Source organism: Bubalus bubalis, chromosome 24 (genome assembly GCF_019923935.1).
Source record: "Bubalus bubalis isolate 160015118507 breed Murrah chromosome 24, NDDB_SH_1, whole genome shotgun sequence".
In the NCBI taxonomy this organism is placed as follows: Eukaryota; Metazoa; Chordata; class Mammalia; order Artiodactyla; family Bovidae; genus Bubalus; species Bubalus bubalis.
Genome location: NC_059180.1, coordinates 16,125,032 through 16,397,846, shown reverse-complemented (window position 1 = coordinate 16,397,846; position 272,815 = coordinate 16,125,032). Strand labels below are relative to the sequence as shown.

General features: G+C 49.4%; 17 protein-coding genes and 1 long non-coding RNA gene across 63 annotated transcripts in view; 6 read left to right on the top strand and 12 right to left on the bottom strand.

Annotated features, from left to right (window-relative positions):
• The window catches only part of LOC102416176 (nuclear factor of activated T cells 2 interacting protein), a 12,101-nt gene extending 2,421 nt beyond the window's left edge, over positions 1–9,680 (bottom strand). Inside the window, exons 1-7 of one of the 2 annotated variants that reach the window (XM_006070545.4) lie at positions 9,238–9,677; positions 7,347–7,419; positions 4,526–4,640; positions 3,553–3,633; positions 3,258–3,444; positions 1,512–1,656; positions 1,282–1,391 (exon numbers count right to left, since the gene is read on the bottom strand). In XM_006070545.4, coding sequence (XP_006070607.3) covers positions 1,282–1,391; positions 1,512–1,656; positions 3,258–3,444; positions 3,553–3,633; positions 4,526–4,640; positions 7,347–7,419; positions 9,238–9,621 — 1,095 coding nt within the window. In that variant the 5' untranslated portion in view covers positions 9,622–9,677. Of the gene's footprint in view, positions 1–1,281; positions 1,392–1,511; positions 1,657–2,226; positions 3,445–3,552; positions 3,634–4,525; positions 4,641–7,346; positions 7,420–9,237 lie in introns of those variants that run through there. The other variant, XM_045164323.1, reaches the window with a different exon arrangement.
• Positions 9,681–12,571: 2,891 nt separating this feature from the next.
• CD19 (CD19 molecule) lies at positions 12,572–24,789 on the bottom strand. 6 transcript variants are annotated; one of them, XM_025274639.3, is made up of 16 exons: positions 24,206–24,765; positions 23,650–23,937; positions 23,124–23,330; positions 22,707–23,000; positions 21,565–21,672; positions 21,260–21,308; positions 20,297–20,385; positions 19,831–19,944; positions 19,601–19,705; positions 19,452–19,520; positions 19,289–19,348; positions 19,143–19,199; positions 18,498–18,590; positions 18,297–18,395; positions 15,041–15,074; positions 12,572–12,930 (listed from the first exon to the last, which is right to left on the bottom strand). In XM_025274639.3, exons 1-14 carry the CDS (start codon positions 24,288–24,290, stop codon positions 18,307–18,309), a joined length of 1,707 nt encoding a protein of 568 aa, XP_025130424.1. In that variant the 5' UTR covers positions 24,291–24,765; the 3' UTR covers positions 12,572–12,930; positions 15,041–15,074; positions 18,297–18,306. The 6 variants fall into 6 exon arrangements, with proteins under 6 accessions (XP_025130424.1, XP_025130423.1, XP_025130426.1 ...); XM_025274638.3 differs by lacking the exon at positions 15,041–15,074 and having other exon boundaries at positions 24,206–24,764; XM_006070544.4 differs by lacking the exons at positions 12,572–12,930; positions 15,041–15,074 and adding an exon at positions 17,990–18,187 and having other exon boundaries at positions 24,206–24,759.
• A 3,673-nt stretch (positions 24,790–28,462) lies between these two features.
• On the top strand, positions 28,463–41,852 carry RABEP2 (rabaptin, RAB GTPase binding effector protein 2). 4 transcript variants are annotated; one of them, XM_006070534.4, is made up of 14 exons: positions 28,492–29,676; positions 30,176–30,385; positions 32,583–32,740; positions 35,369–35,479; positions 35,567–35,914; positions 37,045–37,140; positions 37,230–37,328; positions 38,450–38,605; positions 39,963–40,140; positions 40,290–40,301; positions 40,393–40,448; positions 40,545–40,598; positions 40,682–40,798; positions 41,199–41,852. In XM_006070534.4, the coding sequence occupies exons 1-14, from the start codon at positions 29,616–29,618 to the stop codon at positions 41,298–41,300; spliced, it is 1,758 nt and encodes a 585-aa protein (XP_006070596.4). In that variant the 5' UTR covers positions 28,492–29,615; the 3' UTR covers positions 41,301–41,852. The 4 variants fall into 4 exon arrangements, 3 of the variants coding, with proteins under 3 accessions (XP_044791663.2, XP_044791662.2, XP_006070596.4); XM_044935728.2 differs by lacking the exon at positions 38,450–38,605 and having other exon boundaries at positions 28,463–29,676; XR_006548230.2 differs by lacking the exon at positions 41,199–41,852 and having other exon boundaries at positions 28,468–29,676; positions 40,406–40,448; positions 40,682–40,710.
• ATP2A1 (ATPase sarcoplasmic/endoplasmic reticulum Ca2+ transporting 1) lies at positions 41,806–59,294 on the bottom strand. 2 transcript variants are annotated; one of them, XM_006070538.4, is made up of 23 exons: positions 58,978–59,294; positions 58,576–58,593; positions 58,106–58,188; positions 56,574–56,678; positions 55,541–55,679; positions 53,086–53,166; positions 52,131–52,216; positions 51,676–51,973; positions 51,078–51,244; positions 48,432–48,520; positions 48,045–48,147; positions 47,681–47,812; positions 46,057–46,179; positions 45,714–45,932; positions 44,568–44,903; positions 44,149–44,369; positions 43,838–44,040; positions 43,578–43,663; positions 43,354–43,487; positions 43,112–43,229; positions 42,854–42,971; positions 42,499–42,543; positions 41,806–42,106 (listed from the first exon to the last, which is right to left on the bottom strand). In XM_006070538.4, exons 1-22 carry the CDS (start codon positions 59,093–59,095, stop codon positions 42,539–42,541), a joined length of 2,982 nt encoding a protein of 993 aa, XP_006070600.1. In that variant the 5' UTR covers positions 59,096–59,294; the 3' UTR covers positions 41,806–42,106; positions 42,499–42,538. The 2 variants fall into 2 exon arrangements, with proteins under 2 accessions (XP_006070600.1, XP_006070599.1); XM_006070537.4 differs by lacking the exon at positions 42,499–42,543.
• Positions 59,295–63,338: 4,044 nt separating this feature from the next.
• Positions 63,339–71,961, bottom strand: SH2B1 (SH2B adaptor protein 1). 6 transcript variants are annotated; one of them, XM_044935724.1, is made up of 10 exons: positions 71,821–71,961; positions 68,662–69,686; positions 67,952–68,053; positions 67,615–67,706; positions 67,328–67,503; positions 65,549–65,752; positions 65,152–65,363; positions 64,795–65,022; positions 64,297–64,396; positions 63,923–64,113 (listed from the first exon to the last, which is right to left on the bottom strand). In XM_044935724.1, coding segments are annotated over exons 2-10 (2,052 nt in total). In that variant the 5' UTR covers positions 69,598–69,686; positions 71,821–71,961; the 3' UTR covers positions 63,923–64,111. The 6 variants fall into 6 exon arrangements, with proteins under 6 accessions (XP_025130421.3, XP_044791659.1, XP_044791658.1 ...); XM_044935723.1 differs by lacking the exon at positions 71,821–71,961 and adding an exon at positions 71,639–71,777; XM_044935725.2 differs by lacking the exon at positions 71,821–71,961 and adding an exon at positions 70,044–71,555.
• Positions 71,962–79,027: 7,066 nt separating this feature from the next.
• Positions 79,028–84,514, top strand: TUFM (Tu translation elongation factor, mitochondrial). The gene is made up of 13 exons (XM_045164265.1): positions 79,028–79,101; positions 80,070–80,238; positions 80,317–80,382; positions 80,483–80,666; positions 80,770–80,964; positions 81,701–81,867; positions 82,093–82,197; positions 82,282–82,446; positions 82,575–82,707; positions 82,791–82,895; positions 83,010–83,161; positions 83,249–83,368; positions 84,144–84,514. The coding sequence occupies exons 1-13, from the start codon at positions 79,028–79,030 to the stop codon at positions 84,315–84,317; spliced, it is 1,809 nt and encodes a 602-aa protein (XP_045020200.1). The 3' UTR covers positions 84,318–84,514.
• Positions 84,515–86,827: 2,313 nt separating this feature from the next.
• Positions 86,828–98,935, bottom strand: ATXN2L (ataxin 2 like). 12 transcript variants are annotated; one of them, XM_025274634.3, is made up of 23 exons: positions 98,105–98,930; positions 96,582–96,618; positions 96,311–96,367; positions 96,150–96,221; positions 95,629–95,779; positions 95,130–95,254; positions 94,212–94,303; positions 93,561–93,761; positions 92,565–92,740; positions 92,290–92,400; positions 91,557–91,751; positions 91,397–91,468; positions 91,089–91,159; positions 90,606–90,901; positions 90,455–90,524; positions 89,817–89,963; positions 89,619–89,691; positions 89,335–89,525; positions 88,862–88,991; positions 88,651–88,772; positions 88,287–88,499; positions 87,898–88,141; positions 86,828–87,748 (listed from the first exon to the last, which is right to left on the bottom strand). In XM_025274634.3, exons 1-23 carry the CDS (start codon positions 98,404–98,406, stop codon positions 87,594–87,596), a joined length of 3,303 nt encoding a protein of 1,100 aa, XP_025130419.1. In that variant the 5' UTR covers positions 98,407–98,930; the 3' UTR covers positions 86,828–87,593. The 12 variants fall into 12 exon arrangements, 10 of the variants coding, with proteins under 10 accessions (XP_025130419.1, XP_006070584.1, XP_006070585.1 ...); XM_006070522.4 differs by having other exon boundaries at positions 86,828–87,345; XM_006070523.4 differs by having other exon boundaries at positions 86,828–87,322.
• A 22,368-nt stretch (positions 98,936–121,303) lies between these two features.
• On the bottom strand, positions 121,304–141,651 carry LOC102409347 (eukaryotic translation initiation factor 3 subunit C). 2 transcript variants are annotated; one of them, XM_006070520.4, is made up of 21 exons: positions 141,525–141,651; positions 141,258–141,388; positions 139,585–139,650; positions 139,289–139,478; positions 138,763–138,888; positions 138,518–138,572; positions 137,784–137,890; positions 137,263–137,390; positions 130,546–130,705; positions 130,322–130,425; positions 129,727–129,868; positions 129,436–129,561; positions 129,211–129,304; positions 128,066–128,256; positions 127,595–127,819; positions 123,446–123,809; positions 122,179–122,338; positions 122,020–122,085; positions 121,844–121,931; positions 121,586–121,748; positions 121,304–121,487 (listed from the first exon to the last, which is right to left on the bottom strand). In XM_006070520.4, exons 2-21 carry the CDS (start codon positions 141,356–141,358, stop codon positions 121,405–121,407), a joined length of 2,739 nt encoding a protein of 912 aa, XP_006070582.1. In that variant the 5' UTR covers positions 141,359–141,388; positions 141,525–141,651; the 3' UTR covers positions 121,304–121,404. The 2 variants fall into 2 exon arrangements, with proteins under 2 accessions (XP_006070582.1, XP_044792183.1); XM_044936248.2 differs by lacking the exon at positions 141,525–141,651 and adding an exon at positions 141,476–141,494.
• A 14,085-nt stretch (positions 141,652–155,736) lies between these two features.
• CLN3 (CLN3 lysosomal/endosomal transmembrane protein, battenin) lies at positions 155,737–167,428 on the bottom strand. Of its 3 annotated transcripts, XM_025274553.1 has the most exons (15): positions 167,306–167,428; positions 167,069–167,147; positions 165,379–165,475; positions 164,142–164,213; positions 163,669–163,748; positions 163,469–163,554; positions 162,534–162,606; positions 162,301–162,444; positions 161,252–161,364; positions 159,977–160,023; positions 159,829–159,897; positions 159,679–159,734; positions 159,448–159,541; positions 156,224–156,364; positions 155,737–156,116 (listed from the first exon to the last, which is right to left on the bottom strand). In XM_025274553.1, the coding sequence occupies exons 1-15, from the start codon at positions 167,349–167,351 to the stop codon at positions 155,997–155,999; spliced, it is 1,317 nt and encodes a 438-aa protein (XP_025130338.1). In that variant the 5' UTR covers positions 167,352–167,428; the 3' UTR covers positions 155,737–155,996. The 3 variants fall into 3 exon arrangements, with proteins under 3 accessions (XP_025130338.1, XP_025130339.1, XP_025130336.1); XM_025274554.1 differs by lacking the exon at positions 156,224–156,364; XM_025274551.2 differs by lacking the exons at positions 155,737–156,116; positions 156,224–156,364 and adding an exon at positions 158,078–158,580.
• On the top strand, positions 167,186–173,841 carry APOBR (apolipoprotein B receptor). Of its 2 annotated transcripts, none has more exons than XM_025274549.3 (4): positions 167,186–167,437; positions 169,729–172,479; positions 172,571–172,833; positions 172,928–173,841. In XM_025274549.3, exons 1-4 carry the CDS (start codon positions 167,201–167,203, stop codon positions 172,995–172,997), a joined length of 3,321 nt encoding a protein of 1,106 aa, XP_025130334.2. In that variant the 5' UTR covers positions 167,186–167,200; the 3' UTR covers positions 172,998–173,841. The 2 variants fall into 2 exon arrangements, with proteins under 2 accessions (XP_025130334.2, XP_006070580.2); XM_006070518.4 differs by lacking the exon at positions 167,186–167,437 and adding an exon at positions 169,240–169,390.
• A 112-nt stretch (positions 173,842–173,953) lies between these two features.
• Positions 173,954–179,157, bottom strand: IL27 (interleukin 27). The gene is made up of 5 exons (XM_006070519.4): positions 178,988–179,157; positions 176,526–176,698; positions 176,343–176,441; positions 175,168–175,326; positions 173,954–174,227 (listed from the first exon to the last, which is right to left on the bottom strand). Exons 1-5 carry the CDS (start codon positions 179,016–179,018, stop codon positions 173,976–173,978), a joined length of 714 nt encoding a protein of 237 aa, XP_006070581.1. The 5' UTR covers positions 179,019–179,157; the 3' UTR covers positions 173,954–173,975.
• A 97-nt stretch (positions 179,158–179,254) lies between these two features.
• Positions 179,255–189,300, top strand: LOC102409134. Of its 2 annotated transcripts, XR_006548373.2 has the most exons (4): positions 179,255–179,426; positions 181,396–181,534; positions 182,166–182,280; positions 189,168–189,300. It is a non-coding gene; the product is annotated as an uncharacterized LOC102409134 (long non-coding RNA). The 2 variants fall into 2 exon arrangements; XR_003106322.2 differs by lacking the exon at positions 189,168–189,300 and having other exon boundaries at positions 179,259–179,426; positions 182,166–182,403.
• Positions 189,301–194,245: 4,945 nt separating this feature from the next.
• On the bottom strand, positions 194,246–195,684 carry NUPR1 (nuclear protein 1, transcriptional regulator). The gene is made up of 3 exons (XM_006070514.3): positions 195,447–195,684; positions 194,874–195,023; positions 194,246–194,542 (listed from the first exon to the last, which is right to left on the bottom strand). The coding sequence occupies exons 1-2, from the start codon at positions 195,556–195,558 to the stop codon at positions 194,887–194,889; spliced, it is 249 nt and encodes an 82-aa protein (XP_006070576.1). The 5' UTR covers positions 195,559–195,684; the 3' UTR covers positions 194,246–194,542; positions 194,874–194,886.
• Positions 195,685–205,429: 9,745 nt separating this feature from the next.
• SGF29 (SAGA complex associated factor 29) lies at positions 205,430–235,563 on the top strand. Of its 4 annotated transcripts, none has more exons than XM_006070510.3 (11): positions 205,430–205,621; positions 216,569–216,658; positions 218,713–218,788; positions 219,013–219,085; positions 231,695–231,796; positions 232,694–232,758; positions 233,727–233,856; positions 233,932–234,078; positions 234,277–234,312; positions 234,401–234,563; positions 235,361–235,563. In XM_006070510.3, exons 2-11 carry the CDS (start codon positions 216,584–216,586, stop codon positions 235,475–235,477), a joined length of 984 nt encoding a protein of 327 aa, XP_006070572.1. In that variant the 5' UTR covers positions 205,430–205,621; positions 216,569–216,583; the 3' UTR covers positions 235,478–235,563. The 4 variants fall into 4 exon arrangements, with proteins under 4 accessions (XP_006070572.1, XP_006070575.1, XP_006070574.1 ...); XM_006070512.4 differs by lacking the exon at positions 205,430–205,621 and adding an exon at positions 205,796–205,946; XM_006070511.3 differs by lacking the exon at positions 205,430–205,621 and adding an exon at positions 209,073–209,133.
• A 153-nt stretch (positions 235,564–235,716) lies between these two features.
• On the bottom strand, positions 235,717–239,997 carry LOC102404894 (sulfotransferase 1A1). 5 transcript variants are annotated; one of them, XM_025274544.3, is made up of 9 exons: positions 239,443–239,997; positions 238,996–239,219; positions 237,948–238,128; positions 237,715–237,840; positions 237,529–237,626; positions 236,899–237,025; positions 236,702–236,796; positions 236,024–236,204; positions 235,717–235,898 (listed from the first exon to the last, which is right to left on the bottom strand). In XM_025274544.3, the coding sequence occupies exons 3-9, from the start codon at positions 238,093–238,095 to the stop codon at positions 235,786–235,788; spliced, it is 888 nt and encodes a 295-aa protein (XP_025130329.1). In that variant the 5' UTR covers positions 238,096–238,128; positions 238,996–239,219; positions 239,443–239,997; the 3' UTR covers positions 235,717–235,785. The 5 variants fall into 5 exon arrangements, with proteins under 5 accessions (XP_025130329.1, XP_006070566.1, XP_006070568.1 ...); XM_006070504.4 differs by having other exon boundaries at positions 237,948–238,132; positions 239,443–239,995; XM_006070506.4 differs by lacking the exon at positions 238,996–239,219 and having other exon boundaries at positions 237,948–238,132.
• Positions 239,998–240,351: 354 nt separating this feature from the next.
• SLX1A (SLX1 homolog A, structure-specific endonuclease subunit) lies at positions 240,352–243,444 on the bottom strand. 2 transcript variants are annotated; one of them, XM_006070508.3, is made up of 6 exons: positions 243,278–243,444; positions 242,715–242,766; positions 242,215–242,553; positions 240,828–240,955; positions 240,564–240,651; positions 240,352–240,482 (listed from the first exon to the last, which is right to left on the bottom strand). In XM_006070508.3, exons 1-6 carry the CDS (start codon positions 243,442–243,444, stop codon positions 240,453–240,455), a joined length of 804 nt encoding a protein of 267 aa, XP_006070570.1. In that variant the 3' UTR covers positions 240,352–240,452. The 2 variants fall into 2 exon arrangements, with proteins under 2 accessions (XP_006070570.1, XP_025130331.1); XM_025274546.2 differs by lacking the exon at positions 242,715–242,766 and having other exon boundaries at positions 243,278–243,433.
• Positions 243,445–243,679: 235 nt separating this feature from the next.
• Positions 243,680–246,605, top strand: BOLA2B (bolA family member 2B). 4 transcript variants are annotated; one of them, XM_044936244.2, is made up of 4 exons: positions 243,680–243,949; positions 244,039–244,136; positions 245,510–245,578; positions 246,007–246,605. In XM_044936244.2, exons 1-4 carry the CDS (start codon positions 243,680–243,682, stop codon positions 246,137–246,139), a joined length of 570 nt encoding a protein of 189 aa, XP_044792179.1. In that variant the 3' UTR covers positions 246,140–246,605. The 4 variants fall into 4 exon arrangements, with proteins under 4 accessions (XP_044792179.1, XP_044792180.1, XP_006070565.2 ...); XM_044936245.1 differs by lacking the exons at positions 245,510–245,578; positions 246,007–246,605 and adding an exon at positions 244,424–244,566 and having other exon boundaries at positions 244,077–244,136; XM_006070503.3 differs by lacking the exons at positions 245,510–245,578; positions 246,007–246,605 and adding an exon at positions 244,424–244,566.
• Positions 246,606–246,854: 249 nt separating this feature from the next.
• CORO1A (coronin 1A) lies at positions 246,855–252,363 on the bottom strand. Of its 4 annotated transcripts, none has more exons than XM_006070501.4 (12): positions 252,201–252,355; positions 251,572–251,679; positions 250,464–250,662; positions 249,181–249,303; positions 248,954–249,083; positions 248,683–248,867; positions 248,405–248,524; positions 248,109–248,213; positions 247,850–247,995; positions 247,681–247,738; positions 247,371–247,586; positions 246,855–247,068 (listed from the first exon to the last, which is right to left on the bottom strand). In XM_006070501.4, the coding sequence occupies exons 3-12, from the start codon at positions 250,659–250,661 to the stop codon at positions 246,964–246,966; spliced, it is 1,386 nt and encodes a 461-aa protein (XP_006070563.2). In that variant the 5' UTR covers position 250,662; positions 251,572–251,679; positions 252,201–252,355; the 3' UTR covers positions 246,855–246,963. The 4 variants fall into 4 exon arrangements, with proteins under 4 accessions (XP_006070563.2, XP_006070564.2, XP_006070562.2 ...); XM_006070502.4 differs by having other exon boundaries at positions 251,602–251,679; XM_006070500.4 differs by lacking the exon at positions 251,572–251,679 and having other exon boundaries at positions 252,201–252,363.
• Between the last annotated feature and the right edge of the window lie 20,452 nt (positions 252,364–272,815).

Genomic DNA, 272,815 nt, shown 5'->3' with positions numbered 1-272,815 from the left:
AAGGTCAATCCTAAAGGAAATCAACCCTGAATATTCATTAGAAGGACTGAAGCTGAAGCTCTAATACTTTGGCCACCTGATGAGAAGAGCCAACTCATTGGAAAAGACCCTGATGCTGGGAAAGATTCAGGGCAGGAGGAGAAGGGGACAACAGAGGATGAGATGGTTGGATGGCGTCACCGACTCAATGGACATGGGTTTGAGCAAACTCCGGGAGATAGTGAAGGACAGGGAAGCCTGGTGTGCTGCAGTCCATGGGGTCCCAAAGATGGGGACACAACTTAGTGACTGAACAACAACAACAGTGGATTGGCTGTGTCCCCCAAAAACATACCGTGTGCTCCTAACCCTTAAGAAATGTGTATGTGACCTCATTTGGAAGATATGATCAAGATAAGATGAGGCTGGGACTGCCCTGTGGTCCCGCTGCTAAGACTCCACCTCCCAACGCAGGGGGCCCAGGTTCAATCCTGGGTCAGGAAACTGGATGCTACATGTTGCAACTGAAGATTCTGCACGCTGCAACAACTAAGACCCAGTGCAGTTCAATAAATAAATACACATTAAACAAAAAAATGAGGTCATGGTTGATTACACTGTGCGCTAAGGTGACAGGACTAGTGTTCTTGTAAGAAGGGAAAACAGATACATACAGAGATACACAGGGAGAACGTCCTATGACAAAAGAGGCGGGAGGCAGCTGCAAGTCAACGACTGCTGGCCACCAGCAGAAGGTTAGAGGAAGCATGGACCCAGAGGCTCCGAGGAGCGTGAACCTGCTGACAACTTGATTTCAAACTTGTAGCCTCCAGAACTGGGAGAGAACACATTTCTATCATTTTAAGCCACCAGTCTGCAGTAGTTTGTTACAGCAGCTCTCAGAAACAAACACAGCAAGTTATTCCACCTCTACAGATGTTGGTTTCCGTATCTGTTGAATGAGGGTAGCAACAGTGCTTTCTCATACAAGACTGCTGTGAATTTCAATAATATCCTGAATGTGAAGTAATTAGCCTTAGCACAGGGACTGTCACTTCTATGGTACTTTTGATCAGTCTTACTGGTTACTATTCAAGGGTGATTTCCACTTAACCAGGAAGAGTTAGGAGGCCAGAGCCAGCTTCCCAGAAGAGGGAGGGAACCTGAACACTGAACTTTATACACTCTCTAGGATGGGCAGGGACCCAAGACCACAGAGGGCAGGGACTCCATCCTCCACCCGCTGACGGGAGACTGCAGAGCACAGGGCAAGGGGCATGGCCAGCTGGCTCCCCCACTCACGGGAGGCAGCGAGACTTCCAGCGTCTGGTGCTTCTCTTTTCCCTGGACCCGAAGTTGGAGCAGTGGCGACGTCTCTACAGTCTCCGGAGAACTTGCTAGAACCACACAATCTGTGGCAGGCAGGATAGGGAAGCCAGGCCTAAACAAGGGTTGGAAGCCGGGCCCCCTCTGGGCCTCTCCCCACATCCCCTCCCTGTTGCAAAATCCTCCTCAGGCCTCGTTCCTCTCACCAATGATGTCAGCCACGCCGAGCTTTAGGGCCCTGGGGGTGGCGGTAGGGGACAGCTCGGTCTCTCCCAACAGCAAGAGGATCCTGCTTGGGGACACCCCAAGGCGGGCAGCCATGTGGTCCACCACGCTCTTAAGGGGCTCCGACTAGGAGGGGGACAGAAAGTAAAGGAGGCCTTCCTGCCTTGACTTGCTTCCCCACCCCCATCCCCCAATTTCTGGCCTTAACTACTCGCTGAATTCCTCAGCAGTGAGTTCCATCATATTTACCTGGAAAGGCACAAAATAAAATCATGTCAATAAGGGGTTCAGGCAAGTGACACAGACACGAAGCAGCCAAGAGTTAGGAGGGGAAAAAAGGGAGTGGTGGGGGTTGTGGCCAACCAGAACTGGATACGCCCCATCTAAGCCTGGGCAGCTATTCCACAGCTCTGGCTAATTGGTACCAGCTGGGAATATGGGCCAGGTACTGATGCTTTTGAACTGTGGTGTTGGAGAAGATTCTTGAGAGTCTCTTGGACTGCAAGGAGATTCCATTCTGAAGGAGATCAGCCCTGGGATTTCTTTGGAAGGAACGATGCTACAGCTGAAACTCCAGTACTTTGGCCACCTCATGCGAAGAGTTGACTCAATGGAAAAGACTTTGATGCTGGGAAGGATTGGGGGCAGAAGGAGAAGGGGACGACAGAGGATGAGATGGTTGAATGGCATTACTGACTTGATGGACTTGAGTCTGAGTGAACTCCGGGAGTTGGTGATGGACAGGGAGGCCTGGCGTGCTGTGCTTCATGGGGTCGCAAAGAGTCAGACACGACTGAGCGACTGAACTGAACTGAACTACATCTTCCTATTTAAGAGAAGCCATAAATCTGGACCTCAGTACCCAATCACCCATTGCAAAGGTTGGCAATGAACTATTTGGTTTTAAAATCACCATACAGCTTGAAAGAAGATGCATGGGACTTCCCTGGTGGTCCAATGGTTAAGATTCCCCGCTCCCGATGCAGAGGGCACAGGTTCAGTCCCTGGTTGGGGAACTAAGATCTCACATGCCAGATGGCATGGACAGAAAAAATAAAGAAGATGAAGCACTGCTGATAAGGCCATGGGCTGCTAGTTGGCAAGTTCTGGCTTAGCTGCTTGTCTGATGCACTGTTACTACTCAGTAAGTAGTCATTTCTGTTCTTCTTTTGGAATGGGGGTCATCCCTATAATAGTAGTCTTCACCAGGAAGCTAGGGGAGCTTGGAATGACCAAGTGACCCCTGCGTGTCCGAGGCAGTAAGAACAAGCACAGGAGGGAAGTACAGGGTCCAAGGGAAGGAAGGAGGGAGGGATGCCCCTCCCCTGGGGAGGGCCCACCAAGCAAAGTTTCTTAGGATGTTTTAGTGGAGCCTTGAAGAATACGTGGGAAGTTTGCCAGATAGGCAAAGTTTTCCTTCTCCTTGGAGAAGGAAATGGCAACCCACTCCAGTATTCTTGCCTGGAGAATCCCATGGACAGAGGAGCTTGGTGGGCTACAGTCCACGGGTCGCAAAGAGTCGGACACGACTGAGCGACTTCACTTTCACTTTGCCAGATAGAGAGGGCAGAGGGAGGAAAAGATCTGGGCAAAGGGAACAGTGAGTACAAAGGCGCAGAGGGCTGAAAGCGTGCTGGGCAGCTCCAGACAGCAAGATGGGCAAAGAAAGACACTAGTCTCTCCAAGGGCAGCTCCCAGACCTGCTCCCAGACCTTCCAGGCATTTACCATTCTGATGGGCAACCTGACCAGGTCAGCTCGGCACCGGATTTTGAGTGGCAGGAGTCGAGGGTTCTCTGGGAGACTGGGCCCCTCCACTAGGACCACCTCATCCTCTTGGCTCAGGTGGTCTTGGCCCTGGGATTGCTTGGGACTCAGGCAGGAACGGAGATCTTGGAGACGCTTGTTCACCTCCCTGAGGTGCAGAAAGGACTGTGTGTCAGTCAGGGTGGGCCCTCTTCCGACTGTCCCTTTTCCAATCTAGCCCAGAACAGAGCACACCCCCCACCCCTGCCCTTGGTACCTTAACTTCCGGAGTGCCTGAGTATGCTTCCTGCTTTTGGTCCGTGGCAGAGGTGAGGGCAAAGGCGAGGTGTCCTGATCCCTGCAGACAGAAGAGAGGGACAGAATGGGGGAAGAGATGAGACCCCAGCCCCACCCACACCTCTCCTTCCAAGGGGCCCCTGGGCACCAGACGGGGACCAGGGGGATCAAGAGGGAGCACTTCTGGTGACATCCATCTTATTGGAAGACTGGAGTGGGGAGGGAATGAGGGGTGGGGAAGGACAGGGAAAACCTGAGTCATGATTTTTATACTTATATGGCCCAAATATGAGGGAGGAGAATGCCTCACTTTTAAGATAAGTTGCTTTCCAGGTGAATATCTGATAAAATCCAAATGACACCAAACACTTACTATATGCTAAGGGTTAACTCTTCATTTACCCTACAATTCTGACCCAAGTACCACTATTATCTCCATTTTACAGACAAGGAAACTGAAGCACAAAGAGGATGGCCAGGGAGTCCCTGGTGGCCCAGTGGTTAAAAATCTGCCTTCTAATACAGGGGACGCAAGCTCGATCCCTGGTTGGAGAACTACGATCCCACATGCAACTAAGCCCTCATGCCACAACTAAAGAAGCGTGTACACTGCAATGAAGACCCCTTGCAGCCAAAACAGAGAGAGAGGATGGCCAAAAGACAGGGTCTGAAGCACAGGGCAGCCTCCAGAGCCACAGCCTTCAGTTCTGCATCACTACCCTCTTAGACACAAAGCAGAACCCCTCCACTTCCTGGCCAGTCTTCAGGGTCTGCTGCCATCCTCCAGTGGGACTCACTGCTTCTCCCAAGAGTTTCATTCCTCATCCAAGCCTCAGGATGCCTTCTGGAAACTTCTTACCCTTCCAGGAGCCACCCAAGGGTCCTGCCTGCCTCAGCCCACCCTTCCAATTCCCGTTCTGCTCCTGAGGCCCCAGTACTCTTGCCTCACTCACAGTAACATCTTTTTCTTTTCTTCTCCATCCTTACTCCTCAGTTTCTTCTTCCAGGGGGAACTGGGACATGGGAAATCCACTGCATGGGGACTGCTGGCATCCTCCACATCTGCCTCTGCGGACAGGGGAGGAGGAAGTGGAAAGGGTTAGCCAAGAGAAGGCAGTGGGAGACCAAGGAGAGACAAGGCAGGGGCTTCAGAAGGTTCTGAAAAAGGAGGAGATTAGGGGGCCCTGGACACACATGATCACTGGGGAAGGGTTTGGGGGGATGAATCAAGAGAAAAGCCTAGAGGGCTTCCCCAGCAGCACTGCAGTGGTGCAGTTAAGACTCTGCCTTCCAATGCAGGGACATGGGTTTGATCCCTGGTCAGGGAACTAAGATCCCACATGCGTGTGGCCAAAAAAAAGGAAGGGGGCGCCTTAGAGAGAAGGATGAACTGGAGTCTGACAGTGAGATTAGGAAAGTGTCCACACCTCGCACTCGTGCATGACACAGGGGCAAGAGTGGACAACAGACAGTGGCTCACCCCAACTAAAGCGTGCTCTTCTCATTTTGATCACCTGCACCTCACAAATCAAAAACCCTGAGCGTACAACCCGGGAAACATGTATTTACTTAATACACAGGTACTACTTACTATACATGTACAAACCATTATATATGTTATGAATCATACATTATAACAAATGCTATCAAAGGATGATTTTTTTTTCCCCAACTATTTCTCTTGTTTTCTGCCCCTACTCAATTTGGTGGGCACAAAGAAGACGTGTCTGGGGCAGGGGCAGGGAGTGTCTTTGGTAAAGAGGTTAAGTACAGACCCTCTAAGTCCAGGCTTCTCAAACGTCATCCATGTGAATGTCATTGTGGTATTTTGCCATATCTCCGTATTACGTGATATGTTTCTTTAAATCACTCATCTTCACTTAAATGTCTTAGAAAAGGAAACCAGGTATTATTCTAGACCACAGAAGCTCTTTTCCGTTTGCCTGCCACCAGATCATCATTAACCATCATTATTTATTTTTATAAATAAATACCATGAATACAAAACAATGGTAATAAATCCTAGATCAGTGGTTCTCAACCAGAGGCAATTTTGCCTCCTGCGGGACATGCGACCATGTCTGGAGACAATTTTGGCTGTCGCAGCAAGGGGAGGAAGGGGTTGCGGGGGATGATGACGTCTGCTGGGTGGAGGCCAGGCTGCTGCTCCACACCCCACAGGGCATAGGACAGCCCCACACAAAGAAGGATCCAGTCCAAATGCCAGTAGCACCGAGGGTGAGAAACCCTGTCCTAGGAGCTGCCATTGGCCTGAGACTCTGCATTTCTAACAAGCTCCCGGGAGATACCCAACACTCCTGGGCCCACATTTTTTTTTTTTTAAAGATTGTTTTTATATGGACCATTTTTAAAGTCTTTACTGAATCTGATACAATATCGCTTCTGTTTTACCCTTTGGTTTTTCCATGTAGGGCATACAGGATCTTAGCTCCCAGATCAGGGATTAAACCTGCACCCCCAGCATTGGAAGGTGAAATTCCGAGCACTGGACCACCAGGGAAGTCCCTGGGCCCTGCATTTTAAGTGGCAAGGACAGAGGTGCCTTGGTACTTCTCTGTTCCAGATACCATATATGTAAACCTTATATGCAGCCCAAGGTGGGAGGGGGGACATTTTATTAATATATATTTTCTTTAATTGGGCTTCCCTGGTAGTGGCTCAGTTGGTGAAGAATTCACCTGCAATGCGGGAGACTTGGGTTTGATCCCTGGGTTGGGAAGATCCCTGGAAAAGGGAACAGCTACAGACTCTAATATTCTGGCCTGGAGAATTCCATTGACTGTATAGTGGCAAAGAGTGGGGTGGCATGGGGTAGCAAAGAGTCGGACATGACTGAGTGACTTTCACATATGTATATAGTTCCAAGTACCATATATGTAAACCATATATGTAGCCCAAGGGGGGAGGGCTTTCTATTAATATATATTCTCTTTAATTAATTTCCACCAGAATCCTTTGACACAGGTCTATTATTTATCCCCATTTGGCTGATGAGGAAATTGAAGCCTTAAAAGATTAACTTGCACAAGGTCACACAGCTACTAAGGGGGAGAGCTGGTTCCTAAATCAGCTCTTCATCGCCCTGCCATACTCCCTCGTGGCACAAAAGTCTTAGTCCAAGGTCTGCATTTGCCCACTGGATCTCTTCCCTAGCAGACCTGATTTCTATTCACTGCCCTTGAGCAGTTTGCAAAAAATCACGTCACTGCGGGAGGACAAAGGCTGGGCAGCCCTGATAAGATTCAGAGAACACCCTGTTGGCTCAGAGTGTTCCCAGGAAACTTGCTACAGATGTAAAAAGATGTTACAAATTCTCAACACTTCTCCCTTCCACTGCTCCCAAGGTTATACAATCAAAGTCTCTGGGAATGACACCTGGAAACCTGTATATTAGAGACTTCCCTGGTGGTCCAGTGGCTAAGATTCCAGTGCTTTCACTGCAGAGGGTCCAGGTTCAATTCCTGCTCAGGGAACTAAGATCCCACAAGCCACGCAGTGTGGCCAAAAAAAATTTAGCACATTCTGATGCTTATTAGAGCTGGGGGAAGGAGTCTGGACAACACTTTCTGTGTCTTCTGGTTAACAAGCCAGCTCCTTTCAGGACTGGAGGTTTTTCTGGCTAGGATGCAGAAGTCACCTCTCTCATGTCCTCCCCTTTAGCCTCAGGAAACAACTAAATACAGGAATGTAAACTCCAGAAAGTCTTCTCAGAGAGGCCAGCGCTGGACACCTCTCCCTAGAAGCCCTCCTTACCTTCTTCAGCCTCTGGGGGACATAATTTCAGGAGGGACACGTTATCTGGGATAAGGTGGAGGCTGCTTTTCACCTGCAAAGAAATAGTAGATCAGTACCAAATGCTCCTACATTTAAAGAGAAAACTGGGGTCGATTCTCTTACGCTCAGCCTCCTCCAGCTCCCAAGCCCAACCTGAGGATGTAGATATTACCACTCTCCCACAGGGACTCAGGAGCTCAGCTTCACCAGGATCCAAAATTGGAGTACTCTACCATATGATATTACTTGTATGTGGAATCTAAACTATGACATAAATGAACTCATCTAGGAAGCAGAAACTTAGAGAACAGACTTGCGGTTGCCAAGCAGGGAGATGGGGGAAGTTGCGGGGGGAGGGGGGGCGGCGGTTGAGAGATGGACTGGGAGTTTGGAGTTAGTAGATGCATATTACATACAGAATGGATGGACAACAAGGCCCTACTGTATAGCACAGTGTCAATGTCCTAGAATAAACCATAATGGAAAAGAATATATATATATACATAACCTCAGATATGCAGATGACACCACTCTTATGGCAGAAAACGAAGAACTAAAGAGCCTCTTGATTAAAGTGAAAGAGGAGAGTGAAAAAGTTGGCTTAAAGCTCAACATTCAGAAAACTAAGATCATGGCATCTGGTCCCATCACTTCATGGCAAATAGATGGGGAAACAGTGGAAACAGTGGCTGATTTTATTTTTGGGGGCTCCAAAATCACTGCAGATGGTGATTGCAGCCATGAAATTAAAAGACACTTACTCCTTGGAAGGAAAGTTATGACCAACCTAGACAGCATATTGAAAAGCAGAGACATTACTTTGCCAACAAAGGTCCATCTAGTCAAGGCTATGGTTTTTCCAGTAGTCATGTATGGATGTGAGAGTTGGACTATAAAGAAAGCTGAGTGCTGAAGAATAGATGCTTTTGAACCGTGGTGTTGGAGAAGACTCTTGAGAGTCCCTTGGACTGCAAAGAGATCCAACCAGTCCATCCTAAAGGAAATCAGTCCTGAATATTCATTAGAAGGATTGAAGCCGAAGCTCCAATACTTTGGCCACGTGATGCAAAGAGCTGACTCATTTGAAAAGACCCTGATGCTGGGAAAGATTGAAGGCAGGAGGAGAAGGGGACGACAGAAGATGAGACGGTTGGATGGCATCACCGACTCAACATACATGAGTTTGAGTAAACTCCGGGAGTTGGTGATGGATAGGGAGGCCTGGCATGCTGTAGTCCATGGGGTCGCAAAAAGTCGGACACGACTGAGCGACTGAACTGAACTGAACATACATGTGAGTCACTTTGCTGTACAGCAGAAATTAATCCAACATTGTACATCAACTACACTTCAATTTAAAAAACACAGGAGTACTCTGATGAGGAGCACCCTTCCCTAATGCACTCTAAGGATGCAAGTTTCATTCCCCTTTCTTACAAAGGAGCTAGCCATCCTGCTGTCTTAGAATCCTTGGCAATTTCAGGCCCCTGGCTCACCATTCCACGTGGGGACCCCAGTCCTCTCTGAATTTCCATGGACCCCAGTCCCCATCTTCCTGAATCTTTAGCATCGAGAAACCCAACATGCTCCAAATCCCACCCAGCCCTAGGTCCTCCAGCTCTTCCCTTAACCATCAGGGATCTCAACCTCTTAGGCTCCCTATACCCCCCGCCCCGACACTCCAGCTCCTGGGAATCTCAAACTCCAAGCACACTCCAAACCCCTTCAACCTCTCCAATTTGCATCTTTCTGCCTCCAAGGCCCCTAGCCCCTGCTTCCATTTCGTCTCCCAAGACGAACCCTAGAACCCTACCTCAGCACTCCTAAACCCAGTCCCTCCACGCTAACCGTCCCGGGAACCCGGCTGCACCTTCTCCGAGTACACTGGAACCGCCGGTGCCTCCCCAGGATCCAGCAGCAGCCGCCGCCGCCGCCTGACCAAGACCCGAGGGGCTCCACCCGGCTCTGCGTCCGCCCCTTCGCTGTCACTGTCGCTGTCGTCCCGGGACGCGGCCGGGACGGGGGATTCGGGAAGCGGGACCTCGGCCGCGGCCGCAGCACCGCGCGCGGTTGCACCCTCCAAGACATCCTCATCGCTGTCGCTGACCAAGTCCACGAGCACCGAGTCCAAGGTGCGTCGAGCTGGGGATGGCTGGGCGCCAGGACATCGGCTCCGGCCGCCCCGGGATCCCCGAGCCCTTCGGCCGCCGCCGCCGCCTCTGGGACGACCGGGTCTCCTCACCGGCTCCGCCATGGCACACAGCGGGTCTCCACAGTCGCCAGCTTCTGGTCGACTGACCCGGCCCCCTCCAGCGGATTCCTCCCTTCATTGGGCGAACCGCCTGCTAGTCAACACCTCTCTCCGCCCACGCCCTCTGGCTCCACCTCTCCGCCTTTTCATTGGTCGCTGGACCCGCCCATCACGCATTCACCACTGAAACCAAGGCGCCAAAGATTCCAATCAACCTCGGCACAATCGTCGTAGGTTTCGATTCGGTCCGCCTCACCCATTGGCCTGACCGGCCTTCTACAAGGCCCGCCCACTGAATGGAGTCTTTTTCCTGGTTGGTGGAAGGGAGAGGTATCCTGGGAATTATAGTCCGCAAACCCTCAGGCTGGCGTGCAGGAAATCGGGCTGGGAATAGCTTTTAGACACAGCGGATCTCATGGGTATCCGTGGGCTCAGTAATTACACTACACGCCGAGACCTCGCATACGCCCCTCCTCATGTACAGAATCCACGCAACACACACCCGGAGCCACACTTCAGTACCATACAACTCTCCGAATTCCCTCCTACAGCATTCCTCACACAGGACGTCCCGACAGACACTACACGGGCTGTATCAACACCACATATACTCTTGCAACACTGTCCCTCGATATACACCTAAGAACACCCGCCTCGCAAAAAACCTGGAAGGGCAAACACAAATGAAAAATAAGAGGTTTAACTCTCCCTGTTGAAAATAAGGATCATGACTTCACTCTTTCAGAATTTCTTTCTTGGAACTTTTCAATATGTGTGTAAATCTGTGTGTGTGTGTGTGTGTGTGTGTTTTAACTGAAGTAGAGTTGGTTTAAAACATTGTGTTAGTTTTTGGTGTACAACACGGTGATTCAGTTTTTTTTTTTTCTAAATGTTAGCTTTTTTTACATCAACATTTTATTTTATTTTTTATTTTTTTTGGCTGGACTGGGTCTTCCTTGCTTTGTGCGGGCTTTCTTTAGTTGCAGTGGGAGGAGGGGGGCGGGCAGCTACTCTTTGTTTTGGTGCCCAGACTTCTCACTGGGGTGACTTCTCTTGTAGAGCACAGACTCTAGGCATGGGCTTCATGGGATCAGTATTTGTGGTGCACGGGCTTAATTGTTCCGTGGCATATGGAATCTTCCCAGACCAGGAATCAAACCCATGTCCCCTGCTAACGCAGGCAGACTCATCCACTGTGCCACCAGGGAAGTCCATGATTCAGTTTTATATATATTTTCTTTTTCAAATTCTTTTCCATTATAGTTTATTACAAGATACTGATTGTAGTCCTCTGTGCTGTACAATAGGACTTTGTTGTTTATCTATTTTATATATAGTAATTGTATCTGCTTAAAGCTCAACATTCAGAAAACGAAGATCATGGCATCTGGTCCCATCACTTCCTGGCAAATAGATGGGGAAACAGTGGAAACAGTGTCAGACTTTATTTTTGGGGGCTCCAAAATCACTGCAGATGGTGACTGCAGCCATGAAATTAAAAGACGCTTACTCCTTGGAAGGAAAGTTATGACCAACCTAGATAGCATATTCAAAAGCAGAGACATTACTTTGCCAACAAAGGTCCATCTAGTCAAGGCTATGGTTTTTCCAGTGGTCATGTATGGATGTGAGAGTTGGACTGTGAAGAAAGCTGAGCGCGGAAAAATTGATGCTTTTGAACTGTGGTGTTGGAGAAGACTCTTGAGAGTCCCTTGGACTGCAAGGAGATCCAACCAGTCCATTCTGAAGGATATCAGCCCTGGGATTTCTTTGGAAGGAATGATGCTAAAGCCAAAACTCCAGTACTTTGGCCACCTCATGCAAAGAGTTGACTCATTGGAAAAGACTCTGATGCTGGGAGGGATTGGGGGCAGGAGGAGAAGGGGACGACAGAGGATGAGATGGCTGGATGGCATCACTGACTCGATGGACCTGAGTCTGAGTGAACTCTGGGAGTTGGTGATGGACAGGGAGGCCTGGAGTGCTGTGATTCATAGGGTCGCAAAGAGTCGGACACGACTGAGTGACTGAACTAATTGTATCTGCTAATCCCAAACTCCTAATTGATCCCAACCCACCCCGCATGCTTTCCCCTTTGGTAACCATGAACTTGTTTTCTTCTTCTGTGAGTCTATTTCTGTTCTGTAAATAAGTTCTGGAGCCATCTTTTTGAAAGCCAAGTGTCAGGGGAAATAGCTCCAGCTCCAATGGGAGACTAACAGCCTAACTTGTAGAAGCTCCCCTGCAATATGCAAAACCACCTACCATCTGAAAGATGCAAGAAGCTTGTTTCACCCTTGGATAAAAGCCAATCACCATGATAAAGGGTGATCTACTACGTATGTCTTAAAGGTGAAGTCAAGTCCCCTTCTTGAGGCCTAGTCATTGGAAACAGGATACAGTTTTGAATATTTATCTTGAAAAGAGGATAATGGGTTATACCTGCTTGGCTTATATGAAAGTGTGAGATTTCTTTCGGCTTTTGCAATCAGTCTCTTAGGGGACTGCCTGTGATGTGCATCACATTCTGTTTAATGCTTATTTAATAATAAAATGGTTTTCTGTCTCTACTACCTCTGTAGAGAGGTTTTCTGGGTTGGAAGAAGGTTTTGTTTTTTCATTATATTTTCCCAACCAACCCAGCAATGACACTGTGTACCCCAGAGGTTACCTACCCTCCACACACTACAGTATTCACAACTCCTGTATCAGATGCACCCCAACACACACAGCACAGATACACTCCCTCCTACATGTCACACCTCCCACATTGCCTCCAATCGCATGACACTTGTTGACCTAAATAAAAGTCAGTTATTGTAGAGAATTCCCTGGCAGTCCAGTGGTTAGGACTCCTTGCTTTCACTGCCAAGGGCTGGGGTTCAATCTCTGGTTAGAGATCCCTCAAGGGGAGTGGCACAGCCAAAAAGACAAACAAAACCGAAGTCAGTTATTTTTACCAGCAAGAATAGATTTATTCAGGAAGAGCAGAGAACAAGGAAGTTATAGCAAAAGCCATAGGCAAGGCCAACAAACAGAGAAGGTTATTGTATAGGGAAAAAAGGGAAGACATTGGGAGGGGTTGTTTTGAAGGAGTGTCCACTGGAGAAAAGTGAGAGTTCAGGGTAATGATGGCTTCTCACTGTCCGAGTTGCTGGGGTAATGGATTTCTTCTAGGAGATGAAATGTACCTCTTTTCCTCTTGGGACCTGTAACTGATGATTCTTTCCAGTCCATGGTTCTTCCATTAGGGTCTTTAACTGACAGTTCTTCCTGTAATTGATGACGAGTGTCTTCAACTGACAACTGTTTCTGCAATTGACGAAAGCATCCCCTTCAACTGCATTTTAGTGAAAGTGAAAGTGAAGTCGCTCAGTCGTGTCCGACTCTTTGCGACACCGTGGACTGTAGCCCACCAGGCTCCTCTGTCCATGGGATTCTCCAAGCAAGTACTGGAGTGGGTTGCCATTTCCTTCTCCAGGGGATCTTCCTGACCCAGGGATCAAACCCGGGTCTCCTGTATTTCAGGCAGATGCTTTACCCTCTGAGCCACGAGGGAAGCATTTTAGTGAGGGTTCCCTTTATTAATTTTCACACCCTGACACCTCACACTATACATGCTATACCATATTTCACTCAGAACGCCCACCCAGCATACAGCCAATACCACCTGTCTCTGACACACAGGGTTCACGTGGCTTGTGCTTCACACACCCATCCAATACAGCATCTTGACATCCACCCACATCCTATCCCATCCCCCTCTTCCACCACACTGATATCCACTACACATTCACCTCAAGTCAGCCAAAGTCAAGACTGAGGTCACACAAGCCCAGCAGGTGGGGCTGTTTCCCAAAGGACAAAGACTGGCTCTGGCAGTGTGGACTCCAAGGACTTCCCAGCCCCAGGAAATCATCTTCTCTTTGCAGCAAAGCTGGAAGAATAGAGACTGCACCAAAAGTCTTTCTGCCACCTTGGTTCCTACCTGAGCATGCTTAGCCTCTGTCGTGTCTGACTCTTTGCGACCCCATGGACTGTAGCCTGCCAGGCTCTTCCGTCCATGGGATTTCCCAGGCAAGGGTACTGGAGCAGGTTGCCATTTTCTCCTCCAGGGGATCTTCCCGACCCAGGGATTGAACCCACGTCTCTTGTGTCTCCTGCATTGGCAGGCGGATTCTTTATCACTGTGCCACCTGGGAAGCCCCTCCCTACCTGAGAGGCTCCTGCAAACTAGGGGTGACTCAGGGCCTGAAATTTCCCTCAAGCCTCTGTCTCCCTAAATCCTGTTCACGAGATATAAGTGGTCCAGTACCTGCCAAAGAAACAGATCATGGTGTGGGATGTTGGGAAACTTTGGAGTGTGGCCATCTTCTGAGCAGGTGCCTACACTGGAGGAAGTCCTGACCCAAATGTTCTGGGTGGCCTCTGGCTCTTGGGACACAGAGGCCCTTAATAAATGCCAAATAATTATAATAGCTAGGACTTCCCTGGTGATCCAGTGGTTAAGACCCCGTGCTCCCTATGCAAGGGGCAGGGATTCAATCCCTGGTCAGAGAACTAGACCCCCACATGCCCCAACTAAGATTCTTCATGGTGCAACAAAGATCAAAGATCCCGTGTGCCACAGCTAAGGCTCAGCACAGCCAAATTAGCAAATACATACTTTAAAAATAATAGTAAAAATAGCCAATGTTCGAGTGACTACTATGCCGCTGTCACATGCTTCGTGTTTCACTTAAGACTCATTAATGTAGCTATCATTACAATGGTTATTTTACAGACCAGGAAACTGCAGCACAGACAGCTTGGGTCACACAGTCAGAAAAGAGTGGATCTGGGATCAAACCCAGATAGTCTGATTCCAGAGCACTGGGCTGGAGTTGGCACACCTTGGCTCCTCTCTTCCCCCAAGCATTCTCCAGGTAACCGAGCTCACAAGACTCCTGTTTTTGCCCCCAAATCTCAGGACTTGCCAGAGTCCTTCATTCACTCCTCCTTTCCCACTCATTTCTTCATCTTTGCCATCCTCTGATTGGGTATCAGAGGCACAGAGAAGACCCAGACCTGAATTCACCCTCAAGGAGGAAGGATGTTTTCACCAGGAGTCACAAATTTACATGCTTCAGGCAGAGACAGGAAACCTACATGAATGAAGCCTGCTGGGTGAGAGGCAATAGAGAATGGTGGGGACTATGGCAATATGCAAAGTTTATATTAGTTGAAGGATAAGGTAGGGAGAGGGTGAATCTTGAGCTAGATGTGGGAATTTTATTTTATTTTTTGCCACATGGACTGTGTCCAAGATGGAAGCCTGAGGAAATGCTGAAGGTTCATTTCCCAACCCCCACACTCCAAACATACACTATGCAAATATAACAGGAAGCATCACTTTCTTTCTTTTCTTTCTCTTAGTACATACCTGAGCTCAAATGCAGGACAGAATTTTCCCAGTGCTAGAAATCAAGAAGGAAATCAAAGTCACAGCAGTGAAACAGAAGCCTATCGGAATGCTGGGGTCCCTAAGATTGGAGTTTTAATGTCCACCTGGGGACAGAGGTCAAGTCTGCAGTTTCAGGAAGAGCAGCAAGCTGAAACTAAGCTCCCTGCACAAAGCTGGGAGCTGAGAAAAGACTGTCTCTCCTGGGCACAGAAGACAGAGGAGGGGAAAAATCCATCCACAAACCTTGGGATACAGCTTGGAAAAAGTCATCAGAATTCCCGGAGCCATTGGAGTATGGGTATGGATTCAGATCAAACCTCTAGGGTAAAAGCTTGCTCTGAATAAAATGATAAGAAACCTGTGTAGCCTGTAAAACTGTGGCAGAAGCCAAATCAAGCTGGCCCCAGGAGATGTGAGTGGGGCCCAGGGAACTCAGGGGACTCCTGCAGGAGAAACAAAGAATGCTTCCATGGTGACATCGCCGTGTATAGATGACAGTAATCATCTCCTCCCTAATCGTACTTTATAACTGGGTACACTGCGGGTCAATGATTTTGAGTAAGTTACTTAAAGTCAGTTAGCAATTAAAGTATTTAATTTCTCTGTGCCTCAGTCTTCTCAGCTTTAAGGCAACAATAACTTTAGTGTAACTTCCTCACAGGATTGTCATAAAGATAAAACGAGATGCTACTTGTAAAGCATTTATTAATATTAGAACTATGCCTGATACATCATCCTATGAGGAAGGTATACTAAAATAGCTAAAATGAAAGTGTTAGTTGCTTAGTAGTGCCCGACAGGGCGACCCCATGGACTACAGCCTGCCAGGCTCCTCTGTCCATGGAATTCTCCAGGCAATAATACTGGAGTGGGTTGCTATTTCCTACTCCAGGGGATCTTCCCAACTCAGGATCGAACTCGGATCTCCTGCATTGCAGGCAGAGTCTTTACCGTCTGAGCCACCAGGGAAAAAGTAAGTTTTAAAGTTTCAGAGACAAGAAAGAACCGAGTCTCAACAATAAACATAGGACAGTATGAAGAAGCAGAGCATTAATAAAAGGAATTCTAGGACTTCCTTTGTGGTTAAGGTGGTTGAGAATCCCCCTGACAATGCAGGGAACACGGATTTGATCCCTGGTCCAGAAAGATTCCACATGCCGCAGAGCAACTAAGCCCATGCTCCCTAGAGCTCTGTGCTCTGCAAAGTGAAGCCACTGCGATGAGAAGCCCACAAACCGCCATGAAGAGTAGCCCCGCTCACTGCTACTAGAGAAAGGCTGCTCGCAGCAATGAAGACCCAGTGCAGCAAAAAAAAAAAAAAAAGAAAAAGATGTATGGCTGAGTCCCTTTGCTGTCTACCTGAAACTATTACAACATTGTTAATCAGCTATACTCCAATACAAAAGTTGAATTGAAAATGAAAAGGAACTCTAGAAATAAAAATGTAGGTATTGAAAAAGTCTAGCAGTCTTACAGAGAGCAGGAGAGGGACTAGGTTTCAGATACCAATTTTCAGAAGAGCATTGGAGCTGGGGCGGCCAGGCAGAAGATCCCAAAACTGTCAATGACCAAGTCCGTCTTTGCCTGAGACAGGAATCTGGGTGTGGTGGAGCTTGCTACATCATAGTTTCAGGGCCTGGAGACTTTTAGCTTTGAAGTCTTTGTGGTTTACATCACAGGCAGTTTACCAGGTAATAGGCACAGTGGCTGGAACAGGAGCCAGGTTTCTGGATTCAGCTCTGTGAAGTGCTAGTCATGTGACCTGGCCTCTCTGACTCAGTTTGCCATCTACAAAACTGCACTTAGGAAGGGAGGGTGTCAAGAATGATATAGGTTCTGGACTTAGACTGCCAGAGTTCAAATCCTGACCCCGATCTTTATTAACTAGGCAAGCCTTGTGCATGTAATTTAGTGTTTCTGCCTCAGTTTCCTCATCTGTGAAATAAGGTTGTTCATGAAGGTAAAATGAGTTAATATACATAAACATATATACACATGTAATAAATATAAAATACTTTTATACAGTCTTGGCACATAAGAGCTCAATAACCTTGTGAGGTGATTGGAAAGATTAAATGCGTTCATTGATGTCAGACTATAGTAGACGCTCAGTAAATAACAGTGATGGGACTTCTCTGTGGCTAAGACTCTGTGCTCCCAAAGCAGAGGACCAGAGTTTGAGCCCTGGTCAGTGAACTAAGATCCTACATGCCATGGACAACTAAGCCCATGTGCCACAACTAAAGAGAGCCATGTGCTGCAACAACCGAACCCTCTAGAGCCCATGCTCTGCAACAGGTGAAGCCCGTGCTCCGCAATGAAGAGCCTACACAGCAGGGGGAAAAAATGCCAAAGCTAAAGAGCCCACATGCCGCATCCAAGGTTGCAGATCCAGATTGCTGCAACTAAGACCCACCACAGCCAATACCATAAAATAAGAAGTGGAAGTGATGACTGCCAATTCCTGGATTGCTTCCTCTTCAGTTGGCGCCCCTCGTACGACTGTTGAATGAACCATGGTTGAATGCCTGAATGGCGGGAATGGCAGGCAAGTAAGGGAGATGAGTGCAAGCCAAGTCATGGGCGTAAAGGCCCTGTGGTCCCCAAGACACAGTTCTCGCTGGATTCCAGAGGGGCTGGGAGCACAAGCGTTTGCATCTTCCCTTCCCCTCTCCCACAAGGGCACTATGTCCCAGGATTGGAAGAGCTCACTGAGTTTCGGCTTCCCAGGTGGCTCAGTGATAAAGAATCTGCCTGCCAATGCAGGAGACACAGGAGACATGTGTCCAATCCCTGGGTCGGGAAGATCCCCTGGAGGAGAAAAATGGCCACCTACTTCAATATTCTTGCCTGGGAAATCCCATGAATGGAGGAGCCTGGCGGGCTACAGTCCATGGGGTTGCAAATAGTCAGGCATGACTGAGCGACTGAGCACACAAACACACACAGTTTATTTGGGGAGTGCAAAGGGGGCTGAAGTTTCACTTGTACACACACACACACACACACACAGAGTTATGCGAATCCAAAGGGTGACATAACATTGCTCCAGAGGTTCACGATGTCTTCTTGGGGTCCCAGATTTCAAAGTCGGGTGAGGACCTCAGGGCCCTGAGGAGGCCCAGGCTATGCAGAAGAAAGGGTGATGGGGAACGGGTCCAGCAGCCAGCACCCCACTTCCATCCCTTTTCATCTCCCTCCTTTCGCATCCTCTGGAGGGCAGTTCCCAGCTCACCTGAAAGGAGTCACCTAGTGCTCCACCCTATTCGAGCCCCTCCTCCCCATGCTGGTTCTGGTCCATCGGGATTATCCATGTTCTCATAAGAGTCTGCATCTGGTCAGAACCAGGAAGAAGTAAGGTGGAAGTAGAGCCTGAAGTCAGCCGGGAGGGAGGAAGTCTCAGAGGACCACAGGAGGTGGCAGGAGATGCACCCACCTTCCTCATGATTGGCACCAGGCTGGGCTCGAACAAAGCGGAGCTGGGGAGCTGCATACAGGATCCCTCTCATATCCTCATATGATTGGGACCCTGTGTGGGCAGGGCACAGAGAGTTGGAGACCTAGGAGCCATCCTGGGGACTTGGGGAAGGGAAGTGCAGCCTAAGATATGGAGGGGGGTCTTAGGGACTTGAGCAATATTGTGCTAGTAAGTTAGCACCAGGTTCTGGGACCTTGTTCATTGTAAGGTTTGGTCACATGTGGGTTAGATTACATTCATGGTCAGAGAAAAAGTCAAGAACAGAACTGGAAGGAGTCAGAGTCAGAGTTGTCAGGAGGTTGTAGAGAGAGCTTGGGTCAAAGCTGAGGTCTGCACTGGGGCTGGGGCAAGCTGGAGGTCAAAGTCCAGGCTGGAAGTGCACTGAGACTGGGGCTGCTGTTGATAGTGAGGGATGGGGGTGGATACTGGGGGTCAGGATAGGCCGTGGGGTCAGTGCTGAAGTTAGGGTTAGGAGTCCAGTCTAAGGTCAGGATTGGGCCTGGGTTGGGGGTCAGAGCCAAGGTCAAGGTGGGGCCTGATTTCAGAGCCAAGACCACATCAACCCAATCTGGGCAAGACAGGCAGGTCCCAAGCACTTCTCACCAAGGGAGGTTGCCTCCCTGCTGGGGTCCCAGGCTGATCCATGGGGGCTCAGCAAGTCTGGAGAAGGAAGAGGGAAGTAATTTCTGGCTTTTGGGTCACACACACACCCACCCACCCCACAGGAACGTGACCATCCTCACACACACCTGTTGTCCTGGTGACGGTAGGGGCCAGTTCTTCATCTTCATTCTCATAAGACTCAGCTCCTGCAGGAAAAAGAGAAATCCAGGGACCACTCCGCCCTGTAGGGGATTCCCAGCCCCGTGGATTCTCCCGAGTCTCCGAGGCCCCACGAGGTCCCCAGATTACCGTTAGAGAAGGAGTCTTCATCCTGAGGATCCAAGCTCCCTTCCTCAGGGTTCTCATAGCCGCTGCCATCTGGTGGGAAAGGAGGGGCATCCAACGACGGCCCACAGCCCACGGCCCGAGGAGGTGAGGATGGGGGAGGGCAGTCTTACCCTGGGAGAGTTGGTCCTGCCCAAGGTTGGAGTCGTTCTCGTAAAACTCGGAGCCCTCTTCACTGTCCGGCTCCTCGTAGGCCTCCCCTTCCTCTTCTTCTGGGCCTGGGGTTCGGGGATGGAGGTGGGAACCGGGTCACGGGCCCCCTCCTCTAGGCCCCAGTCCACTGTTCCTACCCCAGACCGCTCCGACACCTCTCAAGTGAGTAATCACCACCCCCATCAATCACCAGGTCCTGGCGGGCTCCGGGACCCCGCGGCTCTGGCCTCCTGGACGTCGCTGCGTGGGTTTCCGTAGGACGGCGCGGCGGCTCCGAGGCCCGCAGCCCACCGCAGGGCGCGTCCTGGCGGGTGAGAAGAGATGGAGGCGGTCAGGGGTACGGGCAGAGGATGCTTCCAGGCCCTGCTGGAGGACTCCGCGTCTTGGTACCCAGCCTTGAGCCAGGGCAGAGGCGGGACCTAAATATAGAGGCGAGGTTCTGCTCTCGCAACCAGACAGGGTCTCGAGTCCTGGGGGGCGGGGATATGAGTTCTGAGGGCGGGCCTTAGTCCTGGGGGCGGGTCTCAGATGTGGGTGGTCTCAGCGTCGCGGGGGCGGGCTCTTCCCTGAGGGCGACGCTCCAGGCTCGGGAAGACTTGGAGCTCAGGAGATTGGAGGAAAATGGGTGGGATGCCCGCTCTGGGTCAGGTACCTACCCGTGCCAGAGTGGGGCATGGAGAGGGAAAGCATGTTTCCGTACTGGCTGTTGGCCCCGTTTCCCGGGGGAGGCGTCACTTTGAAGAACCTGGGGGAGGAAAAGGGAGTTGCACTTGAGGCGAGGCCTCAAGATTCAGGCTAGGGCTTTCCTGGTGGCTCAGTGGTAAAGAATACGCCTGCCAATGCAGGAGACACGGGTTCGATCCCTGATCCTGGAAGATCACACATGCCGCAGAGCGACTGAGCCTGGGCGCCACAACTATGGAGTCTGAGTCCACGCGCTGCAACTACTGAAGCTCGCTCACCCTAGAGCCAGTGCTCCACAACGAGAAGCCACCGCAAGGAGAAGCCACCGCAAGGAGAAGCCCGGGCACCACAACTAGAGAGGAGCGGCCACTCTCCGCAGCTAGAAAAAAGCCCGCAAAGCAACGAAGACCCAGCACAGCCAAAAATAAATAAATAGAACTATTTTTAAAAAAGATTCAGGTAAACCCTTAGAGCTTAAAATGTGGTCACTTGTTGAAACTTCCCTGGTGGTCCGGTGGCTAAGACGTGCTCCCAGTGCAGTTATTGGGGAACTAGATCCCACATGTTGTAACCAAGAGTATGCATGCCACAACTAAAGATTCCGCATGCAGCAGGGAAATCAAAGATCCTGCATGCCTGAACTAAGACCCACTGAAGAAAAAAAAAAAATTGTGATCACTTGTTATTAGTTAGCACCTCTCTTCTGACATAGTGAAGCGACTTAGCAGCAGCAGCTTCTGACATAGCCTACAGAGGGATCTGTGATCATCCAAGGAGGACTTGACAGAGGAGGTAGCTTTGGTGCTGGTCTTTGAAGGCTGGGCAGCATTTCAACCATAGAGATGGAGAAAAGACAGCATGAGCAGAGGAAACTGAGAGCAAAGCATAAAGTGAAAGTGTAGGAGTGAGAGCCTGGAGGGCACTGGAATAATTACCTTCTATTGGGATCTGTCATTCGCTTTCTTTTCCTCCTCAGGATCAGGGCTGATGGGAGTTAAGGGGAATGATCAGAAGAAAAACTGGAGAGTGAAGATTTGGGAGATGCTGGGGAGATAACTTGGAGGAGAAGGGAGTTCAAATTTCAAAGGGCTCGGGTAGTTTGGGGAGGGTAGGAAAGGAGGGAGGGCGGGATTCTAAGGTCTGTTGGGGAGGTGTGGGAGGAAAAATGGTTGTCAGACTGACCAGAGTGGGCTCTCTTGAGGAAGGAGGGATAAAGCTTGGGAAGACAAACATGACTCACCTCTTCGAAGAGAAAGAAAACCCACCAGGGAAGTCAGGCAGAAGATGAGATAAATTAAAGTCACAACAGGGACTTTCCAGACACCAGTCTCCAGCAGCCAATGCCATACTGGTAGGGGGAAGGAGCTATGAGATGAAGACCCCAGGCTGGCATCTTGCTTTTCAGCCTCAGTTCCTCAAAGCGCCATAAGTCTGAGAGACCCTGGCCAGATATAGATCCTCAACATCCCAAGCTACACGGAGGGCTCGCCTCCCTCCCTCTGAGGACCCAGAACCTCGTACAGGGCCTGGAGCGGCATCTATTAAGCAAACTGTTGACAAACTACGACTATCAGCAGATGCTATGTTAGGATTTAGAGGAGCAAGATGATCAGCTTCCTGCTGCAGCTAAGAACAGCTATGGTCAGTGTGAAGGGCAGAGTGGGGTTCACAAGGTTAGATGAGGGATGTGGCCATGTGCTGAGGTTAAATTAGCAGGGAAAATTCAGGTTGAGTATGAGAGTTGTGGTTGCAGTCGCACAGTAGGATTGAATGAAGGGAGACAGAATGGGCAGAACATCATGACCAATTTAATGGACGGGTAAGAAAAAAGGAAGGATGCCCAGGTTCCTGGCTTGGGCCTGTGGGCAGGTGTCCTTCACTTACGCAGGGCCACCCAGAAGACTATTGAGTTTGATTGTGTAAAGGTTGAGCTTGCAGTGTCCATGGGATATCAAATGGCAATTCCAGGTGTTGGCTGGGTGTGGGATGTGATGGAGCCTGAAACTGAGTCACAAGGCATGGTGGCCTAAAGAGGCATGGGGGTAAAGGAAGTCAAACAGGATGCAGGAGTGTAGACAGACATAAGAAGAGGGCTCAGGGCTTCAACAGTGAGGTGTGAGGGAGGGAGGAAGACTCCCCCAAAGTTTATGGGAAGAAATAACCAGTGGTAGGAGAAGATGGGGGAAAGTGGGTGTCTCGGAAGCAAGGGAGGAAAAGAGTTGGGGTCGGTGTTCAGTGTAGAGGTTGGAGTTTGGGATGATTAGGCTGGTACTAGGTCTCAGGTCAAGGGGCCAAGGTTGCCTGGCATCCAGTTCTTCCCTCTCCTCAGCCAGCCCTCCCTGCCCCAGCCACTCAGATGAGCCACAGTTGGGAGAAACTCACCTGACTGGGCAGTGACCTTCAGCTGCATCTGGGTGGTCTTGTTGCCGTGGTTACAACGATAGATGTCAGCATCTTGAGCTGTAGCTTTGGGCAGTAACAGAACCACCTTTCCCCCAAGGGTGCCCATGACCCACATCTCTCTGAGCTGGGCATGTTCGCTGACGTATAGGCTCAGCAATTTGACCTCAGGCTTCATGGGATACATGTGGATCCAGGAGACGGAGCCTCTGACCAGGGAGGTACGGGAGGCCCCACAGGACAGCAAGAGTGTGGAGCCCGGGGCCACAGTGAGGTCTGGGGCAGGGAGAGCCACGGCTAAGAAGGCGTAATCCTTGGGGTGGGGGGTCCTCCTCCCCTGCAGATCATCCAGTTCCCAGTCACCTTCCCCGCTCTTCCTGGCACCCCCCATCACCTTACCACGGTTGTCGCTCTGGTTCAATGTGCTGTTAGGTGGAGCACAGGGCAGGTCTGCGTGTGAGATCTCCTTAAAGTGGTCCGTGCCCCACACATTCAGCTGGGACTTTGTGGGGTGACCAGAAGAGGACCTGGGGCCCTTCGAGGTTTTGTTCCTCAGGTCACAGCTTGGGTCATTGAGGTCTGAAGCATTCCACCGGAACAGTTTCCCTGGGAAGATACCCAGAACCAGAATACAGAGACATCCAGGAGAGGAAGAGAGATACAGAGACCCAGAAAGGCAGATGCAAAGACCCAGAGAGAGACAGAGAAAGAGCGACTCAGAGAAAAGAGTGAAAGACACAGAGCCACACGGCGCTGACGTCATAAAGCCACAGGGGGTTTAGAAGCCACCTAAAACTAGCTCCCAGCTTGTCTCTCGGCCCCTCCGGCCCCTCCCTCCGGATTCATTTCAGCCGCTGGACCTCCTCCATCTCTGGTGGGCCTCCCTCTTCTCACTCAGCCCTCCCTGCCCCAGCCCGGACCTCACCGCTGCCCTGCACGCTGACCGTCCAGCCGGGCTGCCAGCCCTGCTCAGAAGGCGGGCTTGGCTGGCACAAGTAGAAGCCCCCCATATGTTTGGAGACATTGAAGAGGAACAGCAGGGTTCCCTGGGGCTCCTTCAGGGTGCCCAGAGGCCCCACATGGATGCCCAGGCCTGGTAACCCTAGGCTCAACTTTAAGAAGGGTGTTTCTTGGGAGCCCCGAAACCAGGCCAGTTGTTCAGGGGGACCAGCCGAGGAACCTTCGAGGCATGGCAGCACAGCATCGCCTCCCTCTGTGGAGAGAGAGAGAGGGACAGGGTGGGGTGGCAGGGTGGAAGCGGGCAGAAAGGAACCCCCAGCCCCCTTCACTCCTCACACTGGGTGAGGAACCCCCAATCCCTACAGCAGGGAGTGGATGAGTCCTCAGAGTCCTTCCAATCCTCCCCTGGATTTTACAGATAACAAAATGGAGGCTCAGAGAGGGTAAGTGACTCAGCCAAGGGCACCCAGCCGGAACCCAGATTTCCAGCCCTTCCATCCACCTCTGCCCTCCGGACATACCTTTAGCCTCCACTAGGCGTGGATCCTCGGGCCTGACTCCTACAGGGGTAAGGAAGAGGAGGAGGAAGAGGAGAGGAGGTGGCATGGTGGCCAGACTCCCCGGGGCGCCCTGCTTCGCCGCGCGGGGGATGCTGGGGCAGGCGGGGACCCGGTGGGCACTGAACCATGGGCGTCTGTGGAGGCGGGCGGACAGTACCCCCGGAGAGGAAGGGGAGGTCACGCCTCAGGCCCAGTCTCCATGCACCCCTCCAGAACCACAAAACTCGCCTCCTCCCTGCTACCCTGTTTTATTTTCATCTCAGCACTTAACCACCATGTGAATGACCTTGTCTGTGTATTTCCTTATTTGATCACTTTCTGTCCCCCACCCCTCTAGAATGTAAGTCTCTTGTGGCAGAGATTGTCTGGTTCAGACTGTACACACGGTGCCCCAGAACAGGGCTTGGCACGCTGTAGTTGCCCAAGGAATATTTGTTGAATGAGTGGGTTCAGACTCCTTCCTTCTCCCCCTCCTCCCTCCTTCAACCTCAGGCTCTGAATTCATTTCCTTTCACACACACACACAACCCCCTTCATTCATTCAACCGACATCTCTTGGGTCTTCTTCCACCTCCATACAATCAGCCCATCACACATAAGGTGGGATCCGGCAGACCTGAGTTTGAATCCTCTGCCTCTGCCGCTTGGCTAAATGTCTTCATCTTTCTGAGCCTGAGCGTCATTCTTTTTATCAACTGGGGATAATAATAGTACTATCCAAATATTGTTTGTGGAGATTAAACCGGATGATATACATACAGCATTTGTAGCCCAGCAGAGCACACAGCAAGCCCTCTTTGTCCGTGAGAGACGGGGTCTATTAAGAGCTAAGGGTTCAAGTCATTTTGCCACTGGGGCTCCTTTGCAGCGGTCCTGAGAAATGACTGATGGTTAATGCCCCTTTGTCTCCACATGTCCCCCCATGAAGCCCCTGCTTCCGTTATGGGAGGAACCCATTCAGAAATGGGAAGACTGAGGCCCCCCAAAGGGCAGGGTGTGTCTAAGAGCACGCATTCCGCTGGTGGTATAATTAGACATCAGAATGCAGGAGTCCTGACTCTTAAATCTTTTCTCTGCCTCACACAACCCCCCCCACGTCTCCTCCCACCCTGCTTTCCTCTCTCTCACCTCGCCCCACCCCTGCATGTGAAGCTCGGTGTCTGTCACTGCTGCAGTCACGCAGGGAAAAGGGCCAGACCCAGGAGACTGGCTCTCTCAGTTGCTGGTTCCCAGGCCCGTCTCACTGGGCTGTGGCTTCCTGTTTGCCTGAGTCGAACCTCAGGGGACCCTCCAGCTGCCAGGGCCCCCACTTCCCTTTGGTCGGGTTGGGGTGGCTGCAGGGGAAAGACTGGGGCATTGGGAGAATGGAGGGGGGGGCGAGGGAGCAGGAGCCCATGTGCCTTTCATTCAACAAAATCTCTCTAATCCCTTCACTGGCTACTCAGCTGCCTCACACGCCGCGTCTTCTTGCTAAAGCATGTCAGCCCCTTGCTTAGAACATTCCAACGACGGTCATCTGCCTAAAGTCAACATTCCAAACCAGGGCCTCCAAAGGTCTGAGTGAGGCTACCCATGACTACATTTGCTGTCTCAACCCTCTGACAGTCTGCCCCCACTTAGGGCCTCTGCACTTGCTGCTCTTCTTCCTGGAACGACACTCGGCTCTGCGCTCCACTGGCTCCTTTCCATCACTCAAGTCTCTGTTCAAACATTACTTCCTCCCAGAGACCTTCCCTGACACCCCAGGTACTTTTTTTTTTTTAATTATTTATTTGGCTGAGCTGGGTCTTAAATGCTGCTTGTGGGATCTTTTGTTTCGGCATGCCAACTCTTAGTTGCAGCATGTGGGATCTATTAATAGTTTCCTGTCCAGGGATCGAACCCAAGGCCCCTGCATTGGGAGCATGGAGTCTTAGCCACTGGACCACCAGGGAAGTCCCACCCCCGGGACTTTTAATTTCACACCTCTGTTTTATTTCCTTCCCAGCATTTGCCCCAGTCCCAAAGTCTGCTTGTTTATTTTTCAAGTCTTCTCATTGGCCTCCTGCCCTAGATTATTCACTCTGCTACAACAAGGGTCTTTACTTCACTGACATCCAGAAGGTGCTCATTAAGTGTTGGTTGTATAAAGGAAGGAAGTTAGTTATGGTCACCAAAGGGGAAAGGGAGGGGGGTTATACACTAGTAGTATGGGATTAACAGGTACAGACTGCTATACAAAAAATAGATAAGAAACAAGGATTTACTGTATAACTCAGGAAACTTTATTCAAAATCTTGTAATAACCTATATTGGAAAATAATCTGAAAAAATATATGTATATAATTGAATCACTTTGCCATACACCTGAAACTAACACAATATTGTAAATCAATTATAAAAAATTTAAAAATAAAAAGGAAATGAAGTTGGGAAGAGTGACAGAAAACTTTTCTCTTTCCCCCATGTACGAAGTCACCAAAGTTAGTCCATTTCTGATCCTTAATAACTCTAGTGTCAATTTCCCCTATTTTGGACTCTTCTCAACCAGAATAATTTCAACAGCTTCATTTATTTATTTGGCTGCATCAGGTCTTAATTGTAGCACATGGGATCTAGTCCCCTGACCAGGACTTGAATCCCAGCTCCCCGCATTGGGAACTCGGAGTCTTAGCCATTGGACCACCAGGAAAGTCCCTCAACAGCATCTCCTTGGGGCTCTCTGTCCTCTACCTTTTAATTCCCATCCATATTGCTCACAGAGAGATTTTCCTTGGGATCAGCCGTGTGCTTCCCCTGCTCAACAGCCTTCAATGACTCCCAGGGTCTCAGGTTAAAATCCAAACCTGATAGTTGACTTACTTACAGGCATCATTTCATGTCCTATTTCATGCCTTTCCCAAGAAACCCTGCCGCATATACAGGGAGTCTGGACTTTATTCTGAGGGCAAGAGGCTCCTGGGGATTTGTAAGCTAGGAGTTGACCTGGTCAGATTTATATTTTCTAAAACTCTCCTTGCCGCAGTGGCAGAGGAGGGGGTTGGAGGGAGTCCAGAGAGATCAGAAAGGGAAGTGTTCATTCATGCATTCACAAAATATTGACTACTTTAACAGTCAATGTTACGGTTTATTTATTATTACTATTTTGGCCGTGCTGACTTTCTCTAGTTATGGATCTTGGACTTCTCATTGCGGTCGCTTCTCTTGTTTCCGAGTATGGACCCTAGGGCGAGCAGGCTTCAGTAGTTGCACCACCTGGGCTTCAGCAATTGTGGCACACGGGCTTAGCTGTGCCACAGCATGTGGCATCTTCCCAGACTAGGGATGGAATCCATGTCCCCTGAAAGGCAAGGCGGCTTCTTAACCACTAGAGCACCAGGGAAGTCCTGTTTACTACTGTTTATTTACCGGACACTGTGCTAGGTGCTGGGAAAATAACAGGGGACAAGAAAGACAAGATTCCTAATCTCATGGAGCTCTGATTCAAGTCCTGGGGCCACAGAAGGCTAAAGGGTGCCAGGTAATAAAGTGAACCAATAGACAATTGGTTTGTTTATTATTAACCAATAAACAAATGGGGAGACGTCTCTAACGTGATCTAATGGTGGACAGGTTATTGAGCTGGTGACTTAAGACAGCGTGATCAGGGAAGGCGTCACTGAAGAGGTGACTTTTAAAAAAATTATTTATTTTTCCTTTTGATTGTATCGAGTCTTTGTTGCCATGTGCAGGCTTTCTCTAGTTGTGAAGAGTGAGGGCTACTCTCTAGTTGCAGTGTGTGGGCTTCTCATTAAGGTGGCTTCCGTTGTGGAGCACAGGCTCTAGGCAGTTGGGCTTCAGCAGCTGCAGCATCTGGGCTCAGTAGTTGTGGCTCATGGGTGTAGTTTCTCTGCTCTGTGGTATCCTCCAGGACCAGGAATCAAACCTGTGTCCCCTGCCATTGGCAGACGGACTCTTATCCACTGCACCACCGGGGAGGTCCAAGGAGGTGACTTCTGAGCCAAGACCTGGGGTGGAGAAAGCTTGGTGTGTTCAAGTAAGGTCATGTTTAGTCTCTAAAAAAACTGTCATACCCTTCCACAAAGCGGCTATACCATTTTACATTCCCATCAGGAGTACTTGAGAAACTGTTTCTCCATCTATTCACCAGCATTTGGTATTATTACTCTTTTTAAATTTTAGCCATCCTGGTAGGTGTGCAAATAGGAAATTTGAACTTCTCTAATGGCTAATGAGGTTGAGTACCCTTTTTCATGCTCAATTTGCCACCTACATCATTGAAACTCGTGTCCTTTGCCCATTTTCAAATTGGATTGGACCAGATTTTAATTGGGGATGAGACATGATCTGTTTTACAAAGACCAGTCTAACTGCTTTGAGAATTAATTAACGGGCCCAAACGGTGACACAGGCGGAGCAGGAGGCAGTGTGGAAGTTCAGGAGACAGATGATGGGGACTGGGGCTGGGTGTCAGCGCTGAAGATGCAGAAATAGGGACCCATTCTGGATCATTCAGTCCTTTGGAGGTAGAGCTTGCAAGACTTGCAGGCTCCTGGAATGTTACTTTACAGAAGGAGAAGCGGGTTTGGGAGAAGGGGAATCACGACTCTAGACTTAAGTCTGAGTTGCCTGTCACTGACTAGGGGAGATCTCAGGTCGGCTGTTGGAGGGAGAGGTCACAGATAATGAGGGCTTGACCTAGGGCAGTGGCCGACAGAGGAAAGGAGGGATTTGAGCGGCACTGGGAGGGGAAGATTAGCAGGAAGCGGTGACTGGCTGAATATCAAACTGGGGTTGGGACATGGAAGTTTCAGACTTCCACGACTGACGACGCGGGGGCCCAGGCGCCCAGAAAAGTGAAGTCGACCCAGCAGCCCTGCTCCGAGGGACGCTCCATGAAAGCGGAGGTGCAGGGAGGCTCGACTACAATTCGTTGTAACCTGAGCCAAGCTCCGGCGGAAGGGCGGCCAGGGACCGATCAAAGGGGTCAGCTCCGGGGACTGGGCGAGACCGCGAGAGCTTTGTCCTCCTTAGGCTGAAGCCGGCGGGCGTCCCGGAGGACGTGTAATTTGAGCAGAGCTTCCAAGGTCACGCGGAGACGCGCGAGGCCTTTGATGTAAGAGCTACTTTGGGATTTGAAGGGTAGGCGTCCTTGTCCAACAGTGGAACTCAAGAAAGAAGGCGGGGAGCGGCGGGACCCCGGACCGCGGCCGGGCGTCCACTCGGCAATCTTCGGCTGAGGCTCGGCCACCGCCCCCCCAACTCCGGCCTCAGCCTCGAGCTCAGAGCCGATCCGGAAACAGCCGAGCGGATCCGGAAACAGCCGAGAAGACCCGGAAGCGGTGAGCGCCGTCACCAGGGAGTGCGGGAACCCGCCGTTTGCGCGGAGGCAATGGCGGCAGCTGCGCCGGCGGCCGCGGGCGAGGATGGCCGGCGGCGGCTGCCAGGGGCCGGTACGTGAGGGCTCGTCCGTGCACGCGAGGGGCGGTGAAGCCGGAGGCGGGGCCGAGTTCGGCGTCGCTGGATGTGGGGGGGGGGAGTGGGGGGAGCCTGGAGAAAGGGGCGGGACCACGCCGCCGGGAAAAAAGGTGGGGGGGGCGTGGCCTAGCGATGCAAGGTGGAGGGCCAGTGGCAGGTTAGAGGTGGGGCCCAGTGTGGGAGGGGCGGGGCGGGGCCAGGTGGGCAAGGGGCGGGGCCACTGGAAGGGAGGGGGCGTGTCAGAGAAAAGGGGACTGGGTGAACCGAGGGAGGAAGAGGCGGGGCTCTAGACAACACGAGGCAGAGCTAGGTGAGAAGGAGGCGGGGAAGGGGCGGGGCCAGGTGAGCAGGGCGGGGTTAGGTAAAGGTGCAGGGACCTTGGCTGTAGTACTAAGTTGCACTTGAGGATTTGATACCTTGGGAATATTGGGAATCAGAGTGATGAGAAAAGAGGCTGATCCCTGTGCTCCACAGCGCTGGACATCCAGCCCCAGGAGGGGGCAAAAGTTGAGGCTGAGTCCGGGGAGCTCGAGCGGCTTCGGGCTGAGTTAGCAGGCGCCCTGGCAGAAATGGAAACCATGAAGGCTGTGGCCGAGGTGAGCGAGAGCACGAAGGCCGAGGCTGTGGCGGCGGTGCAGCGGCAATGCCAAGAGGAGGTGGCCTCGCTGCAAGCCATCCTGAAAGGTGAGGCAGGTGGTCCTCCCAGCCTCCCTCGGCCCCATAAGGGGGAGTGCATGACAAGAAAGGGGTCATGACCTACACCCATGGGGTAGTTTGGCAGGACTGCCTAGCACAGGCAGGCTCGGGACTCCGAGGAAGAAGCAGAAGAAGCGTGCTTTTTTAATTTGCATAGAACCCCAGCCTGGGCTCCAGCAGCACCTCTGTCAGTTCCAGCTAAGTTTAGCTCAGAAGGCTACCTCTTCCCTGGCCTCATGTCATTTCTGGTCCCTCACTAATGACTGATCAACCCTGAAAGTGAGCAGTTTCTCAGTTCCCTGAGAACTCGTTTGAGTCTTTGGCCTTCAGACTCAGCCCTGGGCCTCATCTCTGTAAATCTCATTATCTGATTTCCTTGCTTCCCCAAGCAGCCCTACATCCTCTGCTTCCATGGCCACCGCTGTAGCAAAGCTCTCTGTCTGCTCCTGCATATTGTTGCCTCAGCCTTCTTAAAAGTCTCCCTCTATAGTCTGGCCTTGACCTTGGCTTCCAGATTAAACTTCTTACAATTCCCATCCCACCATGCCATTCCCCTTTCTAATGACCACTCCTAGCTCCAGACTTCTCTGGGCCCATATTTCTTACATTTTAGGCATCCGTGTCCCATCTGTGCAACGTGGTTGTCTCCTTGTATGACTTACCTTGTCATACAAGGTACTTGTCATACAATCTACTTGATGTTTGTTCTTCAAATAGATCCACTTTTTAAAAACGTACACACATCTATTTTAAAGGGAACTTCCTATCTGTCTAAGAAACTGTGTCCTAAATAATAATGATAACCAACATTTATTGAGTGCCAGGCTTCACTGGTGGCTCAGATGGTCGAGAGTCTGCCTGCAATGCAGGAGACCTGGGTTTGATTCCTGGGTTGGAAAGATCCCCTGGAGGATGGGATAGCAGTCCACTCCAGTATTCTTGCCTGGAGAATTCCATGGACAGAGAAGCCTGATGGGGTAGAGTCTGTGGGTTCGCATAGTCGGCCACAACGGAGCAACTGACACTTTCACTGAACTAAATACTTGATGAATATTTAATCTTCATCAGCTATGGGGTCACACAGAGTCGGACACAACTGAAGTGACTTAGCAGCAGCAGTAGCAGCAGCAGCAGCAGGAACTGTTATCCATCTCCGTTTTACAGAGGAAGCTCTGAGGCTCAGATAGGTTAGATAACTTGCCTAAGATTATATAGCTGGAAAGGAGAAGATTTGAACCCTGGCAGCCTGACAACAGAACCTTTACTTCTGATGTTAGTACGTGTTAAAATAAGTAACTATGCAAATGAAAAATGACCATGTTCCACTCAACATCACCTTTAACTCCCACTGACCTGTTAAGATGAATTCTAAATCCCAGCATGGCATTCTGCATCTTCACTGCTGTTCTTCCAGTGTCCACTATGCCCCAGCCACACCATCCACTTTCCCACCCGTGAGCCTTTGCGCCTGTTACTTAATTAATGTGTCCTTTCTGTCTTCACCGCTTGCTGGTGTCTCTCCGGGCCAGGCAGGTAGAGCGAGGGTCTCCTTCTGGGACCCCCAAGCCCAGGAGTGGTCCTCTCACAAGCTCTTCTCAGACTGCTTTGTAACTTTCCATGGCTGTCTTTCTCATTGGACTGTGGGCTCCTGGTGTCAGGGTTTGTGTTTGATTAATTTCTCTATTTCCAGAGCCCAGTTCAGAGTCTGGTCCAGAATGAATATTTATCACTATTATTAGATATTGCTTATTGTTCTTATGTATTAATAGCAACAGATAGCCTATCTTTAGCATTTATTATACACCAGGAAGAGGGTTAAAGCCCTTCCCGATATCATGTCATTTGATCCTATAACAAGCCAGCAGGGTTATCATTAGCTGAGGACATTATGCAGAGAGGCAAATTGCCCAGGACCTTGCTGTGCTGTGCTCAGTTACTCAGTCATATCCAACTCTTTGCGACCCCATGCACTGTAGCCCGCCAGGCTCCTCTGTCCATGGGGATTTTTCAGGCACAAATACTGGAGTAGGTTGCCATCTCCTCAGTCCAACCGCAAAGCCTCCTGTCATCACCACTCTGGTAAATTGCCTTGCAGAGAGCGGCAGTGATGGAAAGCTCCCTGTTTGCCCCCAGGTAAGGCTGACGTACTGACCCTCCCTCTCCTCTGCCCTTCCTGCCCTGCCAGACTCCATCAGCAGCTATGAAGCCCAGATCACGTCTCTGAAACAGGAGCGGCAGCAGCAGCAGCAGGACTGTGAGGAGAAGGAGCGGGAGCTGGGGCGCCTGAAACAGCTGCTGTCTCGGGCTCACCCCCTGGACTCCTTGGAGAAGCAGATGGAAAAGGTTGGGGTTGGGATAGTCTACTTGCCCCCTCCCCGGGGACTTGAGAAGATGTTGAGGCAGCCAAAGGTGACCTTGGGGCACAGGGTTTGTTGATGTCCCACTGCCACGTCACTGGGAGCAAGGCACTCAGCAATAATTCTAGGTACTAAGCCTATACTCAGCACGGGAAAATTGGGACTTCTCTGGTAGTCCAGTGGTTAAGACTCCTTGCTTTCACTGCAGGGGCCACAGATTCATTCCCTGCTTGGGGAACTAAGATCCAGTATACTGTGTGGCATGACTCAGAAAAGTTAAGAAAAGTCATGTGTGGGGGGGCGGCTAACATTTAAGGATACCTCTTACGCACTAGGTACTGTGGACAGACTCAGTGTCTCCAGTCTTTCCCGTGAAAGACAGGTCCATTAGATCCATTTAACAGATGAGTAAGGTGAGGCTCAAAGACGTTTAGTCATTCTTGCCAGGTTATGCGCATAAAAAGGAGCAGATCTGGGACTTTCCTGGTGGTCCAGAGGTTAAGAATCCTCCTCCTGCCAATGCAGGGGACACGGGTTTGATCCCTGGTCCCGGAAGATTCCGTATGCTGCGGAGCAGCTAAGCCTGTGTGCTACAGTTACTGAAACCCAAGAGCCCTAGAGCCCTTGCTCCACAACGAGAGAACCCACCACAGTGGGAAGCCCACGCACCACAACTAGAGAGTAGCCCCTGCTCGCTGCAACTGGAGAAAGCCCATGCGCAGCAAGGAAGACCCAGCACAGTCAAAAAAACAAAGGAGCAGATCTAGGACTTTAAAATCTAGGCAGCCTAGTTCTAAAGCTTTATTCTTAATCTCTATGGCATACCATCATTTTTATTCCTGCTGTCATAAACAATCATAGGAAACACAGATTACCAAACTCTTCACCTTTCAGGGCAAGTTCACATCTTCCCTCATTTGAACCTCACAGCTGCCCTGTGAGGTAGGTACTTACCTCACATTATGCATGAGGAATGTGAGGCTCACCTTATATGTGAGGCTCAGGGAGATGGAGTTAATCTCCTGGTGAGAAGGACAAAGATCTAGACAGGAGCCCAAGAAAGGAAGGCTTCCAACCCACAATTTGCCTGCAGAGGCTGCCACTATACTTGCATTCTGAGTGTTCCTCAGGGAGTGGTTACGCAGGGTGGTGAAGGAGAAGGCTCTGCTAAATTAAATCTGCCAGGTACGGTGGAAAGAAGCACAGGCCCAGAGTCAGGAAGTTCCGATGCTGGCCCTGCATCCAGCCGTCATTCATCCACTGTGTGGGCATCTGCAGAGCATGTACTTCAGGGCTTCAGATGGGATCAGAGGTGTTTTGTTTGGGCCACACAGGCTTACCCTACCTGCTGGCAGTGTTCACATAAGAGATTTGGAGGTTTACACTGAGCTTGTCTGAGATGGGTTTTTGAATTACTCAAGAGGCAGAAATTGTATGAATTGGAAGAGGATGGATGACTGGCCAGTTTCTGCCTTGGACAGCTGGGTGGATAGCAGGGTTATTGTTGACCTGGTGCTAACGAGAGGAGAAATGGCAGTGTGAGGTGGTTTAGATTGGCTGTACAAGGACAGAAGAGCCTGTCCAACACCCAAGTTGAGGTGTCCAGAGGCTGTTGACTGTACAAGTTCAACAGAATCCCAAACCTGAAAAGAGAGCAAAAGAAGCAGCCAGCAATATGGCGGTGACGGGAGTGTGGGGAGACATAACAGGTAGGACAAAGTTTGAAAACCCAAATCAACAGTGGCTTAAATGAGGTAGAAATTTATTTTTCTTGGGCTTTCCTGATAGCTCAGTTGGTAAAGAATCCACCTACAATGCAGAGACCCTGGTTTGATTCCTATGTCTGGAAGATCTGCTGGAGAAGGGATAGGCTACCCACTCCAGTATTCTCGCCTGGAGAATTCCATGAACTATATAGTCCATGGGGTCACAAAGAGTCAGACATGACTTTCACTTTTCACTTTTATTTTTATTAGAGTTCAGAAGTAGACATTCTAGGACTGATGTGGCAGCTCAACAAGTCATTAGGAACTCAGGCTCCTCCTATGTTGCTGTTATGCCATTGGTAGTATACTGCCTCATGATCCAGGATGACTGCTTGAGCGCCAGCCATCATGTCTGCATTTTAGCCAGCCAGAAGGAGGAGGAAGAGGAGTAAATACAGCCTTTCCCCCTGAGGGGTTGACCTGGAAGTTACACCCAGCATGTCTGCCTACATCTCATTAGCTGAAACTTAGTCATATGACCATGCTTAGTTACAGGGAAGCTGAGAAATGTAGATGGTATTCTAGGATTCAGGTCACGAGCCCAGCTAAAAATGTGAGGTTCTATGATTTAAAAAAGGGACACATGATATTGGGGGAGAAACGTATGTCACTCTACAAGTGGGCAACAGGAAGGTGGTTGTGACTTTAGCCACCTACCATGTGACCTGGGGTAAGCCTTGTAACTGCTCTGAGCATCTGTGTTTCTCTCTCTAAAATGGGGGTGATAGCACGTGCCTGGGAGGATTAGAAGAGCTGATGTGCTTGGAGGGAAAACTCTGGACAGGCCTGAGGCTCCTGCAGTCGGGAGGACTGCCTGTCACTGCCCAACGCCCCTTCCCCTTCCCCAGGCCCACGAGGACTCGGAGAAGCTGCGGGAGATCGTGCTGCCCATGGAGCAGGAGATCGAGGAACTGAAGGCGAAACTGCTGAGGGCGGAGGAGCTGATCCAAGAGATCCAGGTGAGGGGGTGGCCAGGGGGCGCTGAGGGAGGCAGGGGCGCTGCAGGACCCCAGCCCCTCAGCCTCTTCCCTGCCCCATCTCCCTAGAGACGGCCCCGGCATCCCCCTTCCCTGCACGGCTCCACGGAGTTGCTCCTGTCCCGGGACCCATCTCCCCCGCTGGAGCCTCTTGAGGAGCTGAGTGAGGACGGGGGCCCAGCGGCTGAGGCCTTTGCCCACAACTGTGACGACAGCGCCTCCATCTCCTCCTTCTCCCTTGGCGGGGGGGCCAGCGGCAGCGCCTCCCTGCCCCGCAGCCGCCAGGGCTTGAGCGCCGAGCAGGAGGAGACAGCCTCTCTGGTGTCCACGGGCACCCTGGTCCCCGAAGGCATCTACCTGCCCCCTCCTGGTTACCAGCTGGTCCCAGACAACCAGTGGGAGCAGCTGCAGTTGGAGGTGAGTGGAGAGGGCAGGGCGGGCTGCCAACACACATGCGTCTATCCATCCATCTCTCCCTTCAAGTCCTTACTGAGCTAGAGCCGGGCATCCTGCAGTGAAGAAGAAAACTACTCTCTTGGAGCTTCCTCTAGTGAGGGAGCCAGGCCCAGACATGCACATGGGCCCATGAGGAAGACAGCGTCACAGGGTGAGACTCCCACCACAAAACTCAACAGGGTTGTGGAGGGACTTCCGTGGTTGTCCAGTGATTAAGATACCACCTTCCAATGCAGGGGCCACAGGTTCGATCCCTGGTCACGGAGCTAAGATTCCATATGCCTTGCAGCTAAAAACCCAGAACATGGAAATAACTGAAGTAACATTATAAAAATTCAATAAAGACTTTAAAAATGATCAACATACAAAAAAAAATCTTAAAAAAAAATTAGGATGATGAGGTAGAGACTGGCAGGACAGGAGATCTTCCTAGCTGGCAAGAGAGGTGCTTTCTGAAGATCAGAGACCAAAGGATCTGCAGGTTCCAAGGCCCAGAGGATGGACATACCGTGGTGTGTCTGAGGAGCTGGAAGGCTTCCAAGGAGGGGAAGAGAGATGAGGTCAGAAAGGCAGGCAGGGGCCACAGGAGGTCGGCCTCGGCTTCGGGGCCAGCCATGAAGTTTGTGTTTCAGACCAGGAGCTGTAGGAAGCGTCTATGAGGTTTAAGGCAGGGAAAGGCCTGCTCTACTTTGGGCTCATCATGGGTCACTGGGCACTCTGGGTGAGAATGGATTATAATCGGAGGAAGGGGCAAGGGGAGAAGCAAGGTGGCTGCTTGGAAGGGTGATGCTTGATGTAGTTTAGAGGAAGGTGGTGACTGGGACCGTGGTCCCAGGAGGTGGCGGCCGAGATGGAGACAAGTGAGTGGATTTGGAATTCATTCTGGAGGCTGCCAGGCAGGGCCTGCTGGTGGTCTGGACCCGGGTAGTGGAAGACAGAGAAGAGTCAATGTCCATTCCTGAGCTTTCAGCTGGAATGACTGGGCGGATGCTGGCGCTGCCCAGGGAGATGCAGGAGGCAAGGCGTGAGAGGCCTGGAGAGGAGGGAGGCCTCCCCTTGGCCATCGAGCCTGAGGCCGGGATCTATGGCAGGAGCGGCAGCTGCAGAAGGACCTGGAGAGCATCAGCCGAGAGCGGGACGAGCTGCAAGAGGGCCTGAGACGGAGCAATGAGGACTGCGCCAAGCAGGTGGGTTTGGCCTCCGCTCCAGCCCCGGGGGCCTCTACTCCCGGCTTCCTTCTGGCCCCACCTCACCCTCGCCCCACCTCCACCCACAGATGCAAGTCCTCCTGGCTCAGGTCCAGAACTCAGAGCAGCTGCTGCGGACCCTGCAGGGAACCGTGAGCCAGGCGCAGGAGCGCGTTCAGCTGCAGATGGTGAGGGCTGCGGGACCAGGGGGGCCAGAAGAGGAGTGGGAGGGGAATTGGTTGAGGCCCATGTGGAAGGTCAAGACACCTGTCCTACAGCCCTCCCCCACCCCGATCCGCTCTGGCTTCGCCCTGGAGTTGGTACCAGGCAGATAAGAGGGCTTCCAGGGCACCCAGTACCTCATTTAGACAGAGCCCACCACACACTCAGTGATCTTTAAGCTAATCCCACAAGCCCAGAGCCTCAGCGTTGACGCGTTGAAATTGAGATAATGGGTCCTAGCTTGCAGAGTCATGAGGATGAAAAGCAGAGATTGCAAAATCGGATGCTTCTTGAGACAAGAGAGGCAAATGATTGAACCAGGTCTGGTGTACGGCCAGAAGGAGCAGCAGGCAAACGGAGACCCTGTAAAGATCTCTTCATTTGTCAAGAGAAGCCAGATCTGGATATTTGTGTGTAGTCTCCCAGGTTTTAAAGTTGTTGTTTAGTCGTTCAGTCATGTCCGACTCTTTGCGACCCCATAGACTGCAGCACACCAGGCTTCCCTGTCCTTCATTGTCTCCTGGAGTTTGCTCAAACTCATATCCATCGAGTCGGTGATGCCATTCAACCATCTCATCCTCTGTCATCCCCTTCTCCTCCTGCCTTCAATCTTTCCCAGCATCAGGGTCTTTTCTAATGAGTCAGCTCTTTGCATCAGGTGGCCAAAGTATTGGAGCTTCAGCTTCATCATCAGTCCTTCCAATGAATATCCAGGGACCACATAAAACAACCAGTGTGGCTTGTGGCTGCCACTGTGTGACCTCAAAATCATCGAGGAGGCTGCAGAAAGAGCTTGAGGGTCTTCCAGGTGGTCCAGTGGTTAGGACTCCATGCTTCCACTGCAGGGGGAACCAGGGGTTCCATCCATGCTTGGGGAACTAAGATCCCTCAAGCAAACAAGGGAAAAAAAAAATAATGAGCTTGGGAGCCAAAGACGCTTACTGAAGGGTGTTTCTTCCTTTCTCGGCTGAGAAGGAGGGCGTGGGCTTCCTGGTTCTCCTTCCAGTGTCTGGGAGGAGGGCTCAGGGTCTGGCCTCACAGGAGATACCGATCCCCTCATCACCTCGTCCTAACTGTCCACCCCCAGGCAGAGCTGGCCAACTCCCACAAGTGCCTGAGCCACGAGGTAAAGCGCCTGACGGAGGAGAACCAAGGGCTCCGCGCTGAGCAGCCGCCGTCCTCAGCCCCCCGGGTCCTGGAGCAGGATGAGGGCTGGGAGGAGTCGCTGCCCAGCTCGCTGCCGGTAAGGGGGGTGTGGCCCTTCCTCTCCACGCGCAGCGAAGCACTGGCTTGCGGCCAGGGGACTCAGGGACAGACCCAGGCTGCTGTATCAGCTGCGTCACTGTGGTCAACTCATGCGGCTTTGCTAAGACTCAGTTTCCTCCTCTGCAAAATGGGGCCACACCCCTTCCCAGCATTGGCACGGAGAGAAAATGAGTTAACGGAGCGCTTGACATGAAGAGGGGCTTCCCCCTGTGGCTCAGAAGGTAAAGAATCTGCCCGTAATGCAGGCAGGCTACAGTCCATGGCGTCACAAAAGGTCGGACACGACTGAGCGACTAACACTTTCACTTTGACACAAAGGAAGCAGTCATTTGGCTTGTTATTTTTACTTTATCAATTCTTTTGGCCACACAGAGCAAGCCTGTATGCTAAGTCACTTCAGTCACGTCCAGCTCTTTAGGACCCTATGGGCTGTAACTCAGTAGGCCCTTCTGTCCATGGGATTCTGCAGGCAAGAATACTGGAGTGGGTTGCCATGCTCTCCTCCAAGGGATCTTCCCGTCTCAGGGATCAAACCGATGTCTCTTAGGTCTCCTGCCCTGGCAGGAGAGTTCTTTACCACTAGTGCCACCTGGGAAGCCCACCACACAGCATGCAGGATCTTAATTCCCCACCCAGAGATTGAACCTGCGCCTCCTGCGATGGAAGTACCACTTCTGAAGCCCTGGACCACCAAGGGAAGTCCCTGACTTATTTTTAAGTGACAGGAGATCCACAAAATTGAATTCATCGGAATCTTTGGTTTGTTGAAAGCTATCATCATTGATCCGTGCATGGCCTCCGTCCATCAATTGACTTTATTAAGAATATGAAGATCACCTGGAACCCTTGCCCACCCTGAGAACCATGACTGACATCTCCTTACGTGCGACCACGCCCCACATTCCTTGGCTCTGCTTCTGCCGTCCCCAGCTTTATCATTCCTTTGCCTTCTTTGGTGTCTTTTTTATTATTGGGTTGGCCTAAAGAGTCGTTCTGGTTTTTCCATAACAGCGCCCAGAAAAACCCGAATGAATGTTTTGGCCAACCCAACACATACACACGTCTGCCTAAACTGTGGAGTGCTCATAACTTTAGTTGTTTCTGAGCATTACAAGAGCTCCAAGTCTTGCTCTGGGTAATCTGGAACTTGCACTCAACTCCACTCCCGAGGGTCCTCCTCCCCGGGCTTGTGCTGCAGGAAGCAGCCATCCAAGGGTGTGTGTGTCCACCCTCCCCACCATCCCCCTTGAGTCCCTGGCCCCCAGGGCCTCTGCCCCTCCCCCCCCACACACACACACCACCCTGCAACCAGCCTGTGACTTGCTTCCTCCCAGGAGCTGCAGCAGCTGGTGCGCCGCACGCAACAGGAGGCGCAGGCCCGCCAGCAGGCCCAGGAGCATGAGGCCGAGAGGCTGCGGATTGAGATCGTGACTCTTCGGGAGGCGCTGGACGAGGAGACGGCGGCAAGGGCCAGCCTGGAGGGGCAGCTGAGGGTGCAGCGGGAGGAGACAGGTGAGGAGAGGGTGCCAGCCAGCCCCCCTCCCTCCCCAGGAGGCCAGCTCCCACGAGGACCCCACCACCCGCCCCGGGCTCTGGGAGGGGTGAGAGGTGCAGGGCAAGAAGGATGAGCCTTGACCTGTCTTTCTTTCCTTCCCTCACAGAGGTGTTAGAGGGTGAGTATGGGCGGGAGCCTGTCCCCGCCAGGCCGGGAGGGGAAGGAGCAAGGGTGTGGGCCTGACGTCTTGGCCCTGCCTGACTCCCCAGCCTCCCTGTGCAGCTTGAGGATGGAGATGGAGCGCATCCAGGAGGAACAGAGCAAGGTGAGGCAGGACCCGGGCCAGGCCGGGGTGATGGGGGAGGCTGGCAGTGCGGACAAGACCCTCACCCGTCCCTGCTTCCCTTTATGTCTCCCTCAGGCCAAGCGGCAGGAGGTCCTCAGGCCATCACAGGGCACGGGCCGCACAGAAGAGGTCAGGATCAAGGGTGGTACTGAAGGGGTAACCCTGTCCAGACATCCCATCCGAGACCCCAGCTCTATGTCCTGTGCCCCCAGGCCCAGCTCACAGACCTGCTCTCGGAGCAGCGGGCAAAGATGCTGCGGCTGCAGGCGGAGCTGGAGACTAGTGAGCAGGTGCAGCGGGATTTCGTACGACTGTCCCAGGCCCTGCAGGTACCGCATGTCCCTTCCCCACCGGGCTGGCGTGACTCCCGGCGACTTGTCCTAGGTCTTGCAAGGACAGGCCCCCAGCTAGAGGAGTCTTCTTCCTCCCCCTGGGGCTGGCACAGTCCTTTCCTCTTAGCTGTTGCTCCCTGTTACGAGAAGCCTGTGGCCCAGGGCCGGGCTTGTGGGCATGCCGCGTGCTCATCTCGTCAGTCCCGCCTGCCCCTGCCCACCCCTCCTCAGCCTGCTGTCTGAGGACCCACTTCTTCCCTTGAAGTCAGTTTCACTGTGGGTTGGGGGAGGAGGAGTCCTGAGCCCTTGCCCCTCGTGGCGGGGAGCAGCTGGCTGGCGGGGTGGAGGCTGCATTTTCCCACTGAGGGCCCTCTGCCTCCCTTGCCGGCCCCCACAGGTGCGCCTGGAACGGATCCGCCAGGCAGGGAGCCTGGAGCAGGTGCGCGGCATCATAGACGAGGCGCCCCTTCGGGACGTCAGGGACATCAAGGACACCTGAGGGCCCGGCGCCCGCCCACCCTGGGGGAGACCGCCCTTCACTCCTGAACCGTGAGGCCGAGGCTTGAGGGGGGTGGTCTCAGGATGGAGTCGTCACCCTCTCCAAGGCCGGGGTCGAGGTGACAGGGCCACTGTTGCCCTGGCCCCTGCAGCACTTCTCCTAAAGACAGCTGGCCCTTCTGCTTCCAAAGATGACACCCGGGCGAGGGTCCCAAGCCCCTCTGTGAGCCAGCTCGGCCCTGTGGCTTTCTGGCTGCCATGCTGCCTCCTGGGTTCCAACCCTCCTGCGCCCACCGCCACCCAGACTAACAGCCACACCCGTCACCTCACGTCCCCTTCCCCCAGGGACAGCTGCGAGTGGTGGCCGGGAACCTTGGGGTGCGTCCCCAGGCCCCTCTGCACCCGTGCCCTGGGCCAGGTGGCTGCTTCCCAGACTGCGTTGACACTAAGATGCTTGTCCCCAGGGGCCCGAGCCAGGCCCCAAGATGTGTGCATGGAGACAAGGCCAGATTTTTCTGTCATTTATTTTCAATAAATAAGCAGCTCAGCTCAATCAGTTGCCTTGTCCCTGCGAGCCCCACAGGGTCGGGGAGGGGAGGTTTCACAAGGGCAAAAGGGGGCCAGGTTGCTGAGGGGGGAGGAGACGTGAAGGGGACATAGTGTTTATAAACAAGAATGTCGGGCAGGAGGAATAGGGAACCTTGTGGGGGGTGGGGCCTGTGCCACAGCTCTGGCCGAAGATGCGTCACTATGGGGTGGGGAGGGAGGGCAAAAGGCCTGGTTGCTTCCTTCTTTCATCTTCTGGATCTGGAAGGGGAAAGGGAAGGATGAGACTTTCTCATCTTAGGTGGGGTGGGTGGAGTGGGACCCGAGAAGAACAGTTCCTCCCAGCTCCCTGCCTGTCCCCCGGCACACTCACCTGGAGGGCCCCCCCACCACCCAACCACTCACCTGTGTCCCCAGCCCCCCTCCTCCCAACCACTGCAGCCCCAGCAGCAGACAGCTCAGCGCCCAGCCAGCGCAACGCAGCGCAGCCCAGCAGACAGTGGTGCCCGACACCCGGCCCCACTCGGAAGCGCGGCGGTGGCGGCGGTGGCGGCGGTGGAGCTGTGAGGATAAGTGACCTCCGCGCCACCTGAAGGGAGGGGGGCGGGCAAGGGGCACAGCAGCTGGGGCGAGGGCAGGAAGAGGGCTGATACCTGTGACACGGTTCAAAGAGATGGAGGAGGGGGAAACGGGTTATCCTATGGCCAAAGAGGACAGAGAGACACCATTATCCAGGGAAGGAGGCAAGCACAGGGGCCAAGAGGGCTGGGGAGGTTGTGAGGGTGCCTAGGAGACCATGTCTGCATGGGGCTCAGAGGGGCGAGTGGGGGGAAAGGAGGGAAGGGGCCGGGTGGGCCGCTCGGCAAAGGGCACAGGCCGGCAGACCCCGGGAACTCACCCACCTGAAAAGGAAGAGGAAGGGGGGCAGGCGCCTTTGCAGCGCGGAGGAAGGGGGCTGTGCCAGGGCTTCGGGGGGCAGATGGGGCTCCGAGGAGGGGAGCCTCTTACCCTCCAGGTAGTTTCGAGCAACGAACTTGAGGATTTCGTCGAGCCCAATGACTGGTAATGAGATCTTGAGGACCATGAGCCAATGGTACAGGTCCAGGGCTTGGAGCTTGAAGATCATCTAGCGGGGAGGCGGGAAGGGCAGTGAGAAGGAGCCCACGGAGCTGCCACTGCGCCAGCCTGACTATCCCTCCCTCTGGATCCCTGAAGAGGCCCCTGTGGGTGAGGTGGCAGGTGGCTCCTGGCCAGAAGAAGGCTCACCGGCAGAGGGTCCACGTAGAGGATGAGGAAGTGGAGGGACATGGAGAGGCCGATGGAGCCCACCAGCCAGATGTTCACCCAGGGTGGCATCCGCACGAGGGACTGATTCTCAGACAGGCTGCAAGCAGGCGGCAGCCGGAGCCAGGGTGGGGGGCGCACAGGGGAGAGAAGTGATGAGCGGGAGGGCTGGAGGACAAAGGCGGTGGCCTCCAGACAGGTGGCGGGAGGGGGCGTAGGCCCACCTGTTGAGAGCATTGCACATCTCGATGGTGACCAGCACAGACAAGGCCATGGTCATGGGCTCAGGGGCCTCGAAGACCTCACAGTCCACACCCTCGAAGTCGGGGTTGTGCTCTGAGCACTTCATGAAGTGAGTCTGCCGAGGGCGAGGGGAGAAGCTGGGATCCCCAGAAGCCTCCGCCACCCTCCTTCACTGCCGCCTCCTCCCGTCTCGGTCCTGCCCTACCAGCTGGCTGTAGGTGACCTGAGGCCCGTCCTCGGCATACAGGAACCACCAGGCCGCTGCTCCCACGGTGGCTGCACCCACGTAGCCTGTGTGGAGAGGAGATGGGCACTGGGGGGGGCGGTGCCAGGGCTGGGGAGATAGGAGGGCTTGAGAGGGCTGGTGGCCATGAACAGTGGTACAGGCAGAGGGCCCACCAGCCAGGGTAGCTGCCATGGGGAAGCTGAGGGTGGGGAAGAAGCTTGGGGTTCCGTCCTGCTCACCTCCAATTGCCATGTAGCGGAAGAAGAGCCAGCCACTGATGAGGGGCTCCTTGGGGGTCCGGGGGGGCCGGTCCATGATGTCCAGGTCTGGGGGGTTGAAGCCCAGGGCTGTGGCTGGGAGCCCATCGGTCACCAGGTTCACCCACAGCAGCTGCACAGGGATCAGGGCCTCGGGCAGCCCCAGGGCAGCTGTCAGGAAGATGCTGCCAGAAGGAGGCGGTCACAGGTCTGTCCTGCCTCCCAGGCCTGTGGTCACCCCATCCCCCATACCAGCCACAGGTTCCCCGCTGATAGCCCTTCCGGCTGCTCACCAGACCACCTCGCCCACGTTGGAGGAGATGAGGTAGCGGATAAACTGCTTCATGTTGTTGTAGATGGCCCGGCCCTCCTCCACAGCAGCCACAATGGTGGAGAAGTTGTCATCGGCCAGCACCATCTCGGAGGCTGTCTTGGCCACAGCAGTGCCGGATCCCATGGCAATGCCGATCTCCGCCTTCTTCAGTGCAGGGGCGTCATTGACGCCATCACCTGTCTGCAGGGAGAGAAAGAAGGTGGGAGCTGGCCCCTTCCTCGTACCCTCCTTGACACCCTTCCATCTGGGCCCTAATTCCTCCCCTCTGCACATCTCAGCAGGGCCCTCGGTCAGCCATGTCCTCCCTGGGCCCCCAGCTTCCCAAGACCGACATCTCAGTAGACACTGAGCAGACCCTGCGTGCCCCGGTCCCCGCACCATTGCCGTGATCTCATCGTAGGACTGCAGATACTCCACGATCTTCGACTTGTGGGAGGGCTCCACGCGGGCGAAGCAGCAGGCGCGTCGGCAGGCCTCCCGCTGCTCGGCCAGGGGCAGGTCATCGAACTCCCGGCCAGTGTAGGCCCGGTCGGCCACATCCTCGTTCTCCCCGAAGATACCAATCCGTCGGCAGATGGCAATGGCCGTGCCCTTGTTGTCCCCGGTGATCATGATTACTCGGATTCCGGCATCTCGGCATAGTTGGATGGAGCCCATGACCTCCTTGCGGGGCGGGTCCAGCATGCCCACCACGCCAACGAACGTCATGTCCGTCTACGGGGACAGAGCAGAGAGTGCCGGACTCAGGGGAGGAGGTTTGTGGGGTGGGAGGGAGAGCTGTGTCTACGCCTGGTGCTCAAACCTCAGCCAGGCCTCTAAGCTCAAGGGCAGGAAACATTCCTTGTTCCCATGAGGGCCTGTGGGATGCCAGGCCCATCCTAGGTGGCAGATCCTGTCTTTCATAGAAAGAACTCGACCTGGAAGCGAGGGAAGTGCTTTCTGCTTTCAGCAGGGCCACTTGCTTGGTCTCCAGCTTTGAGTGTTACCTGCCAGACCACATTGTTCTCTCTATAAAATGGAGTGGACTTCCGTGCTACTCAGAGCAGGTCTGCTACAAGATAAAGAGCCAGTCCCAGGATACAGGTCCATGCACCTCTTAAGAAAACCTCACTGTGGGACTTCCCTGGCAGCCCAGTGGCTAAGACTTTGCCTTCCAATGCAGGGGGTGTGGGTTTGATCCCTGGTCAGGGAGCTAAATCCCACATGCCTCGGGGCCCAAAAAATCCCAAAACATAAAACAGAAGTAATATCATAACAAAATTCAATAATGACCCCAAAAAAACCCCACAAAACCTCACTGTGGAAGCACGTCAGCTGAACCCAAGCGTGCTCAGTGACCCGGCTGGCTTCTGTTCTGGAACAAGTGCCTCACCCTCGTATCAGATGAGTCCACGGACCACAGGCCAAGCCGCCTGGACTGGAAGACTCCTAAGATTCTTTCAAACTCTGACATCCTGTGACTCCAGGCCCCGTGACGAGGCAGGACATGACGGGTGGCAGAGGGGGGTGAGGCAGGTGACTCACCTCGTACTCCATGAACTTGGTAGAGTCATCCAGGACCATCTCCTCTCGCTTGGGGGGGGTGTCCCGGGTGGCCAGCGCCAGGCAGCGCAGGGTGTCCCGGCCAGTACCCCACTCTTTGATCACTGACAGAATCTTCTCCTTCACCGGCCCTGTCATGGGCACCCGGGTGGTGCCGACTCGCACATAGTTACAGCGATCGATGACCCCCTCGGGGGCACCCTAGTGGAGCAGAACAACACTCAGAGACGGCTGTTCTTTCCAGCACATGGTGAGCGGCACGGGTAAAGAGAAGGGCTCAGGATTAGGAAGAAGGGGGGCCAAGGCACACTCGGAAATTCCTGACCTTGACAAACATCTTATTGCCCACAGCAGCCCGGGATTTTGCTGGAGAGCAATAGACAGACATGGACTTTCGGTCCCGGGAGAACTCCAGGGTAAATTCCTTCTTCATTAGCTGGCGGATCACCTGAGAGAGAGGAGACAGGGAGAGAGAGGCCAGACTTGAGATGGATGGGGAAAGAGCAATGATGCTGTGCTAGAAGGGTCCCAGACCCTTAAAAGCATAGCCAAAAAAGATCTGGAGGTCAGAGCAGACCGCAAGCTGAGTCTGAGATAAAGCTGAGTCTGCTACCTACAGCAGAAATGGAGACAATTCCAAGGCTAGTGGTGCTATGGTCTTAGTGTCCAACTGAAAGCACAATAGAAACAAGATCACGTAGTGCAGCACTGTCCAATAGAACCTTCCAGAATGATGGGTATGTTTAATAATCTAGGTGGCCGAATGCAGTGCAACTGAACAGTGGCTACTGAGCCCAGGATATGTGCTTAGTGCATCTGAAGAACTGAGTTTTCACTTTATTTAAGAATTTAAATGTAAGCCACCACATGTGTGGGTCTGTGTATTGTGAGACAGCGGGGAGCTGGTGCCTGGCATGCAGTACCAAGCACCTCATGAAAATGAATGTGCCAAATGCAGTCTGGATGTTTCTCCACAAAACAATAATAGCAACAGTAAATAAAATTTTAAAATGTTGATGTTTATATTATCATTTGTAAATTTTAAAAAATGAATCCTCTATTAATACTTAGGTGGCTTTCAATATTTTTGTTATATTAAAACAGCAATAAGCATCTTGCCTTTACCAAAAAAAAAAAAAAGAATGAGCAGTGTGGGAAATATAATAAGACAACCCTGAGGAAATCAATATAGACCTTTAGTAAATATTAACATTGGGAACTTAGAGTAATAATCTCAGATTTGGACTTGTGTATCAGGGAAGCAGACACATATGACTAAATGTGTTTAAATGACTAAAGCAGACACAAATCCTAAATCAGGTCTTTAAAGTGTTAGTCATTCAGTCGGGTCCGACTTTTTGTGGCTCCATGGACTGTAGCCTGCCCCCTTGACTGTAGCCCACCAGGCTCCTCTGTTCATGGAATTCTCCAGGCCAGAATACTGGAGTGGGTAGCCATTCCCTTCTCCAGGGGATCTTTACGACCCAGGAATTGAACCCAGGGTCTCCCACATTGCAGGCAGATTCTTTACCATCTGAACCACCAGGGAAGCCACAAATCAAGTCTTGAGATCTGATAAAAAAAAAAATGAGTGTGTTCCTAGAGGCAGTGGGTAGCAGTTGACAATGGGCTGTCCCAGGATAGGTCACTCATGGTTTCTGGGACCAGCTCAGTCCCTTTCCACTAGGAACATGGTGGGGAAGGTGACTGTCGGTGCATCCAGGGATGCTCCAGCTGGGCACCAGAAAGAGCGGTGTAAGTGAGGGTCAGTATAAGTGACTTGGGAGGCCCCACCCCAAGTCAGCCTCGCCAAGGAAAGCTGTGGACAGGCCAGCTGCTTGTTGGGGCTGGCTCCCAGCACAAGGCCCTACGGGGCCCCATCTCCTGAGGTTCCTTAGGTCCTGGCCTGTATAGGGTGGAGACAAACGGGAGGGAGCGCCCAGACTCACTGAGTTGCAGGCGTTGGCCCTCTCTACCTTCGAGAGGTTTCTCACTTCGGTGTTGAATACATTCATCTTCTCCACCAGGGTGGTGAGGGCTGTCTCGGTGGCCTCTCCCACCTTCTCATAAATACCTTTGGTCTGAGAGGGTAGAGAAGGAAGAGGAAGTAGGTGCCCTGGGCTCCTGGCCCCTCGCTCCCACCTTCCACCTAGAACAGGAAGGGAGCAAACTACTCTCTTCCCCTTACACCCAGGAGAGGCTTGGTACGAGGGACCCCCTCCCCCAGACCCCTTCTTTGCGGCCTGTGGGGGAGGCCTGGACGCAGCCAGCTCGAGGGGCAAGGAGGGGCCGCTTCAGGAGAGGAGAGGTTACCTCATTGAAGTCCAAGGAGGAGTCATTGCAGAGGGCACAAATGGTGGCCAGCTCCACCAGCCCGTCATACTGCCCTGAGCGGACTGGCTTATCATTCTTCAAGCTGGCGGTGGGGCGGGGAGGAAGGAAGGGAAAGAGACAGGTAGAGAAGATGGGGAATGAGATGCAGAGAGAGCACGGGGAAAGCAGCGAGGGACGGGGGCAGGTGGCACCAACGTGGTGATGAGCGGCGGCGGGAGAGAGAACGAGGCCAGGGAAGAACAGGAGAGAAACAGGAAGACAAAACTAGAGGGAGGGCCCCGGGGGAGAGAGGAGGTGTGTGTGTGTCTGTGTGTGTGGTGGGGAAGGGGCACAGGGAAATGGAAGACAACCTTTGGGGGGACTTACACCTCTCCTTCAGGAGCGTAAGTGGAGCCAGTGATAGAGAACTCGTTCAGCAGGCAGAGGTCCCCATCTATCCTGTCGATGATGAACATCTGCAGAGAAGGGGGTGTGCACACATGGCCAACTCTCCTTGTGTCTAAAGGCAGTCTGCACCAAGGTAAGGCCCGGGCCACGAGCATCCCTGTCCGGCCAGCTGCACACACTCACCCAACTTCCCCCCACCATCCCCCCACTCATTCTTCCTTTTTCCTTCCTGCATCCTCCCCTTTCCCACCACTCCCTTGCAAATCATTCTTCTTATTCTGTGTCCATGGCCTTAAAAGTTACGGGACTTCTCTGGTGGTCCAGTGGTTAGGACTCCACACTCGCAATGCAACGGGCCTGGACTGGCTCCCTGGTCAGGGAACTAGATCCCACGTGCTGCCACTGAGAGCCCACATGCCGCAGTGAAGATCAAAGGCCCCAGGTGCCACGACTAAGACCCCGCGCAGACAAATAAGTAAAATGAACATATATGTATTTTTTAATTATTGCAGGGCTTTCCTGGTGGCTCAGGGGTAAAGAAGCCTCCTGCTAATGCAGGAGACACAGGTTCGATCCCTGATCCGGGAAGATCCCACATGCTACGGATCAACAAAGCCCGTGTGCCACAACTGTCGAGCCGTGCTCTAGAGCCCGGGAGCCGCAGCTACTGAGCCCACGTGCCATGGAGCCCAAGCTCGGCAACAAGAGAAGCCACCAAAAGGAGAAGCCTGCACGCTGCGATGAGAGAGTAGACCCTGCTCGCCACAATGAGAGAAAACCTCGCGCAACTAGAGACCCAGCACAGCCAATAAATAAAAAAAATTATTTTTTTTAAGTTATTGAAGGCCACACTGAAGGTCCCTCCAGACCAATTGGTAAAATAAGAGGTGCATCACAAGGTGTTCTGGGGACTGTGGCCACCGGTCCACGTGTGAGCACGTGACCCATTTACAGCTCCAGCCTCTTGCAGCCAGATCTTCCAGTTTTGCAGGAAGAACTAGAAATTCAGGTTATTTTTCTATGAAATCTCTTAACTTTTCAAATGTGGGCAATGAGTTCATTTTTACGAAACATGACAGGAGCCCAGTGGCCTGGCTTTGACGCCTGTGCTTCAGAGGGAATGTAGGTCACGCAGCACAGAGGCGAGAAGCCCACCCTGAACCAGAGCAAGTGTGGAAGGGATGGGGCTTAAGACACGTTCCAAGATAAAATGGTTCTGCGGCCAGCAAAGTCTGGGAAAATCTGGGTTAAAAAGAGTGTAATCCACCCTCTCTACAGTCAGCCTTCTCTGAGGCTTTCAAACGCCAGCAGGCCTGTAGTACAGCCTTTCTGTGCCTGGTCTGAGAGGCCTTGATTCTTCGGACAGTAATTTCTATTTCACAGACATGCTAGTCCAGAGAATTGTTTTTAGGTCAGGGGTTCTCCGCCTGGGGTCCATGGATGACCCCGCAGACCAAGGGATCTGTGAACTTTGATGGCAAAACAAAACCAACATCTTTTTCAGGTATACCCATGGCTGATTCATGTTAATGTTTGGCAGAAACCAACACAATACTGTAAAGCAATTATCCTTCAATTAAAAATGAATAAAAATTTTAAAATTACATTTCATTTTTTTCTCTGATATTTAACATTTCCGTCCAGTTATGAATGTGGGCAATGCACCACATTAGCATTAGCAAAAGCTGTGACTTGGCCACCAATAAAATCATAAACACTCTCCTATCACGTTGCACTGTTTCAGGGCTCTCAAAATAGCATTTATACTCATCCCTGCCTCAGCGTTACGGCGCTTATGAGAACTACTGCTGGACTTGCTACTTAATACATTATTAAAGGAGCATATGTGTTACCAAACCACGAATCTGTTTTTAAAATATTTTGATTGCTGTATTTCAATCAGTGGTTTCCTCTGTAATCCAGCGCATTTTATTTCTGTTTTTGCCTACGCTGCCCGGCTTGACAGGATCTTAGTTGCCTGACCAGGGATGGAACCTGGGCCATGGCAGTGAAAGTATCAAGTCCTAACCATCAGACCTGCAGGAATTCCCAATCCAGTGTATTTTAAAAACAGGATCTTGTGTGTTTTATTTTATAGACTGAAAATATTAAATGTAGAGGTCCAGACGGTCAAAGGGTCCAGGGCACAGAAAAGATCAAGGGCCCTGGTTTAGGAAATGCCATTTGGGATTCATGTGACCAGGTTCCTCTTGCCCTGTCACAAAGGACCACTCTGGAGGGTAGTCTGCTGCACAAGCAGATACTCTAGGGCCAAATAGACTTGGGTTTGAAACTCAATTCTGCTCCTTATTAACTGTGCATGGAATTTCCCAGAGCCTCAGTTTCCTCCTCTGGAAAACTAGGTAACAAAACCTTCCCCTGGTGGGGCAGCTGTGAGGGATTAGAGCTAACACACAGCAGTGTCTGGCACATGGATGCGGGCCACAGAGAGCTGTCCGACGAGGACAGGCGGGCTTCTCTGCCCCCTCTCATAGCTGGCAGGATGGCGCCCTGTGCCCTCAGAGCATTTCTTTCTCAGGCCCAAATGAGAAGCTGCCTGTGATGAAGGGGTCACCCCCACCATTTCACCTCCCATCTGAGTGGGAGTTGTCACCCTGCCCTGACCTTGCAGACAGACATCTGGTTGGTGGTGAGGGTGCCCGTCTTGTCGGAACAGATGACAGAGGTGCAGCCCAGAGTCTCCACGGAGGGCAGGCTCCTCACGATAGCATTCTTCTTTGCCATCCGGCGGGTGCCCAAGGCCAGGCAGGTGGTGATGACTGCAGGAAGGCCTGTGGGGAAGTAGAGGGGGTGAGGGAGCTAAACCGGGGCACAGAGGGAGACCTAGTGGGGTAGGCTGAATGCGTGTGCGTGTGCGCGCGTTGTGTGTGTACAATGTGTGCTCAGTTGTATCCAACTCTTTGGGACTCCATGGACTGTGTAGCCCACTAGGCCTTTCTGTCCATGCAATCTCCCAGGCAAGAATATTGGAGCAGGTTGCCATTTCCTTCTCCAGGGGGAATCTTCCTGACTCAGGGATTGAACCCATCACGTCTCCTCCACTGACAGATGGATTCTTTTACCAACTGTGCCACCTGGCTGAAGAGCAGCCCCCAAAGATATCGGGTCCTAATCCTTGGGACTGGTAAATGTTATCTTATTCAGATAAAGGGTCTTTGCAGCTGAGAGGAGCAAATGGGAGGAGACAGAGAGGTCGCCCTACCCTCGGGGATGGCAGCCACAGCCAGGGCCACGGCGATCTTAAAGTAGTAGATGGCACCACGGATCCAGGAGCCCCCATGCACGGGGTCGTTGAAGTGGCCAATGTTGATGAGCCAGACGGCCACGCAGATGAGGGAGATGACCTTGGAGAGCTGCTCCCCAAACTCATCCAGCTTTTGCTGCAGAGGGGTCTTGTCCTGCTCTGTGGCGGCCATTTGGTCACGGATCTTCCCAATCTCGGTGCTCACACCGGTGGTGGCCACAATGCCAATGGCCTTGCCGGCTGCGATGTTGGTGCCCTGGGAAGGGGAAGAAGAGGCAGGGAGTCAGGCGACGGCCCTCAAGCTGCAACGCACCCCCCTAGCTGTGGGCCTCATCTCTTCCCTTGCCGTCACATCTCTCCCAGACCAGGGCCCCCTGGCTGGAGCACAGGACAGCTGGCCCTGAAGGGCTCACCGAGAAAAGCATGTTCTTCTTATCCTGGTTGACAGCTCGGGGGTCGGGAACAGGTTCTGTGTGCTTGATGACAGAGACAGACTCGCCTGTGGAGAAGGGCCGGAGGGGTTTTCAGATGACGTCATGTCCTTCACTCAGATTTCCTGCCCCTAACTCTCTCCCTTCTCAGCCTAGGAAGGACCAAGCAACAATCCTGGAGGAAGTCTGGACTCTGAAAAGAAGTCCCTGGAGGTAGATGGGAAACTCATTGCCCTTAGAGTAAAAGGGCCTTGACCCCAATCCCCGCCTGACTACTCACAAGCTGCATGGCTTTGGATGACTTAACCTCGGTTTGCTCTGCTGTGAAACGGGGACAATGATGTGTACATTTCAGAACACAGTCTTGGTGAAAATCAAATAAGCAGATGTACCTGAAAGTGCGCTCTCAATTGGAGAGCGCTTTCGTGGAAGGGAGAGGCCCCCACCCTGGGGACCTTGTATCCCTCACCAGAAGGGCAGGAGCTCAGGCAATCACCCTGAGCCAGCCCAGCTGGCCTCCTTGGACCACAGAGCAAGCTCACTGGCTCTCTCCTCTCTCTCCCAGGGCAGAAACGGAAGCAGCTGAGGTTTTAAGTGGATCTGAACCCTGTATCTGATCCTAGAACCTATGCTTCCTCACTTGGGGGCTTTTGAAAAGGCAAGATGGTTCTCTGGGTGACCGTGCCCACGTATCTGTGTGGAAGGGATGAGTTATGGGCGATCTGGAGATGGGCATAAACATCCCACTGTCTTCCGTGACCCCCTGTGTTCCAGGCTCAGGCTGTGAGCAAAGCTGACCAGGGCAGACATCACTGCCACGATGGGGCCAGGACAGGGGCCCTATGGCCAGGGGTCCCCTTTCTCTCTGTCCACTCAGTTCCTCCCACATGAAATCCTCCTGTGATGCATCCCCCGCCCCGCCCCCTGGCCAGTAGACCTGTCAGGATGGACTGGTCGACCCGGAGGGTGGTGGACTTGATGGTGAGGATGCGGATATCTGCCGGGACCTTGTCCCCCACTGTGGAGAGAGAAGAGGGGCATGAAGTCAGCAGAGAAGGGAGAAAACCCCATCTTTGTCTGAAGACCCCTCCTCCTTCAGGTCTCAGGGGGTCGTCCTGTCATCCCAGCAAGGCTCTCCCTCTAACCCTCACTCCCACTGTCTCCCTGCCAAATGTTCTTCTCCCTATTAGGCAACCACACGGACTGTAGCCCACCAGGCTCTGCTGTCCATGGGGATTCTCTAGGCAAGAATACTAGAGTGGGTTGCTGTGCCCTCCTCCAGGGAGTCTTCCTGACTCGGGGATCAAAGCCATGACTCTTGAGTCTCCTGCATTGGCAGGCAGGTCCTTTACCACTGAGTCACCAGGGAAGCCCTAAAAGTGAGGATGCTAAGTCACTTCAGTCATGTCCGACTCTGTGACCCCATAGACAGCAGCCCACCAGGCTCCCCGTCCCTGGAACTCTCCAGGCAAGAACGCTGGAGTGGGTTGCCATTTCCTTCTCCAATGCATGAAAGTGAAAAGTGAAAGTGAAGTCGCTCAGTCATATCTGACTCTTCGTGACACCATGGACTGCAGCCTACCAGGCTCCTCCATCCATGGGATTTTCCAGGTAAGAGTACTGGAGTGGGGTGCCATGGCAGACAGCAAAACAGAGAGGGAAACAAGAGGGAGAAAGGTGAGGAGGGACAGGCATGAAAAGAATTAGAGTAATAGGGTGAGTCAGGGACCTCCCTGGCAGCTCAGTGGTTAAGACTCCATGCTTCCAATGCAGGGGTTGCGGGCTCAATCCCTGGTTGGGAAAGAAGACCCCACATGCCACAAGAGGCAGCCCCAACCCCCCAAAAATAGGGTAAGTTGGACAGACGTGTATCCATGGACGAGAACAAAGTGGAACAGCTGGAGAAGGTACAAGAAACAGGAAAAAAAAAATGGGGAATTGAGAAAATCAGTGTCAACCCAGACAAAAGGTGGAGTAAGAAGACAGGAGAGGGAAGTGTGAGAAGAGAAGATGCAGGAGGAGAGGGGGCAGCGGTGGAGGCAGAGGGTGCAGGCCTGCCAGGTCCACATGGAAGGGATGGATGCACATCAGAAGCCTGCTGGGCCGTGGTCTGAGCATCAGGGGAAGGCAGGAAGCCAGTGTGAGTGAGCTGAGGAGATGGGCTGGGGAGAAAGGGCATCTGCAAGGAATAAGGCAGGGGTGGTGGCTTCAGTGGGGTGGGGGCAGGGGGGAGCCATAGACAGCAAAGAGCTGATAAAAGTGGGGGGAGGCCAAGGGATGTGCACAGAAAGAGGGGGTCAGCCTAGGAAACCGCCTGGGAGACACGGCAGATGCCCCACCAGACTTGGAGACCTCTCCACGGAAGAGAACCGCCCCCCAGCCTCATCCCGCCTGGTCCCAAGGCTGGTCCTGGGGATGGGGTTTGACTGCTCTCCTTTTCCTGCTCCCAAGGTTCCTCCTCCCGTGCCAGAGGAAGCTGACGGAGGAGGGAGGAGGTCAGCAATGGAGTTGGGCGGGACACCCTGTCACCCAAGCCAAAGGGATATTTATAGACATTCATGGCGCTGACTCCAAAGCGTCATGGTGGAAGATGCGCCCTGGGATGCGGCACTGGGGTCTTCAGCCCGCCCTCCCTTTTGCCAAGCTTCCCAGGGTAGCAACTTGGGTGTCTGGTGGAGGGAAGCAGGCCCTAGAAAGACACGACTCCCTATGCCAGGGGCCTGGAGACGTGGGAAGGCCAGCATGGGGCAAATATAAAAACCGCTGAAGGGGGCAGAATCCCAGTAATCTTAGCCTCCCGGCCCCCACCCCTCCCTGGTCAGGCATTAAGTGTCCCTCACCGGAGAGGCGGGGCCCTCCTTGAGCTCCCCTCCTCCAGGTCCCGTGCTCTCTGCTGGGGCCTGAGTTTCCCTTACATGGTCGGGGGCTCGAGCCTCTGGCCCCCCCTTCCCTTCTACTGTCGCTCCTTCCCCTTTGAGAGGCCTCAAGGGCACTGAGAGGTCAAGATTTAAAGCTGACCAAGCTTGGGGGTGGGTGGAAGGAGAGGGAAGCCAGGCCTCAGGAGGGGGTGGAGACAGGGCCCTTGGCAGGGCCTGGGTTCCACCTGTCGCTCGCAAGGGCTGGCTGAGAGGAGGGGGAACAAGGGGTCTGCCTGCAGCTTCAGGGACAGGACTGGCTGTTCCTGCTCAGACTCTGGTGGAGAGGATGTGCCGTGGCCACAGTGCCCTGGAGTGACCCCCGAGGAGTCTGAGAAGGAGAAGCCGAGACTACCAGACACCATAGTGGCTACCTCCTGGACACGGGATCGGGGCTGAGCAGCCCCCACCCCCCTGACACACACACATCTTTTTGGCCTCAAAACCCATCCTGGACCACTCGTTCCCATCACTCACCAGCCACCTCCACGATGTCTCCAGGAACAATATCCCGAGCTTTGATCCTCTGTACTGTCTTGCGGTCAGCCCGGTAGACCTTCCCCATCTCGGGTTCATATTCCTTCAGAGCCTCGATGGCATTCTCTGCATTCCGCTCCTGGGGGGAATAGGGTTGAGGAGAGGAGAGTCAGCAGAGAAAGGAAGGTAGTGGAGTGAGAAGGGACCGATCAAGGAGGATGGGGTGGGGTAGAGATGGAGGAGCAGGGGCCAGAGTCGTGGGGGAAGTTGGAGCATCACAGAGGAGGCAGGTTATGTGGTCCTGGCTCCTGGCCCAGGGAAGCAGACAAACTTCACATGATGAGTGAGGATACTGTCACCCATAGCTGAGAATAGGCGAGGGGGTTTAGGGGCTTTCCTGGTGGCTCAGACAATAAAGAATCTGCCTGCAATGTGGTTTTGATCCCTGGTTGGGAAGATCCCCTGGAGAAGGGAATGGCTACCTACTCTGGTATTCTTGCCTGGAGAATTCCATGGACAGAGGAGCCTGATGGGCTACAGTCCATAGGGTCACAAAGAGTTGGACACAACTAAGCAACTAACACTGCTACTACTACTACAGGGGTTTTGGGAAGAGAAAGAAGGAGAATCAAAGAAAATCAGGAAGCAGGGGATAGGAAAGGCAGAGGGTGGGAGAAAGCAAGAGGAAGAAGGATATCAAATGAGCATTTACTGAAATCTTCCTACATGCCAGATACAGGGCTGGGTACTTTCACACTCATCATCTTGTTAAATTTCACCACAACTCAAGGGACAGGATTATGAGTCCCATTTTATGGATGAGGAAATTGAGACTCAAAGAGATGAAGGCACCTGCCCAGGGTTGAACAACCAGCAAGTCAAAGTGGGAATACCAAGTCTCCTGAACTGGGCAAAAGGACCAGATACTAGGCAAGCCCAGGGTAAGTGATGGAGGAGGAGGAGACAGGGAGGGAGGCTGGCCTCAGGTCCAGTGTCAGGATGTGAAAGAATGGGGGGTGGAGTCAAAGCTAACCTGCCAAACCCCCACGATGGCATTGGCAATGAGGATCAAGAGGATGACAAAGGGTTCAACAAAGGCGGTGACAGTCTCTTCGCCTTCCTCAAACCAGGCCAGCACCTGGGGAGCAAGGGAAGGAGATCAACAGATAATAAAGCCCCTCAGGTGGTTAAGGGGAGCAGACAGAGATGAGAACACGTGCAGGAGCACAGGGGGCGGGGCATCACGGAGGCACTGCAGCCCCACATCCCTTTAAGTGCCTACACGGTCCACTCCTTTAACTCACGCAAGCGCAGCCACGGCTGTTCCTCAGCGAGAACAGGCGGGCACAGACATGCACAGCTCAGGGATTAACTGGGAATGCTTTCAGGTTTCCCTGACCAAGTTGCTGGCTTGCAAACGAAGCTCAGGGGACACCCAGGCCAACTACCCCCAAGCCACATCCATCCCACAGGAGCCAAAACCCATAGAAAAAACCCTGTGGTCCTCGCAGGCGCCCTGCCCACCCACAGCCCTCCCCCACAGCCCGAGGCAGGGAAGCTCCAATTTCATGAGGGAGCAGGAGGAGGGGATAGTGTTACGGGGCCTCCTGTACACACCCCACCCCAGCTGTTGCCACTGCCAGGCAACAGCCACAGGCAAATGTCAAGGAGCAAATCTGAGAAGGGAGAAGTGAGGTTCTGCCAGCTAGTACTCAAGGGCCCGCGAGGCCTCTACTACAGAGACCAGGGGACAAGGAGACGCTTTTGCCTCCAGAGTCCTGTCTTCCAGGAGGACTACGATGTTAAGGAAGGAAGTCCAAAATGCAGGCGGGACTGCTAGGCTGGTGCGTGCGCAAGGGAGCTCCAGGGCAGGAGCGGAGGCAGGCCCTTGAGAGGGAATGGGGGCAGCCCTGAGGTTGAGGGTTGAGGGGAGGGTCAGGTCAAGTGGACGAGGAAGGGGGTCCTGGGAGTTTCAGCGCTGATAGGGGGAGCGGGGAGGCGAGGCCCAGGGACAGGTGAGGGGTCTGGGCCTTTGGGAGCCTTTGGAGTCCCCCTCGCACCAGCAGCTCTTTCCCGCCTCTAGGAGGGAGTCTCTGTCTCGACCAATCAGCGCCAGGAGGGAGGGGCAGGAGCTCCGGGACGCTCGGGGATTGGCGGAGCCCTGTGTGAGCCCCGGGGCATGCTGGGAGCCGCAGTGGCCTGGGAACAGCAGTAGCATCTGAGCCCCGGAGCCCGGCGCTGGGGGGGTAACCCGAGCTCTCGGAGCCCTTGAAGCTCCGGGGGCGGCTTAGCTTCAGTGTTTTGGCTGAGAACATCCTTAAAGCTTAAAATAAAACCTGCCTGCGGGGTGTGGGGGAGGACAGAGGAGTATGCAAGTCAGCGTCATCCCACTCCCTCAGTTCTAGTCTGTAGGACAGGATGCTGAGGGCTTGGACCAAAGGAGCCGCTGATTTGGGGTTGCCCACGAGCAGATACTCCAGATCCCCCCAATCCACAGCCCAGGCTAACCCCTAGATGCACTCCCCCACCACCACCACCACCACCACCACCGCGCAACACACTTACAAAGGAAATGCAGGCGGCCAGGAGAAGGATCCGCACCAGGAGGTCTTCAAACTGCTCTAACACCAGCTCCCACAGGGACTTCCCTGAGGGCAGAGGCAAGGGGAGGGTAGGGAGGTGGGAGGGGGCGGTGTTAAGGTCTAACGGATGAATGCAGGGACTCCAGGTGCAGGCTGGGGTCCAGCCTGGAGCAGGAAGGGTCTAGGGTGACGGCGAGGCCATTTGGTACTGAGAAAAGGGCTGAGGGAGCTGGCCCGAAGTCCAAAAACAGGCTCCTCAAAGTGGTGGGCAGTTGTTCAAGGATTGGATGCCTCAAGGAGAACGTGCCTGGAAACTTCTGCCCCAGCCAGACTCTAACCTTTGAGGAGGAACATTTCCCCCCGGGAATTGGAAGGAGAGGACAGGGAGAAGGGAGTGGGGCCCAGAGGGAAGGAGGTGTCTTTTATGAGAGCTCAGGGCTTCCAGTAACTTACCCTCCTCAGCAGGGAGCTCTGCCCGGGGAAAAAGAAGAAAAGGACATTATTCATTTGGCACTCAGTCTAATGCCACCCACAACCAGGACTTTGTGGCTAAGGTAAGAGAATCAGGCCACGAAAAAACTGAGGTTCACTGAGGTTGTCCCAAAAAGCTTCCCAAAACTCAGGGACTCAGGGATCCTGCTTTCTCAGTATCTTCCCCTCCCTTGCCCTCAAGTGACCAGGTCTTGCCTCTTCCCTAAGATACCCTGGAGGGAGAGGCTTCAGTGTGTGTGTGTGTGTGTGTGTGTGTGTGTGTGTCAGTGTGTGTAAGTGAGTCTGTGTGTGTGTGTGTCTGTGTGTGTATGTTGTGGGGATGTAGGAGGGCATTACCAGCCTTTTCCTCCAGGGAACACTTACCATTATGGCCATATTTCTCCAGATGCCGCTTAACTTGGTCCGGGGTGAGGCCTGTAGTTTCGCTCACCCCAAAATAGGCCAAACATTCTTCTGTGGTCTTGGAGTGCGCAGACTCCATGGTGCTCCCTTCCTGAGGGCCAGGGGGTGGTGTGTTCCTTCTGGGGGGGTTCTCACACGTCGGGGGCCTTCCTCAGTGTGTCCACCTGCCTGTTTGTCTGGGTTTCTTCCTTTTTCTTTCCTTCCCCCCCCCAGGTTATTCTTCCCTCCACGAAGCTCTGACCCCCGTTCCACTTACAGCAGCCGGCCACCCCCCCAGCCCCCAGCTGGTCCTTATGAGGGAGTGGGGGGGGCCAGGCTCCCCCCTCCCTCAGACCAGGGATTGGCTGGCCGGGACTCTAGCAGGAGGGGTCAGAAGAGAGAGATATTTCTGCTGACGAGGGGGAACAGTGGGGCTGCAGCCTGAGATGTCACTCATGAGGGAAGCTAAGGTGGCCCCAGCCCTAGGGAAGGGGGGCAGGGAGAGACCTCAATTTCTGTCTTCTGCTGCTGAGCCCTTCCCCAATTGCCCCAACTTCTTGAGCTGCACTGAATTTCTTATTCCAGAGTCACCCCTTCCAGTTCTTCCCTTCAGCCCCCTTCTCTCTATTCCGTTTCCTCGAACCCCCTTCCCATCTCATCCCCCCTGAACCTACTACTGCTGCAGCCTCATCCTTCCTTACTGAGTTTGTTGAAATGGCAGCAGAGATACCCAGCCCTCGGGGCTGAAAAGGGGGAGAACATCCTTTGGGGGCAAGAGGAAGTGGCTCTAGAGGGACAAGGGGAAGCAGGGAGGGGAGAGGGTCAAGGGGACAGGGCAGAAGATGGTAACCCTACCCTAGGGAGGGGTTGCTGCAGCCATCAACAAGGGATTTAGTGTCCAGGCCCTGGTGAGCAGAGCCAGGACTGCTTGTCTCTCCCCTAAACCGCCCCCCCACCATGGCTCTAACTCAGCCTCTGGGAACAGAGCCTTCAAGGCCCCCCCATCCTTGAGAGGGAATCCCCCCCCCAAGAAAATGGGATACCCAGGCAGCCGGGAAACCCAAGAGCCTACAGAATGTGCTGATGGCAGACAGAGAGGGATCAAAGTTTCAGAATGGGGGCAGGGGTCACCCCAAGTCATGGAATGAGGGTCACCTCATCCCACGCTGTGTTCTCTTCAATCCACAGGATTTACATGGCAGACCCTGGATGGCATGTGGTCTGCACCCCACCCTGGCCCCGAAGGAGCTGTGCTCAAGGGGAGTGAAGATGGAACTGTGTGCTCAGGCGCTGGGCATACCCCGTGGGCAGAGGCGTGAGGGAAGGGGCATCAAAGGCAGGGGCTGGGGAAGCAGAGGCTCCAGATGCAGGGAATGGACGCAGGCAGATTGATGGGGACAGGTCTAGGGGAAATAAGGACAGACAGAGCTGGGGGACTAGAGACCAGGCTTCCAGGGTCAGAGGGAAGTCTGAGGAGCAGTGGGGAAAACGGACAGCAGGGAGCTGGCAGGCGGCAGCCAGGTGGGTGGGGGCCCAGAGCTGGGTGCAAAGCCACAAGTTGTTGCTGAGCGGCTGGCCTCGGTGTCAGCTTCCTCAGAGAAGCAGCTGCTCCGAACCCCCCACCCCCACCCCTGCTCTGGGATAGGGGCGTCTGTTGGTCAGTACTAGGGCAGCGGCGGGAGGAGCAGACAGAGGGTGGCGTGGGGCGTGGGCAGGGGAGGAAACGGGGGCAGAGGCGAGGAAGGTTCCGTGAGAGAATGGTGCGAGGTCAGTGAGGTGAAGCAGCAGCCTCGTGGAAGCAGCCCTGGCCTCAAGTCCTTCTGTCTGGGGCTCAGTTCCCTACGTGCACAGTGAGGCACATGGACCGCTGCAAGGCTTCTCACGGTTGCTTCCCTGTCTGGCGCCCAAGTTCCCAAGCAGACAGTGGGGCAAAGGAAAGGGGAGCCCCACTTTTGGGGGTGGGTAGGCCAGCAGGGGTGGATGGCACTGCAGGATCTAGCTCCCCCCACCAGCTCATCCTTTCTTCTGCCTGCACTTGGGGTGAGGGTGGCCTCTCGGGTGACTTAAGGACACGGTGCTCCTTGCCTCCCCCATTTCATGGGTCCAATAACCCTCCCTGAAGCAGAATCCTGCGGTGACCTGGGGGAGTTTGGGGGGCTCAGACAAGGGGGTATGCGTGTTGGGGGTCACATCGCCAGGCACCCCCACCTGGGCGAGCACCCACCTTCTTAGGCCAGTATCAAGCCTTTCGGTGCTGGCTGGCCTGTCCCCGCCACCACCTGAAGGAGTGACAGGGGCACTGTCTTAAAGCAACAGGAATGCCCAAACAAGGAGAAGGGGGAGAAGACTGGACAGATTGTGGCTTCAAGGGCCTCAGACCATGAGGCTGAGGGAAGGACGCAGGCTTTGCAGGGCACCGCTGCCAACGAGGCCCTTTAAGGTGATTCATTTCTGCCTCCCCCAACTTCCCAGAGGGGAAATGGCAGCCAGGAAGGGAAAGCCACCAGCCAAGAGCTGCAAAAGGATCACCGTCAGGGAGGCTGGGTGTGAGCTGGGATGGAGGCGCATGCTCTTTTGGAGCACCCCCCGCGTGCACACACACACACACCACTATGCCAGGGTCTCCAGGCCCAGAGTTGGAAGGTGTTCATCCCATCCTGAGGGCTGGAGCTGAGAATGGGAGCAGTGGACTTCTGAGGGACCACTGAGGCACAGCCTGGCCATTCCCCATCAGTTCGGAACTTCGGCCGAAACATCTGTAGACAGGCTTAGAGGGAAACAGTCTCTTAGGCTCCTCCAGCCAAGACATGCACATCTTGGGGGGTGGGGGAGGGGGAATGAGGGGGTCCTGGTACCCTTCGCCTACCCACCTTCAGAAGGCGAGGCCCTGAAGGCTGGTAGGGTTGGGGTGGGGGGGAGGGGGAGCCTCGCAGCACCAGTTGCTGCTAGATTAGGAGACGATGAGCTCCTGCTTACCCTGGGGCGCCACAGCCTTCTCTCGCCACCTCACTCTGAGAACACAGCATCCAGATCCCCAATCCATCCCCCTCCCTCTACAAGGCCAATTCTATCCCCAGGCTCCCGAGGCCCAGGTTTGGGGGAGCCCCGGGGATGAGACCAAACCAGGAGAGCTTCCCCCAGCGAGCCCCCAGGCTGGGTGGCCTGTGGGCCCAGCTGTCTCCTGTCCATCTCCCAACAGGACGCAAGGCCCAGAATAGCAAGGTCATGAGCATGGGTAGGGCCTCCTGGAGGTGGGGGCAGAGGCTGAGGGGCGTGAGCGTGGAGCCTCCACACTGCCCGGGAGGGGAAGTGGGAGGCAGAATGGGAAGGGGCCCAGCCAGATGGAGGTGGGAGAGGGCCAACAGAACAGGTGGGATTCTTCAGAACCCAGCTCCTCCTTGTTGGCACCTGCAGAGCTGGGAAGCCCAGGGGTGCCCTCAGTTGGAGGAGGGCACAGCCGCAATTCAGTCCAGAGAGCAGAGCCTGGGTGCTATGGAGGGAGGGGTACAGGGAGAAGAGGGAGATGTCACAAATTCAAACACTCACAGGCCCAGCTAGGCGCCTCCTGTGAGTAAAGTGGGCTGGTGGGCATGGAGCAGATGTGGAAGGTGGGTACCACATGAGGCTGGATCTTCTGACTTTGGGGAGGAACCAGTGATCTGAACTTTTATGTGAAATTCCAATGGAAACATCATCCAGGCCAAGTATATCATGTCAGCGGCTTCAACCTAGATGAACCTTCCCATTTTACCGATGAGGCTACTGAGGCCTAGAGAGGTTACACCTTGCCCAGGACACACCGCAAATGAGAAGCAAAGGCAAGAGTGAAGCCAGAGCTCTTTATCATCCAGCCTTCAGCTTTCCAGCTTGGCTCTGAGAAGAGAGGCGGGTCAGCCTGCCCCTGGGGCTCTCTGCAGCTAGGCTGCGGTGGCCACATTCAATCTCTCCCAACACAGCCACCGTGCCCCTAGACCAGCCCCTCACAATCTCTCCTGGCCTGCTTTCTCCCCAGGGTAAGAAGCCTTAACTGAAGAATTCAGAGCAGGAAGGTCTGAACTGATTGGAGATCATCGATCCTGCTGTTCACGGTCCTGTCCCATCAAGCAAACTTGGCTGGAGACCCCGAGAAGCACCATTTGGCTCCACACTTAACCCTCAAGAAACAGGACAGCCCCCCGGGGAGCAATGGGCCAAAAGCTCAGGTCTGGGAGCAACAGGGACTCAAGCTGACCCATACCTCTGGCCTCTCAGCTCTGAAGTTGGCAACATTGAGTGGGCTACCTTCCTGACCAGCCTGTCCCAGCCCCCACTGAAAACACTGGCCACAGCCATCACAATGGAACTGAGATAAACCTTTTTATTTAGTTATGCTTCTCCATTTTGTTTAAAACAACAAGAACAACCACCTTAATATAACTGACAGCCCTTCCCCCTCAACCCTTCCTTGGGCTGAGGGGTGGTTAATGGGGAAATGGCCCCCAGGGATGGGGCTGGCCATAAGAGCCCCGTAGGGAGGTAATGGAGCCTGAATCCCCTGCCCAGGGGATGGGGCACCTGTAGTGTATGAACTGGGGAGTTAGGGCTTTTGAAACTTTTTGTACCAACATACATGCCCTTGGCCGTCAAGGGTCAGGAAGCATGTGGGGAGGGGATTCCCACCGCTCCTCTGTGTCTCGGCCCAGCCCCAATCTCACCAACTGTGGGCTGGGGAGCAAGAAGAGAGAGGGTGGGGTAGGGTGTCTCACACAAAGGAGTACTGGTTATTTATGGCTCTGGGATGGCCCCCTTCTTCTCCGTCGCCCCCTAGTGGTAACTGCTGGAGCTGCACCATCAGGGTCACCCCCGGCGCCCCAGCAGATCCAGCACCTCCCTGGGCCTCCGTGCCTGGGGCTACGGCCTCTTCCAATTCAACCACGGGGACCAGCTCAACCACGGGGACCAGCTCTTCCTGGATCCCTCCACTGCCCGCTTTCTCTTTCTCTTGCCTCTCTTTGGCTGCTGCGGCTGCTGCTGCCGCCACTTCTGGCGCCCCCGACGCCTCTTCTGCCCCAGGATGTGGGGGATCTGTCCATGAAGGGGGTTCAGGGGGCTGGGGTGGGTCATGGGAGGTGCTCGGTTCTGGATAGGAACGGTAAGAAGACAGACTGATGGTGGAGGGAGGCAAGGTCTTGGAGCAGCCTCCCCTTCGCTCATCCCCTCCCCGGAGCCATGTGCTATCTCCCCCGGATCCCGTCTCCTGAGCAATCCCCCCATCCATGGAAGATGGATCATGGGCGGCGGTGAGAGGAAGACCACACTTACACACAGTCACTCGCTCCGAAGGGCATGAGGGTGGAGGAGGCATCGGGGTAGCATCGATCTCCCTCGCACACCCCTGCATGGCTCCCGGCCTGCTCCCGGCCTGGGGGGGTAGGGGAGGGGCAACGTGGGGACAGATGGGACATTGGGGGTGGGGAAAAGGGAGAGATCAGACAGGGACATCAGACATCAAGGGAGGAGGGAGGGGGATCAGACCGAGCACCCCCAAGAAGGGCAGGCCCAAGGCAAGGCTGTGATGGAGGGCAAAGACAAGGCCAGGGAGGACGCGTCTAGGAGACAGACAGACGATGGAACAGACGGGCCGATGGAATGGGAATGCGCGAAACCCAGCTCTCCACCTCCTCCCGGCTCCAGCATGGAGCCTGCTGCCTTCCTACGTCCCCATGGGCTCCTTTCCCCCGAGAGACCCAACACACAGGCATCTCCTCTGCCCCCGCTCTCCTCCTCAGGCCCCCCACCCCGTCTCGCTGGCACACACACCTCCTCACTTCTTGGGTGCACGGGCACCTCCTCCCCTGCAGACCTGCTCTGCTCACCCTGCTGTCGCTGGGAGGACACGACATAGCTGACAAGGACAACGTCACTGGAGCCTCCAGACTCCAGGGGGATGGGGTGCATCCGGAAATGCTCGAGCATATCAAAGATGGACTGGAACCACAGGTGCTGGACCCGGCACTGACCTTCCTCATTCAGCGACAGACGCAGGTGCTGAGGGTGGGACGAGCGGGATGAAACAGGAGCCTGAGCCCTACCAGTCATAGAACCCTCCTCCCCTGATGGCAGCACTCCCCCACTCGACCCGCTGCCTGCAATGGAGCCTCCTCCTCAGGCACTCACCTTGGCCTTGCCCTGGAAGTTGAAAGTGAGGACATATTCACCTCGCCTCGTCTCACTCTGACGTACCAGGAAAACCCCATGGGAGCCAGTGCCTCCAGCCAGCACTAGCTGGGCGGCCTTGAGTCGAGAGAGCATCCCGTGGAACCAAGGATACCCTGAGAGGGGCTGGTCCCCCTCGCCTCCCTCTGGCTCTCCTTGGAACAGTAAGGACCCTTCAGGAAAGAGGGAAGGAAACCAGGTGTCAGGGAAGCCATCCCGATCCCAAAGAGAAGCCTTGCTCTTCCCTCATGGGTCACTCCCAAGCCCCCCAGGTCAGACCCCTGAGGATCCCAAGACAAGAGTTTCAGGCAGCTGGGCACCAGGCCTGGAAGCAGACACACACTCACACCTCTGGTACCTGTGGCTGTTTCCGGAGTGTCCAGGGGTGGGTAAGGGGCTGCGAGGGGATGAACGGTCCCTGCTGGGGGTCCCTCTTCAATGGGGATCCGGGGGGGCAACTCTGGGGGAAGCAGTTCCATTGAGTCAAAATGGGAGGCAGCGATGGAGGTGGAACTGGGGGAGATGGATGCTGAGGGGCGGTCTGACAGGCCTCCGTAGGCCCCTGGAAGAAAAAGCGGAGAGCAAAACTGAGAACTTGAAGCTTCTTTTTGGGAGGACTGGTCTGCCGGACCCACTTCCCCAGCGGCCAGGCTACCCTGTGGGCACTGGCATCAGCTGGCTGAAATGCTGGCTCCTTCTTCAGGCACTGAGCCTGATGGTTCTCATCAGTGGCTCCTAACTTATGCTTCATACACTGCTGAAAGGGCTGCAATGATTCCAACAAGGTCTTAGAATCCAAATGTGCCCACATCTCTTCTGAGTCAACAGTTGAAATTACAGCAACTCTATAGTTGCAGAATTGGGGGGTAGAACCCCTCAAGTATTTTCACATTAAAAATAGGTACTTTGTCTACAGGACAAAGCCCTCAACTCTCAGTGGCATCAAAGATTCTCCTGTGAATTCTGTCAACCTAACCAACCTGATCTTCATGTTATCCTGTATTCCTGTGTCTTCTGATTTAGCCCAATTATCCCACCTAACTTTTTCAGATGTCCAGGGCTCTCCCCATCTCAGGTCTTGGCTCGCACCATCTCCTTTCTCCAAACCATGTTCTTTTCTCCTCCCCTGTGTGGAATTCCTCATCTAGCCCACGTTCCCTGATTCTCTTCCTCCCAAGTTCCCAAGGCCTCCTGCTGGTGCTGTTCAGGCTCACCAGGTCGAAGCCCTGCTTTTTAGGAGGGATGTCAACTCAGCTAGACTGTGAGCCCACAGGGCAGCTCTGAGCTCCTCATCCTGCCCAGAGCCTAGCACAGGGTCGAGGATGTACTAGGAGTTCCTGAGTGTCTGCTGAGCAGCAGGCAGGAGCCTACAGGCGCGTCCTACATATCAGTGCTCAGAGAACAGGAATATGCGGGGTGCAGGGCGCTGCGGCTCAGGGACAAGCTGGCATAGCCTTTGTCTTTGTCAGTGATCCTCGAATGACCTCAGAAAAGCCATTTCTCCTCTCTGCTCTTAGCTGCCTGAGAAATGAGGCGATCAGAACTGAAGACCTGGTAAAGCCCATTCTGGCCCCTAAATTCTTTAGTACATTTCTTTATTCAGGCTGTGTGCAAGGCACAGTGAAACTGGAGCTCGGAATGGAGGATCAGAAGAGTGTAGTGGAGTCCAGAAAGGTGAGCTGGGGCCAGGTAGACACGTCTTTTTGTATTTATGTGTGCGGGCAGCATACGTGTGTTTAAAAGTTGGGACTCAAAAGAAATCCTAGTACCATCAACATATACATGGAGATCAGAGTAAGAACACAACAAAGATGTACACAGCATTCTGCGAGCTTGAGAAGAGAACCATTATCTCCGGCCAGAGTGGTGGCCAGCACAAGGCTTATGGAGAAGGTGACGGGGCGGGGACAGAACGCTGGAGAAGGGCTGGCTTGGGGCTTGGGTCGGGGCAGTGATGATGACGGTTCTAACTGGTAAACCGTGGCTGGGCCTGTTCGGGACAAAAGGCAAATGTTTGGTGGGTGGCAGTTGAGGTGCACAGCGGAGCCTGGAGAGAGGGCCAGGGCCCGGGCCTCCCGGCTGGGGGGCTTGCATGGCAGGTCCCAGGGTCCTCGGCTCTCTGAGGTCCCACCCTTACCCTGCGAAAGGCGGTCGCTGCTCTCACTGGGTCCCAGCAGCAGGCCCTGGCTGGGCAGACTCTCCGAGTGGTTCAGGCAGGGCGGCTCCAGGCTGTCTGTGTTCTCCCTTGTCAGGAAGGAGGTCCCAGGGGCCAGGGGGAGGGTCATGGGGCGGGGACTGGTAGCAGGGTAGGGTCTGCAGAGACAGGGAAAACGGTGCTAGGAGGACAAGTCACCGCAGAGAGGCAGACAGCTGCCCCCCACCCCCACCCCTGGGCCTCTCAGTGACAGAAGTTGGGCTCCTCACCCCGGGCTCAGGCATTCTTGGATGTCAGACACCCAGGCCTTCACATGTAGCGCATCAGCTGTCTCCAGGATGTACTCCGAGGGGCCTTCCACCTATGGGGACGAGAGGAGGCCCACAGGCCACGTCCAGGTCTCAAGGCCCTAATGCACCCCTAACAGGAGCAAGGACATCCTCCTGCTCACCCCCCTCCCAGAAAAGCCGCCGCCCTGGGGACACATTCTCAAGGCACCTGGCATCTGTGCCCTTCCTTGCATGTGTATCCCTTGCTTCAATGTCCGAAAAGAACTTTCTCTCTAACGTGAGTGCTCCAAGAGGGCAGGGAGCCCAGGCCTCCTACCTTAACCACAAAGGTGTTCTCCCGGTCAGGCATCTCCAGGGCTGTAGTCGTCCGCACGTCGGTGATGGTGGAGCAGGGAATGCTCAGTCGAGGCCGAGACGCCTAGGTCGCGAGAAAGAACAAGACCCAGACTGTTGGTGCGGAGACAATCGTTCCCCTCCCTCCAGAGATTCGGCCTTCCTTCCACACCCAAAGGGAGTTAGACAAGTAACACTGCTTTCTCTGTCGTGCCCACAGCGACTAACCCAGAGTCAGGAGCTAGCTTTAAAAATCCCAGGCCCTCCCAGGTGGCTCAGTGGTAAAGAATCTGCCTGCCAGTGCAGGAGACACAGGTTTGATCCCTAGTCCGGGAAGACCTCACGTGCTGCGGGACAACTAAGCCTGTGCGCCACAACTACTGAGTCTGTGCTCTATAGAGCCCGCGAGCTGACACTATGGAAGCCGGAGCGCTCGAGAGCCACATGCTCCGCAACGAGAAAAGCCACCGCGGTGAGAAGCCTGCAAACCACGAAAGTAGCCCCCATTTGCTGCAACTAGAGAAAAGTCCACGCAGCAACGAAGACCCAGCACAGCCAAATAAATAAATACAAATTATTTAAAAAAACAAACAAACAACAAAACAAATAAGCATAGCTTGGTATTTGGGCCAAGCCACCACCCTGGTTGCTCAACCCCTTGCTCCCAGCCACCCCACCTCCACTGGGCCTCACCTTGGGGGGTACGAAGAACTCTAGCCGACTTCCTCCTCCTTCTCCTTCACTTCGAAGCAGCAAGCGACACTTCTGCCACTGAGGCTGCCCCCCTCCCCCTGAGGTAGGCCCCGCTGCCCCTCCTCCCCGGCCCACTCCGGAGGGGTCAGGGGCAGCCTCTTCAGCCCCCATGAAACTCAGCAGCTCTTCCCGCTGCACCACGCCTGCACCATCCTTCAAGGCCCCCCCTCCCCGACTGAGTCTCAGCCTCTCAAAACGGTGAGTCCATCTGTCCCCGGGGGACGTCCCGTCACTGACCAGTCCCCTGCTGACAGTCCCAGCCCCGCCAGAGGAGTTGGAGTTGCTGTTCCCACCTAATGCCGGGGGCCCCGAAGCCGTCTCTAGGGGCCCCGCTGGAGAGGGTGGGTCAACGGTCCCCCGCCACTGCAGGATGCCGCGGACTGAACCGCGGACCGAGCGACCCACTGAGCGGAGAGAGAAGCGCTTCTTGAGCTTCGGCTTCGAGGAGGTTGTAGAAGAGGAAGAGACCGAGGAAGGGAGGGGGCCGGCCAGGTCCTCAGATGAGCGAGAAGGGCCCAGCACAGCCAGGGGCCCGCCCGCCCTGCAGCTCTCAAGGGACAGGTCGTGTGGCGGGACCTCCACACCAGGACTCAGAGGAGCCAGGAGGGGTGGCGACAGGGAGCCAGAGGCCCGGGCCACCTCCGCTTCAAAGTGCTGCAGGAAGAGCTCGGCAAAACGGCGGGAGAAGGCGGCCTCGGCCCCTGGCCCCGCGTACTGGGGGTGAGAGGCCAGGTAGAGGCGAAAACGGCGGGCAAAATCCAGGGCGGCTGCCCGGGCGTGAGACTCGCAGAACTCCCGCCAACTCGGGGGAGGCGGCGGGGGCAACGGGGGAGGGGAGGGCGAGGCCCCATCCTCTGGGGAAGGGGCACCATTCATGATGGCCCCCAGGAGGTGGAGAGGGGGAGCCTGTGGGGAGGGGCGGCAAAGAGAGAAGCGGCCAGAAGACACGGGGTGAGCGGCAGCAGCTGCAGAAGGAAGAGGCACATATATGGAGTCACTGCTGAGGTGGGACGGGGCCAGACCCCCTCCTCTGGTCTAGACTTCTTAGAGTGCAACTGGAACACACACCACACTGCCTCCCTGCCCTTCCCCAGGTCCTTGAGCCCCACAAGCCCCAGCCAATCAACCGCCCCCCTACTCCAATGTCTAGCCTGCACCCCTCCCCCTGCTGCCTCCCCAATCCACATTCCCTGGCTTCAGCTCCAGGTGTGATGGACGGCTGGACAGCGCCTTCCTCTAAACAGGAATCTGTTCCACGTTCCCTCCCTTCTCTAAAATGATCCTTTGATATTTATCACCTGCTTCCCAGTTGCCGTTCTTACCTTTCCCTGCGAGAGGTTTTAACAACCTCTGTAACAGAAGAGGAACCCGGAGCTCAGAAAATTTCAGAACTCCAAGTCTCCTGTCTTTCCCACCGCATAGTCCTCGTCCCCAGGCACTGACTGTGCCAGTCTCAAGTCACTGCCCCTCACTGCCCCTCACTGCCCCAGGTTGCAAGGGAGCCAGGCCTGCAGAGCTTAAGAGACCCTGCCTCCCACGGTCCATCACTGAGGACGGAGGTTGCTCATTAAGGACAGACCGATGAAAGCCAACCCCAGGGCCCAGTAACCAAGACTGTACTTGGAAGGCTTGGAACGGCCAGAGCCCACTTCTTGGGTGGCCCTCCAGCCTGGGGCCCAGAGGCAGCAGCAGTGTGGGCTGGGTCTGGGTGAGTCTTTGCTGGCCACAAAGTAAAACAAAACAGGGAGCTGGGGCCTTGGGTTTCCCACCTTCCTCTTCTCTCACAGAGGAGTGTGCCCTAAAGGCTGGTTAGCTTGGTGGTTAAGGCCATAGGTTCTGGAGTTAGACTTAGGATGAAATTCCATCACTGCCACTTATTAGCTGGGTGATCTTGAACAAATTACACGTCCTCTCTCAGCTTTGGTTTTCGTATTTATAAAACAGAACTAATGATCCCTAACCCCTAGAACTGTTGGGAGAATTAAACAGGACGTGTCCCGGCTTGACACAAAGTAAGCACACAACAAATGACAGTCATTATTACTATCTTTATGGGGTTCTGATTTTCTCAAAGAGAAATCAGCAAAAGGAAGAGCCTTCCCAAGGTCTTACAACTAGCAAGTGGCAAAGCTGGACAGGGAATTTACAAACCCATGGCTCTTCTGTTAGGGTTCCTCCCCCATGTTATACTTGAAGATGACTGGCACCAAGAAGAGTGGGAAGGCAGTTCAGGCAAATCTCCCCAAACCCCAGACTCCTGTTCAGACCCAGGTTAGCGCCCCCTCCCCTTTCTCTTTGGCTTGGACCCTACACAGTCAGATGGCTCCAACCATAGGGGCAATTCCAAACCAACGAGAAGACGCCAGGAGATGAAAGAGTCATGGAGCACGGGGGAACCGAGCCAAGAGGTGTAGACACAGCAGAGCCCAATCTCCAGGCAGAGGCCACCTCAGCTCACACCGGCCCACCCAACCCTCTGCACCACAGGCAGACCCAGCCCCCCTTCAGGCCCGCTGACCCTGCGGGCCGTAAGCTGGTGAGTCAGTTTCTCTTTCGTCAAGCGGGACTCAGATACGTTTTCCCACTGCACCTGCCTCTTGGCTCAGTTCTGATATTTCCCGAAGGGCGGGTGGTGGAGGGTGCAGGCTCCGCTCCTGGCTCGGACCCTCCGGACCCGGTGGTCAATCCACTCCGACCCGACCCTCCTCCCCGGACACCCTCTACCCGCCCATTCCCCGGGGCCGCAGCCCCCAAGGAAGCAGCCCTCTCTGCTGCACTCTCCGGGGCCGAGCGCCCCTCCTGCCTCTAGCCCCCGCCCCCCACGCCCGCCCCCACCCAGGGCTCCTCGCAAGCGCCGGGGCCGGGTCGCGGAGAGGGAAGAGGGACTTGAAGAGGGGGGTTCCGGTTCCGGTCCCACCTGCATCTCGGTCCCCGCGGTTAGCTCCGGCGGCGGCGGCAGCTCCCGCTCCTGCCCCACCCCCCCTCCGCGACTAGCTCCCAGCCCGGTTCTGCGCAGGCGCCGGGACCCCCTTTTTCCCGTCACCGTAGGAAGCGACCATAGAGAAGAGCAGGGAGAAGGAAGGGCACCTTCACACTCACTTCCGCCATCCTCCCACTCCGTGCAGCCCTTCCAGAGCAGAGAGTATGTGAGTCTAGGAGGGCTCAGTGACTTCTCCAGTTGCGCCTACCAGGATCGGCAGGAACAGCCATAGGAAGGGGTTGGGTCCTACCAGAGCATCCTCCTGGAGGAAAGTCGGGACAAAGGGGAGCTGTCAACCATAGAGAAGGGACTTGAGTGGAGTATAGTCTCGGGGGCCTGACGGAGGCTAGAGGAGCCAGGTACCGGAAACCAGCGAGTTGGGAAGGCTGTTTGAAGGGCCCGCCGCAGCCTAGAGCGCCGTCCTGGGCCGCTGAGGGGTTCGAGGACACCGCCCCCAAGGAGCTGGGGGAGGGAAGATGCGGGTGACCTTGGTGAGGCCCTGAGAGGAGGCGGAGCCTGAACTTACGACCTTGGTGGTTTCTTTGACGAAAGTACTGGATGTTCCAGGAGATTCCATCTCTGAGCTTGGGAAATGGAAGTGGGGGCGGTAGGAATAATGAGGTCAGTTTTGGGCGTGTTTGTGGGACGTCAGGAGACAGTTGGACACAGTCTGGAGCTCAGGAGAGACATCAAGGCCAAATACAGAAATTGAGACGGTATTAAGGTGTAGTAGAGGGCAGTTGAAATCATGAGCACGATGAGATCCTAGTCACTCAGATCTCTCATTGACCCAGCTCCACTGGCCTAAGCAATAAGGGACTCTTTGGACTCAAGCCATTGAAAAGAATGGATCAAGTTTATTCAGGAACAGCTGAATAAAAGGGCCAAAAGATATCAGGAACCTGTGGTTCACCTCTAGACTGAGCTCTCCCCATGCCTCTCTTAGTGGCAAAATAGATTTCTATAGCTCCAAACTTAAGTCCTAATAGCCTAGCAACTCTTGCAGGGGCATGTTTTTGCTCTGAGATTTGCAGTAAAATTTCCAGAACTGACTTTAGCTGATTGGCTTGGATCACTTGATATTCCTGAAACACAAAGTCTTGGCCTAGCCAGTCTTAGTCCCCATCTCCCCCCCAGCTCTAGCCGAATTAGCATCAGCTCACCAGATGGCCTTTGTTAAGGTCTTCGTCACCATTTTTGTCCATCCGTCTTTCCAATTCAGAAGATGTCAGTGGAAAGGACGCTAGTTCTGTGATCACCCCCCTCCTCCCTGACAGGTTCACACTCCGTTTCTCTGTAGTTGGCCCATTGTTGTCCAGAAGAGAGACAAGGTGAGGAATACAGAAACGGGCTGGTGATGATGAATTAGGTTTGGAAATATTGTCTAAGCTGTCCAATAAACTGTGCAATGACAAATGTTCTCTATCAGGACTGCCTAGTATGGTAGCCACCAGCCACATGTGGGTTTTGAGCACTTGTAATGTGGCTAGTGTGACTAAGGAACTGAAGGTTTTTTTTAGTTAATTAAAATAGTCACATGTGCCTAATGACTTACTGTATTGGTGTAAGAGATGTCTGAGGACGACTAGGTGGAGCTGTCCACCAGAGACAGATCTACAGTCTCAGCAGTGTGATCCATGATCAGACACAAGTAGTGGTTAAAGGCATGGACATGAATTAGATTGTCCTGGTATTACCTGTAAAGAGAATGGGGCCTAGAACTTAATTTTGGGAAACAAACCACATTTAACGGGCAGGCAAAAAAAAAAAAAAAAGTAGAAAGTGCCGAGATGATGTCTTGGATCAGGTTTTCCAGAAGCACACCCAGAGATGAGAATTTGTGTGCCAATGATTTTTTTTTAGAGTGCTACCAGGAGAAACTAGTGAAAGAGTGGCAGGGGCAGGAGAGGAAACCAAGAGAACGTGTGATCTCAGAGAACGTGTGAGAGTAGTTCAGCTTGATTCCTCAGGGAAGTTCTGGATGTAAGTTGTGACTCAGATTTATCCAGAAACAAGGGAGCTGGGCCTTTCCTGTACCAGCATTCTTCAGCGGTTAACTAGGGCTTCCCCTGGGAGATGTCAATTCTCAGGCACTTCATCAAGGCAAAGCTTCCAGTAGCCTGAGGACAGGACAGTTCTCAAGAAAAAGAAAAAACATCTAGAAGGTCTAACTGTATGAAAAACACCACACACCAAAGACCAGGGGGTGTGGTAATAAGAGCATGTGTATGCACATAATTGGGTGGGGTGGGGTGGTTGGGCAAACACTTTATACACAAATGATAAGGGATCCATGGGACTGGGCATTGCTCTCGTCTCCTATAGAAAACACTGACTTAGATTGCTTAGTGATTTTGTCGGGAGGCATTTTTAGGGAAGTGAAGGAAGCAGAAGCCAATGGTGGCAGACTGAGGGATGAATGGAGGTGAACAAGTGGGGGTAGGAATGTGAAGAGTTGTCCTACACAGTTTGGCCAAAAAGGGAAGAAGATATGGAGAGTTGTAGAGGACGGAAAGGTATGCTTGTTTGTTTATATCCTGAGGGAAGCTGGATTTTTATGTCTGAAGTCTTAGGAGAAGGGAGCCAGTAGAAGGGATGGTAATTGAAGGAGTGAAGTTTCAATTACCATCCCAGGGGAAGGATGGGTCCAGAGCCCAGGTTAAGCAAGCTGTTAATGTGAAAAGCAAAACACTTCTTCCTCCTTAGGAACAGGGGATGTAATATTCAGGATGCTTTCAGCTACAAGTAATAGGACCACTGCTTCCCCTATTCCATTTAAGGTCCTAAAAGAGGGGGAGTTTGTTGGTTCACAGAATTAAAAAGTAAGAGGTATGGACTTCCCTGGCAGTCCAGCGGTTAAGACTCCATGCTTCCACTGCAGGGGGCACGGTTCCATCCCTGGTCTAGGAAGACCCCATGTGGCATAGAAGATCCCATGTGGCATGGCCAAAAAAAAAAAAAAAAAAATCAGAGATAGAATGACACGAGGCATGGCAGGAGCCAGAGGCTCAAACAGGGTCCATGTGAACTTGCTCTCTTAGCTCTGCTTTCCTCTGGGTTATCTTTCTTCTCAAGCAGATTGCCCCCTCCTAGGGAACAAGATGGCCACCAGAGTTCCAAGCTTACATTCTACTAGCTTTGGTCCCAGCAGAGGTAGATCATAGCTTTTCCAATAATTCTAGCTCAAGTGCAGTAGGGCTGCACCTCATCAGCTCAGCTTGGGTCACCCAGTGCCCATCTTTTGTATAATAAGGAATTTGTCTGGTCTTTGTTGCAGGTTCCTAGCACAGAGCTTTTAAAATTCTTGGAATTTCCTGAGTGACAGAAGTGTGTTACTTGTGAACCCCTTCGATCACACCTGAGTTTTTGCTGATGAAATGACTAATGGCAAGCCTCTACATAGCTTCAAGATGGGGGCTGGTCAGCAGAAGCCCCAACTTTATGATTAGAGGGTTGGGATTTTGAGCCAGTTTCATCTCCAGAGGGAAGGGGACTTGAAGATTGAGTTCAGTCACGCAGTGATTTACTCCACTGTGCCTAAGTAATGAAACCCCTAATAAACACTTTGGACACTGAAGCTTGGTGGGGCTTCTTGTTGGTGAAGACACTGATGTGTGGTGAGAGTGATATGCCCCAAGTCTATGTGGACCCTCCAGGACTTCTCCCTATGTAGCTCCTCATTTAGCTGTTCCTGACGTATCCTTAATTATAAAATATAATCGTAATTGTACTAAAATGTAAGTATAGTGCTTTTCTGTACCCTGTGAATTGTTCTAGCAAATTATCAAACCTGAGGGGGCTCATGGACACTCCCAGATCTGTAGGTGCTTGGCAAGAAGGATAGATGGCCAGGGGACCCCACTTGCAGCTGGCATCTGAAGTGGGGGCAGTCTTGTGGAGTGAGCCCTTACCTTGTGGGGTCTCTGCTAACTCTGGGCAGTAAGTGCCGGAACTGAACTTCAGGTCATCAGTGGGGGCTGAAACACAATACTAACCCTGAATGGACAGTTGTGACGGTGAAGGATAGATTAGGTTGATTGGTAAACACTGGATCATGGGCCGATCAATCACCTGAGGTAGGGATGGGCTGAGCTCCAATCAAACTCCATGGGGTGAGCACAGCAGAGGGTGATTCTTCAAAGGAAAACCAGAGTCTCTCACTGAGGGGTAAGTGGCTGCTTACCGGCTTCTTCTGGAGGTCATCTGGACCCTCCCCCACCCCAAGAGATGGAGACGTAGAATTCAGCCTTGGTGTTTTGGCCAGAACTTCCTGCCCCTCCAAGCAAATCATGCTTTGCTCAATCAGAACATCTGACAGCTAACACACTCCATGTAGGCTTGTCTCTACGTAATATTACATGTAGGTATTACACATGCCATTCCCCCACTTCTGCCAGTCTTCCTCCTCTGGTTTCAGGCTCCAAAGTGTAGCCCCCTCTATGAAGCTACACAAGGCCAACGCACCGAGGCAGCCTCTCAAGTGCCTTTTATTTAGCAGCTTTTGTGTGAACTTCACAGAGTGTTTCCAACTGGAATGTCTCCACTCACATCTGAGTGACATGAGTGTGATCGGAGTTCTGTGTTTGGAAGGATATTCAGGGCCAGTATGGGAGCGTTGAGACTGGACATAGAGAGGAGATGGGTGCAGTGGTCCAGGAGTGGGGTGATGCTGACCCGGCCAAGGCAGTGCAGTGGGGTTAATTCCAAGGAGAATGTCCAGAGGGATTTCTGAGGAGACACTGCCAGGCTGGCTGGAATATCCTGAGTGACAGAAGTGTCTGTAACTTGTGAGCCCCTGAGTTTCCAATAAGTCTGCTGAGTGGTACCAAGGACAAGGCTCTAAGTCCTAGTCCCCAATTTGCCACTAAGTTATAGGTCAGCCCAGAACCCATTTCAATTACAGCAGACCCCACCTCCTTTTAGAAGTTAAATAGCTACAAAAAATCCTTACAGATCATAAAGTTTAGCCTCTTCACTCACCCCCATTTTATAAAGCAAAGGCCTCAGAAGTGATAGTGATTCACTTGTATTTTTTAAATGAATGTGAATACAAAATTTGCTTTCCACTGAAAACACTGAGAAACTTAAGCCCAACACAATGCTTCACTGAATGATCAACTGAAATGATTCAACAAATTCTTCCTTCAACAAATGTTTCTTGACCTAAGTGTTAGACACTATTCCTAAAATAAAAAATAAGTTATTAGTATCATGAGCTGGTGAGAGAGAAAAAATAACAAAAAACAAAACCCAAGAAACAAGCAAACTACTAAGATAATTTTGGATACTTAGGTGCTATGAAGAAAATAAGAGGACCATTGGTAAGAGGGTGTCAGAAGGGGTGACATGTGGTTGGAAGATGAGAAGGAACAAGCCGTGGGGAAAGCTCCGGGGAAGAACATTCCAGGAAGATGGAAGCACATTTGCAAAGACCCTGAGGTAAAAGCAATCGTGGGGAGTTTGTGGAACAGAAGGATGCCCAGTGTGGCTGGAGAGAATGAGAGGAAAGTACCAGATGGGGATCAGAGGGGTGGACAGGGGCTAGATCATGCCCATGCCAGATCACAGGCCGCAGGGAGGATGTCGGACTTTTTTTCCTTAATAATATGTTTACTAACAAAAAAATATATGTTTACTGAAATATAATTTACCTGCCATACAATTCACCCATTTAAAGTAGGAGTTTGGATTTTATTCCACGTGTACTAAGGAGTCATTGAGGGAGAATTCTTTTCTGATTCACATTTTAAAGACTGATCTGGTCGTGTGGAAAATGGATTTGACAGATATTGAGAATAAGGACAGAAGCTGGAGGACCCACTGGAGACCTCATGAGGTAACTTAGGCGAGAGATGATCCCAGTTTGAACCCCAGTGTTGACAGGGGAGAAAGAAGCGGTCACACTTGAGATTTATTTTGGAGAGAAAACCAGTGGGACCAGGTAATGGATAGATGTAGGGGTGGGGGAAAGGACAAAGGTGGTGCCATTTTTTCAGATATGTAAGGAGAGTATGGGAGAAACAAAGTGTCCTGTTTGGGGTATGTTAGGTTCATAGCATCACAGTGGTAGCACCCTTTGATTTGGAAGGCTCATGAACAGTTCAAGTGCAAATATGCACAGAGGCCTGCTGTGGCCAGGCACACAGGAAGCCCAGTCCTCACCCTACTAAAGTCACTTAGTCTCAGACAAGTGACACCAAGAAATACGTCCAAGTGCTGTAAGGCAGACTTAACTGTTTGGGTGTATTTGGCTTCAAGTAACAGACAACTGTAACACCATCTGCCTTAAACAATAAAGATACTTGTCATCTCACACCATGTAGAGTCCAGGCTTCTAAGATCCTCTTTGCTTTGCCCCCTTCTGGATTTTTGGCTTCACCATGGATGGGAGCATGATGGGCATGATAGTTCCAGGCTTCCCATCCTGATGCAACAACTCCCAGAGTCAGAAGGTGGTCTGTCTCCTCGGTGTCTCCTCAGAAGGTGGTCTGTCTCCTCGGTGTCTCCTTCTTCTTTTTAAAATGTTTATTCATTTATGGCTGTGTCGGGTCTTAGTTGTGGCATGTGGGATCCTTGTTGTGGCTTACAGGCTCCAGAGCGCTCCACCGGCTCAGTAGTTGTGGCACATGGGCCCAGTTGCCCTGCAGCATGTAGATCTTAGTTCCCCATCTGGACTTGAACTCAAGTCCCCTGCACTGGAAGTCAGACTCTTAACCACTGGACCACCAGGAAGTCCCAAAGGTCACTGTCTTGATGTGGAAGTGGTTGCAGGACCATGAGCAGCAGCTGTTGCAGACAAGTCCAAGTCCTGGCATTTAGTGTCTGGTGGCAGTGGCGGTAGAAGCGGTTTTCTTATCAGGTCAGATCAGACCTATGGCTTAGGATCCATTTCTCCAGCCCACCCTACAATTCTGTAGGACGCCTACCATCTTGACACAATTTTCCAACCAGCCCATTTAAATTCTGTTATCTGCAAATCAAGACTCCTGTGACATAGTGTGCAACAGTCAACAGCTCTACAAAAACTCTCTCCCTCTGGACTCTTTTCTGAGCACTGTGTTTTGCAAATTTCAGTCATTCACATACACCTCTCCCCAGATTTGCCATATATTCATATCACCCATTTTATCTACCAAGTGTTGTTTTTTTAAATTGATTCAACATTTTTTTAAACATTTACAATGCCAGCCTTTCTTTCAAACTAATACACATTAAAATAAATATAGCACCACTAAAAAAAGAAAGCATTAATTTAAGTACCAGCCCCCAATATTTCATATCCTGGTAGTGGCAGATAGTGTCTTAGGATAAATTTCTAGAAGTGGAATGACTGAGGTTCAGGTTGGGGACAAGGAGAACCCTTTCATATTGTACAAGCCCTTCCTCATCAAAGCTGATGGGTTTAGAGGGCCAGGAAGACAGAAGTCTTAGCAAGTTTCTCACTGTAAAATGACAGTTAAATTATAGTATGGTGAAGTGGCTAAGTGCACACTTTTTCGGAGTTTAGCTGTGTTGGGTTCCTTAATTACCTTGATGCTCAGTTTTCTCACTAATAAAATGGGGTCCTTTCACACAGGATAACATTGAATGTAATATTGAATGTGAAGCAATATGAAGCACAACGCCTGAACCATGAAAAGCTCTGAGTCCCCCAAACTCCTCTGAGTTTAAGAAGAGTGTTAAAAATAAATATGGTTTTCTTGTCTGTACCCAGACACTATTGAATCATAATCTCCAAGGGAGGAATTAAGGAATCTATTTGAAACAGACACCATCAACTGAGTCTTAGGAGCTGATGAGTTTCGGAAACATTAATCAAGGTTAAGCAGCTGCTATTATCATCCCACGGTGATGAGATGATGGATGTGAAAGTTAAAGGTCATTTACTATCCTTGCACTCATTCATTCAGTCAACAGACATTAAGTGAGCACTCACTGAGTGCCCCGCCCTGTGGTAGGTGCCAGGGACACAGCGGGAACCAGAAAGACTCAGGCTGCCCTTAAAGGCACAAGAAGTTGGTCTCTCACCTGGTCATCTGTAAAACTTAGGTGGGTTGACCGACGATCGAGAGAATTACTCTCTGGCCTGCTGAGGGGCGACAGGGGTGGGCAGGAAACTCTGTCCCCGCAGGCTGTGAGCCGGGGTGGGGGGGTGTCTCAAAGACTGTGGGACCCGGAGGCTTTTGGACCCCTTTTCTGTCTCTTGCCCAGCTCATTTCCTCTCAGAGCTAGATGTCAGGGTCTTCCTGTGAAATAGATACTATTCCCACTTTACAGATAAGAAAACAAAGGCTTAGGAGAGAGGTGGGTCACACTAGAGACCCACGCCCAACAGGTTCCCGGGAGTCTTCCCTCATCCTGGCCGCAGCGGCTGGTCCTACCTCCAGCTGCGACACAAGGCCGCCAGATCTGTCGTCAGACCCGCGCGGCGGGTCGGACTGGACTCCAAGTGGTTCAGGGCCAAGACTTTCCGGAGTCACCCACGCCGGGGCCGCTGCCTCTGCTTCAAGAAGGCCTGGATCGTCCCTCCGGACCTGGCCTCGCCCTCCCACGATACTTGCCAGCACAGCTCACGGCCCTGGGAACTACAACGCCCATGAGCCTCCGGGGCGTAGGCGCGCTATGAGATGCTCCACATCGCCGCCCGGCGCCACCAGAGAGAACTGTTGGCTCCTGAGCCCGCGAGGTCGGAGGGCGCCTTGGAAAGCTTCCCCACTCTTACACCATCAGCACTTTCCTGGACGAGTTCTGTCGCGCGCCCGGAAGTTGACAGGGCCATAGAGATTGGAGGCTAGAGGGGCCCAGACGTGCCCTCTCGGCCCTAACTTCCGCCGGAAGCGACTTCCATCCGCAATTGCCCTTTCCCTGCTGCACGCGCCGGCGCCCGTGCTCGGTACACTCTACGGCGCCAGTACGACCACAATGGCGGCCGCTACCCTGCTGCGCGCGACGCCCCTTTTCAGCGGTGAGGGGGCGGGGAGGGCCATGGCAGCCCGGGTTCACGTGGGGGTCGTCGGGAGCGGCCGGGCTCAGACCTGCGCAGTGACTCCAGGCATCTGCCCCGGCAGGTCTCGGCGCCGGCCCAGCACCACTATTGCAGGGTCTTTTGCGGCCGCTGAAGGCTCAGGCACTGCCCATCTTGTGCCGTGGCCTGGCTGTGGAGGCCAAGAAGACCTATGTGCGTGACAAACCCCATGTGAACGTGGGTACCATCGGCCATGTAGACCATGGCAAGACCACCCTGACCGCGGCCATCACGAAAAGTAAGTGGGGTTGGGGTGGGGGGCTTCCAGCAGCGCCTGCTCTGCAGGTGGGACTTGGAGCCGGGGGGCGGGGCCCGCGGAGCAACTGCCTAGATGTTTAGTGCGGCCCCAAGGCGCCAGGTGGCTTCCCAGGTGGCGCTAGTGGTAAAGAACCCGCTCACCAATACAGGTTAGGCGTAAGAGACGCCGGTTCGATCCCTGGGGTCGGGGAGATCCCCTGGAGAAAGGCATGGCAATTTACTCCAGTATTCTTGCCTGGAGAATCCTATGGACAGAGGAGCCTGTCCATAGACTGTCCTTTTCTAAAGTGGAAAGGGCCTTGCTGAAAAGTGTGTTCTCTTCCTTCCCTTAGTTTTAGCAGGCTACAGTCCGTAGGGTCGCACAGAGTCGGACACGACTGAAGTGACTTAGCAGGGCACAAGGCGCCAGAAATTGGGCGGACAGTACACTGCAGGATGCAGAAGACATCTCCCGTGAACACGAAGTTTTTGATGCATAAGTTGGGGGACCCCCCAGTGGCCTCCCTCCAGCCCTGGGAAGGTGCCCTGTAAGCAGAACTGTTAGCCTAGAGAAGTCACAGGACTAGCCCTTGAGGCTCTATAACCTTTCTTTCTGACCTGAAGTTACTGGCCCCAGGAGTTGAGGGAGGGTATCTTGGAAGGTTGCTTCTCCTAGACAGTCCTTTTCTAAAGTGGAAAGGGCCTTGCTGAAAAGTGTGTTCCCTTCCTTTCCTTAGTTTTAGCGGAGGGAGGTGGGGCCAAGTTTAAGAAGTACGAAGAGATTGACAACGCCCCAGAGGAGCGAGCCCGAGGTATCACAATCAATGCGGCTCATGTGGAGTATAGCACAGCCGCCCGCCACTATGCCCACACTGACTGCCCCGGTCATGCAGATTACGTTAAGGTGAGAGAGCCACTGGGGACAGGGCTTGGGAACTGCCCCCCTCAGGAAAAACGTTAGGATTGTGGGGAGGAGGTTAAGATATTTGAGATGTATGGGTTGGAGATCCTGGATCTGTGGGCCTGGCCAGTCACACCAGGTGGTAAAGAAGTGTCTGTGCTTAGCTAGGGGGCTGGGGAGCAGGGGAGGTCGTGGAATCGCACTACTTTCTCTCCTCTCTCTCCCCAGAATATGATCACAGGCACTGCCCCCCTCGACGGCTGCATCCTGGTGGTGGCAGCCAATGATGGCCCCATGCCCCAGACCCGAGAACACTTACTGCTAGCCAGACAGGTACTCAAGAGCCTGGGAAAGGGTGGAAGGAGGGTGGGGTGGTGGGCCATCAGGACACCATCTGTGTGTCTGTCTTACCTGCAGATTGGCGTCGAGCATGTGGTGGTGTATGTGAATAAGGCGGACGCTGTGCAGGACTCTGAGATGGTAGAGCTGGTGGAGCTGGAGATCAGGGAACTGCTGACTGAGTTTGGCTACAAAGGGGAGGAGACTCCCATCATTGTCGGTTCTGCCCTCTGTGCCCTTGAGGTGAAGGCGGGGTCAGGCTGGGGATGGGGCTGGATGGGCACCCAGAGCTCTGCTCTGTGGGGCCTGGCTCTGGGCAAGTAAAAGGAGCAGAATGAAAGTTTCAGAGTCCTGTCACCTCCCGCTCATAGCAACGTGACCCTGAGCTAGGCCTGAAGTCCGTGCAGAAGCTACTGGATGCTGTGGACACATACATCCCAGTGCCCACCCGGGACCTGGAGAAGCCTTTTCTGCTGCCCGTGGAGTCAGTGTACTCGATCCCCGGTGAGGACCTGGCTCACTGCATTCCCTTCCCCTCTCTGCTGCTTCATCCGGTGTCCCTGATGCCCTGTCCTGTTCCCTCCCAGGCCGGGGCACAGTGGTGACAGGCACGCTCGAACGTGGCATTTTGAAGAAAGGAGACGAGTGTGAATTCCTGGGACACAGCAAGAATATTCGCACTGTGGTGACAGGTACAGGAGGCGGCCTTGGGACCCAGAGCCTCCAGGATGACATCTACCCCGCAGACCCCCCCGTGCCTTCCCTCTGCCCCCACACCCTTCTCCCGCATGTTTCCGCTCTCTTAGGCATTGAGATGTTCCACAAGAGCCTGGATAGGGCAGAGGCGGGCGACAACCTTGGGGCCCTGGTCCGAGGCTTGAAGCGGGAGGACCTGAGACGTGGCCTGGTCATGGCCAAGCCAGGTTCCATCCAGCCCCACCAGAAGGTGGAGGCACAGGTGAGGGCTCCGGGTGATGGTGGGCAGGCGCTGTGGAGGGCCGGTGCTTCCAGCCAGGCCCGGCTCCACCCATGCTCCCTCTCACAGGTGTACATCCTCAGCAAGGAAGAGGGTGGCCGCCACAAGCCTTTTGTATCCCACTTCATGCCTGTCATGTTCTCCCTGACTTGGGACATGGCCTGTCGGATCATCTTGCCTCCAGGGAAGGTATGATGTATATGGCAGCGGGGGTGACTTTTCCCTGGTAAAGAAAGCCTGACTGATGATGCAAGGGGAGAACTGGTGATGGAAGGGTCAGATCAGTGGATTCAGGCAGAACGAATCCTCATCCAGGGTTTCTTAGCTGTGTTAGCCCTGACCCACAAAGATTCCCCAGCAGATTTCCTATAGAAGAGAGTCCCACTGTATTTTACATAAAGGCTCAAAAGAAGTCTTGAGCCCAAGACCTGCATAACCCAAAACTTTATAAACTTTTTTTTTTTTCCCAAGAAAAACTTCAGAGACGCTAATCGCTAGTCCTTTTAAATTTTTATCTTTATAGTTTGTTTGTTGGCTGCCCTGGTCTTCGTTGCGCTGCACAGGCTTCCCTGTTGGGAGAGCAGGGGCTCTCCTCTAGTTGCAGGGCATGGGCTTCTCATTTCGGTGGCTTCTCCTGTTGCAGAGCACAGGCTCTAGGGCACGTGGGCTTCAGTAGTTGTGGCACAGGGGCTTAGTTGCCCCGCGGCATGTGGGATCTTGTTTCCCACATCAGGGATCGAATCCATGTCCCCTACATTGACAGGCAGATTCCTAACCATCCTAACCACTGGACCACCAAGGAAGTCCCATCAGTCCTTTTCTGCCTTTGCATATGCCTAGCAGCTGGGACAGAAGTTTCCCCAGAAAGAATCACCCTGCTGCATTTTCCCATAACCTTTAACCTTGGTAACCAACAGGAAGTGAAGGTGCCCTGAAACACGCATGGTCTGTCTCTGCCTTTCAGGAGCTGGCCATGCCCGGGGAGGACCTGAAGCTCACTCTCATCTTGCGGCAGCCCATGATCTTAGAGAAAGGCCAGCGTTTCACCCTGCGGGATGGCAACCGGACCATCGGCACTGGCCTCGTCATTGACACGCCGGCCATGACCGAGGAGGACAAGAACATTAAGTGGAGTTGAGTCTGGACCTCTGCTGGGGCTCTCTTGTGCTCAGGGCTGCACTGGCCAGCGTTCTCTCCTGCCTCTGTGGCCCTCTTTGCAGGGCAGAGGCTGTGGCCCAGCCGGATTGCAGCTAGACTGATACTTCCCCTGGCCCAGGGGCCGTGAGGCCGGCCAGGTGAGGTAGGTCAATAAACCATTCTGTGAATAGAAAGACAGCCTGTGTGTCTTGTGTCATCTGTACTCTGGGAGGGTGGGGGATATAGAAATGGAGCTGAAGCCCAGGATACATGAGCTTGGGAGTGATCCCTGAGTCATTGGAACTGAGAGTACTACTCTGGCCTCAAGAGTTCATCTCTGGTGCATGGTGGAAGAGCTCTTAAAGCACTGCTGTGGCAACATGAGGAAGGTAGAGAAACTAAAGGACTGAAAGCTATCCTAGTAAGCCTTGTATGATTGCTTCAGTTCAGTTCAGTTGCTCAATGGTATCTGACTGCGACCCCGTGGACTGCAGTACACCAGGCTTCCCTGTCCATCACCAACTCCCAGAGTTTGCTCAAACTCATGTGCATCGAGTTGGTGATGCCATCCAACCTTCTCATCCTGTCGTCCCCTTCTCCTCCTGCCTTCAGTCTTTCACAGCATCAGGGTCTTTTCCAGTTTGTCAGCCCTTCCCATCAGGTAGCCAAAATATTGGAGCTTCAGCTTCACCATCAGTCCTTCTAATGAATATTCAGGACTGATGTCCTTGAGGATTGACTGGTTTGATCTTGCTGTCCAAGGGACTCAAGAGTCTTCTCCAACACCACAGTTCAAAAGCATCAATTCTTTGGTGCTCAGCTTTCTTTGTGGTCCAACTCTCACATCCATACATGATCACTGGAAAAACCACAGCTTTGACTAGACAGACCTGTGAAGTCTGCTTTTTATTATGCTGTCTAGGTTTGTCCTAGATGCTCCTTTCTTCTAAGGAGCTACATAAAACAGGCTAAATGTTGGATATTCCTAGAGATACTGGTCAAACGGTTATAGCTTGGGCCCAGGTCAGGTGCCTGGTCTCTGAGTAGTCACCAGCCTGTTCATGTCTACCTATCCTTATTTAAACTTGATACTGGGTGTTCTATCCTGCCTCTAGACCCAGCACATAGAATATTATACTTGGTAAATAATTTGTAGGTTTGATGGGTTATCCCCACCATATCACTTAAGTCCAAACAGGAGTGAGACATTGTAGAATGAAAGTTTCATTTTTAAAGTTAATTACTGAGATTTAAAATTAACAAGGTCTGTTTATCAAATCACATGGGATAAAATGCTGAGATTTGGGGATGACCCCCAGTAACACAGGTGGCATTCAGCAGGGATTAATGGCACCCTTTCAAACTTGTATTCTGACAAATGAATATACTCAGGACAGGCAACCTACTCACAAATAGCTCAAGAGAATGGACGCTCTTAGGCCCAGAACGAGGCAAACAGAAGCAAACTTCAGATAAAGCAATTTCATGAAAAGTACTGTCCACCAGGAAAGCACAATTACTTGTTTTACTTCAGTGTGCAATGAGAAGCTGAGAGTTTTCAGGCAGATTCAGTCAGGGTGGAGGCGAAGTTCCTTATAGCTCATCAGATTTCTGCTCTTAGGAATAAATTATTAAGAGGGCTACCCAGGAACACCTGCAATCACGTACGTCTCCAGCACTACAGAAACCAGGTCTCCATCTGCACTGCAGACATCCGGAGCCCACCTGAAGGCTTTCCTGCTGCTACTTCCATCGAGGCCTCCCAACCCCAGTTGGAGAGCTCTGTCACTTGGGACCGCACATCTGCGTCTTTAAAAGACATCTGGCTGCACCGAGTCTTAGTTGCAGCATGTGGGATCTAGTTCCCTGACCAGGGATCAAACCCGGGGCCTTCTGCATTGGGAACACAGTCTTAGCCACTGGACCCACCAGGGAAGTCCCACACCCGCCCCTTTTTAACAACCAATTAGAGGCTACAGATCAGTCCCATTCTCTATCCTCTACTGGTAAAATCTGCACTTTACAGGTAAGAAACAAATACCAGGTCCTATTAGTAAAGAATTCCCAACTCCTCCTGGAGCCTATTGTTTCTCCATCCCATACCTGGCCCCCATCTATCTAATCCAGCCCCTGCTTCCCTCAGCCTGGCTCAACCCAGCCCTCCGCCACTTTCACCAGCAGCTTCATCCTATAGCTCACCCACAACCAGGACCTCTCAGCTGTGCACTCCACCCTTATTTCAGGTGGCCCAAAACACAACTGTACTTTTTAGTGCAGAGAGACATCATTCACAAAATACTTTCCTTAGAAATGAAAACCTCAAGTCACACCTCACAATGAGGCCAGTTTTGGGGTGAGAAAACAGCTTTTGAGACAATAGTGGGCCTGCACGGCAGAGCCAGAAAGGGCATCTCTGGATACTCTGGGCGGGCACCTACAGTGCCCCACCTTAGAAACCTCATAAAACCAACCGCTACCGTCTTACTATTCAAACAGAAACCCACAGGCTGGTTAAGTTAGTTTAAAATTTTATTTTTTTTTAATTTTTTTAAATATTTTTATGTAATAAAAAGTAAAAGTCCTTGTCCAACCATCCTTGTGGGGCGTGTCTGTTTCTCTTACGCAGGTGACTCAAGTTAATGGGGAAGAAAGAACAGGGGGCCCAAGGTTATAAATAATAGAAAATAAAAGATCTTCCGTCTCCAGCGGGGAGGGGGGGGGATAGATGAGGACGGGAGGGCAAGATGGGGTGGGGATGGGCAGGGGCAGAGCAGGAACCCCCTCCCCCACCCCCGCTGGACCCTGGCCCTGCCCACTTTGAGGCCCTTCCCATTCAAGGTGCTTGGCAGAAATTCCCCAGCTCCCCCGGGGCAGGGAAAGGGGGTGGGGGGCTGGGACTGGTCCGAGCTGCTGGGGGAAGAGACATAGATCACTCTTCCCTCCACTCATGGAGGTCTCAGGTCGCGGCCAGGACAATCTTCAGTTCCCCGGGGGGTGGAAGGGGAGCTGCTGGGAGGGATGAGATTGAACTGGTTGGAGGGGAAAGAGAAGAGAGCAGGAGCATTAGAACCCAAGCAGCTGTCCCTTCATCCAATGCCGTCCAGTGTGGGGTGTGGGGGGAGTGTTGGTAGGAGCGGCCGCCTCGAGGTGTCTCATGGGGCTGTCAGAAGCACAGATCAATCGCCGTTTCCCCGTGAGCCAGAGCCCTTCCTCACGTGCCCAGCTCAGCCCCCCACACCCCAGCCTGGCCCTGTCTACTGCGCTGACCTTACCTCGGCTAAGTCAGGAGACAGTCGGGGTCACTGAGAGCTGGGGAGGCAGTGGGGAGGGGGGCTGCTGGATCACAACTGAGCGAGGACGGAGGGAAGCAAAGGACAGAGCCAGGAGCAAGCCCCTGGCGGCGGCGACTGTGGCTTCTGCCCACCCTACATACTTCACAGACAGGTGCAGGTCGGCAGGCGCCCTGTGGGACAGCCCTGCCTCCAAGACCCCTCACTCCCCGCCCAGAACCCGTGCATCCTGCCCCACCTGCAGCCCATCAGCTCTTCCATGCCAAATACCCCCAGCTAACGAGAACTCACGAATCCTGTCATCGGCTCCTCCTGGAAATCCAGGCGCCTGGCCAGGCTGCTCACCTTGGGGGTGTCCGATGTAGGGGTAGGGTGAGGGTGTGGAAGCTGAGAGTGCAGGCACCCCACTCTGGGGCACCGCGCCTTGGGGGGGGCCCCCATGGCTCTGGGGTGGGTGCAGCAGCATCACCTGGGGCGGGTGGGGAGCCCCAGGGTGAGGGGGCGGGGCTGCTGTGATTCCAGTTTGGACATGGGCCTGTGGAGAACAGGAAAGGGGCTGTGAGCACCACGGCAGCTCCACAGGGTCGGAGAACCCCAGGCAGCGGCACAGAGGGAACAGGCGCACTGCTGACTCCGGGAGGGGCGCCCCACGGCTCAGGGCAGGTGGCGTGGGCTCTTACCTGGGTAACATGGGCCATGTTGGTGAAGCCGTGGGGCAGCTGCTGGTGGGCATGGATGGCATATACAGCGGCTGGTTGGGGGAAGCTGCTCTGAGGGGACTGGGCAGAAGGTCCCGGTGGCAGAGAAGGCGGCGTGCCTGTCAGGGCCCCTGGGTGGTACAGGTTCTGCTGCGGCTGTCCACTGCCCAGGTGTGGGGCCTGCCCCGCCTGGTGCTGTCATCAGGGCAAGGTGACCAGTGAGTGCCACTTCCGGTACCACCTCTGACCCCCAGGTTCTCCCCACTAGTGAATGACCCCAAGTCCTAGTCCTCTCTTTCAGCCACCCATCCCTGCCCCACCCACATGGATGCCCCACAGCAGGCACCTGGACAGGACTGGGGGCCGCATGCTGGGACGGCGGCTGGCTCCCAGTAGGCGTGGTGGCCGGCTGCGGCTGGTGGGCATGGAGCTGCGTGGCATGGTGTGGATAGGACTGGTGAACGGTGGCTACAGCAGGAAAGGGAAGACAATCAGTGACAGGCACCCCAGAGGGGCTGAGCAGCATGGCCCGGGTGGGGGGACAGGACAGAACTCACCATAAAGGGCCTGGGGGGTGGGCTGCTCTGCAGAAGGGTACTGAGGGGTGGAGGATGACACGATGGCCTGGGGATGGCTCCCCGATGTCAGCATGCGTGGGTTGCTTTGAAGCATGGGGGCAAACACCGGCTGGAGGAGGAGAGAAGCGGTTGGCCCGGCAGAGGGCCTGGGCGAGTACCCTGCTGCCAGACAACCCGGACATAGTACTACTCTGCTCTCATCATGACCACCTTACTTCACATTCACAATAACCTTATCGAGTAGATGCTACACTTAACAGAAGGAAAAAACAAAGGCCCCAGAATAAACTGCCTCCCCGGGGTCCTACTACAGCCAAGACTGAAGCCCAAGTTGGACCCCACCACCCAGAACTCTTGCTGGCTTCTCCTGTCAGCTCCTAAGTGTGGGAGGTGAAGGAGGCTTGCTAAGATGCCAGGACTCTGTACCCCACCTTCCTCCCTGCCTCAGTCACCTGCGAGGGGTAGTGGGCCATGGGCTGCATCATGGCAGGCTGGCCTGGGAACTGCTGTGGGTTGTAGGGGATGTAGGAAGAGTAAGGGGTGGCGGCCACCAGAGGTGGACCGGCAGCGGCGGCGGCAGCCTGCATCATGGGAGGGGCGGAGGCTGGCTGGTGTTGGTCCGAGCGCTGGGGGGGCAGGGAGCCTGCGGGTGGGGGGAAGACAGTGCAGAGCTCAAGCTCCATCTGCCAGCAGGCAGCGGGCGGCGCCGCGTGGGGCCCCTCCTGACCCTGCTCACCTTTGGCGCCCCGGTACTTGCCCTGCTGTCCAGGCACTGAGTTGGACACAGGATACGGATACATCTGTGGTGCCTGGGAACCAGAACACAGGTGAGGCTGAACGACCCGCTTGTACACGCCCACGACAGGTGGGCCTCGGTCCCTCAGTCAGCCCAGTCATACCTCTTACCCTGGGCCCACCCCGTCTCCCCTCTCACCTGAACAGCTGGTCCCATGTGGATCTGAGGTATGTAGGAAATGTACTGGGGGCTATAGAGCCCACTCTGGCCTGCTGTCAGCACCGGGATGGAGGGAGTTGAATGAGTCCGGGGCCCAGGAGAAGTCGGAGTACTGGTGGATTTATTCTGTAAGAGGCAAAGGAGGACATGCACAAGATATCTTAATGACTTCTATACCACCCTCCTCTCCCAGTCAAGGGCATCCAGAGTGCTGTGCACCAAACATTTCCTACACTTTATCTTGGTTAAACCTCACATCAACCCCCAGGAGATGAGCAATCTTAAATTACAGGCAAGGAAACTAAGGCAGAGAGGTTCAGCGGTTCATCCAAGATCACAGAGCTTGCAAGAGGTTCAAGCGCAGTCAGTGGGCCCAAATGAAGCCCATGCTCCTAACTGCCACACTCTGACTCCCCCCGAACCAAATGCCAAGTCCCAGTGAGGAACCCATAAATATCTGTCAGATACTTCACGATCCCCGGCCAGCCACTGCTAAGACCTGCTTCCACAACTGCTGCGGTCCTGATAAACTTGTATAACTGCTCCTCATTCCCCTCACACCCAGCTCCCACTCCTCATGGAAACCCCAGCCCACATTCCCCTGTCCCATCTCTCACCACAGAGAGCAGGGGCTTAGTGGGATTGAACTCCTTGGCATTGGGGTTCAATGTTGACTTCTTCACTTGTCTATGAGAGAAAAATGGGAGTAAATTCTCACGGCCTGCCTCTCGTCACCAGACACCTGCCCCAGCTCCCCACCCCACTCACTCGGCAACTGGGCCCTCATCCTTGTCATCTCCCTTGATGAGGCCCACTGGGGGGCTGCCAGTTTGGCTTGGGCAAGGTGCCGGAGGCTGTTCCGGCCCCTCGGCACCCCCTGCTGCTGGCAGGGGCGGTTTGTCCTCCTTGTCCGATACTGATTCGGCCTTCGAGGAAACAGGAGACCCCAGGGGCTCTGAAGCCAAAAGACCATCCACCTCCTTCTCCTTCCCTTTGGCCTCCTCTTTCAGGATCCGTGGAGGAAAAGGATCCAAGCTGGTCTCGGGGGAGCTACTGGGCTGAAGCTAGAAGGACAGAAACACACAACATAGAGAGTACTCTCTTATCTCAACCCCAGACTCACCTTCCTTCCTTCATTTTGCGTCTAATCTCTCAATGCCACCCAGTGCCTATTCCATGAACCTCTCCCCCGACCCCCCAACCTGCATCTCCTTCCTGTCAACATCCTAGTCATTCCCACACTTCACTCACCTTAAACTGGGCCCCAAACTTTCTCAGTTCTTCCAGCTGAAAACGCTTCTGTTCATTCTGAAGGCCAGGGACTATGAGAAAGAGAAAAAAAGGAGAAAACACACGTTTCTTTTCTTGAAGGTGGCTACACAGCAACCCAAAGAACAAAGAAACCAAGGGAAAAAAGCTGAGCTTATTAGAACCCTTTAAGTTAGGATCAAAGGGCTGATCCAACGTCATCTGTTTCTGAATTGCAACACTTCCCTAACTGAAATGCTCCCCTAATCAAAAGGGCACAAGACTCTGGCAGGAAAAACAACAATCCTCACCTTTCCCTGCAATCCGGGACAACTCCTGGGACTCCAGCGTCCTTCCAGGTTCCTTGGCCGGGAGTTCTTTTACTGAGCAAGAAAGAACAGACACATGAAGGCCCTTCTGTCCAGAAGCACACTTTCCACTGTCCGCATTCCCCCACCAGGTGGCTCTTACCATCTGTGGGGGCCAGTGAGATCTTTGGAGAAGCTGGGGAAACGGAGCCTACTCCAGGATCCCCAACTGCTGATGTCACTGGGATGGAAGCTGAAGAGGTTGGTACTGCTGAGCCCATGGGAGGCTCAGGACAGGAAGCTGAGATTGGGGCGGGGGCAGCTGATTTGGGAGAGCGCGGCGGGTACATCCGGCCCACTGGAACAAAAGGGAGAGTGATTTGTGTTGGTCACTGCTGGACATTGAGCAGTGAGTACTAGGGACTCATTAGAAACACCAAGGAAAGTTTATCTACAAGATCACAAACTAAATGTTTAGAAGGGCAAGGCAGGTAAGGTAAGCAGATAAAATGGCCTCATGGGTACCATGAAAGACTGGAACGCTCCAAAGGGCAGTCATGACTCAGTTCCAGCCAACCAGAGCTATACAGCAAGACAGGTTCTGTGTTGGCAGAACTTTCTGTATTTCAAAAGATATTAAAACATTTTCTATGATTTCTCCTCCCTTAAAATTAGTTGCTAACTAATTTAAACAACAGGCACCTGCCAGCCAGACACAATGCATCGATTGCCATGCTAGAATTTCTCCCTGAGGGAAACTGAAAAATTCTTTCCTAAAAAGCGTAAATCCTAGCCTCCAAAACACCTTTATCTTGGAACTCTCCCAGCCCAGCTTTCTAACAACTGACTATTCACACCCCTAACCATTTCTTCATGTAACACTGCTGGAATCTTACCTGCAGGAGGAGGTGGAACAGAGGCTTCTCCAGAAGGCCTGCTGCTGGGGGAAGACAGAGTCTTGGCACCTCTCAGAGGTCGCTGGGCCTTAGGGGACATGCGGGAAGGGCCTATTTTTTTTTTTTTTTTTTTTTAAAGATGGGGAAAAAAGAGGCAGAGTTCCTGCTATTACATGACCATCAATGCAACTTCCATCCAACCCACCTAAATCCTTTTCCTTGCCACCTACCACCATCCCCTTCCCCACCACCACCAAGTCGGCTTCCTAACTCACCTCCATTGATACCACGTGCCTCAGAACCTGGGCCAGGGCTGCTATTGTCAAGATGGTGAGGGCCACGAGGCGGCAAAGAGCTAAGGCCAGGCCGGCCACCCCGAGAACTACTGCAGCGAACGCCTCCCCGGGGACCTTCCCGAACTCGCTGGGGCAGAGGGATATACTTTCCCTCCCTGGGGGAGAGAGTTCAAATAACATTAAGTAGCCACAAAACACACATTTCCCAAGAATGAAGCCTTCCTTATAAAGTCCACCTCCTGCCTCAATGCACACACACAAATATGCCTGACTTCAGCTTTCTGCACTATTTCCCTTGAGAAACTGTCCTGTGGTTCCAGGATTATGACCCTACATTGCAGCTACCCCTGACCAGACCAAAGCAGCCAGTGCTCCATACTCCTACCTTCCTCCTGACCTACAAGACAGGTAGTATCACACTGTGGATTAAGGTACAATACACTTCGGTTTCACTTTCATAAAAGGAGAAGTTAAGACATACATAAGCATGAAACGCAGAAAAAAAAAAAATATGGGGAATTCCCTAGGGGTAGGACTCTGGGCTTTCAATGCTGAGGGCCTAGGTTCCTGGTTGGGGAACTAAAATCCTACAAGTTGCAGAGTGCAGCAGAAAGCAAAAAAACGAAAAGGAAAAAAAAAAAAGTATGAAAAATCTGGGCCAGGGGAGGGGGTGGGGGGTGGGGGGGGTGGGGAACCTGTCTTAATCCCTAATCTTTAGCCTTGTTACTTCAGACAAATTAATAGTTCTAGGCTTCAGTGTCCTAAATCCCCAAATTCGGAATAACTATGTTTTAATCTATATGATTGTGAGGCTTCAACAAGAGTATTTAACAAGCCCTTGGCCCTAACCTAAACCGAAAAATTCGGAGTAACTACATATTAACCTATGCCATTGTGAGGCTTCAACAAAAGTATACACCAAACTCCTGGCGCAAACACTGGGCCCCACCAGGACCAGCCGCCCCCAGCAATCACCTGGCTGCCAAGCTGGGGCTCTCACGCCCTGAGCCCTGTCGCTGAACTGCACTGTGCTTCTCCTCCTCCGTGCGCCCATCATCATTCTCCATGGCGATCCGCAGGCGGTACTGGGGGCTCGATTCAATCTCTCGGGCCAACTGGGCAGCACGCAGCTCCCGCTGACGGAATTCTTCTGAATTGTCCTTCTCTAAGGGCACCCTGTGAGGACCGTCACCACCCCAGAGCCATGGGACAAGAGGGAAGAAAAAGGAAGACATTTCTATCAGTCCTATCACCAGCTTAGACATGTGGGTGTTTAAATCCTCAACAACTCAGCATACACTGATCTGGCATGTAGCAGGGTCCTAGGCAGAGCACAAAGGCATCTCTGAATCTGAGGGACACAGAGACACACATATAAATTTGTTAAGATTTTACAGGAAAAGTATGGACTAAAAAAGCAGTTAATTCTACCCACGGAATCAAGATTATGAGAAAAAGAAAAACCTTTGCATGAGGAGTTCACAAGGCAGATCAGCAGTGGGGAGACGGCAACCCAGACACCCAGAAAAACATGTACAAAAGCTATGGTCCACCTAGAGACCTCTCTTCTGTTGATGACCCCATACCTCAAACTGCACCATGGGGGAACTACCAAAAGACACTCACGTGTAAGAAGAAAGACTGCTGTCATAGGTGGTCTTTACACCATAGTTCTCCTCATTGAACTTGAACATTTCGTTGGGGTCCCATCCATTAGACTAGAGAAAGAGGGAGAATGTTTCAAAGCTCAGCAAGGAAAGCAATAATAACCAATCTTTTTCTTCCCTCAGGTTGAAAGATTAAAAATCTGACCAAACCAAGAGTGGGAAAAAAAGGAACAGGGCTGATGGGACGGTCATCTACTGACTGCAGTACAAACTGGCAGTTTCTAAGACATAGAAGTCTTTAGGACCTAACATCCATTTCCAGATTTATATCCCAGAGAAATTCTGACCTAAGTGCATGAGGGTACACATTCTAAAAATTCAGTAAGGTACTATTTTTAATACCAAAATAATGGCACAGAAACACCAATAAGAAAAGGGATAGATACAATATATTGTGCATACACCCAAGTATACACATACAAATAGCACAACACATTTAGTTAAAAGCAATGACTAGGATCTATATACCAAAATGAAACATCCAAAAATAGGTAGGAAAAGCAAATTTTAAACAAACTAATACAGTGAAGTAACAATTCACTGACAAATTTTAAATCAAGGTAGTTGTTTGGAGGAAGAGAAATGGGCCTATACAACATGCAATCTCATCTATATCTTTTTTTTTCCCAGGCTGGAAAAAAACTGATTTGAAGCAAATTTTAACAGTTATCAATTACTGATGGTAGACAAATGAGTATTTCTGTTTGAGTATGTTCTATATCTTTCCACTGGACTCTGACCGCCATCAACAGCCAATAGTAAAAGATTTCTCCCCTGCCCACCCCAGCAATTCTTGGGTCCAAGAATGACGTCACGGCCAACACCCACACTTGGGCAGCGGCTCCCCCGCTCTAGGGCTCTGCAGAAGGGACTGTACCATGTCAGACTCCAGGTCGTAGTCATCACTGTTGCTATCACCGCCCTCCCAGCGCTGAAGCACCTTCTCTTTGTGCTCCCCATTCACTTTCGAGTTCATGGCAATGGCCGAGTCAGTGAACTTATCTGTGAGGGTAAATTGAAGATCAGGGGTCAGGTAGTATTTCATAGCCTTCTTTCCAACACCCTTCCCACCACAGAAGCAAAGGCAAGCTTTTGTGTGTCAGAGTTTGGGGGTGCAGGGCAGCATAAAAAGACTTGTTCCAAGAGTTCAAAAGAAGCAAGGAGTTGAAAACAAAGCAGGGAAAGTATGAACCACAACACAGGCTGGAATTCACCCCATTGTATCTTAGACATTAACACATGTTCTCAAGGAAAAACTTCCAGTCAACCTCCTCAGAAATAAGGTGATAAACAAGAAGGAAGACAATCAGATCATCACATTCTCTGCCTTCTACTCAAGAAGCAGGTCTGACACAACAGCCTGCACCAATAAATACCTTTAGTAGCATAATTGAAGTCGACATTTCGGAAGTGGACAAGCATGACATCACTTGGCTTAAACACCATGGTGTCCACTATGTCTTCCCGACGAGGGCCACCCGCTGGCTCCGATACCTTCCGGTGCACAGCGTCCACTGCCAGTTCAAACTATAAAAGTTCCATTTCCCAGCAACCAAGGGTCAGTATTAAGAAACGTGAAGACAAAAATATGACTTTTAATTTTACCCTTTTTAAACTTTCCCCAACACCACATTCTCAAGTGCACTGTCTTAACATCACCACCCACGGGATTTAGTCAAAGCCCCAAACTTAAAACATCACATCAAAATACCCAGCCCTCACATTTCAAACCCACGTCTTTAACTGCATGCAGCACTATTCCGACACAGGCCTACAAAAACGAGGCTAGCCATCATGTTGTCCAAAACCACTCAACTTTGTATCTTCAGTGAACCTATTTCATTCTCTTCTTTCTCCCATGAAACTCCAAAAAGAAAGCTAATTTGAGTACACTGACCTTTGAGCTCAGCGTCTTGAAGATACCCTCATAGGTGGTACCGTTCTTCACCTTTACATCACAAGTGGAACCCTGAAAGAGCAGGGGGAAGAAAACAGAAGAGTACCTCTAGCAAACCGATGCGTTACATCCCTAGAGCTAGCAGCAAGGGGCCCACTTACCACAACAGCGGTAAGGAAATGCAGCATTCTGGAATTGTTGTAGACACCCTCAAACACCTGTCAGTAACACAGAAGAGAGACAAAAATAAAGAAACAGCCAGTCAACACCTTTCCCTCCTTCACAACGTCCACACTCCACTCATAACCACCTCGAACATATGGGATCCTTGCCCTTCGGAACACATCTATTTCTGCACCTAGTCTGCCCTCTATTCCCATATATGTATCTTTTAAGTATCCGTGCCTTAGACAGGGGAGAAAAGGCACTCACCGGTGACTGTGGAGGTCCCTTTCCTGTGCTTTGTCCCCTATAAGAGAAGGAAACAAGAAGCTAGTTATTTAAGTACGGTCAAGCCCTTTATTCAATTGCTTTCAAAGGACCCTACGCCAAGACCACACACTATGTAAGGATGACGACTTAGGCTACAAATCATTAACCAACATATTTTCAGATTCTCACTTCACAGAGGAAGAAAAGCACTAAAAGCCATTTCCTCCAAATACCAGTAAAATAGGCTCAACCATCAACGTCTGTCAACTGCTTTAAAAGCCAATTCAACACAACGTTTCTGCAAGAGGGCCAGGGCTGCACGCTTCCAAATGACAAACGTTACGATATTCGACAATAACCCCAGCCAGATGTAACAGTGGGAGCTCAGACAGCGCAAATTTTGAACTACCTAGGTTCAGGTAAATTACCTCCCAAACAGGAAAGACCATCATTTCCCGCAGCCTTACGCCCCAAACTAGGAGTGAAGGTACTCCCTCTACAATCTACCCTTCTGGACCTCTTTACTCATTCAGCCTGTTACCCACTCTGGGAGGGTTCACCTATCACCCAGTAACCCTGCTTCTCGCTGGCTGATGTAACCGGCGGTTGAAGAGGGCGATCAGGGGGCCGTTGGCAGGGCTGGGGGACAGCGCAGCCGCAAAAGCTATCCACCCGGAGGCCTCGCCCGGTCTGCGCTTGCGCACTAAAGCCCACGGGCCTCTTCAAAATCGCCCTCCCTCCCGCGATCAGAACCCACTGCGCCTGCGTGTACCTCCACTCTCAATTCCATAAACCCACAAACAGAAGAAATCGAGTCGGGTGTCCACCACTCATGCAAGAACACCAGGCGACCCCGTCCACGAACACTCCCAGCCGCTGCCCTATATGTTACCCGAGGCTGGAGAATGGCCGGGTCATAAGACACAGCATCCGCGCGCACGTACGGGAAGAGCGCGCGCGCTGGAGGTTCCCAGCCCGCAGTCCTCCCAGTCCCTCCTTCCGTCCCCCCGCCCACCCTGCTCCCCTACTACTGGCCAGACTGGGACGGGGAGGTAGCAACTCGCTACCAAGTCCCTCCCTCCCCATTGGCCAAACTGTGAGCCGCGCGCCCCCCTCCATTGGCTACGGCCAGGGACCCCTTCCCGCAGCTGACTCCCCATTGGCTGAAGACGGGAACCGCGAGACCCTTCGTGGTAATGGAGCCGGGGACCCCGATCACCTCTTCACCCCCCCCAACTCCTCGTTCCGACGCCGCCGGCGGGATGCGCCCTGCTTGCCCTTAAGGCCCAGCTCCCGAGCCCTGACTACGCTCGCAGAACTGAGCACTGCCCGTGAATACGCCGGTGGCCACCAGGGATCCTGTTCCTCCGACCTGTTAGGACCTGAGGGCCCACCCCCAGCTTCACGGGGCTTTCCCACTCCCCCTGGCGCCCCTCAAAGGTGGCCAGGCTAGAAGTCTGCCTGGCGCGGTGTACAGGTCTCGGCCACCTCGGCTCTAGCGCCCGGAAACCCACCATCCTCACCTGGCGCTGCCGATGGCCGCTGCCCCTGGCCTCTCCTGATGTTGCTGCTGCGGTGGCGGCGGTTGAGGCGCCAAGATACCCTCGGCTCCCCGGCGGAGCCCGCTCCCGGCAGCGGCTGCAGGCCCCAGGCAGGGGGAGGCGGCCGCAGGAGGTCCTGGGGGAGCCGAGGTGGAGGCCAGGGGCCCCGGGAGACCGCCGTTGGGCGGGCTGGTGCCCCCGGGAGGGCGACGGGCCACGGCCTGTTGCGTGGGGGGCGGCTGCTGGGGCTGGGAGGTCTGTTGTGGCGGCTGAGGCTTCAACATGATGGCAGCGTCCGGAAGGGGAATTAGGGGGAAGGGAGGGAGAGAGGAGGCCGGGGCTGGGCCCCCGCCGGAGAGCGCGGGAAGCGAAGGGGACTGGGAAGCTGGGGACCCGCCGTTGGCGGGCGGGGGCAAGCCCCGCGGTGTCCGGGGTGGATAGAGAAGACCGCGGCGCGAGGAAGCACCGCGAGGCGGAAGGGGAGGGGGTCTCGCGGGCCGGAGGAAAGCGAGAGGGCGCGAGCCGGCTTGGCGCGCGTGCGCGTCGCCGGGGTAAAGGGAGGGGGAGGAGTGCGCGGGCGGGAGCTCCCGAAGGGGGAGGGGCGGGGAGGAGGGAGCGGCAGCCCGAGATGTCCGCGCGCACCGGGGCGGTTAGCTCCGGGCGGGAGAAGAAAGAATAAAGAAAGGTGAATCTCGCGCCCCTCGCCTTTGGAGTGGGGAAGGAGCAGCGCGGGGCGCTTGCGTGCGCCAAAGACTTAGGGTCTCTAGGTCTCAAGCAGCCTTGAAGACTGCCTGCCGCTGTCGCTTCACAATGAGCGTGTGAAACGCTGGGGGTGGAGCCGAAGAAGCAGAGAGGAAGGAAGAGCCGGCCGCCCCGCCTACGTCGGCGGCGTAGCGTCGGGATACCTCCGCAGTAGTGTGAGAAGTCACGACGTAGCGTGCAGTTCTTCCGCCATTTGAGGGCCCATGGGCGGAGTCTTGAGTACAAAAAAAGTCCCGGCACGAGAACGGATACTTATTTTAGGCTTCTGGTAGGTTTCATGGGGACTTTATCTGCTTTCCATAAAAGATTGATAGGCATTAATGTTATCAGTTTGAGCATGCTGATCTTTGGAGATAACTCTATACCTAATTCTAAATTATTTTAGTGATTTTCAAACTAATGGTTTCTCCATGCCCTAGAATGAACCCTTAAAGTGGAAGTGGCAAGTGAAAGTGCAGTCGCTCAGTTGTGTCCGACTCTTTGCGACCCCATGGACTGACTGTAGCCCACCAGGCTCCTCTGTCCATGGAATTCTCCCGGCAAGAATATTGGAGTGGGTAGCCTATCCCTTCTCTAGGTGGTCTCTCCTAGAGACATTGCAGGCAGATTCTTTACCATTTGAGCCACCAGGGAAGCCCAGAATGAATCTTAAACTGTAGTAACAAAGAGGCTGAAGAACAAAGTTCCTAGGGTCTAGTTAAAAATCTTCCACCCAACTCTACAGTGAAAACGGCTTTCAGTCATTCAAATTAGTTGGTCATTTAGGACATGGGACTTCCCTGGTGGCTCAGACAATAAAGAATCTGTCAACAATTCAGGAGACCCGGGCTTGATCCCTGGGTCAGGAAGATCCGCTGGAGAAGGGAATGGCAACCCACACCAGTATTCTTGCCTGGAGAATTCCATGGACAGAGGAGCCTGATAGGCTGCAATCCATGGGGTCACAAAAAGTTGGACACAGCTGAGCGACTACACTCTTTAGGACATTAGACTAGGTGTCTTGGATATAACTTAATAATTAAACCACTTCCTACCCTCAAGGAGTTTAAACTAGCAGTGGATTCAGACAGATGGGATCTATTAGGTGAAGCACGGGCCCCTAAGAGTAGGTAAGAGTGACACCTACTTCAGTGTTGGGTGATGGATTTCTAGGCAAGGGGAATAGGACATGACAAGGTAAAAAAACTTCAGCATGTCTGTAGCATAAAATAAGAGGAAGGAGGTTTTAAAAATAGAAACTGAAAAGATAGGTAACCTGAGACCAGTGGGGAGCCTTTTTCAGAAAATGAAGAGGACAGATTTGCATTTTTAAAGGATTACTCTTTGCAAGGTGGAGAATGCAGTGCAGGAGTGATAGGTCTTAGTCCAGGTGAAACTTTCAATATCTCAGTCTCTCTTCCCTCCAGGTGTTACCACTGGAACTCTTCCATCTCTCAACTCTCCCCTGAACATGCACATACTTAGCTAAAAGTCTGTCTTACTCTTTGAGAAGTGCTCCTTCGCCCAGCCTCACTCCTAGTTTTGAGAGTTTGGGGTTCCCCAAACTGCTGTTTGGCCAGCAGTTTCCCCCCACTTTATTCTGTGAGCTCCTTCCATTCTGTTTTACTGCTGGTGTGTGTGCTTAGTCGCTCAGTTGTGTCCGACTCTTTACGACCTCATGGACTGTAGCCCGACAGGGTCCTCTCCCCTGGGGATTCTCCAGGCAAGAATACTGGTGTGGGTTGCCATGCCCTCCTCCAGGGGACCTTCACAATCCAGGGATCAAACCCAGGTCTCCCGCGTTGCAGGTGGATTCTTTACCGTCTGAGCCAGCAGGGAAGCTGGTATCTGCTCCCTAATGGTTGAGATCTTACTCTTACTCACTGCTCCTTCTGTGATACCTGGCATAATGCAGGCAGTCCGTTAAATACCTGTGAAGTGAATGGATTCACGTGTTATTTTGAAGACCATGTCTCCTGGGTGTCTGAATAACTGTCCAGCTTTTTCCTGGCATTAACTGTACCACGTGGTGCCAGGCCACCTCTTCAGCAGCATTATGGGCGCTCCCGTCTCCCCACTCACATACTGCTCCCACAGTCTTATGTTTCAGCCCATTAAACTCTAATTTCCGCAACCTGCCTTGCCCTTGTTCAACTCTGCCTTTGAAAGTGCTATTTATTCACCTAGTTCTCATTATTCAAGCTCAGGTGTTAGTCCTTTTGAACAACTTGTTATTGACTCCCTCCTCTAAGTTCCCAGAGCACTGTGACGGTTGTTGCTGTTGTTTGTTTGTTTGTATGATTTCGCTTTCTATTGGAGCCTGAGATCATTAAGGTCAGGGGCGATATTTTACTCATTTCTCTCTCCTTCCTGTCTAGCTCAGTGGCTGGCACAGTCATTCAATAAATTGATAAATGAATGAAATATTGTCATTTTACATACAATTTAGAAATGATAGGGACTTCCGTGGTGGTTCAGTGGCTAAGAGTCTGGGCTCCCAATGCAGGGGGCCCAGGTTCGATCCTTGGTCAGGGAACTAGATCTCACATGCCACAACTAAATGTCCCAAGTGCCTCAGCTAACACCTGTTACAGCCAAATGAATAGGTACTTTTTAAAAAGAAAAATGGTATCACTGTGATTTGCTCTGGAGTGAATCCCAGGATTTAAGTGAAGAAAGTGTAAAGAATGCTTCCTTGTATGCAAGAAGAAGGGGAAATAAAACAGAAACGTATCCACAAATTCTTGCAAGGAAGAAGAGTAAACCAAAAACTAATAAAATCGGGCACCCTTGAGGGGTAGGGAAAAATAAAGGTTCCTTGGTTGTTGGGTTACGTCCCTCTTATTGAGGGGAAACAACAGAACCCTGAATGGGGAGAGGGAGACACTTCTTTGAGCCTTTTCATATAGTTTTGGCTTTTCAAGTAATGTTAATGGTCAACATAATCAATTAAATCAACAAAAACAGAGTACCTAAAATCTGAATACAGATGTAAATAAATGAACCCAACTCTATTGTAGATGAGTAAAAAATAACACCCTGAAGGGCAAAACAGAAAAAAAATGGAACTAATTCAAGTCACTTTCAAACACCTGCTGAAGAAAAAAAAATCTCTACACCTTGAATTCTTAGGTCGGTTTGTTCTAGTAAGGGCATGGCAATTCTGAAGCTATTTGGAGTGTATTGTAGGATTGAGCACATGAGTAAATGTGCAGGCAGGATGGGTCCTAGGGTTCTTGCTGAGGAAGTAAGGAGCAGCAAATGTGGGCTGAGAGAAATGAACACAAATGGGGGACTGGAATGGAAAGCAACAGTATAACATTTATAGGAGGGATTTGTGGTCCAGGGGCTAAGATACCATGCTCCCCCAATGCAGGGGACCCAGGTTCGAACCCTGATAGGGGAACTTGATTCCAAATGCTTCAACTAAAGATCCCACATGCCACAACTAAGACATAATGCAGCCAAATAATATATACATAATTTTTAAGTAAAATAAAATTTATGGGAAAAAATTAGATAGATAGATACACTGATATTTACAGAAGTTCCCAGAGCTTGTTTTCTAAATATCCCACAGAAACAAACCAGGGCTCCTTGAAAAAAGTAAGTACTAAAAACATTTATTGGGACATCCCCGATGGCTCAGTGGTAAAGAATCCTCCTGCCAATGCAGGAGAATAGTTCAATCCCTGGTCTGGGAAGATCCCACACACTATGGAGCAACTAAGCCTGTGCACCACTCCTGAGCCCACGTGCAGCAGCTCCTCAACTACTGAAGCCCGTGCGATTTGGAGCCCCTGCTCAGCAACAATAGGCCACGGCAACGAGAAGCCCTCGCACCACAACTAGAGAGCAGCCCCTGCTTGCCACAACTAGAGAAAGTCCACGTGTGGTAACGAAGACCCAGCACAGCCAAAAATAATAAATACAATAACGTTTAAAAACATTTATAAGGGCATCAAAGAGCCATAGCAGCCATCTTGAAGAGGACAAATCTGGCACAAGTGGAGCATTGAAACAAAAATAATAAATGATTATAGCTCATTGGTGGCTTTCCAGGTGACGCTAGTGGTGAAAAAAAAGACGCCTGCCAATGCAGAAGACGTGAGAAGTGGGTTTGATTCCTGGGTCGGGAAGATCCCCTGGGGAAGGGAATGGCAACCCACTCCAGTATTCTTGCCTGGAAAACCCCATGGACGGAGGAGCCTGGCAGGCTACAATCCATGGGGTCGCCAAAAGAATTCCATGAACCGAGGAGCCTGACGGGCTACATTCCATAGAGTCGAAAAGAGTTGGACACACTGAGGGACTTAGCATGCATGCGTAGCTCACTGAATAAAAGAATCCGTGAATCCGTACTGTTAACATATAAATGTACATGCATACAAAGCTGGAAAAAAAAAAAAAAAAAAGAAACTAGAAACGACTGTGTTTTTCAAAACTGTCCATGGCATGAAACACAAAGGCTGAGGAACTGTTTCAGATTAGATGCAGCTAAAGTGACTAAACCTAGATAGCATATTCAAAAGCAGAGACATTACTTTGCCAACAAAGGTCCATCTAGTCAAGGCTGTGGTTTCTCCTGTGGTCATGTATGGATGTGAGAGTTGGACTGTGAAGAAAGCTGAGCGCTGAAGAATTGATGCTTGTGAACTGTGGTGTTGGAGAAGACTCTTGAGAGTCCCTTAGACTGCAAGGAGATCCAACCAGTCCATTCTGAAGGAGATCAGCCCTGGGATTTCTTTGGAAGGAATAATGCTAAACTGAAACTCCAGTACTTTGGCCACCTCATGCGAAGAGTTGACTCATTGGAAAAGACTCTGATGCTGGGAGGGATTGGGGGCAGGAGGAGAAGGGGACGACAGAGGATGAGGTGGCTGGATGGCATTACCGACTCGATGGACGTGAGTTTGAGTGAACTCCGGGATTTGGTGATGGACAGGGAGGCCTGGCGTGCTGCAATTCATGGGGTCGCAAAGAGTCGGACACGACTGATCGACTGAACTGAACTGAACTGAAAGTGACTAAAAACTAGATGAATTACTTGATCCTGGCCTAAATCCTGAACAAAACTGCTATAAAAGACATAGTGGGGAAATTGATTAATTTGGAATATAGACTATGAAGTGTTACATGCAGATAAATTTCCTAAATGTGCTAACTCTGTAGATGTGTTAAAGTGTATTATAGGCAAAGGAACATGACTTATGCAACCTACTACTAAATAGTTCAAGTTATGGGACTTCCCTGGAGAGCCAGTGATTAGCATTCTGTGCTTCCAAGGCAGGGGGTGAAGGTTTGATCCCTGATTGAGAAACTAAGATCCCCCGTGCCGTGTGGTGCAGCCAAAAAATAAATAATTCAAGTTATAGATATTCTTTATACACACACAGAGAAAATGAGGCAAATTGGCAAAATGTTAGTTTGTGAATCTGGGTAAACATTATGGTTCTTTGAAGTAGCCTTTTAATGTCTCTGGAAGTTTGAAATTATTTTAAAAATGATGAATTTACATCTAATTAAGTAAAGTTATTTGATACCCCTAAAGTCAGGGAAAGGAGTGAGAATAAACCATCTAATTATATACTAAACATTCATAAACTCATTGATAAATTAGGTGAAGAGTTTGTAGCTCATGAGAGTCCTTAGGTAGTGCCCCAGCGTTCACTGCATTTTATTCAAGTATATCTGGGAAGTTAAGGTTACAAGGTAAAGAATCTGCCTACCAAGCAGCAGATGTGGGTTCCATCCCTGGGTCGGCAACATCTGGAGAAGGAAATGGCAACCCACTCCAGTATCCTTGCCTGGGAAATCCCATGGACAGAGGAGCCTGGTGGGCTATAGTCTATGGGGTCGCAAAGAGTCGGACATGACTGAGTGACTAAACAATGACATCTGGGAAGCAATTCCAGTTTGAGATTCAAGGGTTACCCAACTCCACTGATACCAAAGAGGCCATATTCTCACTTAAGACTTGTCAAGAGAGTGGCTGGTGCAGCAGGAGACATTCATTATGATTAAGTCCAAACTTGACTACATCTCCCTGACAAATCCTTCGGAGGAAGTTTTCCTTCACAAAGGCCTGAACGTTTCCCAAAAAGAGGCAGCATCTGGTAGCAGAAGAAATAAAGGGTCCCAGGAGACAAGAGTTCTGGCTCTGCCTTTGTCTGATTAGCACTAATAAAGGGCAGGTGATTGGACTTCTGGGACCCCCGTCCCAATCTATAAAAGGAGAGGCTAGATTAGAGGAAGGATCCCAAACTCAAATTCTGCATGAGATGGGTGATACAACAGAGTGAAGCAAAGAGGCACCATGAAACTGGAAAGCATGTTCCCTATCTAAAAGGGATGCCTACTTCTCAGCTTCAACTAACTTCTGCCAGTCAGGGATGTATCCCAGTGTTCCCAGAGATCTCAATTAAAATGTAAAAAAAAGGACCTCCCTGGTGGTCCAGTGGTTAGAATTCTGCCAACTCAAGGGACACAGGTGCGATCACTGGTCAGGGAACTGGATCCCACATGCTGCAACTGAAAGATGGTGTGTGCCACAACCAAGATCCAGTGCAGTCAAATAAATAATTTTTTTAAAAAAGCATTTCTTCACTTTTCACTTCTAGGATCTGGCTCTCTTTGTCTCCCTTGACCAGTCTCTCCTGTTTATCTCTGTCCTTCTGAACGTAGCCTCAAGGACTGAGCTCATTTGCTCCCAAGCTCACTGCTTCCATCTCCTTCCAGGAACCTCTCCATTCTTCAAAACCCATCTCTCTCTCCCATCACAGTGTCTGGCCCCTAGTCCCTTCGCACTTTCCTGGGCTTTGCACTTCAGTATTTACCTATCATGTTTTCATCTCTCCCCACCTTCCACTAATCCAGAGAACTTCGGGGTCCAGCACTCCCGTCTCCTGGGAGCTCCAGCCAACGTGATCACAGGGACTCTGCTTCCAAGTCCACTGCAAGGACAGGAACTCAATTCTCTGTGGCATTTCTTCCTTGTCCCCTCCATCTGCTGCTTTTCAGATCTTGGAGACCGGGGTATGTAAGGATGCTAGATGCTAGTTTCTCCTTCAAAAGAAACAATTTCCTGGGAGTTCCTTGGTGGCTAGGTGGATAGGAATCCGCCTGCCAATGCAGGGGACACGGGTTCAATCCCTGGTCCAGGAGGATTCCACACGCCGTGGAATGCGCCACAACTACTGAGCCTGTGCTCTGGGACCCGAGAGCTACAACTGCTGAGCCCATATGCCGCAACTACTGAAGCCCGCGCACCTAGAGCCCATGCTCCACAACAAGAGAAGTCACTGCGATGAGAAGCCTGAGCACGGCAACTAGAAAGTAGCTCCTGCACACTGCAACTGGAGAAAGCCCACGTGCTGCAATGAAAACCCAGGGCAGCCAAAAATAAAATAAAATTTTTTTTAAATAAACAATTGCCTAATTTTCTCCTCTCCCTGTCTAGAATCCCAGGATTTCCACAAGAAAGGCAGCAAGATTCCAGTCCTTTTCAAGCGGCCCTGAACCTCCCAGTCCATGTCACCATGGTGGCAGTGTTTATTTCTTGTCTCATTCTGGGCTATTCACCTTGCTCCTTCTGTACCCCAGATACCTCTGTGATTCTTTAGATATAGAAAATCACACAGCCAGGTTAGTGATGCTCAGCAAAATAGTCCCGATAATATCCCTCTGGTTCATCATCACCCTGAAAAGCCTGTCGCCAGTCTCCTGACCATGGAGGATGGAAAAAATGGAGTCAGTTTCCTGAAACCTCTGGAGCAGATTCTTCTTCCCGATAATTTACTCACTTGTTCCAAGGAGAAAGCCCTTCCCCTAGCTAAGTATTCAAATCCTTTAGAAATGACCCATCTCTTGAGTATCCCCCAAATCTCTGACTATCCAGCTTCTTCTTGATGTTGGCTGGGTGAACCCACATTCAGGAACATTCCTTGTCCAGTCCTGAAGCCCAGACTTTTCTCCATGAATACCCTCTTCTGCCTCTCAGACCTGAGTTCACTCCTGCAGTGCCCTCCTGTCTCTCAAGCCTAAAAGGCCACAGGCTGACTTAGAGTTAGTTTTTCATTCACTTCCCCACGTGACTTCTCTTTTCTCTGTCTGCTTCCTCTTTTCTGGTTCTCTGCCAACTTCTACCTTCTCTCTTCCTTCAACCTTTCCAATTCTCTTTTAGTTGGACTCACTTCATACCCATGTCCCTATCTCTTCACTTCTGTTTTCCAAAACTGTTTCTTCCTTCCAGCATAACCGTCTAGTCCATCCCGTTTCTCATTCACTCATTTACTTACGCATCAGCATTAATGTGTCTATTATATGCCCACAACCAGAGCAATGAAGGGTAGATTTGAAACTGAGAGGCAAAAAATTGATAACCATCAACGTAGCCACCTTTTTGGCTACTCAGCTTTTGTATGCTCCCCTCCTTTTTTTTTTTTAAACACATTAGGGCACCTATACCACTGTTTTCACAATATAAAATACAGCTAGCCTGCATACAGGGGAAGTTCTTTCCTGTGGCCTAAAAGGAGGAAAACATCATTGTATAACTTGCTGGTTATATGAATTACTCCTCAAAGTCACAATCCTCCAGAATATTCTACTACCTAAACACTAATTATAAAGTTAATCCCCAAAACTTGTATAAAAATAAAAATGAAGACAGAAAAAGAAATTGGCTAGCATATACAAACAAACATGTGGATATATTAAAGAAGAGGAAATGTGCCAAGCTTCTACAATTGTCTCTCTGTAGCTGGTCATGAGGCTATAATTGATAGGGATTCCCAGGTTGTTCAGTAGTAAAGAATCCGCCTGCCAATGCACGAGACTTGAGTTTGGTCCCTGGGGCATGAAGATCCCCTGGAGAAGGATATGGCAACCCTCTCCAATATTCTTGCCTGGGAAATCACATGGACAGAGGAGCATGGTGGGCTACAGTCCATGGGGTCGCAAAGAGTCGGACACGATTGAGCAACTAAAGAACAACATTCCAAGTTCAGGATCCAGTTCTTTCCCAAACAGTGCCCAGAATCACATGTAAGAAATTGGTGAAACTGAATTTAACTATCATTGTAATTCATCAACTCAAATAATTCATTTTTAAACCAGCCTAACAGGTATAATTAAAATACAATAAATTGTACAAAGTACAAAATTTGGTATGTTTTGACATATGTATACAACCATTAAACCGTTACCACAATCCCAATAATGAACATATCCATTACCTCAAAAGTTTGTGATCCTTTGTCAGCTCTCCCATCCCCCAAAAACCACTGATCTACTTCATGTCACTATAAATTGTTTGCTTCTGTACCCTCCCCCCAACCAGTGCCATTTGGCATTTAGGATCTTATTAGTAGTTCCTTGACCAGGGATTAAACCCATGCCCCCTGCAGCAGAAGCACAGAGTCTTAACCACTGGGCCATCAGGGAAGTCCTTGTTTGCATTTTCTAGAGCAAGAGTTGACAAACATTTTCTGTAAAGAACTAAATTGTACATATTTTAGGCATTGGTGGGACAACAGGCAAAAATGAGGATATTATAGGTACTTGTCAGATTAAAAATATAATAATAATTGAGTACACTTTTTAAAATACAAGTCTACTAATAGAATTTTTTGTGTAACATTTTTGTTTAATTGGGGTTCAAAGTGAGGTTCTCTATCGTCAAAATCTTTCACAAATATTTATGTTAATTCAGATTTATAAAGATATTTATTCATTTGGACTTGCTGGGTCTTAGTTGTAGCACTCGGGATCTTCGATCTTTGTTGCAGCATGCTAGATTAGCTGCAGCATGTGGGATCTAGTTCTCTGACCAGGGATTGAACCCAGGCCCCTTGTGTTGGGAGCATAGAGTCTTCACCACTGGACCATCAGGGAAGTCCCTGTAATGAATGGTATTTTTAATCTGTGTATTTCACACAGATAGGTACTGCCAAATACAGATATCTGTACATAAGCATATTTTATTTGAGCATATTCATCATTTGGAAGGCATGCATTGTATAGAAGAACTCTGTTAAGAGTTTTCTCTTGATATCTGCTTTTTTTAAAAAAAAAAAATGTCTTCTTCTTTGCTCTGTAGCATGTCACAACACTACAGATTGATCACTTCCAATGGAAGGTTATGTGAAATTCCCTCCATCACACAGTTCAGTGGATTTTGAGATATGGAAATTTCCTCTGTACTGCCCATATTAAAGTCCTAAAAAGTGCTGCTGAAACTAGTTTGAGCTTGCAAAATAACTGCTCTTACAAATCAATGTCAGATGCTGCTTCTTAATTTTTGACATCATCTGCAGAATGAAGTTTGACATGTGATTCCAACGATGTTGTCATTGAAATTACTTTACGTTATAATGTATGTATGTAAGTGCTATTCTGCTTTGTAATTTTAGGTTTAGTTCATTAATAAACTATCAATTCTGCAACAAAAGCTAGTTACTAAAGCCATTCAGTGTGGGGTAGCAGTGTTTGAGTGTGATTCTTTCCACTCAGGAAAAATTTCAATCTAAACCCCGAGTTCAAAAAACCACAATGAAATTTTAGCACTGCTAAGACATCAAACTGCTATGTGGTAGGTTAAGACAGGATATTTAGCTTCCATTTCTAGCAAAAATTCATGATGGTTAAGTCCACAGGAGCAAATGAAGTTCATAACAGACAGTACTAGTTTCATATCATGTAACAGATTTGAATAACTTCTGAAAAGTACCTGTTGATGAATAATACAGTTAATAGTTACAGGCTTTAAATACCTCACATTTTCACAAGCCTTCTGAATTTATCCAACTAAGGCTTTTTCTACTCCACAAATAATTTTACTAGTATCATTTATAACACATCTTGGCAGAATCCCCATCAGTTTGTATTGAATTAATGTTTTCTCAATTTCTTCTTCTTTTTTTCAATTTCTTTAAAAATAGTCTTGGATGTGTGGTTTAGTCACTCAGTCATGTCCAACTCTTTGTGACCCCATGGACTGCAGCCCGCCAGCTTCTTTGCCCATGGGATTCTCCAGGCAAGAATACTGGAGTGAGTAGCCATTCCCTTCTTCAGGGGATCTTCCCAACCCAGGGATTGAACCTGGGTTTCCTGCATTGCAGGCAGATTCTTTACCATCTGAGCCACCAGGGAAGCCCCTCCCCCAAATATTCTTACCTGTAGTTATTTCACACAGACTATTCATAGAGACTAATTTTGAGTTACTGCAAACTCATCGATTCCTCAAATTAACATGAACTAAACAGTACTGGCAACATCTGTTAAATCAAGAGGTAAAAAAAATCACTTGAAATCAATCACCTCGGTTTTATTTATTTATTTTTTTCTCCTTTGGCCAAGCCACATGGCTTGTGGGATCTTAGTTCCCTAACTAGGGATTGAACCCTGGGCCCTCAGCAGTTAAGAGCATGGCATTCTAACCACTGGGCCACCAGGGAATTCCCTCTAGTTTCTTAAGGTAGAGATTTTAGCTTGTTGATTTAAGACCTTTCTTTTTTTAAATATAGATATTTATAGCTATAAATTTCCCTCTAAGTATTGACTTTGATGATTTCCCTAAGTTTGGTATATTTTAGTTTTGTTTTCATTTAAAGTAATTTCAAATTTCCTTTGTAATTACTTCAATTCATCAATCATTTTAGAAGTGTGGTCTTAAATTTCCACGTATTTATGAATTTCCCAAATTTCCTTCCGTTTTTGACCTCTAATTCTTTTATGGGTGGATAAGATATTTTGTATAATTTCAGTCTTTTAAAATGTACCGAAGTTTGTTTCCTGGCCTAATATATGTTCTATCAAGAAGAATGTTCCAAATAAACTTGAAAAGAATGTTTATTCTGCTGTTGTTGGGTAGAGTGTTCTATAGATGCCTGTTAGGCCTGGTTGCCCATGTGTTGTTCAAGTCTTCTGTTTCTATTGTCTTCTGCCTGCTAAGTCACTTCAGTCGTGTCTGACTCTGTGCGACCCCATAGATGGCAGCCCACCAGGCTCCCTTCCCTGGGATTCTCCAGGCAAGAACACTGGAGTGGGTTGCCATTGCCTTCTCTAGGGGATCTTCCCGATCCAGGCATCAAACCCAAGTCTGCCTAGTTATTTATAATTACTGAAGTGAGGTTTCCAAGTTGTCAACTATTATTGCTCAACTGTCTGTATCTCTCTTCAATGCTGTCAGTTTTTGCTTGATAAGGCTCTAATGTTGTTTAGTCGCTAAGTCGTGGCTGACTCTTTTGTGACCCCATGTAGCCTGCCAGGCTCCTCTGTCCATGGGATTTCCTAGGCAAGAATACTGGAGTGGGTTGCTATTTCCTTCTCCAGGGGATCTTCCCGATCCAGGCATCAAACCCGAGTCTCCTGCACTGGCAGATAGGTTCTTTACCACTGAGCCACTGGGAACCCCGCCCAAAGAGTGAGGCTCTAATATTAGGTGCTTATATGTTTTTAACTGTTATATCTCCATAATGGTATCCTTCTATGCTATAAAATAACATCTTTGTCTCTAAAACCATTTTTTTGTTGTTGTTCTTGAAGTTTATCTTGCCTCAGTTTACTATAAGCACTTCAGCTTTCTTTTGCATAGTATGGATCTTGGGCTGTGTTTTTTAAGGAATGGCGCCCCCTGGAGAAATAAAAGTGGTACAGAAGGTGAAGACAGACACTAGGTCAAGAAAGGAAGTCAGTTCAGAGTGAGGATTGAAAGGCAGCAAAATTGACTCTTCTGCACTCAGACTTGAGGAATCTGGGGCCTGGTGGCTGGGTCTGAGGGGATCCTGGGTCCTGAAGAGGGGACCAAAGGCTTGCTTTGTTTTCTTGGCTGTGGTCTTCGTTGTGGTGCACAGGCTCTAGAGAACAAGGGCTCAGTAGTTGCCAGATGTGGGCTTAGCAGTTGTGGTGAGCGAGCTCTCTGTTGTTGCCGGGGGGCATGTGGGATCTTAATTCCCTGACAAGGGATCAAACCTGCGTCCCCTGCATTGGAAGGTGGAGTCTTAACCACTGGACTACCAGGAAGTCCCCTAAGGCTTGCTTGTCTGGACCATCCTGACCATCTTTCTCATCTCTTCTAACTACAGATCTGTTCTCCAGAGCCCAGGATGGCTCTTCCTTTCCCTGGTCTCTGGAGAGTAAGACTTTGTTCATATGTATCCACAGGGCCTGGATCAGGGGCTGGCACAGAGAAGGTGCACCAAAAATGACTGTTTAAATGAATGACATTTACTGAATCTAGCCCCAGTGCCTTCCACAAAGCCATGAGTGAAAGCCTCAATAAACTGTGGTTGAATGCTTAACTAATTCTTACTAACTGCACGATGAGTGCAGAATTCAACAAACTGAGAGCCCTGGGGATGAACCTAATCAAAGTTTCTGCTTCTCCTGAAAAATCAGCTTTAGCAACACTAGGCCCATATGCTGAAGCCCTGCCTCCTGATACAGGGCAAAGCTCTCCAGTTTGTCACCTTCCCACCATTCCCTATTGCCTTTCTCATTATCTTGTTTCACTGCATTATTTACTCATCACTGGTCCCTGTAGGCATTGTCTTATGATCCCTAGACTAGAATGAAGGGTTGTCTCTCTCCTGACCCCTGGTAAGACACTGGGAAGTGAAACATCATTCTCAGAAGTGGTTACCCAGGTCTCAGGGAACAAATTTTCCTGTTAAAAAGACTGTGACTCAGGGACTCCCTTGGTAGTCCAGTGGTTAAGACTCCGAGCTTCTGGACTTCCCTGGTGGTACAGTGGGTAAGAATCTACCTGCCAATGCAGGGGACACAGGTTCAATTCCTGGTCTGGGAAGATTCTACATCCCCAGGGGCAACTAATGCCAGCACTCTAGAGCCCTTGAGCCAGTATGCCTAGAGCCTGTGCTCCGCCCCAACAACAGAAGCCAACAAAGAGTAGCCCCCGCTCTCAGCAATTAGAGAAAGCCCGTGTGCAACAATGAAGACCCAGTGCAATGAAAAATAAATTTTAAAAAACCCTCCAAGCTTCCATTGCACAGGGGTGTGAGTTTGATCCCTGGTCAGGAACTAGGTTCCCATGGTTCAAGCCGAAAAAAAAAAAGCAAACATGACTCAGAGCAGAAATCCTAGAAGCCAGGTCAGAAATTCCCCTGGAAAGATCCAGTCGCTGTTATCCAGAGGCCAAGAAAACACACCCATGCGTGTACCAAGCCCCTCCTGCTGGCCCACCCCACTCACTGGAAAGTTATATAGGATGATCCCAATCAGTAGTAAATTAATACAGACATGACAGAAAAAATGGGCACTAAAATGTTAAAGTGTTTATTTCCTCTAGGTAGTGGGAGCTATTTATTTTTTAAATATAGGTGATTTTATTGTTTTTATACTTTCTCCTGTCTTCCAAGTTTCCGACAATAAGCAAAAGTGACTTTTATAGTCAAAGTGTTTCCTCTGAAGTATCACTTGGATTGCATGTTTATTGGAGGGTCTGCCACACCTCTAGACTACATGCTCCTTCCTACCACATTCCATACCTCCCGCAGTCCCAGAGCCTGGACGGAACCCAAGTGGTGGCTGGACATTTGTTAGCAAGGCTCTTAGCTTTTATTTATTTATTTATTTTTGGCTCTTAGCTTTTAATTGGCCATAGTCTTTCTCTCTACCTGAGACACACCTTGGTCTTCAGATCAAATGTTTGGGCTGTGTAGCCACTTTCTATCATAAACAAGGCTACTGCTCGTTTTCAGGCTCCAGAATTTGTTTCTTAGGTCGAGAAGTGTCAAGACAAGGGTGAGGAAATCTGCTTGCTTTCTGAGGGATGCCAGCCCCAGGAATTGTGGCAGAGATTCCAGGAGAGGCATCCGTAACTTGTGTGTGTCTATGTGTGCTCAGTCGTGTCCGACTCTCTACAACCCCATGGACTGTAGTCCGCCAGGCTCCTCTGTCAAGGGATTTCCCAGGCAAGAATACTGGAATGGATTGCCATTTTCTTCCCCAGGGGATCTTCCCAACCCAGGGGTTGAATCCAGGTCTCTTCTGTCTCCTGCACTAGCAGGTGGGTTCTTTACCACTGAGCCACATGGGAAGCCTCACACACCTATGTGACTCCCACCAATGCTCACGCCATGATTCTCTCCCCCTTTAGTATGGGAGAGACTCAGCCTCAAGTTATCATCTTCCTGCTACAAGTTATGGGCTTCCCAGGTGGCGCAGTGGTAAAGAATCTGCCTGCCAATGCAGAAGATGCACGAGACATGGATCCCATTCCTGGGTCGGGAAGACCCCCTGGGGAAGGAACTGGCAACCCGCTCCAGTGTTCTTGCCTGGAGAATCTCTTGAACAGAGGAGCCTGGAGGGATACACTCCAAGGGATTGCAGAGTTAGATGTGACTGAGCGCGCACAAAAGGATGCAAAAAACCTTGGGAAAATAGCTCTCATTGTATTTTACCTTACTCATCTGACAAATGTCAGAATTGACTACAACACCTGAAAATCCCTTCAAGTTCTAACATTACATATTTTTTTTGCATTTCTTTTTAATGCTATTATTTTTAATTAATTCCTAGCTTTTTTTAAAAAAATTAATCGATTTTTATTTTCGGTTGCGCTGGGTCTTCGTTGCTGCACACAAGCTTTCTCTAGTTGCTGAGAGCAAGGGCTGCTCTTTGTTGCAGAGCTCGAGCTTCTCACTGCAGTGGCTTGTTGCTGAGCACGGGCTTTAGGCGCACGGGCTCAGTAGTTGTGGCACACTGGCTTAGTTGCTTCCAGGCATGTGGAATCTTCCTGGACCAGGGATCAAACCTGTGCCCCCTGCATTGCCAGGCGGGTTCCTATCCACTGTGTCACTAGAGAAGTCTCATTTCTTTTAAATTTAAAAGCTGTATGACCTCAAACAAGTAATGAAAACCCCCTGATATTCATAATAACATAGCATATTTCATGCTTAAATAGCTTTTTACGATACTATCACATATCTTGTTAAATCTTAAGTGTGTCAGTGACGGAACCAGGGAGAAACTGAGGCTCAGTGAGGTTGAGAGAAATCTAGCCCAGATCACAACTACACCGAAGTGGTGGCAGAGGAACCAAAGCCAGGTTCTGGCCCTGCTCCCTCACCTCTCTCTGTCCTTCCTATCCACAGGGTTTTCACCAGCCCAGGGAAGGCAAACCAACCATGCAGAGTATTATAAATGGGTGTCCTCAAAGCTCTAAACCTCTTGAGATCTCTATCTGTATGGTGGCTCTTCTCTTTTTAAGATAAAGTGCCCAACTGTTTTCCAGAGTGGTTATGCCATTTTACATTTCCATCAACAGTGTATGAGAGCTCCGGCTCCTCCACATCCCCCGCAACACTTATTACTGTCTGTGTAATTTTGGACATTCTCATAGGTACATAGTGGTTATCTCATGGTAATAACCAGTGACGTTAAGCCTCCTTCCAATGTGCTTACTGGCCCAATATTGATACAGCTTCTTTGGCAAAGTATCTCTTCAAATCTTTTACTTTTAGATTGGGTGATTTTCTTAAAAGAGTTTTGAGAGTTCCTTATATATTCAGGATACAAGTCCTTTGTTAGATAAATGATTTGCAAATTTCACCCAGTATGTAGCTTGTCTTTTTGTTTTCTTTATCAGGACTTTTGAAGAACAGTTCTCAGTTTTGAGGGTCCAATTTATCATTTTTTTTCTTCTTTGAACTATGCTTTTGGTATTATATCTAATACCTCTTTGCTTAACTCATGGTCACAAAGATTTCCGACCAATGTTTTCTTCTAACAATTTTAGTTTTATATTTAGGCCCTTGATTCATTTTTTTTTTTTTTTTGTGGTAAAATATACATAAGATGAAGTTTACCATATAAAAAGACAGTATTTTTATGAGGTGTTATGGGTTTTCTGTGTTTTTTTTTCGGCTATGCTGAACAGCTTGTGGGATCCTAGGTTCCCAGACCAGGAACTGAACCTGGGCCCTCAGCAGTAGAGCGGAGAGGTCCAACCAACGGGCCACCAGGGAATTCCCATTAAGAGCAACTTTAGGTTTACAGCCAAACTGTGCAGAAGGTACAGAGATTTCCAATATACTCCTTGCTCCCACTCATGTACAGCCTCCCTATCAGCGTCCCCTCACCCTCTGTACATTTCTTAAAATTGATGAACCTACGGTGATACATCATTATCACCCAATGCACATCATTTACATCAGGGTTCATTGTTGATGTTACATGTTCTGTGGGTTTGGAGGAATGTTTAATGACATGTATTCATTATAGTGTCACACAGAATAGTTTCACTGCCCTAAAAATTCTTTGTGCTCCATCTATTCATTCTTCCATCTCCCCCAATCCCTGGAAACCACTCATCTTTTTAGTTACCATAACTGTGCCTTTTACAGAATGTCACACAGTTGGAATCATACAATATGTAAAAACTTTACTTCTTAGGAATGTATTTCGTTTCCTCCACATCTTCTCATGGCTTGAAAGTTCATTTCTTTCTAGTGCTGAAAAAAACTCTTGTCTGGATGTACCACCGTTTATTTATACATTCACTTGCTGAAGGACATTTTGGTTGCTTCCAAGTTTTGGCAATTATGAATAAAACTGCTATAAATACCCAGGGGCCGGTTTTTGTGTAGAGGCAAGTTTTCAGCTCCTTTGGTAAATACCAAGGAGCACGATTGGTAAGACGGTATGGTAAGAACATGTTTTGTTTTGTACATAATTGCCAAAATTATCTTCCAAAGTGGCTGTGCTATTTTGCTTTCCCGCCAGCAATGAATCCAATTTCCTGTTGCTCTACATCTTTGCCAGCACCTGGTGTTGTCCCTGTTCTGCAACTTGGTCGTTTCAATAGGTGTATACAAGATGGTACTTTCTAACCATTATTAAGTACACAATTCAGTGGCATTAAATACACTGACAATGTAACCATCACTACAATCTATTTCCAAATCTTTTTCTTTCATCACCCAAACAGAAACTCTTTAGCCATGAGCAGTAACTCCGTTTCCCCTGCCTCAGCCTCTCTAAACCTCAATTTTCGGCCCCTGTGAAGTTGTCCATTCTTGATTCCTCATGTAAGAGGACTAACAGAATTATTTGTCCTTTGTGTTTGGCTTTTCCCTTAGCATACTTTCAAGGTTCATCCGTGTACGTTTTGTTTTTCCGTATCCTTTAGCTATTGTGAACCATGCTGAAGCAACACTGGCGTGCAGGTGCCACTTGAGTTGGGTATTTCCGATTCGTTGGGGGTATATACTGGGAGCGGAACTGCTAGGTCACACGGTAACCATTTAGCTTTTGGAGGAACCACCAAACCGTCTTCCGCAGTTGCCTATTTTACATTGCAACTATTACAGCGACATAGCAGAGTCCCAGTTTCCTCACACCCTCACCAACACTCGTCTTACGTGAGACGGCAGCCATCCTAATGGGTGTGAAGGCGTATCTTGATGTGGTTTTGACTTGCATTTCCCTGAAGTTTTAATAATAATGCTGAGCATCTTTTCATGTGCTTATTGGCGATATGTTTACCTTTGGAGAAGTATCTTCAACTCCTCACTTAAAAATCTTTTTCTTGTTCTTCACGAGTTCTTTATGTATTCTAAACAGTATCTCATCAGATATATAATTTGCAGGTAATTCCCATTCTGTGGGTGGCCTTTTCACTGTGGGTAGTGTCCTTCAACGCACATACAACTTGTGTTAACTGTGTACTCTGTGATTTTGCTGAATTCATTTGATCAAGTAGTTTTCTTGTGGATTCTTTGGAATTTTTTCTATATAGGATCACCTCATCGGTGAATATTTCACTTTTTCCTTTCCAATTTGGATGTCTCTCTTTCCTGTCTAGTTGGTTTGGCTCAACCTTCTAGTACAATGTTCAATAGCAATGGTGATAGTAGGTGTCCTTGTTCCTGATCTTGGGGGAAAAACTTTCAGTCTTTTACCAGAGGATATTGGCTGTCAGTTCTTCATAAATACCCTTTGTCAGGTAAAGGACATTCCCTTCCATTCCTAGGTTTCTAGCGTTTTATCACAAAAGGGCATTGCTTTGTCAAATGCCTTTTCTGCATCATTTGAACTGCTCATATGAGTTTTCCTTTGTCCTATTAATGTGGTACAGTGTCTGATTTTCTTACGCTGAATCATGCTTGCATTTCTCCAATAAGCCCTTTTGATCGTGTATAATCCTTCTAACATGCTGTTGGATTTAGTTTGCTTATATTTTGTTGCTAAAAAATGTCTCTCTCTCCATCCACTTAAAGTGTGTTTATATTCATTTCATGCAGTACTAATAGCTGGCATCTGTCAATGGACGTTTCCCTAGAGAACTGGTTACATGGTAATTGTGGATGGTCTCCTGGACGTTTTGATTATGTTGTGTGACTCTAGATTCTGTCTAAATCCCAGGAATATTTTTGTTTTAGCAGGCAATTTAATCTGTCAGAAAGATAGGGTTCCTTAGACCTTTTAGCTGCCTATGCCACCAAAACAGCTCTAGCTCTACGATGGGGCCATACTTGGGCCAGAACAGGAGAAACAGAATGGTGATACCCCTTCTTCGGTCTAGTGTCCCCCTTTCCTGGTTCCTCTGCCCAGAAGGTAACAGTTTTAGCTGTCAGAGCTAAACTGCTGCAGCCTTGCAACTTGGCCTGCTCTTAAGGACGAGGAAAGGAAAAAAGAAGTGGGATTTTCTGTTATGTTCTCCAGCTCACAGGGTCCCTTTTTCTGGTCTTCTGGTCAAAGATAAGCTAGGTTCTTTTAGGGGTTTTGCAGCCATGTGTCAGAGGTGAAAGTCATGAAAAGTAAAAATGCCAGGAAACTCAGCCCTGTAGGGACTATGTAAGTTTTGACTCCCCCTCCTAATCTGCTTTTATTTTTCAGAATCCTCAGGTTAACTTTTGGTATTTTTTCCAATTTTTGGTTATAATCAATTAGAGACAGGCTGTAGTGGATTTAAATCTTGACCAGCAGGGACTTCCCTGGTGGTCCAGCAGTTAAGACTCTGTGCTTCCAATGCAAGGGACTCGGGTTAGATCCTTGGTCGGGGAGCTTAAGATCCCACATGCCACAGAACTTTTTTTGGTGTGCCCCACCCCTCCACCCTGCCAAAAAAAAAAAAATCTTGACCAGCACCAGAAGCTGGGAAGCATCTATAGAGAACTCATGAGTTTGTGCTTTATACACAATTTCACAAGAGCCATTATTGTTTTCCATCTAAACTTGCTCAAACCAATGCTAGAAAGTTACATCAGAGAACAATGTGAACTGGAGCTTGCTTTCACAAAAATGTCTGTCTCAAATTCATAATAGGAAAATTTATGAATCAGCTTAACTTTCACAAAAACTGCTTCATTCTTAATTCATCCAGATTTGTTTGAATATACTTTTGAGATATTTCTAATTGGAGTTTCTTTTAATAAAAATTGTTTTTTTAACCTCTAGGTTTGTTCAAAATACTGCTGGTGTTTTGAAAACTTTTAAATCTGACCTTATTTTCATAAGACTGTTGTTTCAGCTAGGTTTGTTCAAGTAACTCATCTTGGGAATTTGATGAACTCTAGAAAATTTTAAGAAAAACTTGTGAATTTGAGCTTCTCACCAAAACGGAAGGGCATGCATTGGTAGCAGCCATGTTTTGCCTCCCTCCACAAGGTTAAGGCTGAGGCAAAACCATGTGGAACGTATTCTAGGCCTCTGCCAATAATGCCACGTGGTACAATTCCAGGAGGCACCAATCACTTTGTAGGACAGGGATTAGGACAAACCTCATCCATGGACTGTTTTTGTACAGTTAGCCAAGAATGGATTTTACACGTTTACAGTGTTGCTCAAAAGAAAAAAGGTGTATGTGACAGATCATATAGGGCCTGCTGCTGCTGCTAAGTTGCTTCAGTCATGTCCAACTCTGTGCGACCCCATAGACGGCAGCCCACCAGGCTCTCCCATCGCTGGGATTCTCCAGGCAAGAACACTGGAGTGGGTTGCCATTTCCTTCTCCAATGCATGAAAATGAAAAGTGAAAGTGAAGTTGCTCAGTCGTGTCCGACTCTTCGCGACCCCATGGACTGCAGCCTACCAGGTTCCTCCACCCATGGGATTTTCCAGGCAAGAGTACTGGAGTGGGGTGCCATTGCCTTCTCCACATATAGGGCCTACAAAGTTTAAAATATCTACCATCTAGCTCCAGACAGAAAAAGCTCTGACAACACTGTTCAATGGTTACTACTTCTAGACTGGAAAACAGAAAGATACCTCTTGGAAATGGGCAACACAATGGCTCTACCTTTGGCCCAAAGATGCTAAACTGGCCAAATTTAGCACAGGGCAGCCTTGTCTATAGAGATGTACTCTTCAGCCTTTCTCTTACCCTTTCTCCCTGGTTCTGCTACCTCTGTGGCCATACGTCTCCCTGGTTTCCCTTTCACCTACCACTCCCATCTTGAGAGTTCTCTCCTCCTCTATGCTGCCCATCCCAGAAATATAAGTACCACTAAGTACAGTGGTTAAAAGCTACAATCACGGAGTCAAGTTGCCTCATTGTGCATCTATCTATCTCATTTCCTAGTTATGTGATCCCCAACAAATCACTTAATGTCAGTTCCCCAACTATAAAATAGGGTTATTAATGGACTATAAACTATTTTCTTTGAATCACTGTTTTGGAGTCCCTTTGTTACAGCAGCCTTAGCCTATGGTCTGATTAATATGCATTACAAACACTTAATCTCCAACTGCCTTGCTTATGTCCCAAAGGCACCTCAAACTCAACATTTATAAAACCAACCTCATCATAAAGCCCACTCGGCATCCCTGCTCTTGTATTTCTGAACACAAAAACTAAATTGATAACAGGCCTATTACATTTATCCCCACACAGATTTAGACTAACTCTCCCGCTTCCCTGCCTTGTGAACCACCACCCATCCACCTGAAATGTTCATCACTACTGCCTCCGTTATGCCGTCCCTGCCGTTTATGCCCCACTGTGCTGTGCTGTGCTCAGTTGCTCAGTCGTGTCTGACTGTTTGTGATCCTATGAACTGTAGCCTGCCAGGCTCCTCTGTCCATGGGGATTCTCCAGGCAAGAATTATGGATTGGGTTACCATGCCCTCCTCCAGGGGATCTTCCCAACCCAGGGATTGAACCCAGGTCTCCTGCACTGCAGACGGATTCTTTACTGAGCCACCAGGGAAGCCCCTTTATGGCCCATAATCACATCCTATTCAACACTTCCACCACCTTCAAAAAAACAAACTAAACCCTGTTATAACTTATAGGTTTTTACAATTTTTTGCCAAATGTCAAAGAGCAGCAAGCTCATGAAGTCAGGAATATGCCCAAGTCTACCCTGAATCCTGAGCCCTGTGCCTGTCACATGATAGAAACTTAGAAACATAATTAGCAAATAAATGCATCGAACACACGAGCCAACCTCTGGCAACAAGCAGACAACCAGGAACTGCAGTAACTCTAAACAGACCTTTAATGACAGACCTTTAATGCAGTGTGGTTGGACCTAAAGGGTGAATGGTCTAGGGCACTGGGGACACAAGTCAAGCCTTCAGTAGGCCGTCTGAGATTGCTGCTGGCGGTAGCCACCTCGGCGCATGTAGCCCTCGTTTTTCCGGTAGCCGTCTTTCTGGTCTGCAGGAGAGAGATGGGGAGGGGAGGTGGTGAGAGCCAATGGACGGGCGGGAAGGGGGCCAAGATCCTGAGAGCAAACAGGGGGTGGGAGCACTCACCTCGGAAGTAGCCACCATAGGTACCCTGCTTGTGGTCAAACACCCGCTCGTTGTTCTCCACCAGACTGCCCAGCTTCTCGGCCAGCTGCAGGGCCAGGTTCTGCTGGGCGGTGGGCTCCGTGCGGTGCATCACCACGGTCTGCGTCGGCTGGTCTAGGGAGGCCTGACAGGAGGGAGGCAGAGCAAGGGTCAGATCAGTCTCCTCCATGCCGAACTCTCCATGACACCGCCTGCCCTGGCGCCACCCCTGGCTCTCACCATCAACTCCTCGTTAATGATCATTTTGCTGATGATGGAGTGTACCGTGGGCAGGTCCAGCTCAAACATGTCGGACAGTGTCTCCATGCTGGGGAGAAAGAAGGCCCAGAGCAGGGAGCGATGAGAATCCGTGACCACAACCTGGGGCTCCTGTGTCTCCCCAGGGCCCATCCTACCTGATGGAGTCGTAGACACTGCTATAGGTGAACAGGTAGGTCCGCAGTGACTCCTCCTGGATCTTCCTGTGGGGAGAAGGAAGCAAAGGGGGAGACTGCCAGAGAGAAGACCAACCGGTCTTTTCTTTTCCCCCCACCAGGATCTCACTCTTGGCTCACCTAACCAGCATGGTTCTGACTTTGTCGGCCTCCGGGAAAAGGTCCCACACTTTGCCATTCATCTTCTCATTGATGATAAAACTGTGGCAGGTCTTCCAGTCGCCCATCTTCATGGCCTTAGAGGCAGCAACTACATGTTCCCTCATGGACTCAGGGGGGCCTGAAAGATTGGGAATGAGGCAGGAACTAGGGAAACTTGGGACAAGGGCTCCTGTACCCACAAGCACTGTTTAAGGAGGGACCCGGGCCAGGACAGCCAACAGCCAGACTGAGACTCTCCCTGCTCTCGGTTAAGTAGCCGTGTGACTGTACAAGTCACTGAGTATCAGAATAAATTTATTTAAACTAAATCAGTCCATGACGTGCCTCAGGGAATTGGTCAGTTCCCTGAAAACGTTGACAAATTGCTGTGTGCACCCTTATGTACCTTTTCCTAGGAAAGGGTCCATAGATTTCATCAGGTTCTTACAAGATTCACTAACCTAAAAAAAAGTCTAACATCTCAATTGTTCTCTACTTTTGGTTTCATGCAGGCAGTAGTAGAGAGAGGCGGGGAATGAACCAAGAAGCCCTAAGAGACGCTGGACACACAGATTTTCACTGGAAATTTTCCAATTAGAAAAAACACAAAGCACCACTCCAGAGCCCAAGAAAATGTGCCTCAAGTGCGCGTGCACTTGACACAACCACACACATATCGGCAGAGGGCAAGTGCCTAAGGGGACGTGGCTGTGGGCAGTAAGCCTGGCTCGTTCACCAAGTCCTTCCATGCACCAGCCTCACAGGAAGGACGCAATTCAAACTCTTTTCCCCGTGAAATCGCAAAAACCTCTGGACTGAGTGACTGGATCTTTCGAAGTAATCAAAGGAGCCAATGCTAGACTCTTAATGCCCTGGGTCTAGTTAATTAGCTGAAAAACATGCATGAAAGAGGAAAATGTCAAGAGAGACACATATCAGCTGTGTTTACCCTGGGTAAAGTCACTTAACTTTTGTGCCTCAGTTTCTTAATCAGGAAAAAGGGGGTCATAATAGTATCTACATCATAGGGTTATTACTAATGAAAAAAAATTACTATTTATAAAACATCTAGCATCAGACAGTACTATGTAAGTTTACAGTAATTTAAAAATATTGTTGGAATCAGGTCACAGAAAGTTTAAACCATCCTGAGGGAAAGTTACTCCCTGTAGCGTCTCAATCCTCTGATCACAAGTAGTGAAGGAACAAACGAGCAGAGTCTGCTGCGCCAGAGCCCCCCACTCACCCAGCAAGGGCTGCCGCTCGCCCACCCGCAGCTGGTGATGGAACTGCTTGCTGATCATGCGTCGGCGGGCGTCACTCTCGTGGGCGGCCATGTAGGGGATCTCCAGGAGCATGGCCGACACCAGGTAAACACACTCTAGCAGTTCCAGATTTATGTGCAGGTGGAAGGGCACCTGCCGGCGCCGTTCCACCTTCTCCTGCTCCTGGTTGCGCTCCTGCAGGCTGCGCAGCAGCAGACCCTGGCCCAGAAGCTCCTTGGCCCGGCCGCTTGACTGGATGTCCAGCAGGGCGTTGTGCGCATCCTTGGTCAGGCCTTGGCGGAAGGCACAGATGCCCAGCTGCACCATGGTGCGGTTGTACAGGATCTAGGAGTGAAGGGCGATGCACTCAGAGGTGACGGCCACAAGGCAATCGTCACACATACAACAGACATCGAGGACTACGCTGTGGGCTAGGACAGACAGCAAAACAGACCAAGTCCTGCCCTTCCATGGAGTTTACACTCTAGAAATAGGGGTGTGGAGGACAAAATAGCCGTAATACACAGGTGGTGATTCATGCTAAGGAGAAAAATAAAGCAGAGGCGTTAAGAAGGGAGTTTGTGTGGTGGTAGCAGTGGTGGGAACTCACAATTTTATGCATGATAACTAGGGAAGGCCTCATTTTGAAGGTGATGTTTATTTTTTTATTTTTAAAATTTTTTTTGAAGGTGATGTTTAAAAATAAAGACCTAATAGAAAAAGAGCAAGTCATGCAAATATCTGGGGGAAGAAGAATATTTTAGAAAAAAGGAAAAGTAAATGCAAAGGCCTTGTGGAAGAACTGTGCCAGACATATTCAAGGAACAAGGAGTTCCATATGAATAGAGCTGGTAAAAGATGTGATCAGAAACTGGGCAAGTACAGGACCCTGTAAGCCATGTTAAAGACTTTTAAGATGATAAACTAATGGAAAGTTTTGAGCAAATAAAGTGATATAATTGGACTTTATCAATAGGATTACCCTGGCTGCTGTATAAAGAACAGCCTGAGGAGATGTAAGGGCAGAAGCAGAGAGACCAGGAAGCTAACAGTGGCTTAGACCAGAGGGCAGAAGTGGAAGTGATATAAGTGCTCAGATATGGATTTTCAACACAAATGCCTGGGGAATCAGATGTGGAATATGAGAGAAAAATAAGAATCAAGGAGGTTCTGCAAGGTTTCTGGCTTAGGCAATTGAAAAGATAGACTTGTCAATAATTAAGATAGGGACTATTATAGGCAGTGTAAGTACAGATTTTGGCAGGGGGGAAAGACCAACAAAAATATAAACATCAATATCAGTCATGAACTTAAATACAAAGAGCCTTAAAAGATACTAGCAAGGAGAATCCAGCAATATATAAAAGAGATAATACAACAAGACCAAGTAGGATATATCTCAGGAAAGAAAGGCTGGTATAAAAATCTAAATCATGGTTGTTTACCATATAAACAGAATGGCGGCGAAATAACTGTGCATTATTTCAACAGATACAGGAAAAGATTTTAACAAAACTCAACACCTATTAAGGACAAACATTTCCAGCCAGCTAGGACCAGAAGAGAATTTCATCAATCTGAGAAAGTCTATCTACAAAACTACTACAGCTAACATTATTTTACATGTGAGATGTTCACTGCTTCCTTGCTAAGACTGGGAACAAGGCAAGATGGCTGCTCTCACTAAGCTATTCAGCACTAAGTATTAGATATTTGAATCATTATAATATGGTAAAAGAGAAATTAAAAACAAAGAAGTCATAAAGACTGGTACAGTAATAAAATTGTTCCCATGTGCAGATAACATGATTCAGCAAAAAATCTTAAGTAATTTACAAAATACTGGACCCAATACTGTTGCCCCTCCGTGTTCATGGGGGACGGTTCCTGGATCCCCCTCCCCCCCACCAAAATCTGCAGATGCTCAAGTCTCTTACATGAAATGACAGAGTATTTGTATATTTACAGTGTGTGTGACCTCAGTTGTCTGACTCTTTGCAACTCTATGGACTACAGCCCGCCAGGCTCCTCTGTCCATGGGATTTTTTTCAGGCAAGAATACTGGAGTGGGTTGTCATTTCCTCCTCCAGTGAATCTTCCTGACCGAGCCATGGAACCTGTGTCTCCTGCATTGGCAAGCGGATTCTTTACTACTGAGCCACCTGGGAAATCCATATACATGGTACATCCTCCAAAATAATTTAAGTCATCTCTAGATTACTTGTAACAACTAATAGAATTATAAGTGCTTTGTAAATATTACCAGTTAAGGCAAATTCTGGTTTTTTGGAACTTTCTGGATTTCCCCCCACAGTGCCTTCAATCTGCAGTTGCTTGAATCCTTGAATATAGAGGGCTAGACTAAAACTGGGAGAAGGCAATGGCACCCCACTCCAGTACTCTTGCCTGGAAAATGCCATGGACACAGGGAGCCTGGTAGGCTGCAGTCCCTGGGATCTCAAAGAGTCAGACATGACTGAGCGACTTCACTTTCACGGGTTGCAGAAGGAAGTGGCAAACCACCCCAGTATTCTTGCCTGGAGAATCCCAGGGACAGGGGAGCCTGGTGGGCTGCCGTCTGTGGGGTCGCACAGAGTCGGACACAATTGAAGCAACTTAGTAGCAGCAGACTAAAAGTGAATTTAGCAAAATGGCAGGATCCAAGGCCAAACGTAAAAAAATTAACTGTATTTTTAACTACCTGTAGTTAACAATGAAAAAATGAAATTAAGAGGGGTTTCCTGGTGGTCCAGTGGTTAGGTGCTTGCACTGCCACGGCCCAGGTTTAATCCTTGGTTGGGGAACTGAGATCCCACAAGCCACAAGCCAGCCAAAAAAAAAAATTTTAACTAAAAATTACATTTATAAAAGCATCAAAAATCATATAATTCTCAGGAATAATTTTTAAAAGGATGTGTAGTATCTATGCAGTGAAAATCACAAGACACTGCAGACAAGTTGTAGAAATTAAATGAAGAGATAACATGTCAGATTGAAAGGTTCAAACTTGAACAAAGTCAGAGGAGTCATATGGCTTGACTTCAAAGACTTACTCTAAAAGAATAGCAATCAAGACAGTAGGGGCTGGCATAAAGAAAGACAAAAAGATGAAGAAATGAAAAAAAAAAAAAAAAAAAAAAGATGAAGAAATGGAATAGAGTAAAGGGCTCAAAAATACACCTACAAGGTCATGTAGTTTTTCATATGGTTTTTGGTTTCAAAGGCACCAAAGCATTATAATGGGGAAAGAGTACAGTCTGACCCTGACTTCACACCATTTGCAAAAATTATAGATCTAAATGTGAAAGCTAAAACCATAAGAACTTCTAAAAATAAAAAAAGAATATCTTTATGAATTACAAGTAAGCAAAGGTTTCTATAGACAGAATTTCCAAAATAATAACTGTAAGAGAAAAAACTGATATTTTGACTATGTACATTCAAAACACATGGTTAAAAAAGTGAACAGGAAAACTACAGACTGGAAAAAATATCTGGAAAACATTTATCTGAAAAAAGACTGATCTCCAGGATATATAAAGATTTCCTACAACTCAGTAAGATGAACAATCCTTTAAAAAAAAGGGATGGAGGAGTTGACAAGACATTTTATGAAACATAAAAGGCCAACAAAGCTTAAAAAGTAGTCAATTTCAACAGTTATCAGGGAAATACAAACTGATACGAGATGCCATTAGACAACAACTATTATGGCCAAAACCGAAAAGACCAACAACACTGAATATTGACAAAGTTGTTAAGCTGCTAAGTCGTTTCCGACTCTTTGCAACCCCATGGACTGCAACCCTCCAGGCTCCTTTGTCCACTGGATTCGCCAGGCAAAAATACTAGAGGGGGTTGCCATTTCCTTCTTGATGGGATCTTCCCAACCCAGGGATCAACCCCTTTCTCCTGCATTGGCATGTGGACTCTCTACCACTGGGCCACCTGGGAAGCCACGTGCAGGAGAACCAAAGAATGCTGGCACCTGGGAAGAACCAAGTGTCTCCCTGTATCTGTGTCAGCCAGACAAGAGGCTAATCCGACTGAGCCGCCCTGCCTGAACAGAGAGAGAGGACAGGGGCGCAGCCTGGTCTTCCCAGGGCCAGAGAGCCTCCTTGTCATCTTACCTGGACTGGTGGGTCTGCATGCTGAATGTTGTCCTGCAAGTGGCTCATGAGCATGAGGTCCCGGGCCTGGTACCAGCGGGAGTGCAGGGCGTGATGGTAGATATGGCAGAGGATGGCACACGTGCGGATTCGGTCTGTGCGGTCCTTGGCATAGATGTACTTGCACAGTCTCTCCATCAGCACAGCTGAGTCCTCACCCTCATTTTCGGCCTGATCTTGCTCAGACTGGAGGGGTGGGGGTGGGGAGATATTATTGGAGGAGGCAATATGGCAAAGATAATGGCTCTAAATGGCTCTGATTCAGCAACCGAAGACAAGACTCCATCCTGCCTCATCCTAGTCCCTCGGGGTTTCCGTCTCTGCTCCACCTGCCAGTCCCCAGGGAACAGGAGATCTGTCATCAAGTCCCAACAGACGTGCAGAACCAGTGGACACACCCCCTGCCCTCTGACATGGCGGCCGAGCACTCACCTTTGAGGAGCCCTCAGGGGGCGTAAGCTGCCGCTGATGGGCCTTGTAATCAAACTTGTAGTAGGTGTGGAGAATGCGCCTCAGGTAGATGCGGCAGATCTCCTCAGTGGTGCCCTTCTCCTCCAGGTAGCGCTGCACACGCTCAATGATGGCGCATACCTGGGCCTCGTCCTTCAGGTGCTCCACGTACTCTGGCAGGGAGAGCACCCACGCTCCGCTTAGCCAGGCACCCAGGCCCCCCAACCATTCGTCCCTCATCAATCCAACAACCTCTCTGTTTTCTGTACCCATCAGAAAAGTGTGCCCATTGTGCGCTCAAAACACCATCCTCTCCTGGGACATGTTAAGCTCACTTTCCAAGCCTTCTGTCAGGCACTCTCTTCTGCTAACTCCTCCCGATTAACTCCTCGTCCTCCTCATTCGGCTCTCCCCTCAAATGGGCCCTACCTAAAGATGCTTTCTTCAGGCATTATTTCAAGCCGGCCACCACCTGTGTCATCCTCTGTTACAGGTCCTGATCTGAATTTTTACACTATCTATAACTGGTTCATTTAAAAAATTTTATTTATTGGGCTGTTCTGGGTCTTAGTTGCAGCATGTGGAATCTAGTTCCCTGATAATTTAAACCCAGAACTCCTACATTGAGAGTACAGAGCCTTAGCCACTGAACCACCAGGGAAGTCCCTTGTTCATTTGTTTTTGTAGAACTGCCTTTCTTTAGCATCAAAATGTAAGCTTCACGAGCATGAGAGCCACAGGCTTTCTCATTCATAGTTACACAGTTTACTTGGTGGGCATAGGTGGACACTCACATTTTACCGTGTAAACATCCTGTATTTTTCTTCATCCTAGACCCTAAGGCATGCAAGCCAAACAAGTCAAGTGGACAGAGATCATATCCCAATGGTTCTCAAAGTTGCAGACAGCATCACCACTTAGAACATGTTAGCAATGCAAAATCTGATGCCACATCCAGACCTACTGAATCACAAGCTGTGGGAGTGGGGTCCAGTATCTTAAAGAGGCCCTGTGGTGTGAATGCTGGAGTAAGGAAGGGCTGGCTTCCCAAACACTCTTAAGTACAATCCTTGATTTTAACCCCTGTACTTTTCCTCCCACTGATGCCCATGCCTTCTCAGGCTCACCTTGGGAGTGAGGATCAGTGTTCTGCATTATTTTGGTAAATTCTTCATCCATTCGTTCCACCAGAGTTAAGATGCAGCCACGGACACGCAGTGGCTGAAGAGAAGGCAAAGAAGGAAATAAATTAGTCCACATTCCAGTCCTAGCTTTCAACCCTTCTGTCTCCGATGGGCCTTCCCAAAACAGACAACACACACCTCCAGTTAGGTGCCGAATCCCCTCTTTACCTGGTCTGTGTTATGCAGGTTCTCACTCTCTTCCAGAATGTTCTCTCCAACAAAGATGTTAGGGTTTGCAAACAGGATGTCCATCAGCTCATTGATGCAGTCCAGACACTTCTGCCACATCTCAGGCTGCCAAGAGAAGGCAGTCAAGGTGTGCAGGTGGAACAAGCAGATGTCTCCCACGTGCCTTTCCCCAGGAATCCAGGGGCCTTCCTCAGCCATTGAGTCCTGAGACACAAGGCCCCTTCCCACGACCCACCAGCTCCACCCTGGGATGCTTGGTATCACTCTTACCTTCATGTACGTGGCCAGGTTGGGGTTGTAGTCATAAAGAGAGGCGATGATGTTGAACTTGATCTTGACGATGACGCCCTCTCCTAGGTTGTTTTCAGAGGCAATCTGAACCAGCAGCTGCAGCAGCTCAATCTGGGCTGCACTGTAGAGGGGAGAGAATTGGGTGAGGAGGAGGAGACACATTAAAAAGCCTCACCTTGTCCTCTTCAGACAAGCAAGGCAACGTTATTTCCAACACCCACCCCCAGCCTCACCACCTATACACTTGCTTCTCCTTCATAAATTTCAAACAGAAATAAGAATACTGCAAACTACCATTCTCTTCAGTCATGGAACAACTAAAGAAGGTGAGCATTACTCCCATTTTACAAATGGGGAAACAGCCCCCAAAGGTTAAGTGACTGAATTAAGGTCAAAGGGAATGCAACCAGCAGACAATGGACCGGGAGTATTCCAACTACTTCAGTCCTTCTACTGTAGCCACACACAGATCTTCCCAAAGAGCACTATTTCCCCACCAACCTCCACCTCCATTATCTCAAGAGAAAATGAGCTTTCACCCTGTAATCACGAAGCCCAGGCCCACGAATCTTACCGATCAGTTCCTTTCTTGCCTCGTGCCTGTAGGATCTCATTCAGTTTCTTGATGACAACAGCATGGGTGATCTCAGTTCCCTTGGCAAACATTTTTGGCTTCTCCTAGATAACACACGTTATCATGAGCAGGCTGCCTTAACTTTTCTCGCAAATCTGACATGGACAGCACCTGTATGCTCTCTCAGACTGGTTCCCCATTCATTTTAGTTCTAAGATCCGCACCTTAACGAGGGGCACGCCACCTCGGACTCTCTCCCACTCGCCACCCTCATTGTCTTCCTCCTCCTCATCTGGGCGCCTGGACTTCCTGTCGTGCTTCTTCTTGGCTTTGTCCTCCCGTTTCTTCTCAGCCGCCTTCTTGTCCTCCTCTGTGGTGGGGGCCCTGCCAAGAGGCACAGGAGAAGATGAAAGATCAGCCCCCTCTCCACCTGAGGGATTTCCCTCCCACGTACTTCTTTTTCTCCACCTAAACCTGGGTCCAAGTTACACTCTACAAGAATGACCTACAGTTAACTATAACCATCGCCAGAGTAAGGGCTACTAAGCAGCTGCATCTGTCAGGCTACTAGCCAAGGTCTGTTACCAGATCACACTGAGAAACTCATGAAGGGAAAGGTTTGGCCTGGTTTAAGAATACAGAGATGCTAACTACGTTGCCACAGACACAGAAACAGCCTGCTTCACAACCGAGCTCGAGGTTTTCCAAAAAACCCATAAGCAACACAGTTGTTTTCTGGTACTAGCTGCTCTGTCCAGACTAGGTTTTTATAGGCAACCAACTAATTAACTTAAAATCAGTGCTTAGGGAAAAAAAGTGCAAAATTATTTTTGCTGTTCCCAGACTGGTGCTTTCCCCCTACCCTTCTTTCCTCTCTTATGATAAATGATTAATAAAAAATTCTGAATTTTAAAAACAAAACTGCTCAATATAACAAAATGTACCGCTGCTCCAAAGAGAGAAAGAACACTGGCTACCTCAAAGTGGGTTTAACCCACTTGATGCCTGAAACTATCTCCAGACTCTAATACTTATATTAAACCAAATACTTATAATAAGGTATTAAACATTAATACTCATAATAAGCCAAATGACAGGGACAAATTATTTCAAACTTTATACATTTAAACATTTACAAATAAATTTTATTTTAAATGCTTATAAGATTTGACTACATTTTAGTAATAGTTTATAAATTTTCCAGTTGGATTAAAACTTTCCCTTGGCCAAAAAAATAATGCCGTAAGTTTTTTTTCCTGCCATGCTGCACTGCTTGTGGTATCACGGTTCCCCAACAGGCACTGAACCTGGGCCACGGCAGTCGGAGTGCTAAATCTCAACCACATGACCACCAGGAACTCCCTGTGCCTTCACTCTAAACAACAGCTTACTGGTTTCCCTTGTGTACTACTGCAATATTCTCTAATAAAAATTCATTTCATAGGTAAAATCCTTTGAAAATAGGCAAAGCATGTTCATTAAGCTGAAACTGTCTGGTCTGCATCATCCATACCCAAAGCTCTGAGATCAAAGGACCTGCGTGTGTGCCTGGGTGCTCTCGCTTCAGTCGTGTCCAACTCTTTGTGACCCTATGGACCACAGCCCACCAGGCTCCTCTGTCCATGGCATTCTCCAGGCAAGAATACTGGGATGAGCTGCCGTGCCCTCCTCCAGAGGATCTTCCAGAGAACCCATGTCTCTTACATCTCCTGCACTGACAGGGGGATTCTTTACCACAATGGGCCACCTGGGAAGCCCAGGACCTAATGCTATTTAAAAATCAATGCTGTCTATACTTAAAAAGAATTTAATCTTCCTTGGCCTAAAGTTTTACTCTAAACCCTCAAGATACATATCAAAAACATGATGAACTCTCACCCTATGCAATTCTAACTGAAAGACCTAAAATTTGACTTGACCTCTCCCCTATGGCAGAGTATACCTTGGTATATTCAAATCTTGTTAGAAATGATCAAAAAACTAACATTTCTGCTCTCAGGTATATATTCAACACATACAAGCTACTTTTCTAGGACATTACCAGATACATCTCTACCTAAATACACAACTAAGAAATTGAGATGGTTAGATAGCAACACCAACTCAATGGACATGAATTTGAGCAAATGCTGGGAGATAATGTAGAATGGGGAGCCTGGTGTGCTGCAGTCCATGGGGTCGCAAAAAGCAGAACATGACTTAGTGAATGAAGAACAAAACTACACTGAAAAGGACCATTCCACACCCTCTTTACCACAACTCTTATCTAGAGCTGCTAGACATACACATACTAGATTTCCTCAGTTTGTACTTAAGAATTTCTACCCCAACTACAAATTCAGAAACACAAACACATGATTTATAATTTACCTCCAGTATGGTCCAAAATAGCAAAAAATTTAAAATTTTAGCCCCAAACTAAAAAATTCCTTAAGTAAGAATTAACCCTAAATAGAGAATTCCCTGACAGTCCAGCGGTTAGGACTCTGAGCCTATACTGTTAAGTGCATGGGTTTGATTCCTGGCTGGGGAACTAAGATTCCCCCAAGCCATGTGTCTCAGCTAAAAATTTTTAAAAAAGAAAAAGAATTAATCCAAAACAAAACTGACTTCAAATACTGGTCCGTCAAGGTTAATAAATAAAGATGTGTAGTAAATAACAACTTACTGTACCTGGATAAATATTTTGGGGAAAAAATCAATTAAGAAAACAGCCACTTGATTAAAAGTTCACTCAACTGACTTCTTAATGACATTCTCCTAGACAGACTTAGCCTGATTAGAAAATTAAACAGACTAAAGATCCTAAATGTTTATTATATCTGTGACTGTCCTCATATTTTCTGCCCAAACCCACTACCTAATATCCAGGTGCTTTAATGTTGCTAGACAACCTTATTACCCTTATCACATCAAAGAGACTGAAGTTCTTGAGATTATACCTGTTTCTGTGTTTGTTTTGACCAAAAGATGAAAGCTGAGAAATTCTGGTATAGACTGGCTTAATATGGAGATGTTGAGAAAGGATGCTGGCAGACATTACAGGAGACAGCCTGTCTTGTTTCTAGATAATCCATTAAGAACTGAAATCTACCCTGGCTGGCTTAGATAGCTAATGAGTTTACACACACACAAATGTGCAAACAAAATTCAATATTCCCACCGCTGTCTGTGGTTCTTCCCTTCTTTGTTCCTCTTTCTTATACAAATTCTCTTTTGTCCTGGCTTGGAAATCAATCTTAAAAATTGGTCTACCTCATTATACAAGTAAAACAATCTATCTGAATTATCCTTTAACACTACAAAACCAAAAGCTCTTAATGTCAATTAAGACCTTTGAGGATTCCATAGTTAACTCGACCACTGACCCTGAAATTTTAAATTAATCTTAAAAAAAATTTTTTGGGGGAGGGGGACTCTGGGTGAGGTTAGGTGTACAAAGTAAACTTTCATAGGTTTAAAAAAAAATCTATCCAGGGTAATCTCTAAAGTGAAAAATTAATAAAGACAGGATTAATCTTTTAAAAAAAGGGCTTCCCCATAGCTCAGTTGGTAAAGAATCCACCTGTAAAGCAGGAGACCCTGGTTTGATTCCTGGGTCAGGAATATTCACTGGAGAAAGGAAAGGCTACCCACTCCAGTATTCTGGCCTGGAGAATTCCATGGACTGTATAGTCCTTGGGGTTGCAACGAGTTAGTTGGACATGACTGAGAGGCTTTCACTTCACAATCTTAAGAATAATTATTCTGAAAAATAATTTTGAAAGTCAAACCTCTCTTGGTTTTCGTTGAGGATTTTTAAATTTAAATTTCATGAAAGATACTGGTTTGTAGCTTTCTTTTGATAGCCTAAGTTTAACTTTAGAGTCCAACTTGTCTCCTCAGTCCAGCTTGACTCCTGTGTGCCTTTGTGCAGCACACAGGTGAAGTGGACACTGACACACACTGGCCCGAACAGTCAATACCCAACTACTGAAAGACAAATCCATAAAGGAGATACAAAAGCTATGAACCAGTAATAAGGGTGACAGTTCTATGGGATGTCAACAAGCATAAAAGATGAGTTTCACAGTAAAGCGAACTTAAGAGATGGTTAATAAAACAAAGTTAGGCGGATTGAATTTGCTTAACTGATGCATGGTTGTACATCCTCTGAGAAAGGAATATGATACTGTGGTATAATAAGAAATATTTATTTGGTCTTTGTCCTCAGTTCCTGGCACAGAGCTCCTAAATCCCTTGGAATTTCCCAAGCAATAGGATCATCTTTCGTTCTAATGAGGCTTTGGCAGGCTTCGAGAAAGGTTTCAGGATGGAGGCTGGTTGCCAGAAAGACCCGGGCATGAACAGAGGGTTGGAACTTACAGCCCCACCTTCTGACCACTGAGGAACAGGAGAGGGACTGCAAATGAAGCCCATGATTAATGGTCAACCATTTAAGCAATCATGGTCACATAATGATGCCTCCATAAAAATCCCTACATGACAGTCTGGATGGAGGCATTCCTGGCTGGTGAACCACGGAGGTGCTAGGAGGATGGTGTGCTCAGAGATGACATCAAAGCTCCTGCCCCTTCTCCCATATCCTGCGCTATGAGTGCTTCCATTTGGCGGTTTCTGAGTTGTATCCTTTATAACAAGCTGGTAACAGTAAGTAAAGACCTTGATGCTGGGAAAGACTGAAGGCAAAAGGAGAAGAGGGCAGCAGAGGATGAGACGGTTGGATAGCATCACCGACTCAACAGACATGAACTTGAGCAAACTCTGGAGATAGTGGAGGACAGGGAAGACTGGAGAGCTGCAGTCCATGGGGTTGCAAAGAGTCATACATGACTTAGCGACTGAACAAACAAAAACAACAGTAAAGAGCTTTCCTGAGTTCTGTGGGTTGATCTAGCAAATTATTGAACCTGAGGAAGGGGCTGTGAGAACTCTCTGAATTTAGAACTGGTTGGCCAGAAGTAGAGGAGTCAAACTTGGAACTTAACAACTGGCATCTAAAGTGGCGGCAGTCTTGTTGGGTCTATGCTAACTTTGGGGAGTTAGTTGCAGAACTGAATTGAGTACTGAAAACCCATCTGGTGTCCATAGAGTTGGAGAACTAACTGGTATGAGAAAAAAACTGACACATATTGGTGTCAGAAGTGTTTGGAATTAAAAAAACACAAAGAGATATACCACACTCCCTGAACCTGACCACAGTTGCTCCCTGGAGCACACAATGAAAAATGTTTCTCAGTAAAATGGCTATGTCTAGATCCCTGTAATGTCACAGAACTCACTAACACCTGAAGCAACATAACTCCAACTTTTGAAAGCAAAAAAGCAGCCCTTAGAGCATCAGTATTCCTGCCAGTTATCCCTGAGCTTGATACTTGACTCCTGTAGACTACGCAGGCACAGCTAGCACCCTGAATTCAAAGGAGGAAGGAGAAGGATCGAAGGTTAAGTCACTCACCCGAGCTGACAACAACTAAAGTAGAATTGGCTAAGACCAGAATTCAAATCAGACTCCTCTCCCACTCTGTAACAGTACTAGTAAAACTCAGGAAGGCTTGCTGCAGTCTACATGCTATGTACTAAGTTCTCAGGAAGAGGGACAAGAGAACCAACTGTAACTGAGGACTCACCAACCCCAGTCCTGGGCTGCGGGGGTGTATCACTCTGCTGTATTCTTGCAAGCATCCTTAAGACAGGGTCAAGTACCACCCCATTTTACAAATAAGAAAACTGAAGACTGGAAATGTTAAAGATAGTTTATCCAATATTACAGTTATTAAGGGGCTTCCCTGGTAGTTCAGAGGTAAAAAATCTGCCTGCCAAGCAAGAGACACAAGTTCGATCCCTGGAAGAGAAAATGGCAACCCACTCTAGTATTCTTGCCTGGAGAATCCCCATGGACAGAGAAGCCTGGCAGGCTACAGTCCATAAGGCTGCAAGAGTTGGACATGACTTAGCAAGTAAACAACAATCAGCATCAAAGAAAGATAAAACAGTCCACAGGCAGTGAGTATTGCTGCGGTTAAGTATCTGGACACTGGAGCCTTCAAATCCATCTGCAAGACACATTAGCTTCATAACCTTAGCCAACTAATACACTTGACTTTGAGATCCCTCTGTTGGCCTCTGCAACCTCAAAGGACTTCACAGGGGGAGAGGCAATATAGGAGCAGGGGAATAAGAGGTGCAAACTACTTTGTTTTTGTGGCTCAGTCGCTATGTCCAACTCTTTGCAACCCCAAGGACTGTAGCATGCTAAGCTCCCCTGTCCTCCACTATCTCCTGGAGTTTGTTGACATTCCAGTGAGTCGGTGATGCTATCTAACCATCTCATCCTCTGCTGCCCAGGTATAAAATAAGCCACAAGGACATACTGTATAACATCAGGAACAGATCAAATATTTATACTCTATAAAGGGAGTGTAACTTTTAAAAATTATGGATCACTGAACTTCCCTCGTGGTCCAGTAGTTAAGAATCCACCTGCCAATGCAGGGGACATGGATTCAATCCCTGGTCTGGGAAGATTCCACAAGCTGCAGGGCAACTAAGCCTGTGCACCACAACTACTGAGCCAGCATGTGCCTAGAGCCCATGCTCTGCAACAAGAGAAGCCATAGCAATCAGAAGCCCACATACCGCAACTAGAGAGTAGATCCTGCTCGCCACAACTAGAGAAAGCAAACGAGCAACCAAGACCCAGTGCAGCCAAAAATAAAGTTTTTTAAAAAATTATGTATCATTATATTGTACACCTGTAACTTATATACTATACAGCAACTATACTTCAATAAAACATGTTTTACTGTAAAAATAAATAAAAACTAAAACTGAAAGGGAAAATAAATAAGTGGGACTCCAGAGGAGTAACAACTTTCAAGATGACTTTAAAGGCTTCCTGCCCTTTCCCCTGTAGCCTGAAGTACCACTACTTTTCTTACTTTTTAAGGAATCTTGAAGCCAGCACAGTCTGTTTCCCTTCTTCCTCTTCTGAGTCTGAATCAGAAGATGTGGAACTTGTATCCCAAGCTTCTGAATCCTCTGACTCTTCTGAGTCCTCATCTTCATCCTTAAAAGAAAAAAAGATCAGAAGAAAGACAATGGGAAGACTGACTGGTGGTATCTCTGCTCTCCCTGCTGACCCGTGCTCTAAAGATTCTTAGGAGCAGAATGAGTGGTTGAATCAGGACATTAAGAGCTGGACTGGTCCACCAAGACCCACAGAGAAGTGGTGACTTGCTCCAGAACACAAAGCTCCCCAGAGGCAGAGCTGGGACCAGAATCTAGTTCTCCTGATTCCAGTCACTCTGTGCTCTAATCGAAAAGGATACCTGTTCTGAGACCATACTCGGCTAATCCCCACCCTTCCCAACTCTAGGCCCATGAGTCTATTCTTCTCCCTAGAGACCCAAGCATGGTCCAGAGCAAGCAAACCACCCCTTAGTGTAACCCTGGCTCTAACCTCCTTTTTGAGGAACTTTCGACTCTCCCCAGAAGGGGCTTCTGATTTCTTCTTTAAAAAAGCTGCAGCAGTGACTCCATCATCATCCTCATCCTCATCTGAAGAGCCTGGTAGGGAAGGGGAGAGAGGAAAAAAACAGAAGGGGGAAGAGGTGAACGGCAACCAATACAACAAGCCAAGGAAACTCCAAATTTTAGATCTCCTTGTGCTTTGTGCTTAATCGCATTACTTTTGGAGACCCCATGGACTGCAGCCAGGCAGGCACCTCTGTCCATGGGATTTCCCAAGCAAGAAGACTAGAGCTGGTTGCCATTTCCTTCTCCAGCAGATCTTCCCACCTAGGAATTGAACCTGCATCTCTTGCACTGCAGAAAGATTCTTCACTGCTCAGCCACTGGGAAAGTCCTTTTGACCTCCTGCTGCTGCTGCTAAGTCGCTTCAGTTGTGTCCGACTCTGTGCGACCCCATAGACGGCAGCCCACCAGGCTCCCCCGTCCCTGGGATTCTCCAGGCAAGAATACTGGAGTGGGTTGCCATTTCCTTCTCCAATGCATGAAAGTGAAAAGTGAAAGTGAAGTCGCTCAGTCATGTCCAACTCTCAGAGACCCCATGGACTGCAGCCTACTAGGCTCCTCCATCCATGGGATTTTCCAGGCAAGAGTACTGGAGTGGGTTGCCATTGCCTTCTCCGTTTGACCTCCTAACCAATTGCAATTAAGGGTTTTCTCACTCACCTTCTGAATCCTCCTCGTTCTTCTCAGCATCTTCATCTGCAGACTGCTCAGGGTTCTTGACAGAAGGAAATGAGAAAATTAAGGATGCCTGCCAGCCACTACTCCATCCCACCCTCTCCACCCCACAGAGCTGTCATCATGACTCCTTCCCCAGCCACACACTTCAGATGTGCAAATGCTTTTTTGTCTCAGTCATGGGGGTCACTGTCCCCACAGTTTAAAAAGTCTCCCTCTAGCACCCCTACCTGCTTGTAATTTGTAATATGAGACTCAAAATCTCGGTTGTATTTTCGGATCTTCTGGCGCAGAGTGCTCAGGGCCTTGGCATTATTCTTGTTCATCTTCTTCTTCCCTTCTTTATCTTCCCATAGCTGAAGGAAAGAAAAGGGAAGAAAAAGAGAATGGAGATCTGAGATTAAGTAGTCTTCTCTCAACTTCAGGCTTCACACTGTTGAGTCTTGCTATCTACATTCATACCTACTACTTAACAACTGCACATATTAACTTATGTTGCTTAATGACCCTTTATGTATGTATCGCTATGAAAAGTACAAAACCACAAGTAAAAGAGTAATACAAGAATAAGTATGATTAAAACTCTTAGCCTAAAAAAGTCCCTCTCCTTGCTTCACCCCCATTTCTTACGTTTTGGGAAACACTGAGTATTTGGCAAACAACTCAAGAGGAGACATGACCTCTGGATATGGGTTAGGACAAAGTTCCAGGTCCATAGTCCCCTTCTGGATCCCCCAGCAACCACAGGAATCACACCTCATTAAGATAGTCCTCCAGGTCAGCTAGGATCCGAATATAGAACCGGGGGACACCTTCCTTGTCCACAATGCTCTTAGCCTTGCCATATGCTTTTCCCAGGAGCTCAAACTCTTCCAGGCACTTGGTGACATCCCGGATCTTCATGGCATTACGGATGGTCCGGATAAGGTTGGTCAGTTCCTCAAACCTGGTTTGAGAGCCCAATACCACATTGGACATGCCCAGCATCACCAACCAGAAAACCCAACACTGCCCCAGAGACTCCCCATCACCCAGCCTCCCCACAGCCTCACCTTTTATCCTTGGCGCTTCGGACAACTCTCTTGGTGTCTTCTTCATCCTCACTCAGCAACAATGGCCTATTTGAAATGAACAGAAACTATTAACTTCTGTTCCTAACTCCACTCTTTCCAAATGATCTCTCTTTTCCTCTTCCAACAGGACAGGTGGAAGTGAGTAAATTAGGCCCATTCCTACCACACCCATCCTGTTTCACTCTTCCTCTTCATGGCCTTCTCATATAGAACTCAATCTTCTTAGCTTACTTCAAGTGAGGGTGTTTGTCAAATGTTGTAACTCATACAAGGATGAGAATGACCGTCTCCATCCTCAAACATAAACAAACGAAGGTGCTTATTTACTGTGTCAAAAAAATTATGTGAAGACACAGGTCACTAAGAATTACTAAAAGTCAAGAGAAAAGGTACCTTACCTAGAATGAATGGAAAAGGTGGTACCTGAACTAGGTCCTGGAAAGCAATGTTTCCCACAGTGGGAGAGGACAAGGAAAGAGCCTCAATGGCTTTGACACCTCCATTTCTAGTTATTTTCCTTCAATAATTAAAAACCAGACCACAGACAGAATTCAGCTGGTAACAATATCTCTTTTCTTTCCATTGTATTAATTTTTCCAATTATTTCCTATTTTATAACAAGTAATGTGATTTTCCACTTGTGACACAGATATGGAACTATATTCATATGGATATATATAGATTCTTTTTCTTCATCTTTAAAAATGAGTTTTATGCTGAAACAAGACTCTGAAGTGGTAATGTATATATATTCTTCAGTTCAGTTGCTCAGTCGTGTCCGACTCTTTGCAACCCCATGAATCGCAGCACGCCAGGCCTCCCTGTCCTGGAGTTCACCAACTCCCGGAGTTCACTCAAACTCACACCCATCGAGTCAGTGATGTCATCCAGCCATCTCATCCTCTGTCGTCCCCTTTTCCTCCTGCCCCCAATCCCTCCCAGCAAGCACAGGTATATGACAAAAATAACGAAAGTGGCATGGATGATGGAATTTTGAGGAACAACATTTCAGTGTTTCGAAGGGAGAAAAAAATTTCAATTTGCAGAGATGGGAGAAGAGTATTTAAATGGAGGTAAACAACAGGAGGGGGGATTCCCTGGTGGCTCAGAGGTAAAGAATCTGCCAGCTAATGCAGGAGATGCGGGTTCCATCCCTGGGGTGGGAAGATCCCTGGAGAAGGAAATGGCAACCCACTCCAGTATTCTTGCCTGGAGAATCCCATGGACAAGAGGCCAGTGGGCTACAGTCCATGGGGGTGGCAAAGAGTCCCGACAGGATTTAGCAGCTAAACAACACAACAGGAAAATACTAATAGACGTTTAAGAACCTCAGAGTCACATCAAGGAACTCCCAAACATCAAGCAAGTATTTGGGGTTTCTTACTGATGCAACAGATTTAGCCAGTGGGAAATCTCGTAACTCTATCCTTTGCCTGGTGGGAGGATTCCCACAATTCACAGCACCCTAAGCTTTATGATCTCCTCCCCCACAACAGTGCTTCAGTCCCTTAAACTCTCAACATCCTCAGAACCCGCTCTCACCGCCCCCACTTCCATTCCCCTTTCCTCTCGCGTATACGAGGCCTTCCACAGCCTGCTGAACCTCCGGCCCCCCACCCCGAATGGTCCCCATGGCCTAGGCCCTCACTCACTGTTTGCCGTAGTTACCCCCGACAGGTTTGGTGACGAGCTCCTCCCCGGACAGGGACGACTCAGACTCGCTGTCCGAACCCGTGGTAAAAAACCGCGACATGGCGACGGCGCTGAGCGGCTGCGGCCGGACCTGTGAAAGAGACCGAAAGTCAGGGGCTCCGAGAAGGGGACGGGGCCGCCATCTCCAGACCCCCACCCTTACCGTCCCCGCACGTACGCTAACCCGGCTCCCCCTTCCCGAAGCACGAGGCCTATAAAATACGTACCAGCTGAGCCCCCAAGTCACACTGCTTAACCAAAGCAGCGGAAACGCGGCGAGAAGGCGGGACTTTGCGTCACTTCCGGGAGTCGCCGACGAACTACACTGTGTGACTACAACTCCCAGTGGTCCTCGCGCCACGCAGGCCCTGAAGTAATTTTGGCGCGTTCTACAGATTCCCGGATCCTACAGCGTTTCAGTACAGTTGCTCAGTTGTGTCCGACTCTTTACGACCCCAGGGACTGCGGCATGCCAGGCTTCCCTGTCCATCACCAACTCCAGGAACTTGCTCAAACTCATGTCCATCGAGCCGGTGATGCCATCCAACCATCTCATCTTCTGTCGTCCCCTTCTCCTGCTTGCAGTCTTTCCCAGAATCAGGGTCTTTTCCAATGAGGCAGCTCTTCGCATCAGGTGGCCAAAGTATTGGAGTTTCAGCTTCAGCCATCAGTCCTTCCAATGAATATTCAGGACTGATTTCCTTTAGGATTGACTGAGTGGATCTCCTTGCAGTCCAAGGGACTCTCAAGAGTCTTCTCCAACACCTCAGTTCAAAAGCATCAATTCTTCAGCATTCAGCTTTCTTTATGGTCCAACTCTCATATCCATACATGACTGCTAGAAAAACCATAACTTTGAGTAGATGGACCTTTGTCAGCAAAGTAGTCTCTGCTTTTTAATATGCTAAGTTGGTTATAGCTTTTCTTCCAAGGAACGAGCGTCTTTTAATTTCATGGCTGCAATCACCATCTGCAGTAATTTTGGAGCCCAAGAAAATAAAGTCTGTCACTGTTGCCATTGTTTCCCCATCACACGCCTCACCTATGTATGGAATTAGAAGCACAGGGTCAGGAGTTTACTTTTTAAAGCGCCAACGTGATGCTGATGACCTGCAAGGTTTTTTGTTGTTGTTGGGTTTTTTTTTAACTTCTTTTAAGCTTTATTGAGATATAATCATCAAATAAATAATTCTGTCTTTAAGGTACACAACTTGATATTTTGATCTACATTGTGAGAGGATTGAGAGGATTACAGTCAAGCTAATTAAGATATCCATTACCTGCAAGGTTTTAGAGCCAGGCTTAGAGCAAACTTCAGATTGGACTTTGTTATTCTAATCCCAGCTTTGTCACTTATTAGTGTGTGAATCTAGGCAGATTTCCTAACTTCTCTGTGATTCAATCGCCCCAACTAAGGACCATAATAGAACCTACTTCATAGAGTGTTCCCAGGAGTGCATGCACGTGCTAAGTCACTTCAGTCACCTCAGACTATTTGCAACCCTATGGACTGTAGCTCATCAGGCTCCTCTGTCCCAGGGTTTCTCCAGGCAAGAATACTGTGGGTTGCCATACCCTCCTCCAGGGGATCTTCCCAACCCAAGGTTTGAACCCAAGTCTCTTACGTCTCCTGCATTGGCAGGAAAGATCTTTACCACTAGCGCCACCTGGGAAGCCCTAAGAGTAAATGGTAACACACTCCAGTATCCTTACCTGGAAATTTTTATGGACAGAGGAGCCTGGTGGGCTATATAGTCCATGGGGTCGCAAAGAGTCTGACACGACTGAACACATAGGGTGTTTTGAGAATTAAGTGACAGTATATGCGAAGCATTCAGGACAGTGCCTTGTACAACATAAGCAGCTTCCCTGGTGGCACAGAGGTTAAGCGTCTGCCTGCAATGTGGGAGACCTGGGTTTGATCCCTGGGTCGGGAAGATCCCCTGGAGAAAGAAATGGCAACCCACTCCAGTATTCTTGCCTGGAGAATCCCCTGGACAGAGGAGCTTGGTGGGCTACAGTCCACGGGTCACAAAGAGTCAGACACGACCAGGGATGGCGGAGCCTGGTGGGCTGCCATCTATGGAGTTGCACAGAGTCGAACACAACTGAAGCAACTTAGCATCAGCAGCTAGTATTCTTTCATTAGTCCACAAATCCTTATGTAACTGTCTTATATTTTTAAAAGGTGGGTTTCATTCATTCAGCATTTGCTGTGTGTCTGGTACAGTTAAGCACTGGGGGTATAATGTTCCCTTGAAAGAAAAGTGGAATTTAGCAGATCATGGGGGAAAGAGGGATCCAACATTCTCCTGTCAATGTTTATTCGACAAGACTGGGAGCTGACTGTGGCTCAGATCGTGAACTCCTTACTGCAAAATTCAAACTTAAATTGAAGAAACTAGAGAAAACCACTAGACCATTCAGGTATGACCTAAATCAAATCCTTTAGGATTATACAGTGGACGTGACAAATAGATTCAAGGGATTAGATCTGATAGAGTGCCTGAAGAACTATAAACAGTTTCATGACATTGTACAGGAGGCAGTGATCAAGACCATCCCCAAGAAAAAGAAATGCAAAAAGGCAAAATGGTTGTCTGAGGAGGCCTTACAAATAGCTGAGAAAAGAATAGAAGCTAAACATAAAGGAGGAAAGAAAAGATACACCCATCTGAATGCAGAGTTCCAAAGAATAGCAAGGAGAGATAAGAAAGCCTTCCTCAGTGATCAATGCAAAGAAGTAGAGGAAAACAATAGAATGGGAAACACTAGAGATCTCCTAGAGAAAATTATAGCTACCAAGGGAACATTTCATGAAAAGATGGGCACAATAAAGGACAGAAACAATATGGACCTAACAGAAGCAGAAAATGTTAAGAAGAGGTGGCAAGAATACACAGAACTATACAAAAAAGATCTTCATGATCTAGATAACCATGGTGGTATGATTACTCACCTAGAGCCAAACATCTTGGAATGTTGGAGTGTGTTGGAGTGTGAAGTCAAGTGGGCCTTAGGAAGCATCGCTACGAATAAAGCTAGTGGAGGTGATGGAATTTCCAAATGAGCTATTTCAAATCCTAAAACATGATGCTGTGAAAGTGCTGCACTCAATATGCCAGCAAATTTGGAAAACTCAGCAGTGGCCACAGGACTGGAAAAGGTCAGTTTTCATTCCAATCTCAAAGAAAGGCAATGCCAAAAAATGTTCAAACTACCACACAATTGCACTCATTTCACATGCTGGCAAAGTAATGCTCAAAATTATCCAAGCTAGGCTTCAACAGTATGTGAACCGAGAACTTCCAGACATCAAGCTGGATTTAGAAAAGGCAGAGGAACCAGAGATCAAATTGCCAACGTCCGCTGGATCATTGAAAAAGCAAGAGAGTTCCAGAAAAACATCTACTTCTGCTTTATTGACTATGCCAAAGCCTTTGACTGTGTGGATCATAACAAATTGTGGAAAATTCTTTAAGAGATGGGAAAACTAGACCACCTTACCTACCTCCTGAGAAATCTGTATGCAAGTCAAGAAGCAACAGTTAGAACTGGACATGGAACAACAGACTGGTTCCAAATTGGGAAAGGAGTACATCAAGGCTGTATATTATCATCCTGTTTATTTAACTTATATGCAGAGTACATCATGCAAAATGCTGGGCTGGATGAAGCACAAGCTGGAATCAAGATTGCCAGGAGAAATATCAATAACCTCAGATACACAGATGACACCAGGCTTGTGGCAGAAAGCAAAGAGGAACTAAAGAACCTCTTGATGAAGGTGAAGAGGAGAGTGAAAAAGCTGGCTTAAAACTCAACATTCAGAAAACAAAGATCATGGCATCTGGTCCCATCCCTTCATGGCAAATAGATGGGGAAACAATGAAAACAGTGACACACTTTATTTTCTTGGGCTCCAAAATCACTGCAGATGGTGACTGGAGCTAAGAAATTAAAAGACGCTCGCTCCTTGGAAGAAAAGCTATGACAAACCTAGATAGCATATTAAAAAGCAGAGACATTACTTTGCTGACAAAGGTCCATCTAGTCAAAGCTATGGTTTTTCTAGTAGTCATGTATGGATGTGAGAGTTGGACCATAAAGAAAGCTGAATGCTGAAGAACTGATGCTTTTGAACTGTGGTGTTGGAGAGGACTCTTGAGAGTCCTTTGGACTGCAAGGAGATCCACCCAGTCAATTCTAAAGGAAATCAGTCCTGAATATTCATTGGAAGGACTGATGCTAAAGCTGAAGTGCCAATACTTTGGCCACCTGATACGAAGAACTGACTCACCGGAAAAGACCCTGATTCTGGGAAAGATTGAAGGCAGGAGGAGAAGTGAATGACAGAGGATGAGATGGTTATATGGCATCACCGGCTCGATGGACATGAGTTTGAGCAAGCTCCTGGAGTTGGTGATGGACAGGGAAACCTGGCATGCTGCAGTCTATGGGATTGCAAAGAGCTGGACACGACAGAGTCACTGAACGGAACTGAACTGAACTGGGGAAAGGAGGAGGCCACTTTAGGTAGAGGAAACAGCCTGAACAAAATCCTAAAGACAGGACAGTTCAGGGCACATTCAACAGCTGGTGTGTTGGGGTTAGACTGTGACAGGGCTTTTCCACACATCCTGGCGTGTCATCCCTCTTCTCCTTCCACCTTCTCCCTTTTCCTTTCTGTCTCTCTTTCTCTCTTCTTTTTTCTCTCCCTCCCCCTCTCCCCACAGATCTCAACCTCTTCACCTCCCAAAACAGAAAGGGAATGCACTGAAATTGCCATGGGAGCTTGAATAAAGGGGAAAGAAGGCTGAGTGATTTGAAGATCACTGTCACTGAAGATGAAGAAATGCAAATTCAGACTAAAGTAAAGCTACTGATTTTAGAGTGGTTTCTCGTTACTCCCAAGACCCTGATCATGTGCAAAGAAAAAAAAAATCATATCCAAACTCTTTATTTTTTACTCATCCTTTACTAAGTCATTATGAAATTTTTCAATTTAACAGGGAGGGGGCTTTTTTAGTAGAATTTTTATTGAACTGCAGCACAGATTCAGATGAATGACAGATCATAAGTGCACAGCTTGATGTGTTTCCACGAAGCTAGCACACCTGTATGCCCACATCAAGAAAAAGAAGATGATCAGAATCCCCCCCATACTCCCTTCTCGTAATCTCCCTCCTGTCACGACTGAGTACACTTCTTAAGTTTTTTTTATTGTGAAATATTTCAAACATAGAGATAATAAAGATTATTTTAATGAACATCTATGTATCCACAATCCACTAAGCATTGTCAAAACTTAATAAGATACCACATACCACACATTGCTCTGGCTCATTTATGTTTTTAAAGCAAAAAATACATTTGGGACATCCTAGTTAAATGAACAAGGTTCACTGGACATTCACAAATTTCTTTAAAGCATCTACCATTCCAGGCCCTTTTACAGGATCATCTCTCTTTATTTGAAAATACTACTCATATATGTTTACAAAATGTAGATGATACAAAAGAAAATGTGCTCAGTCATGTGCTCTTTGCAGCCCTGTGGACTGTAGCCCACCTGACTCCTCTACCCATGGACTTTTCCAGGCAAGAATTCTGGAGTGGGTTGCTACTTCCTACTCCAGGGGATCTTCCCAACCCAGGAATTAAACCTGCTTCTTCTGTGTTTTCTGCATTGGCAGGCAGATTCTTTACCACTGCACCACCTGGGAAGCCCTACAAAAGAATACAGAGGGAAAAAAAAAATCTCTTTTTCACCCCAGTTTCCAGTTCCTTAACTTCTTTCCCTGGCAGCAAATATAATGATCAGTTTACAATATAATCTTCCAGATCTCTCTCTATATATAGATATATATACATAAAACAATATAGATATATGGGTGTATGTATATGTATAAAGATTATATAAAGATCTATCTCTTGGATGTCTGCATGTGATACAGGATATCTGTCTCTGTTTATATATCCTTATCAATAAAATCTTTAGACATGAGCATGCATTTATCTGGGCTTCCCAGGTGGCTCAGATGGTAAAGAATCCATCTGCAATGTGGAGGACCTGGGTTCGATCCCTGGGTTGGGAAGATCCCCTGGATAAGGGAACAGCTACCCACTACAGTATTCTTGCCTAGAGAATTTCATGGGCGGAGGAGCCTGGTGGGCTACAGTCCATGGGGTCGCATATCTATATCCTTTTACATATCTGTGCCTAATTATAGAGAAAAGTTGATAGATCTATTGATAATTTATCCATCTATAATCATCTCTCTGTCTACCTAGAAAGAGAGATGGAGTGTGTATATATATATATGTGTGTATATCCCACCCCTTTTCTTACACAAGTCCTGTCATACTTTATGTGCTCTTCTGCATCTTATTTCATTGTTCATATATCTTGCAGCACATTCTATAATGCCTATGGATCTCTTATTCTTTTTTTAAATTTTTATTTAATTCAAGTATAGTTGATTTATAGTGTTTCAGGTGTCCAGCAAAGTGGTTCAGTTACACATGTAACTATGTCGTCTTTCAGATTCCTTTTGACTATAGATTATTACAAGACATTGAATATAGGCCCCTGTGCTATATGGTAGGTCCTGGTTGTTTCTCTATATACAGTAGTGCATAGCTGTTAATTCCAGATTCCAAATTTATCCCTCCCTCCCCCTTATTCTTTTTAATGGCAGACTATCATACCACTGAAAGCAATGGCAACCCACTCCCGTATCCTTGCCTGGAGAATCCCATGGATAGAGGAGCCTCATGGCTACAGGCCATCGGGTTGCAGAGTTGGACACGCCTTAGTGACTGAAGAAGGAGATTTTTAAAAAGTCTTTACTGAATTTGTTACAATACTGCTTCTGCTTTGTGATTTGGCTTTTTGGCCACAAGGCATCTGGAATCCTAGTTCCCTGACCAGGGATGGAACCCACACCCCCTGAACTGGAAGGGTAAGTCTCAACAACTGGATGGCCAGGGAAGTCCCAGGTAAGTGTGATCATCCCAACTTTTTTTTTTCCACATCTCATTGCTTTTGGGGTCTTAGTTCCCCAACCAGAGATCGAACCCACACTCCCTGCAGTGGAAGAGTGGTGCCCTAACCACTGGATCACCAGGGAACCCCCCCCATTCCAACTTTAGAGAAGAGGATATTGATGTCCTAAGAGGCCAAGTGACTCGCCCAGGATCACAGTGCTAGCCTATATTTTAACTCAAATATTTTTTCACAGTCATCTGAATTATTGGGAGGTTGGCTATTTTAGAGCTAGAGCCTAACAATTTTTGAGTTGTTGCCACAACTTGGTCTTGTCAGTAAGATGGATGGGAATGAGGGCAGCAGAATAAAAAACCCAAGAATGTCTTCCTTGAGTGTAACTAGTTTCCTAATTGGAGCCAAGCAGAACATGAACGTTTTTAATGGATGAATTTCATTAATGCTTAGATTTTGTGTGTGTGTGTGGTCTTTGATGGTTCCAGAACAAGAAGCACACCCTGGAGGAACTTGAGCAGTCTGGAATCTCCCATCCATTGTGGGTGTCACATGGCCCTTAGTAAATTGCTTCTTTCTCAGTGCCTGTAATAATGCAACCAGTAAGCAGAAAGATGATAATCTTTACTGGCACTTGAATCGCAATTTCAAATGCATAAAGGCATTTGAAACTCATAACAAACTTGTAGGTAGGCAGGAAAAGCTGCTTTTACTAACCTCATTTTACAGATGAGAAAAACCAAGACTCTGAAAGGGCTGCTGCTGCTGCTGCTAAATCGCTTCAGATGTGTCCGACTCTGTGCGACCCCATAGACAGAAGCCCACCAGATTCCCCCGTCCCTGGGATTCTCCAGGCAAGAATACTGGAGTGGGTTGCCATTGCCTTCTCCAATGCATGAAAGTGAAAAGTGAAAGGGAAGTCACTCAGTCGTGTCCGACTCTTCGCGACCCCATGGGCTGCAGCCTACCAGGCTCTTCCATCCGTGGGATTTTCCAGGCAAGAGTACTGGAGTGGGGTGCCATTGCCTTCTCCGTCTGAGAGGGCAGGTAAGGGTTAAGCTAGTGACGGAGTGAGGTCTTGAAAACTAGGTCCCTTTATTTAGAGGCCACAAAAGACTCATAGGAACATATTGTCTTATTTTCTAATATTGACCACAGTAGAATACATCATGATTTGGAAGAGGGGTAGACCGAGAGGAGGCAGAGAAGAGAAGCGGGGGATGGCGTTAAGACTCCTCTCTGGGGCTAGATCCTGGGTACCATGCTTACTCACTCAACTCTAGCCACCGAGGTCTCAGCTCTGGCAGATGCAATGCCCCACTTTTAAAACAAGTATCTTGAAACATTTTATGAAATGTATAGATAATACAACCTTCTGACACACAGTTTTACTTTGTGTGTGTTTTATTTTCCCAAATAGCCACGGAACCCCTTGAAGTTAGGGATAGTGTCTTTTTGTGTGTCTTAGTTGCCCCCTCAGTGAATTTCCAATAGTATGTGTTCAATAAAGGCCTCCTTGGTGGCTCAAACGGTAAAGAATCTGCCTGCCATGCGGGAGACCTGGGTTCAATCCCTGATTTGGGAAGAACACCCTGGAGAAGGGCATGGCAACCCACTCCAGCATACTTGCCTGGAGAATCCTCAAGAGCAAAGGAGCCTGGAGGGCTACAGTCCATGGGTCTCAAAGAGTTGGACACGACTGAGCAACTGAGTGTTCAGTAATGTGTTCTTTTCATTATTATTGCTGAAAGACAATAATTATTAATGAAGACACATACAGCTGAGTGCACCAACTGCTTTGACTTCTACCATAATCTATTAGTTTTGCCTTTTCTTGAGTTTCATGTAAACATAGAATTAGAAGGTATGTTCTCTTTTTGTGTCTAGCTGCTTTCAGAAGCCTATAAGATTCATCCGTTGTCCCATGAACTGGAATTTCCTTCTTTTTTGATTGCTGAATAGTCTTCAATTGTGTGACTACGTCACAATGTATTAATTTGCCTGTTGATTTGGGCTGTTTCCAGTCTCAGGCTATTATGAATAGAGCTTTTATCAACATTTTGATATGAGTCTTTTTGTGGACATAAATACTTCTCCTCTTGGGTCGGGTAACTGAGTCATAAGTAAGCGTATATCCAGCTTCAGTAAATCCTGCTATGCTCTCAGTGTGTTTATAAAGGAAAAACAGGGGGAAAGTTTTCTTCTAAATATGTATTTGGGGACTTCCTTGGTGGTCCAGTGGCTGATTCAGGGCTCCCAGTGCAGGGGCCCTGAGTTCGATCCCGGGTCAGGGAGCTACATCCCACATGCTGCAACTAAGAGTTCGCAGGCCACAATTAAGACCCAGCACACCTAAATAAATAAAAAAATATGTATTAAAGTATGTAAATATTGAGACAGTTCCTTAGAAGATATAAAGAAATAGAAAACTGAACCTATTTGCAGTGACATTGTTTGGATTTATGAAATGACAATTATCCTATGAACAAATGTTGAACTTCTTCCTTCATGTTTGACATTTTGAAATAAGGATGTATATGTATACTTAGCATTTTTATATATACTTAGAATCACAGTGAATGAGGCAATGGGTATTCCCTTTACTAAGGGGATTTTTCAAACATAGCAACAGCTCTTGATAAATGTCCAAACAAAACAAAATACAGTCTTCCTTCCATGAACATGATACTTGAGATCCTGGAAAATTCAAGTATACTAAAACTAAGCAAGATATACCCTGGGCTCATATGAAGCTAGATGTCTTGGCAGGGGGGGGGGCACTGAAAAGTCACTCAGGCATAGGAAAATTGCTCTTCACATAGGACCATGTTGTACACAGTAGGATGGCTTGGTCCTCAGCCTTTAGAAGGCTCTCTGCCCCAATTATAATAAGATTCAAAATCCCACCAACTACCAAAATGACCATAGGGGGCAGTACCAGCCCATTGACTACCACTGTTGAAGACCTGTTCTACAAGAACAACCATCTGTGCTTTATTATATTTAACTTAACTCATTAATATTAAATGAAATTAAAATTTCAGTTTCTCAGTCATACTAACCACATTTCAACTGCTCAAAAGCCACATGTAGCAAAAACTCTGGGAGACAGTGAAGGACAAGGAAGCCTGGCATGCTGCTGTCTATAGGGTCGCAAAAAACTGGACATGACAGAACAATAACGACAGAACAATAACAAAAAAGCAAAAATTACCCACAGAGAAAAGCCTGGAACCACACGGTTTCACTACCTAACTCTACAAATATTTATTTATTTATTTATTTATTTTTTACAAATATTGAAAGAATTAACACCAGTTCCTCACAAACTCTTCCTTCAAAATAGAAGAGGGAATACTTCTCAACTCATACTCTGAGGCCTACATTGCCCAGATATTAAAACCAAACAAAAATGACCCAAGAAAAGGAAATTACAGACTAACTTCTCTCATGAATAGAGGCATAAAAGTCCTCAGCAAATTACTAGAAAATCTCATACATAAACCATAACCAAGTGGGATTTTCTCAGAAATGCAAAGTCAGGTTTGTTTTTCTTTAGTTATTTTTTTTATCTGGCTGCAGAGGGTCTAAGTTATGGCACACGGGACCTTTAGTTATGGCAAACTCTTAGTTGTGGGATCCAGTTCCCTGATCAGGGATTGAACCCAGGCGCCCTGCATTGGGAGCACGGAATCTTAGCAACTGGACCACCAGGGAAGTCTTGCAAAGTCAGTTTTAATTAAAAACCACATGATCATCTCAATAAATGAAAAAAAAAAAAAAAGCATTTGACAACATTTTTCACCCCTTCATGATCAAAACACCTAACAGAGTAGGCATAGAAGGGAACTTCCTCATATAATAAAAGGCATCCATAAAAAAATCCACAGCTAATATCATACTTAATGAAGAAAGACTGAAAGCTTTCCCCTAGGATCAGGAACAAGGCAAGAATGTCAACTGCTGTTATTTCTATTCAACGTTGTACTAGAGGGTCTAGCCAGTGCAATTGACCAGAAAGTGAAACAAAAGGCATCCAGATTAGGAAGTCTGCCGAGAACATAACCTTGTATATAGAAAATCCTAAGGAATCTACAAAAACCTATTTGAACTAATAACAAATTCAGCAGGGTTGGAGGGTAAAAATATCAATGGACAAAAATCAATTCTATTTTTAGACACTTGCAATGAAAAACCCAGAAAGGAAATTAGGACAGTAATTCCATGTACAAAAGCACCAAAAAGAGTAAAATATTTAGGCAAAAATTTATCTTTTTTTTTTTTTTTTGCTATGCTGGGTCTTCACTGCAGCGGGCAGACTTAGTTGGCCTGCAGCATATGGGATTCTAGTTCTCAGGCCAGGGATCAAACCTGCGTCCCCCTCACTGGAAGGCAGACTCCTTACCTCTAGACCACCAGGGAAGTCCCTAGGCATAAATTTAACAAAAGAGATACAAAATGTGTATGATGAAAGCAACAAAACATTGATGGAAAAAAATAAAGAAGATCAGGCTTCCCTGGTGGCTCAGACTGTAAAGAATCTGCCTGCAATGCAGGAGACCTGGGTTCAATCCCTGGGTCGGGAAGATCCCCTGGAGAAGGAAATGGCAACCCAGTCCAGTATTCTTGCCTGGAGCATTCCATGGACAGAGGAGCCTGGCAGGCTACTGTCCATGGGGTTACAAAGAGTCAAACACAACTGAACAACTAACACTTTCATTAATAAATAAGTGAAGGACATCCCATGTTCATGGATCATCAATTAGCCCTTTCATTGATGTGGTTCAGGTTTAATCCTGGATGGGGAACTAAGATCCCACAAGCCACAAAGCGCAGACAAAAGAAAAAAAGCCTTTTTTAAAAATTCCACATGTAAATGAAATCCTACACTATTTGTCTTTTGCTATCAATCTTATCCACCTAGCATAATGCCTTCAAGCTTCATCCATGTAGCTGCAAATGGTAGAATTCGTGTGTGTGTAGTTTTTTTTGCCACAACTTCTTCATCCACTTATCCTGGATACTTGGGTTGTTTCCATGTCTTGGCTACTGTAAATAGTGCAGCTATGAACATAGGGGTGCAGATATCTTTTCTTTTAAACAATTTAAATTTATTTTTGGTTGCGCTCGGTCTTCGTTGCTTTCTCTAGTTGCAATGAGCCAGGCTACTCTTCCTTGAGGTACACCGGCTCTAGGATGAGTGGGTTCAGTAGTTGTGGCGCTCAGGCTTAGTTGCTCCACAGCATGTGGAATCTTTCTGGACCAGGGATCACACCCGTATCCCCTGTATTGGCAGACAAATTCTTATCCACTGAGTCACCAGGGAAGTCCAGATATCTTTTCAAATCAGTGCTTTCATTTCCTTTAGATATATTCCCAGAAGAGGAATTGCTGCATCATATGGTAGTTTTAATTTTTTGAGGATCTTCTTACCGTTTTCCATAGCGGCTGTGCAAATTTGCAATCCCACCAATGTCCAAGGGTTCTCTTTACTATTCATCCTTGACAGCGATTGTTATCTCTGGTCTTTTTGAGGATTGCTATTCTAAGAGGTGTGAAGTGACATGCTACTGTGGTTTTGATTTGCATTCCCCTAATGACTAGTGGTTTTTTTGTTTTGTTTTGGCTGCCCCACTCGGCTTGCGGGATTTCAGTTCCCTGACCAGGGTCTGAACTCAGGCCACAGTTCTAAAAGCCAGGAATCCTAACCACTAGGCCGCCAGGGAACTTCCATGACTAGTGATGTTGAGCATCTTTTCAAGTACCTGTTGACCTGTTAACCTTTCATATTTCTTTGGAGAAATAGCTATTCAGTTCCTTTGCCCACTTTTAATTGGATTTTTTTTTTTTTTTTTGCTACTGGATTGTATTATTTCTTTACATATTTTGGATATGAATTCAGCCATTTGTATTTCAACAAGCCTCATGGTGCACACTCATTGGAAAAGACCCTGATGCTGGGAAAGATTGAAGGCAAAAGGAGAAGAGGTCAACACAGGATGAGATAATTGGATAGCATCACTGACTCAGTGGACATGAACTTGGGCAAACTCCGGGAGACAGTGAGGGACAGAGAGGCCTGGCATGCTGCAGTCCATGGGGTGACGAAGAGTCCGACACTGACTTAACGACTGAACAACATGGTGCACACTAAAGCTTGAGAACCACTGAAATAAGACAAGATGAAATGTAGAGTCAAACCACAGCATGATCTGAGCCGACATTAACTGAGTGCCACGCTTTCCCAGGGGCCCATGTAATTTCCACAACCGCCTTACGATCTGTTGGTCTCATTAACATTTGACAGATCAAGAGATTGAGGTTCAGAGAGATGAAGAGATTTGCATAAGATTTTAGAACTACTGGATAGCAGATTTGGGACCCCCAAACCAGGTTTCTCCACCTCCAAAGCCCATGCTGTCAACCACCAAGTCCTCATTTTCCCTGAATGTGGGCCAAAAATATCACTGATAGAGATGGGGTAGTCTCAGAGGGTACCTGAATGTCCATTTTACATTCCAATAGCTATATATTTCAACACGTTCTTGAAAAAATATATATAACTAGCATTCCAAACTCATGATTTTTAATAGTAACATTGTTTCCCTTTAAAATAACCAAATTTTATTAAAAGTTAATTACTTTAATGAAAAATCTTAATAAAGTATTGTTATGTACAGGTATAGCAAATATGGTAGAGACAGTAATACTGAAGTGTGGGAAACACTGCAAAGTCAACCTCAGTTACTGTGAAAATATGTAACAGATTTGTGCATTTTACTGTATATAAATAATACCTTGAAAAAGGACTGTAAACCAGACTGGACTCTAGGTAAAACTGCATGTTGAAGCATTTACAGGGAGGTGTTTTGTAGTCACCCTCTTTGAAATACATCACAAAAATAAGTTGAACTAAGGAAAGGTTAGATGTGCGTGGAAGGTTGGCTACATGACAAAGCAAACAGAGCAAAACATTCATTGTAGAAGCCCGGTGGTGCATACAATGGTACTCATTGTGCAAGTTCTTTCAGCCCCTGTAGGTTTGGAAACTTAACACATGTTGGCAGAAAAAAAGGCATATAGATTGTCCCACACAGTGAATGAATGAGTAAATGAATAAAGTAATTAACAAATAAAGCCTCAAAGACTAGACCATTTGCTGAAGTGCTTCCTTTACACTCTCCTGTATATATTCCATAGTGAACTTAGACTATTTTTATGAACAGAAGAAAATGTTTTTGTTTTTTAAAGTCTTTATTGAATTACAATATTGCTTCTGTTTTATGTTTTAGTTATTTGCCCAAGAGGCTTGTGGGATCTTACCTCCCCAACCAGGGATTGAACCCCCAACCCTTGCACTGGAAGGTGAAGTCTTAACCACTGGACTACCAGGGAAGTCCCAGGAAATGTTTTCAGAGAGAAAAATGGCACAAGAGTCAACTGATAAAATAGGCATTTATTCCGAGGGTCTAATGGCAAGAAATTCCCCGAAACCAGCTTGGTAGTGGTAGGAAAATTTCTGCCCCTCCATCCAAGGGGAATGTGGCCTCAGCACTTTTATACACCCCAGCCATGTAGAGAAGGCTGGGGATAGACCTCATAGATGGGATCTGGGTGGGCATGGGGTCAGTCCAACCTGCCCACCTATCGGTAGAGTCCCAGGTCAGCGTGTCCTATGTCCCAAGGAGTCAGAATGTCAGGAGAGTTGGCAGAGGAAGTCATGCAGAGGCAGGGCCAGGAGCCCTGAAAGCGAGATCCCCAAGGTGTCGGAGATACAGGCAGTTGCCATGGCAAATTCCCGGTGCTCATCACTGGTCTGGGGAGGGTGGGGAGCAAAGGTGAGGCTTCAGTCTTCAACACCCCTGCTTGGGACTCTTCCCAGAGAGGCCGCCCACCCACAGCCCTCGCCCGGCTGGTGCTGACCTCCAGGGCAATGTTGTGAAAGGTGTTCACGTAGGCCGCACCCCCCAGGAGCCCCTCAAACATAATGATCAGGAAGACGAGGTAGATGCTCGGCACGTAGCTTAGCCACACATCCACCAGCAGGAACGCCAGGTTGAGGCACTGTGGGTGCAGGGAGAGGGGAGGGGTGAACCAGGGACCAGAGGAAGGCGAGAAGGGAGGTGCCGTCCTGTCCAGTGGTCCCGGTTCCGGGAGAATGCTGATGAAGGTGAGGGCTGACAGGCGGGGACCAAATTCCGACACCCAGCTGGCCTACCGGACCCTGGGATCTGGGGGAGGCCTTCTCCCTACCGCTTCCCAGCAGCCTGGACCCTGGGGGTCTCCTCCCATCCTCCCTGTGCCCGTGTCATTCCCATCGTCTGGGATGCTAGCCTGCAGTCCCCTACTTGGGCTCTCCTAGTCACCACTGTTCATGGCTCAGCTTGGATCAAGGCCACTCTCACTCCCATGATCTCATTCCTCCTCCCAAAGGCTCCCTGAGTGGAGAGGTCTCCCCTCCCCCCGATTTTACCAACCAGATGCTAAGTGAGACCAGAGGTTCTCAACTGGGTGTGACTCTGCCGCCTATGGGACATGCGGCAACATCTAGAGATGTTCCTGGTTGTTACACCTGGGGAGGGAGGGTGCTACAGGCATGGAGTAGGCAGAGGACAGGGATGCTGCTCAACATCCTATGGCTCCCAGGGCAGCCTAACAACAAAGAACCATCCAGGCCCAAAATGCCAATAAAGCTGAGATTGAGAAACCAGGGCTTAGATGTTCCCTTGCCTTCTAGGAAGGTTTGTTGACCCCACCCAAGGGTGTAGGTCCCTTCCTCCATGCCCTAGTCCTTCAAGGCATTCTACTGACCGAGTGGGACATAAGTTTGCCTCCCCAGTCTGTAGGCCACCCCAGTGGTTCACATGCTTAATGTATTGGGTTGGTCAAAAAGTTCATTTGAGGTTTTCCCTATGATGGTGTGGGGAAATCCGAACGAACTTTTTGGCCAAGCCAATACATACAGCTCACCTGTGGGTCTTATTACCTACACAGGCCTTGCCCTCAGAGGTTCTAATTCAGGAAGCCAGAGCTGGGCTCAGAGATCGCATCTAAAAGAACACACCTTAGTAATACCAAGGTCACCCTAGAAATACTATAGACACATTCACTTGGTTCATTAGGGCCAGATGCTTTCTGTAATGGAATCAAATGATTATATGCCACTAATTCTATGAAGCGGCCTTGCTTAAAATTATAGTGAAAATCATAAGTGACCCATTTCGGTGGCATCTAATGAAGAATCCAGAGTTAAGAACTCATACAATTTGGAACTTGGCAAGTACAAAGCCCTGGGCTGGCAGTAGTTTAAATAAATAAGGAAGAAACTGAGGGGATATTTGCATGCAGTTGACTTAACATTAAAGTTAATGCTGTACCTTGTTATGATAGAAGTGAGTTAAAATTATTAAAAAGGGCAAAGGACTTTCCTTTAAGTTCAGCTGCTCAGTCGTGTCCAACTCTTTGAGACCCCATGGACTGCAGCACACCAGGCTTCCCTGTCCATCACCAACTCCTGGAGCCTACTCAATGTCCATCACGTCAGTGATGCCATCCAACCATCTCATCCTCTGTCTTCCCCTTCTCCTCCAGCCTTCAATCTTTCACAGCATCAGGGTCTTTTCCAATGAATCAGTTATTCGCATCAGGTGGCCAAAGCACTGGGGTTTCAGCTTCAGCATCAGTTCTTCCAATGAATATTCAGGACTGATTTCCTTTAGGATGGACTGGTTGAATCTCCTTGCAGTCCAAGGGACTCTCAAGAGTCTTCTCCAACACCATAGTTCAAAAGCATCAATTCTTTAGTGCTCAACTTTCTTTATAGTCCAACTCTCACATCCATAAATGACTACTGGAAAAACCGTAACTTTGACTAGATGGACCTTTGTGAGATTTATTTTAAAGGTCACCTTTTTATATGCCCTAGGCTCCCCTGGTGGCTCAGACAGTAAAGAGTCTGCCTGCGGAGACCCAGGTTCAATCCCTATGTAGGGAAGATCTCCTGGAGAAGGAAATGGCAACTCACTCCAGTATCCTTGCGTGGAAAATTCCATGGATGGAGGAGTCTGGCAGGCTACAGTCCATGGGGTCTCAAAGAGTCGGACACGACTGAGCAACTTCACTTTCTTTCTTTCTGTTCCCAAGAGCATGGTCCAGAGGGATATTAAAATAATTTGGAGGTTGCCAACCACTTGCTTTGGGCTTCCCTGATAGCTCAGTGGTATAGAATGTGTCTGCCAAGCAGGAGACGTGGATTTAATCACTGGGTTTTGGAAGATCCCCTGGAGAAGGAAACAGCAACTCGCTTCAGTACTCTTGCCTGGAAAAAAATCCCCTGGACAGAGCAAACTGGCAGGCTACAGTCCACGAGATTGCAAACAGTTGGACATGACTGAGTGGCTGAGCACACAATAAGGACTTATTTTTGTTTGACCAAGAACTCTGACATTTAGAAACAAATAAAAAGATATGAATGTTTAAGATCATGTTTTCTTCTTAAAAAAAAAGTTGAAGGTTTATTAGTTACCTTCAGTGGCTTTAATTGCATGACAATGAAACATGATTGCTGGTTATGTAAAACTCCTTTCAATAAAACTGTTGTACGGAAAGGTGTTTTTGCTCATTTCAAGTTTAATCACTTACATGACCTTTGCCATGAATTTGCTCACCAGTCTTGAGATAAATTACCTGCTTTACTCACAAAGTCACTGGTTCTATGTAATTAACCACCCAGGATAAAAGAACAGGACGTTTTCCGATTGTTAGAAACATTCTTTGAAAGTCTGTCTCTTTGCGTGAGGCTTGGGTAAATAGTTATCTAACTGATTAAGACATGAATCTCGCTCTTTCATGCTTCACATTTCCATTTCTTACAACTATGCCCAGCTTACAGATGAGGAAGCTGAGGTTCAAGATTAGTTCAGAGACCTGCCCTAAATCACACAGCTACTGAGTATAGAAGCTGGGATCTGCACCGGGGTTTGCTGGGCACCTGAGGCCATGCATCTTACACAGACCCCTGCTGGCCATTCCCCATGATTAAAACATGATGGGATGCGATCAATAACCCCTGCTGAGGGAGGGAAATGATGGAACCTGGGGAAGCTGGGAGCCAAGGGAGAGGAAAGTGAGGGCCAGGGGCTCAGTACCTGCAGTAAGGCCAGGACCCATGTGTGGCGGATGCGACAGCAGCGGAGGGAGGAGCGGGAGGCAAAGACGCCGGCCTGGTACAGCATCTGGTACCTTTGATGGGGCACAGAGAAGGAGGAAGCCCCTCTGGTGCCTCCTCAGCAGGGCAGCCCCTCCCAACCCCAGTCCTTATCATCAAGGGTTGCCCCCAGCCCCCTGCCGGTCCTGCCACACACCCCGACACTTCTCACCAGCGGTACTGCTCAGCATGAGTCAGGAACGTGTTCCGGAAGAAGAGGAGTTCAAACTGCAGCAAAGAGCAGACAGGGGAGATGGACAAGGCCATGTGGGTCCCCACCTCCATCATTGTTCCCACACCCTTCCTGGCAGCCCTCACTCACAAGTCCCTGGTTGATGAAATACTCAGCAAAGTAAACCAGCACCAAGGGGATGATGTAATGCAACAGGCCCTGGAAAGTCAGGAGACATGAGCGGGAGGCAGGTGATGAACGCTGGCCGCGGGGGACACGCCACAGCCGTTGTCCGTACCTTAAACACGGTCCACCTTTCCTGAAGGGAGAGGGGTGAGCTGGAGCCTGCAGGGCAGAGGGAGAGAAGGGCAGATGAGGTCAGCACCTTGACTCAGAAAAAGGGGTGCTGGTGTGCAGGAATCAACCAGCCAATACTACAATGTGAATGCACACAGGCCACTGGACTGTACAATTCAGTATCTTTTTCATGACTCCTGTTTAGCCTTTTTTTTTTTTTCTTGCCACACAATTCAGCATGTTGGATCTTAATTCCCTGACCAGGGATTGAACCTGTGTGCCTCTTGCATTGGAAGGCAGAGTCTTAACCACTGGACCATCAGGGAGGTCCCTATAGCTTACAGCTTGATGGTGGTATACAGGGCCCTGCTCCCAGCCACACTGGGCCCCTCTTTCTGTTTCTTTGAACATCCAAGCTCATTCCCACCACAGGGCCTTAACACTTGCTGGTCCCTCTGCCTGGAACCTATTCACCCCAATGTACGCAGAACCGACTCCTTGTCTTTCATATTTCAGCCCCATGAGATGTCCTCAAAAAGGCCTTAGATGAGCATCTTCTCTAAGTAAAATGCCTCTCCTTTGCACCATGTCATTTCCAAGCACATCACTCTGTCATGCTCTTCTAATACTTATCAACAACATGTGAAAATGAGTTTCTGATCTGGTTATCTGTTTACAAATGACACAACACGTAGTATTTGATAATTTTTTTTTTTTTTTTTTTGGCCGTACTGCATGGCATATGGAAACTTAGTTCCCTGACCAGGGACTGAACCCATGCTCCTTGCACTGGAAGCACAGAGTCTGAACCACTGGACTACCAAGGAAGTCCCAAAGATGAGTGTTTCTTGAAAAGATGAATGTGATTGCTGCTGCTGCTAAGTCGCTTCAGTCATGTCTGACTCTGCGCGACCCCATAGACGGCAGCCCACCAGGCTCCCCCATCCCTGGGATTCTCCAGGCAAGAACACTGGAGTGGGTTGCCATTTCCTTCTCCAATGCAGGAAAGTGAAAAGTGAAAGTGAAGTCGCCCAATGGTGTCTGACTCTTAGTGACCCCATGGACTGCAGCCTATCAGGCTCCTCCATCCATGGGAGTTTCCAGGCAAGAGTACTGGAGTGGGGTGCCATTTCCTTCTCCGATGAATGTGATTGGCTCTCATCATAACCAACATGCCCATCCACGTCCCCTCCAAACTGCCCACAGTAGAAAGGAAAAGACTGAAACCCAGAGAGAGAAAGTGACCACTGCTCTGAGGGGCTCCTGAGTCTCCTACCTGGCTTCGACTCTGAGGCCTCACTGTTGATCAGGGGCTGCCGAGCTGATGTGTCTGAATCAGCTTCCCCTCCGGGATCCTGTGGCCCAGGAGACGTGAGCAACAAGAAATAGCTAGAAATGGACAGAATGAAGAGAAGATTGAGGAGCCTCTGTTGGGCTGGAAAGGCCACTCCCTCCCAGGATAGCCCCCATCATTCCTCCTCTGCTCCAAGACACCTCAAACCCAGCCAGAGAGCCTCCAACTGTGCAAAAATGCTTCCTCCTCTGGAGCTGAAATGTATATCCTTGTTGTTTCTAATCCACGGGCCCTCGTTTTGACTCTCGGCTCACAACAAGCCTATCAGTTCTGCCTTCTTGTTATTTTTTTAAATAATCACTCTTGTTGTTTAGTCACTAAGGGGTCTCAGACTCTTTGTGACGCCACGGACTGTAGCCCGCCAGGCTCCTCTGTCCATGGGATTTCTCAGGCAAGAATACTTGAGTGGGTTGCCATTTCCTTCTCCAGGGGATCTTTCTCACCCAGGGATTGAACCCGAGTTTCCTGCATTGGCAGGTGGATTCTTTAGCACTGAGCCACCAGGGAAGTCCCAATAATCGCTCCAGCTTCCATTTATGATGTGCTCATCCTGTACTAGACCAGAACTTTCCAAAGTTCGGTCACTTATGTTTTGCCTTCATGATATTTGCCATGTCCATATCCCTCCTGTATATCATATTTTTAACTTAGTATTTCCCTTTCAATTGATTCCCTTTTGCTACATGGCCTGGTCCTAAGCAATCTTCTGTGAAATCACAGGTTTGACTGACCAATGAAAATGTTTTCCTAACACACATGAAAATACACACAAAATGAACCGAGTCCACCTATGGGAAAACTGAGGGTCAGAGACATAAAGCAACTTGTCCCATGTAACACAGTTAACAAGGAGCAGGCTCCAGAATCCAAACCCAGGCCTGTCAGAGAAGCCACATCCTCCCACTCGGCTGTAGGGATCTGAAGATCCGGATCATGGTCAAGTTCTCGCTCCTTGAATCCCGGCTGCTTACCTGGCCAACAGCAGGGCGGGGATGCCCAGCATGGACAGCAGGGTGTGCTGGGGAGAGAGGCCAGCCTGGGTGAGGCCCAGGTAAGACAGCGCCCCTAGCAGCCCTGCTCCCCCAGTACCTGAGGACCAGCAGGAGATCACGGCCCTGAGAAGGAGAACACAGTAGCACTAGGCAGGACCACAGCCAGGGGCGGGACCCCCCCACTCCCCTCACTCCCTGCTCTGCCTGCTTACCTGGGGTAGAAGGCAGTGAGCGAGAGGAAGGTGACTTCCCCCAGACCTGAAGAGATGCTAGCCAAGACCACACCTGGGGGAGGACAAGCATGGCAGTGGCCACTCCCAGCCTTTCGCCAACAGCCCTGATCCCCTAAGCAGGCGTGGCCATAGCCTCCTCTACATCTGCACGGAGGGGCTGAAAAGAGATCTCCTGGGACTCTCCTGGTGATCCAGTGGTTAAGAATCCGCCTCCCAGTGTAGGGGATATGGGTTCAATCCCTGATTGGGGAACTAAGATCCCACATGATGCCAGGCAACTAACTTCATGCTCCGCAACAAGAGAACACTGAGCCACAACTAGAGAAGACCTCACATGCCACAAACTAGAGAAAGCCCTCATGCTGCAAGGAAGACCCAACGCAGCCAAAAATCAAATAAATAAAAACAGCTCCCTTGGATAGGCTGGGCTCCAGATGTGAAGTAGAACCAAGCCCCTTGCTCGTACTTCCCCTCATAGGGAATGGCACCCTCCACCCACCCAGCTACCAAACCAAGAGTAAAAACTCATTCTTTTTGTTTGTTTTGGCTGGGTGCGCAGCTTGCAGGATCTTAGCTCCCCAACCAGTTTTCCAACCTGGGCCACAGCAATGAAAGCGCTGAGTCCTAACCACTGGACCACCAGGGAATTCCCAAGAATTCCCTGTCCTTGATGCCTCCTCCACCTCCATCACAAACTCTTGGTGACTGCTCATCTTGATCTCCATCTATTCTGTCCATTTTATCCCATCTCCTCTATCCCTCCAGATTGACCTTATCTCCTGTCTCCTACCGTGACAGTCTTAGCTGTCTGAGGGTTACAAAAAATGCTCTCTCTCCTCTGGGTAGTTGGGGAGACTATCCTGTCTGTTGTGGATCCTTTGAACCCTTCACTTGACATAAAACCTCCCACTCACCACACAGGCTGATCGTCACCGAATGAGAAAAGGCAATCAGAAGGAAGCTTCCTGCAGCACAGATCCCACTGGTGAGCACCCGGGGGCTGAAGGGAGGTGGGAGATGCGGATGGTCAGCTGCCATTCCCAGCTCCCCAGCCCTCCCCGCCTCCCCACTCACAGACCCCACCTGCCTTTCCTCCCACCGCCCACACCCAGACCTGTAGGGCAGCAGATGAAGGCCAAAAGGAGCCAGCAATTTGATGACAAGGGTGGGAAGGATGTCGGCCAGAAGCACCGCCTGGGATCAGAGAATCGAATGAGACCCCACACCTTCCCAGGGACAAGCCTCCCAACCCAGTGGCCAGGAAAAGACAGAAATCCGATTAGATGGGCTACACACACAGGTTCGGACATCACACAGGTCTGGATCCCAGTCCCAGTTCTGCTGCTCCTGAGCTATGTGTTCAGTATTCATATTCTCTGAGTTTCAGTTTATTTAGAAAATGGAGATAATTATAGAGCCTAACTCACAGTACTGTTATATGGATTCAATAAGCTAATTCCTGCTGCACACAGGAAGTGCTCAGTAGATGGCAGCCTTAATGATTAGAATCATGGGTGCTAGGTTCTGAGTGGGTGGGATCTATGGACCCAGAAGAAGGGGAAGGGGGGGGACCAGATGGGTACTCACTGCTGTGGAGACAGGATTGCAGTCAAATCGAGATGAGTTATTGTGGGAGGTGGGCGTTGGGTCTGGGTCCACCTGATGGGAGAGAAGAAAGTTTTTCACCCAGGGAGGCAGGAAGGCAGACAAACAAGGCCTGGTTCCATTCCCAGCTTTGCTCTGACTTGAAGGATGTCCTTGGGTTAGCCCTGGCCTCCTGAGACCTCACTTGATGGGCACAATGGGGAGGGGGTTTCCACAGGAGTCTCAAATTAATGGTCGACATGCCAAAGGGGGCCCTGTAAACAGACTTGATTTGGGTAACACACTCAGGAACTTTAATTTTAAAAACCTAGGTTTCCAGAAAAATTTGGTCTTGGACCAAATTCCCTGTTGGACCTGCAAGGTGGTAGCTGCTCCTCCTAGGCCTGCCTAGGATAGACAAGAAGTTCTCAACCAAAGGTGATTATACCCTCCAGGGAACATTTGGCCATGTCTGGAGACATTTTTGGTTGTCATCAACTGGAGGGTGAGGGACATTCTATTAGTGTCCAGTGGGTAGAGGCCAGAGATGCTGTTAAACATCGTATGATGCATAGGAAAGTCACCCAACAAAGAATTATCCAGCCCAAAATGTCAACAATAATGCTGGGGTTAAAAAACCAGACTTTAGACCATAGTCCCACCTAGCCAAAATTTGAGTTTGCAATTGGTTTTTCAAGCACCAATTGATTATTTTCTAAAAAAAACCTTTAAATTTTATTTATTTTTGGCTGTGCTGGGTCTTCATTGTTGCGCAGTCTTTTCTCTAGTTGTGGCAAGTGGGGGCTACTCTCTAGTTGCGGTGGGCAGGCTTCTCACTGTGGTGGCCCCTCTGGTTGCAGAGCAGGGGCTCTAGGGCACTCAGGATTCAGGAGTGGCAGCCCACAGGCTCCACAGTTGCGGCTCCTGGGCTCCAGAGCACAGGCTCAATAGCTGTGGCTCATGGGCTTATTTGCTCTGCAGCATGTGGGATCTTCTCAGATCAGGGATTTAACCCTTGTCTCCTGCATTGGCAGGCAGATTCTTTACCACAGAGCCACCAGGGAAGCCCATACCAGTTGATTCTTAAAGGCCCTTACTGCTCTGAGGTCTGGAAACTTTAGCCATCTTGCCCCACCCCTTACCCACCCCATTCCATGAGTGTTTCAAGTGGGTCTCTGCCCGAGGTGAGTCCCTCCTCTTCCCACAGCGACTGGTGGTGGTGGTAGAGAGGGTCACTTACATGGCTCTGATTCCCAGGTGTTCTTTGGTGACTAAGGATGTCGTGGGCAGCGCTGAGCATCACCACGTAAGAGAAGTTGTTGCAGAGGCCCAAGAGCCTGGAGTAAGCAGGACAGATTCCCCCCACCCCCAGTTTTATTGAGATACAATTGACAAAAGACAATAGATCATAACCTCTATTTAGGACTACAATCTATCCACCGTCCCAGCACCAAACCTCTCACTTTCCCATGCCTTATTTTTCCTCTGTCTTCTGACCACATCCCCATGTAGTGGGAGGGTCCAAAATACAGGCCTCGGATGACAAATTTAGGTTCACATCTAATCTCTGAGACCTCTCCCAGGAAGAGAAGGAAGTCATCCTTGATGATTCTCTCCTCCAAGCTCCCATCATGACTCAGTTCCTGGGGCATTTCTCATCCACGGATCCACTGTCTCCAACTGTGGTACAGCAGAAAGATCCTGGGGGCTTGAAACCCAAAGGACTATGTTCAGGTCCCAAGTCTGCCACTTCCTATTTGAGTGGCCTCAGTCGAGTCTTATGTACAGTGGGGGTACAAATTTTCCTGCTGACTATCTCACAGAGTGATGTAGAGATCAAAAGAAGATAATACCCTTTATGATCTATGAAGGATCTTGTTCACTTACTCTCATCTCCCACAGCTGCTGTCAGTGACGGGTAGGGAACAGGGCACAGCAATAGAATTTCATGTGTCCTTTTCACAAGCCTACGAAGTGGTACTGATGCTCCTCCCATTTTACTGCTGAGAAACTGAGGCTCAGAGAGAGAAGCCTCACTTCCAACCCAATCTGCTACCCAAGTCCTTGATGCTTGCTGCTGCTGTTGTAAACATCACCAAGTCATGTCCGACTCTTTGTGACGCCATGGACTATAGCCAGCTAGGCTCCTCTATCCATGGGATTTTCCAGGTAAGGATACTGGGTTGGGTTGCCATTTCCTTCTCCAGGGGATCTTCCCGACCCAGGGATCGAACCTGGTTCTCCTGCTTGGCAGGTGGATTCTGTACTGCTGAGCCACCGGGGAAGCCCCCCTGATGTTTAAGTTAGTGCTAAAATTATTTCCCAAGGCTCAGTGTTTGAATGATTTCAGGAGGTAGACAGAAAACTTTTTAAAGTTAGGGATGCATTTATTAAAAAATGCATTAAGAAAATACTGGCTTTCCATTCAGGGTAATGACTTACTGTTTTCTTTTTAAAAATGCAAGTATTTACAAATTTAAAGGCTGAGTTGATTGCAGTAAAAACAAGAAGAAAATAACCCTCCAGGTGATATGCGGAACTGACTGAAAGTGAATGAGTGAAATGTGGAAAATTTACAGTGGACCTCAGGGCAAAAAAACACACAAAACTTCCCTGGTGGCTCAGTGGTAAAGAATCTGCCTGCCAAGGCAGGAAATGGTGGATTCCATCCCTGGGTGGGAAAGATCCCCTGGAAAAGCAAATGGCAAATCACTCCAGCATTCTTGCTGGAAATCCTGCTGGCAAAGGAGCCTGCCTGGCAGGTTACAATTCACTGGGCTGCAAAAGAATCTCGACTTAGCGACTAAAACAACAAACAACAAAAATATTTTGTGAATTCAGCTCCTTTTCTGAAACTCAACTCTTTCTTTCCTCTTTCCTCTTGTTGCTTCCCTCTTCCCACACGCTTTTTACTTATTCAGGCCACTCACCAGAAGCCCACCGCGTTCTTCCAATGTGCGCCCTGACTGTCTTGCAGCGGAGGCCGAGGTGCCAGGTCTGTCTCCTCCCCTGAAAGGGGAAGAAAAAGAGGGCATGACCCCCACCCCAGTCTCAGGTGCACGATGGTCCCACGGATATTCTCCCGGGGCCGACCAGCGCCCGAGCCTGTCAGGTACGTCGCGAGGACAGAGGAAGTCAATCCCGTGAGGGTCGGCGGCTATACTCACCCTCGGAATCCGAAAGGCGCCGCGGCGAGCCCGCACAGCCTCCCATGGCATCAAGTTCTGGTCCCCCCGGGAGTCCGAAGTCAGCGAGAGTTCAAAGTTGGCTCCAATGAGACGGATGAGGATCTGAGACAGGTAAGAGGGATCAACGCCCCACTGCCGTCCCAGCTCCGAGTCCGCTGCACTCACGTCCGGCGAGCCACGACCCTAACCCGGGGCTCCATCTCCCGCCCTCGCACGCCCTACCACGCCCCGCTGTCGGACTCTGCCCCCGTCCGCTCGAAAGCAGGGGGCCCTGCAGCCTGTACCTTTAAGAGCAGCTGAACATTTCGCACCCGCACCCGTAAACAGACAGTCACGTGACAGCACCGGTGGGTCCCTCATCACGTGCTTCAAGGTCCTCACCACTTCCGGGTCTTTTCTCTGCCTTCGTTTTAGACCTTCCCAACTTCGGGGCGTAGGAGAGATAGAGGCTGGGAGAACCCTGGAACCACCGGTTTAAAACTGGTGTGTATAGGATAAGCAAGAAGAGCCATGATGTTAGGTAGCAGCGCCCAAGGCCTTGAACGTTGTGCCAGCACTAGTCATGGCTACCAACGGCTTCAGCTTCTATCACGGCCTGCAACTGCCAGAAACAAATATGGCCACACAGCTACCCCAGACTGTTTCTGGCTGACAACAAAGGCAGCCGCATCACATCATTCTTATTCCTATCTGTTGCCTTTAGATTGCTTTAGAAACTGTAAGTAAAGATAGCACCCACCTAAAAAGATTTCATGAATTATCTCTTGGCAGTATCCAAGAGTTAAGAGAACTCTTTTCTTAATTTATGTTAGAATCAAGATAGGTCAATCCTGGTTTTACAGATGAGAAAACAAAAAAGGAAAGCTACTGATGATCATAAAACATCAGACCTAAAGGTGACTTTAGAAACTCGGCATTAAGAATAGAGCACCATGGGCAGGGTTGCTGGCTGAGCTAGCTGCAGATTCCTGCCTGCATTAAGGGCGCTTAGACCAAATGATTCTAAGGCCGGAGATTATGAGTCTGCGATCTCATCTAGTTCCTCTTATTGAAAATTTGGAAAGTGCGGCTCCAGGAGGGGATAGAGGAAGAGGTGTAGATTAAAGTCATTTCACGTAGTTCCAAATAAGGAGCATTTATTCTCTTACCTTCCTCTAGGTGGTAAAGCAGCATCCTGCATTTTCTTCATCACGTCCTTCCCCTGCTAATCTCTCTTGTGAGCTTCCAACAGTCAGTGCCCACCTCTCCCAGCTCTTCCTCCCCACCAGGCCCTCAGACTTGCTGTTTGAAATGTACCCCCTTTGGTATGCTTCCCAGATCACTCAACCAGTGAAAAACAGGATCCTACTACCCATACTGGCTCTAGAAATTCAGCAGCATGTCATACATGGCCTCCTCCTTCAAGGAACTCGAAGGTGGGAGGTAGACGTGAATAACCACAATACAAAGTGTAGCCAAGTTTCGTTTTGCAAGAATGACTACAGATGAGCTAATGGGCACTGGAGCCACCAATCCAGCTCTTTCTTCCTCTTGGGGAAGCATTAATGACCCTGAAATGAGAAACCAGAGCTCTTACCAGCCCCCTGCTCACTCCTACTTGTCCCCAGGCAAAACAGGAACCACAAACCCCAGCTTCCTCTCACAGAGAGGCTGTGGCTTTGAGGGGAGACGGAAATGGCCGAGGTGTAAATACAAGACCTGAGTCACTTGAGCTGCAGTTGCCCCTTACTGCTTCAGTAGACCCCAATTCTGAGGTCTCCAGCTCCCACTTTTCCCTTTTGGTCTTCCTCCCTTGCCCTCTAGCTCCAAATACACATCCACATCCCTTATGTGATAGATACCTATTTCCCAACCTGCGCTGGAAGCATCTGTGGGCAGGGCTTGGGGTGGGGATACGTCAGGAAGAGACAGGGGAAGAGGAAGTGTCTTGGGTACTGGGGAAGACTGGTTCGGTGGGTGGGGACAGTCATTATCCGTTTTCTGGACACACAGACAGAGACAGACAGGATGGATTTCCTCCGGCTACATCTCCCTGGGCTGCATCAGGCCTTGAGGGGGGCACTGGTGAGAGGGGCATAGAGATGCTGGAGACTTTCACCCTGCTCTCTAGGGCCTCACCTTCCTTTCTCCCTTTGAGTCTCTCCTCAGACCCAGATTCCTTCCCCAGGATCACGCAGCCTGTTAGCCCAATATTCTCTGGATTTCAATCCCCCAATCCCCACACACATCCACAGACCTCTCATCTAGGCCCTTTCCTACTTCTTCTGCAGATCCTGTCCTCCTCCTTCCCCCAGATCCTAGAACCCCTCTTTCTTATCCTGAGTTCCTCTGGTCCAGGGCCCCCAGGGAAAGGGCTGGGCGTCCCCTTAATGCCTTTTGTCTCCCTCCCTCTTTTTTCCTAGGAGTCTCTCAGCACCTTTGTTTCCTACCTTATAGGAGATGAAGTCCCCACTGTAGAGAGGAAGGAGGCATGTGCAGCTGAGGAACTGAGGGAGGTGGCTGCAGGAAGGCCCCTGGGGAAGGTGGAAGAGGAAGCCCAGGAGGCCCTGGAGGGTCTTGGAGGCAGTCAAAGCAAGGAGGATGGAGGGCTGAGACAGCCTGGAGAGACTGGAAGATGCTGGGAGGAAAGCTCAGCTACAGAACAGACCCGGGGTGGGGGAGAAGGCAGCTCTTGTGGGTCTCAAGCTGAGAGGCAGGACACTGAGGACTGGGAGGCAGCCAAAGCCATCAGATGCCAGGATTCAGGTATCCCCGTGGAGGCCAGAAAGAAGTCTGAGGCAGGGTCTGAGGCTGGTCAAGATAGGAGGAGCCAAGCTCTGGAGATCCAGGAGCATGATGAGCAGGAAGTGAAGAGAGAGGAGACACTGGGAACACGGGAACGGGAGGAGGAAGAGGTCAGGGCAGCAGAGTCAGTGGTGGTGGGAGGGGTGGAGTCAGAGCAGACCTGGCACAAGAAGCCTGAGGGGAAGGCCGGTGCTGACGGGCACAAGGTGGCAGGGGATGGCAAGGAGTCAGAGCAGGTGGTCAGTGAGGCAGCCGCAGAGGAGATCCAGGGCCCTGGGGCCAAAGGGGCTGGGAGGGAAGAAGGGGTGCCAGTGGTCAGGTGTGGCCGAAGCACAAGGGCACAGGGGACGCAGGAGCCAGGGGCAGAATCTGAGGATGGGGAAGCCTTGGGCAGGGAGGAGGCTGACCTCCCAGGAGTCGAGGAGACAGAATATGGGGCAGTCCCAGGAGAAAGGATCCCAGAGGGTACTGGGAGAGTCTGGGCCCTAGAGGAGACCTCCAAGAGAGACCAGGAGGAGGAGGTGGATGAGAACAGAGAGACAGAAGCAAGCCTGTTCCCTGAACAGACCCAGGTCCTAGGAACCGGGACAGTGGAAGAAGAAGCCAAAGGCCAGGCAGCAGGGAGGGAGGCTGAGGAAGGTCCGAGGTCAGTGGGGGAGGTAAGGGAGGGCTTTGAGGGCCAGGCAGATCGGGCTGAGGAAGAGGCCGTGGGGAGGCAAGAGTCAGAGGTCAAGGCTGGTCAAGCCAGTCTCAAGGAGGTAGTACAAACAGAGGAGGCTGAGGAGCAGAAGAAGGAGAGTTGCTCGGCCGCAGAGGCTGAGGTGCCCCAGGACAAAGTAGCCAATGAGGCTAAAGGGGATGCTGACTTGGAGGCAACCCCAGAGGCCAGGCCCGAGCAGTTCAATGGGGAGAGCGGGGAGGAAGAGACTCAGACAGGGGATGAAGCACTGGAGGGGGAGTGGGGTGGCCTTGAGCACGAGGTCACTGAAGGCCAAGAACCGGAGCTGATGGGAGGCCCGCAGACCACAGCAGAGCAACTTGAGGAAGGGCCAGTGGGTAAAGAAGAGCTCCGGAGCATTCTAGCCCCAAGCAGAGAGGAGACAGGGAGGAGCCTGCAGGAATATCCCAGGCACGTGGGGCATGTGAAGCCTAACAGCTCTGTGGCCGAAGCCTGGGAAAACAGAAAAAAGGATGTGGAGAGAGATGATGCCCAGGAGGAAAAAGGAGATGCTGAAGAGGGGGAGGAGGAGGCTACAAGAGGCCAGGCATCAGTGGTGGAGGCTGGAGGAGGCCAAGAGTTGGCACGGCCAGCGATCCCAGAGGCAGGTGGGGAGTGGATGGAAGCAAAGGAGGCCTGGCATGGAGCAGAGGAGGGGGAGGCCCCGGGAGCGGAGAACCAGGAGCGGGGCACAAGGCTCGGGGCAGAGGCAGGGACCAGCCAGTTCCTGGGAGAGTCGGACACCAGAGAAACCCAGGAGGAAGAGGTAGAGGCCCCTGGGCCCTGCGAGGAGGACAGAGCCTCCAGGAAAGGCTGGAGGCTGGAGGCAGAGGCTTCGAGCCCCCAGAGCAGCGAGGGACCGGAGGCAAATTCTTTGGCTGTCAAGATGGTGGAGGATAAGGCAGCTTTGGAAGGAGGGGCCCTTGGGCCTGGGGAAGGGCCTGAAAGAGAGGCTGGGGATGCCTTTGGGAGAGGCTGGGATTTGGAAGGGAGAGAGGAAGCTCACAGAGGTGAAGAGCTGGTGGAGGCTGCAGAGGGAGAGAAGAGAAGGGGGCAGGAGTTTGGCCTGGAGGGCTCAGCTGAGGAGGAGGTGCCTGGCCGAGGTAGCCAAGCAGAGGCCCTTGAGGCTACCCTGGAGGGTGAGCCAGAGGGAGAGCCGGTGGGGCTGGGGGAATCAGCAGGGGCAGAAGGAATCTGTGGGGTGGATGACTTTCCCTCGGGCTCGCAGGCGCTGAGGGCAGAAGGAATCTGTGGGGTGGATGACTTTCCCTTGGGCTCGCAGGCGCTGAGGGCAGAGGACCTCCCGGGAGGGCAGGCACTGTGGGAAGGAGAGACTGGGGGATGGCGAGTGAGGGAGCAGGGGCAGAGTGGTGAGGCGCAGCATGGGAACCAGCACCCTGAGGAGGGAAAAACACAAAGGCCCCTTGACGTGGAGGATGCCGGGGTGACTGGAGGCCAAAAGGCAGAGGCCACGGAGACTGATCCAGGAGGCCTGGAGGGTGTCCAAGGCCTGGAGGGTGTCCAAGGCCTGGAGTGTGTCCAAGGCCAGGAGGACCAATCGACCAATGAGGACCCTGTGGAGGCTGGGCCTGGACCACAAAGGGAGGCTGACGGGAGTGCTGGACAGGATGCTCACGGCAAGTGGGGTGAGGTGAGTGCTCCGGGTAGGGTCCAGAGCGGGACGGAGCAAAATCCCAAAGCTGTAGCTGGCCCCGTGGTACCCTGTGCCCTCTTCCCTATAGGCCCTGCTCCCCGGGTCCCGCCTGGACGTCTCTGTCTCGAGGAGCCGAGTATTCCTGTCCCGCAGTTCCTCGCAGCGCCGCTCCCGGCCCTCTTTCCGACGGACCCTGGTCCCTGAGCCACCCGAGGGGCCTCCCAGCCCTCCACCTGAGGAGGAGCCATCAGCCCCAGAGCAGAGAATCCAGCCAGAGCAGCCGCCGGAGCCAAGGCCCCCCAGGCCTGAAGGGACTCCACTGCCGGCCAGGAGAAGTCCCTTGGGACAGGGGTGAGCACAGGGTGGTGGGGTGACCCGGCCAGCCTGGGTAAGAGGCTGACAGCACCTGGAGGCCAGCTCCCCACGCCCTGTCTTCCATCTGCAGGTTTGGCCTGGCACACCCAGGCATGATGCAGGAACTGCGAGCCCGGCTGGGCCAGCCAAAGCCCCAGTGACTGGGATTCAAGGCCCCGGGAGCCAGGCACCGAGCAAGACTTCTGGGACGGCTGGGTTGAACCCTGCTCAGCCTGACTCCCTCTGTCACTTTAGACACGTCCTTTTCACCACCCCCCACCCTCCCCCCTGGGCCTGAGTTGCTGCGTGTGTCACTGTGGAGCAGACAGAACCAGATGCCGGCGAGAACTGTGAACTTAAGGAGTCTGCCTCTTCAGTGTGGCTGATGGACCCCTCCCCTGCTGGGGTTGCCTCTCTCTGAGGGCCTGCCTTGCCTGCCTCCTAAATCTATCTCAGCTGCTCAGAAGACCGAGTGAAAACAGAGACAGTTCTCCCCACAGCCTTCCCTCTCGGACGGCACCCACTCTTTGCTCTTCCCAACCCCGTCCCTGACCAGGCCCTCGGCGCTGTGGAGGAGGAACGCAAACCTCTGAGGTTGAAGCCAGCTTGGAGGAAAGGGTCATTGCTCCATTTGCAATCAAAGGGAAGCATGCTGGTTGCCTGGAACTTCCAGAATGGGAGCTGAGTCCAGGAACTCTGCTGGTTACTGTGGCAACCACCAGCTGAACAAACCAGAGTGGGAGAAGGTGGGCCAGAAACCCCCAAAATGGAGGAGCAGAGAGGAGTCCAGGGTGGCCAAAAGCTGCAGCCTCTGCGCCAGGGCCCCTCAGGGTGTCAGGCACCCCTTCTCTGGAAAGAAACCAAGGCAGAGAGAGGGTGGGAGTGCTTTATTAGACAGCATGGTGGCCTAGTCTGAGGATGACTAGCAGGCCCCCATAACAATAAATAAACCTTCATTTTTCTAAACAATAAATAAATATCTAAGAAATAAATATCTGACAAGGACCAGAGGGCCTTAAGTTATTGGGTAGGGTGTGGGATGGGGTCGTGCCTTGTCTAAGGCAAATGAGCCGGAGGCTGTCTGATGGCCCAGACTCCAGTCCTCAAGTCCTAATGGGTTCAGCTAAGAGGTCACTCCATCAGGGCTGGGAACTGGGTGTGGGGAACCCCAAGGCCTGGACTGAGTTCCCGGCCCGGGAGAGCAGCAGCAAGTCCCGCACGGTCCGAGACAAGACAAGTTCCAAGGAGTGTAGCAACCGGTAAGTGTAGAGGAACCGGGACCAGGATACCTGGGCAGATATCTGCAAGGGGGCGCCCAGAGCCCCTGGAAGCAGTCCTTTTTCCTCCTCATTCTCATGCTCTTCAGGAAGGTTGAATCCTGCAGCCAGCACCTGCAAGGAGAGGCCCAGGGGGTCAGAGAATGGCCAGCCTGGGACCCCAAGTGAAACCTTATCTCTTTCTGTGCCCCATGGTATAGAGTGACATCAGAGACCACAAAGTTAAGATTTCCCTGGATAACCCCTACTTCACATCTTCCATGATGTCATCATTTCATGTGAACTGCCTGATTCTTTTTTTGGGTCAAAAAAAAAAAATTGGAAGTCACAAGGCAAGCTGGTGCTCACAGAGCAGGCTGTCACTCACCCAGGATTGCCCTGGGGACTGGGGGTTCTGGAAGTTCCTCTCTCTCTCTTTTTTCTTTTTTTGGTTGTGGTCCAGGGTTTAAGGATGTTCCCCAACCAGGGATTGAACCTGGTCCCCAGGAGTGAAAGTCTGGAGTCCTAAGAGGCTTAGTAGGAGTCTCACTAGGCCACCAGGGAACCAGAAGCTCCTCTCTCAAGAGTCATCTTAGGATCAGAAATGGGCATAAAGGTGATCTGGTTAGTTTTTAATGCTGTCTTCCTTTTCTATTCTCCTTTTATTAAGGATAAAATTCCTATTTCCCTTTGAAATGTTCAAGAAAATCTGGTGATGTCAGAGGATGAGAGAGAAGGGAACCTAATTGGCTGCAGGACCTGCTGATGCTAGGTGCTGTCCTGGCATCTCTCATTTAAGACCAAGACCCCAAGAGAAGAGATTCAGGGGGCAGAGCCAGGGCCCCGTGCACCTACACATACACACTCACACACACACACACTCACACACATACACACTCACACACACACACACAGCATCTCCTTCCAGACACCCTATGTCTGGGCAGGGGGAGTGTTTTAAAAGGGAGCCAATGAAAAATAAAAGAAAAAACTACAAAAAAAAAAAAAAGAGCCAGTGAGCCTTAGTTTTGTGTGTTGGTCTCTGGGGGTGGAGGAGGGTGGATGGACACTCTACCTGGAAGCGGAGATGCTGCTGCAAATCTCGGAGATCCAACCTCGTGGCCTGCAGTTGCATCCTCTCTGAACTGGTCCAGAACTCCTGTTTCCCCAGCCCTCCCAACAGGGTATGGAAGGGACGAAGTGTCAGGGAGAGGAAGCAGAGTCGTTCTGGGTCCTGTGGCAGGGGAGGGAAGGCATCAGGAAAGGCCTGCAGGCCAAGGATCCACTTGCAACCCACCTCATCTCTCTCTGGGTCCCATCCCCAACACAACTCCAGTCTCCATCCATTCCATCACCAAATCTATTCTTGATAGAGCTTTTTTTTTTTTGGCCACATCACACATGTGGGATCTTAGTTCCCCAATCAGGGAGTGAACCTACACCCCCTGCAGTGGAAGCATGGAGTCGTAACCACTGGACCACCAGGGAAGTCCCTCCATATCTATTCTCATCCGTAACCCCATCTCCATCCATACTTCTTTCTTGTGCTCATCACCATTCCTATCTCCACGGTCTCTGATCTCTATCCTATCTCCTTTGCCAACCTCATTTTCAGTCTTAAGCCCAAACTCACCTCTAACCCGTAACCGCATCTCCACCCTCCTGTCACTCTCTACCCACAGCCCCATTCCGTTCCCTCTCTACCATCCCATCCCAGCTCCAGCTCCTCACCTGTTTTTATTCTGTCTCCACCTTCCTTCCCATCCGTATTCCCCTTCTTATCCCAGTGCCATCCCTCTTCCATGTGTCCAGCCTCCCTGTCACCGTGTCTCCATCCCATCTCCAGCTCTACCCACCCCCATTCCAGTCCCAGGTTCACCAGCAGTCCTCACTCCTTCTCTGTCCCCCGCTTCATTTTCACCCATCTCCAACCTCTTCCCATTCCTAACCTCTCACCATTCTCACTCCTCATACCAACTGCATGCCTCCTCCCTACTAATCTCTATCCCCAATCCCGTTCTATTCCCATCCCGGCCTCTGTCCTTGCTCGGCTTCATTCTTACATTCTTCCTAATGCCATTTCTTTAGTCCAGCCTCATCTTTATACTCAATGACCTATCCAGCCTCATCCAGATGCTCTGCTTCAATTTATCCCCAAATCCATCTTCAATTCAGTGGACTTTATCTCCATGGACCCAGACCAGCCTTACTGCCAGTTTGCCTGCCCCACCCTGCCAGTCCCTCACTCACAGAGAGGCCACGCCAGGCCTGGAAGGTCGTGGAAACGTTGGGGAGCTGCTCTCCCAGGGGCAAGAGGTCGAGGTTCACTCCTGGCAGGTGAGATTCAGCCTATGGGACAAGGGCTCTAAGTGGGGGCCCAAGGGGGTTGGGGATCTTCCCATCCCCAGAGCCAGCCACGTTAGGGAAACTCACAAAGTGATGAGCCTGGACCCGAACCGCAGAGAGCAGCTTCCTGGCGAGATGCAGGCTGACCTTGAACTCCCTCTGCAACTCCTGCAAGCTCAGGGGGGGCCTCCCTGGGGGCCTCGGGAATCCCCAGACACCAGCTCGAGCCAGAAGCAAGAAGAGCAGCAAAAGGCTGAGCCCTGAAGAGACGGGGGAGGGGAGTGGACAAGATGAGGGGCGAGCTGGAGGAGAACTTGGGCGAAGGAAGGAAGGGACCGTGCCTTTTCTCAGCCTGTGCTACAGGCACGCACTATGTGTCATCCCACTGACCCCTCAAAACCACTAATGAGCTATTGAGACACCATATGGCATCTCTTGTGGGCTTCCCAGGTGGCGCAAGTGGTAAAGAACCGCCTGCCAATGCAGGAAACAGAAGAGACTCGCATTCATTCCCTGGGTCGGGAAGATCCCCTGGAGGAGGGCATGGCAACCCACTCCAGTATTTTTGCCTGCAGAATCCCACGGATAGAGGAGCCTGATGGGCTGCAGCCCATAGAGTCTCACAGAGTCGGACACAACTGAAGTGACTTGGCACACATGCACGCACGTATGCGTCTCTGTACAATGAAAGGAAAATGCCCCTTCCCCAGGTATACACAGCCTGGCGCAGAGTGCCCACTTTTGAAGCAAATCTCGGGCTGCATCTTGATCGCCAGTAACTCCCTTGGCCAGGTGTCTTCCTCAGCACACAAACTGCACGAGGGTGCGAGGCAGTCTGGGTGCTATTATTCTCCCTATTTTGCAGATAGGAAAAGTGAGGCTCAGGAAGGGTGACCTGCCAGAGGGTAAGTGGACCAGGACTGGCATCCAGATTGGCCCAAATGCAGAGCCTGAGTGCTTCCTCCAGGGACCTCAGAGGAAGGCCACCACCTCCACCACAGCGGGCACAGTCTATTCTGCCTGGGCTTAGCCAGGCGGCTTAGATGGCCTGAACCAGAACCCCCGGGGAGGGCTGGTGATGCTGAAGGCTCTATCCCAGGGAGTCAGAAGGACAGATGGGTCCAGCCTGCCCCAAGGCAGGTAGATCACTGTGCAGTGTGGGAGAATCAGGGCTCCCAGGAGAGGGAGGGGGGCCTGGAATGGGAGGCAGCAGCCCTGTTTCTCAGTTGGGTTCTTCCCTTGAGCAAGCCACCTCTGATCTCTGTGCCTTGGGCTCCCATCTGTAAAATGGAGGATCAGATGGGCTGATCTCTGAAAGTGCCTCCCGCCCAGCATTTCCTGGAAAGAAGGAAGAGGGGCAGTGGGGCTGGAGCTCTGGGAAGAGGGCAGTTTCTTCTTCAGGGAAAGGAAATCTAGCAATCTCTAGGCAGTTGCACAACTCTACTCGAAACCCAAACCAAAACAGCTTACTAAGTCAAAGTCTATTCTTGACTCCCTCTTCTCTCCCTGCCTCTTTCCTATCTGTTCTCTATCTCCAAACCCTGAGCTCTGCTCCTTGAATTGTCCTCTCAATAAAGAGTAAGGGGAACTTCTGGGCGCTTCCACTACCCCATAGACTTCCAAAGATGGTGGGTCTTGTCTCTAATCTCCAGCATTCAGGTTCCGTGGCTTGAGGCCACTCTGACACCCTGGAGACTTAAGACAGAGTGAGGTCCTTTCTAGTTCCATATATTGCCCACCCAGAACTGAGCTGTGCCATTTCCTGCTGACCCCCTGTTTTTTGCTTGGACTCTGGAGCCCCCAGACCCTTCCCTTGGCTTCTCCTTCCCCTCTTCAGCCAATCCTGCGGGTTTGAACCTGGTCTTTGAGGGTTCTGTCCCCATCTTCCAGCCCTTGGTCCCTACCCTGAGCCTCCCATCGGCTCCTCTGCTTATAGCTCTAGTTCCACCTCTGAGTCCTTCAATCACCCATGGTAGCTTGAACCTCCTTCCAAGCTTCAAACTCCACACCCTTGACCCAGTAAGGCTGCTGACTCCTTGGCCCCAGTCCCCTCCTCCTTCTGTCCTTCCTCTAGCCAGCCCCAGTTCTCAGCCAAGCTGACTGAGCAGGGGCTCATTCATCCTAAATAAATGCTTAGTTTATCTGCCTGGCCCTGATCCTGGTCAAACTGCCTGCCCAGTTTTCCCCATTCATGCCAGTCAGGTCTTCCCATCCTCAGCCCAGCTCTCACCAAATTTCCTCCCTTCTACTCCTATCCCCTCATTCATGCTAGCCAACCTGCCCCACCCTCTGCCCAGCCCTAGCCTCTGCCTCAGCCCCTCTCCCCAAGTTATGCCTCTTTTATTCCCATCCTTCAGCCAGCTGTGTCCTATATCCGTGTGTGTGTGTGTGTGTGTGTGTGTTAGTTGCTCAGCCTCTTTCCTTAGTCTTGGCCACATAGCAGTCCCTCAGCCTTTGGCCCCCATCCACAGTGGTCAAGTTCACCCATCCTCTGCCCAGTCTCAGCCAAGCCCCCACCCCTGTGCCCCCACCCCTGGCTTCAAACTCACGCCAGCCAAGGTTGCCTGCCGTCTGGCCCATGGCGGGGCCCAGCCTCCTTGGACAGCCATCTCCCGGGCAGGGGGAGTCTTATACTGGGGGCTGTGCCCAGTTTCACTTTCCGTCCTGCTTCTACTTTCGGCTTTGTGTTCACCGAGTCTTCCCTCATCACCACCCCTTGCTAAAATGGGGAAATGTAATTTCCCTTCCCAGAGAGGGTGGGAGGTGCAGTGGGGGTGGCGGGAAGCTGGGGTTTCGGTCAATCTCAGCTCCTGACTCCCTGCTGCACTCTACAGTCCAGCCATCCCCTTACTTCCCTACTCAGGCGAGCCGCCCCACTCTGCTTGCTGGTAGGTCCCAGAGACTCCAGCCCCCCTCCTGTTTCTCTTCTTTGTCACCATCATCCCAGTGCCATCACAGTCCATTGTCCTCCCAAAGATGGATGGCCAGGTAAGGGGATTGCCCATTAGAGGGGACTTGGGGTTTTGAGTCATCCTTATGCTCTGCTGGTTTACCAGATGGCTGAGGGAGGGAGTGCCAGGGAGGTCAGTGTTCAGTGGGTGGCTGGGATGGGGTTTTGTGTGAGATAATAGGGTCTCAGTCTGGGCAGAGTCAAGGGTTCAGTCTGTAGTCAGGGTCAGGGCAGGATGAGAACAGGTTTATTCAGGGCCAAGCTCAGACTTTAGCCAGGATCAGATCTAGGATTAGCACTCAGGACTTGGTCTAGAGCCAGACTCGGAACTTCATCTGGGGTCAACTTCCTGGTTCTGCCTGTGTTTGGGGTCAGAGCTATCAATGATGTGGGGGCCCTATGTGAAACCAGTTAAGGTTGGGCTCAGAGCTCAGACCAGACAGGGCACAAACTTCAGTCTGCGGCCAACATCCCGACCGCTTGGGTGACTCAGGTCAGGGCTCAGGCTTGGGCCGAGTTAAGAGCTCAGTGGATGAGCAGAGTCAGGGCTCAGCCCATGGCCAGGTGAGGTCAGGATCAGGGCTCGGCCAGGTCCCTGAATTGCTCTGGTGTTTCTGCTCTGTAGATGGCTATCAGGGCTGGTTACAGATCTCCCTTCCAGCGCTGCCCCGCCCTCAGGCCCACCCTGGATTTCCCATCTTCAAGGAGAAGATGGGGTTTCTTGGTCTTCCCCCAAGCCCACTGCTGCCACTTTCCTTTTAGGACCCATGGGGTTTCCCTGCTGGGCCCTGGGGGTGTTACAGAAACCAAAGGGGCTTCCCCTTCCTATACCCTGCCTCCCCAGCCATGCGCACGCACAGGGCCACTGGGGACCAACTCCCAGGGAAGTATCAGCACCGGCCGAGGAACCATGCAGAAGGCCACTGGAGGAGAAGGAAAGGAAAGAGCGGCTAGCACCTGCCTATCCTGGACCAGTTTCCTTTGCAGCGCCCCCCAGTGGTGGCAGCCTGTTCCCCCACATCCCAGGCAACTGATACTCCTCCCTGTCAGGTCCCATCCATCCTGAGACTGATGCTGACAAGGCCCTGGCTGGTCTTCCTCACATCCCCCAGCCCTGCCATTGTCCTGGAGGCATGGACACTCTGCCCCTTCCCCGACCACAGCCACTCCTGACTCTTTGCCATCACCCAGAGCCACTTTACCTTTCAAACCTCGAACCCCATCTTCCACTCTCTGACCACAACCTCATGACCTTCCCAACCGTCTCAGTGTTCCCTGAGCAAGGGACCTCCCGGCCCTTGCTGCTTCTCAATCTGGCTGCAGCTGACTCCTCCAGCCTCACACCTCCCTCCAGCCCTCTTCTTGCTCCGCCAATTGCTTCTTTGCCTTTGCACAGGCTGGTCTCTCAGCCTAGAATGCCCTCACTGCCTTCTCTGGAGTTCCCTTTCCCCAGCCTTTTCTGTACCCAGACCCCTCAGCATGGGCTTTCTTCCCTGAATGGCTCATCCCTTCCTGCCATGAACCTTGCCTCCAGTGGATATCTCACATTTCTTTGTCTTGCCCACTCTATCCTCACTCATACCTCTCCAGCCATACTGACCTCTTCCTGGCTCTTAGAACATCCTGCCTCAGGACCTTTGCACTTGCTGTTCTGCTTTATGTGTGCAAAGCTCACTCTCTCCTTACTACTGTGCACAAATGTCTCCTTCACAAATAGGATCTTCACTGACTACACTGATAAAGGGTGACCCTGTGCCTGGAACTCTCTATTCCCTTCCCTGCACTACTTTTCTGCATAGTACTTTAGATAGCAAATGTTTTTAGATATTGAACATTTTCTCTCTCTCTCTCTCTTTTTTTTTTTTTTTTGGTTCTATCTCCAGGCACTAGAATATGGGTTCCACAAGGATGGGAATTTTTGCCTGTTTTATGCACTGATGCATCCTCAGTAGCTAACAAGAGCAGGTTCTCAATAAATCATTGAACCAATCTGTCTTCTGCCAACAGTGTCTAATCCAGGCTTTGCTTATGGCTGGTGAACTGTAAACTGCCAGGATGAAACAGAAGGTCTGGGACCAGCAAAGCCCTGAGTCTCACAACCAGCTTTCTCCCAGTCTGGCCAAGGCTTCAGCCAGGTGCTGAGCGGGTAAGGAACCACCTGGGCTGCTGAGCACTGGCCCTGCGAGAGATCTTAGTAGATCCTTAGCAAAAAGCCAGAAGGCCAGTGAAGGCCATGCCAGCCTCTGCCCACATCCTTGAAGGATGGGCCTGTGTCTACCACCTGGGCATCAGCTTCCATAAGTGGATCTTGGCTGGTGGGCTGAGGCTTGGGCTGGGGCCAGCAGGAAATGGAAGGGATGTGGTGAGGGGTAACAACTGCTGGAAAGAGCTGTAGACTCTGGTGTGCAGCTAACCCTCCTGGTGACCTCAGGTGAGTCTAGCCTGCTCTGGACCTCAGTTTCCTCATTGAAAAGGGATAACAATTTTCAAATGCTGCCACTATGATTACATAGAGAAATTAAAACCCAGATGATTAAAAAACAGAGAGAGAGAAAGGAACCATCTGCCAATTTTTCTGATTATTTTCCAAGCCCTGTTACAGCTCTGACCATGTGGGGCACTCCATGGGGTTGCATGGGAATCCTGAGTGCAGGAAGCAGAAGTTAGAAGCCTCAGATGTGACATCAGGACAGAATCAGGGCGGGGAAATCTTGTTCAAGGTTACAGAGCAGATCAGTGGCAGAATGAAGACTGGAACTCAATTCCCTCGTTTTCAGCCTGGGCTGGCCAGGGGAATCCCTGGGCCCCATGATGTCAGCTTCGAGGTTTGGAACTAACCCCTTGGTGAAACCAAGATGGTCTTCAGTGAAGGCAGGAAGACTGAGAGGGGAGGTAAGTCCAGGTTGGAGCTGGGGTCACACTGCTGTCTCCAGAACACAAGTGATAAGACCCAGAGGCTAGCACAGCACCCATCAGCTCTCGCGAGATGAGAGGCGAATAAAGTCCTACATCCCAGCCCTGATCATTGCACTCCTTGTATGCATGCGCCTTGCTCCTCGCCACATCTATAGTTTCCCCTGCAGTGTCTCAGGGGTAAAAGAACTTGCCTGCCAATGCAGGAGACGCAGGGGATGTGGGTTTGATCCATGGGTCGGGAAGATCCCCTGGAGGACAAAATGGCAACCCATTCCAGTATTCTTGCCAGGATAACCCCATAGACAGAGGAGCCTGGCAGGATACAGTCCGTGGGGTTGCAAAGAGTTGGACACGACTGGAGTCGCAGCGTCCTGCCCTGAGCTCAAGGCATCAGTGAGGAGGCTTGGGTGCCACGCCCCCTCCCCCCCACCTTGGGTGCATCTCTTATGGGACAACCAACCCTGGGGGTTAGGCGGGGGAAGTCTAGCAAGAAAAAAAGGCTTATCACCCTCAGTCCCTCTTTTTTTTCTCCCATAGAGGGGCACTCTCTAGGTCACAGCAGGCACGTGGGGAGAGCTGAGAGAAAGGGGGTGCAGGGGCCACCTTACCATCCACAAGACTTTCATCGCTGGACATTCTATGAAAATGACATATGAATACAGGGGCAGGAAGATTGCGCTTCATGGAATGTGAGGAGGTGGGAAAGCCAGCTCTGTTGAGTGCCAGGAAGGAAGAGTTTGAAGCCCAGGAGTCAGGGCTGCAGAGAAAAAACACCAGGCTGGGGGTGAAAAGTCCCAACGCAAGTCCCCGCTCCTCTCTGCTCAAACATGCTGGGCTTCAGTTTCCCCATCAGGAACACGAGGCCCGCCATCCCAGCCCTGCCTACCTCTCAGCCCAAATGAGAAGACAAAATTAGGAAGGTAGAGGGTTTCAAGGCTCAGGACTCCACTGGGGCGTCAGACAGACCTTTTGCAGCTCCAAGAGTTTCCAGGGTGACCTTGGAGAAGGCAGGAAACCTCCCTGTGCTTGATTCCTCTACCAAGTGGGGACGCTACTCCTGCCAGCCAGCTGCGACAGCGGTGACGATTATATACATAAATGCCTGGCACTGCCGCTGAGCAGCTGTGTGATCTTAAGCAAGTTATGTAACCTCTCTGTGCCTAGGTTCATCATGGTTCATCATCTCTAATGTGAGGAAAGGGGACTTCGCTGGTGGTCCACTGGTTAAGAATCTGCCTTCCAATGCAGGGGACATGGGTTCAATTACTGCTCAGGAAACTGAGATCCCACATGTCTTGGGGCATCTAGAGAAGCATGAACTCCACTGCTGCTGAGCCTCAAGCTATGGAGCCTCTGCTTCCCAAGAGAAGCCTGCCCACTGCCGGGAGAGGCCCTTGTGCAGCAGCAACAGAAGGCCACGTGGCAACTAGAAATAGCCCGCACCACAACAAAGACCCAGAGCAGCCCAAAGGAAAACAAAATGAGGAAAATAATCCAAAGTCATAAGACTATTTAGAGGATTCAACGAGCTATTGTTTGTAAAGTGCTTAGAAGGGGGATTGGCACATAGTAAAGCTGTAGGTTCTAGCTCTTAGTGGTAGTCCAAGGCCTGCTCCACAAGCTCTTAGGAAACACTTGTTGCTAAGTCGCTTCAGTCGTGTCCAACTCTGTGCGACCCCATAGATGGCAGCCCATCAGGCTCCACCGTCCCTGGGATTCTCCAGGCAAGAACACTGGAGTGGGTTGCCATTTCCTTCTCCAATGCAGCAAAGTGAAAAGTGAAAGTGAAGTCGCTCAGTCGTGTCCGACTCTTAGTGACCCCATGGACTGCAGCCTACCAGGCTCTTCCATACATGGGATTTTCCAGGCAAGAGTACTGGAGTGGGGTGCCATTGCCTTCTCCGTAGGAAACACTAGTTGTCATTAATAAATACTCTGGGATGGTTGTTATCAATGGGCAAAGAAAGGCTAAAGAGTTGCAAGAAGAGAGTGAGGAAGAGGGCTTCCCTGGTGGCTCAGTGGTTAAGGAATTCACCTGCCAGTGCAGGAAATATAGGTTCGATCCCTGGTCTGGGAAGATCCCACATGTCTTGGAGCTGCTGAATCTGTGCACCACAACGGCTGAGCCTGTGCTCCAGAGCCCGGAAACCGCAACTATTGAGCCCACGTGCCGCAACTACTGAAGCCCAGGCACCTAGAGTCCGTGCTCCACAACTAGAGAAGCCACAGCAACCAGAAGCCTGCACACTGCAACCAAGAGTAGTCCCTGCTCGCTGCAACTAGAGAAAAGCCTGTACAGTAATGGAGACCCAGCACACGGCCAAAAACAAATAAATAAAATTAAATATATGAAAAATGAGAGAGCGAGTGAGGAAGGAACAGAAGAGGCTGCAGTTAGAGCTCAGGATGTTCAGACAGGTTTGGAGTGCAAATGGGGGTCCCCAGGCCAAAGGAGCCTGGTAGCCAGAGACGTGCCTCTCTGGAGCACAGTCTGGGCCTGAAGCAGAGGGGTCTGGGAGACAGCCCTCCAAGCAGGCCCTGGGCCACAGTGTGGACAACCTTGGATCTGAGCACCACTGGTTGGGACTCACTTCCTAGCTTGGGTGAGGTTTCATCAAGCCTCCCTATGGAGAGAACTTGGAGTGAAGATTGACTCTGGGCTGAGCCCTGGGCCAGGCGCTGCTAGGTGTCTGAGAGAGACAGCGGGCCCTGGGCCGACACCAGGTCGTCCAGCAGCCCTACCTTCTGAGGCTGACCCTGGGCCCCATGCCAGCCCTGGGCCCCTCACCTGGCAGTTGCCATGAGGTCTCTCCCACCCCTGACTGCTGTGTGTGTTACTTAATCCTGAGCACTGCACTTGGAGCCCCTTGGTGAGTGGACAGTTCACTTCCCAGAAGTGGGACACGCTCACAGTTTATAAATATATATTTAATTTATTTTCGGCTGCACTGGGTCTTTGTTGCTGCACTCAGGCTTTCTCTAGTTGTGGTGATCGGGGGCTACTCTCTAGTTGCGACGTGAGGGCATCAAATTGCGGTGGTTTCTCTTGTCTCGAAGCATAGGCTCTAGGCACGTGGGCTCAGTGGTCGTGGCACACAAGCTTAGTTGCCCCACAGCATGTGGAATCTTCCCAGGCTGAGGATAGAAGGCACGTTCCCTGCATTAGCAGGTGGATTCTCAATCACTGGACCACCAGGGAAGCACCTAATCAAGACTATGTCTGATGCATTGATTCGTGAATATTACAGAATATTACCTACTACTGTGCTCCTAATAGGCACCTACTTAGTGCCAGGTACCAGCTCTGAAGCAGAGGAACCAGAGGACACTGATGCTAAGGCACAGGTGTTTGAGGCCCTAGAATGCCACTCCCAAGCAGAGAGCGTTAACTACTGGATCACAAAGGAAGTCCCACACCAGGGTTCAGTAGCTGCAGCTCCCAGGCTCGAGAGCACAGGTTCAAAAGTTGTGGCATATGGGCTTAGTTGCTCTGAGGCATGTGAGATTTTGCTGAATCAGAGATTAAACCTGTGTCTCCTGCATAGGAAAGCAGATTCTCTATCACTGAGGCACCAGGGAAGAACCAAGGTATTTTAAATTGCACAGAAATGAAAGTGTTAGTTGGTCAGTCGTGTCTGACACTTTGTGGCGACCCCTTGGCCTGTAGCCCGCCAGGCTCCTCTCTCCATGGAATTCTCCAGGCAGGAATACTGGAGTGGACCATTCCCTTCTCCAGGGGTCTTCCCAACCCAGGGATCAAACCTGGGTCTCCTGCGTTGCAGGTGAGTTCTTTACTGTCTGAGCCACCAGGGACAAGCCACACTGAAATTCATGTTTTTTTTTCTCTTGTTTGTCTGCCCCTCACTACAAGTTCCAAAAAGAAAGACCTGATTAACCACTGTATCTGTATCTTTTAGAATATTCCCTGGCTCAGGAAATATCTGCTGAGGAATAAATCTTTCCTTAAGTAGTTAACAACTCTCCCAACTGTTCTCCAAAAGAGAGATAACAGGGCGAGGCTGCACAGAGCTGGTGCAAACATTTCACAAAGTGCTTAATTTTAGAACTCCAGTGTTTTGCTAAAGTTGGAAGGAGAATGTGTTCACTCAAGAGGACAGAACAAGAGATGAGGACTCATCTTCTGATTCCACAGCATGGGTGTGTGCTAAGTCAGTGCTCAGTCATGTCCGACTCTTTGCAGCCCCATGGACTGTAGCCCACCAGGCTCCTCGGTCCATGGGATTCTCCAGGCAAGAATACTGGAATGGGTTGCTGTGCCCTCCTCCAGGGGATCTTCCCCACCCAGGGATCAAATCCATTTCTCCCGGTCTCCTCCATTGGCAGGCAGTTTCTTTACCATAGCGCCTCCACAGCATCAGCTGCTTTTGTTCTCAGAGAAGCAAAAAGAACCTTGTTTTACAAAGAAAAGAAAGTGCTTCTGGTTGGCTGAGACCTGGATTCCTGGTCCAGCCTCTGGGGAGCAGTCTCCTCTCTTCAGGCTGGCTGCTTGCACAGGGCCTCGGGGGAGTGAGGTGCTCTTGCTTCTTAGCTTGCTCCCCCTGGGCTCCCTGAAGACCACAGAATTCTCTAGAAAGCTTGGGTGTGGGTGTTAGCACACCTGGTCTCCTCCTGGCTCAGCCCGTGACAGTTGGTGAACCCATGACCCAGATCCTTTCCCTCCCACAGGACTTTGGTAAATATTCACTGTGATAATAAAAGTCACTGCGATTGTAGACATTTCTTTTCCTCAAACCCAGGTGGAGTTTTCTTCCTCTTCTTTTTATGCTCATCCCATCACTGTTTAATCAGTGTGGACTTTCATGGCTACAGGGAAGGGATGTCATTGAAGTTTCCTTTTTACTTCAACAGCCTTAGGGGACTCATGGTGGAACCCTGGTGGCTCAGATGGTAAAGAATCTGCCTGCAATGCAGGATACCCGGGTTCGATCCCTGAATCGGGAAGATCCCCTAGAGAAGAGACTGACAATCCACTCTTTTCCCCTGGAGAATCCCACAGACAGAGGAGCCTTGCGGGCTGCAGTCCATGGGGTTGCAAAGAGTCAGACATGACTAAGCTAGTAACACAGGGGACTCAAGGCACAGAGAATCATGAGGACACAAGAGCAGGGTGGATGGGGTGGGGAGTGGGCAAATTTTAAAATACTTCCCTGGTGGTCCAGTGATTAAGAACCCACCTTCCAATGCAGGGGACATGGGTTTGATCTCTGGTCAGGGAACTAAGATCTGCTATGAGATGGGGCAACTAAGCCCATGTGCTATAGCTAGAGAACCCTGTGTGCCACAGTGAAGACCCAACACAGCCAAAGATAAAATAAAATACTCCCCAAGTTAAGGAAGAAGGAGGCAATTTGGAAAGGACAGAGGGAGATCTTTGAACAGACATGTCCTTGAGAAAGGATTCTTCTGACCACACTGTTCTGAAGAGTTCGGTGAGATCTGAGGTACGGAAGGAACTGTACCCCCTTTTCCAGGTGGACAGACCCCAGCAGTGCCCCTGCACCCCAGTGTGACACAAAGGCTGCGGGAGGTGGCCCAGAGAACACAGACAAGAGCAGGCGATGTGTGGCTGACAGTAAAGAACAGACAGAAAGGACAAGAAGGCAGAGGGGGGAACGTCTTGGCGGATTCCAATGTACCCAGGGGATGTCAAGGCCAAGAGGATTCATGCCGCTTCTCAACTCTGCTCCTGGGGAGCCCTGGGAAAAGGAGTGGAAAAATGGCAAACTGACCCCTTCAAAGACCTGCCACCGGCAGAAAAGGAACAGGAAATATCAATTCAGATCTCATTTCTTGCACACCTGAGCTATGTTGGCTGTTCCCTTGTTTTAATAGCTCACATGATGTTTACTATGTATTTCACATTAACCCAGTCACAGCCATAATGCTATGTTGAATGTTATCAGCACTCTTACTTCCCATATGGGGAAATGGAGGCATAGAAAGGTCAAATAACTGGACCAAGATCAGACAGAGATGGTGAGCGAGCTGGGACTTGAACCCACAGTCTGGGCCGGAGCCCGTGCTGTCAGCTGTCACTTTGCTGCCTTCTTAAGATCTTTTTTGGGTACCCTATGAAGTGCTTGAAAAACAGTTTCCTTGCATCCTCAAACCATTTCAGGAGGTGGGTATTCCCTGGGTGGCCCAGTGGTTAGGACTCCATCCTTTTACTGCTTTTGTTGCCAGGGGCCAGTGTTCAGTCCCTGGTCAGGGAACTAAGGTCCCTCAAGCAGCAAAAGAAAAAAACAATAAAAGCACAATTCTGGTGACTTCCTGGTGATTCAGTGGTTAAGACTCCATGCTTCCACTGCAGGGGCCACGGGTTCCATCCCTGGTTGGGGAACTAGGATCCCCAAACTCTAAAGGCTTGGCCAAAAATAAGTCAATCAAACAAACAAAAAAACACACCACACCATTCTGGGAGGTGAATGTTTGCAGTAGAGAAAATTAAGATACAGGGTAAATAATCACTTGTCCCAGGTCACAGCCAAGTTTGCAGGCAGGATCTGGAATGGATCTGGGGAAACTCGAAGTAAGGCTGGTCTAACAACAAACCATCCCCAAACATAATGGTATCAAACAGCTATTTGGTTATGCACCCAGATATTCTGTGGATCAGGAGTTGGAGGTGGCTTGTCTCTACTGCACTATATCTCAGGCCTCATCTGAGAAGATTCAGTTGCTGAAGATGACCCTACCCTCTGTAGGCTCCCTTCACTCACATGTCTGGAGGCTGGAGACGGCTTTCAGTTGGGACTTCCGCAGTACCAGAAGTCAGACCACTAATAACACATGACTTTCTATGTTGACTTTCACGTGGGCTATCATGAACTTCCTCACAACAGGGTGGCTGGGGTCCAGGAACCACCAACAACAAGGTACAAGCACTTGGTGTTTCAGGAAATACCACTTCCGCCACGGTCTATCAGTCATGGCGGTCACAGAGGTCATCGTGTGTTCGGAAGGAAAAGAGTCCTATATCCCCCAGTTGATGGAGGGAGCATCAAGGCCGTACTGTCAGAAGAGCTTGTGGGGTGGGATCTGGCTACGATCATCTTTGGTAAATATAGTTCTCAAACTTCACTGCATGTTTGAATCTCTCTCTTTTTTTTTAATTGGGGTAGAGTTGATTTACAATGTTCTGTTAGTTTCTGCTGTACAACAAAGTGAATTGGCACTACGTATACATATATCCCCTCCATCTTGAACCTCCCTCTCCACCCTCATCACACCCATCTAGGTCCTCACAGCATGGAGCTGAGCTCCCTGTGCCATACAACAGGTTCCCACTAGCTATGTTTCACACACAGCAGTGTCTTTATGTCAATTCCAATCTCTCAGTTCTTCCCACCTCCGCTGTCCCCCGACCAGTGTCCACACGTTCATTCTCTACGTCTGCATATTTATTCCTGCCCTGCCAATAGGTTCTTCTGCACCATTTTTCTAGATTCCACATATATGCATTAGTAGATCATATTTGTTTTTCTCTTTCTGACTCACTGTTCCAAGTCCCAGAGCCCAAGCTGCACTTCAGGCCAAAGAAATCAGAATCTCTGGGAGAAGGAGCCAGGAATCAGTATTTTCTTCAATTTCCGGGTGATTACAATGAGGCCGTCTCCCATGTATGCAAAGTTCCTGGCACAGTGTCTGGTTCATGAACAACTGATATTTTTCCTCCAAGTGTGGACACTTATGACTCAATACACAAAGTTGTCATAGGTAATACTCAGGTGGACTTAAAATTATGGTTAGGTATTTCTTTTTACAGTTATATTCTAACTATGACAAGTGATTGTGGGCTTCCATTTTTGAAAGTTATGTAGTTTCCTTTTAAATATATTTGAGTAAAAAAGTAAGAAGGTAATTTTTTAAATGCTTAGTAAATAATGGTGTAGCTTGCATGCCCATAAGGCAGAAATCACAAAACTGTGAAAGGTAAAGCTGGGAAAACCCTGAGACAGTTCATCAATAACGGTATCTAGGACTAGGACTGTTATTATTATTAATAGAACCACTTTTAAAACATGCTACTTGAGGGACTTCCCTGGCAGTCCAGCGGTTAAGAGTCCACATTCACAATGCAGAGGGCCCCTGTTCCAGCCTTGGTCAGGAAATTAGATCTCCCGTGCCTCAACTAAAAAAGATTCCACAAGCCACAACTAAGACCCAGCGTAGCCAAATAAATTTTTAAAATAATTACTTTTTTAAAAGTGGAACTTCCTTGGTGGTCCAGGGGTTAGGAATCTGCCTGTCAATGCAGTGGACACAGGTTCAATCCCTAGTCCAGGAAGATCCCACATGCTGCGGGGCAACTAAGCGTGAGTACGGCAACTGCTGAAGCCCCTGCACCCTAAAGCCTGCGCTCCGCTACAGGAGGAGTCACTGCAATGAGAAGCCCACGTACCACAACTAGAGAAAGGCTGCCCACAGCAACAAAAAATTAAAAAAAAAAAACTTTAAAGTGCTCATTTAAAATCAACTTCGGGTGATCCTGAATTAAAAAGATATACATATCTGAGTGCTGGCCTTTAGAGAAAGGAGTGGACAGACAAGGACAAGCAAATACAAGCCCCACAGTGTCTTTCCAGATTCTCTGCAAGGAGCTGGGAATCCTTTGAAGTGTAGCAACCTACCTGGAAATTTCCATAAGCCCCTGAGGAAGAAAGAGAGGTCAGTCAACTCTCCAGTTCTCAGAAGGAACCCAAGAAACTGGGGAAACAGGTATTACATACAAGCAGGAGAAGATGAAGAAAGGAGTGGAAGGGAAGAGGGAGGTTCCGGAGGGTTCTTGTCCTGATTGGATCCCCAGTCCCCCTGTGCGTTTAAGCCAGTTCCACCCTCCTGCACTCCCCCCAGGCCCATCCTATAAGTCCAAGAATTATCTGGTTCCTGGAACCTCCCAGGCAGAGGCTGTGCCAGGGAAGGGTGGGACCAGGAGTTGTATGAAGGGTCCTGTGTGGGGCCTCCTGGCAAGTGTGGATCAAAGGATCCATTACCTGGGGAGTGACCACACCCAGCGAGACACAACCCTTCCCAGCCTATTTTCTCCTTTGAAGCTGAAAGAAGACAGGATAGTCTCAGCAATTGACAGAGGAAGGAAACAGGCTCAGACCCGAGTAATTGACCAGAAATTAACTAGCATCTAGGATTCCTCATAGTCAGTTCTTCTCAGGCATGTAGTCACAAAGAGAAAAACCTGGCTTTGAAAATCAGACAGACCTGATTTAAAAGTCTCAGCTTCTGCAGGTTGTGCCTGTGTGACTTTGATGAAGTTACTTCTCTTTTACAGAAACTTTGGTTTTCTGGTCTGTAAAATGGAATCAGTAATACTCTACCTGGCTTCCAGGTGGCTCAGTGATAAAGAATCTGCCTGTGGATGCAGGTTTGATCTCTGGGTCAGGAAGATCCCCTGGAGGAGGAAATGGCAACCCACAACAGTAGTCCTGCCTGGAAAATCCCATGGACAGAGAAGCCTGGTAGGGTACAGTCCAAGGGATTGCAAAGAGTTGAACATGTGTAAGCAACTGAGCACATAATACTATGCCTACTGAGTTATTGTGAGGATTAAATGGGGCAGTACCTGTAAAACATGCATCACAAGAGTAGTATCCCAATGCATGGGAGCTGTTGCTATGCTCTTCTGAAGCTGACACATCAGATCTATCCTAGGCAGAGAGCTACTGCCAAGTGCTGCTCCTGCCATTTGACTCCTGAGTCCAAGAAATGAAACCGACCCTAAGGCCTGGTTCCAATCCTACGAGGGTCGTTTGTCCCTCCTCCCAGGGCGTACCTTCAACCAGGTCCTGGTAATATGGTAGGCATCCAATAAGTATTAAATGAATGAATCAATAATCTGTCATGGAAAGAGGGGTTTGAAGGGAAATCTGAAGGAGCTAAATGTCAAAATGACTGAGATTCTGGGCACAGGCTTGCTTACCTTGGAGGCAAGGAGTCAAGTGGTTGAAGGCAAATAGAAGACTTTGAAGAGCTGAGCCTTACAGGATTGGTGAGAATAAAAGCATCTCAGATAGAAGGGACCAGAAAACAGACGCTTGCTCAAGGGGCAGGTAGGAGTCAGATTTCAGCTCACATTAAGGAATAACTCTGGGGGCTTTCCTGGCAGGCCAGCAGTTGACTCTGTGCTTCCAAAGCAGGAGGTGCTGGCTCCATCCCTAGTTGGGGACAAGGTTGGACTAGATGCCTTTTTAAAAGGAATTTATTTGGCTGCAGCACACAGGATCTTCAATCTTCATTACAGCACGTGGGACCTTTAGTTGTGGCAAGTGGGATCTAGTTCCACAACCAGAGATTGAGCCTGGGTCCTCTGCACTGGGAGTGCAGAGTCTTAGCCACTGGACCACCAGGAAAGATATCTTTTAAAGTTCTTCTCAGGTCAGAGATTCTAGAAGAGTTATTAGGCAACTCAAGGGAGCCTAATGGATAAAGGTTCTTAAAGGTTCAAGCTGGTCTTAATCTGCTGTGCATCTGTTTCCGCTCCAACTGCTGCCTTATTCCTTTGTTCATATTCTTGGGTCCCTGAGAACAATTGATTCCAAGTTTTGCAACCCAGGGTTTAAATGCAGCGGACAGGAGAAAAGGATAAAGGCTATGCTCAGGGCCGGACCGAGGGGTTTTTTTCCATCCTGTACCCCTTATTGCTTGCTAGTTTCTTCTAATATTCACTCTCTCCTGCTTCTTCTTCTTTTTTAAATATTTATTTGTGTCTTAGTTGCAGCACGTGGGATCTAGTTTCCTGATCATGGATCAAACCCAAGCTGCCTGCATTGGGAGCGCAGAGTCTTAGCCCCTGGACCCCAGAGAAGTCCCTCTCCTACTTCTTTTAATAATAAAACTCTCCCCCAGTTTGGGCTAGCACGTGGCTAAGTAGTTATATACTACATGTCCCAACCTCTCCTGTAGTTGGGTGTAGTGATATGTTTAACTTCTGAGCAGATGCAATTTGTTCTGCTTTTAGGTTATGGCCTTAAAAATATATTATTGTGGCCTCCACCAGTCCCTTTCCCACTCTGTTTACATAAGCTGAATGCAGATGAAATGGCAGGTACTGGAGCAGCTAGGTTGGAGTGCAGAGTGGTAGCCATGTTTGAAAAGTGGCTGAAAAATGAGCCAGAAGTAACTGAAATCCCTGACACGATGGAGCTGCCACTTTAACCCCAGAGTACCAACCCTTGGAACTGCTTTGTGACACAGAGAGAACTTTCTATCCTGCTTTGTTCGAGTCTTCATTACAGCAGCCTGAGTCTCTTTCTCAATCAACATACCCTACCAGCTCCCAGCATGCCTCTTACTTACTCCACATTTTTTCTGGAAGTCTGACTCTAAGACTGATAACACTGGATAAGAATTTTCCTGCTCACCTGACTTTCCAGAACACTGTCCTGGCGGCCCCCTTGGCAAAGGGACCTACCTCACACTTGAGGACAATAAGAATCCTTGAATTTGAGCCATGAGTAACTTGGGGCAAGTCCCTAAATGTTTTAAATCCCACTTTTTGCCATTTTGCAGATGGCACCAATAAATAATATTCACTTCAAGAGGTGGTTTGATATGAAGACGACATAAACAACAAGTTTGTTGTTCCAAAAATGGAGAGGAGCTGAGAAGGGGGCTTGTTTCATGGGCAGCATCTCAAAGAAACAGAGGAAATTCTCATACACCTCATGAGAAACCACAGAAACAAATGCACCCAAACACATATATACCAAAAGAAAAAAAAAAAAATGCTCACCTCTACGCCCATACAAAATTAGAAACACCCCTACCAGACACATAGCCCAAAACAAACACTCACCAAAATGCTCTCATTGGTTCATGCAAATGCAGACACTTGCAGGCAGAAGTGTGCACCCAAAAAGCCACACAAAGAGAGAGAGAAGAAAAACACACCACACACAGACAGTCGGCAGCTGCTACACTTTGTTTATTGTCACCGTCAGCCTGGGGAGCTCCGGTTTCTTCTTTCTTTTTGCGGGGAGGTACCTTCTTGACTCTGCCTCTGTCTATGCTCTGCCTCTTGCTTCTCATCTTGTCCTTTCTCTGGGGCCAGGGGTGCTTCCTCCGTGGTGCCCCCGGAGTCTCAGTCAGGTGGGGTTAAGTCCTGGGGTTGGGGTGGGGCAAGCAGGCCTGGATCCCGCCCCCAGGGGCTGGCTCTTCCTCAGTCCTATTTCCATTGCTGTGGGTGTCCGTCCTCTGGCCTCATCTGGGGGAAGGAAAGCAGCAGGTGAAACATCCAAAAGCCTGGGTTCTAGTTCTGCCTCTCCTGTTCACTTGCTCCATGACTCCAGAGAAAGACCCTACCCTCTCTGGGCCTCAGTTTTCCTGTCTGTAAATCAAATGTTGCTCCACTTGCAAAGGGTCCGTTTCTCCCTTTGTTGCTCTGGTCACTAGGCAACTCAAACGTATGTCTCATTTTATTCTATGTTGAGACAACAATTCTTGGCTCCCTCCTCCCCACTCAACCTTGCACATTCAGGTCTGTCCCGACCAGGCAGAGGGACCTGTACAGGTGCTGGGGGCCCCTGACTCCTTACCTCCAGTCCTGTCTCAGGGCCGTGCCCCTCGCTTTTTCCGCTCCGTGTTCTGAAGCTTGGTCACCAGCTTCCTCTCGTGCCCACCAGGGCTGTGGCGGTTGGTGTTGATGGCGGCTTCTCTCTTGCTGCGACCTTTCCGGCCTCCCACTCCTGGGAAATGAGGCGAGAGTCCGTGGTGAGGTGGGCAGAGGTGTGAGGCTCAGGGGGTACGGAGGGCAGGGGTGGAAAAAGCTTGGGTTAAAGTCGGGAGGCCGGGGATCGTCACCACATAGATTTAGGGCAGTCTTTGTCCCTGCTTCCGCATCTGTGGATTGAGGGACTTCCCCCCTCCCTCGTGATCTCCAAAATTCTAGAAGTGTGTGAGGGCCCAAGGCTGAGTAGGACAGCGCTCACTGCATGAGGGGTTGCGGGGAAGGGGGTGACTCCAGGGGTCAAAGAAACAGGCTGGAGAAGGGTGATGAGTGGGCAGGAGCCCAAGGAGGGATCCTAGTTTGGGGAGGTGGGCTTCAGTCCACTTGTGAGGGTGGGCATTGGAAATGAAAGGATCCGGAAGGTGGCGGGGCCAGGCCTTACCCGGGTAAGAATGAGCCAGGCTGTAGAGGTCGTACTCGTCTAGGACGGCATCTTCATCCTCTGGGCCTGGGGGCTGCCTGGACGGGCTGGCTGCTCTTGGGAAGGTGGCCATAATGTTTATCTGTCTGTCTCTCCCTCTCCCGTCTTCTAAAGCTTTGTTTGTGTCTGGTTTGCTGACACCTCCCAGTTCACTGGCCTCAATTTATAAAGCCAAGTCTCCTCCTCAGCCCACAGTCTGGCTCCAGCCCCTCAGGCCCGGTCTGATGCAATCTGGCCTTTTCCCAGAACCCAGACCAGTAAGCATCAGTCACGAGAGCGAGAGCAGGGTGGGGGTGGGGGCTGGGGGGGTGGCGGGGGGAGAAAAGCTGGTCCCGTGAGTCCCAGCCCCCTTGGCCTCCTCTCTCACTGGGGCTCGCCCAGCTGGGTAGTTTTCCACGGAGGAGATCCCCGCCCCTCAGAGGGGAGGAGGTAAGAGACAGGGTTTGGGCATAAACAGTGCTTGTGGTCAAGGCCCGAAGGGAACTGAGGGCCTCACCTGGCTGACTGCTTCCTTATCCATCTCCTGCCCTCTGCCCTCTGCCACATGCCCCTCCTGGGCTGGGGGTCATGGCCACACAGCTGAGCCCCACCCCACCCACTTCTGGCTCAGATTCAGGACCCTGGTGGCAGAACATGGAGTAAAGAATGATCCAGGAGAGGGTATAACCCACCATGTGTCATGTCACTGATCCTCACACTGATCACACTCAACCCTCCTTTTTTTTTTAAATATAAAAAATATCCTGGAAACCCCCCTTAACATCCTGAACTGGGGGTCCCTAGGTAATCTCCCTCTCCTGAGAGGGAGACTAGCAGAATGGTTAAACCGATTCTGGAGCCAGATGCCTTGGATTTAAACCCTTGATCCACTACTTCCTGTATGACCCTGGACAAGTCAATTTACCTCTCTGAGCCTCTGTTTTCCCCTCTGTAAACTGAGGGTGATAGTAACTGTATCTACCTCATAGAGTTGGCATTTGTGCCAAGTCGCTTCAGCTGTGTCTCACTCTTTGCAACCCATGGACTGCAGCCCACCAGGCTCCTCTGTCCAGGGGATTCTCCAGGCAAGAATACTGGAGTGAGTTGCCATGCCCTCCTCCAGGGGATCTTCCCGACCCAGGGATCGAACCCATGCCTCCTGCATTGGGAGGTGGGTTCTTTAGGACTCCACCTAGAGTTGGGGAGAAGATCAAATGAGATAATAGATGACAAAGTACTTACTACAGTATAAACTACATTGTATGAATTGATCACATAGTTTCCAAACAATTGGATCAAATGCCCTCCTTGAAATGTAAAAGAGACATAAAAGGAAATCAATTTAAAATAAAATTATACACGGGGCTTTCCTGGTGGCTCAGTGGTAGAGTCCACCTGCCAATGCAGGAGACACAGGTTCCATCCCTGATTCGGGAAGATTCCACATGCCACGGAGCAACTAAGCCCGATCGCTGTAACCACTGAGCCTGTGCTCCAGAGCCCGTGCTCTGCAACAAGAGAAGCCACCACCATGAGAAGCCCATGCACCGCAACTAGAGAGTAGCCTGCACAGCAACAAAGACTCAGCATGGCCAAAAATTTAAAAAAGAATAAAACCTTTATTAAAAAGTAAATAAAATAATATATATTTCAAACCATGGATATACTGAGGTAGAGACCATTGTGAAGTAAACAGATGTTTGTGCTAATTTAATATGAATTAAAGGAAGGGGATCAGATAAGAAACAGGGGAAAGTGGAAATTTCCACTCTTGCCTGAAGGATCTGACCCTGTGGGTCCGTTGACCCAGAGGGGCCACACCCTGAGTTGCTTTAGCTGAGCTGAGGCTCAAGCACTACAGACAGTGAAGGAAGCAGACTGCAACATTCCTTTCTTTCTTTCTTTTTTTTTTTTAAGCTCAGTGGTCTCAGTCCAGGCTAGGTGTTAGGTGTTAATTCCCTGCTCACTTTTCCACTTTGCTGTGAGCCGACTGAAACATTGTTCCATTTCAATATTACCAAAACTTCCGTCTCCCCCCTTCCCCCGCCCCCGAGCCTTATAATAACCCAGTATCATTCTCTGTTGAACAAGAAGGGACACTCTTGCTTGCATTTCTCCCTGGCCTGAGCCAGAATTAGATTTAGCTTCTGGTTTCCCGGGGATCATAATAACAGACCAGATGATAAGAGAAAGAGGAATTTAACCGTAACTTAAACAAACAGGGGAGAAGGAAATGGCAACCCTCTCTAGTATTCTTGCCTGGAGAATCCCCGGATGGAGGAGCCTGGAGGAGTCCATGGGGTCGCAGAGAGTTGGATGCAACTAAGTGACTAACATTCACTAAACAGCAAACACACCAAGGCAAATTAAGGTGGAGAAATTAGGAAATATGGAGTTCTTGCAAAATAGTGGGCTTTATCATGAAGCGTTGTAGCAAAATAATTCCCTCCAGCATGACACAAGGGGGCTTCCCTGGTAGCTCAGTAATAAAGAATCCACCTGCCAGTGCAGGAGACAAAGGTTTGATCTCTGATCCGGGAAGATCCCCTGGAGAAGGGGATGGCTACCCACTCCAGTATTCTTGCCTGGAGAACCCTATGGATGGAGGATCCTGGCAGGCTACAGTTCATGGGGTCAAAAGAATCAACACAACTTAGCAACTGAACAAGAAGAAGCATAACACAAGATGGGATAGGCTCTAGGCTCGGGCCATTAAAATAAGCTTTATTTTTATTTTTGTAAAGACTCATTTATTAGGTTATTTCATGAGATCAGAAGTGTGTGTGTTTCTGTGTGTTAGTTGCTCAGTCGTGTCTGACTCTTTTTGCGACCCTATGGACTGTAGCCCGCCAGGCTTGTCAGTCCATGGGATACCCCAGGCAAGAATACTGGAGTGGGTTGCCATTTCCTTCTCCAGTTTTATTCTTAATATCTTCATGCATGTCTAGCAGGATAGTCAGAGGTCGTGCGGAATGTGGGACAATTCTGGGCAGGATGAACTGTTTGGCTCCAATCCGAGGTCATCGTGACTACCAACATGCTCACAAATTCCCGAGCTGCCTCTAGGGGGCGATCTTTCACTCATGCACTTCTGCCGCCAGTCCCCGGCTGGCGGCTCAGAGATCTTGAACCCCCTCTGAGCTTCAGTCGGCTCATCTGTCAAGGGAGAAGGCAACAGGGCCTGATGTGCCAGAGGGCTTCCTCCAGACCCGCGCTTGCTGCACTGCTATTTCCCCCAGTCTTCAAAGGAGGAAGGGCTTCCCTGGTGGCTCAGTGGGTAAAGAGTCTGCCTGCAGTGTGGGAAAGCCGTGTTTGATCTCCGTCTTGGGAAGATCCCCTGGAGAAGGAAATGGCAACCCACTGCAGTATTCTTGCCTGGAGAATTCCACGGACAGAGGAGCCTGGTGGCCTACAGTCCATGGGGTCACCAAGAGTCGGGCACCACTGAGTGACTAACACTCAAAGAAGGGAAACCGAGACTCAGAGAGCGACTTGCTCAAGGTCACACGACTGATGAGTAGTGAAGGGTTCCTCTCACCGTTTGTCTGACCCTAGTTCCGGGCCTCATTCTAAGTCAGCACAGCTGACCAAACACTGGCAAAGATTTGACAGCCGTGTGTATGGAGGCAGCTGTCAGGGTTTCCTCCTTCTTCCTTTCCTCCCAAACAGTGCCTACCTTGGACCAGGCCAGTTACCCAAGAGAGGAATGACACATAGCGCCCTCTGGAAGTTTGGCGCCCTCTGGCGGAGGTGCGTCTTTAGCAAATCAGTGCACATTTCCTATCCATAGTAACACACAACCTCTCCAGTACATTACCTTTTCATTTTACTTTCTCCATGGCATTCGATTATTACTAATCAAAACTATCTTTGTTTACTTCTCTATGATTTGTCCCCACTAGTTTTGTTGCTGTTGTTCAGTCGCTCAGGTGTGTCTGACTTTTTGCGATCCCATGGACTGCAGCATGCCAGGCTTCACTGTCCTTTACCATCTTCCGGAGTTTGCTCAAATTCACGTCCATTGAGTCAGTGACACCATCCAACCATCTCATCCTTTGTTGCCCCCTTCTCCTCTTGCCCTCAGTCTTTCCCAGTATCAGAGTCTTTTCCCATGAGTTGGCTCTTTGCATCAGGTGGCCAAAGTATTGGGAGCTTCAGCTTCAACCCCACAAGTTTAGTTAGCAGTTAAAGGAGTAGGCTCTGCAGCGAGACTGCCTGGGTTCAAAGCATGGTTCTATTAATACCAATTGTACCTTTAGACAAACTACTTAACCTCTCTATTCTTCAGTTTCCTCATTTGTAAGATGAGATTGATAATAGTACAATACCTACCTGGGAGGATTGTTGGGAGGATTAAAGGACCAATTTTTATAAAAATTTAGTACAATACCTAGGTGGCTCAGATGGTAAAGAACATTCAGTTCAGTTCAGTTCAGTCACTCAATCATGTCCAGCTCTTTGCGACCCCTTGGACTATAGGACACCAGGCTTCCCTGTCCATCACCAACTCCTGGAGCTTGCTCAAACTCATGTCTATCAAGTCGGTGATGCCATCCAACCATCTCATACTCTGTTGTCCCCTTCACCTCCTGCCTTCAATCTTTCCCAGGATCAGGATCTTTTCCAGTGAGTCAGTTCTTCGCATCAGGTGGCCAAGTATTGGAGTTTCGACTTCAGCATCAGTCCTCCCAATGAATATTCAGGACTGATTTCCTTTAGGATTGACTGGGTGGATCTCCTTGAAGTCCAAGGGACTCTCAAGAGTCTTCTCTAACACTGCAATTCAAAAGCATCAATTCTTCGGCGCTCAGCTTTCTTTATGGTCCAACTCTCACATCCACACACGACTACTGGAAAAACCATAGCTTTGACTAGACGGACATTTGCCGGTAAAGTAATGGCTCTGCTTTTTAATATGCTGTCTAGGTTGGTCATAGCTTTTCTTCCAAGGTACAGAACATAGTAAGTGTTCACTAAATATATATTTTGGCTTCGAACATGCAGGACCTTAGCTCCCCAATCAGGGTTTGAACCCAAGCCCCCTGCATTGGAAGCGCCGAGTCCCAACCACTGGACTGCCAGGGAAGTGCCAATGGATGCAGTATTGATAAGACTGTTAAATACACATACTCCCTGAGAAATCTCCTACAGAAATACCCCCAGCCTCGTTTGTAGTTATCAAAAACTGGAAACAACTTAAGCGTTCATCAGTAGGTGATTGATCAACATCCTTCTGTGAAATATTCTTTAGCCATTAAAAGAATAAGCTAGATTGCTAGCCTTGATGAGAAAGCTGTCCATAAATCATTGTTAAATGAAAACATTAGGTTAACAGAACATCATGTATACTATAATTCAAATTTTTGCATTACATCTATTGAAATAATGTAGATAATGAGTTATTCATTTCAGCATAATACAGGTGTGACATTTCTCTTGGTAAGTAAAGAAGATACATGACCAGATAAAACAACAGTAGAAAACTCTAGAATAAGAAATTCTATTACTGGAAGTCTCCCTAGAGATCAGCAAGCCCAACCCCATTTAGCAAACGAGGAAGTATGGACCAGAGTGACTAAGATTCTCTGCTCTACAGATGTTAGAGCATTAACCATATGCCAGGGACTTCCCTGGTGATCTAGTGGCTAAGACTTCCAGTGCATGGGGCCTGGGGTTTGATCCCTGGTCAGGGAACTAGATATAGATACCTCATGCTGCAACTAAGAGTCCCTATGTTGCAACTAAAGATCTTGAATATGGCAATGAAGATTGAAGATCCTGAGTGCCACATTTAAGACTCAGCACAGCCAAATAAATAAATATTAAAAACACAAACTGTATGCAAGTTACTTGTTTGGTGCTGGGATATAAAAGTGGCACATGGTACCCACATTCAGTGGGTTTGTAGACTAGCTACTGTTACCAGACAGTGTGATAAGTAATGTGAGAAAAACAAATTCAAACTGCAAGGTGGACCTCATCCAGACTGGTAATTCCCATAGAAGGTCATGTGTTAGCTGACTTGGAAAGGATAAGCAGAAGTCAGACCAGGAGGCTGTGAAACAGGGTCCCAGGAAGGGGAAAGGGGAGAAAGTGTAGTGCATCTAGTTAACCAAAGGAGTTGGAGTACAAGGAAATTCTACTCCTGGATTTAGGAAACAATAGTCTCCTGTCTTCCAGTTCAGGGCTATTTTTTTTAATACTGCCTGGCTCTCTATTGACAAGTACAAGATGATTCAGCATGTCTACAATTTTCTGACATAAAGAAAAGAAAACATACATGACTCATGCTTACCCAGGTGTAGACAATTAAGGTTTTCTAGGAACTTCCCTGGTGGTCGTTGTTATCTGCCTGACAATGCAGGGTACATGGGTTCAATGCCTGGTTTGGGAAGATCCCACATACTAAGGGGCACAACTAGGCCTGTGTGAAGCCTGTGTACCACAACTAAAGAAAGGCCACACGTAGCAAGGAAGACCCTGTGCAGCCAAAATAAGTAATTAAAAAAATAAAAAAGATTTTCCAAACCCTGTTGCTTAAAGTGTCTTTTTAAACTGGATCAGTTCAGTTCAGTTCAGTCGCTCAGTCATGTCCGACTCTTTGCGACCCCATGAATTGCAGCATGCCAGGCCTCCCTGTCCATCACCAACTCCCGGAGTTCACTCAGACTCACGTCCATCCAGTCAGTGATGCCATACAGCCATCTCATCTTCTGTCGTCCCCTTCTCCTCCTGCCCCCAATCCCTCCCAGCATCAGAGTCTTTTCCAATGAGTCAACTCTTAGCTACATGTAAACAAATGAAATCAGAACACTCCCTAATACCATACATAAAAATGAACTCAAAATAGATTAAAGAGAAAGTGGAAGACAGGATACCATAAAACTCTTAGAAGAAAAGATAGGACACTCTATGATGTAAATGGCAGTGAGATCTTTTTCGATCCACCTTCTAGAGTAATGAAAATTAAAACAAATGGGACCTAATTAAACTTAAAAGCTTAAGCACAGCAAGGAAAACTATAAACAAAATGTAAAGACAGCCCTCAAAATGGGAGAAAATATTTGCAACCTAATGCCCCTCTGACCAGAGAAGACTCTTGAGAGTCTCTTGGACTGCAAGGAGATCCAACCAGTCCATCCTAAAGGAAATCAGTCCTGAATATTCATTGGAAGGACTGATGCTGAAGCTGAAGCTCCAATACTTTGGCCACCTGATGAGAAGAAATGACTCACTGGAAAAGACCCTGATGCTGGGAAAGATTGAGGGCAGGAGGAGAAGGGGACAACAGAGGATGAGGTGGTTGGATGGCATTACTAACTCCATGGACATGAGTTTGAGCAAGCTCCGGGAGTTGGTGATGGACAGGGAAGCCTGGCGTGCTGCAGTCCGTGGGGTCACAAAGAGTTGGACACACTGAGGAACTGAACTGAACTGCCCCTCCCACCACTGGGTGCCAGCCCAGGGCTAGATACCCAAGGGAGACCCTCCCCTCTGTCCCTACCTCCCTATTTTTTTTTTTCGTCCCTACCTCCCACTCTCTCACCCCAGGGCAAGCCTGGGTCCAAGGGATTGCTGCCCAAGCATGTCTATAGTCCTATTTCTATAATAAAAACTATTTTAATTATTGAAAAAAAGGGGAGTGAGCAACGGGGTTGTGTACCTAACTCTCCGTAGAGGTTATATCCTCAACTGGGATTCTGGAGAACTTTTACTTCCTCCATTACAGATGCTAGATCCCGTCAACATTTGACTTTTTCACAGTGTATGAGGAGACTGGTGGGCAACAGTCCATAGAGTCGCAAAGTTACCTGTTTTAGAAGGAGGGGAGAAAAGGAAAATATTAAGGGTCAGTTTAATTCATCCCTTTCCTTTACTCAATTGCACGCATACTATGCCACCTTCTGGTCAAGATATGGCTTTTTGTCTGTGTCAAGGAAAATCACCATTAAAAGTGAATACAATGGTTACAGTATCTCCCACCTGCAGGCCAAGGAGGTCAAGGTGAAGAGCAAACTTTTTGTTTTGCCCAAATGGGTGAGGAGTGGGTGTGAACAGGGTCAAGCTGAGTGACTGTAGGTTTTTTTACATAGAAAGTGCCTGAAGCCCTCATGTAAAAAGCCAGTCCTCAAGCAGGAGAAAGCAAAGAGGAGAGACAGATGAGAGCATGGCCTTCAGCAGCGTAACTCTGTCAAGGGAGGAATTCAGTTCAGTTCAGTTCAGTCGCTCAGTCATGACCGACTCTTTGGGACCCCATGAATCGCAGCACGCCAGGCCTCCCTGTCCATCACCCACTCCTGGAGTTCACTCAGACTCACGTCCATCGAGTCAGTGATACCATCCAGCCATCTCATTCTCTGTCGTCCCCTTCTCCTCCTGCCCCCAATCCCTCCCAGCATCAGAGTCTTTTCCAATGAGTCAACTCTTCGCATGAGGTGGCCAAAGTACTGGAGTTTCAGCTTTAGCATCATTCCTTCCAAAGAAATCCCAGGGCTGATCTCCTTCACAATGGACTGGTTGGATCTCCTTGCAGTCCAAGGGACTCTCAAGAGTCTTCTCCAACACCACAGTTCAAAAGCATCAATTCTTCGGCGCTCAGCCTTCTTCGCAGTCCAACTCTCACATCCATACATGACCACTGGAAAAACCATAGCCTTGACTAGATGGACCTTTGTTGGCAAAGTAATGTCTCTGCTTTTCAATATGCTGTCTAGGTTGGTCATAACTTTTCTTCCAAGGAGTAAGCGTCTTCTAATTTCATGGCTGCAGTCACCATCTGCAGTGATTTTGGAGCCCAGAAAAATAAAGTCCGACACTGTTCCCACTGTTTCCCCATCTATTTCCCATGAAGTGTTGGGACCAGATGCCATGATCTTCGTTTTCTGAATGTTGAGTTAAGCCAACTTTTTCACTCTCCTCTTTCACCTTCATCAAGAGGCTTTTTAGTTCCTCTTCATTTTCTGCCATAAGGGTGGTGTCATCTGCATATCTGAGGTTATTGATATTTCTCCCGGCAATCTTGATTCCAGCTTGTGCTTCTTCCAGCCCAGCGTTTCTCATGATGTACTCCGCATATAAGTTAAATAAGCAGGGTGACAATATACAGCCTTGACATACTCCTTTTACTATTTGGAACCAAGGATTAGTAAAAAGAAAGTACTCTGTAACTCTCTCCATGTGCCCTCAAGCGACCTTCAGTGAAGACCGCTGTGACTTTTCAAGGCTCTTTGGGAAAGCATTTCAGATTTGTTAGATGAAGAAGGATAGACAAGGAAGCCCCAGATATCTTTGCCACACTGTAGCTTTCTCAGAAGGGCTTCCCAAGTAGTTCAATGGTAAACAATCTGCCTGCCAATCCAAGTACTCGCGGGTTCAATCGCTGGGCGGGCAAGATCCCCTGGAGGAGGGCGTGGCAACCCACTCCAGTATTCTTGCTTGGAGTATCCCGTGGACAGAGGAGCCTGGCAGGCTATAGTCCCTAGGGTCGCAAAGAGTCGGACAGGACTAAAGCAACTTAGCATATACATGTAAGAAATTAAAAGATACTAGGATGTAAACCATCATAGTTAAATACTTGCTCCCAGAACTGTAGTACAGTCCTGGAAAGATTCCCTAAAAGCATGATTTCTGGGTCTACAGGCATGCTTGCTTCTATTTATTTTTTAAAATTAAAAAATAAGCTTTATTTTTCTAGCAGTTTTACGTTTCCAGAAAAATTGAGGCAGAAGTCCAGAGAATTCTCATACGCCCACTGGTCTCCCTTCAATCAATCATCTTCTCGCTTAAAAAAAAAGTATTATTGTTTTATAGAAGCTTTGGGGAATGGGAGAGAATACAGAAAACACATAAAGACCCTGGTTTTATAAAATAAGCTTCGGCCGAAAAGCCGGGAGCAGGGTGTCAAAGTGAAAACTACATTTCCCAAAGGGCAGCGCGGCACGTCACAGAGGATGACGGCGCATGCGTGGAGGGGTCCTCCGCGCTGCGACTAAGCTCATAAAAGGGAAAAAGACTGTGTGGGGCTCATCCTGCCGCGAATCTCGAACGTAAAGGGCGTTGTCATCTGCAGACTCTGAACAGCATTCGAGGGGCCGCGCGCCTGCTCCCGCCGTTGCAGTTTCCAGCGCGAAGTGCTTGTTCCACCCGAGGCTCTGTAGGTAGGTATGGGTCGCGGTCTGGGACACCCCCCTTCGGCTGCACACGCCCTCCAGGAGGATGGCGGGAGTGGAGGACTGGTGGTCCCCATGCCCCGGCCTCGCTGAGGCGGCTCTTGAGGGGCGGCGCGCATGCGCCTTGGCGGAGAAAGGCGGGGCGCCGGGAAGGAGGGCTAGTGTAGACTGTCTGTACCGTCTGAGCGTGCGCCCGCCCGCCTTGCGCGGGTGGGAAGCCGCTGCACGTGGAGCTTGGCACAGTGGCCCGGGGACGTGGGGTACCCAGGCCAGGTGCTAGAAGACAAGGGCAGAGGATGGGCCCCGAACCTTGGTAACATTTGTTATTTGCTCACGATATGCCCATCTTAACCGAACAACCTCATTCTTCATTCATATTTCTCTTGGCGCCTCGTTTCTCTGCCCTTGTTTGCTGCCAAAATTTCGGTCTGTACTCACTAGCACTTTTTCCCCTCCAAACCCACTCCAGTCGGGCCTGGACCCCCACCCTTCCACTGAAATAGCCTCTTGTCAAAGCCACCAGTCATGTCTAGTTGTCAGACCTGTAGCAGTATTTGATGCAGTTGATCTCTTTTTGCTATGGAATGTGCTGAAGTGTGACAAAACTTGGAAGAGTATAGATTTTATAGTTTGCAGGCTTGCAGTGGCAGCTCGACTACTTGTATTTCCTGAGTTACCTAGCATAACTTCACCCAACTGAACTAAAGTTTCCCCAGCTGTAAAGAAGGTGGGCTTGTAGCATTGATGTAGGCGTAAATGAGAGTCACCTGTGTAAGCTTCAGTACCAAAGCCTGGTAGGTATTGGGTAGGGGGTGGAGAAGGCAATGGCAACCCACTCCAGTACTCTTGCCTGGCAAATCCCATGGATGGAGGAGCCTGGTAGGCTGCAGTCCATGGGGTCGCTAAGAGTTGGACACGACTGAGCGACTTCACTTTGACTTTTCAGTTTCATGCATTGGAGAAGGAAATGGCAACCCACTCCAGTGTTCTTGCCTGGAGAATCCCAGGGACGGGGAACCAGGTGGGCTGCCATCTCCGGTCACACAGAGTCGGACACGACTGAAGCGACTTAGCAGCAGTAGCAGCAGCAGCAGGGTGGGATAGGTGGAAATCATCAGGTCTTCTTAATTTAAAAAAGGAAGCTAATTGAGGAACTTCCCCGGTGGTCCAGTGGTTAAGAATCTGCCTTGCAATGCAGGGGACTCAGTGTCTGATCCCTGGTCAGGGAACTATGAACCAACGTGGAGTGGGGCAATTAGGCCCAAGCACCACAACTACTGAGCCCACAGCCACAACCAGAGAGCCCATGGGTCCCACGTGATGCAGCGAAGATGCTGCAGCTAAGACCCGATGCAGCTAAATGAATGAATGAATAAATATTTTCTAACAAAACAAACTAATGTAGATTCTTACTGATGTGGCTAAATTGACGGTATGGGATCTGAATGTAGTCTTGGATGCCTTGCTTCCCTTTGACTCGTGACAAAGCTTTTATTGTCCTAAGTCCTATGTGATTATTTTTAGAGTGGTTTAAGTATAGACTGTTTTCATTTGTATGAGAGGGTCAGACAGCAGTTTTAGGCTGTTTGTTTAGCAGTTACTATGTGCTTTTCCTCGCAGCCTTGGTCCCTATGAATTACCTCTTTTTAGTCAAACTTCTCAGTTGCAGGTAACAAAAAGGTAGCCCAAACTAGCCTAAGCAGAAAAGGAGTATCTGTTGACTCTAACTAAAGAGTCCCAGGTGTACCAGCTTCAGGTATGGCTGTATCCAGAAGCCTTGGTTATGTCACCAGTATTTTCTGTGTCTTTTCAGCTCTGCTTTCCTCCATGTTGATTTCTCCCTCAGGCAGACAAAAATCTCCATCAGTTCCAGGCTTCTGTGCTACTTTCTTAGCCAACAGAAAGAAGCCTTTTTTTTTTTTGTAGATCGCTTCAGCAAGAGATTTGAAAATGATGTTGGCCAGATTTGAGTCACATATCTCTTCCAGAACCAGTTGTGCTGGACAGGAAGACTGTAATACTTCTGTGGACCCAAGTGGTGTACCCAGCCTTGGAGCCAAGATAAAGGATGGTTTCCCAAAGGGAAATTAGAGTACTATTACAAGACTTAACTGTTTACTTAGGAAAAAGGAACAGGTTTCTTCAAAAAGATTCACATGTGACTGCTCTTAGCAGTTTTATTCATAATGGCCCAAAATGGACATAGACGCTATTCAGAGAAAACAGGTTAAATAAACTGGTTTGTTCATACAATTGATGCAACTCAGCTATAGAAAGGAACAAACTCCTAATACACACAGCAACACAGATGAATCTCAAAACACATTAAGTAAAAGAAACCAGACACTAAAGTATATGGATGGCATGGTTATATTTTTGTGAAGTTCTGGAAAAGGCATAACTGGTCTGTAGTAGAACACAGCAAAACAGTGGTTCCCCTTGTGGGTAGAAGTAGAAAGTCAGTGGAAAGAAGAGGGTTCTAGGACCCAAAAGGTTTAGGGTTACTGGGCCTTGCCTCAAGATTCATAAGAATTCTGAAACCTTATGGGGATTACGTAACCGCTTCTTGGTTTGAGACTAATGCTGAGATCAACTGGGACCCTTGAACTTGGATAACAGGCAGTTTGGGCTGAACATTCAGTTTCCTCCCAGCTGGGAGCTCCTTGGCTTTTTGGTTTAGCTATGGTTCCAAGTCTGCGTTCCCACTTGTTTTGCAACAGCAAGCTTAGTGTTTTCAGAGTGGAGAGCTACAGGAACCTTTACTGAGAGGGTATTTTCTGGGGAAATTCAGGTTCACAGCTGACTGGATCTGGAGATAGCAGTGTGTGCTTGCTCAGGCACAGAGTTGTGTCTGACTCTTTGTGACCCTATGGACTGTTGCCCACCAGGCGCCTCTGGCCATGGCATTCTCCAGGCATTTGCCTGGAGCGGGTTACCATTTCTTCCTCCAGGGGATCTTCCTGACCCAGGGATCAAACCACATCTCGTGTGTCTTCTGCATTGGCAGGTGGATTCTTTACCACTGAGCCACCTGGGAAGCCCAGAGATAGCAGTAGTTTGTTGTAAAATGAGGTACTTCTCCCAGGTACTTCTCCCAGTGCTACCTAAGGGGCAGAGTTCAAGCAGGGGAGGGCCCCTTAAATGATGGCGGCCGTGATCACTCCCCCGTGCTTGGGATGTGTCAGCATTTTCTGTTGCTTGTGCCTTTGACTGCTTTGCTGAACTTAATGATACAGTTCCCTATCTTTTCCTGGCACTGCCTTATCTACATTTCAGAATTACTTCACATCAAATAGAAAGGAAGTGAGATGAGAGCATTTAAAAAGTCACAAGTCAGCGTTTTTTTGTGTGTGAGTGCGTCCTGACAGTTGGTGTAGGGGCTTCCTCTGCCTTAAGACTGGCCTCTCGTCAAATTTGGGGCCCTCCTTTCCCGCCACCGCCTTCTGGTTGCAGGATGAGGCCCTCCCTAGCTTGGTATTTGACCTACTCCTCCAGACCAGGTGGGTCAACTTTTTCACTTAAGTTTGCTGACAGTTTCAACCGCAGTTTCGTGTGTCTGTTTCTGCATCTACTCATTGCAAAAGGTTTTATGAGACAGCACTTTTTTTTTTTTCTTAAACATGCGTGGGATCTTTGTGGAGAAATACCCAAGAAACAACAGTGTTTGCTTCAAGGAGTGGGCGATTTCCTGACACTGTTTATCAGTGGGATTATTGATGAAAGGGGCTTGTTGAAGACAGTAGGGATGATGATTATTGCCTGTGGAGCTTTCTAGGCTGTGTGGAGAAGAAAAGATCTACCTACATCTACTGGCTGAAAAGCTGTTATAGATCTAGGTGAAAGTGTTAGTCACTCAGTCATGCCCACCTCTTTGCGACCCTGTGGAATGTAGCCCTCCAGGCTCCTCTGTCCCTGGAATTCTCCAGGCAAGGATACTCCAAGGATACTGGAGTATCCTTGCCATGCTCTCCTCCAGGGGATCCTCTCAACCCAGGACTGAACCCAGGTCTCCTGCATTGCAGGCAGATTCTTTATCTTCTGAGCCACTAGGAAAGCCCGTAGGTCTAGATAGGTTCCAGGAAAAGTCAAATAAGAGTTAAGTTAGGCTTCTTTAGGGTTAGTCAGACAAAACCAGTCTTGAGCTGGTTGTTGAGGAAAATGTACCCTGACAAAGAAGGCTTAAAGGGTAGGTCTTCCCTGGTGGCTCAGTGGTAAAGAATCCGCCTGCCAATACAGGAGACACAGGAAACATGGGTTCGATCTCTGATCCAGGAAGATCCCACATGCTTCAGAGCAACTAAGCCCATTTGCCAGAACTACTGAGCCTGTGCTCTAGACCCCAGGAACTGCAATTACTGAAGCCCATGTGCCCTAGATCCCGTGCTCCACAACGAGAGAGTAGCCCCTGCTCACCACAGCTAGAGAAGAGGCCGCACAGCAGGGAAGACCCAGCACAGTCAAAAACAAATACGTAAAATGAAAAAGAGGGAAAGAATGTGCCTTTCAGGCTCTTTGGAGGGCAGGGTGGGATGGGACAGGGCATCTGTGTTTGATAGTCTATAGATAAGACACATTGGATGGAATGTCAGCAGGTGATGGCACTAGATAGGCCTCAGGGCTGGATCCCATCCTTCACCCTCCTGTCCCTTCACACGCAAGCCTGTTCTCTTATCCTGGGACTTGTTCTCGGTGTGCTCCTGCCCCTCAGCCAACATGCTTCCATTTCCTCCACCTGTAATCCCTCTGTCTACTTGCCTCCCCCCAAGCCTCTACCCCCGTCTCTGGGTCACAGCCCTGCTAGCCAGGAATTGCTGTCTTCATTGCTACCACACCCTCCTGCCTGGCCCCTCCCCTTGACAGTGTTTCCCCCCTCCCAAGGTCATCAGTAACACCCAATTCGATTCTGGAGACAGTCCTTTTCTGTGGCATGTGTTATTATCCGTCACCCTCTCACGTAAACTTTCCTGCTTTGAGGGAGATTAAGATTTAGAGATATCATTGCACAGACAGGGCCGGGGGAGGAGGTTACGTAGGAGTGAGAGGGGACAGCAGCCCGGCTTGAGCCCTGAGGAGCGCCAGCATTTATGATTCTACTGTTTTATATATTTGGCTGTGCTGGGTCTTCGTTGCCGTGCGGACTTCTCTCTAGTTGCAGTGAGCGGAGGCTGCTCTGTAGTTGAGGTGTGCAGGCTTCTGTCTTTGCAGAGCCCAGGCTCTAGGACACGCAGGCTTCACGCGGTACGTGGCTCAGCAGTTGTGGCTCACAGAGTTAGTTGCGCAGTTGTGGCTCCATGGCCTGTGGAACCTTCCCAGATCAGGGATCGAACCTATGTCTCCTGCGTTAGCAGGCAGATTCTTTACCCCTGAGCCACCAGGGAAGCCCAGTGCCAGCATTTAGAGAATGTTCAGTAGGGAGATCAGCCCAGTAGACTGAGGAGGAGCTGAGATGAGGTGTAGGCACCCCACACAGCAGGGAGGCCCTGAAGCTGGAGGTGGAGGAGGGAAGGGACACCTGTGCCTGCATGCTGACACCTCAGGTCGGATAAAGCAGGAAAGGATCCAATGCTTTGGCCTGTAGGAAGTGATTCACTTTTCTTGAGAACATTTTCGCTGGGCTGGTGAGGATGAAGCTAGCTGAAAGTGGGTTGAAAAGTGAAATAGGGGTGAAGAAGTAGAGAGGCACATGCTTGGACAACTTTAATTTTGAAGTGGAACCAGGGATGGGTGGGTCCGTGAGGTGAGCATGCGGTTAAGAAGCTCTTATTTTTAAGATGGGTCCCTGCCCCAAAGTGTGCTTGTTTGCTTGTAAAGCATAGGAAAAACATGTCAAGTGGTGCAAGAAGAGATGGGGTTCAGAGCACAGATGAAGGAGATTTTAGTCTTCAGTAAGTGAAAGGACAGTCTTCTGTCTTGAGGGGAAGGCGGAATGGAGCTCTGCTGCATGAGGTCATGGTTTTGATGGTGGGAACGTTTCCAGAGACCTCATGGTCTCTGGCTTGTCATCTGACCAAAGTAGGAACCTTGGACATCAGTAAAGGAGACCCAAAGTCAGGTGTGAGGGCAGGAGCAAAGGTACTGAGGAGAGAAGAGGTTTGAAGTGTCCAAATTATCAGAAAAGGTAACTGCTTTTTCTAGTAGCAGAATGGGAGTGCTTGCTGTCAATGTTTGTATAAAGTAAAACCCACCTGTCCATTTGGGGTGCTTCCCCCTGTTTTAATATGCACAGGGTAGGCATGTAGAAGGCAGCTGGTTCCAACCAGGATTCTGCTTTATGTGGCAGGAGAGAGCAACATTTTTCCATGCTGATCTTGTCTTTCCCAGGATCTTCCCACGGGATTCATCCTTGGTCCACACCCTCACCTTGTTTGTGGTTCAGTGGGGGCTCTTTGCTCCTTCCTCTTTGCTAAGCCGATGACCTTTATGCTATTCATCCTCAGATTTATTCACTTTGAATCTCTTAAACTCTAGATTCCTGATTCATATGGTTCTAATTAGTGCAACTAGACTTTTTTTTTCTTAAGGGACATGTTATTTGTATTGAAATGCATTATATAAGGCCTGCAGTGGTAAAATCCCATGAATGGAGGAGCCTGGTGGGCTGCAGTCCATGGGGTCGCTAAGAGTCGGACACGACTGAGCGACTTCCCTTTCACTTTTCACTTCCATGCATTGGAGAAGGAAATGGCAACCCACTCCAGTGTTCTTGCCTGGAGAATCCCAGGGACGGGGGAGTCTGGTGGGCTTCCGTCTATGGGGTCGCATAGAGTCAGACACGACTGAAGCGACTTAGCAGCAGCAGCAGTGGTAAAAATAGCACTGCACGTGTGAGGAAAAAAAGGTGTGTCGCAGCTAAGTTGGACTTCATAAAAATTGAGAACATGTGCTTTGAAGGACATGATTCAGTAATCACTTTTATAAAACCAATAAAAATGGGCAAAAGGCAGTTCTTCCAAGAAGATACAAAAATGGCATTTGAACACCTGAAAAGATGTTCAACATCACTAGCCATCAAGGAAATGCAAAGCAAAACCACTGGTTAGCATTTCATACCCACTCAGATGGCTGTAATCAAAAAGGTAGATAATATCACATGTTGATGCAGATACCAGAGATAGCAGAACCCTCCTATGTTGCTGATGGAGATATAGATGGCACATCCACATTGGAAACAGTCCAGCAGTTCTCCAAAGCTTCAACATAGAGTTACCATATGACCCAGCAGTTGCACTCCTTGGTACATGCCCAGAAAATGAAAACATGTCTGCAAGTATTTATAGCAGCCAAAAAGTGAACACAACCCAAAATGTCCATCAGTTGATGAGCTGATATACAAAATGTAGTGTATGCAAACATGGAATATTATTGAACAATAAAAGAAAATAAGGTGCTTAGAATAGGTAAATACCTAGAGACAGAAGGTAAATTAGTGTTTGGTGAGAGCTGGCAGAGATGGAGATGGACATGTATTTAAAATGTACATTTCAATCCGTTCAGTTGCTCAGTCATGTCCAACTCTTTGTGACCTCATGGACTGCAGCACACCCGGCTTCCCTGTCTATCACCAGCTCCTGGAGCTTGCTCAAACTCATGTCCATTGAGTCGGTAATGCCATCCAACCTCTCATCCTCTGTCTTCCTCTTCTCCTGCTTTCAGTCTTTCCCAGAATCAGGATCTTTTCAAATGAGTCAGTTCTTCACATCAGGTGGCCAAAGTATTGGAGTTTCAGCTTCAGCATCAGTCCTTTCAATGAATATTCAAGACTGATTTCCTTTAGGATGGACTGGTTGGATCTCCTTGCTGTCCAAGGGACTCTCAAGAGTCTTCTCCAACACTGCAGTTCAAAAGTTTCAATTCTTCAGCGCTCAGCTTTCTTTATGGTCCAACTCTCACATCCATACATGGCTACTGGAAAAACTATGGCTTTGACTAGACAGACCTTTGCCTGTAAAGTAATGTCTTTGCTTTTTAATATGCTGCCTAGGTTTGTCATAGCTTTTCTTCCAGGAGCAAGCATCTTTTAATTTCATGGCTGCAGCCACCATCTGCAGTGATTTTGGAGCCCAAGAAATATCAGTATTAATAGCATAGCTGATTAACAATGTTGTAATAGTTTCAAATGAACAACAAAGGGACTCAGCCGTACATAAACAAGTATCCAGGGTTTTCTGTGTACAAGGCCATGTTTTCTGCAGGTGGAGATAGTTTTACTTTTTTCTTTCCAATCTTGGTCCTTTTATTTCATTCTATTGCCCTAACTAGAACCTCCAGAACAGTGTTGACTTGTTGCTGATCTTAGCGGGGAAAGTTTTAAGTCTTTCACCAGTAAGTATGATGTTATCTATGGGTTTTCATAGATGCCCTTGATCAACTTGAGGCAGTTCTCCTGTATTCCTGGTTTTTATATTACTTTTTAAATAAAAGCAGAAATTTTAAGAAGATATGAAGATTTACATATAAGGAATTCAGTTTACTACTAGGAGGGATGGGGGAGATTCAGTGTGAAGCTGATCTTTGTGGATATGGAGATGTATTAATTGAACCACCTTTCCCAGAAGGTAGGGGTATCATGTAAAATTTCAACATCCTAAAAAATTTTCCTTTTTTCTTCCCATTTCCTTTTCTCTTTAAGCATGTGTCCATTTTTACCTAGTTACAAAAGCTTACTTAAAAAAATTTTTTTTATTGAGGTATAGTTGATGTTGTGTTGCCTACTGCTGTAAAACAGAGTGATTCAGTGTTTTATATATGTATATATAGAGAGACACACACACACACACATTTTTCCCTTAATTTTTAAAATCATTTTAAAATTTATTTTTACTTTCTGGCTGTACCATACGACTTGTGGGATTTTGTAGTCCCCCTGACCAGGGATTGAATTAAGGCTCTCATCAGTGAGAGTGCAGAGTCCCAACCACTGGACCACTAGGGAATTCCTGAATTTTTTTTTTTTTAAATATTCTTTTCCATTATGGTTTAATCATAGGATATTGAATATAGCTCTCTGTGCTATACAGTATGACCTTGTTATTCATCCATTCTATGTATAAAAACTTATATCCACTAACCTCAACTGCCCACTCCATCTCTTCTCCAGTCCTCTTCCCCTTGGCAACTACCAGTCTGTTCTTTGTGTCCATGATTCTGTTTCTGTTTCATAGATAGATTTCATTTGAATCATATTTTAAATTCCATATATAAGTGATATCATATGGTATTTGTCTTTCTCTTTCTGACTGATTTCACTTAGTATGATAGTCTTCAGTTACATCCATGTTGCTGCAAATGGTATTATTTCATTCTTTTTTATGGCTGAGTAGTATTCCATTGTGTATATGCACCACATCTTCTTTATCCATTTATCTGTTGATGGACATTTAGGTTGTATCTTGGCAAAACAGTAGCTTACTTTTAAAATCGCCTATTAAAAATAATAATAATAAAATAAAATCGCCTATTATTGTCTTTTATCCTGATTATCTACTGATACATTTTATTTTCATCAGAATACATTTATCTTACCTTAAATCAGAAACTTTTAGTAGTTAATTTCTCTTCCCTCTACAGTAAAAAAAAAAAGTAACAGTGCTTTATGACTTGGAAAGTGTCTTCGTATAAGATCTTATTTGAGTCTTCAATTACAGATTTAAAAAAAGGGCAAAGTGAAAGTCACTCAGTTGTGTCTGACTCTTTGCGACCCCATGCACTATACAGTCCATGGAATTCTCCACATCAGAACACTGGAGTGGGTAGCCTTTCTCTTCTCCAGAGGATCTTCCCAATCCAGGGATCAAACCCAGGTCTCCTGCATTGCAGGCGGATTCTTTACCAGTTAAACCACAAGGGAAGCCCAAGAATACTGGAGTGGGTAGCCTATCCCTTCTCCAGCGGATCTTCCTGACCCAGGAATCGAACCAGGGTCTCCTGCAATGCAGGTGGATTCTTTACCAACTGAGCTATCAGGGAAGCAAAGTTAAAAGAAAAAAAAAAAAAGGCGGGAGGAGGGTAAACCAGAATGCTTTACAAGAGCTGGGGCTACAGCGTGCTGCTTTTGGAAGGTACTTACTAAGTACTCCTGACTTGTTTGATCACACCGAATCCAAGCATCATTGGACTGGGGAAGAATTCCAGGACCGCTTGCCACTGTATTAGCTTCCTAAGGCTGCTGTAAACAAATGACCATAGACTAGGTGACTACAAACAAAAGAAATGTATTCTTTCACAGATCTGAAGGCTAGAATTCCAAACTCAAGCAGTTCTGTTAGTTGCAGAATCAAGGGTAGGGTCCTTCTTGGGGGCTCAGAAGGGGAATATGTTCCCTGTCTCTCTCCCAGTTTCTAGTGGTTGCCAGCAATCGTTGGCACTCCTTAGCTTGCAGCTGCCTAACTCCAGTCTCTGTCTCTGTCAGATGGCTGTCTTCCCTGTATATATGTCTGTCTCTCCACCTGGCATTCTCTCTGTGTGTCTCTTGTTTCTTCTCTTGCATGGACACAAGACATATTTGATTATGTGTGTGTGTGTGGGTACACAGTCATGTCTGACTCTTTGAGACCCCATAGACTGTAGCCCACTAGGCTTCTCTGTCCGTAGAAGGAAATTGGAGCATGTTGCCATTTCTTACTCCAGGAGATCTTCCTGACACAGGGACTGAACCCACGTCTCTTATGTCTCCTGCCTTGGCAGGCAGATTCTTTACTTCTGCGTCACCTGGGAAGCTGCATGAACCACCAGGGAAGCCCTCATGTTAGATTAAGGCCACCCTTTTCCAGTATGATCTCATCTTAACATGCATCTTAATTACATCTGCAAAGACGCTGTTTCTATATAAGGTCACATTCACAAGTACCAGAGGTTAGGACTGCAGTGTCCTAACCAGAAGAATGGTTAAACCCACAACAGCCACTAATAAGTTCTTTTTTCCTCCCCTCCCCGCAGGCGTCCCTGTATACCATGGCCCTCGTGTCTGCTGATTCCCGAATTGCAGAACTGCTCACAGAGCTCCATCAGCTGATCAAGCAAACCCAGGTAAAAAGCCACAGCCCTCCACTCGTAGAGGGGATCGTGGGCTGTGATACTGAACTGTGGAGGGGGCAGGGGTGGCTGTGTTCAAAGAGATTGGACGTGCCAGAACCCCAGTGATGTCATGAAGGTGAGAGGAGGAGCATGGAGGGTATGACCGCCGTGCCTACTGGATTTTCTGTCACGTGCAGGATTTCATGGTTCTTTTTGGTTAGTAACAGCAATATTGCGATACTGAGCTATATTCACATACGGTTCACCCATTTAAGGTGTACAGTTCAATTTGAATCCAATATTCAAAGTGTTGTGCAACCATCACCATCATCAAGTTCAGAACATTTTCAAAAAAGCCCTGTACCCAGTAGCAGTCACTTTCTGTATGCCTCCACCTCCTTGTTCCAGGTAAACAGAGACACTCTTATCAGGCAAAATATTCCAGGTATGTTTAGAGGTTATTTCCCAAAAGCTGGTCAAGGGCCAACCCTGTTTTGAAATGCCCAGCATTTGAAAACCCTAGCCTGCTGAATTAATCCTTAACTGCATACCCACCTCCCTAGCCCTTGGCCCTGATACAGCAAAATAATCATTTGAACATTTACATTTAGTATAGCATTTATAGACAAGGGCATGGCAACCCACTCCAGTATTCTTGCCTGGAGAATCCCCATGGACAGAGGAGCCTGGTGGGCTACAGTCCATAGGGTCGCACAGAGTCGGATACAACTGAAGCGACTTTGCATGCATGCATACATAGCATTTATATAGCAAATACAGGTATACCTGATATGATAGTATCAGGATGAATATGCCTGACATTTGCAGGAATCTTTGTAGCGTCGAGATAGACTTAAAGAAACAACTAAATCTGTTCTATAGAACCATTACATGCACTTTCATATTTTTGTCCTAATTTGATTACCCAATTTCCTCTTTCATCTTCCACTCTCTGTACCTTACGATAGATTTATGTGAAACTGTTTAGTATCAGAATTAGCTGATGAGTCAAATCCAGTTCCTCCTCAGGCCAGTCATTTTTTATCAGCATTTCATTCTCAGAAGACTTTGACTCAATCTCCTAATACATTTGGTCATCAGTATCAGTATTAGCCTATGACTTACTTAACAAAACATAGTTAAATCTTACTGACAGTACCAGTGTGTTATAACATAATGAAGTGTGATCATAGTAAAATTGGTTTCATTATAGAACAGATCAGTAAGAATTACAGAGCAGTTTCTTTTACCTTTGCAACAGAATTGGCCCTGCCCATTTACCAGATTTATGAACAGGCTTTAGTACAGTTGGCCATGATTCAGTTATTTCTGAATTAGTGGGCTGTTTCAATTATGTGATATAACTGCATTTTGCCAGATGGCTACCCCCTCAGGTTTTTAGAAATTCTGACATAAAGGTTAAAAGGTAAAGTTACAATTTCTTTCTTAGGAATCATCCTAGCTCCCAGCATCTTCACTTGCAGCCTTGGTCCTGGGATCACTGACGTGGGGAAGAATTGTACCAGCTTCCTTCCCTACCCCCGCTTCCCCAGATGAATTGCTCATAGATACATGTGTTAATTTCTAGACTCTCAATTCTGTTCCATTGATTTATATGGCAGTGTCACACCATTCGACTACTGCAGCTTTGTAGAAAGTTCTGAAATTGAGAAATGTGCGTTCTCCCATGTTATTTTTGTTTTTCTTTTTCGAGATTGTTTTGGCTGTTCTGGGTCAGTTGAATTTCCATATGAATTTGAGGATGAGCTTTTCAGTTTCTGCAGAGAAGTCAGCTGGAATTTCAATGGGGGTTGCATTGAATCTGTGGATCACTTTGTCTTTTTTGATAAAGGAGTGTCATTAAATGTGTAACTTGCGATTGAACTTTAATGCCTTTTGTACTGCTTTTGCATTAGGTGGGGGAAAAATTCCTTTTGCTCTTAGGGATTTGGAAGTTGGATTTACAGAATGAGGGCCCTGTTTATAGGGCCTCTGGCCAGGGCTGTGGGGCACTTACCACAGCAGCATGAAGGGCCCCTCATGTCCTGTCGACCTCATCCTTGCAGGAAGAGCGTTCGAGGAGTGAACACAACTTAGTGAACATCCAGAAGACCCACGAGCGGATGCAGACCGAGAACAAGAGTGAGTAGCTGGGCTCAGGAGAGAAAGGTGAGGAGGGGGGTGGGTGCGAGCTAAGACTGGCTGTCCTCATTTTCAAAAGTGACTTTTGCGTGTATCTGCCTGATCCGAAATGAACTGCTGCCTAAGCCTGAAGGACAGTTTTCACTCAGGCCAGGTGACCCAAGATGACCCAGAAGATGGATGACAGACTCCCATGCATCTGTCTCCCTGTGTTTACTCTGCAGTCTCTCCCTATTACCGGACAAAGCTGCGTGGCCTCTATACAACTGCCAAAGCCGATGCGGAGGCTGAGTGCAAGTGAGTACTGTCCCTCTGCTTTGCCGTTGCCTCCCTCCTCACCCAGGTGCTGGGCTGTAGGAGCCCAAGACCCCAGCCTGCCCCCGCTCCTCAGGGGTAAGCAGATCCTGACTCCTAGCCTCTCCTGTAGGGCCCAGCTTCTCTAGAGCCCACTCTTGTCCCTCTTCCCTGGCCCCACTGTTGTATAAACGGCAGAAGGGCATAGGTCAAATTGCAGCACTGTCTTTCCCTATCACTTGACCTTTGGTGGTCTCTTGAGCTGAGACTCAGTTACTGCCTCATTAAAATAGGGATAATAACTCCCTATAGAATTGTCAACGTAAAAGGTGGTAATGCATATAAAGTCACTAATATCTGTATTTTCAAACCGTTTTGACCATGACCTATGGCGATGCCTGGTGCTGGGCAGTCTCCACAGAGACACACAGGATAGTAAGGGGCCTGCCTTCAGGGGCAAGCCATCCAGAAAGGACTACAGGACAGTGTAGTTGGTGGGCCGGCAGAGAGGTGCTCACTGGGCCTCGGAATCTGGGACCCTCTCAGGGAGGAGAGAAGCTTGAGCTAGGGATGGGTAGGCAGACAAGATGGAGTGTGCCAGGGCCGTGGAGGAGCACATGCAGGGCACAAGCATTTGGGGAGTGAGAACTAGCCCTGTGTGGCTGGGGGAGGGGAGGGCATGATGGGGAGGGCCTTCAATACTTGGACTTTATCTTGGAGGCAATAGGAAACCAAAGATGGTACAAGAGCAGGAGAGAAATGCCCGGCTGTCAGGCAGAGAACAGACTGGGTGAGATTCAAGTCTCGCTTGGAGACCAGGCATAAGATACGATGGAGTTGAGCTGAGGCAATGTCAGTGGGGCTGGAGAAACAAGAGGCAGGTTCTGAGATCAAATTGGGGACCAGATGGGAGAGGAGAAGCTTTCCAAGGTTTTTAGCTTAGACAAAGGGGTCTGATGGGAAACAGAAACAAAAGGGTGGGGCTGACTGGCGGGGAGGGGACACAGTGAATTCTGGTCGGAGGTGTTGCTTACTTGGCTTTCCAGCCTGCCCTTGCCCACCCCCATCTTCTCCTGATTAGAAGGTTCATTGTGGGGCCCTTTCCCACTAGAGGGCCTGGAGTTTGGCTTGTATAGTTCAAAGTGACTCACACTCATTTGAAAGTAAAAGGCAGATGTTCCCTTCTCAGATTAACTGCCGGCAGAGTGAGGCAGAGTGAGGCGACAGCTTCTGCAGCCAGATGGTGTGGGCTCTTCTCTGGCCTCGACTTTCCAGAGTTTAACACTTAAAGCTTGTTTCAGAAGTGCAGGTCCCTGGCAGTTGTGCTGCCATTTGACTTTTTCAGACTCTCAGAACTTCTTACATTCAGTCACTAAATGTTAAATAAGGAGTCCTCCCCTCCAGATACCATGCTGGGAACAGAAGAGCGAGTGAGGCAGATAAGACACCAGCCATGCCCACAGGAGCTCCGCGTCTGGGTGGGGAAAACGTGGTGGTATTCGTGCCCACATGGCCCTGACCCGGGTGCTGTGGTGCCTGTCAGCTCTTCTTCCTGATATTTGTGGTAAACCTCTCGTGAAACTGCAGAGGCCCCAGGAGCCCATGCTGCTTCATCACCTGCTGTGCTCTTCCTTCATCTGAGCCTTCAGCTCTTCCCAGCCAGTTTTCCTCCTGCTTTTGCAGAAAACACAAAACCCTCTGTCTTCATTTAACAATCGTCTCTTTTGGCAGGAGTCAAAGGAGATGGATCAAAGATGTCACTTTCCATGTGCCAGTGGAGATGGGTAGCCATTCCAGGAGGGACAAGATATTTTCTTTTTCTTTTTTCAAAATGTATTTTTAAAAACTTCTTATTTTATATTGGAGTGTAGCCAATTGACAATGTTGAGATTCTTTCAAGTGCATAGCAGAGTGACTCAGCCATACAATACATGTATCCATTCTCCCCCAAACACCCAGACTGGTGGGAACAAGGTATTTTCTGACACTGATTCAGAAGGCATTTCTCCGGATGCAGCTTCAGGAGGGCAGAGTGTCAGGGATGGTGTCCTTCATGGCTCTTTGGCCACAGACACTAACAGCTTCGCTCAGAGTTCCGTTGAAGGAAGGTAGTTTGATGAGTAGTTAATCCAGTGCAGGCAGAGGTCCAGTTTAACTTTGTGAGGACGTGGGTGGTCACAGCCTCAAATGTTCAGTGCCTGGAGCAGAGAATGAATGCCTTAGCGCCTGGACTGTCTGTCTGAGCCAGGCGCTGAGGTCTGGTCAGCAGGCTGCTTGTGTGTGGGCACCTGCGGCATGGACACTGTCCTGTGGTGCTGACCGGGGGAGGACGCTCGTCTCTGTTGAGGTCCTTTAATGGACAGGAACCTGGTGGTCTAGAGTCGACGATAAGAAAGTAAAAGAGAGAAAGAGGCTGATATTCCTTGGTTTAGGGAGAAAACCAATAAAACCCTTGACATGGGGCTTGCACTGCTTCACGTAGGCACAGGGCACCCTCTCACGAGGGTCTTGCAAGCCCGGGCAAGAAAGTGAGCTCAGCGGGCTTCTGCACTCCCAAGAATTAGCCTGAGAGAGAGAAAGAGAGAGAAACATAAAGAAAGGCACGGGGACCCAAGCTCTGATGGAACAAGGGTGTTTTATTCAACACAGTGTGGTTATATATACTGTCTTACAAGGTAGTTTTGTTCAGCAAAGATAAAGATTAAAAGTCCAGACTTACAATTATCAAGGAAACATAAGGCAATCCATATCAAAGAGAGAGTTGTAAATAATCACTTTTACCGTATGGTTCATAAAAAGGAAGAGGGTCGTAAATAGTTACTTCTCATCATATGGAAAAACTAACGAAGGAAATGCATGCATTTCTCAGCCCCGGGAGCAGTTTGCCACTCCTCTTAATTCCTGAATGCTATGCTATGCTAAGTCACTTCAGTCGTGTCCGACTCTGTGCGACCCCATAGACGGCAGCCCACCAGGCTCCCCCGTCCCTGGGATTCTCCAGGCAAGAATACTGGAGTGGGTTGCCATTTCCTTCTCCAGTGCATGAAAGTGAAAAGTGAAAGTATTCAGGAATTAATAAGGAACAGAGGATTCATGACAGATCCAAAACAGCACACAGGAAGCCTCCTGTTAAATGCTTCCTGACAATTCCCCCTATTTTATTATATTTGTAAAAAAGGTCCTGACCAATTGAGTTTGTTTAGTATTCACAAGCCTTATAGAAAGGCAATGATAAACAACAAATATAATTACCAAGACAATCACTGAAGTTACAGTTCCAGACCCGATGCTGCGGGTGATACTTTGAAACCATCCTCGTGGGTCTTGCCCAGATAATTGATCAGCTAGTTGTTCAGCTAGTTTCCAAATTAGTGGAAGAGGGCAGACGTTTAGAAAAGGTTTCAAAGGTTTCCTTTTGCAGTAATTGTACATTCAGAGAGGCATTATCATGTATGTTTTGTAAATGAAATTTGATTTGTTCCCAGTTGTAGGCACTATGATTGAAACAAACAGGAGTAACACAAAATTGAGTAGAATTCCAATCACATCTTAGTATCACTTGTTTTAGCAAATCTATTAATTGATCTCTGACCCATCTGATGGCTGTTTTTAGTTCCTGTATTTCCTCTTGAATATCCTCATCTACCTGAGCAGCCTCTTCAGGACTGAGCATCTTCAGTCCAATTTTGGATAAAATTATATGTTTGAATCGAGGTATGTAAAGCAGCGCCGGCAACAGCAGCAGTGGTGCAAATAGCTACTAACCCAAAATGCCAAGAGTCAGCCATCCAATGAATTGTTTAGATCGTTGGGGCAGTTTAGTAAGCAACCTGGAAGCAAGTCCAGCCATGGGACCTTCTTCCCAGGGTCATTGGAGATTTATTGGTAACCACAAATTATGTCAAGATCGAAGAATCAAAAGGGAATAATTTCTTAAAGAAATAGAGGAGTTAAGACAGGTATATAGTTTGCAATTAATACAAGTTACAGAGCGTAAAGTCTTATTGTAAATTTCCTATGGCTATAACAAAAGGAAGTGGGGACACAGGCCTGTATAAAATATGATTGATGATAGTGAAAGAAATAGTTACTATGACTACGACTGGTCCCTGTGAAATGCCGGGTCCAAGTCCCAAGTTCTTTGGTGCTCGCAGCAAGTTTCCAAATGTCCCATTGTTCAGCCCACTCTGTTTATCCAGGACATCCTAGGACGAGGTGGGGCTAATCCACTGTCAAGCCACCCAAGAAGTCCTTTGTCATGGTAATGCTCCATCGTAGTGTCATTAACCTTCCATGCCACTTGAGTAGCATAGTCACACACAGTGCGACTATGACATCATCTGAGCAGTTAGATAGCCACATACCATGGGGTCCCCAATCCACAATCGTATGATTAGCCACAAACATTAATTTTCCTGATTTGGGTTGACATTTGTCCCAACAAACAGGAGTATATGTAAAGTTCTTATAAGTAAACCCTTCGCATAATGTTCTTTGTTCTTTCCCTAACTCTTTCCCCAAAGTCTCAGTAGTATAAACATGGTTCACAGACAAAGAAAGGGCAGTAAATAATCCAAGCAACGTCCGAAAATCCTTTTTGGGAGGCAGGCCGAAAGCCCAAGTTTGTCGGCTAACGTTTATGCATAATTCTGCTGGGCCCATGCAAAAGGAAGGACTTCATAACCTAGAAAAATATTAATTAGTTTTCCTTCTTCTTCAGTGTTTGAGGACCCTTTAATGCTCCAGGGAGAAGGCGTATGTATAGAGTTATTAGTTGAAACGATTGGTCCTCTCTCCGTCCATTCGACCACCTGTAGTAGAGGGGGGTTGGGTATGTAAGCCCAGGAAGTATGATTAGTTAGAGCTTGAACCGGGGAGGCACAGGCAAGCAGACTGAGTATTTCGAGGAAAGTGTATTCAGGACTCCAGGACTCCGAGGCATTTCCTGTTGAAAGATCAAATTTTCAGCTCGATTAGTACGTGTTTTTATTTGTCCCCAAGTGGGGAGATCATAAGGTTGATGCCGCCGAGGGTGGTGCTTCCTGGAGATCTTTAGAGCCGCCATGGCCCATATTGAAATTTCTTCCTCCTGGGGTTTTTGTTGTTTTGTCTCTATTTTGAAGGCCAGAGGCCCCCTTGGGTCAAATCTTCCGAAGAGGAAGCCATGTGAGTTTGTTGGATCCATCTGGGGAAATACAAGCTAACCCCTTTCCCTGTATAATTAGTTTCCCAGATTTCCATTGTTTCGTTAACCCGTCGTGGTTCCAAACGGGCAGGGGAAGTGAAGTGTCCTTCAATTCCTCAAAATGCTTTTCTGCTCTTGTTAAGATATCTCCCTGTGGTAAGTTTAAAAAATTTAAAACAAATAAAGCTGTATTAACAATAGTTATAGGTTTAGAAAATATCTTATGTTAGAATCTAGTAAAGTCTGCTTTTGATAAGGAAGACAGTAGTGTTCCTGTGTATTCCCCCTTTTAAAATTTTTTAATTTGCAACTTTAGTGTGTGATGTGCTCATTTGACTATGCCTTGTGCCTGTGGATTATATGGAATACCTGTAATATATTTAATAGAAAAAGATTGTAAAAATTGTTTAAAGTGTCTAGAAATATAGGCAGGGTCATTGTCTGTTTTTATAGAACTAGGAGTTCCCATTACAGCAAAAGAAGCTAATAAGTGAGTTATAACATGTTGTGTAGCCTCACCGCGAAGAGGTGTGGCCCAAATAAAAGAAGAATTAGTGTTGATACAGACATGGAAGAAATAAAATGGAGAAAGTTCAGGGCAATGAGTTACATCCATTTGCCATAGTTCATTAAGTTGCAAACCGTGAGGATTAACACTTTGTGCAATGGGTCGAAGATGTGGGATCTACAAGTAGAGCAATTACTAATAATTTCTTTAGCCTGGCAGCATGGGATTGTCCATAGCTGGTGTAGGGAGCAAGCATTGTTATGCAACAGAGCGTGCTGTTTCTCCAGAGTAGCAAAGGAAACCACTTTATCAGCCTGTTCATTACCATGAGTCATGGGGCCGGGAAGGCAAGAATGTGTGTAATATAAATGGAAGAATTGTGTTCCATTTATATTGGAAGATAGTAGTTCGAAAAAGAGTTGTTGAATAATAGGTTGATTGGAGTTTATGGTGGAGGTTTCTATATTTTTTAATACAAAAACTGAATATAGAGTCACAGACTATATTAAGGGGATAAGGATGTAGGCAAGTAACTTGAATCAGAGCATATAATTGATTTTGTTGAGCAGAATGAAATTTAGTATAAAAGACTTTATATTCCTTAAGAGACCAGAATGAAGCTTTGGCGTTTTTAGTCCCATCTATATAAAAAATCTCAGCTTGTGGTATAGGCTGTGAGCTGATAATGTGAGAAATAATAAATTCAGTATTTTTGAAGAAATTCCACAGCTTACCAGAAGGATAATGAAATGAAATTTCTCTAAAATATTCCAGAAAAGCTATTTGGAAATCAGTAGAAGTTTATAGGTATTACAATTTTATGAGGATCAGAGCCAATTAGAGTTTTAGTCTTATTTCTTCCACTGATAGTGATTAGAGCAATTAAATCAAGGTAGGGTGTAAGTGACTTTATTCCCCTAAAATGGGTATAGATCTATTCTACTGGATGTTCTTATTGGGCAAGAAGTCCTGTGGAAGAATGAAGAGAGGGGAGTATAAACAATTCTAGAGGTAAATCTAGTTTGATGCGAGTAAGAAATTGTTTTTGTAACTTATTTTGCACTAAATAGAGTTCCTCTCGTGCCTGTTGAGAAAGTGAACGAGGGCTAATTAAATCAGGAGCGCCTTTTAAAATATTAAATAGGTTATTGAGTTGATAATTGGCAATGCCTAAAGAAGGTCTCGGAGAAGGCGATGGCACCCAACTCCAGTACTCTTGCCTGGAAAATACCATGGATGGAGGAGCCTGGTGGGCTGCAGTCCGTGGGGTCACGAAGAGTCGGACACGACTGAGCAACTTCACTTTCACTTTTTATTTTTATGTATTGGAGAAGGAAATGGCAACCTACTCCAGTGTTCTTGCCTGAAGAATCCCAGGGACGGGGGAGCCTGGTGGGCCGCCATCTATGGACCCTTCAGACATGACTGAAGCAACTTAGCAGCAGCAAGAGCTTTTGAAAATCATTTGAGGTTGATAATTTATCAGTACGGATCTGAGTGAGTTGGGGAATAATATGTTGTCCATTAACAACAAACCCTAAGCAATGGTAAGGTGTAGAGGTTTGAATTTTTTCAGGGGCAGTGATTAATCCAGAATTTTTTAAGCATAGCTGAGCAATATCAAACATGTGTTGAGTTTCTAAGATAGATGGAGCTGAAAACAATATATCATCCATATGGTGAATAACAAGAAAGTTAGGAAATTGTTTTCTCACAGGCTCAAGGGCTTTAGCTACGTAGTACTGACACATGGTGGGAGAATTCATCATCCCTTGTGGCAGTACAGTCCATTGGTACCGTTTATGAGGTCCGATATGATTAGGATAAGAGAGAGAGAATGAATCTCTCTCGGTCTAAAGGGTGTAAAGGTATATTAAAAAAGCAGTCTTGTAAATCAATAATAATAATGTGCCAGTTTTGAGGAATAGTGGTAGGTGATGGGATTCCTGGTTGTAATGCACCCATAGGTTTCATAGATGCATTAACTTTTCTAAGGTCTGTTAGGAGATGCCATTTGTTAGATTTCTTTTTTATAACAAATATAGGAGAGTTCCAAGGAGAACAAGATTCCTCAATATGCTTTAATTCTAGTTGTTCCTTAGCCACCTGTAATTTCTCTATCGTGAGGGGCCACTGCTCTGTCCAAATAGGCTCGTCATTCTTCCAAGTTATTTTAATAATTGTATTGTTTCTTAAATGAGCAGTGGCCCCTAGGAAAAATGTGGAATGTATATCTGAGTTTGCCATTGCATAAGTAAGTCCCTTCCTATTAGATTAAGGGGTGCATCTATCACAGAAGGTCTTAATGTTGCAGGTTGGCTTTCTGGTCCCTCACATGGATAGATTTGAGTACTCTGATAAACCTCTTGTACTTTGGTTTGAGAAATCTCTGCAATTTGGCAAGAAATTTTTGTACAGGCCAGGATTTGGGCCATAAATGTTTGGAAATAATAGTAATATCAGATCCAGTGTTGAGGAGACCAGAAAATCTTTTACCATTAATTTTGATATTTATAGTCGGTCAGTCAAATTCAGATACTAATGATGTCCAAAAGGACTGTTTTTGATCTGTACTGCCAAATCCGCCCGTCTGTACACCATTAGAGGAGTTAATAGAAATGTAAGGTAAAGGAAGTAATTGAGCAGTTTTATCCCCCTTTTTGAATTGCCGTAAAATCTGAGATGACATCATAATTTGAATTTCTCCTTTATAATCTGAATCAGTGACTCCAGGGTGAACAGTAATTCCTTTAGAAGTCAAACTAGATCGGCCAAGTAAAAGACCGAAGGTTTGTGGGGGCAGATTTTTGGAGGTTTTTTAGTAGCTTTCTTAGGACAGTCCCTTTTTAAATGGTTCTTACCTCCACATGTAAAGCATCCTTCATTTCTCTTTCTTAAGGCAGCAACCATTGTTTCAGCTAGCATTTGCATCTTTTGAGTTTCTGATCCTAGATTGTGACAAGCCTTCAAATAATCAATAATAGTCCCTGTCTCATGAACTGGAGCTATAGCCTTTTGACATTCCTGATTTGCATTTTCATAAGCAAGTAATTTCTCTAGTTGCCTTTTGGCTTCTTCTCCAATTACAGTACTGGAAATAGCAGTTTCTAATCTAGCTAAAAAATCAGCATACGTTTCATTAGGTCCTTGCAAGTATTTTAGTGTAGCTACCTGTAGGCTCCCCTTTAGGAGTGATTTGATCCCAGGCTTCAGGGACCACTGTTTTTAATTGTTCATGTAACAAAGGAGGGCACTGTATTTGAGCTTCTGTAGCGTCAAATTGTCCTGTCCTAAATGTCCTGTTAGCATCTCAAAAGTAATTTGATTTTGGGGAGTGCCAGCTCAAGCGTTTCTGTTAGCATGATCTCTGGCTATATCATGAAACCACATTATCCATTGAAGATATTCTCCTGGTTTAAGGAGAGCTTTTATTAAAGTTCACCAATCATGGGGAATAAAATTTCCAGTAGAGGATATTATAGAATTTAGACGTGCTTTAGTAAAAGGTGAATGTGGGCTGTACATAGTTATAGCTTTTTAAATTTGTTGCATGTGATAAAAGTTAATACCCTCATATTGAAATATTATATGCCCTTGAGTGTCAGGATTTCTAAAAACTGGAAAGGCGGAGAAACCATCAGCTTCAGAGACTTGTGATTGCAAAGCCAGCAATTCAGAAAGCCTCTGTCATGAAGGAGAGTGAGTAGGTAGCAAATTCTTACAATTAAGAGTATGTGGTAAAAAACTTATTGTTATTCAGAAAGGTGCTGTTGGTTTTAATGTCAAAAGGTGTCTTAGGGGAGTTGTTGCCAGAATCATTAGGTTCTAGCAAGGGAGAGACTTTGGGATTTGTGCCCATTGGCAGGGGAGGAGTGCTTGGAGCAACCAGGGCAGGGCTTGTTAGGAAAGCTCTGAAATATTTTATGTTCTAATTGGGCCTTTTGTAAGGTTTCATCATCTAATTCATATTCATGTAATAAGTGTTCTGCCTGTTGCTGAATATCAGGAGGGCTAGAATTACCTCGAAATGGCAGAATCACAGCTTTGATGAGAGCCCATAGGGGCCAGAAATCTATCGGAATATTTTTTCCCTGTCTGGCAGCTCATTGAACATTCTCTTTGACCTGGTGCCAAATTTTTAAATCAAAACTACCTTCATCAGGGAACCAAGGGTTACATGCAACCACTGTCTGAAGGCAAGCCTCTATTCGCTGGCGCGAAACAGAAAGTCCCTGAACTTTAAGTGATGAAGTAAAGTAGAAAAGTGATGGGGCTTTCCAGCCATTTGGCCCATGTCTTAGTACTTACCCACCTCAATAGGGCCTTGAGTCACTCCGTCCGAATCTGCCATGTGTACCAGGTCCCTGTTCTGGGTGCCACTAGTTGAGGTCCTTTAATGGACTGGACACGACTGAGTGCCTGATCTGATCTGATCTGAATGGACTGGAACCTTGTGGTCTGGAGTTGACGATAAGAAAGTAAAAGAGAGAGAGAGAGGCTGATATTCCTTGGTTTACACAGAAAACCAATAAAGCCCTTGACACAGGGCTTGCACTGCTTCACGTAGGCACAGGGCACCCTCTCGCAAGGGTCTTGCAAGCCCAGGCAAGAAAGTGAGCTCAGCGGGCTTCTGCACTCCAAAGAATTAGCCTGAGAGAGAGAAAGAGAGAGAAACAGAAAGAAAGACACAGGGACCCAAGCTCTGATGGAACAAGGGTGTTTTATTCAACGTAGGGTGGGTATATGTACTGTCTTATAAGGTAGCTTTGTTCAGCAAAGATAAAGATCTAAAGTGTAGACTTACAAATTATCAAGGAAACATAAGGCAATCCATATCAAAGAGAGGGTTGTAAATAATCACTTTTACCGTACGGCTCATAAAAAGGAAGAGGGTCGTAAGTAGTTACTTCTCACCGTATGGAAAAACTAACGAAGGAAATGCATGCATTCCTCAGCCCTGGGAGCGGTTTGCCACTCTTAATTCCTTAATAAGGAACAGAGGATTCATGACAGATCCAAAGGAGGACTCATGACAGATCCAGAGGATTCATGACGGCACACAGGAAGCCTCCTGTTAAATGCTTCCTGACAGTCTCGATCCATCACAGAATGTGTCCGCTGGGAAGCTGGAGGGAAGGTATTGTCCCTTCTCAGGCTTGATAGGGTCACACACAGACACAGACCAGTTACAGGAGGGCAGAGAAGCCGTGTGCCTGAGAGTCGAGAGTCTATTGTTGATCCTCCCGCTGGGCCTGGGGCTGAGAGAGACTGCGCAGCCCGCGCTGCTGCTAGACTCCTTCTTCTGTAGATGGCCGGAGGGTGGGCAGCTCCCGGGCAGTTCCATCTGTGCAGCACCCCTTGGCTTATTAGCTGCTTTATGTCTGCCTCTGCAAGCATAATTCCAACTACCTCAGCAAGAGAGAAGAAAGCCCACAAGGAATTTTAACTCATTTTCTTTTTAAAAGTTCAATCTAATCAGATAATTACTGTGAACTGGTATGCAGCAGTACTGGATTACTTTAAAGAGCCCACACTGGTTAGGCCCTTATTAATGGTTGGGGAGGGAAGTTAGGGGCTCAGGGTTCTTGGCTGAGGACACTTCAAAGGATCAGCCAGCAAGAGGTCTTTCCTCCGCTATCTCAGGGAAAGCAAGCCTCTTGGGGTGGCCCTTCCCTGAAGGGTGCTTACAGGCTGGCAGGCTGCCTGCTAGAAGGTACAGACCCATGCTTTGCTGGGTGCTCATTCTGATTGACCTTTCTGGTTGGGAGAGGCAGAAATTTCAGTTCCAGAAAACTGCTCTTGAAATAGTCAATGATCTTAAAACATTGTTTCCTCAGACCTCCCCAGTGGAACTTCAGTAACTTTGTTGTGGTTCAGTAGCTAAGTTGTATCAGACTCTTTGCAGACCCCATGGACTGCAGCAATGTTACATTCCTTTCCTTGGAGATTCACAATGCAAGTTACAGTGGTAAAGGCTATGCCAAGTTCTGCAACAGTTTTCTTTAACTCAGTATTAAGGAAGTATGCCAGTGGAGTACATTCACACACTATTCTCAAGGCTGGCTACGCCCAGAGGTTCCGATTTAACTAGGGTGGAACTCATGTATTGGTATTAACTTTTTATATGATCAGACTTATGTAAATATATTTTTATCACATTTGCTTTTATTGTTCTCTGTATAGTCAAAAAAATTTTTTTCTGAACCTTTTATGTTGCAGACACCATGCCTGATGCCTCTTGACCTCTAAACACATTAGTCAGCATGTGCTTTACAAAAGGACATTCTTAAACAACCGTAGCACATTTCTCAAAATTACGATAATATGCTGATATAAAACTATTAACTGAGCTACAGGTCTTATTTAGATGACCTTGATGGCAAAAGAACAGAATATTTTCCTAGTGTAGGTTAGTTTTCCTGTCTCTTTAGTCTCTCTCAATATGGAACGGTTCCCAGGCTATCTCTGCTTCTTGTGACTTTTACATTCTGAAAATGATAAGCCAATGTAGAATCTCCCTCAGTTGGGTTTGTCTGCTGTTTCCTCACAATTAGATTCAGGTTTTACGCTTCTGGAAGTGATGTCCTCCATCTTCATATTAGAAGGCAAAACTCTCACTGGTAAAGGTGGGCTCTTGCGTATTTCTCAAGTTAGGGCTATTTTCCATTGTGTAATTGACAGGTATCTTAGATACTTTGAGACTCTGTACATAGCCCATTTCACATCAGACCTCCCCCCTCCCCTCCCCTCCCCACCCCCACTAGTTTTGGCATCTGCTGAGGATTCTTAAAACACTAGGATTCTTTGTAAAAAGCTCCCCGAGCATTCTGCTGTCCAGCTAAGGCTGAGAGCCACGCCATCAGTACCTCATAGAATATAATTTAGGACGTAACTACATAAAAGGATGTCCTCCCAACAGGCCCAGAAGCAGTGATCAGACTTTCAAAGTTCCCTTTGGCCTCCTGGATTTTACTCCTCTGCCTGGTTGCCCTGTGTCCCAGTGCTCACTCACAAGCCCATGGTAGGTCTGGCCGAGTGGTCCCTGTGTCCGATGCCAGCCACGCTGAGCTTCGATGCTCTGAGCCTGCGGCAAGATGTTCATCCCTCGCTGCTTCTGTTTGCCCAGTTCCCTCTGCCAAGGCTGCCCCTTTCCCAGCCTTCTGGCCTCTGCCTGACAAGTCCACAAGAGTCACCCTCTGGGATACCTTCTGTGACCCTACTATGCTGTGTTCTCACGGGTCTCATGCTGAACCAAGGCCTTCCTTAACATGTGGGTTTTTACTAAAGGTTTGCTAGAGGAGTGGGCCAGAGAATAAATGACCTGAAGTGGATTCAGTGCTGGTTACTGCTGTTGAACTACCCTTTGGGGGAGGTCCCCCACACTCTGGGATGAAGAAGCCTTTTTCCAGCAAGGATTTGTGTGCACTTCTGCTAAGGTTTCTTGGGTCCTGGCCACTCTGGAGCCCCCATAATTGAACTCCAGGGGTTTCCAGGGGGTGGGGACAAGTTCCCGCCACCCCCAGCCCTGCTGTGGGCTGAGACAACTCCCCATAGTCCTCCAGAGTGTCTCCTCTTACGTGTGCAACTAGGGCAGACCGCGAATTCTAACTTCTGTCCTCCGAAATCTCAATTGTTAGAGGCTGCCAGCACCCACAGCCCTTCCACAGCATTTGTCCGGTGCCCTCAGGCAAAGGGAGCCCTCCGCTTCGCTTACCAACCCTCTTAGGTTGTTTGTCCCACTACTTCCTTCCATCTCATCCGCTCTTTTGTGCTTTTAAGAATAAAGAGTACACATTTAGGGTCGATGGTTTCCGGCAGCAGGCTTGGTCCGAGCTGGCCAGCCTGCTCTAACGAGAAAAGGAAGTCTATGCTTTGTGCTTCACGCAGACCTCTTCTCTCCCTTCTCCCCCAACCTCAGCATCCTTCGGAAAGCCCTGGATAAGATTGCAGAAATCAAGTCTCTGTTGGAAGAGAGGCGGATTGGTGAGTTAGAGACCGCCCGGTGGAGTGATGGTTCCTGAGAGCGACAGTCGGTCTCCCTGTGGGGGCGCCTGTGACTTCAGTCCAGTGGGATCGTCCGGGGGCTTCTGACGGAGCAGCAGCAGCCTGGGGCTGGGAAGGGAATGGGGATGGTCCCTAGTGCTCCCTGCAAGCCACGCTGATTCCCCTGCTCTGTCTACTGTCTGGGGCACTTACCCCCCATCCCCTTTACTACTGCCACCTTCCATTTCTTTCTTTTTTAAATCCACACCCTCAGCCATGAAAGCACAGAGTTCTAACCATTGGACTGCCAGGGAATTCTCCCCTCTCCCATTTCTTGCTCTGAAGAGAACCTGGCTGTGTTTTGAGAGCTGCACCCTGGGGGTCTTGAAACCAGCCTTCCACATGGAGTTTACCTACACGAGGCACTGGCTTCCAGATCCCTCAGGCTCCTGGGGCCTTCCCGACTCTCTTGCCCCAGTGAACCCACAAACACACCTGCTCATCCATCAAAAATGCTGTCACACCGCCAGCTGGGTTTGTATAACGTGGCTGGGTGTGTTGAACCATGCCCAAGGAGATCAGGGGTCTGTCCACATTTGTTTTTAAAAATTTTTTGTTGTTGAACTACAACATATGTTGATAGGAAAGAACACAGATGTGAACACACAGCTTGCTGAAACTTTTCACTAACTGAACAAAATGTTCACCCAGATCAAGAACTAGAACATGACCATTGCCCCCCAACCCCAGCTTCTGCCCTTTCCTGTTCCTTCCCCTTAGGGTATCCACCCTCCTGGCAGCTCTCCATCCGTCAGGCATCTTGAGAAAGGGGCAGGATGGCACATGGGCCCTTGGTGCTCACTCAGGCCAGGGTGCTGCAGGCTGAGCTCTGAAGGCCCAATGTGGGAGGGCTGGGGTGGGCGCCCTATCTCTGATGTCCTGAGGGCTCACTTCTCTCTTTCCCACAGCGGCCAAGATCGCAGGCCTGTACAATGACTCGGAGCCTCCTCGGAAAACCATGCGCAGGGGGGTGCTCATGACCCTGCTGCAGCAGTCAGCCATGACCCTGCCCCTGTGGATCGGGAAGCCTGGTGACAAGTGAGGGCGGGCCCTGGGGAGGGGAGGGGCTGGCAAGGCGGGGGCTGGGACTGAACATTTTAATTCTGTCCTCAGGCCCCCGCCCCTCTGCGGGGCCATTCCAGCTTCTGGGGACTACGTGGCCAAACCTGGAGACAAGGTGGCTGCCCGGGTGAAGGCCGTGGATGGGGATGAGCAGTGGATCCTGGCCGAGGTGGTCAGTTACAGCCACGCCACCAACAAGTGAGTGGTCCCCTAGCCCCATGGGCTACACTCTTACCCATCTGCAGGCTGGGAGAAAAGCTACACCCCTGGGTGCCTGTGGGGACCAGGGGACTGCTTCCCCTCCCTGCCCTCCTCTCCCTTTTCTCACGACTCCCCGACTTGGACTGTGACCCTGACCCTTTCTGCATCCAGCCCTTTCCTTTCGTCCACCCACAGGTACGAGGTAGACGACATTGACGAAGAAGGCAAAGAGTGAGTGTGCTGGTGGGGGGTGGGGGGGCCGTGGAAGCCGGGGGGGGGGGGGGGGTGGCAGCCAACCTGACCTCAGCCCCACCCCCAGGAGACACACCCTGAGCCGCCGCCGGATCATCCCACTACCCCAGTGGAAGGCCAACCCGGAGACGGACCCCGAAGCTTTATTCCAGAAGGAGCAGCTTGTGCTGGCCCTGTATCCCCAGACCACCTGCTTCTACCGCGCCCTGATCCACACGCCCCCACAACGGGTAAGGCAGCCCCCACAGGAGAGGCTGTCCCTAACATCAGGGCCAGGTGGCCAGATGGCTCCTGGAGTCACGTTCCTACCTCCTTCCCCTCGGAGTCACGTTCCTACCTCCTTCCCCTCTTGTCCTCATCTCACAGCCTCTCTGAGCTCAGAGGGCCCTGTAAGTTGCTCTCTGTCTTCTTAGTCTGCCCTCCAGCCCTGCCCTCTGGGGCAGCACTGGCCCACCCTCCTCTTCCTGAGTTTCAGAGCCTTAGCGAGCCCTGAGCTGAATGGACGCGATGCGTACACTAGTCTAACCTCGCTTTTGCATTGAGATAAGAAGCTCCATGCCCAGGGCCTGTCTTGGAGCCCTTAACTCCAGCCCCACTGCCTTTTCTTTGGCTGAACCGCTTTCCCTCATGCTCTTGACCACATTGCTGATGCCCTGGTCACCTGATGACAGTTTATAAAGGCTATTCTTGCCTCTTCCTCCGGGATCCTTGCTGTTGCCCTCTAGGTTGTCCTTGATCCCTTTAACCCAGGCTCCCTGGTGCCACACCCTCCAGTTATGGCCCACCCATGTAGGTGGTGGTCTCCTTGCTCTTCATCCCTTACCCTTGGCCTTTTGTTGCTGAGGAAAGAGTTCTGTAGTAACAGGGACTGCGTTCAAACATCTCCACTTCCTGAGTGACTATGAGGACAGGCATGTCTGGGGGCCAGGAGCCAGAGGTTCCTGTCACTAGCTTAGTGGTGGTGCTGTGGGGCGGGGGGCTCGCCTGGAGCTCTCTGACCAGTCCCTCCTGTCTGCCTCTGCTGCAGCCCCAGGATGACTATTCCGTCCTGTTTGAAGACACCTCCTATGCAGACGGTTACTCCCCTCCCCTCAATGTAGCCCAGCGGTACGTGGTGGCTTGTAAGGAGCCCAAGAAAAAGTGAAGTGGCCTAGTAGACTCGCAATCAGCTGACACCCTCAAAGGGGGACGCACAAGATTTTGTGATCAAATAAATATTCTTCCTCCTTGTCCATGTCTCCTGGGTTTTGCTTTTCCAGACCCTTCTCTCCCTCCCAACTAGGGCAAGCTAGAGGCCACCAGGGGAGATGGCCTCATTGGGTCCCAGTGGGGATCTACCCTTCTAGCTCAGGTTTGTTCTTTGCTCCCAACAGAGGCTCTCTGTTTAACACACATCAGATTTTATTTCTGAAGCCATGGCTGGGCTTGTTTCACACGCCCCCAGAGGACCACTCACAGCTCCCAGCGGAAGCGGAGCTTGCAGCCCGCCATCTTCTCAGCATAGTGGGCTTCAAAGAGCTCATTCTGGGCCACAGTGAAGGTGGATTTCCAATCGCCAGTGATGCCTGGGGAGAGATGGCAGGAAGGAGGTCCCGGCTGCAGAGGTGGCCCCGAATGGCCAAAGGGCAGCTCCATTTGAGGATCCCCCACTCCCCAAATGCCCACGCCCGCCCCCTGGGGTGGCTCTCACCTTTCCTCATGAAGGCAGAGATGCTGTGGTCCATGACTGTAGTGGGTATGGTGCTGTAGTTGGTCATGGGGTTCTTCTTCATCTCTTTGAAAGACGTGTGCTGGACGATGTGATCCACAGTCTCCTCAGGCAAGGAGCGCTCTATAAACTCCAGGATCTTCTGAATCTCCCTTTTGGGGTCCTGGAGCAGTGGAGAGGCTCTTCAGGGAGGTTTGGATTACTTGCTGAGCAGAAAAGGGAGGCGCCTTTCTAACCCTGAGGGGATCTGGCCACTTCTGCCTAGAGACGTCAGGCCCTGTTCCTTGACTGTGGTCCTCTTTTCCAGGGGCAGGTGTGACTGCCTTCTACCCTGTGATCCTTGATCACAGAGGTCTGGTTCCTTTTGGCTGAGAGGAGGGACCGTCCCCTTTCATAATGGTGGTCCCAGGAGAAGCACTGGCAGTACAGAGCAGATGAATGTCTGCACGTGTTGCTGACTCGGGCATTAGGAGATAAAGGGCTGCACAGGGCGCTGCTGCGGAGGGGGCACTCCTACTCTTCAGTCCTGGGCAGGGGATCCAGGAGGGCTGGTCTGTGGGCTGCCATAGGGGAGGGTGCTGAGTGGGCCTCAGCAGGGCCCTGTGAGGTTCCTGCCTTCCTAAGTGTGACACGGAGGAAAATGGAAGCTGGTGGTCTCACCTCCTTTATGTCCTCGTAGAAGAGGTAGAGAACAGGGTGGGTGTGACTCAGATCCCACCACTCCCGCACGTGCTGGTACCAGGACCCGTAGCACACTGGAGGCAGGGCAGATGGCCGGGACACAGAGGTTGGCATAAATTTTAGCTGGTGCCCCTTGACTCCACACCCCTCCCCCCCTCCTCCAGAGTCAGCCTCACCTTCCCCGGCCATGAACTTCTCCAGGAAGCTGTCCCAGGTGCCAGGGTCAGGGTGCACCTTGGCCATGCGATAGAAGTGGTAATAGGAGACGGCCACATCCTTGGCGTTGCGGGCGATGTAGATCATCTGGAGGGGAAGTGATGCCCCAGCCCCAGCATCGTCACCACACAGCACGCCAGGACTAGGTGTCCCCGCTTTATGGCCTCCTTGCCAGGGAGGTTCTCTCAGTTTGGCCAAAGGAGAAGCAGGTAGAGGCTGACTCGCCTGCAGCCCTGGGGTGCAGGCAAGATCCAGCTGGGACCTGAACCCTGCTCTGATGCTAAACTCGGCTGGTTCCTGAAACTGTTATTTTATACTAATCTAATCCCCTCAACGCCACTCTGTCTGGATTTGGAACAAGGCGTGCCGGGTTCCCACCAGCCCCTCTTCCACAGGCCTGTGAGCACCCAGACTGCACAGAGGAGTCTCATTTTCACCAGATACCTGACCCCACTAGAGCATCAGGCAGATGCCCCTCACCCCATCCTTCTTAAGATGAGACCAGGCTGGAGGAAGTGAGACCTTCCCAGAAGGCAGGGCCAAAGCTGGGATGGCCCTAGAAGCCTCCTCTGGCTCCCTCTGCCATTCACCTTGACTTTCTGATCCAGCAGGGTCTTCGGAAGCAGGGCCAGGGGCAAGTGTGTCTTGAGGAGCCGTGGGGCCGGTGTATCTTTCAGAAGCTCAACACCTAAGCCGTAGGTAGGGCAAGATCCGTGAGCTGGAGCCCCAGTCAAACTTCCCTCCACTCTGCTTGCCCCCAACACCCCGCCACACACCTGTAAGAACCCCAGGGGCCTTGAACTCAAGGAAGGGGACCCGCATGAAGACAGGGGCTCTCTGACACTTCTCCAGGTCACCCTCCTGGTAGATCAGGTCCAGGATCTCGCTCACCCAGGTGGTGCCTGGCGGGTGGGAACGGATGGGGGATGAGCAGGGCTGAGGCCATGCCCCTCCCAGCCCAAGGTGGGGACTGAAGCCCAATGGAGGCCTGGGTGTCCCCATCACTTACCCGACTTGGGGTAGGTGCTGATGAGCAAGTCATCAGGCCAGGCTTCAAAGCTCTCCAGTGGCCCCAGGGCCTCTGCAAAGTACTTGATGAGAGGGATGCCCTTCACATACTTTGCTGGAGGGCGGGAGGTATCCTGGATCAGTTCCATGCTGTCTCCTCAGGGGCGCCGGGGTGTGGCCTCCTTCCTTGAACAATATGTCAATGGTGCCAGCTGTTGAATTCTTGCTTTGAAGTAAAGAACCCAAGGCTGAGGGAGCCTGAGCCACTTGCCTGCGCTCACAAAGCTAGCTCACAGTGTGGTGGGGCGGGGATTCAAAGCCAGATCCTGTGTTCCTGCAGTGGATCACAACTCAGGGTGCATTTTCATTTGCCTGCAGAGCTTTTAAATCAATTAAATCACTCTCTGGAGATGGGATCCTGATAGCAGTTTTTTGGAAGCTCTCCAGGGGATTTCAATGTGCATTTGAGAAAACCTCTAGGGCCTGCCTGTCTGAACTTCGGGCCCGCCCCCAGGTTGCTTTGTCTTCTCCCTTCTGAGATAGGCCTAATCCTGATGGGCTCCTCCCTCTCGTTTCCTCCTTGAGCTCCCCTGGGCCCTCACATATGGAAAACTCCCAAAGGCCGTTGGGCCTGAGATCCAGCTTGCCCAACCAGCCCTCCCAGTTGGAGAAAAACACAGCCAATTGAGCAACTGTGTCAGTTTTGCAGATGAGTGAGCAAAACTGATGACTCAGCGGAGAATAGGAAGTGCAAGGAGGAGAGGGATTCAAGCCAGGCTGGAGACTGAGTTGAGCACTCCTAGGGGAAAGGGTACTCACTCCAGTGTTCTTGCCTGGAGAATCCCAGGGACGGGGGAGCCTGGTGGGCTGCTGTCTATGGGGTCGCACAGAGTCAGACACGACTGAAGCGACTTAGCAGCAGCAGCAGGGGAAAGGGCAGATCGAGAGAAGTGGGAGTGGAGAGATCAAGTGACAGGACCGGACCCAGAGCCAGCAGCAGTGAGAGGTGAGCGGGATCCAGCCCTGCTGCCCCCCAACCTCGCTCTCACCTGATCTCTCTGGATCTTGGCCTTGTGACCCTGCCTGTGTCTGCGTGGGGCTTAGAACAGGCGCGGTGTGGTGAGTGCAGGACCGCTCTCTGAGCTGCAAGCTTTGTAGTTCTCAAGTGGGAGGGGCCTGGCACCAGCACTGGGACTTGGCTGTCCTCCAGGAAGGAGAGGGTGACGTTTGGGGTGGGAGGACCCTCCTCAGCTGGAACCCAGCTTGGCCTGGCCTGAAAACCCACGATGTGCGTTTAGTGTGTAGAAAACAGAAGGCTGAAACTAGACACAATGGTGCAATAGTTTTTCAGGGTTTTTTTTTTGGTGTTTTGAGCTGGAATCTGGCTCCTGACCTGCCCTCTAGACTCCTCCTCTGTTGAGAGGGCCAAGAGACAGCTTTTTCTAATGTGCCTGGTCTAGAAAGGGCAGGGGAGAGGAGGTGAAACGGGCACTCACGGTTCTGCCGGCTCCAGGCCAGGTTTGAAGATGCCAAGGGTTCAGGTGGAAGGCAGCCCGCAGGCCCCCAGCAGCCTGAACATTCCGGGAACTTCTGGCTCTGACCACAGGGCAAGTCCAGAGTCCAGAGGGATGTACGTGGGCAGGGTGACGGGGTTTGGGGTGGAGCCACGCAAGGCAGGCTCTTTTTGAGGCAGCGTAGGATAGGAAAGAGCCAGAATGCTTGCGTCAACCCTGGGAGTTATTTGACTGCTCCATGTGCCCCTGCTCCACGACTCCCATGGAGGGAGCTCCAAGGACAGCGTGGAGCCTCATTTATGGTTGGTAAAACAGCCCTCAGAAGGTGCTTTTCTTTCTCTGGGTTTGAATGAGGCTCCGCAGACAGAGACAAGGAGTTGGGGCTTCGAGAGTCACAGGACCCTGTTGGGGGAGAGCACCCTCCTCTCCTCCTTGGCCTTTGTTCTTACTCTTTGGATTAAAGTCCAGAGTCTTCCCTGCTGGCTCAGACAGTAAAGAACCCACCTGCAATGCAGGAGAACCAGGTTCAATCCCTGGGTCGGAAAGATCCCCTGGAGAAGGAAATGGCAACCCACTCCAGTATTCTTGCCTGGGAAAACTGATGGACAGAGGTGCCTGGCGGTCTACAGTCCATGGGGTTGCAAGAGTCAGACACAACTTAGCGACTAAACCACCAGCACCACCAGAGTCAAGCTGGGCACTGGAGCTGAGTGGGCTCTGCATCCAGGGTGTGAGTCTCCTAAGCCCTCAAAGGACAGTGTGACTTCAGAGGTTGGTTCCCATGCTGCGGCCAGCAGCCCCTCCCCGCTCCCCTATCCTCTTCAGGCCCCAGTTACCAACAGGGTCTCTGCCTCCTACCCATGCTCCCCACCCCCGGGAAACACCAGCAGGTACCCTGAACTCAGACTTTTTATTGTATTCAAGTAAAAACTGGCCAGAGCCACAAAGGGTGGCAAAGAAAAGGAGTGGGTGGAGGTTGAGGATGCTGGGAATCAGGTCTTGAGCATGTCAGTCCAGTGCTCCTGTGGAGACAAGAGGGTTGGTGAAAGGCAGCCCAGGAGACAGGGTGGGGTAGAGAGGCTGGGGTCCAAGCCACTTCTCACCTCTTCTAATTCTGAGTCCTCCTCGTCCTCCTCAGTGCCCATCCGGCACAGCCAGATCAGGTCTCCCCACAGCAGTGAGTTCTTACAGCTACCAGGGGGTATGGTTGATAGGAAACAGAGTCAGGATCACAAGCCTCCTCCAGGCCAGGACCTGGGTGCCAAGAGAAGGCCTTGGCTACCCCCAGGCCTGGACTTGGGCAACTGGGCACCCCCTTCCCACCTTCCTGGAGTTAAACCAGCCTGGAGCAGGGATGTGGGACTCACCCAGGGCATGCGCCCTCTAGAGGCAGGAGCTGCCCTGGTTCCTCCTGCAGGAACTCCTCTGCCAGGCAGATCACATGGGCCCTTAGGGAGCAGCCAGGGTGCGGGCAACATAGGGGGCTCTCTTCATCCTGCAAGAGGTGGCAGGCAGGTAAGAGAGAACGGGGAGTAATCATGTAGCTAACAACGGACCACACACTGTTCCAAGGGCTTTACATAAAAAACCTTATGAGGCATGTGCTACTATTATTTGCATTTATGGAAAAGAATCCACCTGCAATGCGGGAGACCTGGGTTTGATCCCTGGGTTGGGAAGATCCCCTGGAGGAGGACATGGCAGCCCACTCCAGTAGGCTCGCCTGGAGAATCCCCATGGACAGAGGAGCCTGGCGGGCTACAGTCCATAGGGTTGCAAAGAGTCGGACACGCTGAGCGACTAAACACAGCACATAGATAAGGAAACTGAGGCACCGAGAGGCTAAAATACTGGTCCACAGGGACTAAGCTGGCCAGTTTTCTCTGAGTGCTAGCAGTGATCATGTAACAGCATGGCTAGGGCAGCCACACCTAGAGCTCCTTACAGGTTGAGAGATCTCAGACAGGTCACTTAATCCTTGAATGGCAAGAACTCAACTTATACTTACTGAGAGCTCAGTAGAAGCCAGACACATCATCTCAGCTAACTGATTAAATATTTATTAGCCACTTGCTCTGCACCAGACCCTGTTCTACAGTAGTGAAAAGGAACTAAATGCCCCTGTGGAATTTAATATGGGGGTGGGGGTGGGAAAGACTGATAATAAGGTGAATAAAATATACAATATGTCAGACAATAACAGGCATTAAAGGAAGCCAGGGAGATGTACAAGAAAGAGAAGCAGTTTTAGATGGAGAGCCAAGGAAAAGCTGACCGGAGGAGAGGTGGCATTTTCTTAAGATGGAGGGTCTAGGAAAGAATCTTCCAGTCCAAGGGAAAGGGCAAAGGCCCTGAGGAGGCCTTGGCATTGAGGAATAGCCGCAAGCACCATTCCCATTGTAGAGATGGGAGCAGGACTTCCCTGGTGGTCCAGTAGTTAAGAACCCGCCTGCTAGGGCAGGGGACACAGGTTCGATCGTTCGTCTAGAAAATCCCACATGCCTGGGGAGCCCGAGCTTGTGCTCCACAAGAGAAGCCATGCCAACGAGAAGCCCGGGCGGCAAGTAGAGAGTAGTCCCCGCTCTGAGCAACTAGAGAAAGCCCATTGACAGAAAAGAAGACCGAGCGCAGACAAAAGCAAAAAAAAAAAAAAAAGGATAGAGATGGGGGTAGAGTGGCCAAAAGGTGTCAGTGGACGGCCCTGTCCCTTGATCCTAAGTCCTCTGAACCCTAAACTGCCCTGACCCATCTTACCTGGAGCGCGCGTGCGCACAGGGTGCAGCAGGCGTCGACGTCTTGCTGCGGCTCGCATCCCATGTCGTCGGAAGGACCTGCTTGGCTTCTCGGGGGTGGGGCCCGGGGTGGCGGAGGCCCGAAGGCCAGTGGCATGTGAGGCGGCGGCGGTGGGCAGAGGTCCTGGCGGAAGTCAGCGCGCAGCCAGCGCAGGGTGAGCGGAAGGCGCACCCAGGGCGGCGAGCGCAGCATGTGCGCCAGGACGCGCAGGTGGAAGGCGAAGGTGGCCTCTCCGCGCAGGCGCCGACCCACGTGCGTCAAGCGGCGCGAGGCCTGTGGGTGTTGCCAGGCCCACTCGAACTGCAGGCAAGGGGGTAGAGAGCTTCAGGACCAGCTAAGGAAGGGGTCCGCGGGGGTAAAGGGGTCGCCTGGGGAAGGGGGTCGCCCCGAGGAAGGGGGCTGCCCGGGGAGGGCCCTGAGCCCTAGCCCTGATCCTCCCGCTGCCCCCAACTCCTTTTTACCCTAAGGGCGGCCACTGCAGAGGGGAAGCCGTGTACGATGAGCACCATCTCCCTAGGGAAGAGAAGGAGGGCGCGCGACCCGTGAGCCCCCTGCCCCACTCCGTGTCAAACCGAATCCCCTGGCCTACCGGAGAGTGGAGTTACATCGGCTTCACCCCTAGCTCACGAGGCCCTGCTCCCTTCGTGGAGATATAGCCAGCCCCTCGCACCTGCTAACCTCAGGCCCCACCTCTAGTCACAGGTGCTTAACAGCCCTCTTCAGTTCCTCTCCCTTCCAGGCTTTCTCTATTCCAACCCAGTCTTGTTCACCAAACTCCCTGTCACTGACCAAACCTAGATCAGTCCCCTTCCCACCCAATCCCGTCTTCTGAGACCCAGGCCCAAACAGGGTTCCTCCTCCGCGGCGATAGGCCCGCCCCCGTTACTCCCGCCCCCGGCCCTGCCCCCTCGCGGGCCCCGCCCACTGCCACAGGTCTGGCTCCGCCCCTTTCAGCCGGCCTCTCCCTCGCCGGCCCCCGCCTTCTCCTTGAAGTCCTCTTCCAGAGTGACCCGCCTTCTCTTACCACGGCCCGCGCCCACTGGTCCGCCAGGCCCCGCCTTTTTTGCGGCCCCCGTTGTGCTGCTGCACTCGACGCGCAGGGTTGACGGTGAACCCCACGTAGACGCGGCCCCGGTGCCGTGGGTTCAGACAGTAGAGCAGGTAGACGCCGAAGAAGCATCCGGCGCCCATCGCCTATTTGGGGGTCGATTGCTGGGGCCTGTGACCCAGGGAGGGCTGGGCTGCCAGGGCCACAAGATGCTTGTCTCAGAAAAAGCGCTTGGGAGCTATCCCGAGGTACCCTAGAAGTCACAGCAATGCAAACTCGTGCACCCTCTCCTAGTTGGAGCTAGGGTGTCCAAACCACCGCACAGAACCCGGGTTGCTGTTCAGGCGGCGGGTACCGATTCGAGTCCGCTGGAGCCTCATGCTGACTCTGACAGGAGCGGAAACCGAAGGCAGTTGGAAAACTGGGCTTGGGATAGGGCGGAAGTGCCGAGTTTACGGACGTCTTGGTAAGGGCGGAAGTAGGTGCCTCAGCGGAAGTGGCGCCAGTAAGGGCGGAAGCAGTGTGGCTGGCGTCAGAACTGGGGTTCCATCCCCGGTGGGCTGCCACCCTCCCTGGGCTGCCACAATGGAACTCAGTGCCGAGTACCTCCGGGAGAAGCTGCAGCGGGATCTGGAAGCGGAGCACGTGGTGAGTTGAGCGGCCTGGGCTCGTCCAACGAGGGGAACAGGGCTCCTGGGGGGCGGACTTGGCAACATCCACGCCATTCTGCCCCATAGGAAGTGGAGGACACGACTCCCAACCGTTGCGCGTCCAGCTTCCGAGTCCTCGTGGTGTCGGCCAAATTCGAGGGGAAGCCGCTGCTTCAGAGACACCGGTGAGATTCCGGGAACACCTTCTTCAGCGCGGCCCCAGCTCTGGGACCACATACCGGGTCGCTTCCTGAAACCTTAACTCTCACTCCCATCCATAGACCACCACCCCAGGGATCCCGCCTTCGTGGCCCCAGCATCAAATATTGAGACTTAAGCCCTCTACCTCTCTTGTTCCCAGGTCCCGGGGACTACAACCTGGAGGACCCCTCCAGTCTCCCGGCAGACCCTAGCTTCAGGGACCACGACCCAGGCCCCAGCCTGCCCATTTCTAACCCCATCTCTCTCCCAGGCTTGTGAACACTTGCCTAGCAGAAGAGCTCCTGCACATTCACGCTTTTGAGCAGAAAACCCTGACCCCAGAGCAGTGGGCCCGTGAGCAGCAGAAATAAGGGACCCGGACCTGCACCCGCATTAAATTATGAATCAGGGCCATCTTCTGTGTCAGTGTGTTGTGTGTATGGGAGGTGTGCAGAGGCTGGGTCTAGGGCCTGGCTTCTCCCTGCCCTCCACTCTCCATTGTTTTACTTTGGACAAGTCCCTCTCCACACATAGGCCTGTGTCCCTACTTATAAAGTGAAACGTCTGTCTTTAAAGTCCCTTCCGGCGTGGGCCTTGGTGGACTCCTTGGATACTTCCAATACTCACCCAACCCCCCATTCTTTGACCATTTCTGGGCTTTCTGTTCAGTCCTCTTTCAAAATATACAGATGAGAAAGTGCCCAAGGTTTCAGGACCCTGGGAAACTTGCAAACCTCTCCTTCCCAGTATATCACTCCAATGTCAAAGCATAATAGAGGATTCCACATGCCCCCTACAAGTCCTCCACAGCCTCAGGAACCTGGTCCCCCAGCAGGGGCTTCCCAGCGCCTGGAATGCTGGTGTTTTCTGGCCCCTGGAGAAGGTCCTGTGACCCTTTGGTCCTGGGCTTGATGTGGCCACAGCTGCCCCCCAGAGTGAGGTTTTTCTGGGACGGAGAGGTGGGCTGGGCATAGGGGTAGGGTTACAGCAGGAAAGTAAGGTCACCAGAGCCACACAATTGGGGCAGGTGATGCCCTGGTGTCAACACGGGTGACAGGGTTGCCTAGGCCTTACACAGACAAGGTCTCCACGACCCAAGAGGAATAGCAAGTGTCCTAATTGGGGCCAGGGCTCTTTCCGGGAAAGAAATTGTGGGTTTCAACCATCCCACCCACCCTGTTCCTCTGATTTCAAGGCCAGTTTCTTGGCCCCTAAATTACTGTCACAAACACCCCCTCCACCACCACCACCACCTCTCTCTTGTTTCTCTAGCTCCTCGGAGCTAGGAGTCATGGTGAGTAGGGGCTAACCTTTCTGAGTTCCAGGGATCCTTTCCTGAAGTTTTTTTTTTTTTCAGTTTCCCTGGACCAGGAGAACTAGTAACTACTCGCAAGTCTGCTTCACTGGGAGGGCCCAACATCGCATCGTGTGTGTGTGTGTGTGTGTTGGTAGGGTGGGGGTGGGGGGGTTAGGCTCAGACTCCAGCTCCAGATGGTCTGCTTCTCTCTATGCCACACCCCTGATTGGATCCACCCCCCGTGTTCACAGAGCTGTGGCAGAATCCCTCCCCTTTCTATAGATGAGCAACGGAGGCCTGGAGAAAAGGGACTTGCCCAGGGTCACATGGCTTACATAGAGATTGAGGCTCAAGTGGGCAGACAGGGACATTTGTATGGCAAGCCCAAGGGGAGTAGAGGTTCACATGGGACATTTCCTCCTTGCTGGTCCCTGCACGGATGAACGAAGCCCTGCTGTGGCCAGGACACCCATCCTCAATAGCCCTGTGTCCCAGCTCAGGGGGTCACCTGCTAAGTTGGCCATCAAAAACCTACTTCCAACCCCTCTTCCCCCAAGCCCCTCCCCACTCCTTGCCAATACAGGTCCCTCTTATAGAGGCCAGGCCCAGGCAGAAGCCACCGACAAGGCTCAAGCAGCAGCCGCACGGTGCAGGAAAGGCTCTGAACTGGACGGGAAGACTGTGTCATAACTCAGGATCTGCCCTCTCCTGCTCTGCCCCTCAGTTTCCTCACTTGTAAACTAAGGTCAGGCCCACTATTTTGGGCCTAAGCTTCCTCCCTACAAAGAACCCCTTATTTTGATCCCTTGGGCCTACAGCTTGACAGCTGTCATGTAAGCACTGGTTGCTTCATTTCCCCAAGCAGCAGGGTCAGGACAGCTGATGTTGCGGTTGACTAGCAAAGGCAGACTGGGGAGTAAACATGAGAATGACTGAGGCGCCATCCAGGCTAGAGCCCTGAGCAGCCCAGACCTACCAGCTGGAAAGCAGAGCAGGCTCCCCACCTGTATCAGCACAGGGTGGCTCCCCCCTGCCCCACAAAGGCCTGTTCCTATCTGCGGAGGGCGGGGGTTCCCAGGCCCCGGGATCTGCTGCCTGATGATCCGGGATGGAGCTGATGTAATAATGATGGAAATAAAGTGCACACTAAATGGAACGCACTTGAGTCATGCCTGAACCATACCCCAGCCCACACCCACCCCCCTGATCTATGGAAAAATTGGCTTCCATGAAACTAGTCCCTGGTGCCAAAAAGCTCAGGGACCACTGGCCTAGGGTCATCTAGAGGCATCTCTCCAGCCCCTTGCCAGGGGTCAGGCTCATCAAGGCTATGGAGAGGGAAGCACAAGGCAGGTCAGTTCAGCATACCCAGCATCCCCTTGACTAGTCATCAGAGTCTGCGAGGTACCAGAAAATAAAGCCATTTTATTATTATTTTCTTATCTGCCATTGTGGCCTGAGGAGTGGGAATGGAAGGGAGGGAGGCGAGGCTGTCGGCCCCAGCCGATGGTCCTCTACTTGGCCTGGACTGTCTCCTCCAGCCTATCCAAGCGCTTCTGCAGCTCCTGCACCGTGGCCTGGAGCTTCCTCATCTCCTCCTCCAGCCGGGATATGGCATCCTGGGGAACCCCACGCAGCATTAGCCCCAGCCCCTCCTGGGCCACTAGGCCTCCTCCCTTGAGCCCCCAGGGCTTGGACCCCTTTGCCTCTCATCCAGAGAACTGCAGGCCTATAAGCCTGGAACCTGTTTTCTGAGGCCTCAGGATTATCCACTCCCACCCCCCAAAGGATCCCCAATATTGTGTATGTAGCTGCCCCCAAACGCCAGCCTCTTTCCACTGGGTCAGTGACCACATCAGTAGCAGCCCCTGCCCTACCCCACCTTCCTGCCCTGGTTCCCAGGCTCCCATCTGCCTCTCACCGAGCTGGGAGCACCACTGGCCTCAGGTGCCGTCCTCTTGCGCCCAGTGTCCAGGCCCCGGTTGACCCTCAGTTCCCGGCTCTTGGGGGGCACGTAGCCATCTTTGAGGGAGATGAGGAGGGGCCCAGCATCCCGACCCGCCAGCCACTCCTCAGCCGTGAGGGCAGCATCAGGCCCTGCAGTGGGCGGGTACAGGTCTTCCTGGAACAGGTCCGACTGTGGGGCAAGGCCAGGACTGGTTAAGAGAGTGCTCAGGCCACACCACCACCCGACCACTCCGAGAGCCTGAGGGGGGACGTGGGAGCATCACCTTTCTAGGCACCGTCATGGCAATGGGTTCACACTTCCGCTCGTGCAGCTTGTAGAATCTGTGGAAACGGGAAGGTGAGCAGTGCCCACAGCATGGCTGGGACTAAAGGTCAGCATGGGGGTCAGCGCTGCCCAAGGAGCACACTCAGGTCAGGGGCAGGGGCAGTCACCTGGCAATCTCACACTTGTTCACCTCCAGACCACGTTTGGGCATGTAGCCCATTCCACGCTGGGACTCCTTGGAACTGAACATGGAGAGATAGTGCAGGAACGGGGCCTCAGAGGTGATCTCGAAGTACCGGATAGAGCTGTCCCCCTGCAGGCAGTAGGTGCATGGGAGGGTCAACACCAGCAGATGCCTCCAGCTGTGGTCCTTTCTAAGTCCCCCTGCCCACCTCGCTCCCCTGACCCCCTGCCCAGCGGGGTCACCTTGCCACAGAGGTAGACGATGTTGGTGTCAGGGTCAAAGAAGGGCAGCAGGACACCACTGCTCGTGTCCAGTTCCTGCAAGGACAGTGGCTCCTCCAGGTGCTTCTGTAGAGATGGGCAGGAGACAACCATGAGCCGGGCCGTGTCAGGACTCCACCACTGGAGGAGTGGGGCCCAGGGCTGAGAGGCCAACCAGCGGAAACCCCCATCTCATGGCGGATAAACAGGCCCTGCCCTTCCAGCCAGGCACATGGCGGGGCAGAGGGTACTAAACCTGGTCCCTGCCCAGCACTCACCGTGTCCCACAGTGCCACCTGCCGCTCGCTCATGCGGCTGAAGCCCGTGGTCAGGATCTTTCCATCGGATACAAACACGGCACGCACGGGCCGGGTCCCCTCATGGGGACGGTCTTTCTCCTGGAAGGAAAGGGAGGGGACCAGTCAGGCATCCGCACACACCCTCTAAGGGCCAGGCCCCAGCTGGGAGCTGGAGACGGCGGCATATAAGGGGGCCTCATCGGGGGTGGGGGGTAGGGAGGGGTTAAGCTCTAGGGTCAAAGGTCAAGGCAACTCACAGCTACTATGGTGCCTTTTCGGGGCTCAATGATGCGGACTCGCTTGTCACGGCAGGAGGTACAGATGAGGGCGCCATCTCGGCTCCAGTCCACGCTGTAGATGGTGTCCGGGTGCACGTTGGAGCCCAGCGTCAGCACGGCCGCCCCCGTGCCCACGTCCCACACCAGGATCACATTGTCGCAACCTGGGCGATGTACCCAGTGTCAGAAGCCAGGAGCCTCCCCCCTCACTATCAGGCAACCAGCCCTCCCTGCGTCTCCCCCTTGGCACCTGCACTGAGCAGCACGTTCTGGGCCGTGGGGTGCCAGGCCACAATGCCCACGCGCTTGGTGTGGCCCTCCAGGGTGACGACAGGCTCCCGCAGGGGCAGCATCAGGCCCCCATCAGGGATCTCCCACACCTACAGAGAAGAGGTGAGCGAGTGAGTCTTGGTGGCACCCAACATCAGCTCTAGTGCCTGAGCCCCCTCCTGGCCCCTGGGTCCCCCCCACACTCACCATGACGGAGCAGTCCTCGGAGCCACTGGCAATGACGTTATCATTGTGTGGGCACCAGGCGATGTCCAGCACCGGGGCCGTGTGGCCACAGACCATAGGCGCATTCTTGTCTACACGGCCAGTCTGGAGGACACAGCGGGGCTTCTGAGGGAGGTGCTCTGGCCCTCTAAACCCAATCCCACCTCCCCATGCCCCTTCAGAGAGGCACAGAGGGAAAAGCTGTGGGGTCCCTGGGAGGCAGAGAGGGGCCTAGGGTGGGAGGATTTGGGGCTCTTCCCCAGTCCCAGAGCTGTCTGGGCAACTCAGAGGGCTGGCCACAGGTAGCGCAGGATGGACATGCAGGCTTGGTCCTGCCCCTCTGTCAGACCCTGGCCAAGTTCCTGCCAGCTCCATCTCAGCTTCTTATCCGTGTCCTGGAGCCTGGTACCCCCACCCTCACCCCCACCCCAGATTCTTCCATGGCACGACAGGCCAGGCCCCCAGCGTGAGACAGGCTGAGGGTGTGGTTGTATCAGGGCTGGGGTTCCCCAGGGAAGCGTGTGTGAATGATGGGGCTGTGGAAACAGGTCCCCACGCAAGGACAAGGATGGGGAAGTCTGTTATAACGGGTTTGAAATGGCTGCTTCCGGGGACGGCTGCTACAGCAGGGTTTCCTGTGTGAAGCGCGGGCCCAGCTCTTACTCCGACAACCACTTCCTCTTCTCTATGTTTCCATCGGGCCTTTTAAGGTAACAACTGAGGGCCCATCTCCCCTTCCTGTCTCACCCCCCAAGAGCACGGGAGTGTGCTGGGGCGGGGGGTACGCAGACAACAGGGAGGGTAGGGTTTGAGGGAGACCAGGGTTGGCGGAGGGGGAGAGGGTCTCTTACCTCATCCCTGCCTGTGAGCTGGGAGCCACTGAGCTCGCTGGGTTCCCAGGGGCTCAGGGAGGTCCCTCCAAACCCTAAGAGCACTGCTGGGCCCGCCCAGACCCCATCCCAGGCCTCTCTGTGCAGGAGAAAGCTCCAGGCTGAGACTTGGGAGGGCTAATCCTGGGTCTGCAGGACTTGCTATTTGGCACTTCCCGTGTCACCCCCCACCCTGAGCTTCAGCTCCATCCGAGCGCTGCATGGAGGCACTGCAGGAAGCGTAAGGTTCATGTGGCTCAACCCGGTTTTGCAGAGGACAACACTGCGGCCCGGGATGGCTGGGTGACAGTCACCTCATCGGGGCCACCAGGGGGCCACTAGTGACCTGAGGCCCCCTTAGGAGGAGGACCTGTCCCCAGGGCTCCAGGGGCTCACCTTGCCCAGGGGCAGCACCAGGAAGGCCCCTCCCCCGCTGGCCTCACAGATCAGGGCCACGAATTTGGGGTTGACAGCGCAGAAGCCACTATCCCAGGTGTTCTGTGAGACGCGCACATCCTCATAGCACTGGTCGGCCTTGGCCGGCTGTCCAAACACGTGGCGGAACTTGCTGGAACGGACCACCTGCCGGCTCATCCTGGTGAAAGAGGGGTGAAAAGCTTTTCTCCCCTCAGGTCAACCCTGACCTTCCAGTGGCCCCCATCTCTCCCAGGACACCCACCCCTCAGTCTGGCGGTCATGGTCTCAGCTAACTTCCCTGCCGCTCTCCTGTCACTGATATCCGGCTACCCTTATACATGCCTTGCCCACCCCTCCTCATTCCTGGCTGACCTGCAAGGCCCACCGTCTCAACCCATCCCAGGCCTGGCTTCCGTACCCTCGGCCTCCACAGCAGAGCCTGGGGTGAGGGGTAGCACCTAGTGCCAACTTGACCGCGGACTGGCTGACAGACACAGGGCCCATCCTCTCTGACGGGCCACCCTCCATGGCCTCAGGACAACAGCTTGGAGGGTGCACTCAGCCTCAGCGTCCAGACCTCACACCCTCACACCCACATGAGGAGCCGCCTAAAAGGCAGAGGCCCTCCCCACCTCTAGGCCCAGGCTGGACACATGGAGGGAAATGGCATGTGGGTTTGCCTGGGAGGCATGTCCCCCGTGGCCGGAGGGCTTCCCAGCGGGTCTCTGGGCACCAGAAGCAGGCAGATGGCTGGGGTCCCAGCATCTCCTCCTTCTCACACCTCATCTTCTTGCCCCAACTTAAGCAGGTGCCCTTAAGTGCCTTCTCCACCCCACTGAAGCCATCCACAGGAAGGAAGCGGCCGGTGCTCACTTATCAGAGGTGCAGCGAGAACGATTTTCCTCCACGGCTGCGTGGACAGCGAGCAGAGCCAAGGGACCTGCCTCTGGCTCCCCAGGCTCCAGGCCCCATGCTGGGGCCCCAAAGCATCTTCTGCCAGCCTGGTGTGGGGGTCCCATGGCCTCTCCTCCACCGCCTCCCTCGTGCCTAGCCCTTCTCCCTTGGAGCTCCCGCCACCCTCACCCACCCTGGGACTGGAGGAGGCTTGTGGATCCACCTGTCCAGAAAGCGGATGAGGCGCCTGTGAGAGGAGCTGGCTGGGGTCAGGGGACTCGTCCAGGAGGGAAGCCTGGGTCTGGGAACAGGGGAGCCCCAAATTGGAGGCTGGGAGACAGGAAGCCATCGCCCCACCCTGCCTCCTCCCCCACCGCAGGTACCAGGCCCCGGAAACCACGGAAAGGGGAACTTGGCCTTTTCTTGTTTTGCTCTCAACCCCTTCCTGTCTCCAAGCTCAGGGCAGCTACTGGGCTCACCCCACCCTGCCCCTCACCGCCACCCCAAAGACTCCGTTCTGGGGAGAGGCCGGCCGGCGGGTGTCCTGACCCCCGGGCTCCCCCACCTCCATCTTGGCTGCGTGGTCCCTCACCCTCGCCCCCTCACGGAGCTCTGGGACACACGGGTGGACCCTCCCACGCGCACCCACACGCTCAGGCGAGTCCCTCCACGCGGGGCGTGGACGGGCCCTGTCCCCACCTCAGAGCCAGCGGCTCTGACAGTCTGTCCACCCCCACGGCCGGCTTCTGCCAAGCTCTCGCCTGCCCCACAGGTGGCCCAGGGCAGCGATGCCGAGCCCGGGTCGCCGGGCTCCAGCCTTACCTGCGGCTGAGAGATGAGCGACCCCTCAGACGGAGGAGGGCGAGGAGGAGGAGGAGGAGGAGGAGGAAGGAGCCGGCGGAGCCTGAGACCGTCCGCGGAGGATGCTCTTGTCAAGACAATGAATGAGAAGCGGCGGCGCCCGCCTCCTCAGGGGTGGCAGCGCCCCTTTGGGCGGAGCTCTTAAAGGGGAGAGCCCTTCCCTCCGCCGAGGCGCCGCCTCGCCCACCAGCCCGCAGCCTCCCCTCCCTTCCCGCCGCGGCGCTCAGCGCCTCAGCTGCCAATTCCAAACCAAAACAGATGCTGCTGGCCAGTCGCTGAGAATCTAATCTTCACTTTTTTAATGTCAAATATGCAAAAATAACCTGTTCCTTCTTCCCTTCTCCAGCCCACCCCCAGCCTACTCGCCATCCTTTCCCTGGCATTCATAAAATGGCTCATCAGTTCCCTCAAAGTGGGCCTTAGTATAGCCCCCATCCTTAGCAAAGGCTGTGTTACCATCTCTCTGCCCCACCTCCAGTCAGGGAACAAGTGGTGGGGGGCCGCAAAGAGGAGGGGGAACGTTGTGTCCACCTGCACCAAGGAGACCTGGGGTCTATTCAGGCCCCTACATGTACAAATGGGTGGCCTTGGGAGGGTCACTTAACCTCTCTGGGTGTGTCTTCACCTAGAAGCACCCCGCCCTGCCTGCCTCCCAGGGGCATATGACATAATTTGGTGTTATAGAGGTGAAAGAGTCAGAGTTTCTGCCCCAAAGAGCTCTCAGCCCACTGGAAGGACAGGCACAAATTAACAGCTCCAAGAACTAAGCAGAAGCTGGAGCCTGGGCTTGAGACTCAAGAGGAAAGGGTTCATTCCCATCCTTTGGTTCAGAGACTCTGTCATGGAGGTTGCCATGTGAAGGTTCAAGAAAGGCTACTCCAGAATCAGATGCTTTATGGATTTGACTCCCGGATGTCACACCTCCTGAGTGATCTTGGGCGGATTCCCTAACCTCCTTCAGCAGCCTCAGTTTCTCCATCTGAAACAGCGTCTGACTCACCTCATGACGTTATAAGAACAGAAAGCCTTCTGCACCTCATCCAAAGTGTAGCAAGTGCTTAATACTACCTGGCATGTAGGAAAAGTGAGCCCACACAGAGGACTGCCGATGCAAGATATGAGCAGACATATTCTAGACATCATTTGAGTAACTGGTCAAGCTGTGCCTGAATCCCTTAACCTGTAATAGGTTCCCTTTCCCAATTAAGTCAATGCATTTGAGTTGGATTTCTGGCATTTACACCCGAAAGAGTTCTGACTGGTACACCTGCCAGGAAGGAGACAGGACCACAGGCCCTTCCAAGGTGCAAGATACACATAGTAAAGAGGAACTGAAGTGCTGAACTCAGAATATTCAAACTCATTAGCAAGGCCCGAAAGATCTCCTCTGATCTGTCCTGCCCTAAAGGGTCTGTAGAACATGATGCAGTCAGCCCAGAGAACCTTTGCTCCATGGTTTTTGGGATGCCTCAGCGATGCTTTCTCACCTGTAAAAGGTGCACAGCACTGCTCACTTACCCTAGAGTATGTACCCATCACCCAGGTTCAATAATTACCATCAATCAGGACTCTCTGGTGGACCAGTGAGGTTAAGAATCTGCCTTGTAATGCAGGGGACAATGGTTTGATCCTTGGTCCGGGAAGATTCCATATGCTGCAGGGCAACTAAGCCCGTGCACCATGACTACAGAAGTCCGAGCACCTGAGAGGCTGTGCTTCACAAGAGAAGTCACTGCAGTGAGAAGCATGTGCAACTAGAAAGTAGTCCCAGCTCGCTGCAACTAGGGAAAGCCTTCGGGCAGCAACGAAATCTCAGCACAGCCAAAAATAAAATATATAATAAATAAAAATTTAACAGACGTCCCTGATGGTCCAGTGGTTAAGGCTCTCTGCTTCCAATGCAGGGCGCACGGGTTTGATCCCTGGTCGGGGGACTAGGATCCCATATGCTGTGTGGTGCAGCCAAAAAATAAAAATTAAAAAATAAAATAATCTTTTAAAATAAAAATAAAGGTCTTAAAATTTTTTTTAAACAAACAAAAAACCCAGTTACCCAATTACCATCAACTGGGAAGCAACAGTTAGAACTGGACATGGAACAACAGACTGGTCCCAAATCGGGAAAGGAGTATGTCAAGGCTGTATATTGTCACCCTGCTTATTTAATTTATATGCAGAGTACATCATGAGAAACGCTGGGCTGGAAGAAGCACAAGCTGGAATCAAGATTGCCAGGAGAAATATCAATAACCTCAGATATGCAGATGACACCACCCTTATGGCAGAAAGTGAAGAACTAAAGAGCCTCTTGATGAAAGTGGAGCCTCTTGATGAAAGCGGAGAGTGAAAAAGTTGGCTTAAAGCTCAACATTCAGAAAACTAAGATTATAGCATCTGGTCCCATCACTTCATGGCAAATAGATGGGCTAACAGTGGAAATAGTGGCAGACTTTACTTTTTTCGGCTCCAAAATCACTGCAGATGGTGACTGCAGCCAAGCAATTAAAAGACACTTACTCCTTGTAAGGAAATTTATGACCAACCTAGACAGCGTATTAAAAAGCAGAGATAATACTTTGCCAGCAAAGGTCTGTCTAGTCAAGGCTATGGTTTTTCCAGTGGTCATGTATGGATGTGAGAGTTGGACTGTGAAGAAAGCTGAGCGCCAAAGAATTGATGCTTCTGAACTGCGGTGTTGGAGAAGACTCTTGAGAGTCCCTTGGACTGCAAGGAGATCCAACCAGTCCATCCTAAAGGAAATCAGTCCTGAGTGTTCATTGAAAGGACTGATGTTGAAGCTGAAACTCCAATACTTTGGCCACCTGATGCGAAGAATTGACTCACTGGAAAAGACCCTGATACTGGGAAAGATTGAAGGTGGGAGGAGAAAGGGATGACAGAGGATGAGATGGTTGCATGGCATCACCGACTCAATGGGCATGAGTTTGGGTGAACTCTGGGAGTTGGTGATGGACAGGGAGGCCTGGCGTGCTGCAGTCCATGGGGGTCGCAAAGAGTCGGACGTGACTGAGCGACTGAACTGAACTGGGACTTCGCTGGTGGTTCAGTGGTTAAGAAGTCACCTTCCAATTCAGAAGACATGGGTTAGATTCCTGGTCAGGGAACTAAGATTCCACATCATGGGGCAACTAAGCCTGCATATCACAACTACTGAGCCCATTTGCCACAACTAGAGAGAAGCCCTTGCTCTGCAATGAAAGATCCCGTGTGCTGCAACTAAGATCCAAGGCAGCCAAAAATAAGCAAATATTAAAAAGAAACAAGAAACAGTTACCAACATATAACCAATACTGGTTCCATCTTCCACATTATTTTCTTGGAATCTATTAAATCCCAGACAGAATACCATTTCAACTTAAGTACTACTGTATTTATTTTTAACAGATAGACTTTTCAACTCAGAGTTTTTAATAAAATTGCATTAACTTTACAGATTGATTTGAGAAGGATATTAAGACTTCCATCCATGAATGTATTTTTCCATATATTTATGTCTTCTTTTATATCCTTTAATATAATTTTATAATTTTCTCTGTAAAGTATATCATTAGATTTCCCCTCACAGGTGTTATTATATTTTTGTGGCTATTTTGAATGGATTCTTCTCATTTGAGTTGTAACCTTATTTTATTTCCTTTTATTTAAAAAATACGTATTTATTTCATTTATTTGGCTGTGCCAGGTCTTACTAATACTTGCAGCACATGGGAATATCAGTCTTCATTTCGGCTTTTAGTTGCTGCCTACGGAAAGTTTAGCTGTGGCATGTGGGATCTAGTTCCCTGACCATGGATGGAACCCAGGTACTGGGAGTACAGAGTCTTAATCACTAGAGCATTACTTAAAAAATAAAATAAACTTATTTCCATACAATAAAATTCATCTTTACTTCCATACCATATAACACACTCAGTTTAAGTACAATACATGGATCAATTAGTTTTGACAAACGTATATACCTATGTAATTACCAGGCTTCCCCAGTTGCTCAGCAGTAAAGAATCTGCCTGTAATACAGGAGATACAGGTTCAATCCCTGGGTCAGGAAGATCCCCTGGAAGATGGCATGGCAACCCACTCCAGTATTCTTGCCTGAAGAATCCCATGGACAGAGGAGCCTGGCAGGCTGCAGTCCTCTGGGTTGTAGGGAGTTGGACACAACTGAAACGACTTAGCAAGCACACGCATGTAACTACCACCATAATCGAGATATGATTATTTCCATCATTCCCAAAAGTTCACACCCTTCTACAATCAATTCCCACCCTCAGACCCCAACAACCATTGATCTACTTTCTGTCAGTATAAACTAGCTTTGCCTGTTCTAGAATGTTCCATACAGATGAAATCATACAGTATGGGTCTGGCTTTTTTTCATTCATTTCATGAGAAACCTGTATGCGGATCAAGAAGCAACAGTTAGAACCCTGAATGGAACAACTGATTGATTGAGGATTGAGAAAGGAGTAAGACAGGGCTGTCTGCTGTCACCCTGTTTGTTTAATCTATATGCTAAAAACATCATGAGAAATGATGAGGTACAAGCTGGAATCAAGATAGGCCCAACAAACATCAACAACCTCAGATATGCAGATGATACCACTCTAATGGCAGAAAGCAAGGCAGAACTAAAGAACCTCTTGAAGAGGGTGAAGGAGGAGAGTGCAAAATCCAGCTTAAAACTAAACATTAAAAAAACTAAGATCATGGCATCCAGCCCCATTACTTCATGGCAAATAGAAGGGGAAAAGGTGGAAGTACTGACAGATTTCCTCTTCTTGGGCTCTAAAATTACTGTGGATGGTGACTCCAGCCATGAAATCAGAAAATGATGGCTTCTTGGCAGAAAAGCTATGACAAACCTAGACAATGTGTTGAAAGCAGAGACATTACTCTGCTGACAAAGGTCCATACAGTCAAGTCTATGATCTTCCCAGTGGTCACATACGGCTGTGACAGCTGGACCATAAGGAAGGCAGAGCACCAAAGAATTGATGCCTTTGAACTGTGGTGCTGGAGAAGACTCCTGAGAGTCCCTTGGACACCAAGGAGATCAGACCAGCCAATCTTAAAGGAAATCAACCCTGAATACTCATTGGAAGGACTGATACTAAAGGTGAAGCTCCAATATTTTGGTCACCTGATGTGAACAGCTGACTAATTGGAAAAGTCTCTGATGATGGGAAAGACTGAGGGCAGAAGGAGAAGAGGGCATCAGAGGATGAGATGACTGGATGGCATCACCAATGCAACAGACATGATTGTCTAAAAAATACAACCCAAAAGTGAATTTTGTTTGTTTTTAAAATATATTTATTTTTTAATTGAATGATAATTGCTTTACAGAATTTTGTTGCTTTCTGTCAACAAAATTGAGGGAGAGAGGTTCAAGAGGGATGGGGCATATGTATACCTATGGCTGATTCTTACTGATGTTTCACAGAAAACAACAAAATTCTGGAAAGCAAAAGTGAATCTTATCATCAAAAGTAGGACAACCAGACATTATATGCCTCCTATAAAATAACAAATTTATGTGTAGCATCACCTTTGTAGTATCTTGTCAAAATTATCATTGTTATCATTACCACCACCCAGAAACTAATCAAGCCTCTAGATTTAACTCCCCTGGTAGCTCAGCTGGTGAAGAACATGCCTGCCCAATGCAGGAGACACAAAGACGCAGGTTCAATCCAGCGCTGGCAAGATCCCCTGGAGAAGGAAATGGCAACCCACTCTAGTATTCTTGACTGGGAAATCCCAGGGACAGAGAAGCCAGGTGGGCTACAGTCCATAGGGTTGAAAAGAGACAGACACAACTGAGCATGCACCTATACACGTGCATATATATATGTATACACACACACACACACACACACACACACACACACACACAATCTTAGTTCCCCAACTAGGGATTGAACCTGTGTCCTCTGTACTGGAAAGCAGATTTTTAATCACTGGACCACCAGGGAAGTCTCCCACATTAAGTCTTTAAGTAAAGCGGTGCCTGGGTCTCATTTGCAAGAAATTACTCTGATAGCCTGGACCCTGCCCCTGTGACCCCCAGGCCTTCTCACAGTTGTGGTCCTCACCCACCTGCAGGCTCTGCCTTGACCCACATTCAGGAAGCATTCTGGTTTTAAGTGGGAGGCCCCTAAGGATGCCTTGTGCATAGGCTCAGGCTTAAGCCAACCTTGCCCGCCACTTCTCACCAGCCATCTACTCAAGCAACCTTCTCCAGCTTTATGAGATGATCACTGCTCCAATTTGATGGAGAAAAGAGGTGAGAACTCTTTCAACCCCTCTGCTCCCACCAGCGACCACATCTTCATCTCCTATAAACAATCACAGACTGTCATCACAGAGGGGGTGTCCTCCTGGGGTCCAAGGTTAATTCCTCCCTCTTGGGACACATCCCTTCCCACTTCTTCAGTGACCTCACTCCATCGTTTAACCCCCTTCTCCTGCATTACCACATTCTCCTCTCCACAGACCCTCTCTCTTTAGTATCTAAAAACAAGCTGAGGTCCCCTGTGTTTTTGGGGGAACCTCTCTCCACTTAGCAACCTCAAACCACTTCCCCATCTCTGTCTTACTTCACAATCAAGTTACTTGAAAGAGCTGTTTACACTTGTTGAATCCACTTCCGCATTTCCTACTTAGTCTCATGGGTCTGTCTTCTGTCCCCGCCTTCCCACACAGATGTGTCTTGGCCGCGACCACCAATAATCTCCTGGTCATTACATCAAAGGAGCATGCTACTGACCACTCCCTCCCTCTGGAATCTTTTCCTTTCTTTGGTGTCTGGGCCTCACTGTCTCATAATCACCTGCAATGCAGGAGACACAGAAGACTTGGGTTCAATCCCTGGGTTGGGAAGATCCCCTGGAAGAGAAAAATAGCAACCCACTCCAGTATTCTTACCTGAAAAATCCCATGGACAGAGGAGACTGTCAGGGTACAGTCCAAAGGATCGCAATGAGTCAGACATGAGTTAGCGACCACACATGCATGCACATCTCCTAATTCTCTTCTTTGCACTGCAGCTTTCTCTCAGGGCTCTGCAGGGTCTCTCTCCCATTGCTTAACACACCGTCTGGAGGCTGCTCCCCAAGACACCACGTCTTCTCCCAAACTCCCTACACCGTCTCTTTCACATCAGCAACTTCAAATATATATATATATATATATATATATATGTAATTTAATTTGCTGCACCAGGTCTTAGTTGCCGCACGAGGCCCCCTGCATTGGGAGCGAGGAGTTTTAGCCACTGCACCACCAGGGAAATCCCTGCAACTTCACGCTTTGACAGTCCCCAGGCTGTTTCTGTGGCCCAGTCCTGTTCCTTGTGCTCCCTAGTTCTGACTACCAACTCCATGGCTCAACCAGTATGTCCCACTAGAACCTCAAGGAGAGGTTCACAAGAGGAGGAAGTCTTGACCTTGAATCTCTCCCTTTCTCTCCACGCCCACCGTCACCACCTGAGCTTGCTTGGACCATTGTGCTAGCTCCCTGACCAATCACCTTCCTCTGATTCATCTGTCACAGCATCACTAGAGGCAGGTGACACTGTCATAGTATGACCCCTGGTCATTCTATGCCTACCTTACAAAAGTTTACCAGGTCCTCAACGCTTCCCGGAAAAAGTTGAGACTACCTTAGGATGGCAGACTTCCTTGGTGGCTCAGACGGTGAAGAATCTGCCTATCCCTGGGTGAGGAAGATCCCTTGGAGAAGGGAAGGGCAACCCAGTCCAGTATTCTTGCCTGAAGAATTCCATGGACAGAGGAGCCTGGCGGGTTGCAGTCTGTGGGATCGCAATGAGTCATACACGACTGAGCGACTAACACTTTCACTTTTCAGCATGGCATCCAAAGCCCTTCATCATCTTCCCCCATCCACTCTTCTGGCTCATTAGTTCAGTTCAGTTCAGTCGCTCAGTTGTGTCCAACTCCTTGCAATCCCATGGACTGCAGCACGCCAGATTTCCCTGTCCATCATCAACTCCCAGAGCGTACTCAAACTCATGTCCATTGTGTTGGTGATGCCATCCAACCATCTCATCTTCTGTCGTCCTCTTCTCCTCCTGTCTTCAATCTTTCCCAGCATCAGGGTCTTTTCCAATGAGTCAGTTCTTCACATCAGGTGGCCAAAGTATTGGAGTTTTAGCTTCAGCATCAGTCCTGGCTCATCATCCAAGCTCAACATGCTCCCTCATTCCTCTGGTTCATCCAGGGGCTGAGCCCTCAGATATCAACAAGGGGAGGAGTGGGGGTGGGTGCTCTGCTTACCTCTTGCAAAGGAAACCATTCAAAAATTTTATGACTTAAAATGACAACCGCAGGACTTCCCTGGTGGCTCAGTGGCCAAGACTCCATGCTCCCAATGCAGGCAGCCCAGGTTCGATCCCTGGTGAGGGCACTAGATCCCACATGCTGCAACTAAGACTCAGCAGAGTCAGATAAATATATGTTAAAACGAAAACTGCTTTATTCTCTCTCATTATTCTACGGTTTTGAGACAGCGTCCCATGAGAAAGCGCTCAAGAGGCTAGGCCTGTGACTGGCACAGGGTTACTTCCACTGCATTTTGTTAGTTAAGCAGCCCAGATCCCAGGGGAGGGAAAATTAATGCCTCCTTTTGATGCAGAGAGTTACAAAGAATTTTCAGCCATCTTTAAGCCACCACAAAGACTAGGGGGGTCACACACCTCGCTGATGCAGGCCAGGTAATTTCTAATAGGGGTGGAGGAATTGTGGCTGCCCTAGTCCTTTGTCACCTGGAGGGCCCAGCGTAGCCAAACCTTCTGTTAGAAATATGGATTTTTAAGTGAGAGCTGCAGATCTCTCAGTATTGGCAACCAATTCAAAAATTTCTAAAAATATTACACGAGCAAAACTAAATATATCTTTGGTTTGGATGTGTTTTTTTCTGGCCAACAGTATTTTTGGACTCTATTTTCTGCCCTCAGCACAGGGCTGAAATCTCTTCTTGTTTGCTACCAAATTCTTCTGTACCCTACTTATCTTTTAAGACTCAGGTCAAAATTTCCTTCTCTGTGGGAACTATATAGTCAATGTCTTGTAATAACCTATAATGGAAAATAATCTGAAAAATAATGTATGTGTATATGCATAATTGAACTACCTTGCTATGCAACGGAAACATTGTAAGTCAACTATACTTCAGTAAAATATATATATTTAAAAAACAAAAAGAAATTTCCTTCTCTGTGAAGCCGTCCCTCACACTCGCCACCCCCACACAGCCACTCCTCAGATGATCTCTTTTCTCCTCTGTGCCTGTGGCCCTGGCGCATCCCTCTATCTCATTAATTAGTGCTTTAGATAGTAACTATTTATAGGTCCAGCTTCTCCATCAGACTGCTGGGCACAGGGCCCAACACGTGATGGGCACTCAATAAACATAAACCCTTCTTTCTTTGCCAACACTGCTAATCAACCACCAACTCTTGTCCACGCCACTGCCACCAATTTCCTTTCTGACTGATTCATCCTTTGTCTCAACTGCCATTACAGGAAGTCCTCTACGTATGAACCTTCAAGTTGCAAACTTTCAAAGATCCAAACAAGAGGTCACATGTCCAGTCACGTAAGTCAGTTCACATGAAGTTGCAGCTTGCTGTCTGATGATCCTTCAGCTCTACCATCTCCCACCTCCTCGCCCTCCTCCAGTCAGTAACTCTTCCTGCCTCAATGCCACCCCCTGGATGCCAGCTGTTGTACTGTTACTATTGTGCTTCTCAAGGCACTATACTGGAAGATTAGACATGTTTTCTTGGGTTTGTATTTTATGCTTTGTGTGAAAAGTATTATAAGCCTATTACTGTACAGTACTCTGTTGTTCAGTCATCAGTTGACTCTTTGTGACCCCATGGACTGTAGCCCTCCAGGCTCGTCTGTTCTTGGGATTTCCCAGGCAAGAATACTGGAGTGGGTTGCCATTTCCTTCTCCAGGGGATCTTCCTGGACCCGCATTTCTTGCATTGGCAGGCGGATGCTTTACCACTGAGCCACCAGGGAAGCCCACAGCTGATTTTATTAGTTGAATTACCTAGGTTAACTTTGTGGTACGTATGAACAAAACTGGACTTACAAACACGCTCTCAGAATGGAATTCATTTGTATGTAGGGGACTTATAGTACTCTAGTTCAAACCCTTCTCACTTCTGCCCAGAATGATTCCAAGAGTCTCTAACAAGTCTCCCAACTCCATCTCCTCTGTTGCCCTCAATCCCTGCCCTTCTCCCAGACTCCTCCCTAACGCACAGATCTGACCATGTCAATACCCTACTCAAAAGTTTTAAGATTGCTCCTTTATTCTTCTGAATAAAATTCAAACTCCATGGACTGGATTATTGGATGGCGATTTTGTGCCTGTTCAGCCCAGCTGGTTCAGGGGTGGGAGCAGGGCCATTTACGGTCTGCCTTGGCTCTTTCTTTGGTTGCCATTTCTGTCACTATGTGGGGCAAGCCTTCCTGCAAATGAAGCCGACAGGCAGAAACCATGTGGGAATGAGAAATGTGGGAGAGAGAGAGAGATACAGAGGGAGAGAAAGAATGACCTTGTTGAGCCCCCTCGATCTAGTTGTGCCTTATGTACATCACAGGCTTTCCCAGTTCTGAGAGTCAAGGTGAGATCAACAGCCCGCTAGTTAAGACTTGGGGGCCTGGTTCGACTGGCCTGAAAAGCAGAATTGATCCACACATAAAACAAGGACATTCATCAAAGAAGTATCACACTGTATATTCCAAGTATTCCAACCATGCTGCATTCTCAGGGAACCACACCCACCACTGATCCACTTCCATTTTGGAATTGGCAAACCAAGCTCATCACACATGACCTATAGAGAGAATTTTATCCCAAAGCCTGGTCAGTCCCAGGTAGGATCTCTCCACGTGATACAAGTCTTTCCTATAGCTTACCTTGGGAGCTCTGCAATTGCATCTTGGGACATTAATACTAGAAGGGATCTTTGTCCAGCTGCTCCTTTTTATGGGTAAAGAAACAAAGATCCAGAGACCACCATTAATTTAGATAGAGTCTGAACAAAATCCTGGGTGTGGATTTCCATAGTACAACATTACCAAGTTTGAGAGAAGATTCTTGTCTCTTTTTCATACCCTTTTTTGTGTTGCAGCTTAGACACAAAACAGTCAGTCTTTAGACATTTTCAAAGACCCACAAGGTATCCTGCTTCCTTTCTTATGGTAAAGAAAACTAAATAGGGAAAGAAAAGGGGCTGTACTAGCTAGTGAGTAAAAATTTTTTTCACTTCATATGTGGCTATTTATGAACCCATTTTCTTTCATCTATGTACAGATTTTACTCTCATATTTATACCACATCAGAACATCTAATTGAAAGTATAAGCAAATAATCGGTCTTTATTATCCAGGTCTTTTGGGTAATAAGTTACAGAAACCAGCTTAAATCAATGTAAGCAAAAAAAAAAAAAAAAAAAGGGAATTTAGGGGGTCACACCACTGATCAAACGATGCTATCAAGATTATCAGGATTAAAAAAAAAAAAAGATCAGGCAAAGATGACCATTAGATCTCCAGGTTTAAAACCTACCAGATCAGCAACCCCAGAAAAAGAAGAGATTCTCTTTCCCAGCAAACATCATGAACAGACTCTCACTGGACCAACTCGGGTCACTTGCCCATCTTTGCACCAAGATCTGTGGCCAGAAGGATGGAATAGACTGTGGCCAAGCTTCTGTCAAGTGCCCACTCTTCAGGCCAGGAGGGTGGAGTCAATCAGGGCCAAACCACTGGGATTGAAAATACAGGCTTAGACCAATCATTTAAAATAGAATGGGAGGACTTCCCTGGTGGCTCGGTGTAAAGAATCCTCCTTGCAATACAAGATCCCCAGTTGGGGAACTAAGATCCCACATGCTAGACAACTAAGTAGTTGTCTTAGTCAATTTAATAGACAACTAAGCCTACTGCAACGAAATACCAACAACAGATTCCCACATGGCATACCAAAGATCAAGATCCCACGATATAATGAAGATCCTGCATGATGTAACGAAGATCTTGCATGATGTAACAAAGATCTTGCATGATGTAATGAAGATCTTACCTGAAGAAATGAAGATCTTGCATGATGTAATGATGATCTTTCATGATGTAATGAAGATCTTACCTGATGTAATAAAGATCTTGCATGATGTAATGAAGATCTTACCTGATGTATTAAAGATCTTGTATGATGTAATAAAGAACTTGCATGATGTAATGAAGATCTTACATGTAAGACCCAACACAAACAAATAAATGAATAAATATTTTAAAAAATTAAATAGAAATGAATATTGGAAGGCAAATATCATGACCGCTACAGTTTTCCAAGTAAAATCAGGGCAGAAGAGACACTACTGTTCAGCAGGCAAACATATAGACTAAACTAAAATGATGTAGTTACTGTCACCAAATCACCTGTTTCTGGGAGCCATATGGTAAGTAAATATTAGGGTAATAAGATTTTGAATGGTAGTTACCAAGGTTTTTATGTTCTTCTCTGAGTTGCTGAAAAGCATGAGCCATTTTCCATTGCTAGAAGGCAGGATATATACTAATCACAGTATTTCAAAGCTGGAAAGAACCATTTTATTTGAAGAAACTGAGGACCTAAGAGTGAAATAGTCTCTGGTATCACCCAATAAGGTAGGGACAGAATCCAGTATCCAGGCTGGTGATTTTTCTCACTGTGTTCCAGCTGTTTCTGACGGTACTGCTGCTGCTGCTAAGTCCCTTCAGTCGTGTCCGACTCTGTGCAACCCCATAGACGGCAGCCCACTAGGCTCCCCTGTCCCTGGGATTCTCCAGGCAAGAACACTGGAGTGGGTTGCCATTTCCTTCTCCAATGCATGAAAGTGAAAAGTGAAAGTGAAGTTGCTCAGTCGTGCCCGACTCTTAGCGACCCCATGGACTGGAGTCCACCAGGCTCCTCCGTACATGGGATATTCCAGGCAAGAGTACTGGAGTGGGGTGCCTTTGCCTTTTCCGTCTGATGGTACAGGAGACACCTATTGTTTCTGCCTGATTCTTGTGTATCCTCTCTGCTCTATAATAGGAACCAGAATTTCCTTAGTGATTTCCTTAGAAAGTCTGTAGTGACAGTATGATTGTTGCCTACCAACCTCCATTTCATTCCAAATGAGTAGCCTAACTCAATCAGGGAAATGCTATTCCCATGCCAGTAACTGGTTCAAAGATGGAAGTGAAGTGAAATGAAGTGACTCAGTCGTGTCTGACTCTGCTCCTCTGTCCAAGGAATTCTCCAGGCAAGATTGCCGGAGTGGGTTGCCATTTCTTTCTCCAGGGGATCTTCCCGACCAAGGGATCGAACCCAGGTCTCCTGCACTGCAGGCAGACTCCTTACCCTCTGAGCCACCAGGGAAGTGGCTCAAAGATGGAGATTTGCCATAAACTGGACAATGAGACCAGAACTCATTAGTGAGTGTGTCGTGTAAAGACATCCTTGCTCACTAAAAAAAAAAAGATACACTGGCGATCACTTCCTTCCGAAACTTCTGATGATTATCTGTTTTATTATAGCCACCCTACCGGATGCAAATGAAATCTTATTGTTCTTTTTATTTGGATTTCCCCAATGATGAATGATTTATCTTTCCACGTGTTCATTGGCCATTTACATATTTTCCTTGGAGGAATGTCTATTCAGATCTTTTATCTACTTTCAGTTGAGTTGTATTTTTAATACTGAATTGTAGGAGTTCTTTACATATTTTGGATATGATTTCTATGTAAGATGTATGATCTTCAAATATTTTATTCTGTGAGTTGTTTTGCACTTTCTTGATGGTAGTTTTTGTCTTTCTAGAACTTTGTCCATTCCATCTACATTGTCTAATTTATTGGCATATAATTGTTCATAGTTTTCCTTTATAATCCTTTTTATTTACGTAGTTAGTAGTCATGTCCCCAAGGTATTTCATAAGAAATTGGAAATCTCTTAATTAAATGGAAGCTGACATAAATCAACAAAAATAACTTTTGGAAAGCCAGGTACTATGTTTTAAATCTCTTTCATTTTGCTGATAAGAAAAGCTATCTATAAAAAAAAACAAACAAACAACCAGAATCCAGAAGTTAACTAATCAGGTTAAGCAAAAACTTAACCTGTGGCCTGTCCAGAAAAGGCAAATCCAGAGAGACAAAAATTGGATTAGTGGTTGCCAGGAACAGGGAGTCTCAGCAGAGGATAGGGAGTGGCTGCTAATGAGTTTGGGGTTTTTTCTTTTAGATGAAAACATTCTGGTATTAGATAAGTGATGACGGATGCACAAATTTGTGACTATGCTAAGGACCAAAACCACTGAACTGTATACTTAGGTAAACTTTATATAATATGTATTTTAATATACTGTTTTTTAAAAAAAGATTATATGTGACCAGACTCTAATTTTCCTAATTTTAAGGTATTAAATGCCGTATTTTTTTTACATTCAATGAAAAGAGATAAGGGCTTTCTTCCTATCAACTTATTACCCATCTAAAATATAAAACTTTTTTTGGGAATTCCTGGCAGTCCAGTGGTTAGGACTCTGCACTTTCACAGCCAAGGGCCTGGGTTTGATCCCTGGTTGGGGAACTAAGATTCCACAAGCCACACAGCATGGCCAATAAATAAATAAATAACATAAAGGTTTCTAAACCAGAATTATTAAATATATTTTAATAATTATGAGAAATTATCAATCAGTGTAGGAGTTTAATATTTCATTAATTTTAACTCCTTCATCACTCCAGGTGAACCTGATTTACAATGAAAATTGTGAGATTGCTCAAAGTTTCTCTTTTGCTCCTTCAAACCATAAAAAGCTGGTACAGCTTTTAATTTTTGAGAAAAGTGAAAGAAAGTGAAGTCACTCTGTCGTATCCAACTCTTTGCGACCCTGTGGACTATAGCCTACCAGGCTCCTCGGTTCATGGGATTCTCCAGGCAAGAATACTGGAGTGGGTTGCCATTTCCTTCTCCAGGGGATCTTCCTGACCCAGGGATCGAACCCAGGTCTCCCACACTGCAGGCAGACGCTTTAGCCTCTGAGCCACCAGGGAGAGAACTTTTTTTTATTTTTTGAGATCATCGCTACAATTTTCTATCTTCCTTCTGCAGAAGTAAAAAACACCAGCTTAAATTAAAACAACAAAGACAGTACATACGACAGTTTCTAGACCTAAACATATCTTGGAACTTTGTTAACACAACTATTAATACTAGATAGCAATATTTTGTATTGGCCTTGTCAATATTCCTCAAACTGGTTTTCTCTTGAAGTGTCTATTTGAAAGACTCAACTAAGAAAACAGAGTATGTTCCCTGTGTCTGGACTCAACCCTCTGAAGACTTGGATGTGGGCTAACATCAGTTCAACTCCTTCTCAGGGTCAGGATGATGACTAAAAGAGTGTGAGAAGCAGGGCCTTGGCATCTATCTGAGTCTGAAGTGTCCTTCACAAAATATCCGGATGGTACTCCTGCTCCTTGGCATTTGAAGCATCTCTTAAACTTCAGCCACAGAATAGTAAATAATTACATTTTTAATGTTTTCACCATTAAAAATTTTAATCTCAAGAGTGTGTTAGTCACTCAGTTGTGGCTGACTCTTTCAGACCCCATGGACTACAGGAGCCCGCCAGGCTCCTTTGACCGTGGAATTCTCCAGGCAAGAATACTAGAGTGGGTTGCCATTCCCTTCTCCAGGGCATCTTCCTGACCCAGGGATCGAACCTGGGTCTCCTGTATTGCAGATTCTTTACCATCTGAGCCACCAGAATTTTAATTTCAAGAATAATACACGCTAATTGTATATTCAATTCCAAAAGATACATTAAAAAAAAAGTCATTTCACCACTAACCCTCCATTCCCATTGCCCTGAGGTAAACAAGGTCAACAATTTGACGTGTTTTCAAAAGAGAAATGTTGAATGGGAAATATAATTTTCACACCTGGTAAAGAATATCTTAAATGTGGATATTTCCCAGAGAGCCAAAGAAAGTCCTGGGCCATGTAAGTATTCAAAGGAAGATGAGTCTAGAAAAGAGAATAAGATGAAACAGCCAATGGGCGGCAAATGGACCTGAGAAATCTTTCGGGGGTGATTCTAAAACCAGATTGTGGTAATGGCTGCACAACCCCAGAAATTTACTAAACTCATTAAACTGTGCACATAAAATGGGTGAATATAAATTATACCTCAATAAAGTTGGGGTGATTTGTGTGCTTTCGTTTTGCTGTTGTTTTGTTTTTTAAGCAGCCAGGAAGATGGGAGGAAAATCACCAGATGGGGACACAGCATGGATGTAAGCAGAGCTCTGCGCCCTTAGCAGCTACCTAGACAACAAGGCAGGCAGAAAAACGGCCCTTTGAGGATGTCCACACCTAATTCCTGGAATCTATGCTCCCTGACACAGATAAAAGGATTTTATTAGTGTAATTAAGTTTGTGCTGTGCTTAGTCACCTCTGACCCTTTGAGACCCTTTTGGACAGTAGCCGCCAGACTCCTCTGTCCTTGGGATTTTCCAGACAAGAATACTGGAGCGTGTTGCCATTTCTTCCTTTAGGGGATCTTCCCACCCAAGGAAGGAACTTGCATCTCCTGTGTCTCCTGCATTGCAGGTGGACTGTTAACCCGCTGAGTCACTGGGGAAGCCCATAATTAAGTTTACAGACCTTAAAACAGGGAGATTAGCCTGGATTATTCAGGTGAGCCCAATCGAATCACTTGATTCTTTAAAAGCAAAGAACTTTCTCCAGCTGGAAGCAAAAGCTGTATGGCAGAATACAGAAATTCCCAGCCCGTACTAGCTTTGGGATGACCCCGCCGTGCGCAAGCGCAGGAGTGAGGCCTCTAGGAGAGCAGGACATCCCCCAGGTAAAGTAGCCAGGAAATTAGTCCCATCTACAACCTGAATGAGTGGATTCTTCACTGTGCCTCCCTGCCAGAGTTCAGCCAGCCAACACCCTGACTTCTGCTCAGAAAATCCCAGAATGGAAAAACCAACCAGGCCAACGTGGACTTGTGTACCACAAAACTCAGAGAGCAACTGAGAACTGAGATGTGGTGTCTTAAGTCTCTACATTTGTAGTCATTTGTTAGGGTAGCAATAGAAAGCAAATGCAATACCAAAATTATAAATCAGATGTCAGAGCCCACTTCAAACCTTTTAGTGACTTTTTGCTGCCTAAAACTAAATAGTCTAAACTCCTTAATGTAGCACGTGTGGCCCTCATGACCTGACCCTGGACTCACTCATTAGCTGTAGGCTCTTCACTCATCTACAGGTACCCTGATAACTTTCTCATTCTTGTGGACTAAACTGAGGATTTAGTTTAATGGATTTCTGTTCCAGGAAGACTCTCTGGTCTGCATTCCATAGCACCTGCTGAATGGTTTCTTCATTATAATACAATATAATAATAATGTGTGCATGCTAAGTCTCTTCAGTCGTGTCTGACTCTTTGTGACCCTATGGACTGCAGCCTGCCAGGCTGCTCTGTCCGTGGGATTCTCCAGGCAAGAATACTGGAGTGGGTTGCCATGTCCTTGCCATGATCTCCCTCCAGAGATCTTCCCCACCCAGGGGTTGAACCCCTGTCTCCTGTGGCGCCTGCATAGCAGGTGGATTCTTTACCCATGAGTCACCAAGGAAGTCCATAATAATAACAATATGGCTGCAGTCCATAGGGTCGCTAAGAGTCGGACGCGACTGAGCGACTTCACTTTCACTTTTCACTTTCATGCACTGGAGAAGGAAATGGCAACCAACTCCAGTGTTCTTGCCTGGAGAATCCCAGGGACGGGGGAGCCTGGAGGACTGCCATCTATGGGGTTGCACAGAGTCAGACATGACTGAAGCGACTTAGCAGCAGCAGCAGCAGCATATAATTCCACTTATAAAGTATAACAATGAACCATTTATGTGCATGGATCCCCGTTTAGGTTATAACTTCTTTCAAGGAAGGATCAAATCTTATTCATCTTTGTTTCCCCAGTACCCTCTACACAGTGGATGCCCCATAAATATTGTTTACATGTCCCATTTGAAAGAAAAAGTTTGGGCAACCAATAAAGAAGTTTATTAATCAACAAGTAGGTTAGATCATGAGGGCTGTTCATATGTTCATTCATCTGTAAGGAAGCAAGTGGGAGTTAGGCTGTGTATCCTAGATTAGATTATTTCTATGAAACAGTACTGTATCAGTCCTCAACTTTAGAACAAGCTCCTCAATCCTCCTTGCAGGTAACTTTATAGGCACTACTGTTGACATTCTCAGCAGAAGAAATTCTCCTTCCTAAATATCTTGGTGTCAGTGGGAAAACCTCACAGCTACCCACATCCACCTGGCTACTCACTTGGATGCTGGCTTTGTATGAAGGGCCTTGATATATGAAACACCCAGAGTCAGGTGACTAAAGTTTGCACACAGTACCTTCACTAAGCTTTGCCCATTAAATTTTACTAGTGAATATCAAACTAATATGTGTTAGAGGCACTTGCCAATCAGTTTTCCTCCTCTCTTTTTAAAAAATATCTATTTTATTTATTTATTTGGTGTGCTGGGTCTTAGTTGCAACACATGGTATCTTCACTCTCTAGCTGCAGTATGTGGGATCTAGTTCCCTGACCAGGGATCGAACCCAGGCCCTCTGCCGTGGGAGTGCAGAGTCTTAGCCACTGGACCACCAGGGAAGTGCCCACTTTTCCTTTTCTCTCTTTTAAAAAATGGTCTCTGTCTTGGGCCGCTTTTAAAAAAATCATTGTATTTATTTATTTAGGGCTGTTCTGGGTGTTTGTTGCTTTGCACAGACTTTCTCTAGTTGTAGCAAATGGGTGAAGGGCCTACTCTTCATTGCAGTGCATGGGCTTCTCATTGCAGCGGCTTCTCTTGTTGTGGAGCATGGGCTCTAGGCACATTGGCTCCCGCAGTTGCAGCACATGGGCTCAGAAGTTGCGGCTTGAGGGCTCTAGAGTGTGGATGGGCTCAGTAGTCATGGTCCACAGGCTTAGTTACTCTGCAGCATGTGGAATCTTCCCAGACCAGGGATCGAACCTGTGTCCCCTACTTTGGCAGGCAGATTCTTATCCACTGTGCCACTAGGGCAGTCCCCTTCTTCTCTTGATGATTAATGTCAATGACACATTTTTGCAGGTTGCATAATTGGATCTTTGTTCTTTAGAATGGATTTCTCTTAGGGAAAAATTCATCCCATATTTGCAAGACCATTCACCATTTTTTATGACCTATTTAGAAAACCACACTTTCTAACTCGGACTTTAACATTGATGAGGCATAGCAGGGTTAGCAATGTTTGTAAAACACCTCAAAACCAAGTACAAACCCAGGAAACACACCAAAGATTAAGAGATAATGCTGATGCTGAGTAATGCTAAAATGAGTGCACGTAATTCCATCTGTTGGTTCAGGTGGAGTTGGCACGTGCTTTTTCTTGGTTACAGCTTGGCTTTTCCTATAAAGGTTTATGAGTTGAATAAGTAGAGAAAATTATGTGCTTTGACTTGAAATTAAAATTATGGTATAACATTGCAGCATGTATTCAGAGGCAAATGCTTGAAATGTTCACGATTCATTTCCACAGACTGTTGAGAATGGTGACCCCTGGACTGACAAGTATTGAGTTTTCTACACTTTCTCTCACTGGTTCCCTCCTTTCATAAATGAGTTCAGTCTTAAATCTATTACATAACCTAAAAGTAGCTGCGTGTGTTGGTAAATGAGCTTCATATTCATGTTTCTAGCACTGCTGAGCCCTTGACATCTTTCTTTTCTTTAAAATCCACTTAGGATGCTCAAAGATCAGGTATAATCCTGACCTCCTGAAACGCTCCTTTTTCACTCATGCTGCAATCCAATGACATCACTAACACGAGCCCGGGAAACAGTACAAATTATCACATTTTATCTATATTTGTAAATGTCTTCATCAACATTGAATGTGTAAATATTTTCTTGCAACACTCTGAAGCTGAGTGACATGATAAAATGCTTTCTTCTGGCACAAAATCCAATCTTATTATCTTACTTTTCAGAATCTCATGTCTTATATTTAAGTCTATAAGCCATTTTGAGTTTATTTTTGTGTCTGGTGTGAGGGTATGTTGACAGTTTCCTAATTTCATTGATTTACATGTGGCTGTGGGTGTCCAGCTTTCCCAACACCACTTGCTAAAGAGACTGTCTTTTTCCCATCGTATGTTCTTGCCTCATCTGTTGAAGATTAATTGATCATAGATACATGAGTTTATTTCTGGGCTCTATATTCTGTTCCATTGATCCATATGTCTGTTTTTGTGCCAATACCAAATGCTGTTTTGATTACTGTAGGTTTATAGTATTGTCTGAAGTCTGGGAGGGTTATGCCTGCAGGTTTGTTCTTTTCCTCAGGATTGCCTTGGCAATTCTGAATCTTTTACGGTTCCATATAAATGTTAGGATTATTTGTTCTAGTTCTGTGAAAAATGTC

What these genes read in the sequence shown, in the direction of transcription:
- SLX1A (XM_006070508.3), bottom strand. Translation starts at nt 243,444, where the DNA reads ATGGGCGCCGGATGCTTCTTCGGCGTCTACCTGCTCTACTGTCTGAAC. An exon ending in ACCAGTGGGCGCGGGCCGTG is followed by an intron (nt 242,767 to 243,277) that starts GTAAGAGAAGGC and finishes TCTCTTCCCTAG; the next exon opens with GGAGATGGTGCTCATCGTAC. An exon ending in AGGACTCAGAATTAGAAGAG is followed by an intron (nt 240,483 to 240,563) that starts GTGAGAAGTGGC and finishes TTGTCTCCACAG; the next exon opens with GAGCACTGGACTGACATGCT.
- SH2B1 (XM_025274636.3), bottom strand. Translation starts at nt 69,597, where the DNA reads ATGAATGGTGCCCCTTCCCCAGAGGATGGGGCCTCGCCCTCCCCTCCC. An exon ending in CAGCGACCGCCTTTCGCAGG is followed by an intron (nt 65,753 to 67,327) that starts GTAAGGGTGGGA and finishes TTTTTCTTCCAG; the next exon opens with GGGCCTACGGAGGCCTGTCA. An exon ending in CACTCCGGAAACAGCCACAG is followed by an intron (nt 65,364 to 65,548) that starts GTACCAGAGGTG and finishes TCTTTCCTGAAG; the next exon opens with GGTCCTTACTGTTCCAAGGA.
- APOBR (XM_025274549.3), top strand. Translation starts at nt 167,201, where the DNA reads ATGGTCCCACGGATATTCTCCCGGGGCCGACCAGCGCCCGAGCCTGTC. An exon ending in CGGATGAGGATCTGAGACAG is followed by an intron (nt 167,438 to 169,728) that starts GTAAGAGGGATC and finishes CTTTTTTCCTAG; the next exon opens with GAGTCTCTCAGCACCTTTGT. An exon ending in AGAAGTCCCTTGGGACAGGG is followed by an intron (nt 172,834 to 172,927) that starts GTGAGCACAGGG and finishes TTCCATCTGCAG; the next exon opens with GTTTGGCCTGGCACACCCAG.
- LOC102409347 (XM_006070520.4), bottom strand. Translation starts at nt 141,358, where the DNA reads ATGTCGCGGTTTTTTACCACGGGTTCGGACAGCGAGTCTGAGTCGTCC. An exon ending in GAACGAGGAGGATTCAGAAG is followed by an intron (nt 137,891 to 138,517) that starts GTGAGTGAGAAA and finishes CTTCCCTACCAG; the next exon opens with GCTCTTCAGATGAGGATGAG. An exon ending in CTATGGTGGCTACTTCCGAG is followed by an intron (nt 121,488 to 121,585) that starts GTGAGTGCTCCC and finishes TCTCTCCTGCAG; the next exon opens with ACCAGAAAGACGGCTACCGG.
- LOC102404894 (XM_025274544.3), bottom strand. Translation starts at nt 238,095, where the DNA reads ATGGAACTGATCCAGGATACCTCCCGCCCTCCAGCAAAGTATGTGAAG. An exon ending in GGCCCCTGGGGTTCTTACAG is followed by an intron (nt 237,627 to 237,714) that starts GTGTGTGGCGGG and finishes CCTACGGCTTAG; the next exon opens with GTGTTGAGCTTCTGAAAGAT. An exon ending in CTCTGCCTTCATGAGGAAAG is followed by an intron (nt 235,899 to 236,023) that starts GTGAGAGCCACC and finishes ATCTCTCCCCAG; the next exon opens with GCATCACTGGCGATTGGAAA.
- CD19 (XM_025274639.3), bottom strand. Translation starts at nt 24,290, where the DNA reads ATGCCACCTCCTCTCCTCTTCCTCCTCCTCTTCCTTACCCCTGTAGGA. An exon ending in ACGCCTAGTGGAGGCTAAAG is followed by an intron (nt 23,938 to 24,205) that starts GTATGTCCGGAG and finishes CTCTCTCCACAG; the next exon opens with AGGGAGGCGATGCTGTGCTG. An exon ending in CAGGGAGGCAACCTCCCTTG is followed by an intron (nt 18,591 to 19,142) that starts GTGAGAAGTGCT and finishes CTGCCCACACAG; the next exon opens with GGTCCCAATCATATGAGGAT.
- CLN3 (XM_025274551.2), bottom strand. Translation starts at nt 167,351, where the DNA reads ATGGGAGGCTGTGCGGGCTCGCCGCGGCGCCTTTCGGATTCCGAGG. An exon ending in GCGCCTTTCGGATTCCGAGG is followed by an intron (nt 167,148 to 167,305) that starts GTGAGTATAGCC and finishes TTCCCCTTTCAG; the next exon opens with GGGAGGAGACAGACCTGGCA. An exon ending in GGGTCCTGGCCTTACTGCAG is followed by an intron (nt 158,581 to 159,447) that starts GTACTGAGCCCC and finishes TTCCTTCTCCAG; the next exon opens with GGGATCTTCCAAAACCCAGT.
- SGF29 (XM_006070510.3), top strand. Translation starts at nt 216,584, where the DNA reads ATGGCCCTCGTGTCTGCTGATTCCCGAATTGCAGAACTGCTCACAGAG. An exon ending in TGCTCACTCACAAGCCCATG is followed by an intron (nt 231,797 to 232,693) that starts GTAGGTCTGGCC and finishes CCCCAACCTCAG; the next exon opens with CATCCTTCGGAAAGCCCTGG. An exon ending in TACAGCCACGCCACCAACAA is followed by an intron (nt 234,079 to 234,276) that starts GTGAGTGGTCCC and finishes GTCCACCCACAG; the next exon opens with GTACGAGGTAGACGACATTG.
- IL27 (XM_006070519.4), bottom strand. Translation starts at nt 179,018, where the DNA reads ATGGGCCAGACGGCAGGCAACCTTGGCTGGC. An exon ending in GGCAGGCAACCTTGGCTGGC is followed by an intron (nt 176,699 to 178,987) that starts GTGAGTTTGAAG and finishes CCGTCTCTTCAG; the next exon opens with GGCTCAGCCTTTTGCTGCTC. An exon ending in GGGTCCAGGCTCATCACTTT is followed by an intron (nt 176,442 to 176,525) that starts GTGAGTTTCCCT and finishes CTTGTCCCATAG; the next exon opens with GCTGAATCTCACCTGCCAGG.
- NUPR1 (XM_006070514.3), bottom strand. Translation starts at nt 195,558, where the DNA reads ATGGCCACCTTCCCAAGAGCAGCCAGCCCGTCCAGGCAGCCCCCAGGC. An exon ending in CCTGGCTCATTCTTACCCGG is followed by an intron (nt 195,024 to 195,446) that starts GTAAGGCCTGGC and finishes CTCATTTCCCAG; the next exon opens with GAGTGGGAGGCCGGAAAGGT.
- TUFM (XM_045164265.1), top strand. Translation starts at nt 79,028, where the DNA reads ATGACTGAGGTTCAGGTTGGGGACAAGGAGAACCCTTTCATATTGTAC. An exon ending in GGATCGTCCCTCCGGACCTG is followed by an intron (nt 80,239 to 80,316) that starts GCCTCGCCCTCC and finishes TCCGGGGCGTAG; the next exon opens with GCGCGCTATGAGATGCTCCA. An exon ending in ACTTACTGCTAGCCAGACAG is followed by an intron (nt 82,198 to 82,281) that starts GTACTCAAGAGC and finishes TCTTACCTGCAG; the next exon opens with ATTGGCGTCGAGCATGTGGT.
- RABEP2 (XM_006070534.4), top strand. Translation starts at nt 29,616, where the DNA reads ATGGCGGCAGCTGCGCCGGCGGCCGCGGGCGAGGATGGCCGGCGGCGG. An exon ending in TGGAGAAGCAGATGGAAAAG is followed by an intron (nt 32,741 to 35,368) that starts GTTGGGGTTGGG and finishes CCCCTTCCCCAG; the next exon opens with GCCCACGAGGACTCGGAGAA. An exon ending in GGGAGCAGCTGCAGTTGGAG is followed by an intron (nt 35,915 to 37,044) that starts GTGAGTGGAGAG and finishes GATCTATGGCAG; the next exon opens with GAGCGGCAGCTGCAGAAGGA.
- ATP2A1 (XM_006070537.4), bottom strand. Translation starts at nt 59,095, where the DNA reads ATGGAGTCTGCGCACTCCAAGACCACAGAAGAATGTTTGGCCTATTTT. An exon ending in CCTCCTTGGACTTCAATGAG is followed by an intron (nt 47,813 to 48,044) that starts GTAACCTCTCCT and finishes CTACCCTCTCAG; the next exon opens with ACCAAAGGTATTTATGAGAA. An exon ending in GCAATAAGATGTTTGTCAAG is followed by an intron (nt 45,933 to 46,056) that starts GTCAGGAATTTC and finishes CTGCTCCACTAG; the next exon opens with GGTGCCCCCGAGGGGGTCAT.
- BOLA2B (XM_044936244.2), top strand. Translation starts at nt 243,680, where the DNA reads ATGCTGACTCTGACAGGAGCGGAAACCGAAGGCAGTTGGAAAACTGGG. An exon ending in ATCTGGAAGCGGAGCACGTG is followed by an intron (nt 243,950 to 244,038) that starts GTGAGTTGAGCG and finishes TCTGCCCCATAG; the next exon opens with GAAGTGGAGGACACGACTCC. An exon ending in GGAGGGCCCAACATCGCATC is followed by an intron (nt 245,579 to 246,006) that starts GTGTGTGTGTGT and finishes TCTTCCCCCAAG; the next exon opens with CCCCTCCCCACTCCTTGCCA.
- ATXN2L (XM_025274634.3), bottom strand. Translation starts at nt 98,406, where the DNA reads ATGTTGAAGCCTCAGCCGCCACAACAGACCTCCCAGCCCCAGCAGCCG. An exon ending in GCGGCCATCGGCAGCGCCAG is followed by an intron (nt 96,619 to 98,104) that starts GTGAGGATGGTG and finishes CTTCTCTTATAG; the next exon opens with GGGACAAAGCACAGGAAAGG. An exon ending in TGGCCCACTACCCCTCGCAG is followed by an intron (nt 88,992 to 89,334) that starts GTGACTGAGGCA and finishes CTCCTCCTCCAG; the next exon opens with CCGGTGTTTGCCCCCATGCT.
- CORO1A (XM_006070499.4), bottom strand. Translation starts at nt 251,503, where the DNA reads ATGGGACCCCCACACCAGGCTGGCAGAAGATGCTTTGGGGCCCCAGCA. An exon ending in GAAAAGGCACCATAGTAGCT is followed by an intron (nt 248,525 to 248,682) that starts GTGAGTTGCCTT and finishes CTTTCCTTCCAG; the next exon opens with GAGAAAGACCGTCCCCATGA. An exon ending in TCGTCTACCTCTGTGGCAAG is followed by an intron (nt 247,996 to 248,108) that starts GTGACCCCGCTG and finishes TACTGCCTGCAG; the next exon opens with GGGGACAGCTCTATCCGGTA.